Genomic DNA, 236,702 nt, shown 5'->3' on the forward strand with positions numbered 1-236,702 from the left:
GCCATCCACTGAGGGAGCTCCTGTGAGGCTGTAGCTCACGTGTTACTTGAAAGGTAAAAAAAACCCAACCCAAACGAAACCCCACTACCGCAGTGGATTTGTACGGGAAGTAACATCTGTTTGTGGGTGGATTTTAGAACAGGGCTTCTTAAAGAAATCGGGAGAAACTGCTCCGAACCGCTGGAATTCGGAATAGTAAATGTAGCTAAAGGGAATTTTGGAAGGAACTCGTCATAATGGTCTGTTTATAAAAATGGAAGATTAATCTTATCCTGTTTTTCATATAAGCACCGTGATGTCTGGATTTTTTTTTCCCAAGTGTTTGTATTATGTTGGTTTGAGAATTTTAAAGATTTGTTTTATAGGAAAAGTGTTGTCTTTTTTTTTTTTTTCCCCCTGAAAATAATTAGAAATTAAATTGTTTTGGTACGCCATTTCAGACCTGAACTTTCTAATGTAGTTACATAGAGGAAGAATTGACTAACTTGATGTTCAAGAAAATTTCCAACAAGTGCCCTTGATCTTCTAAGAGAAAAAAATACGTCTTTGCACGTTGTTTCTGGAAGATTAAATTAAAATGGGTAGGGGCTCATATTTGTGATGAGGAAAGAATTTCTAGAGAACTAGTTATTTTACGAAAATCCTTTCTAGGAGAACTGTGATTATTTTTAGCAAGTTATATCCGAGTGCGTGAGAATTTATTTTAAAATATTAGAAGTGATGTCTAGATTTTAATTTTTTTTTAATTAAATATATCGCCAATAAATTAATGTTTTGCATAGACCGTGTGCAGCAAGTAAGAGAAGTTAAAGGATGATGTTTATGGATATCACCTAGCTGAAAATAATTCTGAAGTGACTTTCCTCCCCCCACGCACACTAGGGAAGTTGCATGCTTGCAGTCATTGTTTAAGATAATACAGTTTGGGACTTCTCTTTCACTCTTTGTAAACTTGCAGGCTTTTGTGGGACTCCTCCAAATAAAAGCTCAGTTCAGTGTAGATGGTGAAAAAGCATCCATGTTACTCAAAAGCTGAAGCTGCTAGTAATATTTAATAGGAAAATACCACCCTGGTAATATCTAAAGGCATTAACTTTAAAATCAAGGAAAGAAAGATTTATTTTGTTTTACTTCTCCTACTTGAGTATTCCGGAGATGCATTTACTCTTGATTGCTGCTCAGCAATTTTCAAAAGGTAACTGCAAATTTAGAAAGCATCATTCAAAAGGACATTTAATGCTCTTGTATTTACTAAAACAATATATTGCTATTTGAAAACTATCTTATTGAAAGGGAAGATTAACAAAATAGTCAGAGACCGTTTGTTGCCATTCTTCATTGCTCTTTATGTTGTATATGTGCAGAATGTGTGGACATATTTCATATATTAAGTTTTTTTCACAAAGGAGCATTGTTGTTACTTTTAATTGGGAAGTACCACGATGTAAAAATTACCCACATTCCCGACTCTGAAGTACCATAGTAAGATTGACAAAAAGTCATCCCAGGCTTGCGCGCTTAATTCGCCAGGAATGTTAAGCTTCCCAGTTACATCCTATGCGGTCAAGTTAGACTTTCGCTCTTAGTTTTAATGGTCAAAGGCGTACTTAGAGAAAATGTATCTATGTATATATACGTGGAATTGAAATTAGATGGTAACTAGCAGTGGGAACAGAGTTCACTGATCGAAAGACTTTTTTTTTTTTATTGCATTTGGCAACCCCTTTCTTTCAGAGACACAATACAATTAATTAACATATTCTGGGGCGTGTTTTTGAGATTGGGAAGTGGTGGCCCCTTGTTGAGAAGAAAACACTTTAAATAAAAAAGTAACATTGTTTTGCCCAAATGGTACTGGGAAAAGCAGAGTAGTATTGCTTATACAGCCCACGGATGCGGTTGATTTACTCCAATTTGCTTTAGCATATAACAAACCAGCTTTTCCTTTCCCACGCCTATATTATATATATGTGTTTTGTTTACACAAATCCATCTGAAATAGGTCTGTATTTAAGATATTTGATGGGAAATTCAGCATGTTGTTTTTCGTGTTTTAATACGTAGTACAGATACCATTCCTAAATCGAAATCAAATGAATGTGACCTGTGACACAACGCAGTATCACACTGCTGATCGCAACACAACAAACATGAAAAAAGGCTATTAATTTATATGGAATGTTAATTTAGCAAATCCTACATAGAGATACGCCTATAGAAGAAAAGTAATCTGAGGCTTGGTTTTGGAGTGATGCTGTGTAAATGTATTTAATAAAAATCCAATTAATTAATACATAGCTCATAAAAATCCAAACTTTGAAATGAAGTATTCTTCTTTGAAGAAAAGCCCTGCATTACGTTTAAGTCGCATATAATCTAAATTCCAGAGTTTACTAACCCAGCTTTTCAGGGCTTAATACAGCATTAATATTCAATATGGTTTACTAGAAGTTTATTTCAGGTTCTTTTGTATGCTACTGTAATTATCATTACTTTGACTTGACTCATATAAAAATGTGGTTAACATTTAAATGCCTTTTATGTAGAGAATTATAAATTAACTGTCACATTTAAGCTTCTATCACTTAGAGAATGTTAAATCTTTAAAAGGAAATAATCACTGCGCTTAAAAACATCCTGTGCCAGGATTCTTTTATTTAGAATTTTGGTTCGAGATTGTTCATTCAAAGAAAATCCCTTGTTTCATGTTTACTGTAAACCTCAGTCTGAAATTTACATTTAAATGCCAACATTACTAACAGAGCAGTACTTGAACACCACCAATTTTATCCATTGCTGCTAGTTAAGTGGAATTTACCAAAGTCTCCAAAGGTGATAACACAATTAAAAGCAAGAAAATGAATACAATAGTTGGTGGAATTACTTCCCCCTTTCTTTGCAGTCTAAAGAACTACAAAATTTGTGATTACGTTCACACAAAAGCAAATAGCACAACACATGAAGAGGCATGGTGTCCAGGAGATGCACTGACGTGACCTTTGATGCTGCTACCTGTACTTGCGTAACATGTAAATACGTAGCATGCGAACTCCCGATCAAGAAATGACTACATGTTAAATGTTGAAACTTTTTAATTATTCAGTACATTGCATTTGGATAGGTGTTAAATACAGATTTGAGCAGTATAGTAAAGAACAGGAGGAAAAAGAAAACTTCACTCTTTCTCAGTATAATTTAAGAGTAAGCATGTAAAGATACATTAGATTTTTAATATGGGTTCTGTAGACATGCTATATCCTTCGTAATTGAAGATGGATAGAAATAATTTGTTGTATCTAAGGCAGACTGCCATTTAAAACACACTGTGTGCAAAGGTCAACACACAAGAGTTGCATTTTATTTTGTCTAAAGTGACCATTTTGCTGCTGCCTTCCCAGAAATGAAGCAAATACCCATGATTAGAATGTATTTCAGTGAAGACTGTTAATGATTTTAAACCCACATTAACAAAAGGCAGACAAGCATCAGTGTATTTTAAATGGATAATCGAGAGATGTATTATTCTACCTATTGAGTATCATCACGAAGTTACTGCAATTTTCCTGTTTTCAGTTGCATCTGGTTAGCTGCAGCATGTATCCTTTTGCACATAGGTAAAGATCAAAGCTTTCTCCTCAAAGACCCAATCTGAAAATGGAGTGAAAAATTGCTATGAGAAATTTGCTTTCTGGAAAGAAGTGAGTTTCCCCACTCTACAGCCCCAAGTCCCAATATCAATTCATGTTTTCTAATATAGTATGCATTTTATATAAAGTCTATGTTTTTTCCATTATTCCTGGAAGACTCTTCTGATGATTATATCCAACTGGTAATGCGGTTTTGTGAATGAAAGACTTTTTCTTGTTCAGTGCTTTGTTTTATTCACTAAACTTACACTATGATTTTGCACATTTTAGGAAAAAAAAAAAAGTGAAATTTAAAGCAAGTATTCCAAAGTCTTAGCGTTATTGTTGGAACTGATTAATTGGTAGTAAAAATTTAAGGTGAATACCTCTTTATTTTTGTTAATGAAGCTAGAGTGCTGTGCACTAATGTATGTTAACATTCTCTTGAGGAATTCCTTAAACTTTTAAAAACAATTTGCATTTGGAGAGTGTAATTTTCTTTCACTTACACATTCACTCTATTTGAAAAAGGATCTAAAATCTAAAAAAATATGAAAACATATAATCTTCTTGTACATTTCTTATAATCTAACTTGTTTAGCTCCTAGGTTTTGAGGGTTCCTTTTAAGAGAATTGGATTTTCTCCTTGCATTTAGATTAACAATGAAATTATTCATTCTTACGCAGTGAATTATATTCCTCTCTAATTATTTTAATCTCTTATATATCACTATAAGAAGGACAGGCTTTTTTTTTAAAAAAAAAGAGAATTGGCCTTCTGTGTCATGTCAGTGCTTATTAAATACTACAATCATAAGAACATATATGCTACAAGATTTTATGTTCTGATTCCATAGCTGTGATAGGCTTAGTGTTTGCAGTATTTATTTAGTGGTAATGCATTTCTTTTCCTATTTTGCATTTCAAAGGTCTTCTCTAAATGATTGTTTTACAGAACTATCAAGAGGTTATCTAAATTTTTCCATCAAATATTACACAATACCATGAGGTGGTAGTCATGGAGTTTCTTTCAGTCCATGTACATTCTTTCTACAGAAAGAATTAAACAGAAATCCATAAAAAGACAACAAATGTTTCATTAAATAATTGAATGTATTAGGCTTGACTGAATTTTGACCAAAGCAAAATTTCAGGCAGTTCAGTACTGAGCTGGTGTGTTACATGATGTGAGATTAAAATATTTTATTTGAAAATTATACAGTAGGTTTTTCACGAATATACTCGTGTTGCCATGTTGCAGCTTTAATCAAGTTGTTGCAAAGTAATTAATTTTTTCTTTGGCGATGCTTCTTTATAAAACTAAAAATTGAGCCTTAAAATAGCGAACATTAAAAAAAAAGAAAGACACGGGAATTGTACTAGCTGCTTTTCAAAGAAGAAATTGCAGGAAGACCTTCTCAATGAATTAAGAAAAAAAAAAGCTGTGAGAAAAATTTACGATTGTTTGTTACAATACAAGTTTTTACTAAATGTATAAATTCATCCAACATATTAAAATATATTTAATATATTTTCATTTCAAAAGGATATTTATTTTAATTTACCTGTCAGGGAAACAAAGGACAGATTTTCTTCTGTACCATGATTTTTTTTTTTTTTTTTTGGTCAGGGTTAACAGAATCATTGAGAATGCTTTTTAAATTAGATGTCATTTTCTTGACAAGAATGAAGAAGGGCTGGGACACTGTATCTATCAGCTTCAAATAATTTGCGTGTTTTTTTTTTTTTTTTTAAACCACCATATATATTAATTGCTTTATTTCCTTACAAAGTAATTGCTTGCACCTGCAATTTTCAGGGTATTTTTACAAGCTTTAAAAGTAATGAAAATAGTGGTGTATGTTTTATAATGTAAATAGTTTTACATTCAGATTTGTACTCTTCAGTGTTGAGAACAGGACATTTGGGTGTGGGGTGGGTTGTTTTTTTTTTGAGAGCAATCTCTGAATGGTTTTACACAAACTGAAACATACTACATTCCAGTCCCTCCCCGGCCTCCATTTTTTACATGTGCCTTAAAAATGTCTGAACTCTGAAGGATATTGGAACATACATTTACAGAGAAATGTTTAGAATGTGTATCAAATGGCTGTGTTAGTTGTGTGTTTGGCTGGGCCCTTCATCTAGGAAGCTACCTTCATAATTCCTTTTTTTGCCTGCCCTCCATTCTTCCTCTGTCTAAATAATTTCACTTAAAACTTTCAAGGAGAGAAAAGAGCTTGACCTAAGATATCCTGCATACGAACTGCAGGCTCAGATGTCTCTAGGGGGTAGGGAGTTGTGCACATCCCACCTCTCCCTTCCATGTAGCAGTCCGTCATACTCCTGTATGCAAGTGCAGATGTTTTATTAGTTAACACTGTATAAAATATAACCTGCATATACATAGGTCTAGGTAGTAATGTGCCCAGGAATGTACATAATTCAGTAGTCATTTGTACAGATACCATATCAACTAAGCTGGCTTTGCAAAATCATCATGAAAAATACAGTCCACGCACAAATTCTGCTTCTCTGTCTGTTAGCATGATAATGAAGATAAATCAATGATATCTTCCTTGCCCAATACTAAATAAATAAATAAATAACTGCTGGCCCTGGGGCAAGCGAGCAAGCAGAATTTTGCAAGGCTGCATTTAATTTCTTTGTGCTCCTAACAATCACAATTAGTTCCTTCTGCTACAGGCATACCTGCTTACAATGGAGAATTGAACAGCCTGAGATTTTCCTACTTGCTGACCACCTCAGCTCTCTTCTCCCCAGGTGTGTCCCCCCCCGCCCCGATTAAAAGAGACAACAGAATTAGAGTTGTTTTACTAAAAAAAAACCCAAACACCCAACGTCTAGAAAGGCATGTCCACCTCTAAGTAAAAGTAGGGAACAGCTGTGTTGAAGAACATGTTTGGTTTTGTGTGTCTGTGGCCTCCCTGGTTTCTCTATTTGTCATATCTTCTGTTCAGCATCACTTTCGCTGCTGTGGCAGCAATAGCCACGCAGTGCTGCAGCCGCACGACGAGTCTGGGGGGAGAAGAAAGAGCGGGATTAATAATGCATTAGTTTTGCAGCCCCCATCGAAGGGAAAATAAACAAAATAGTGAAAGTTGAGGTGAGGGCAGAGAAGTGGCGTGATAGCGAGAGCGCATTAGTCCTGCGGGCACATCGAGGGGACATAAACAGGATAATAAAAGTTGGGAGCGGGAATGCATTAGTCCTGCAGTCACATCAGGGGGAAAATAAACAAGATAGTAAAAATGATTTCTGCGGGGCGGGAGGGGAGGGCGGGAATGGGGCGAGTCTTCCCTCCAGCCTTCCTGAAGGGGGCATGAGCGGTGACAGCGCGGGTGGGAGCGGGGCGCATGTCTGCCACCACACCGAGGGGAGGGGGGCGGCAATAAGCCCGTCTCACGCTCGCCCGGGCGGCGAAGGGAGGCGGTTTCGCCCGGGCTGTCCCAAGGCGCGCGCGAGCGGCCTCGGCCGGTGGCTCCGGCGGGCGGTCGCGGCACGTAACGCGCTAGGGTTAGGCCGGCCGGGGCGTGGCGAGATGGCTCGCCCGGGGGACGGAGAGTGGCAGCACGGCGAGGTGGGTGCCCGAGCGGGGCCGGGGTGGCGGGCGGCCCGGGCCCTCAGGTGTCCGGCGGAGCCGGCTCTTCCGGCCGGCGCGGAGGCGAGGCGAGGGGCGGGCGCGCGGGCCTGGCGGGGCGCCGCTCGCTCGCGCACGCTCTCTCGACGCGGCGGTTGGGGCCGGGCGGGGGGGGCGACACGCGCGCGCTCAGCCGCGGCTCACGTTCCATGGGCTGCTCGTGAACCATCGCGAGGAGGCCCAGGCCGAGGCCTTCCCCGCGGGGGCGCGCAGTGCGCCTGCGCGCCGGCCCCGAGCCCCTGCCTGCTGCGCGGTGTCTTCCTCAGCGAGCCGCCGCCGGGCCGCCCCTGCCTGCTCGCGTGACTGAGGCAGCCCGGCCGGTTGGTCGGGCGGGGCGAGAAGAGGCTCTCAGCTCAGCGGTCATGGGCCCTAAATCATTGCCGTGGCGGCGGTGGCGGCGGCGGCGGCTGAGTGACTGAAGGGAGACACCGCCGGGGGAGGGGGTAGGCAGGGGGCGAAGCGTGTGTGTGTGGTGTTGACGACGGTGTCTTTAACCCTTAGATGGTCTCTAGCGAGCCGCTGCTGCTGCCTGTGTCACTGGAGGGCGAGTTCTCCAATAGCATGAAGGAGATGATCGGCGGCTGCTGCGTGTGCTCCGACGAGAGGGGCTGGGCCGAGAACCCGCTCGTCTACTGCGACGGGCACGGCTGCAATGTCGCAGTGCATCAAGGTGAGTAGGCAGGCGAGTGCCAGCTCACCCGCTCTGGCCTCCAGCCTCGCTGCTTCCTTCTTGGTGCTCCCTGTCCTCTTCCCTTGGGCCTGCTTCACCCCCTTGCCCCCCCCCTCCCCCCAGGCCGTTTTTCTCTCCTTCTCTCCCTCCCCCCTCACAGCTCCTTGTCACCCATGGAGGAGCCTGTTTTCCTGTTTCTAGGGCCACGTGCTTTCTGGTCTGACCTGTCCTGTCCCCCTCCATCCTTCCAGTCTGTCTGTCTTTTCCCTCAAGTGAGACTTCTATATTATGACTTCCTGTGTTATGACTATGAGAAAGGGAGAATCCCCCTTCCAGGTTTTTTTTTTTCTTCCTACTCCCCTTGTACTGCTTCTATGTCTACACTTCCCAGGCTGCCTTTGCACCCTGTTAACAACCTCAGCTGCAGCAGTCCAAAGACTACGTAAAACTCCTTTCCTTCTTTGCGTAACTTATTACTAAGCTCTGTTCTGGCAATTGTTGCTGTATTTCTTGTGCTCGATCCATGTTGTTCCTGCTTTCCCCAAGTTAGAAAAATTTATTTGAGGGGCAGCCAGTAGACAAGGAGGGTTTAGGACTGGAAGAGAGCAGTATGCAGGAAAGACTTAGCTGTCACGTGATTCATTCCTCTGCCTGCCTTTCCTTGAATGTCATTTGGCTGATGTTTCCTGGTAGATGAAGAGACTTCCTGTTGTGGTTCTGCAGGGGGAGGGTGCTAGTTGGAATGGCTGATGCTGGATTTGTTTGGATTAGTGGAGGCTGGTTGGTTGGTTTCCAGCTCGGCTCAGGAGCTGGCATGTTCCCTCTATGTGCGATTGTTTTGTTTCTGTCAGTGGGTTGACCCTTCTTGTGAGAGCAGAGAGAGAGACTGGGTTCTGCTGCTTACATTGTAAGAAAGGAAGTTATGATGACTTTTGCTTTATGGTAGCAGAAATAAGGAATAAGATGGTCGTTTCTTTGTATCAACTCCCAAGCAGTCATATGAACTCCGTGGCTGGCTCTTTGGCTCCTAGGTGGTGAACAAATTGGAGGAGACAGAAAATCCTAAATCCAGTTCATTAGTCTGAATGCCTAGCGCATGTGAAAATACTGCTACTGTGTGTTTCATGCTTGGTCTTGAATTGTGTTGAAGATGATCTAGTAACTTTGTTTCAGGTATATGCTTATTTGTAAACTGACAAGAAATAATGAGAAATAGTAATAATTTAAGGAGATCTGCAAAAGAATTCAGTTGTTAATGTTGGTTTGAACGCAGCGGGGAGCTGACAGGATCTGTGAAATTAGTCTGGTTTTGAATCAGTTTTCTGTTGGCTTAAGAGCTGAGTAATGTTAACCAGTAAGTTAACCCTGTTTTTGTGGAATCATGAAAAAGAACACTAAAACACGGATACTTTTAGAAGTCATACCTGAATCAGCGATTACTTTTGTGTTATTTTGGGCATCTTCCTTTGCATATAGAGCCTTGCTAATATTTTCAGTGAAAGAATTTGACGATAGCAGCAGTTGGGGCTGAAATAGTGGGAACAACTAAAGTCTGTTTTAGCAAGTATTCCTAATATAGAGACGCACTGCAGTAAATTGGGTACAAGAATATTGAACTTTTTTTTTTTGAGGTCAGGTCCAAGTCTGAATTTGAACCTGGCAGGAAGTGTGCGAAGTACTACTGCTTCTGAATCCAGATGCTGTTGTTAAGGTCTTAGGAGAAGAAGAACTGTATGTTTTGATTTAGTGTGTCATTGATATTTTACGTTTTGGATTTGTTGTGTCATCACATCGCCTTTTGTGAAGGCGGTAGAGGAAGCATGTCCACTCTTTTTGTAGTCTGTCTGTAGTAAAAGTAGTAGTCCTCATGGTTAAAGCTGGTAGTCCTTATTGGAAGTTCAGACAGCAGTATTACCCATGAGACTTTATTAACTGCGTTTTTTGTTATTATAATTATTTTTAGTTCAGAAGAAACTTCTTTTCAAGTCTTAAGTCATTGGCAAGTTGTGGAGGACAAAATCTCTTAATGTGTTCAAAGAAGCTTTGCATAGTAGTGGAACTGTAAACCAAAGGAAGTCCAGGAACTCAATAAACAGTATCACAGTGTATCAGAGCACAAACATGTGGTGGGCTTTTTTTTAGGTGCTAGGTGTACTCTGTTAATGTTTGTGGGAATAAAAGTACTTCACTTCAACTTTGGTCTTTGCCCAGCTCATGTTGCCTTTGGATCTAATTGCCAACCCTGTCTCCGAGTTGCATTCTGTAATTAGTTTCTTACTCTGCACTGTCTCTTGCTAATTTAAACGTGTGACTGCGCATTTAAAGTCTCCCTCTTAATTTCTGAAGAGGAATTCAAAGTCCCCCTCATCTGTGCTTAATATAGATGCAACAAAAACAAGATGTTTCTTCTAATGTTAAAGAACTTTATTGTACACTAGAAAAGGCTTATCAAGTTAGTTTGGTCTGTCAGTACTTGGATAATGTGTTTGAAAAACCTGACAACTGATCTTAATGTAACTACGTGTATAATAGAAAATTATTTCATTGACTTTCCTTCATAGAAGGAAAGGTGTATTAGCCAGTTGTTTTTTATACTACTATTGCATTACTAGTTTGGTTTTTTTTTCCTTCTTCAGGTTAGCACGAAACCAATAATATTTTTGTATATATACTAGAAGATACTAATTTAATCTCATCTTTTCTGAGAAATCTGCAAAATCTCTTTCCTAAGGATTTATGTTGTAGCCTGGCTATAGTTGCAACTAATCCTAGCCCTGATGCTCAGTTTAGGTTGTATTTACAGCTCCATATGGATTTTCAGGGGGGAAAAAAGCAAACTGTGTATCTTTGTTCAGTTTATTCTGGATTTCCTATTTAAGACCAGTTAGTTTACTCATAAAGAGTGAGAGAACTTGATTGTAACTAAGTATATGAATGTCTTGTGACAAACTTGGGTTTGTTAGTTGCTTTTAGTTTTCTCTTAAAAAAGACTTTACTATTAATGATGAGTGATTGTTATTGCGAAGTGTTTTACCTGTTTTGCTGGTAAATAAAGAGCAAAACAGGTCACATGTGAAACATTGCTGTCTTCCAATGGTTATATTACTTTTCAAGCTAATTGGTGTTTTTTTTTAGTTTAACAAATTTTTTAAAAATTTTGCATAAATTTTTAAGTGGAAGCTTGTTCATGTCTAGTACCATTGTGATAGGTTTTCATGTGAAATGTATAGATGTCAATTTGACTTATTAAAATGTGAGATCAACTACTACTAAACTTCTTTTATAACATATTTGTAGTCATGTAGTGCTGCTTATGTTTGCTGAAATATTTTGTCTTGTTCAAAACAGCTTGCTATGGAATTGTTCAAGTACCCACTGGACCTTGGTTTTGCAGGAAGTGTGAATCTCAGGAAAGAGCAGCCAGAGTGGTATGTGTTTTGTTTATTAAGTACCACTAGTTATAATGCTTGTGTGGATAATATTTACCCAAGTATCCCAGTAATAGTAGAAAATAGCTTAGCTTTCTGTCAGAATTCCAGCTAGATGCTATTCAGAAAGACCTTTTTTTCTTTTTTTTTTTTCAAGTGGAAATATGTAACTGTCTCTAAGTATTCTGATAATTTCTGTGGGATGTGTGTGTGGTTTTTTTTTTGGAGGTGTGTTGTTTTTTTTTTTTTTTTTTCTGTTTGTTTTTTTTTTTTTTTAATAGTTTCCCAGCTGTTTCAAAGATTATTTTCTTCTTATCTGTGGTGTGGGTTATGTGTAATTTTGTCAGTTTAATACTTACATAATTAGGTACGGGGAGGAAATAGAATCTGTGTCCAGTTTTCTTTTACAGCAACTTTAGATTGCCGGTTGAAAGCTTCAGTCCAAGAATACTTAACCAATAAGTAGTGTTCTTAATTTTGGAATCTAACACTTGCTTGGAATGTGATACTTCTAATTGAAGAAACGTTTTATTTCTCTGTCTTTTTAATTTTTTATGGTAAATATTGGAGATTCAGATAATCTTTCTGAACAACAACAAACCACAGCACTTCTTTTTTTTCTTGATTACATGAGGGTTTTTTTTTGTCAGACTTGTATGTTGTTAGATCAAGCTGCTTGATATCAGGCATTTTTAAAAAAAGAGAATCACATTTCTCTCTACTTGGCACTTTCTAGTTTGTCTTCCAGCAAAAGATAAAGTAGGAGTTTTTAGAAAGACTGAACTGTTCCTTTACCTCTGAAAACATTTTTCATATAAAAATTGGAAGAGAAGGTGGTGCAGCATCTTAGGGCAGTGTGCAAACTATTTCTAACTTCCGTATCTAAAGACAAGTGAAGAGCCTGAGACCAAATTTTCAGTGACTAGCAGAGTGTTTATATGAGCTGTTTGCTGTACCTATTTCCTTTTCTAATATAAACTACTGTAGAAATGGTAGGATGACTTAATGTTTTGTGAATTTTCAGCACAGGGCTGAAGAACCTTGTTCCTCTACTTTTTCCTAGCTTGCCACTAATGTTTCTATAATGCCCTAGTAACCCAGACTTTGTTACTTCTTCCAAAGCAGACCTGTTGGCAGGAGCAAGAACAGTTTCATTTTGGTGTACTCTCCAAATATTTGTCAACAGATATTTGCCTTTCTAAAGAAAGGTGGTTTCTTTCTTTTCCTGGGAAGACCATCAGCAATGTAAAGTTTTAAGAGTATAATTTTTAAATGTTGCTGAGTTTGATATATACAGGTGGACAGCAGAGAGAAAAATACAGAGGGGAAAGGAGAGGTGGTGGCTAGAAGGAGGATTTTTCTGGTGCATGATAGGGAATTCTCATCAGGGTATCATTTAGGGTGTAGTTATTCCTGGCTTCTCCTGACACAAGGCATGAAGGAGAACTGTACTGAGTTCTAAAATAAGTGATGTCTCGCTGCATTCTGACAATTTCTTGAGTTTACCAAAGAGAGTAGCTTTGATAGGCATTACACTGTTTTTCTTCGCTGTTTGAAGTTAAGAAGGAATAGTGATGAACTTAACTCAGTTCTGTGATGGGTGTATTTTATTCTTATTTCCACCTGATGGGGTCTGTTTATGGTACAGTTCAACAAGTTGATTACTGATCTCGTTTCGAAAAAAAATCTTTCCCATTTGTAATATAGCATGGGTTTAAATGGTTTTCAAGTGAAAATAATTGCATGTGAGGTAGAACAGATTGATAACAGTTGAAGTTTTAACAACTACTTATATGGAAACATGGTGGCTGTCTCTGAGATGTTTTGCAGAAGACCTTAACCTTCAAAAACTGAAGCTCTGACTTCAGTATGAAAACTGGAACTTTATTGTAAACAGTTTATCGGACTCGGAAGTTGTAATGCACTTACTTGCAAAAGCAAAACTCCTTATCATCACTGAAGCTTAGTTTTTCTGTTGACCTTTTTGCCTAGAAACAAAACCAGAATTAAATTAACTGTATTACATTGAACATGCTTCTACTTACTTATTTTTAATCTTTAAAAAGACCTGAGTCTTGCGCTCAAGGCATGTTTTTCCCTGGTGATGCTGTTTGCGTTGTGTGTTTTTGGGGTGGTGAGGTTTTTTTGTTGATGTGGTGTGGGGTGTGTGTGTGGGTTTTTTTTTTTTTGTTTACGCTGCAGTTACTGGGCAAATAAATCCATTCTGATAAGAGGCCAGAGTTAATTGCTTGCACTGAAGTTAGTCTTGCTTTAACAACTTGTCATGGTTTGGACTAAAACAGAATCAATTTCCCTTTCAGTGATTTTTACTTTCAGCTAAGTTGCTTCTGCACTTTCTGAAAGTAAGTGCACTTTCTGAAACTAACTGCATGTTTTGCAGACAGTGTCTGCTTCTAGGACGGATAACACTCAAAGTTTATAGTGATCACTGAGGCACCGGTAGGGATGTTATGCAGAAAGGCTCTTTCTGTACTTAGTCTTAGAGAAACCAAGGTCACTGCTAAATTCCTCACTGCTTACGAGTGAAGAGCTGTAGAAGGGTCGCACCTCCAGGGAGGAGCAGAGAGGACAGGTGACCCAAAATTGACCAAGGAGGTATTCCATCCCATACACGTCATTCTTGGTATAAAGCAGGGGGTTCACGAGGGTCTCGCTCTCTTTCTGCTATGGCCGGTGTCCAAAGAGGACTCTGTCTGTTTTCCTGCTGCCCCCAATCCTGATCCGTGCATTCCTGAATCCAGTTCCTGTCTGTCACTGGGCCCAGTCGGGGCCTTCCTGGAGCCTGCCCTGCAGTGCCGGTGGTGACATGACCATCATTGGGGGAGCTCAATCTTGGTTTTGTATATATTTGTATATATTTAATTATTTCCTTTATTATTATTATAATTATACTCTTTTTTGTTATTATGGTTTATAAAACTGTTTTAACTTTCCAACTCATAAGTCTCTCTTCCTTTTCTCTTTTCCTTCCCCTTCTGGAGGGGGGGAGGAGGGTTAATAGAGAGCGTCTGCCATCAGTTTAATAGCCAGCCCAGCCTTAAACCGTGACACAACTGAAAGACTAACTCAGGAGCATGTAACTCAAGCAGGTGGGTCACCAGAGAACTTTGCTTAACAGCAGATTAGAGCAGTTGGCTTCCCATATACTTTCAGCTGTTATACACTGATGTCTACTGTGTTCCCTTTTGTGTGCTGCCACTAAGCTGGTACTAACTGCTTGTCAATGAAAGCAGTGGCTGATGTTCTTTCAGCCACACAAGCCTCCTTGCTGGTTGACTTCCGTGTTTTTGATAGTGAGGTGGTAGCCAGTGTCTTGAGTTTTGAATGGTCAACTACTAGTTGGAAAGCACAATTCGATACCTGACAAGTTGTACTGAGTCTTGACTCTAGCAGGGTCGTGTTTCTGTGTGTGTGAGAGAAACTGTGATTTTTGTAAACCTGAACTGTTCGTTTGGATAATGGACATAGTGAGGTGTCTGGTAATTATTTGATTTACCTCATAATCGTGTATATGTAGTGCATAATAAATAGAAGGTTGTAATGACAGTATGCACTTTTTACAATCACTGTGTAAGTGTTAAACTATTGCCTGAAGAGTCTTAGTTTTCCTTAAATCAGATGATTTATCTTAGCTGACCTATGGTGAGCTTGGAACGTGAATCTCTTCAAGATGGTGGCAACTGCTCCCAGCTTTGCCTGTGTCAGCACCAGCTGTTATTACCCTGCATAGTGGGCCCTTTTGATGTCTTCAGATGTACCTGAACTTCTGAGACAAAAAGCAGGGCAGATGCATGTTGATGTAGGAGAAACTGATGTGTTGGGGTCCACGTGAGGGTGTATACATATGGAGTACTATGTAAGGGACCTCGGGAAATTGGATGGTGCATATATGTTATCCAGGGGCTAATAGTACTGGTATCCAAAGAGAGACTAGAGGAGTTAAATTTAGGAATTGTAGCACAATTGTTGTTCAAAAAGACTTTTCTCCCCATCATCCTATTATGTGCCAAACGTCTGTCTTGATGATCTTATTTTAAGAATGATTTAATTATACTATATAATGGGGTATAAATAGACAATGTGTTTATGGTTTGCTACAAGCAAATATTATTCATGCTTATCATGAGGGAGCTGGATTAATCCATGTGATAAAGATACCAGGCAGCACAGAGGCATGCAACATTTGCACAGTTAGCTTGGTCAGGCTTATTAGATACATGTAGATGCTGGTCCTTGTGAATCCAGCTTGATTCAGAGAGACCAGGAGGGCTCAATACTGATCTTCAGTGTTGTGAATTCCAGGAAGTTTTACTACCTCAAGCACAGCTCAGCTTGTGCATGTGAAGTCAGATTTCTTACAGCATCACAAGTGAATTAATATGCTGTTGATCTTTTTCACTGGAATATGTATATTATAAGCCTGTCATTGCGTCTGGAAGAATCAGTTTGGACTTGGTATGAATTACTCTAATGTCATAAAGGTGGATTTTTTTTCCACTTGGCATTTCTGTGTTATTTTTTTTTTTGATAGTGTGGCTTATGAAGTTGAAGGCAGTATTGGCCCAGAACTGAGTCGGTTCATTTGTGCAACACTACAGCTGGTCTAATAAGCCCACCTGGATTTTAGTCCTGGGGAATGTGTTGAGGGGGCTGTGACTCCCTGTGGAGCTGCCCACATAAGATTTGACATAGAACTCATCTGTATCTCGCCTGAATCTAGTGTAACTGGAGTCTGCACTTGGCATTTGTGTTTCTTGGAACTTGGTGCAGAGACAGACAGACTGTCATTGCAGAGTCAGTTTAGATCACACAGTGCTTAATACTTATGGATTCAGAGCTGTAGAAACACAGCTGTACTGTTTGACTCCAAAGCCAGTTCAGGTGCACTGTGCTCTCATGGTGATAGGTTCCTGCTAGTAACCCTGCCAGATCTGAGCTGGTCCTGCATCTGCTGCACAGATCATCCACTATCTGAACACTTGAGATTTTTTTTTTTTAAATCTTTAATATAACAATGGTTGTAGTTCTCCTCTGCAAGTTCCCCTTTTTAAAAAATCTTTCATCACATGCATATACAAGTTTGTTATTGTAGCATTGCTTGTAAGAATTGTATGATGTATCCATAGTTTAACACCCCACCCCAGCATTTATGTAGTATAAAATATAACCATAGGTGTTGTATTACTTACCTTTTGCCTAAACAGGAGGCAAAGAAGGAGGAAATAGGAATGTAGGATTTCGATATGCAGATAGGTTTGTGATTGGAGCTATGACAGCTCTAGCTCAACAGGCTGCCTCCAGGGGAGTGGGATCTCTGTAGTTGTGCTTAGAATCAGTTTTGGTGTGGTTATTAAACCTGTGTCTGCACATTGATAAATACGGTCACAACAGAGGTGAACTAAACTTTGTTTTAGAAGAAGAAAACTTGCTGTTTTCTTTTTTTCTTCAGTTTGAAATACTGGCCACCAAATCATTCAGTACTAATATACTACGTGTTCTCTTTGACGATATCTCTTGAAGTAATTCTTCAAGAAATTTTGAAATAAATATTTTTTTAATGTATATCCGTAATTTCCCTTAAAGGACATTTTATATAAGAATATTACTAAAACTACTTTTAAGAATACTATAACAAGTAGTGGAAAAATTGCTTTAGTTTTGAGCATGCAACAGAAAAAATGACCTGTGTGCTTTTGTTATTTGTGTAGCTTTTACACAGCAGTAGAATAGTAAACTTCTAAATAAGAGAAGGAAAAGTGACTGTAAAATACAAATTCTGAGTAGATTTTTTTTATAAATATGAGAAACTGCAAAACTGCTATTTATTAACAATACCCTCCTGCTTTGCCTTTCCTCCCCCCGTCAAAAAAAACCCCAACACCCAACAATGCAGTCTTGTCTTTTATGAATGGCTGTGCAGTCTGGAAGGCAGTGAATGTTTGTTTGTAGCTACATAACTGGAGTAAAAAGTCTGCCTAAAGATACTTAAGCATAGCACGTTGTATTGGGTTTGCGTGGCAAGGTTTTGGTAGTGGGGGAGCTACAGGGGTGGCTTCTGTGAGAAGCTGCTAGAAGCTTCCCCTGTGTCTGATAGAGGCAATGCCAGCTGGCTGCAAGACAGACCTGCCACTGGCCAAGGCCGAGCCCATCAATGACAGTGGTAGCGCCTCTGGGATAACATATTTAAGAAGGGGAAAAAGAAAACTGTGCAACAGCAACTGGGAGAGAGGAGTGAGAATATGTGAGAGAAACAGCCCTGCAGACACCAAGGTCAGTGCAGAAGGAGGGGGAAGAGGTGCTCCAGGCGTCGGAGCAGAGATTCCCCTGCAGCCCGCGGTGAGGCAGGCTGTCCCCCTGCAGCCCGTGGAGGTCCATGGTGGAGCAGATACCCACCTGCAGCCTGTCGAGGACCCCACGGCAGATCAGGTGGATGCCTGAAGGAGGCTGTGACCCTGTGGGAAGCCTGTGCTGGAGCAGGCTCCTGGCGGGACCTGTCGCCCTGTGGAGAGAGGAGCTCATGCTGGAGCAGGTTTGCTGGCAGGACTTGTGACCCCGTGGGCGACCCACGCTGGAGCAGTCTGTTCCTGAAGGACTGCACCCTGTGAAGTGACCCACGCTGGAGCAGTTCATGAAGAACTGTAGCCTGTGGGAAGGACTCATGTTGGAGAAGTTCATGGAGCACTGTTTCCTGTGGGAGGGACCCCATGCTGGAGCAGGGGAAGAGTGTGAGGAGTCCTCCCCCTGAGGAGGAAGGAGTGGCAGAGACAATGTGTGATGAACTGACCACAACCCCCATTCCCTGTCCCCATGTGCTGCTGCGGGGCAGGAGGTAGAGAACTCAAGAGTAAAGTTTAGCCTGGGAAGAAGGGAGGGCTGGGGGGAAGGTGTTTTGAGATTCGGTTTTATTTCTCAATATCCTACTCTGATTTGATTGGTAATAAATTAATTTCCCAGAGTTGAGTCTGTTTTGCCCATGATGGCAATTGATGAGTGATCTCTCGCTGTCCTTTTCTCAACCCATGAGCCTTTTGTTATATTTTCTGTCCCCTGTCCAGCTGAGGGGAGTGATAGAGCGGCTTTGGTGGGCACCTGGTGTTCAGCCAGGCTCAACCCACCACAATGTTGCCCAGTGTGGGGCTGGAGGAACTCGAGGTAAGGATAGTAGTTGGGAGAGGTAATGAGCTAGAGAGAGAAGAGTGGAATGACTGTGGGGAGTTTCTGTTGTTTGAATTGTAGTGAAGGTAAAACAACTTCTTTTATTCTGAAATGCTGTTGATTGAGGGATATGTGTTTCTTGTCCATTACATAGATGAGTGAGTGTTTGCTTTGCATTTCATGAGTAGGGGAAAATATTTTTTCCTGTTCATATTTTTTTTTTCTATACGTGGTGATTACAGACCCATGACCTTACTGCACTGTGACTCAAAAGATGACAGAATTGCTTAGGATTGCATAGTGTCTGGTCATCAAGGTCAGGAGTACAAACGGCAGAAGGTGCTACTCAAGTGCAGTATAGTTTCTGTGCATCTTCCACTCCAGCTGGTGAACTGAACCTTATGCACTGTCTTGCTGTGCGTGGCAAAGTGGGAGTATTAACTCTATTTCTGATTGTGCTGCCTTCATGCCTTTTTTTTTTTTGTGTGTGCTGCATTTTTCCCTACTTGTGTGCATACTTGCTACTTGGTTTCTCAATACACAGCTGAGTTCATAAACTTATTTGAAGCACTTTGTTACAGCAGAAAAGGTCTGCTAATTTTTTTTCAGTTTTGATTAGCTGCAGTTTACCTAAATGTACACCTTATTTGTGCAGTAATTTATAACTACGTTATGCTAAATATGGATACGTAGAGTATTCAGGCTTTAAAACACAGTGTTCCATCACTCAAGTACTGCTTGATAAAAAAAATTTTAACATGGATATCAATATAACAGGTAATTTAGTAAATGCTCTGAAGATTCTGTGGCAAAATTACTAACCACAGTGAGACTACAGCAAAACATTTTCCTTTACAGGAATTGCTTAATTCTTACACGGAAATGTTTTGTGGCTGTTTGTTTCATTGCTCTATTGTTAAATCACTGGCAGAAGAAGTCTCTAAAGTAAGCAAGGAGCTCCACAACTGCAAGGAGCCTTACTTAAAATGTATGCTAGCCTTTTATACCCAGGAATTCTTAGGGTGCAGCTGTCGTATGTTGCAGGAGGACACTGAAGTGAACCATCGCATGCTGTGTTTTCTTCAGCTAGACTGAATCAGGTCAGTAGCATACTTTCAGCCTGATAACAAAAGCTTGGGTGTTTAGTTGGAAATCCAGCCAAACATGACAGGTGTTTCTCATAGCCACATGATGCTTTCCATTGAAGATCAATATGTGAATCTTAAACTTTGTTTATAATTTGGATTCCTGCAACATCTATCAGGGCTTACTAGTCTTAAGTATGTAGTAGGAGATTTATGGCTTTGGACTTCTGAAGTTGGAGTAGCCAGATCTTGATACGTGCTGTGTGTCATCAGTGTGTTACACTGTACTCTATGTTCTCTCTCTTCTAGTTACCTTACATGTATTGAGTAAAAGTATGACTAAATGTCACCTGTACTATGTACTGACTGGATGGTCTTGGAAGAATGCTGATTTGCATGTTGAGTGCCTCTAATCTTCTTGTCATAGTCTGTAAATTTATTATCTGTAGTAGATGTTTTTGACAGAGCTAACTGAATCTGCATATATTTTTATCTGATGCCTTGATAAAGAGAACTAGGTTGAGTCTCATTAATTTATCCAGGTATAAAACCCAAAATGCTTCAGGTAGTCAGTCTGTTTTTCTTTTACCTGTCAACTGTCTGCTTTTAAAAAAAAGTTCTCCCCTTCTCCTGGGACAGATAACTGAATAGAGATGGGGCAGAGATTTGGCAAATTTGTCAGCATCAAGAAATCATTATTAGCAGATGGAGATGACTTAATTTCTTAAGTTGTCAAGTTGCAGAACATAGCACTTTCAAAGAAAAGTACTGACAGTATGCATTCATTTGCTCTATTAGCGGTGTCAGCCAGTTGGGGATTCTTGAATGTGGCAGAAGATCTTTTGGTTCCTATTGGTTCTTCATTGTGGCTTATAAATACTGGACTCTGCTGTGAATCATAGGTTGGAAACATTGGAAGTTTAGTTTGCTTCTCTTCAGATACCTTGCATGAAAAATTGTGTAGTTAGCTACTTGCTGACTTTTGCTTCAAATACTTGCATGGTTGCAAGCTATCATGTATAGAGCCGGATGGCCAGGCCCAGAGAGTGGTGGTGAATGGTACCGCATCCAGTTGGTGTCCGGTCCCTAGTGGTGTCCCCTAGGGCTCAGTACTGGGCCCAGTCCTGCTTAATATCTTTATTGGTGATCTGGATGGGGATATCGAGTGCACTAGCAGTAAATTCGCAGACGACACTAAGTTGGGTGGGAGTGTCGATCTGCTGGAGGGTAGGAAGGCTCTGCAGAGGGATCTGGACAGGTTAGATAGATGGGCTGAGACCAATGACATGAAGTTCAACAAGGCCAAATGCCGGGTCCTACCCTTTGGCCATAACAACCCTATACAGTGCTACAAGCAGGGGCAAGAGTGGTTGGAAAGCAGCCTGGTGGAAAAGGACCTGGGGGTCTTGGTGGACAGCTGGCTGAACATGAGCCAGCAGTGTGCCCAGGTGGCCAAGAAGGCCAACAGCATCCTGGCTTGTATCAGGAACAGTGTGGCCAGCAGGACTAGGCAAGTAGTTGTCCTCCTGTACTTGGCACTGGTGAGGCTGCACCTCGAGTACTGTGTCCAGTTCTGGGCCTCTCACTTCAAGAAAGACATTGAGGTGCTGGAGCAAGTCCAGAGGAGGGCAGCAAAGCTGGTGAAGGGTCTGGAGGGTCTGACCTACAAGGAGCGGCTGGGGGAACTGGGATTGTTTAGTCTTGAGAAAAGGAGGCTGAGGGGAGACCTTATCGCTCTCTACAACTACCTGAAAGGAGGTTGTAGTGGGGTGGGGGTTGGCCTCTTCTCCCAGGCAACTAGCAACAGGACAAGAGGACACAGCCTCAAGCTTCACCCAGGGAGGTTCAGGTTAGACATTAGGAAAAATCTCTTCACAGAAAGGGTTATTAGGCATTGGAATGGGCTGCCCAGGGAGGTGGTGGAGTCAGTGTTTAAGGAAAGACTAGATGTGGCACTTAGTGCCATGGTCTAGTTGACATGGTGGTGTTAGGTCAAAGGTTGGACTCGATGATCCCAGAGGTCTCTTCCAACCTGATTGATTCTGTGATTCTGTGTGAGCCATTTAGGTAAAAATATTGAAGATGGGTATTTTGTGGGTTTATAAGTAAGGTCTTAAAATACTGCAGGTTGAGACTATTGATAGGGTATATTGCTATCCAGCTGTAGTTTAGAAACTGATAAATAAGAAAATGTGCATTTGGTTTTGTAGATAGCAGTGTCTTCATTGGCTGGGCCATGTATTCCTTTTGGAAAAGGGGTTATGCAATTAGTCCTTTTTGCTGTAATGAACAAGTGAAAAATGAAGTTTTGACTCTGGCAAGTATTATAAAGCATGAGTGTAAAAAATCAGCAATAAACTCTAATGGGAATTTTCAAAGTACTTAATTGGTTTTAAGGACAAAATACCAAAGAAAAGATTAGCAAAGTATCCGAGTAAAAGGTTTTGATATGAATAGATAGGCTAAGTTTGGTGTGAGTAGAGGTTCAGTAATTTCAGTGCTTGTGAGTTTTATTGGACTTTCTGGAGGCTTCAGGGGCTGAGAGGATGGTCTTCTCTGGTTAGTCTTTGTGTGTTGGCAGTATCGGTTTTGCTTCATAGAAGATAGTTTGAAGGGATGAATGGAAAAATTACATGTCACTGGGTTCTGAGGGCTGGGGTAAGTTATTGCCAGCAGATGTAGACATGGTCAGTCTGGTACGCATCCTGTTGCTGGGTCTGTTTTTCTACTAACTGCCTGTGAATTCTCGTCTATTGATAGAATTTATGCCAAGATCTAAATTTCCAGTTTACTGGTTTGTACCCCTGCAAAGATCTGTGGGTTTTTCTTCTTGTTGTCTAATCTTGCAAAAACTGTTTCTTTGTAGGTTCTAAGGCATTTGTTCTTCTGTAGAGACCTTCTGATCAGCTGAATTTGAGGTAGTTTTTCTGTTAAGTATAATCCAGTTGTCTGTGGTGTAATTAGCACACTTTTATGTGTCTTTAGAATATGATGTCTCTTTATAGAGGGAGCTATGTTTACATTGGTTGTTCAGTACCATAGTTGCTTGAATCTAAAACAAACTGATTGCTAAAATGACCCAAATTTTCCCGAGGTTTATTAGGGAGAAAACAAGAGTTTTTCTTATTTTCAGTGTTTTCATTCCAATGTTATATGTGTTATTTTTTAAGCTTTTTTTTTTCCTATCAAAGAAATGGGCCAAAACACTAGGGAGAAGAGGGACGTAGAAAGAAAAGTATAAAAGAAAGATGAGAAAATGTATAACTTTCTCCTCTGGAGAAGATGGAATACTAATTTCGCACCCTTTGGGGCAGAAGGAAAATAGCAAAAACGTTTTAAGTGTAGAAGATAATTTTTCATCAAAAAAGTGAATAAGGAACTTCAACTAGTTACATGTAGGTAGGATGGCGTATGTGCGACATTGGCATAACTGAAAGTCTAGACGTGATTTGTGATCAGCTTTGTATCCAGAACTGTTTTCTAGATCTCCTTTTTTTCCCAGAATTTTTACACTTTTTACAACACTGGGTATGTGCCTGCCAGCGTTAAATTGTTTTACATCAGCTACAAGAACTACCTGTATGGATGCCTTTACCCTTCTAAACCAGTTTTTTAACCCATATTAAGATACTTTGTATTATCTGAAGTAGTAATGTGTAAGACTATCTAGCATATTCAAAGTCTATAGCATTGGGAAAGTTCATCTTAGATATGATAAAGAGTATTAGAGGTGACTTTTATATGTTTCCTTCTACTAACACCCAAGGGTGAGACAAAATGAGGTGGAATATTGGTGAAGGTAGGTGAAGCTGTACCACAGAATTTGGGAGATGAATACCTGGACACAGTCAGCTGTGCTGCAGGCTTCTGCAACTACTGATGAATGGGAGACAAGGTTGCTAAGAGCATCGGGGGCTGCCAGTTGGAAAGCCATTGGTTAGAAACTAACCTGATCAGCTGCTTTGCTTACCTTTGTAAATCTGTCCGTGTGCTTTGGGGAAGTGTGTTGAGTTAGTGCTTTTTGGTGTATACAGAAATAGCCAGTAGCATGGCATGCTGTAAAATAGATGTATTTGGAAGCAAATTCAGAAATAAAGCAATAAAATAGCATCAGCTTGGCAACTGACTCCCTCCTCCTAGGTAAGTTGTGAGAAAGTCATAAGAATCTGATGGAGTGTGTGCAGGGTTTGTTTTTACTAAAACTTGCAACAAAAACAAATGGATTTAACCAGTCTGCTGTTTGATTAATGATTAACAGGAGCAGCAGAATAAAATATTTTGTATGTCAAGTTTTAACTCCTATTGATGAAAGGATTGAAAGAGATTGAGTGTCAAGTTTCAAGAACTGTGATGCTGATTTTGTGTAACTTGCTATTTTGTTATTTTTAACTTTAAGGGTCATGTATTGCAATCTCTTAAAGTTGTTCCTCTCGGTTAGATACTGTTTGTTTGCTGTTGTCAAGCAATATGAAACAGTAATACTGTGATCAAAATGTACTTTGGATAAAAAAAAAACCTGTTCTGGAAGCATAGGTGTCATGCTGGATATAGTACAGCTTGGGAGAGAAAATAAGCTTGTAACTAGCCAGTTTGTGTATGTGGCTGATGCCTGTTAAAAAACTTGGAATATATGAATGTCAGGGAAATATCAAACCAAAATTGGCCTAATAAATATATCTGGCCCAAGAAATATGTCTATATGACTACTGAAATTAGTCTGTTTCAGGTATGGTGTGTAGTTTTTTTTGTTGTTGTTGTTGTTGTTTTTTTGTTTGTTTTTGTTTGGTTTCTTTTCTTTTTTGGGGGGCAAGGGGGAATGTGGGTGTGGTGATGTTTTGGTTGGGGTAGGTGTTTGTTTGTTTGTTTTTTTTTTTAAGGCCCTTTGTTGGAATTCCATACCCACTTGTAGCCAGCATAGATGATGCTACCTCCTGAACAGGGTGTTGTATTCTTACCCTACTCCCTATCTGTGTTCCTGTTACTTTTTTTATCTGTTATTGTTTGTGTGGCATTATGGAAAGATGGCTCAAAGCAGCGATCTGGCTGAAAAAATAGTATTTTACTTCTAGCTTGCTGATACGGTCAAATGAATGAAGGGAGGCAGTAGAAAGTACACAGCAGGGGATGGCCAGTGATCTTCCTTTGGCAACAGTGTGCAATTATGTTAGCTTGAAGTGAGCCTGAAGTAAAGTTGACTGGAACCGCAGCCTGATTTCTCAGCTAACTTTTAGGAACTGTGGTCTGTTTAATCTGCTGTAGATCTTCTTGTGTTATTTAGGTTAACAGGTCATATTGAGACACACAGTTTATTGGTTCATTGCAATGCTGGGAATTCAGTCCTGCAGGACTTGACTTGGTTGGCAGTCATTATTCAGGTGAATGATTCCATTGGCCTACCTTGGGCCAGGATTCAGTAAATTACTTGCACAACAGTTCTTTGACCTTTGTTCTCTTATAGCAAGAAACAGTGTATAATAGATGTCTGCAGATGGTGCTTTATATGAAACTTGCTCCAAACTTACAGAACCCTGAGGGAAGAACAATGCTATATTCCTATTATTCTTTTTTTCTTCTCTTCTACTTGTATAGTCTTGTTCCTGTCTCTCTTTTATCTTCCCTATCTACTATGTATCTCTTGTTCTTTCTCTTCATTTCAAGATGAATAAGGTAGTCTGTTGGATTAAATCAGCTTCTCTATGCTCTTCCTCCATTTCCAATTAAAAAATTGGTGGAGTTAGGTTAATCAAAAAGACACCAGTAATTAGATTTGTCTAATGTTATCTGCTGGTTAAGGTAGCCCGTTAGTCCTGGTTAAAATGTAAAGGCGTATTTCTCTAAAATAGGGGGAAAAACTTTGCGTCACAGTGCAGTGGAGCCAAATTGGACTGTAACTAATTCAGTAGAGGCAGGTGAGTTTATTTAGCTCCTTTACTTCTCTTATTTTGGTCTTCCAATCTTGAAAGTCTTTTTCTGCTGGGTATCTTTAGTGGAAACCTCCATTCTTTATTTTTGTTATTTTACCGTTCTTTATTTCTTCTTGGTTATTTCTACTTTTTTAATAATGAGAGAAGAAAATTGGTTCTTTCCCCTTCTGCATGGGCCTCTCATGCTTTTGACCACTTTAGGTCTCTGCTGGGTGACTTTTTAAAGATTGGACCCCTCAGGAGGCAGTGGGTTTTTCATCAGACCCCGGCAGTCTCAGTTTGCCTGGATGCTAAGGTTACAGTAATCTTTCTTTAAGGTCATCAGTCTTCTTTTACTTAATTAACTTGCGGTTTATGTAGCTCAGAAGTGAGTTGTGACAGTCACACTGTCAGACTGTTCCAGCTGCATAACTTTGAGGTTGGTTTCACTTTAGTCCTCTACAGGAGACCTCATGGTCCAAAGCAATTCCTGCTGAGAGTTCACCTGAATTCTGCTTGGACAGAAGCTGGATCCATGAACTTAGTCTGTTCCACCAAAGAGCTGCAAAAAATGAGATGTCCATGTTATACTCTGTAAGGACAGGAAAGGAAGGGACAATGTCACTTGCTACAACTGAAGTCTTTCTTCAGCCAGTATTTGTGTATTTTTCACTCCTCTTCCTCAAATCTAATTCAACTGGCTGTACCTACAGTACCACATGCACTGGTGCCCCTCCCTGCTGTAGGACTAGTGCTCCTCAGCACAACCAAAGGATGTGGTTATTCTCTTGGGTCACAGTCAGCCTCTTTGGTATTCACATTTGCACTGTCTAACCTGATGATGTTTATCTGAACTGTTGATCAGTCATAGGAGCTTGCCCTATTTATGTTGTAATACCTTGTGGGTGTTGTGTCCGCCCCTGCTACCCCTTCCCCCTCCCTCCCCAGCTTGTTTAGGAGTTCCCCACAGTGTTTTTTGAATGCTCAGACAATAAATCTGTCAGAAATTCTTTGTCAGAGCTAAGACTTAGAACACACAACTGGAGAAGGGAGCCCTGACATGCTCCGTGTGCTCAAATATTAGAGATCATCTGTACAGATGGTCAGATTATTCCCTATACTGTGTTGCAGAGATCAAAGCTTTATTCCATTGTACAAGTTGTATGTGATGTGGCATTTAGTAGAGAGATTCATCTGTTGCTGTTCACTTAAACTCCAGGCTCCATCCATAAGTAAACTGGAAGAAGGAGACACTGCGTGGACAAAAACATTCAAATAAGCAATTATAAGTCACTGGACTTGAGAGATACATATATACCCAATTATCTCCTTTCCTTTCTCCTACAGAATCCTTTGTAACAACATGCATTTAAGCATTTTGAAATTACTTAAGATTCTTTCCAGTCACTTTGCAAATTCTCAGCTGAAACTATCACTTTTTTTTAACATGCTATTTTGCTGTAAGATTTTAGAACTAGTAATAAAGTGTTTGTTTAAAAAAAAAAAAAGTTCTCTGCTAGTGAGCTGTCCCAAGGGATGAAGCACAGTGTTCCCACCTGGCAAAGCTACTGGTGTTACTAGGTGGTGCATGTTGAAATGTGGGAGAGCAGAAATGGGTGACTGAATCTGAGAGTGTGGAGGCTGGGAAGGAGTTTGATTCATAACCTAGAGGGGGAAGTGGAAAGGGTCACTGTGTGGTGTATTGGCTTAATAGGGTGCTACTTTACTGCAGATTGTAGCCAGAATTCACAGCACCAGAAGTCCTCTGTGTCATCAGAGTGCAAGTATCTCTGCGCACAGTTGTCCATCTCCATGAGAGCTGAGTGCAGGCATACTGCTCCCTGTCTGCAAGAGGATACTCTGCAGAACTCCCTGCACTCAGTTTTTCTTCTGCTGTCAAAGCTCCCTCCTCCACTTCAGTTTTCTGTCTTGTATCTTCTCCGACTGGTTGCAGCAAGGGCTGCAGAGGAGTAATGAGGGAAGACCTAATGGACCTGAGCCCCATTAGAGATATGAGACAAAAAAAAGATTAGTTGCAACTGATCTCTGAAGAGACTGAATAGTGCATGCTTAGCTCTTCTGCATAAAGGGCTGGTTCAGTTCCTTGCTGCTCAGTGTCCTGTGATCTTTTTAAATTTTTTTATTTTGTGGTAAAGTTTGCTCAAGAAGTTTGCTAATTCTTTACTTGTTAATGCTGCAGTGCTATGGTTCTATGCCTTCAGTTTTGCTGATGCAATAGACTGTGGGATTATGCTTAAATTGCATCAGTGATATGACCTGAATTAAAAATGTGAAAAAGTTCATTTCACTCCATTTCAGTGATCTCGTTTAAGGTGCAGCCCTACAGATAGTTGGGCCAGCAGCTGGGGGAGTGGTGGAGAGAGAAATTAATAAGGGAGAGGTGGAGGGAAGAAGAGAACCTCCAGAACTGGTTTTGCCACTAGTGAAAATGTATGTCAAACTTCCACAGACTTGCAGAGGTGGGGCAAGGTAGACTGTGTTAACAGCTTCCCTTGTCTCCGTGGTAGATATATCATGTCCACCCCCTGGCCTTAAGCTGCCAGCTCGCAGCTTTGGGGTGGGAACAAACTTTATTGCGCTGTCACCATCAATATATACAAGGCTTCTGGCTTTGAGAATATGGTTCAGTGTATGGGCAATTCACTGAAATGAACCTTCTGCTACTGAGTGTCTCTCAGCACCTAGTTTTTAATGTTTGGAGAGCTGGAGTGTTAAGATACAGCTCATATGCATACTGCATATTAGAATTTTGTTTAAAATGAACTGATCAGTTCATTTCAGTGGCAAGAAAGTCCTTATAATATTAACTTAAAAAAAAGTGGTGTAGTGCTCCCTGTCCGCAGGCAGCTTACAGAATGATTCAGAAATTTTCAACCCCTTTTATCTCTAAATTTCACTGTAGACTTAATGCTGCCTTTTAATAAACTGCTGATCGTTTTAGTGGGTGAATGTGAGGGACGAATGAGTGAAGTAAAAGACAAAAAGCAGCAATCCTAAAGATTCTTCTTCTTGTGTGCAGCCATCTATACCAAAATACTGAGCAAAAATGATTTAAGAACTTTTCTATTCTACCCTTTGTGAAAGCCTCTTTGCTGCTAATTTTCTTACAGGTTAAGAGGAATAGATACTCCTCAGGATATACTTCAGCCATATGAATTTCAGGAATGGAATTTCTCATTCCTCAGATAAGTTTGGACAGTCTGTTTCTGCGGCATTTCTAGCATCACAGGCTCCTTTATCTGCTGACTTGCCAGTTAGCTGGTAACGAAGAATAGTACTGTTCGGGGAACACAGAGAAGATCTGTACTGATGCCAGACGTCCATCTTCATTTGAAGGATGTGGTGTTAAGTTTGCATCTGATAGTCAGACTGTTCTTCAGTTTCTTAAAAAGCTTGTTACGTTGGTATGCTTTGAGTGTTGTTCCTAATTTGGGAATACATAAAGGTTTTAATAAGGTGATTCCTAGGTATAGGATCTCCTATAATGGTGTTCCTTTGCATGCCATTTGAAGCAGTTGAAGTGGAATGTGTGTCAAACCTGTTCCATTTCTGTCCTCTCTGTGCTGATTTGGAATTGGTTCACACTGCTCTAGGACACTTAGAGAAAGACTTGGTATTAGGAACTTGATAGAGGCAGTGATAGCAGAAAGATTGTACTGTTGTGATCCTGGTGTGTGTCAGAAGAATATGATGTCAAACTGCATGTTTCCAGATACGCAGTCTTAGAGAATTTCAAGGATGAGTCAACTTCTGACCTCCTTTTTCTGAGACAGAAAGCAAGATTGTTTCTGGTCTCTCAGGGTAAGTGAGAGTCAGCAGAGACTGTGAAGTCAGCCATAGTATGTGCACCTGTGCTGATTATACCTATGGCATATCTTTGTAATTGACCACCTTGGTGAATGCAGAGATCCTAGGAGAAGGAAATACAGTAGGGAGTCTTTGGGCTGTGCCCAAGTTTCTTATGAAGCGAGTCTACCCCACACTGTAGTTTTTGGAGGCTTGTGTCCAGAATTCCAGGGTGTGGAATCCAGGAATAAAAACTTGGAGGTAGAACTGTGGGTAGCTTTAATATCTATCATAGTTTCAAGATCTGGAGGAGAAAGCTTTGTGACAAACTAACATTAATATTAAAGTAAAGGTTAAGGGAAAATGCACCCATTGACTTTTAAAGAATGGTTGCTTCCATAATGACAGCTAACAGTTTTGATGTGTGCGGTTTCTTTTTCAATGCTTCTATGATCATTCCTTTTTTTTATTTTATTTTTGCTTTTTTTCCTAGAGATGTGAATTATGCCCTCATAAGGATGGTGCTTTAAAGAGAACAGATAATGGGGGTAAGTTTTATTCTTATTTTTTGTGAACTCTCTTATTTTGTATGAGGGAAATTAGTCTGTGGGGAAAAAAAAATTACAGGAATCCTAAACATAAATGAAAACACTGACTGGTTTAGAAAGAGAACTATTTTACAGTAACTTTTATTTGTCCAATTTAGGTTGAATTTAGTTTGAGAATATTTATCATTATTCTTAGTTTTATTTTTAGAAAAAAGTTACAATGAAGGAGAAACTGCATTTTAACATAAGGCTATGGGTAAAAAGGATAAATTTTATGTGTATTTAGTTGAAGTTTGAACATTTATAGAAAGCTGTTGAAAGAGCATCATTCGTGGAGGAAAGTGGAATTTTTATGTCTGTAGCCCAGACTGAATGCACCAGTGCATTTTCAAAGGATAGCTCTTTCACGCCTGATTTACTAATAGGTTCTGTAGCAAAGAAGTTAGAGCTGAAAAGTTGCAGTAGTGATTACCTGTCCTTTGCATCTTTCTAATTTCATCGTTCAGGTTTTCATCAGTTCTGCTTCTGCTGAGTAGAACTGCTAGAGAAAGTCTCCACTGAATATCCTGTCTTGATTATGTTTATACTAATAGCTGGGTGATATGAGTGAAAAATTCCAATTAACTTTTCAATCATTTCTGGAATTCCTTCTTCTCTCTTTACTAGATACTTCTAAATTCCTGTCCATCATCTATCTGTAAATAGCCTGGTCATTTTAATACTGAGCCCTTTCTCTTGTGAGAGGAGAAGGTATGATCAGGATTCTGGATTTCATTTGGACAGTCTGTCTAAATTGTATTCTGGAGATTTTATGCTGCATGTGTAATATTCTAACTAATTTATATCTTAGCTTAGTGTTGATGCAGCTTTGCTATTTCTGTTGCATTTGAGTTGTAGGAACACAGAATTTGCTTGTGTTTGGGCTGATCTACGCTTTCCCTTGTCTACGCTTCGACTGCAGCGTACAGTATACGCTCTAGTGAGCACCATTCCAGTGTCTGCTTATCTCAAACATGTTAGTGAACTTAGAGTCATCTGTGAGTGTTGGAAGATCGTATTGAGTCTGTGTTGTTTGTGTGTCAGTGAAACTACTGTCTTAAGTGCCAGCCCAGTACTTTAGCCTTAAAACTATTCCTTTTCTCAGACAGGTTGATACATGGCAGTGCTGAATTCATTTATTCAGAAATGGCAGCTGGACACTTGCTTTTTTAGGAAATAAGTAATAAGAAAGCCTCAAACCTCTTGAAACAGACAGTAAAATTTGTGAAGTAGCTGAAGTGTTTTCAATTTTTATACTTAAAGTAGTGTTTGGGAATGCCTTGCTATTCTGTATGGTAATTTTGAAACTTTTTATTTGCATAAAATCTTGAGAACATATTTTGACAGTGTGCATCGAAGATTTGAGCATCCTAGACACAAGCATCTATATGCTTAGATAGAGATAGGAGCATCTCTAGGTATAAGAGAGCTAACTATCTCTCTTATAGCTGTATTAATTGTAATTATGAATTCTTGTGTGAAAGTTACTGTGTAAGATTGAAATTATTTAAGTTTGAATAGCAAAGATGTTACACTGTATGAACAGTATTGTCCCTACTATAATTGTCACGACCAACTGTTTTCATCAGTGAAAGCTTCACAGTGAAAATTTCATAGCAGAGAAGTCTTTAAGAATTTGTACTTCACCTTCTGGAAACATCCCTGCCTCAGTAATAGATCTTGTCCATGGTGTTGAATACAGCAAATTCTACCATATGGACCAAATGTCCTTTAAATAACAGCATTACAGAAGGATGAGAACGTTGGAAAAAATTAATTCCAACTGGTGTTGCATTTCAGAAATCTTCATTCTTAACCTGAAGGTTTCTTTTCAAAGAGTTACCTAGCAAGGGATTGTGCCAGAAGAGTTTCAGACTTAAGAAAATGTTGTTGAAAGTCAAATAATGGGCTTGCCAGCTTAAAATTATATTTACAGTAGGTTAATACTTGGAATTTTTTTAACGCTGTTACACCATTTGTTGCCAATGGAAACTGTAAAAAGATGCAGGTATTCCTGAGGAAGCTTTGAAACAAACATTTCTGATAAAACTTTGTAAGGATCCAACTTTAGAAATTTGTAATTACAGAGTCCTTCTGTGAGTATAAAAAGAAATAGTCTTAGCTTTTCAGAACAAGTGAAGAAATTACTGTTTTTTATGTCAGTGATACAAAGTTACGCTTCTTTCTGCCTTCTGGCAGCAACTAACTTCATTTTGTAGCCAGAAAACCGATGCAGGTTTTTTTTTTCCTGAGTATGCAGGTAGGTTAGCTCATACATGATCTGCTGCTCTTGTAGATTTTTTTGTTTGTTTGTTTTTTGGTAACAGTCTTCTGGATATTTGCTTTTTAATAGTGTGAGGAAATGTATTTTGGGTGTTGAAGATACTGTATTGTCTTCTGTGTCAGGAATCTTAATGTTTTTTGGTCTGCTGAGCTTTTACTGTAGAATTCCACAATTTTCTTAACCTGCAGTAACATGCTATCGTTGCTAGGCAGTACTTCCTCCTCCTTTGTGATGGTACTAGCATTTAAAACTCTTTTTTTTTTTTTCTTTTTTTTTTTTTTTTTTTTTTCCCCCCCTGGGTTGCTTTTCAGCTAGGTGAGATCAGTTCCCTGACCCAGCTGACCGTGCTAATGCTGATATAGGGGAATGGCCAGGACTATTCTTGTAGCAGCAGCCTGTACATTAGCTGTCCTAAGTCAGTTGCACAACTGTAACTGAAGGCAGCCTAATCTTACAGCTCTCATGCAATGGTGTTATCTTGCCTTTAAGAAGTCTGGGATACTATAAATATATATGACAAAGTAGTCTGGGAATCAAACTTGTGTTGTTTTTAAGTATTACTGACTTACTAGAAAATAGTAATGGTGGTGTATGGTGTGGTTGTGTTGGTGTGCTGTGGGGTTTTTTGTCCCTCCACCTCCCCCCACCCCCAAGTGGCACGAGGTTCCTTTGTGTGCATTCTTCCTCCTTCTCCCTCTGCTTTTACTGACCTGTTAGCGCTTATCTGACTTTCTGGACATCAGCACTTCTTTAGGTTTGCTTTTTAGGTTTTATATTTGTTGGAGACATCTACTGTACCTTGGTCATGCTTATCAGTACAGTTGCTGAGGGGTAATGTTGGATTCTCCACTATCAACTATGGCAAATATGGAGTTGCAGTTTTTGGTGATGCCGTAAATACAGCATTCTTGGAGCGCTACTGTCGTGAAACTTACACAGCTCTTCAGAGTACCAGCCTGAGGTAGTTAAGAGAAGAGGAGCATATCGTGGAGGCCAAACAATATTGTCCTGCTGTCTTTATCAATATGAACTGGATTCTTGAGCAAGTTCTTGTGTGCTTTCTCAGAATACTTTCCCAGCCTACAAGTATTTGGGCTTTGGGACTTCTTGAACTCGAGATGGTATTTTTGTGTTTACTGGAACTAGAGTCCAACACACTACCAATGTGTCCACTTTGGTATAAAAGTTTAGTGTCCATAATGTTATGTGGCAAGGCATTTTGCAGTTGATCTGTGCAATGTGTCAAGATATATGCTGGTTTGTTTTGAACCTGTTACCTCACAGTTTTACTTGATGCCACTGGGCACTTGTTAAGTGATAGGACGTGACAAAGAGCAGTTACTCTGTGTTCATTTTTTCAATACCTCTTCTGGCTTTTTAGACCTCTGTCATATTCTTCTTTTGTCTGCTTTTCAGGATGAAGGAGCCCAGACTGATAGGGCATTCCTTGTACAGAAAACTAATCATTCCCTTTCCCCTTCTCTATATGTCTTCAAAATGATATGTAATCCTTACTAGAGCTTTATGTGAAATTTTAGAGAATCAAATCTACTGTACATGATGCCATGGAATCTCTAGACTGCAAAAATATTACAGTATGGTTTAATGTTCCTTAACATAGACTACTTATGTAATTATGGGTCACCATTTTTTGGTACAAATTTTTCTCATTAATTAGACAATATTTTCACTAGCCTAGACGTTCACACTACCATAAAACTAGGACAGTTCCTGGAATTGGAACAAAACTATTGGTTTTAGTAAGGCTTTTGCCTGAAGAATGTTCTTAAAATTGAGTGCACCGTTTTCTGCATTTGCTCTGAAAACAGAAGACATTGATAATTTACATTTTTGAGGCATTAACTATTTTTACAGCCATAGTTAACTGTTGGCTGTTTGGGTTGTTGGAGGTGGAGTGGGATAGGGGAAGTTCAGGTATCCTAGGTAATAGTGACTGTATTAGCCAAGTGGTTTCTAGACAGTGTTGCAGAAACATTCCACTTAGTGTTGGAAACTAATCTAGATGGGCCTGCACCAAGTTGCTAGTGTGTCTGGATCCGGAAGGACTAAAGAGTTCATGTGAAGCGCCAAGTGGAAATGGCATTTTGTTGCTCAGAACCTTTTTGGTACACTGGAGAGTACACAGATGCCTGCCTGTTCTTGGCTTGGTGATGGTGGCTGCTGTCTCTGTAATCAGAACCTGTAGCAAGCCCAAAGATAATTCTGTCTGGATTTGAGTGGAATATGTCCTAGTCTGCTTCAGTGGTCCTTCTGGTGCTTTCCATTGTCAGAGACCTGAACTGACCCTGAACAGAAGCAGCTAAGGCCTGGTTGCACATGCTTGTTCAGTCTCTTCACACTGTGTGAAAAAAATGGTCATTCTGCTTTTGCGCTTGCACAGATCTTGGAAACAATACAGTTGGATTTAGCCGAGTGTAGCCTGGACTAATACCCATGGAGTGGCTTATCTGTCAATGGGTTATCCGTGCTAAGGATTATTAAGAGTTGACTGTATTTAGCTGCACATTTGATTTAATTAATTTGTTGACAGTAGTAGGACATTGCATGGTTATGAACAGAGGGATTGTCATAAATTTTAGGAATAAGCTTTGAATACATTTTAATATTTTGGCTACCTAATATCTGTGACTGTCTTACAGCTGTGATTAAGTTTTGTGAAGAAAAAATAGTCTTCCCTATATGTGGACTTTGTGGAATTTGTTTTTACATAAATATTAGGACTTTTTCAGTGTTCAGAGACTGCAGTTCTATAAATCCTGTTAGGTTATTTACTGTTTTTTGGTTTATTTATCGATACTAAATCAATAACTTATTGATACTAAAAGTAGAAAAGTAGAATGGAGTTGAAAAAGGAACTTTTCTCTTTGAATATATTTGTTGACAGAATTCCATGCCAAGTTTGGTATTCACGTTCATTTAGGGGCACCACAGTGGTTTTAAACACATGACTGAATATAAAAGTTTTTTAAAATGAGAAGAACGGATCTGTATATGAATGGCTTATTGATTTGCCGTCTTATGTGTAAGAAGGCTATTGAAAGAGAGATTAACTTTTCTTTAGCTTTGTATTCTGTATGTGGATTAGTAGTTGGACAAAATATAAACACAGTTTTCTGAAAAACAGAAAAGCAACAAGTGAGCATTTGTTTGAAGATACTTGAGAACTGTAGGCTGTTTGACAGTTTTGGGCCTTTTCAGTTCAGTAATGTTTCCTTAACTGTTGCAGTAATTTCCTTTGAGTTTTGACACTCAGTGAGGAGGAAATAAAATCATGACTATTTGAACTGATTATAGTTTTTTGAATCCTAGTTCTTTTATCTTCGCATAATACTGAGTATGCAGTCTGTTTTTTAAGCAGATTGTTATGTTGTATCTAATATTGTGCATCTCCCGTTTAAATAGTTTTCTCGCCGTAATCTTTTCCACAATTTTCTGTAAGGCTAAAAGGCTTGATTTTGCTGTACAAGTTGTTACTTTGAAATCTGATGCCACTGGGTGATGGTCAAGAATGCTGTGTAACAGCATTCTTTGTGTGACTTTTTCACCAAGACTTCTTTCATGCAGCTGCTTGGGAAAAGGCCAGCTAACAATGTGGTGGTTTTATGTCATCGTCCAGGCCCTCTTCTCATCGCCTGGGTTAGCGCTGGGATCTCCCAAGTCTATAAAAACATCATATGCTAGGTTTTCCTATTGCTACTGTTACTATTAGTCAGCACCTCTCACCATCAGGTTTACTATTCTAATGAGTTTTCTCGGTATTAATGTCTCAGAATGTGGATGGTGCAATGTCATATGTACACATTCAGGCATATGCGTTTTGCGAGAAGTGCTTACCTATAAATACTCTGGTCCTTCTGTGCAGATTTGCAGGAGTTTGTATGTGTATTTTTTTTTTTTACTGGGAAAGAGTAAAGTCGATAATTTAAAATATTTTATGAAAACAAATATACATATTACCTGTATATTATCTGTATTGTAAGTTGTTATTTATATTGCTAGTAATCATAATGTATAACTAGGAAAAAAATTTTAGAGCTTTAGACAAATATTTGTGACATTTCTTCCTTTTGTTGTATAAAAAGATTTCTTGAGGGAGGGGGAAGAGACTCATGAATGCCATAGCATGCCAGATGAAGTTATTAAAGCTATTAGCTTACTCAGTGGACCAGTGGAATGTAATCTGTAGCTGTTTCAAAAACAAGCTCTTTGCTGAATGATGATCCAAAGTGAATTTTTCTTACGTACCAATTCTTTAGTTTAGGAACAAATTTTGATAAATGGAGAGGTTGGTGAAATTCTATAACAGGACTCTGTAAAGTGAAGCCTTTTCTTCATGGACAAGTAGTATTTATTTTACTTTTTTTTAACAGAAATTGTCTCTTCATTCTATGTACCAATGAGGTTGAGCTCCAAGTACAGTGGTGAGATCTCTAGCGGTTAGTGTCAGCACCTTCTTTTTACCCAACTTTGAAAAGAGTGGATCAAACAATATAGTGAATAGTACTGTATTAACTATAGCAAACTCTAAAACTGTATTTACTATGGTAAGGAAGAGACAGTAACTTAAGCTGACAGATTTATTTTCTGCAAGTTTTATTGCCTTTACAGGAAAGGAAGATCAGGGTCAAAACAAAAGTGTATGGAATGCCTTAATGAAGAGACACTTAAGGTCTAAAATAGTACTTAATCTTACCCTCTGGCAAATAGTAACAATAACAGTCTTAAGTACATCTTTGCTGGGTTCACCTTTCAGAGTGGGATAGAACTGAGTGTGTCAGCAAATCTAATAGTTGTGGAAACTGAGGGTGCAATTTCATGTAATCTAGGACAGCTATTGATCTCTGCTGAAAGGAGTGGACTGTGGTTTTCTTGTGATTGGGTGTTTCTTCACTGGTGGTTTTGTGTATGGTAATCATATGACCTCAGTATGGGTTGCATCAACTTATTTACTGATCTTACTGGAAGGTAAACTTTTATTTTCCTCCAAGTTTAGTAATCAGGTGAATAAAATTTTATCTGCCCTGCTACATGGCGAGCTTATACTACAGGGAGAGGGCAGGGGTATACAGTTGAAAGTGAAGAGTTAAAGTGAGACCCTACCTCTTAGTGACAGCCCACAGTTGAAATGGATTGAGGTGTATCCTTAAACTGCAACCTGGAGGAACCCTAATAAGAGACTAATATTTCAACAAAGAAGGGTTTTTCCATGCTAGAAGAATACATTCACTTGGTTTAGGAGTGAGCTGTAGTTACAAATAAAGTAAAATTTCCTTAGTGAGATATAATGGACTCTTTAGGAGCTTACACAGAATGCATAAACAAATTTTACTCTGGAATTGGTGCACGGTTAGGAGATGGTGATGACATCTTGGAGCTCTTTTGTGGGACCACACTGCCACTATCGCTGGATCTAGGTGTGACTTCATGATTCTGGCCTCTACAGTCTGTTGCTGCTTTGCAGCACATTTTTGACACTGATTGTGGGATGTAGTGCTAGTGTAGTGCCTACTCTGTGTCTGTTAGTTCACAAGCTATAGGTGAACTTCTCTTGATTTGGGTGGTAGGATGGATTGTAAGTCTGTTGCTGTTATTTTATTATGAAGTAAAGGATATAAAAGCTAGGCTTCAAAATTTGCAATGAAAGATGATTTAAAAGTACTACGAATTTATTTATGCTTGTGAATCAAGTTTTGAACACTTAAACAGTAGTTGTAAAGGCAAAAATTTAGTTAGATGGATAATGTACAGTAGATTATTTATCTTCCTGGGTTTTCTTTGTTAATTTTGGATTACTTTGTTAGAGTTTGCTTCTAGTTATAGAGTTCTTTGTTGGCAACAGTCTTTTGTTTGCTGATGGTGAAATTGTTAGGAGCTACTTGTTCTCCATTGTATTGGGCTAACAGATCAACTATTTATTTTCAGTTAGGGTTCTGGAGTCTTGAGATTTGTTAATCTGAATGTTAATGAATAATGTATATTCAAATTATACCTGCTAAGTATGTACTGTTAGGTTTTTACTGAGTTAAAAATTAGGTAGACACCTGAAATGAAAACCTCAGCAAAAGATTGGGAAAATTTGGATAGATTCCGTACTGGTAATTTAACATTTTGCATGCCAGAACAAGATGTAAAAAATAGCAAAACTCAGTAGCATGTCTTTCTGAGGGATAAATCAAAATAAAAAAGGACTTGTGAAAAGCTGGAAGTTTCATAAGAGGTATTTAAACTTTGAAGGCTTTTCAGCATTAATTTTCAATTTCTGTATTGGAGAAAACTATTTTCATTATTGTTGTTATCAAAGTAGATCTTGGAGTTGGTTTATATGTGGTTTTGATGTTGTTTTAATGTTGAAGTTGTTTCCTAAGATGTCTTGAAAGGAAAGTGTCTTAGCTATACTCATGTGATGTTATCTTAGAAAGCACAGTGGTGATGGTTTTTTTTTTTTGTTTTGTAAGGTAAGCAGCATTTCCCAAAGTTAGTGGTCTTGAAAGCACAGTTGAAGTAAATATTTTTAATTTTAATTTGGCTGTCACCAGTTAGTTGTTTCTAGTAAGTAATAACCAAAACTTTTGGTCAACCAAATGACTTTTTACAATTTCTGGATAGAGGGATTGATTGTTGTAGAATATTGGATTGTTTAAAGCAAAAGAGGCAGTGAATCTGCCAGACCATGGTAGCCTGCTGCGAGTGTTTTTTTTCCAGTGGTTTCAGAGAAAGCAGTTCTGATAAGAATGCACAGAAACAAGCAAACTCAGTGGCTGATCTGAATCCTTATAATATGTTTTGTAATTTCTTGTTTTTAAGCTAAAGCCTAAGTTTATTTTAAAATAAGCTAGCCAGGCATTATCATCTAGTAAAAATATTATTATTGAGAAAGCACATCCGTAAAATGGCCATCTTCTCAAAGGTTAAGAAATAGTAAGTCAAATAAGAAAAAAAAAAAAAAAGAAAATAAAATTCTGAGGATGGGGAAAATTTTAAGAACATTTTACAAGATGACAGTACCTGCATTTACAAAAACATTAGTGTCTGCCCCTCCAGTTAAAGCTGTTGTGAAACGGAGATGAAAGCGAAAGTAAATTGAGTATAAGCAATTCAGTGGCAATAGCAAGAGTTTGTTTGTAATTACTGTAAATTTTATAAGTAAAATTGAAATAAGCAAGTAATAAATCTGTAGTCAGATGTTAGAATGCAAGGCATGCACAACCAAAGTAAATGGAAGCTTATAATTTATTTAAATAGTAGAGGATGTGGTCTATACAGATGGTCTTCAAAAACTCATTTGGAACAAAACTGATCTGAAAAATGGCATGAGTTCCTGGCTAAGTTTGGAGAACAATTAAGAAAAGTCAGATTATCCTGTTGTTATTTCTGTGTGATGTTTTGGATGAAGAAGAATGGTGATAAATTAATTTCAGTTCCAACAGAAACTAGTTGAGAGTGTTTTAAATGTTGTTGAAGGTGTAGAACAGTGCTACTGGAGTTTTTTTTAAAACTCTAAAACATGGATATACAACAGTATTTTTCACACTTAAACACTGGAAAGCTTAAAAGGGCTGGATTCAATGTTTTTGGGGGGGAAGAAAAAGATGTATAGTTGCTGATGGAGTTGATAGTTGCCCGAGAATAACGTAGCAAGTGATTTGAATAGGAAGCTTACAGCGGAATCTTTATGGCTTAGATGGCGTTAATTGAAAAATATGTATTTTAATGTAGTCTTAAATATCATAAGTCCTTTATAAATGCTTGCTTCTCTTATAAGCTATATGTACAGTTTGAATGGGTATCTCTTTAGGGTCTTCATTATGCCTGCAGACAAAGTAGGTAGTTGTCATCCAGTAAGAAACAGGAGACAAAAGCACTCAACTCTGAACGTGGCAGTAGGTACTTTATTCTGTTGGGATTCAGAGCTCTGTGCTCCACCTGGGAGTAGTTGTCTGAAAGAGAAGGAAGTGGAGGATGGGGGAGGCATTTTCTCACTGTGTTATGTAGTCAAGAGCCCTTTCAGTTGCAGAAAACATTAGAAGTAAAGTGTGGTTGTATGCTGGTAGCTTATTCTTCCATCAGTGAGGCAGAGGAGAGCTATCACCCTTACTTTGGCTGTAGGTGTTCTTAATTCCATGCTTACTCTTTGTAGTGAAAGTGACTAGTCTTTTGATGCTTAGGGAAAAGATGATGGTTGTTTTGTTCCTTTTCTGTTTTCCTCCGCTACTGTCTGGTCCTTACATGGCGAAACTGAATCTTCTTTACCTCCTTTAAGTTGTCAAGTTTTGTGGAGGAGTCTACAGACCTTCTTGAGTTCTCCGAAGATGGAGGTTCCACAGCACCTTTAGGCAACCAGTCCTTAACCACACTTGTTATGGAAAAGTGTCTTACTTATTCTTTCTTCAGGGAGAGCTGCTGAACCTCTGTCTCTTTTGGTTCTTCCAGGTGAGCTGGATATTGCTCTCTGACAACTTTATATTTCTTCACTGGTGAAACTTTGGAGAGAAGAGCAGTTAAGCAGCTGTGTGTGGGGTCTCTGAGTCCTAGTAGGAGCTGGTGCTGGAGTTAGGCTTCTTTTATGGTGTAGGCATTTGAGGCTGGTAACATAAAGATGCTGCAACCTCCCCTATGGTTATATTTTTATTGGACAGGTTGTGATTTTTCAGCAAGGTCAAATGAACCAGGGTCTAAAGATACCAGATGGAAACCAAAGGAAAAGCTCCTGTTGTCCTCAGCTCCCTGAGGATTTATTGACCTCTTGTTCAAAAAGTGTATTAGTGCTGTGGTACTTCATTTGTTTCATTATATAGATATTGTTTTTGTTATCATGAAAGATAAAATTGTGCTGTTGCCCACAACTATCCTGGGTGTGCACTCTGTATTTCAGAAATCAGAATATATTAAGCTTGTAGGTTTCTGGCTATATTGTTTAAATTTTTTTTATAATAATCTAGTAGCATTCAGTTAAAGTTACTTCTGATACTGGTTTCTTGTAGTGGAAATTCTTTACTTGCCTAAATTTCAGTTGGCTTAGTAAGTGTGGGTTCTTTTAATGTCTGTGGTATATTTTGTAAATTTACATAATAATTTTTCATTATAAGTGTAACTGGAGTATGGGCTTATTTACGTCTGAAGTAAAAGCTTTTGCCATCTGTTTATGAGTAACTAACTGAAGAAGTTTTTTTTCAAAATTTCAGTGTCACTTTTCTACTGGTGTAATGGCTTTCTTAGATGAATGGTGTTTTTATTTGACTTAATTTTTTGAGAGGAGATTTAAAGAGAAATATTAACCATTAACACCATGTTAACACTTATTTATCTGCCTTTAGTAAGATGACTCTGGCTTAGGGCAGTTTGCAAGTCTTAGAAAAGTACTTATAAACACTTACTCCCTGAAGATATTTCAAGTAGAGGAGAGAACAAAAAAAGACTGTGATTTTTATAGCTTTTTCCAGTCTGTCTGTTAATGATAATTTTCAAGTGGTCTGTTTGAACTGTTTTTAAAGGCAGCTCAAGTTGGCAGTTTATACTTTCTTTTTCCTACTCTTTTATTAGTCTCATGCTTGTTCTGTGTGGAATAATTCTAGAAACTATTTGTGAATAAAATGATGAAGCAGCACAGATACTGTATTTAATTGGAGATGAAATACTAGAATGCTATTTTCTTTCAGGATCTTAGTATTGAAAAAAGGCCTAAAATTATTAGGTTTCTTTCTGAATTGGTGTTTCCCCCGCCCCCATCCAACCAAATGTCAGACAATTAAGAATGTTTACTTCTTGAAATGTTAAAGCACAATATGGTAAGTAACTAAGCATTTACTGATGACCCCAAGTTAATGGGTTAGGAATATCAACTCCTATAACCAGTCCTATTCTATGAAAAAATGAGTTGGCCACACCTTTAAAGAAGGAAAATAAGAGATTTGATGGAGGGGATTGCGTTGGGATTTCTTTCTATAGAAAGAATACAAGAGTCTAGTCAAATTAGAATGACTTTGTTTAAATAAAAAGTATACACTGAAGTCTTATATGGTGATAATGCTTGCATGAATACTAGTTTGTTCAGATGATATTTCCCTTTTGCAGGAATTTGCGTAGTTTTTATGCGATGACTATGTTAATCCAAGAAATTTAAAGAAATAACCTGTTATTCCATTTATGTGTCACTGTTCATATAAATCATTAGTATTTGAATTTCATGGAGTATTATTTGTGTAAATTCTCCACTGAATAAACTTAATGTATTACAACTCATCTAAACTTTGGATAATATAAAATGAAATGTAAACATGACTTAAGTAACTTATGTCTGTAATATTCTAAACAGTTAAAATAGTCCATGGAAAAAAGTGTTGTAAAAGATTCTTTGTACTATAATTGAAATGTCCTTTGAGCTTCTAGAAAACATTACAATTAAATACAATTATAACTTTTTGTAGGTTGGGCTCATGTGGTTTGTGCTCTGTACATTCCCGAGGTGCAGTTTGCAAATGTTTCTACAATGGAACCTATCGTGTTGCAGTCTGTTCCTCATGATCGTTATAATAAGGTATAATTATATGTCGTTTCATCTATATCTAATGTATTTATTTTAAAACTTGTGAGCTTTAATAATCTAAAACTACACTTCTTAGAATGCACTTCATATAAAATTCATAAATGTATGCAGTAATGCTGTATGTTTTCTGCTATGGCTTTATGATAAATTCAAGAATTAAGAAAGCTATATTATTAAATTAAGCTGTAAGGTTATCTGCCATGTCTCATTATTCTTTTACAGATTAGGGACTGTTTTGTTAATTAAAAATATCGTGATCTTTGAATAACAGTTTATTTTGAAAGGAATGTGAAATATTTCCCATAGGTTAAAGTATTACAGCATATTTGAAATGTTATTATTAATTACCACTAAGTCCTACTGTTGCAAGTATTGATATGATGTTCATAAACATTTCTTTTAGGAAGAAAAACTATGCTCAGATACTAAGGCAAAAGCTTGCAGACTTTTGCCTTTGTAAACAGTGTTCACTTTAGTAGGATTATTTGCTTGTAGAAGAACTGTTTCAAAATAAGTGTCAGTGAGATGGAATGTTTTATAAAGTATGGTCAGACTTTATTAAAAAAAAAAAAAGGCAAAGCACTGTAGAAGTAACTTAATAATGTTCTATATTGATAGTTACATCTCTCTACTTGTTTAACTTGTGCTGCCTCTTCGTGACCAGACTTAACTAATTCCTCCTTTGTATTTCTATATTTTCCCTTCTGTAAGCAGCAAATTGTCTGAATTTCTGATTAGTTTTATTACATATTTTTCTTGCGTTGTTCTTTTTACCTGTAGTTTCTTTCTTTTATTTTATGGTGGTTTCGCGACACTGGGGTAGAAGAAGAATAGACTGTGTTATAAAAGGAAGAAAGAAAACAAAGAGGTGTATCACCTCTGGTGTTCTTCCTACAGGGAAACCAGTCCTGTTCGTGTTGCCTCTGCGACCTCTGATTTTTGGGGTTTTTTCCTCTGTTTACGTCTCTAATTTGTGCACACCCCGCCCCCCCTTTTCCTCTCCTTTTTTTTTTTTTTTTTTTTTTTACAGTTGCTGTCAGTATGTTGTGCCCATCTTATTTACTACTGTATCCAAAAAGCCAGGAGTCAAACTCTAGGTTCTTCTCATGCTTTCTTATTACGTACTACCTGAGCATTTGTATTGGCTTCTCACTGTTGGCTTCCTTCTCCGTTGGCAAGAACATGCAACAGTGAGATTAAGTGCAGAACTAATAAAATTTTTGTGCTTGGACGTAAAGCAGTACAGATTTGCTGTGGCAGATGAGTTTATTTTCTCCCTCTCCTCAGCTGGGCCAACAGCACATCTGTTTTCAGTAGTCATAATGTTGTTTTTTTTTTATTATTATTTTTTTTTTATTGGTAGTGGTTCTTCCCTAATGTACTTCAAAAATTTTGTGGAACATTTTGGATTCTGTTTTATCTTGCCCCATTTCCACTGGTGATAATTGATATTGGATGAGTAAATCCTTGTAACTTCAAAAAACGTACCCTGCGTCTTTTAATATTATTTGTTCACAAAGTCCATTGTTGGTCTGTGTCTTTAGTCTTCAATTCCTTTTTGTTACAACTAAAGTTGCTTCTTTCTTGAACTGTTTTTCTTCCAAATAGACATGTGTAGTTTTTTTTTACTGTTAAAATTCCAATTTGCATTTTGTTGGTCTGTAGTTATGATTTCTTTTTTATTGCTAGATAATTACTAGTGCCATAGAGATCATGTAGATAAAGTTCCTGATGGTGTCCAGTTTTTCATTTTCTGCATTTTAAATGGGTGTTCTGATTCGGGGCTATTTTACATGATAACAGTCAGCCTAAAACTACTCTTATACAGGCCACTATACTGTATTGTAAACTGTAATGAGACCTATATCAGAAATTTCAAGGCTTGGGGCCATGCCCCTAGCCTGCAAATTATTTATATTTTTTTTTTTTCCTCTCTTTTTACAGAATCCAGTTTTTGCTGTCTTTATTTGGTCTGTTTGGTTCAGGGAGATAATGGTTATGGATTTCAGGGGAATTGAAGAAATGCCTGTAGTGAAGTTGCTGCAGCAGACTTCCTGAAACCAATCTAATTTCACTGCTAACAGCAGCCTAATTGTAGCTGCGCATAATTTAAGAGGCAGTGGCCGACTGGGGACTCTCCCAAATTTTTGATAAATCTGTAGCCAGTGTTGAGTTTGATACTGCTGTAGCTAAACAGTCACCAGTTCCCAAGTAGGCTGGTTTTGAGCAAAACCAATACAACTACTAGTTCTCTTTTCAGGTAGCCTACAGTAACTTCACCGTCCCACCCCCCTTGCTATTCAGTATAAATTGTGTTTATTTAAATGATACGGTTTTTAGATCAGAAACTTTGTGAAGCGTTTAACTCTGACTATCAATTTGAGAGGAAGTGGGAAAGAAAAACTTTTTTTTAGAAGTAGATATGGCAAACAGTTTTAAAACATTTGTTGCACATTGTGAACAAATGTAAATAGGTAATTAGGAAAAATGACTAGAGTTGTTTCTCCTTTTAGAGAGGCTTAGTGCTAATTTCATTCTCTCTGTCAATTTGGGTTGGAATAGGATGATTTTAAGAAAGATTTTATTTCCTGTGAAGTCCTAAATAATTCTGCATATGCGTCTGGATACGTATAGAAGGCTAGCATATGGAATTGAGGGAGAATACAGGTCAATGAAAGTCACCTTAAGGGAAAATTCATACGGTAGTCTTTATTTTAAAGACAAATGTCATTGGAGTTTTGGCAGGAGATAGTACTTAATTTACACATTTTTTCTTCTATGCACTTGTTTGTTTATTGAACACTGCAAAATATGCAATATTACAAAGTGCAGTGATCTTAAATGCAAGGAGAAACACAGCAGACACCAGTGAATGAGGCTTATCAATGTAAAGATGTTTGGCTGCTATTTCCCTGAAGTTTACTTGATTCTGGGATAAAAACTATCACATTACAGAATGAATCCACTGAATGACTTGATTAGTAGGTTACTAACAGGAAAGCTCTCCTTACACAGTTGCTTCCAAAAAGAAATGGACTAGTAGTTGCTCTCCTATTTAGTAGGTGTTTGTTATTCCTTGGATGGTTATGCATGGATAATCTCTATTTATTTTATGTGAGCTTTATTTGTCTCTTTCAGGTTCATTTGAAAATATGTGGTAATTGATTATAATTACTGCTTTTTGGAATCTCTTTTAAGAGCTGATTTAAAAAAATAAGTGCAGTTGGAGTTTCTTGATCTGCCTAGTAGTAAAGGCAGCTGTTAGACTTTTATTTCAGCGCTTGCTGCAACAGTGAGAAATTTCTGCACAACTCCTGGGTTTGTGTAAGCAGGGAATGCTCTTGGGTGGCTGTTACAAGTAGAGTAAACTATTTCTCAAATTACTTTTTGTTTTATAAGGTTTTTCTTGCCTCATTTTCCTTTCTGTCTTTGCTTTTGCAAAGGTTTACATTTTGAATCTTCAAAGAAAAAACACTGACAGAAATATAAAGGCAGCTTTGCAAAATGTATATTTTGCCATTAAAGAAACTAGGATATTTGTTGTGTTTTTTTGAGTAAAATTTCCTTGCTGAGTCAAAAGCTTTGTGTAATGTTTTGCTTATTTTCTAATGAGTTTGGGAGAGGTCCAAGTGCTCTCTTCCCTTAAGGGTTCTGAGGAGCAGTGCTCCTGTAGGTTGTGGGACACTGAGTTTTACGCTTCCACATTCCAGAGGTTTCAGAGGAGATTTGCAATTGCATGGATTTGCAAATACATGAAAGTCTTCTGCTTTGTGAAAGAAAAAGATTCTCAGGCTTCTGGAATTGTTTGTGTCTAAGAGAAGGCAGAACTATGAGAAGTTCAGCTTTAGAGAGAACTTACCGTCCATGTTGGAACAGGAAGATGAACCTTCTTTGGCCCCATTTCATATGGAAGATTAGGAAACAGGTTTTATACTTCCCATTAGGGTCCACTGTTGTAGGAAGGTTAGAAGTTAATTGAGCTTATGAAAATGAATAGGCAGTCCACCATGTTGTGTTTAAACTTCGTAATGTAGCTGATCATAATAATTTTTCAGTCATTTTATTGTAAATTGGTTTAAGGGGTCCTGAAACACAGACCCTAAATGTAGTATTTAGTGTTGAAAAACAGGGCCTACATCCTTACTAAATGGAATGCTTATATTGCTTTTCTTTCTGAACTTCAGTGAGGAAAAAAATTACAGATCTTAAGGTAAAACTCTAAAAAAACAGAACAGTTACTGGAGCTTGAATTTTCTGGGGTCTGTTGAACTCTCTGTTTATAGAGGTACATTGCTTTTGAAGTTACTTACACTTAATATAGGTACTCAGATGAGGATGATAGATCATGACCTTGTTTGTTCCTAAAAACTAAACATGTCAGGGCGTGGTATGAAAGGCTAAAAAGCAGCCAGTCTCAGACCCTGTCAAACAACTGAATTATCTGTATGCACTACCTTGATGTACAAAGGGAGCAAGGCAAAGAATTAAGTAGGATTATCCCCTTTCTGATCCTTGAAATGTTAGGATGTAGGGTTTGATTTTAGGATATATTAGCTATTGGCTTTAATGCTTTTTAAAAGTCTTGTGGAAACTGTACAAGAATGACTCACCTACGCTAGAGTCTCGCATGTTAACAAAAATGCTTTAGTTAGCTGATGTCTCATGTTAAATGTTGTTCTAAATACCTCTGTTAAGGGCTGTTCTAATCTCAGAATTTCACTCATTTTCATGTCTTTCTACGTAACACTGGTTTTGCATTATCTAGTTTTTATTTTTTATTTCAGTGGTATCATGCTCCATTTTTCTTAAACTGTATTTTCTACTACCTGTGGTTGGTGTTCTTTTTATTTATTATTCTACTCATTTGCTGCCTCACTTAAGGGAGGTTGTGCTACAATTGCAGTGAGTCAGTTACAGTTTAAACGTAGACAGTTTTTTTTCTTGGGGGAAATAAAAAGTTCTCTTTTCTCATCTAAGATCTTGTAATGGGATTTCTACAGAGGTAGCAGTGTGTCATTGACATTTATCACCTCCGTAAGGTTCTCTCTCATTTAAAAAGAGACACTTGCCTGCCCCAGTGCTGGAGGATACTTTCATTAACAATCTGTTCTTAAATTGTTAAATTTTACACATAAATGTGATATGATAGAAACTCTCTAAATGGCATTTCAATAATTAGGACAGTAAAAAATGGGAAGAGATTTAGTTTTGCCTGATGTTTCTTCCTGAAATGCTGGTGAGAGATTGTAGTGATGTCTAGTATAATAGTGAGCTTCCATACAGCATGTATCCATGTTTGTTGGCCACATATTTTTTTAAAAAAAAAAAAAAAAGTATTGAATAATAGGAAAGATTTTGAATTTTTTGTCTTAATTTTTTTCTTCCATTTTACTGAGAATTTTTTGAAAATATTACAAATTACCATAGTATCCCAGTAAAACAAATAAATTGACAGAAATGCTATTAAAAGATTTTCAAGTACTAGACAGGTTGTTTTCATTTTAGCTTGGTTTTGAACTTGAAATGGGTTTGACATACTAATTTAAGCTTTGTTTACAGAAGGTTCTTGCTTGATTAGTTTCTAAGATGTTTATGGGGCTGTCTAAGTCATGCTGAAATTAAAGCAGCTCTGTTAAGCACCATATTTAATTAAAGGTAACAGAGCATCCTGTGAATATTGAAGCATGCTATGAGACTTCTGAAAATTCTTTACAACAAATGTACAAATAAAATTTTAAGTTTGCAGTTTTTCTGTATGTAATTTTGTAGACGTACGCATGTATACTGTATGGTATCTTGTACCATTAGGCACTCAGTCTAATTTGATGCTTCTGAATGCCACCGATACAGGTAATGTTAAATGAATGTCAGAATGATTGCGACCTAGAAGGATATAAACACAAACTTGAAAGCAAGGGAAATCTTGAAGCCTAATGCTATTAACCTTTGACTGTTTGACCATTTGGCTAGTTGAATAGCAGTATAGAATTTAAATAAATTAGTATTTGTGCTGCTTTAGCATGGGTGAAGTGTTACACAGATCCCAAGTGTCTACCAGGTGATCTTCTTTTGCAAACAAACATAATTACTTTTATAAAGAAGTTCTTATATAAGCTTAGCTGCAAAATCCAGTCACCCTAGAATCTCCTGTGAGTAACACAGAGTTCATTTGTGTGCTTTTTATCACATAAAGTATTTTCTCTTTGATAGACGTGCTATATTTGTGATGAACAAGGCAGAGAAAGTAAAGCAGCCACTGGTGCTTGTATGACATGTAATAAACACGGATGTCGACAAGCTTTTCACGTAACATGGTAAGTATGTTTTATTATTTAACATCTTTGATGTTCCAGAAAGAATTGATGCACACAGTGTAATGAATAAACTCTTTATTTAGTATATTACTGAGTAAAGAAATACAATAAAGTGGTCTGTGTAGAAATATCTAACTTTATTATAATAGAGTTTACTAACAATATGGCAGTGGCAGCATAGGCATGGCTGTGAGCTGTAGAAGCTGTCTGATAATACTCCCTTGGGTTGTGTTAAATGCTGTGTGCTCTTGTGAATAAAGTTTAGTGGTTTTTTTTGTCTTACATTATTTTTATTAGATGATATTTTATAGGATATGGGAATGTGAAGACATTGTTTGGTTACCTGTGAACTGATTTGATGTTTATTTTGGTAAATCAATGGGAAAAATAATTGAACTATATAGAAAATGCCCTAGACTCACTCTTTCCGGTACAGTTTTCCAAACATTTGGGGGTAGTTCACCTCACTGGTTTTATCTAAATGGTACACATCTATCCTGAACTATTCATTTAGGTTTCATGTATAGCTGTTGGAGAAAAACAGCTGTGTCCACCATCTGATTCATTCCACTTCAAGATATTTAGGTTTGCTTGCATTCAGGAGATCACAGAATCACAGAATCAGTCAGGTTGGAAGAGACCTCAGGGATCATCGAGTCCAACCGTTGCCCTTATACCACCCTGTCAACTAGACCATGGCACTAAGTGCCATGTCCAGTCTTTTCTTAAACACATCCAGAGATGGTGACTCCACCACCTCCCTGGGCAGCCCATTCCAATGTCTAATAACCCTTTCTGTAAAGAAATTCTTCCTGATGTCCAACCTGAACCTCCCCTGGCGAAGCTTGAGGCTGTGTCCTCTTGTCCTATCGCTAGTTGCCCGGGAGAAGAGGCCAACTCCCACTCCACTACAACCTCCCTTCAGGTAGTTGTAGACTGCAATAAGGTCACCTCTGAGCCTCCTCTTCTCCAGGCTAAACAACCCCAGCTCCCTCAGCTGTTCCTCATAGGTCAGACCCTCCAGACCCTTCACCAGCTTGGTCGCCCTCCTCTGGACTCGCTCCAACACCTCAATGTCTTTCTTGAAGTGCGGGGCCCAGAACTGGACACGGTACTCAAGATGCGGCCTCACCAGTGCCGAGTAGAGAGGGACGATCACTTCCCTAGACCGGCTGGCTACACTATTCCTAATAGAGGCCAGGATGCCATTGGCCTTCTTGGCCACCTGGGCACACTGCTGGCTCATGTTTAGCTGACTGTCCATCAGCACCCCCAGGTCTCTTTCCACCGGGCCGCTTTCTAACCACTCTTCCCCCAGCCTGTAGAGCTGCATGGGGTTGTTGTGGCCGAAGTGTAAGACCTGGCACTTGTTCTTGTTGAACCTCATGCTGTTTGTCTCGGCCCATCTATCTAACCTGTCCAATTCCCTCTGTAGGGCCTTCCTACCCTCCAGCAGATCGACACTCCCACCCAGCTTGGTGTCATCTGCAAATTTGCTGAGGGTGCACTCAATCCCTACGTCTAGATCATCTATAAAGATATTGAACAGCACTGGCCCCAGAACTGAGCCCTGGGGAACACCGCTAGTGACCGGCCGCCAGTTGGACTTTGCCCCATTCACCACCACTCTCTGGGCTCCAGCCATTTTTTAACCCATTGAAGAGTCCACCCATCCAAGCCCCGGGCAGCTAGTTTGTCTAGGAGGATGCTGTGGGATGCTTGTCTCACTTTATGGACTTCTAAGAGAGGCTGAATAATTATATAAAACCACATGTCAACAGGTAAAAGGAGGCAAAAGAAGTTCTACCCGCAAATTTACAGGCATTATTATTTTTTTTTTTTTCAAATTAGCTGAAGCTATTTTGCAATAGATAGGTAGCAGATTTACACAGACTGTCTAGCTACATAATCTGTGGATTTACCCATCTGTTTTATGAGTGCCCCAGTATGCTGCTTCATGACCAGCTCAGTCAGGGAAATGGTATTTGCACATCTACGTAAATGTATTTTTTTCGGAGTAATCAAGTGGTACTTTGAATGTCCTGTACAGATCTTAAAGGATATAATTCTGTAGTTTAGGTGCTGATTTCTTGGCAGCTCTTCCTTTTTTTCTTCTCATTACTTGACTATCTGGCAGGTTTTACTCTTTCATAAGCATCTGATTTTTCATTGGATGTGATCAATGTCAAGTTTCTTTTTATGGTGAAAATGGATTGTGTTCCTCAAAGGGTGCATACTATGTGAAGAGGTTACTTACAGATGTGAAAAAATGTATACATCCAAGTGTTTGGATGAAAAGATCTCTTTTCTTTCAAACACTTGGATGCATACAAGAGTCCTTTTCATCTTTTTTCTCTCTTCCAAAACCCTGTTTTCCGTGAATGCCATAAAGAACATAAGAATTAGGTTCAAAATTAAAATCTTTATCTTGCCAATTTTTAGAGGTTTTTGATTCTAAAAAAGACGAGCTATGTACTATGAAATGGTATCTAGCCAGAAAGTACTCTGACTGAGATTATTGAGAGGCTTGTGTAATATTTAAAAAATGGAAGAAAAATGTGAAAACTACAGAAGGCAGAGATCCAGGGCAAGGTGTATCAATTTTGGGTAAACAAAACTAATGTCTAAGGAAGAATGAGCTTGAGTCCATCTGTTTTTGTATGGCAAGCTTAGAGTGATAAATCTTTGCTTGAAGAGATCCTGTAAAATGTTTTCTGTAGTTGGCATCTGCTGTAGGTGTGCATGTACTTAGGAAGCAGTATTTCTGGATTGCCCAAGAACATAATTTATAAATGTGATTTTAAAAAGCAATGAAAATAAGCTGCCTTAGATATTATTCTTTCATTTAAATATTCCCGTGCATCACTTTGACTCTAACATTGCATTATTATGCTAATGAAAATGATATGGAAAATGAAACTGAATATTTGGTTTTTCAATGTCTAAGTTGGTTTTGATAAAGCAAATAAATCAAGATTACAAATAGTGAAAAGCAAATTTGATTTGGAAAAAATGGAGTAGAATAAGGTAATAATTATCCTAGGCAAGGAAACTTGTAAGTCTTGTTCTTTTAAAAAGAAGTTAACCTGCCACAATCTTTTAAACCAATAAATATGGTTTGATTTATTAAGTCATTGAAATTCTATTCAAAAAAAATTTAATGTAATTTTCCTGGCAAAACAGAGAAGGATGTATGCAACTTCAGAAAAATTTATTATTTGGATTTACAGTCTGGTTTTGTTAAGAACTGTTCTTTCCGTAGATAATTTTTGGCTTGAATTTGAACTAAGAATCATTGTAAATTGCTTGGTTGGTTTATTTGTGGAAGTAGCTGCGTAATAAATGTAGATTTTCAAGCTATAAGCTTGTGCGAGTGGCTTAAAGACTGTGAAAAATGCATCAGGCCAAAGTATAAACCATACATGTCTTTTACTGGGCTACAAAAGTCGGTTATGTGCTTGCATGCCATTAGAAGTCACTTGTACGGAAATCTCGTTTGCATCTGCATTTGATAGGTATCTGTACATTATCAGCTGTGATATTGTGGTACAAGTTGATGTAAAATTGCTTTTTCTTGACTGTTGTTTGGTTTATTTTTAGTGCACAGTTTGCAGGACTTCTTTGTGAAGAAGAAGGCAATGGTGCAGATAACGTCCAATACTGTGGCTACTGTAAATACCATTTTAGTAAACTGGTATGTATTTGCTAAGTTCTATAAATAAATTGTCACTGACTTATTTTTTCACTCTGAATTGCTATTAACACTAGAAATAATATTTTCATGTAGCTCAGAAAGTAGATTGTATTTCATTAAAACAATATTTTAATCACAGTTACAGAAGTACTAGCTGAAAATGTTTTTGTAAGTGGTTATTTTCTAGATGTGTGGGTTTTTCCCCTCTGCCAGAAATAGCATGCACATTTGGTGTTTTTTTTTGTTAAGTTCCTGTAATGTTTTCTTTTGCTGTTTGATTAGTTGGCTTCTAGGAATTTAGTCCATTTTGGAATAATCTAGAAAATATTACTTGTTATCCTGTATATTACAGAATAAAGACACCCTTCATTTCTTTCTGCTTCTGTTACTCTTTTTTTTTTTTTTTTAAAAAGTGTTTCTCCTTTTGTTCTATTTCTCACTGTGTAACCAGTGGATGTTCCCTGCCTAGAAGTTCTCTGAAACACAACCTCAAGGAAGTGACTTGAGGTTTGATTTTTAAAAAACAAATAAGCAAATAAAAAACTTTGAAATTTCTCAAGTTATTTCAGTAGGTTTTGGATCAGACCTCTGGAGTCTTTCCTATCACTTCTTATCAGTTGGCAGTTGCAGATACCTGTTTCTGTGTATGTGTGTGTGTGTGTGTGGACTTGAAGGACTTGCTGATGTTTAAAAAATGTTATTTATGAATATTGAATTAGGAAAATTAGAATACATAAGCTTAAGTTCAGATACTGCTGTAAGTATAGTTAAACTTGCTGATTGCTTGTTTTCACCTGCTAAAAAAGGTGAATACTTGGGTGACTTTTGAATAGGTTGCAATGAGGTAAAAACACAGGGCCAATGAACTATTTTAGCTTCCTAGAAGATAAGTTTGGTGAGGTTAGCTCTGTGCTCTTGTAAATATTGATGAGTTTGCTTTGTAATGAAGATAAGTCAGGGCTTTCTAGGCCCTTACTAAGCTAAGATTTTTTTTTTGTTATCTTGAGCTAAGTATACAAAAAGAACAAAAACGGTCTATTACCTAGCAGTGAAGTCAAGCTTTTACACTATTAGGCATTTTATTTGAATGTTCCAGTGCTGCTATGATTGAGAACATGTATGTTTATTTAAAAAGCAAGTTTAATGATAAAGACATAACTCCATATTTGACATGTAATTAGTTAACTTTCCATTACGAGACTATAGTGGTAAGAACAGTAAAGACTGGCAGGGTCATTTAAGTGTTTCAGTGTTTCTTTAGGATTATTGTGACTGTTGATGCCTGGTTAATACACGTGTTTAGTATTTACTACTGAAGATGGTGGGTGGTGTATATCTACTATACCACTGAAAACTTTGCTTGGCAAAGCACTGACCTGAAGTGTCATTATAGTGCAACCTCAGTTATGATAAAATAACAAACATTTTGAGCACTGGCCTAGCATAAAGTATTTGCAGTCCCAGACTAGGCTCTCAAACATTACAGAAATACAGGTAATTATGTCTGCCGCTTGTAACTGCATACGTGACCATAGCGTCCTGTATCCTGTTTTTAAAACAATTTTAATGAAAATATTGCAGACAGACCACTTGAATGATAAATCATGAAGCCATAAACCAGCCACCTCACAATGTATTTAAAGCATGTGGCAGTGCTAGCACTGTGGCTTCATGTGATGCTCATTTGAGCAGCATCTTTTCTTTTTTAAGTTATGAAAACTTGAAAATGAGTCTAGCATCTTTTAAACTTTTAAAAGTGAAGTATCTCATTTCTTTGTGGAAAGTGTATCTTGCAAATTCATGGGAGGTGTGAAAGTCGATAAGATAGGCTTTTTTCCTGGTATACATTGAGTAGTCTTGTTAATTTTATTAGTGTTAGTAATTTGTCAGTTTTTCAGTAACTGGTTTTTTTTTTTTTCTTCAAGCAGTAGGTCCTCTTATCTGTTGAAATGCTTTATACTTTTTATTTATTCAAATGGTTCCTTTTCTCTATCCATAAATATATTTTCTCTTTTTAGAAAAAGAGCAAACGGGGATCTAATAGGTCATATGATCAAAGTTTAAGTGATTCTTCCTCTCACTCTCAGGATAAACATCATGAGAAGGAGAAAAAAGTAAGTGGATTTGTCGTTGCTAATTATGTGGCACATCTGCTTAATAGTAGCACTTTCTGATAGATTTAATTTTTGCTGAAAAGTGTGAAGGAAATCTTGTTCCAGAAGCACTGAATAATAAATAACACAGGTGATAAACTAGAGGTACTAGGGTCCAATGAGGAAACATTTTCAGGTGCGTTTGTACATGCACCTTCCTATTCCTGTTCATCATCGGTTTTGGGGGACACACTGAAACATATCCATTGGGAAGGCTGTTCCCATGCAACTGCCTTTGCTTTAGTTTTCCATTAGAGATTTTTTTTTGCGTGGCTTTTGTGACTACGCAGGAAAGAAAAACAGTGGTAGGCATTTTAGCAAGTGTGCTGATAAACGGGTGCATCTCATTTTTTATGTTTCATCCTGTCATATCTTTTTCTCCTCGTCAGAGAACTGACATCTCTTGTTGACACATTTTACTGGTACTGGTGGTCAAGCCCACTGTGATGACAAAATAACTTGTCATGTACCTGTGAGTCTTCCTGGGAGGGTACAAAGAATAGAAATTAGCAGTCAGTTACATCGTTGGTGTATCCTTTTAATAATTTAACTTTACATATTTAAAAAAAATAATTTATAATTATTACTTTACATTTTTATTACTGCTAGATTAATGATTGTCTATGGGAAATTTGTCATCTAAATTCAATACAAGGTGATAACAGACAGTGGCACAATAATGCAGATTTGCTTTGGCTCTTTTTTATCTAAGTATACATGTAAGACCACTCACCTGCACGCATCCTGTACAACTAACTTAATAGACTTTTCGGTGGGTGTGGGAAGACTTAGTTTTGCATTATTCAAAACCATTACATAAAAATTGAAATCAAAGGATGTATTGACCAAATGTGTATTATATGAGGGAGCTATATTTACAGTGACAGAAAAATTGAATAACAAATGTCAGTTTTCAGACCCTTAGTCTCCTTAATATTTGACTTGGTTTTTAAGCTCACTTCCGCTTTGGATGGATGTTGATCTCCATTGTTCTTGGATAATCTTCTAAAAGGCATCTTTAGATCAGGTTAATGGTGTAGGTGAATAGTTCAGTCTTCATCTAGTAATACAGGAGAGAGTGTGCACTGTGATGTGGATGACCCTCTAAATCTAAATTCATGACTAAAATAACAAAAGTATGGGTTTTTGGCAGAGCTTTTTTTCTTAGTCGCACATTGGTAGGAAAAAAAAAAATCCTGAATTACAGACTACAGAATTACCTGCAAGGTAAAACTTTACCAATATTTGCCATATTTTCTCTTAGTATGCTTAGTTTTTCAGCACTAACATATTTCAGATCATGTTTTGTCAAAATATATGCATGGATTTTTACTCACATTGACAAAACTTTGAAGTTGAATTTGAAGAAACTTTGAGGTGTAAGCATGAGGCTCAATTTCAGTTTTGTATGTCTGAGCAGTGCAAAAAAGCTGTTGTTGTAGTGTGTTTTTTGGTTGGTTTTTTTTTTTTTGGGGTGTTTTTTTGTTTGTGTTGTTTTTTTTTTTTTTTAAAAAAAAAAAAAAAGTAACTTTGACTGGAGATACTATGCTACTTCAGGTCATACTACCTGAAAAATCATCAGGGAGTACTTGGAGGGCTTTTCTAACAGAGTGTGTTCAGCCAATGTATCAGCTATTTTTACTTCTAGCTGTTCAGCTTCTCCTGCTCTGGAATTGCTTTGATGTGGTTATTCTAGAAATAGCTAATGTTGTGGCTTGCCTTTGCGAGACCTGGCCGCCTTCTGTGACTTGAAGTGTGCTAGAAATAGGATATTATTGGTGCTACAGGCAGGGCTTCGGGTTCTTTGATAATGGCTGGTTTTATAAGACACCAGGTGTGACGGTAATACCTGGGAAAGGTTTATGTCGTAGGGGCAAAAGGGTTCTGGGACAGGAATTAGCAGGGCTCATTCGGAGAGCTTTAAACTAGATTCGAAGGAGGATGGGGTGGTAGCTGGGCTTGCACCGCTGGGGCAACGCTCTAGTGTTGAGGTAGACCAGGAGGCCTCCCATCCCCCTGGGGTGAAATCGGTGTGCTCAGCTCGCTCCCTGAAATGCCTGTACACCAATGCACGCAGCATGGGGAATAAACAGGAGGAGTTGGAAATCCGTGTTCAGTCGGGGGGCTATGATCTAGTGGCAATTACAGAGACTTGGTGGGAAGCCTCGCATGACTGGAATGTGGTCATGGATGGCTATGTCTTGTTCAGGAAAGACAGGCCACTAAGAAGAGGTGGTGGAGTAGCTCTTTATGTGAGTGAGCAGCTAGAATGTATTGAGTTCTGTCCAGGGGCGGATCAGGAGCGAGTTGAGAGTTTGTGGGTGCGAATTAAGGGGCAGGCTGGCAGGGGTGATACTGTTGTGGGTGTCTATTACAGGCCACTGGATCAGGATGAGGAAGGTGATGAGGCCTTCTACAGGCAGCTGAGAGCAGTCTCTCAATTACAGGGCCTGGTTGTCATGGGGGATTTCAACTACCCTGATATTTGCTGGGAGGCCTACTCAGCCAGCCATCCTCAGTCCAGGAGGTTCCTCCAGTGCATTGATGATAACTTTCTGATGCAAATGGTGGATGAGCCAACTAGGAGAGGAGCGCTGCTGCATCTTATCCTCACTAACAAGGAGGGTCTTGTTGAAGAGGTGAAGGTTGAGGGCAGCCTTGGTTGTAGTGACCATGAGATGGTAGAGTTCAGGATCTCATGTGGCAGGAACAGAAGAGCTAGCAGAATCGCAACCCTGGACTTCAGGAGGGCCAACTTTGGCCTTTTCAAGCAAGTGCTAGGGGAAATCCCATGGGACAGGGTACTAGAAGGTAAGGGGGCCCAAGATAGTTGGTTAGCATTCAAGGACTGCTTCTTCCGAGCTCAAGATCAGAGCATCCCAACAGGTAGGAAGTCAAGGAAGGGTACCAGGAGACCTGCATGGTTGAACAGGGAACTGCTGGGCAAACTCAAGAGGAAGAAGAGGGTGTACAGATCATGGAAGGAGGGGCTGGCCACTTGGGAGGAATATAAGTCTGTTGTCAGAGGATGTAGGGAGGCAACTAGGAAAGCTAAGGCCTCCTTGGAATTAAACCTTGCAAGAGAGGTCAAGGACAACAGAAAGGGCTTCTTCAAATACATTGCAGGTAAAGCCAACACTAGAGGCAATGTAGGCCCACTGATGAATGAGGTGGGGGTCCTGGAGACAGAGGATAAAAAGAAGGCGGAGTTACTGAATGCCTTCTTTGCCTCTGTCTATACTGCTGGAGGCTGTCCTGAGGAGCCCCGGACCCCTGAGGCCCCAGAAGAAGTCAGGACAGAGGAGGAATCTGTCTTGGTAGATGAGGGCTGGGTCAGGGACCAATTAAGCAACCTGGACATCCATAAATCCATGGTCCCTGATGGGATGCACCCGCGGGTGCTGAGGGAGCTGGCGGAAGTCATTGCTAGGCCACTCTCCATCATCTTTGCTAAGTCGTGGGCAACGGGAGAGGTGCCTGAGGACTGGAGGAAAGCGAATGTCACTCCAGTCTTCAAAAAGGGCAAGAAGGAGGACCCGGGTAACTATAGACCGGTCAGCCTCACCTCCATCCCCGGAAAGGTGATGGAGCAACTTGTCCTTGGTGCTGTCTCTAGGCACATCAAGGACAGGGGGATCATTAGGGGCACTCAGCATGGCTTCACCAAGGGGAAGTCATGCTCAACCAACTTGATAGCCTTTTATGAGGATGTAACCCGGTGGATAGATGATGGTAAAGCTGTGGATGTGGTCTATCTCGATTTCAGTAAGGCGTTTGACAAGGTCTCCCACAGCATCCTCGCAGCTAAACTGAGGAAGTGTGGTCTGGATGATCGGGTAGTGAGGTGGATTGTGAACTGGCTGAAGGAAAGAAGCCAGAGAGTAGTGGTCAATGGGACAGAGTCCAGTTGGAGGCCTGTGTCTAGCAGAGTCCCTCAAGGGTCGGTACTGGAACCAGTTCTATTCAATATATTCATTAATGACTTGGATGAGGGAATAGAGTGCACTGTCAGCAAGTTCGCTGATGACACAAAACTGGGAGGAGTGGCTGACACAACGGAAGGCTGCGCAGCCATTCAGAGGGACCTGGACAGGCTGGAGAGTTGGGCGGGGAGAAATTTAATGAAATATAACAAGGGCAAGTGTAGAGTCCTGCATCTGGGCAAGAACAACCCCATGTATGAGTACAAGTTGGGGACAGACCTGTTGGAGAGCAGCGTAGGGGAAAGGGACCTGGGGGTCCTAGTGGACAGCAGGATGACCATGAGCCAGCAATGTGCCCTTGTGGCCAAGAAGGCCAATGGCATCCTGGGGTGTATTAGAAGGGGTGTGGTTAGTAGGTCAAGAGAGGTTCTCCTCCCCCTCTACTCTGCCCTGGTGAGGCCGCATCTGGAATATTGTGTCCAGTTCTGGGCCCCTCAGTTCAAGAAGGACAGGGAACTGCTAGAGAGAGTCCAGCGCAGAGCCATGAAGATGATTAAGGGAGTGGAACATCTCCCTTATGAGGAGAGGCTGAGGGAGCTGGGTTTCTTTAGCTTAGAGAAGAGGAGACTGAGGGGTGACCTCATTAATGTTTATAAATATGTAAAGGGCAAGTGTCATGAGGATGGAGCCAGGCTCTTCTCAGTGACATCCCTTGACAGGACAAGGGGCAATGGGTGCAAGCTGGAACACAGGAGGTTCCACATAAATATGAGGAAAAACTTCTTTATGGTGAGGGTGACCGAACACTGGAACAGGCTGCCCAGAGAGGTTGTGGAGTCTCCTTCTCTGGAGACATTCAAAACCCGCCTGGACGCGTTCCTGTGTGATATGGTCTAGGCAATCCTGCTCCGGCAGGGGGATTGGACTAGATGATCTTTCGAGGTCCCTTCCAATCCCTAACATTCTGTGATTCTGTGATTAACGTTTCTTCTACCTTCCGTGAACTGGAACATGGTAATCCAGAAGATCTCATGATCTGTAATACCAAGTGAAACAATGCAGTTTGAAGTGTCTATTATTTGACGTTCAGAGATTCTCATGGCACGTTATAGCATGTTCACTTACAGAGTTTAATTCGCTTTATATGTTGTATAATAACAAAACACTAGTTAAAACCACTAAATGATGAAAAAAGTTGCAGTTTGCTAAAGCTGTTAATCACCTAACTTTTTGTGGCTAGAGACTTTTTGTTTGGCAGTTTTAGTCTTACATGTTCTATAGTTGAAGAATGACTTGTGCTTTGGAAAATACTAATATTCAGTCAATGAACTGTATGTGATATGGAGGCTCATTCTCTTGGTAAAGTTGATAACCTTCTTCATGTGACATCTTATTTGATATAGTATATCCAATATACACTATCTTGGAGGAGTAGGGTCATTTTTTAGGGTGACTTTTCTTATTTTCTTCTCTAAATCCGTTTGGAATCTAGGTTGTTGTCATATTACAGTAAATATGTATATCTTTCTTCTCAGATACAGTGATGCATAAGAATAGTATTTCTGTTTCTGGGCACCCGTTCTTCACTGACTTTGTAGGAGTGTAATTTTTTCTTTTTTAATGTATCTCTTCATGCTAAATTGTGTTGAAAGTCTAGTTATTTGGGAGGACTGACAGCGTGACTGTAAATCATTAGAAATCTACTCAATCTGAGTATATTTAGTAATATATATCTTTGAAGTCCATAGGATTAAGAGCAAAGGTGTTGGTTGATTTGCTCCATGCTAAAGCTGTGTTAACTTGTGCTGTGTTCTGTGTCAGCCTGATAATCAACTGCATGTAATCTACTGGAACTGGCACCAGTTGGTATAGATGGCACAGCTAAATGATCTCTTGTGGAGGTCAGGAAGAACTATATAAGCAGATAAGCTCGTTTTTATTTAAACTTTCTTTTATTCTAGTAAGAGGAAAAGTAGGAACTTCTGTTTCAATTATCATGCTTATCATGGAGTTACTGATTTAACTACCTCGTATTTTTCTGACTTTACAGTAACACATTATATGTATTATGGAGAAAAGAGTAATGCTTTTAGTGTACCTTAGCACAACAAACACATCACAATAGTATTAAGCGTGGCACCTGGAATTAGTTAATTATTGTAAAATCAAAATGACAAACACACCACCTCAGGTATATCTAAAAACTGCTCTGTAAGATGTAGAATTTTATAAGGCTGCATTAGCTGCAGGTGTCCCTTTTCCCTCAAAGTGCACACTTTAGTCTTCTGCTTTTCACTATGAAAGAAAACAAACTCAAAACCTGATCCCTGCAGAACCTGTACACAAAATAATACTGATTAGTAGCACTGCTTATTGTCTCTGTAGACTCTAAAACTGAAATTCCATGGGTGGCAAAATCCTCAAACATTTATCTGAAGAAATTGTTATGGATTTGTTTTTTTCATGGAGCTGCTACTTCACTGTGGTTTTTATAGGCATCTCTAGAGCAATACTGGGAGAATCAGAATTTTGAGTAGATCTCTACCGTAGTAAGTTCTTCCTGTGCTCATCAAACAAGAGCTGTGTTTTTTTAAAGAAAAATCACATTGTTAGTCCAGATGTCTTCCTTAGTGTGCAGGGATCAACCAAAAGACTTTCTGTTTCACTGAAAAATTGCTATGATACACTTGAGGTATTATTAGATGTTACTCTTAATCTGTTATTTATTATTTATGCCATTACTACATATTACTTCAGTTTCATCATTATCTTCAAAAATTTTTAAGTGAAGACTTTGATTATGATTTGATCTTTCTACAAGTTCAGTGTCTCGTAGCGTCATTTACTTAACTCCTCAATGTTTGTACTCTGCCACATTATAAGATAGAGGAGAGTAACTTTGGAATAACTGGGGTAAAAAGTAAGATGAACTTTGAAGAAACATGAACTTTTCTTGCTTGAGAAAATTATGCGATGTTGTTTGTCTTAATTTGAAAACAAAATGGCACCTGAACATTAAAAACAGGTTATTAAGGATACTGCTCGATTTTTGTTTCTGTTTGAGCAATATATCTTCCTACACTTCAGTTCTCTAGCTGTAACTGTGAGAGATGTAGAAGCAAAAGATGCCTTAAGATACTCTTTTTCTTTGCTTTGGATCCTAGATCAATACAAGATTATTAGTACTTTATGTTGACTTTGTAACAGCTTCTAGAAGGTAGTCTTGATGCTTTTTAATGAAGTTGTATGTATATGCTGTTCACCAGGTACAGTGTTTTGTGTACTGGTAGACCATATGCAGTTAAAGGTGATCTGTAATGTTAAGCTTAATGAGCCAGGAAAATTAAATGTGTTCGTTTTGCTTGACATTCTGTTCACCTATTTCGTGACGTATATTTGATGGGTATCTTTAAGTTACTGTGCAGACAGTGGAGCATTTCACAGTATGTAACATAATACATATTTTAAAGTTTTAAATACTTGCAGTTTTTATAGGAATAAATGAAGATGAGCATGGACAATAACTAAATCAAGGCAACTATTTAATCTTGCACCGTTTCTGAAGTTATAAAGTGCTGTGCAAGTGTTTATCACTAACCATTAATATTAAACTGTGTAAATAACAGAAAAAGCATATTTTAATGTTAAAAGAAGAGTAGCTTGTTCTGAATAAGAGTTATTGTGCATTAGTCTTGCACCCCAGAGAAGCTGGCTGGCATTCTTATAATTGATTCTTAAATCTTTTTAACATTGACGTTAAGTTAAAATTCTGACCATTACCCTTGTATTGAAGTGAGGTTTTTGAGTCTTTTAAGTAATTTTATCAAGGATTGGTACTTAAGAACAAGTTTCATGCTTAGACCTATATATGTATGTATTTGAACAATGCTGGCAGTAGTGTTCCACCTCTCCCTATAAACTACCCTGTGCCTGTATCCTTTTATTACTGGGACTGCAGCAACACTGCTACTGCATTTAATTTTCCTGCTGTGGTTTATACCGTATAAAATGATAGATAGATGAATGCCTGAGCTAGGGCTGTTCTTGTCAGAATGAGATAAATTAGGATTTGAATTTGAAACTTGTGGACCATGGGCATCTTTCATTCTAGAATTGTTATGGTTATATTACTAATAGCTACTAGTCACAAATAGGAGGCCAAGCAGGTTTTGTATTGGGGATTAGCAAGAACTATACGCAGCTTTCTATTAAAGACGTTAGTTGTGATGGTGGCAGCTCTGGATTTACAAGCTTCAGTGATGGCAAGATAGCGCAGAAAATCCATAAATGACAAAAGCACCAGTCTGAGTACTCTGTGCTAACAGACCATTCTGATACGTTGGAATTATTTGAGGGAGTCAGAAACAGCGGCTGAAAAATTAGTGATTTAGACATTCAGATGATTTTGCTTACAAGAATCACTAAGGAAAACAGATTTTAAAATGTTGTTACGTTTTGAAAACTCGGGATAACCAAAGGTAGTGGGAGGGTTATAATTTTTGTAATAGAGAAGGGGATAAAAATGGAATCCTTTGAGGTCAGCCCAAGCAGTTTTGTCTGAGGGGCTGAGCACTGGTGCTTGCTGATAGTGTGCGTGTGTGTTAATTCTTCCTAAATAGAAGTTAGTCTCCTCTTCCCTGGGCAGGTGAACTCTTGCTCCTCCATTCTGCATCTACCTCTTCTTGTCCCTGTTACTGTTCATCTCTCATGCTCCTTCACTGAGCTAACCTAGCTCACTAAACGAGCAGAAAACTATCCACTGTTTTTTGTTGCTGCTGTTTTAGCAGTTTGAGTCAGCACACAGAAGGTCTGACAAGCTAAGCAGTGTAGCAGTGTGGGAAAGGTGAGAGAGGGGTCAGGAAACTTCGCCCCCCGCCTTTGTAACAGTCAACTGTTAAACGCCAAACTTCAGAACGTAGTTTAATCAAATGAAGTACTGTGGAAACCTCTTTGGAGAAGGCTGTGCATTCCCAAGTCAAAAATGAATTGCAAATAAGTGTAAATACCTTCAACAAGTTAAACGATACTTCCATGTGGAGATGTTATGAATTAATAATGCCATTAGAGAAAAGCTGCACTCATCCATTCCATCTGTGCTGGAAAAATTATCACTCACTTGCATTATGCAGTCTTCCCAGACATTGAGGTCCAAACTGTGGAAAGAGAGATTTGATAACATTTATTCTGTTGGTAACAGATCAGAGCTAAGGTACAATTATACATGTAACCTGAATTTGATATTTCAATGAGATGATATTTTCATTCAGTAGCCTGATAAATATTTCCTCTGAAGGTACGTTAAAGAAAATGAATGAGCAAGTGCTGATCTTTAGAGTGATCCAACATTTAAATGAGATAAAAACCCAAAGAGTTGGAACCCAGCTGTCTTTGTGAAATCATATTATGTAATAATTTTGTAGATTGAATCTTTATGGAAGAAATAGCAGCAATCAAAATGTGCCTTTTTTTCCCTTTTCCACCCCGCTACTCCCCACCCCACAAGAGGGCAATGTACAGAAAGTGCTACAGAATTCTGGAAATCTTGCACCATATTTGTTTTCTTATCTTGCAGCATGTAGCTATTGGAATTAAGAAGGTATTACATAATTTTTTATATAAGAACCAAAAGCCAAAAATGAGATCCCTAGTGATAAATAAAGCTTTCTGATTAATCATGACATATGAACTCTAGGTATTTCGTGTTGGTATTTAGCTACATCATAAATCAGGGCTCTTCAGGTTCTAGGATGAATAATGTTACAGCTGCTTACCCAGTGGCTGCCTGGCAATCACGCCTTATTTTTCTTACAGTAAGAAAGGTTTCAGGAGCTGCCTGAATCTGGTCTGTTGAGCTACCCTATTTGTGAACCAAGACTGAAGTTTCCTTTGTCAATTTTGTAGTTGGCCCTGTATTTTTTAATGTATTTTTCCTTGGAATTTTTCTTCTGCTAAATCCTGTTTTTACAGAATGTAGCATTACATTTATCACCTCTGCAACTATCTTAAAATACAGGTGTTTGAAACATCAGAACTGTTAATCTTTAAAAATTTAAGTCTGAGTATATAAATGGGATACCTGGGTTCTGCCTGCCTTCAGGGCTCCCTTAGGTTTCACTTACTAGCAATGTTATTTTCAGTCCTTGTTAAGAGTAATTTCTGCCCTATTTTTCCTTACAGTAAAGTTTTAAAAGGTCAGACATTTGATATCATTGCCTTCCCTAGAATGGTGGGTTTCCATTTGGCTTTCTGAATGGATGTTTATCTTAGTGAGCTGCTGCTATGTTGGTGGTTTTTTTTTTTTTTTTGGAGCTGTGGCTGATCAGAGGAGGTCTTACAAAAGTGAGGCATGCAGTGGGTTGTCTGTGAAGGGCCAGCTGTTTGTTCTTTTTTCTGACAGTAGGGAAGATGGCTAGCTTGTGTGTCCTTTGAGACAGACTTGATTAAAAGCTGTCATATTTGTTAAATATTGTGGGAAGTGATGTCCCTCTGTTATTGCTTTTCTGGATCCAAAAGTGCATATTTCAGAACTCTTATTATGCTTTGTATGCATCTTTATGGGGAGAAGAGGGTGCAACTGCAAGGAGTCACTTTGTGGGAGCTAAGTCTCTTCATCTCAGCAGGTTGTTGCTGAAATTTTTATTCTTATCAGTGTAAAACCTGAGCATTCCTTTCAAAGGTTTTCCTGCAGTGAAATATTCTCAGCTTCTTTGATGTTACTTGCATCTGGAGTCAATTCACATTCAGAAGTAGGACAAAAGAAAAGAAAAAGAAAAAAAAAGAGGAGAAATTGTTAGAGAAGGTATAACCTAAAAGGAGGAGGGAATGTAGAGTTAAGAACAGCAGACCTCCGGTGGATGACATCTTTGTATGCAAAAGGCCTTCGGGTGGGGTACCCCTCCAGTGGCCTAGAGCCATAAGCTGTAACCTTGGTAAGCTGTCCTGGCAAACTCTGTGTTGGTGTTTTGGATCTGGGAGAGAAATTTGATGGGGTTGCTGATGCTTCGCTTTACAGAACTTAAAGCATATTCTTTCCAGGCTCTTAGTTGTTTATGCCTCCTCCCTTCCTTCTGTTCTTGTATCACTCTCCTTCTTCTTGATACATCCTTTTCTGTTGAGACTACTATCAAAGTGATTTCAGTACATTACAGAATGTAATTTGAAGTCCTCCTGACTCTTCCTTTGATCAGAATTCTATGTTTCTTTGCCTTTCAGGCAAAATTAACGTTGGAAGTAAAAGAAAACTAGAAAGTCAACAGAAAATATTGTAAAACAGAATCACAGAATGGTTAGGGTTGGAAGGGACCTCTGGAGATCATCTAGTCCAATCCCCTGCCAAAGCAGATTCCCCATGAGCATGTTGCACAGGGTCCTGTCCAGGCAGGTTTTGAATATCTCCAGAGATGCCACATCCTTCCTGGGCAGCCTGTTCCAGTGCTCTGTCATCCTCAAAGTAAAGAAGTTTTTCCTCATATTGAGATGGAAATTCCCATGTTTCAGTTTGTGCCCCTTGCCCCTTGTCCTGTCACTGGGCACCACTGAGAAGAGTCTGGCCCCATCCCCTTGACACCAGCCCTTAAGGTATTTGTAAGCATTGATGAGATCCCCCCTCAGTCTTCTCTTCTCCAGACTAAACAGGCCCAGCTCCCTCAGCCTCTCCTCATAAGGGAGATGCTCCAGTCCTCTAATCATCTTTGTAGCCCTCTGCTGGACTCTATCCAGTAGTTCCTTATCTTTCTTGAACTGGAGGGCCCAGAACTGGACACAGTACTCCAGGTGTGGCCTCACTAGGGCTGTGTCGAGGGGGAGGATAACCTCCCTCGACCTGCTGGCCCCACTCTTCCTAATATACCCCAGGATACCATTGGCCTTCTTGGCCATAAGGGCACATTGTTGGCTCAAACAAAACTTAAAACGTTCATTTAAATGTTTCCTATTGTTTACTGGTATTGTTGTGAAGTTTCATCTTTAAGCATATTAAAGTCATTGCCTCTTGGCTCCAAAATTATAAATAAAAAAAATTCTTGAGGGTGTTTTAAATTTCCTAGTAAAATGATGAAAGCTAAAGAAACTCAGGCAGTGGCTTAGATTTCCATTTCATAACCTCCTTTTTGAGGCTTGTTTGGGGTTCAGTTGAAATTGTTACTCAAGTTTGTCTAAACATGTACACATGATACAGTACGCTGGGTAACTAGCGTTGATGAAAGGCTTTTGAATCAACAGATTTGATGGATAACATGGCAGTCCTGGTGTAGATGCTTCTGTTTTCTCTTGATCCCTGCTTGTTTTCTGGCAGTATGGATAGCACTTTTGGGACTGTTACATTTAAGAAATTCTTAAAAAGACTGTGCAGTCTATTTGAATCCCTCCTCTCATTTTTTTTTTTTCTTTCTTTCAAATGTATATCTTCCAGGTCTAAAAAGACCCAAAAGACCCAAACAAACAATCACCCCTCAAAAAAACTCCAAAAGAAAACAAAACCAAACTCTCCTGATCTAAAACTCCCTCAACAAGCCTGTATTAGGTTTTAAAAAATTGAAATCCTACCTTATGGTGTATGTTATTGTAAATATGACACCCGCACACTTTGTTATGAAAGGGAAAACTCCGTATTTCTATCCAAGTGGCACACTGGGAAAAAAATACAGGTTCACTTTAGTGTATGAAAAAAACAAACCTAGAAATCCCCATCAGCCTTTTAAAGACTCTTGGACCTTCCTTTGAGTTTTAAGAAGTGTACAAGAATCAAAAGGACTTTACATATTGTGTTCTAGCAAGTATGTTTTTGCATGGTATTTTGGTGAAGAGAGCTTTGGTACTTTATTTATGAATTTTCTTGGCTAAACTGTATTTCCTTCCTGGCAAAATTAGGTTATGAGTTTAGTTAAATGGATTTGGGGCTGGTTAGAGAGAAGGTGGTCTTTAAGTAAGTCAGCTGGAATTTATAGTTCATAAAGGTAGAGATAAATGTGTTTTGCTTTCAGTTTTGCATCTAGATTGTCAATTAACTGATTCTACTTTATTAGAGAATTTGAGAACCCATTCTCTTATTCTCTTAGACTGATTCAATGAAATAAGTTTCTGATATTTCTTCCATTGTGACTGAAATAGAAAGGTGATACTTGGTGATACCCGAATAAAGTATGCCCATATTACATCTCTTCCTGGTGCTTGGTGAGAGTGGTTGTGCAGTCGCTGTTGAGCAAATGATGTTTTCTTTTGAGGGTCTGGATAATAATTTTGATAATTAGAGAAAGATCAGCATGGATAATATTTAAGATTCAAAACAATTACTGAGTTTTCATGTGGCTATTCAGACACATTTTGTCTTCCTCATCTTTTCAAGCTACTCAATGGCAGTTTTAAACCCCGTGTGTCAATCCATATGTATGCATTTTTTTTGGTAGCTTTCTGTTGAAGCACTCATTCTGAACAAATAGCCATAAGATTATACTGTTCTGCTGAGTTTTGTGTGAGTACACAAAATTTCCATGAATATATAGTTACAGCAGCAAAATACTTGAGTGCCCGTAGCTTACAAGTAACTTGCTCTCAGACATTGGCTGTCTAAATAAACTGTATTATGATGCTAAAGAAGAAGTGACCCTCTAGACTTGTTTTTGATTAAATTGGTAAAAATATTGTATTCTAAGTAGAATAGTTAATTTTGTCAGGCTCAGTATTTTTTTTTAAAATTTTTCTGAATTATTTAAACAAATACAAATTGGATCTGATTCTGTAATCCTCTAAGAATTGATTTCTACCAGTATGGAAGACCTCTATTATACTCTAAAGGCTCTGGGTTAAGAAATTATTTTCTCTCAGTTTGCAAAATTTCATGCATATTCACACTGCCAATGCTTCATGGGATTTAAAAAAAAAATACTCAGCCTCTTTAAAAAGCGTGCTTGATTTGTATAGCTTTTGGTAGTTTGATCGGTTTAACGTGGAAGATACTTATTTAGTATGTAAACTGTATGCATCTTTTTGGGAATGAAATCTAAATCAAATTTCACATTCTTATGCATGGGGATGTCAGTAGGGAAGCCAAAGCTGAAACCTTGCATTAATTCACAGTAATATCCCAGCAAAAAATACTGTGCAGGTGCAGAAATGCAGGAAGATAGAAATCTTTGAGAAATGCAGGAAGACCTCTGAAGCAGAAGCCATGTCTCTGCTTTTAATCCATTTTTTTTTGTTGATTGATTGATTATTGGGAAGATGGATAATATTAACAACAGTGGATTCATAAATGCTGGCTATAATTGAAGAATTTCAGTTTGTGTATTTTGAAAGCAAATATAAATACTTGATTTGCTTTTATAAAATTATATGGTAAAAATTTCAAAAAATTAAGGTTGTTTCTGTTAAAATAGCACAGGACATTATTACCATCTCTTAAATTTTGATAACACTTGATGCTATGTAAAATGGATTATCTTAAAGATGAAGCTGTACTTATGTTATATTATCTTTTATAACTTCTAGAAATATAAAGAGAAAGATAAACACAAGCAAAAATATAAAAAGCAGTCAGAGTCCTCACCATCCTTGGTTCCATCTCTTACTGTAACTACAGAGAAGGTAAGTCAATGTGTTTTTTCTCCTCTTCCACTTCAATTACTTATGTTGAAATTTCATGATGTAATCATTCCAGTGTATATACAGGAGCTTTATAATGGCATAGATTCTATAATTATGAAGCACACTTGGTATTTTTTCCTATAATGTAAAATCCTAAAATACTTCGAGGTTTATAATATGAAGAAAGGCTTAGATTTTTGTAACTGAATAGTGAGTGATTTAATGACTCAGGTCATTAAATCCTGTGCCAACTGGTGCCACTGATACTCCAGTAAGTTTTATTTCATTGACTTATGTTTAATAATTTGAGAAGTTTTAGAAGATCTTTCCTTTGAAATTCACTTGTGTGTGCTGAGCTGTCATTGAACCTGTAAGCATTTAAGCTGATAATTATGAAATTACAGCTCATGCTTCATATACTTGTAATATCATGTTGCCTTCTTGGCAGTCTGCTCCATTAGGTTCTGTGGTCTTTCCTTCCTGTTAATGTGCTAGCAAACACCTTACTCAAGGGACAACGTAGAGGGTTAACTAGCGACAGTTCTCATTGTACTCTGCAAGAATTGCATTTGCTATCCACCAAAAAAATGACACTAATGATGGTATTACAGAGTGGGCAGCAGTATTGAGAAATGGATTTTCTGACTTCAAAGTTGGAAAACATTTGTCCCATTCATGTGGGCATGTTTGACATATGAGTCGAGGAATCATGGTTTGAATTAATTAGCCATCAGAATGTAGAGCACTGTTTTTTAGCAAAGATGCTGAAGCTTGTGTTAACTGTATGTAGTTTGGTTGCTGAGATGCAATATTCAACAGATGTGTCTGTTTGCATATGGTACACCAAGACCTTGTCCAGACAGGTTAAAAGATTTGAAATGCCAACTTTCTGTAGTCCCTGGAAGTATTCCCTCAGCTAGAGGTATCAACTTCAAGAATCATCAAGAACCAAGAAAGTTATTTTTTTAGTATGCTCTGGATATTTCTTTATTCTCAATAATAGGATTGTTAACTTGAGGATGCGTACCTGTTAACATCCTATTATTTGTGACTCATGCTTCTGATAAATTAATCTTGTTTCTGGTTCTGCTGTATTCTTTTTGACAGTATTGTGTTAAGTGAGACTTACTAGTCAGTGGTTTTCTGAAACTCTCAATAACTCTATATTTAAAAAAAAAAAAAGAAAAAAAGAAAAGGTGGAGTCTATTTGCTGCTTTGCTGTTTTGATTTAAGAGCAATTAGACATTGCAATCAGCGAGTGTGGCAGTATCTGTTGAAATGAAGTTGCAGAACTCTTTGAATAGTACTGACTGGTCCATGTGATTTGTTATTTCATTTTATTAATTTGTCCTGAATGTACTTCTCTTGAGTCTGAGACAACTTGTAAAATTCATAGACTGTAAAGGAGGCTTCTTATGTGGGAACTTCCCTTAAACTCTATAGTTTTTATTTAGGTTTTGTGCTATGTGTGATCTTATCTCTCTTTAATTACATCCCTTTTGTACTTTGATTATCTAATCATCATCATAAGTTTTAATAAAAAGTGATACTACTGTATATTTGTGTAAAAGTTAAAGAAAAGGTATGGAAATATTGGTGATTTTTGAGTCCTACCTATTAGAATATGCTATTAATGCTGAAGACAGTTGGATTCTGTTTTTCTGCTAAACTCTATTCCTTTGTTCTCTCTAATATTTTCATAATTACAAGGATTATGACTCAATGGTGTACACTTTAGTAAGGTGAACAAGATTAAAATCCCATTTTTAGCAGACCTCTATTTAATCCAAGTAAAGAATGAAAATCTCTCGGAGTTGTTGGCCATACAGTTATTTGAGATTGTACTATCTATGTATGTATAGCAAGTCAAATATATTTTTGTAGTTAAATCTATAGGATTTATAATATGAACATTTTTAATATTTTTCTGATCTTTTGAATACTTAGTCCTCATGTCTTTATAGTCTTAAAAATAATTAAATAGGTAACATTACAAAAAAAGTGTTGCAACTCCTATGGTTAGTAGCAGGGTAGAGCTAGAGCAAATACTAAAGAGTAGAGAAATTCTCTGTAATTCTAGAACTTAAATTATAACTGAATTAAACTAAAACAGAGGTATTCATTGTGGAATTTAGATATCAACACGTGTCCTTTTAGTTTTCGTTCTTTAACCTTTCGCATCCTGTGTTTTTTTTTTTTTCTACCTAAGCTATCTGCTTCATTTTCTACCTTCTTTGTATAATGCTTCAGATCCTCAGGAAAATTGCTGCTCTGTTTTTTTTAATGAAGTTAATAAGTGTGATTATGTTTTCTTAAAAAGTATCTGCTGGCTATTTGGAAGTGACTTTTTGTGGCTAGTTTCTTCAGTTATCTTCTTTTATTTTTTTTTCTGAGTCCTTTTGACACCATTTACATGCATTTGCTTTTCTAGGTTATAAATCTGTTGTGTGTTCCTCAAAAATTTGAAATTTTAATAATAAAACAAGCTTTGTTTTCTTCTGAGATAAATATTTGGTTGAGAAATTGTATTAATATGTTACTTTTTTGTGTCCTTGTACAGAGAGTTGTCAGAATCGATTTGGACTTGATGTCTTTTTCACAGCAGTCTGTCTTTGCAGTGAATACATAATTTTATCATGGTATATAATCACTTCTGCTACCACATTGTTCCTCTGGTGGGAACTGGAATTTGGAGTGAATTTTGTTTTCCTTTTTAAAGAAGTTAAATCCTTTGTGATACAGTGGTAATGACTATTTATGCAGGTGATGCCTTAAAGCATATTTTTATCTGGATGAGTGGCTTCTTAAGATAGATTCATGAAAGGCTGCAGAATAAGCTGTGGATTTACATTATGTGAGTTAGTATACTTGGCTTGCCTGTTTGTTCTGCAAAATTTAATTCCAAGAAATTTTACTGAGGTTCCAGTCCAAATGCTGTGTTGAGATACGAGTATGCTGTTGGAAAGGCATTTTTGTGCATCCCTGTAATGTCTCAGCAAACACTGCTTAGACTAGGTTGGTTAAGTTTGAAAAAGTTTGAAATAAGAAATTCTTAACTACTCTTTGATTAATGTACTGACAAATTTTTACCTTTTCTTTTGGGGCATAGATACAGAATGTTTTACGAAGGACTAGAATAACTTAGGAATTTGAATTCTCTCTCTGCCTCTTCAGATGAGGTTTTCTTCTGGCCTTCCTCTTAGCTGGGAAGAGCCATCAGCCCTTTATTTAGTCCTGATAAAAGCTTCTGTCTCAGGTTTTGAGCTTTGGCTTGTATCAAGAGTTTAAAAATGTGTATGGTTTAACGGATCCAGAAAAATACAGTTGTCCTTTTTTTGTGGGGGTGGGGGGTGCAGGGGGAATGTTATTAATTACAACAAAACTCCAGAACATTGATGTACGTAAAGATACACAAGACAGTGTATCTGCATTCAAATTGTAGCCAGTAACTAAATGAAAGATGCTTCAAACAGAAAGTACAGCTGACTGAATTTTATCTGTAATAGTAGAGATGACAATGATAACCCTCCTCAGTTCACCCTGACTATCAGCCCAACCTGGTTCTCAAGGGAGGTGCTCAGATTCTACCGCAGTGGGGTACAGAAGAGAGTGGGAAGAGTAGGGAATTCTCTGTTTGGTATGACTGAACATCACTATCCTACAGCAGTGTGGTGTTTGTGGGCTGTGGGGTATATACATACATGTGTGTGTTGGTTTTTTTGGTTGGTTGGTTTTTGCTTGGACCATGCTCTTACCATCTGGCATTTTTGTGGAGGATTACCTGCCGTGGTCCTTCCCTTCTCTGTGCAAGAGTACCACCCTATACATCTGCATAAGGGCTAAAGGCTTCTCAAGCCTTGGGATGTACTGTGTATAGCAAGAATGAATATTATGCCTTTACCATAAATCTGAAGCTTTCCCAGAAGTTTTAAGACTTGCTACAGATGGGTGGTATAACTTTTCAGGGCGCACAGAGTGACATATGGGGGGCATAAAAATGACAGTAGCTCTCTGTGCACCAAGCTGGCAATGTGAAAGTGCGCTTTTCAGGAAAAAAAAAAAAACTTGCAGACTGGTTTATGGGAAGCATAAAGGAACCCTGATGCACACAAGAGTTAGCTTGATAATTGCACTAGCAAATACTGATTGATTTTTGAGAACAGGATTAGCATTCACGAAATAGTCAAGTCCTCCCAAAAAAAACCAGGGAATGGAGCTGGGTGACAGCATCAGGTGACTCTCCTTTTCGGGGGATGTTTGTACTGAGATGAAGGCAAATGCCTGAGTGCAGTGTGAGCAGTGAAGAGAGGAGCCTCGCATAGCATATCCTATTTAAATGGCATGTGCTGGGAGGGGAGGGCATTGTAAGCTTGGGGGAGGCGGGGCTGCAGAGGCTGAAGCCTGTCAGTAGATAACCAAAGGGGTTCTGCCTCTGCCCTCAGATCCTTGCTGCCTGCCGCTCTCTCTCCCCTGTCCTCAAAAAAACCCAAAGCAAACGAATAATACAACATCTCAATGGCATATTAAGGCTTTTTCTGAGACATTTCTGTTAGGCCTTTGTCTTTTAGAATTTAGCATTTTAGAAATGTGGGTCGGGGCAATCCCAAGCACAAATACAGGCTGGGCGGAGAATGGATTGAGAGCAGCCCTGAGTAGAAGGACTTGGGGGTGATGGTTGATGAGAAACTCAACATGAGCCGGCAGTGTGTACTTGCAGCCCAGAAGGCCAACCGTATCCTGGGCTGCATCAAAAGCAGCGTGGCCAGCAGGTCGAGGAGGTGATTCTGCCCCTCTGCTCTGCTCTTGTGAGACCCCACCTGCAGTACTGTGTCCAGCTCTGGGGGCCCCCAACATAAGGAGGACATGGATAGTTGGAGCGAGTCCAGAGGAGGGCCACGAAGATGATCAGAGGGCTGAAGCACCTCTCCTATGAAGAGAGGCTGAGAGAGTTGGGGCTGTTCAGCCTGGAGAAGAGAAGGCTTCGGGGAGACCTTCTAGCAGCCTTCCAGTACCTGAAGGGGGCCTACAGGAAAGCTGGAGAGGGGCTTTTTACAAGGGCAAGTAGTGACAGGACGAGGGGTAACGGTTTTAAACTGAAAGAAGGTAGATTTAGATTAGATATTAGGAAGAAATTCTTTCCTGTGAGGGTAGTGAGACACTGGAACAGGCTGCCCAGAGAAGCTGTGGCTGCCCTCTCCCTGGCAGTGTTCAAGGCCAGGTTGGATGGGACTTTGAGCAACCTGATCTAGTGGAAAGGTGTCCCTGCCCATGGCAGGGCGGTTGGAACTAGATGATCTTTAAGGCCCCTTCCAACCCAAACCATTCTATGATTATATGATTCTGTGAAAAGCTGTTTGTTTAGTGGTGGGTAGGTTATTGCATGAACCAGTTAGCTTAGTAATCTACAGTCTGTGCTGCAGTTTTACTTTCAATGCTGTTGCATATCTTGTGGATCCTCAAAGCAATTGATGTATGTGTATTTGGGTTAGGGCACTTCGTTGCGATTAACTCCTTAAAGTAAGGAATATAATCTGTGAAAAAAAATACTGATCACATGATACCAATTTTACTTTGCTTAGGGCATATTGCATCATATTAGTGTTCAAGATACTTTAAGTAATTATGTAATTTCACTACACTTTACAGCATCTTCCAAAGCAGAAATACCTGTTGGAGCGAAATTTTCAAAAGCAGAACTGCGATGTGCATGCATGTCCTCCAAAATCTACTAAGAGCAGGATTCAGGCTTGCAGTCAAACCAAATCTCTGCACAGTATATGCAGATTAATGCCTACTTGTCATTCCTGGCCAGTCTGTAGAGCTATGTTAAACTCGTTATTTCCCTTTAAAATAAAGAAATAAATAAGATTCCTGACGTAATGGAGAAGAGGTACTAGATAACATCGAACTATGATTGTTGATACCTATAGAGAATTATCCTTGCAATTAATATTCAACTGAGTGGATAGGAGATAGGAACTAGGAAAGGAAGGAATTGGGTAAGAGGAGAAATCCTGGATCCCAGAAAAAGCCTGACTTTTGGTTTTTGTTATTGAATGTCTGGAAAACCTTTGTTCAAATGACCCACATTTGAACCACTGCTGCTTAACTCAGGTCAAGTGACACATCAATTGTTGATGTGTTGAAAGTTGAGCTTAATTGTGGACTTTGTAATAGTTCAAAAAGTTAACTACTAAACTTACCTTAGAAATGGCTTCATCTTCATTAGAAACAGTTACCAATGTAGTAATACAAATTTGAGGTAAATTATTTTTAATGTTGTACTTCAACAGACTTAAACTGATTTTTCTTAACTGTTATTCAGAAAATCCGTAATATATTTTTATTGCAGTTCATAATAATTCATACAGGGCAGTATGCAAATAGATTGAAATTTTCATTTTCCTCAAAGCTTGCATATTTAGTTGTCTTCAGGCATTTGCAACTGGAAAGTAAGTTCTGTGTAAATGTCTTAGCTGTTTTGGTAAAAACATGGAAAACTTTTTATACCATCTATACAAAGCTGTATGTAAACATGAGGAAATATTCTGCTGTAGGCCTAAATTCAGCAAGCATCCCCCTCGGGGAAGAGAAAACGTGTGTATATGCTCAATTTTAAGAGGCATGTGTTTGTGTGGTCTTTAATGGAGATCAACTTGGATACTATTTTAAACTCTATTCTATAAAGAACTGAAAAACAAACTAAGCTTGTTTTGAACAGATGAGTAGCTTCTCGTTTTGATCCTTATTCTTTTGCTGAAGAAGCTTTGTACAGTCAAAAGGCTATTTTGCTAGCTGGTTTGAGTATAAGCAACAATAGAATAGTACTTCCTTTTTCCTAATTTTGCTTTCATATTCTTTCTTCTGGTATTAAACTTCTGCTATTACAACTCCTTTTTTTAAATTATGCAAACAATTATATTCCTTTGTGTGGTTTCCTAATGCTGTGCACACAGTTTCCCTGCCCGCTTAATTTCTTTCTGTGAACCTATTTTGACTATATATGAACAATTCTTACAAAATTCAACAGAAGAATAACAGGCCTAAAGATAAAAATTTTGAAAGCCTCCTGAAAAGTTTATGGGTGTAGAAGAAGGGCCAAATTTCTTGGGGATGGGTGGGTGTTGAGGAAGAAATCTGCACTGGTGGCTGAAGAGTGTGTTACGCTTTTTCCTTCCTGTCAGGCAGCAGGTTTGTAGTAGGTAGCCAGTCATTCCTGCATGTGTCTTGGCCAACTGATCTCATGTGTCTTCTTCACTTGATGATACTTAAGGAACTGGCTGAATGGGACGGTTCAGATGGCAGGGAATCCTAGTGTGATGGTGGGAAGTGAAGACATAAGGGCAGTTGGGCTTGTTGGAGTTGATTTTGGTTTGGTGTAGAGACTATAAAGTCTTAAAAATGCAAGTTCTTAGGTTCTGAAGCCTTCGCATCTGTTCCACTGCTGATGGAACAACGTTTCCAGTTTGACAAAACAAACTGCATAAACTCTGTGTTTTCAGAAAAGCATTTAAAGTCTCATATTTTCTTTTTGATTTTTAATTTTAAGCAGTAAAATAATGATATCCTATTTAAATAAAGACTGTGTAACCATAGATTTGAGATTAATCCATCAACCTCAGTGAAGTAAAAATGTCAATCAAAGCTGATGTTATTTTTGTGCATTTTTTTTCTACAACATGAAGTTTTATGCACTTCGATTGTTTGCTGAAAATCTTAACAATTTGGTTTATGTCACTCTTGCTGTTGCCACTTACCTTAGTATTTGAACACTTGTAAGTTTATTTGAAAGAACGGGTTCTTTTAAACAGTTCTTTTGTTACAGTTTTTTGTGTGACCTGTTTCTTTTCTCTTATTTCTTTTCTCTTATCAAAATGCTAGACATACACAAGCACTAGTAACAACTCCATGTCAGGCTCCTTGAAGCGGCTGGAAGATACTACAGCTCGATTTACAAATGCAAATTTCCAGGAAGTTTCTACACACGTTTCAAGTGGAAAAGATTCTTCAGAGGCTAGAGGGTCAGAGAGCAAAGGGAAGAAATCTGTGGGTCACAGCTCAGGTCAGAGGGGGAGAAAGCCTGGTGCTGGAAGAAATCCAGGAACAACTGTGACTGCAGCTAGCCCTTTTCAGCAAGGTATTAATTGTTATGCTGTAACACGACTTCTGCTTTGACATGAATTAGAAAACTTACATATTTAAAACTTTAAAAGTAGTTCATGCTTTATCCTCAGTAATGAACATGTTTTTTCACTTTGGGGAAAAAATAACTTTTTTTCAGGGAAAGAATGTTTGTTGTCATAACATGAAAAAGGAGGTTGTGCATCTGTAAAGGGCGAAACTGATGCTTTTGTTTAGACTGTTAAGGTATTCTCTTTAACTGCTAAAACCAGAAGTTTCTTTAAGTGCTGAAAAGTTAGTCTAGTGTCAAATTTAACATATTAATGTGAGTCTAAGGGTCTGTCTTAACTCTTTAAGGGAATAATACTAATGTTTTTTAGTTAGTGCATAGTAGAACAAAACTGGACTACCTAATGTATAGGATGCAGTGGCCCCTAAATAATTTTTCAAGATGCAGACATTTAAAATAGACCATTTTCTTCAAAGTGAAAGACCTGTACTTTTATTTTTTTGTCATTGAAATACATAAGCAGAAGATGCTTATGTGACAAGTATATATAGTTTATTTACCTTATGTAATAAAAAAGTTTGATGTTTTGAACATGCTAAAATCCACTAAATGCACTGTTGACACTTCTAAAAAGCAAATTTTATTGTGGCATCTTTGTCAGTTGAAGAAAGAAAAAAAATAGACTTTTAAAATTTTTTTATAATTGCTTAACTAATAAAACATGTTATTTTGAAACACAACAAACTAGACCTTCGATAAAGTAATTGTTTTTTCCATAGTTTTCACTGTGGCATGTAGTAGCTGACTGTCCTTTCTGCTGTATGATGTTGCTCTTTCTTTGAGTTTATTTATACAGTCAGCACTTTTAAATTTGTCTAGAACTCTTTCAATATTTCAGTCTTTTTTACTTGAAAAAACTGAGGTGTTTTTTTTTTGTTTGTTTGTTTAAATTCTCAAACTTTGAAAAATGCCTTCTGGAATCCTGCATTTAAGGAAAAATCATGCTGACTGCAGATGGCAAAATAGATCTTCACTGTGTGCATGTATTTTCTTTAAAGCTGCATTAAGTGAAGTTGATGTACCTTATTTAAAATACAAACCAACGTTTTTATGATTTTTAAATTGCTGTATTATTGTAAATTGTATTTTAAAGGAAATTCTTAGTAATGTTTAGTGGAATACTAATGATAAACTGGTAATTTTTAAAGGACTCTTTGATACCTAATGTCGTAGTTAGGAGTATTTTCTTGATAGGATAGTCATCATCAGTCTGAGTTCTACAAAACAGTACCCATGTGTACCCACCCATATAAAAATACTGAATTTCAGTGAAAGGAGATGTTTGTACTTCTTAAGTGTGCTTCATTTTCTGCCTTGCATGTGGTAACACAGTGATGAAATGATTGCATTCCAAATATTACAGAAGCAATGTAATTCTATTACACAAAAGATCTTTATGGTTCTCTGGCAGTGATAAAGAAATCTTAAAATGCCAATTTTATACACTTTTCTCCACTTCCTCTCGTGTCCTTTTGAAAAATACCTCTTCTGTGGAACATCTCCTCAGCCAGGGTAAATTAAGTGCAATTGCTGTTGCTTTGACCTGTGTCAGACCCTTGATTTAGGTAGAATGGTAAGGAAGATTGCAGGCATAGTGTAGATGTGATCATAGCACGTTTCTGTCAGCCGCCTTCTTTTTATATATGTGTATGTTTAAAAAAAACCCCAAACTGATCTGACTTGCACCGAGTGTTTGTTGTGGCTTCAAAACGTGAGGGATGTCGAAATTGCCTAAGCAGCAAAGTTGTTATTCTCCTTTTATTAATTTTCACCTTGTTTGTGCCCCAAATTAAAATCTGAATCTCAGATAGGAATCTGAGAATCAGATCCAGCAGAGTGAAGATAAGAAGAAGGAGTTACCTTAAAAATAAATTCTTTAGCTCTTGGTAACACTCTTCATAAAGTCGTTGCACTTTAAAGTTGTGTATTTTAAGATGTTAATCTTTCCCATTAATTTTCATCAACTACTGGAAAAAAATAATTGTACTTTTTCTTATCTTTCTTTTTTAGGAAGCTTTTTGGGCACTCCTGGGAGCATAAAGTCATCTTCTGGAAGTTCAGTTCAGTCTCCCCAGGATTTTTTGAGTTTTACAGACACAGATCTGCGAAGTGACAGTTTCACGCATTCTCAACAGGCTTTGTCAACCAAAGATGTACATAAAGGAGAGACTGGGAGTCAAGAGGGGAGTGTCAATTGTTTCACTTCCTTAATTGGTCTCCCTTCATCATCAGCTGTTTCCCAATCTAAAAGCTTTGACAGCTCACCTGGAGACATAGGTAATTCAAGCCTTACTTCTACAGCATACAAACGAGCTCAAACTTCTGGAATTGAAGAAGAAACTGTAACAGAGAAGAAACGGAAAGGAAATAAGCAAAGTAAACATGGGCCTGGTAGACCCAAAGGAAACAAAAGTCAAGAAAATATTTCCCATCTTTCAGTTTCTTCTGCTTCCCCAACTTCATCTGTGGCATCTGCTGCAGGAAGTGTGACAAGCTCTGGTCTTCAAAAATCTCCAACTTTGCTCAGGAATGGAAGTTTACAAAGTCTTAGTGTTGGCTCATCTCCAGTGGGTTCAGGTAGGCATTTATTGGATTTGTTTTCTTACCTCAAAATATGTCTTTATTATTTTAGCCATAATTCTGAGTATGCTTTTCAAGAACAGAGTGTCATTTAAAGTATCTTGAAAGTCGCATTGGGAAAAAAGTAAAAATTAGAATATGACTGTTGGAAGAGTTAAGTTTTGTTCCATGTATAGGTGCCACTGTGCTGTAGGTGGCTGTAGTAGATTGACCTGTGTATTGACCTACATGCTGTATAAATGCAGGTTTGGAGGCTGTAGGGGGAAAAGTACGTTGCATGAAAATAGGTTCTTTGGAAATAATGTGTGAGAGGTTTAGCTAAAATAAGCGATAGTTTATACAGACTGTATTGTCTGTATGTTCTGTTACATAGAGAAAACAAAATCAGTGCTCGGGCATGTCAGCTGTGCTGAGTATGTCCCTCAATTATTTTTTCCCATTTAGGTTAATTAAAAACCAAAATGTCTACATGGAGAATTATCAGTTTAAACACTTAAAAAGATATTCTGAATCTGGACCCCTGTGCAGCCAGATGACATTTTCATATTCGTGTTGTGCTTTTTAGCAATTGAAATTGGCTGGTTTGTTCTTCCTCTGTTCTAAATGTTATGTGCATTTGGGGCTGTGAGAGGCTTTCTGTTCCCAGTAAGCCTGTGTGTGGAATGACCTTGCAGAATACTGTATCTACCGCAGTATTTGTTGCTTTGAAGTTTCTTTTGAGGCCTTTGTGTTTGGATTAAAAAAATAGCAAACTATCTGATACCTCGTTTTTGTAACTTTGAAATTTTGTCCTTTTTGTTGTTCTAGTAGATTTTTTTGTGCAATTTTTCCTTTTTTAGGTGAAAAAGAAATGGAGCTTGAATATTTGGTTGTGGGCAGGGTTTTATGCTTTTATATTATATATTTTCACTATATAAGCAAGAGATACTTAAAAAATATACATGCTTCAAGAAACAAAGAACTTCGTATTTGTTTCAGAACGAGGCAGGTACTTAAAAACTTGATCTCAAAACCACAGTTTTAAGTCTTTGTTAGATATAGGCAAATGATTATTTTTATTATGGGTAATAATGGCGATAGCAGTGGCAACTGTATTAAAATAATATCTTTCCTGCGTTGAAATCAATAGGGAGAAATGGTATATGACAAAACTTTGTAGTTCACTATCCATCTTTTTGATTAAAATGTTTTAAAAAGGTGTTAATCTCCGTTATGGAAGAGATCATCCAACAGATTTAGATCAGTGTTTTGATTATTTTAGTATGAACTTCCTTATTCGTTTATAAACCCTTTGAGGTGGGTTATGCGTTGTTGTAGTTGGGGTAACAGATGGAAGTACAACATCTTGGTTTGAAGTGAATGACCTGTGTTTCCCACCTTATATTTGCCTTAGAATATTCTGGTCTTGTCAACTCCTAGAACAGGCCTTTCCCTGGCCAGGTACATCCTTACTTCCTTTGTCCTCTTTATTACATCTCACTCTTCCATCTATAGAATGCCAGTGATAACGTTAAACTCCCTTTGTAAAAGGCTTTGAAACACATGGATGGAAATACTGGGTAGGTTTTATTACTTTTATAATGGTATTTAGCCTATAATTTCACCTTTGTTAAGCATACTTAGATTCTTGCTAGCCAGTGTTAGACCTGTCCTCTAAAACAATGATATTTTCTGAAGGTGCCAAAGAATATGAATGAAAAACAAACAAAAACCATAAACAAAATCATGGCAACAAAAACCTGAAACCCCAAAGAAACAAAACCAGATGAGATGTCTTTGACTTCGCATGTGAACTCTAAATTCATCCACAAACTTCTGCTTGAGTCTGAGCATATTGTTTTAATGTGCTCTTCTTCCTGATCTCCTCTCTTATGGTTGTAGTGCTGCCTTCCTCACTTCATCATAAGCATTTTCTGGGTTTAGCAGTCCGTTTACAACTTTGTTACAATGAGGAAGGGCGTATGTGTATTACCAGTATTATCAGAAACATACATTTTCTCAGGTGTGATATGCTGATGTTTCTCTTCGAAATGTCTCTGTATTGTCCAGTAGCAAAATCTGACAAGTGAATCTGAACTATTTGACCCAAAACCCCAAATAAGATTTTGCGCACTGTAAATGTAGTGAGAGAAAATGCAGAGAAAGTCAAGCCAAAAAGTTTTTACTGACTCTTACTTGGAATTGCCTTGTTACTTCAAAGAAGCAGAATCAGGAATAAGATACACCATACTAAACAAACTCTTGAGGCACTTTTTCAAGAATCTCCTCTCCTTTTTTTTTTTTTTTTTTAAATAACCTTCTTAACTGCAGCTATCGTATGCTACCACTCTTTTCCCATTTTTTTAAGAGTACTTGTTGAGATCTATAAAAATTATGAAAATCATTACTTCACAGATGTGTGATAATCCTGTTCACAGTTAATGTTCAAATTAGATGAAATGTGAAGGAAAGCTTATTTTAAAAGGTAATGCAGATTCATCATGTGCTATTTATACATAATTAAATGTCTTCCATAAAAATTTTATTCAGGGTAAGTACATTCAGTTCATTTTGTGAAAATATTTGTCCTCTCCAAACTTTTTTCCAGTCCACAGAAGTTCTGTTTTCCTGCTTAATGAGAACAGAGATGTACCATGAATAGTATAAGGCCATGTAATTAAAAGATGTTACAGTACATACACTCAGGTTGTATTACAGTTGCCGCTCAACTGATCTGATACTTTCAAAATTTTGAGCACTTAAATGTTCAGTCTTAATGCTTTTTATATTTTTTTCTGAAATGTATTTATAATCTGATAGGAAACGCTGTATGCATTACTTTAACAGTGTACTTGAATGAAAAGTAATTTTAAAAAATTAAATAAAATTTAGTTGATAGGGTGATAAGGAATTTTTATATTAAATTAACGTTTTTCTAGTACATCTCTCCCTGTTTAAAAAAAAAAAAAAGCTTTAGCCAGTAACAGCTTATTTTACAAACCATACTTACCTTTCTGTTGGAAATTCACAAGTACTGTAAAGTGGGAGTTATATAAAGCTGATACTGGTTCCCCCAGACTGGGTCTGGTCTTTGGAGTGATGTCAGGATCCACATTTTTTAACAGGGGAGGGTTTCATCTGAACTCTATGATTTTATAGAGCTATTTCACTTTTTAAGTCACACTCGTTGTATTAAGATTTCTAGTCCGAAGTATTGTAAAGCAGTGATCCCTTCTGCTGAAGACTTTTATTTTTTTCTTTTCACAACAATGGTGATTAAAGAACAGAAAACCTTCATCCAGGAGCTGAAAGAGATGAGTAGCATCTTGTCCCAGTGCTTACCTCTGCTAGTAGTAGATTCTAAGATCAAATGTTTCTTTTACCATACTTGCACTTTATTTCAGCAGTAGTGTAGAAATTAATGAGGTGGTGGGAAGAAGAAAAGATACAGTTATGATAAATAACTTTCATACATTCTGTATTTTTCTGTCAAGCAGTTTGTGCAGGCTCTGGCTCCTCTTTGTTTGGAGTACACTCCAGTGTGTGACGAACTTTCAGAGAACTCGTGTCCCACAGCAATAGGGGAAAAAAACATTTTACGTGACATACAGTACCTTCTGACTTTTGTGGAATAATGCAGCAAGGTAAAATGAAAAGCAATCAAGTGTCAGAGTAAATGGAAATTTGTGTTTTATGGTAGATAAAGTTCTTGCACAGTTATCTTCAAGTTTTGCATGGATACTTGATGCTGGAAGAATTGCAGTGCTTCAGGCATATAGAGATGCTTGTCTTTCCCAATTCCCTTCTTGACTTCAAGTGTACAATAAATTGTATAGTATCAGCTTCAGTTGCTAAGGACTTTGGGGGATCATTTGCTTCAATATTTTAATTTTTGCATAATTGATTTTTATGCACTTATGAGTACTGTAAACCCTACAAGAGCTTATAAAGCAATTCTTTTTTTCCCTAAGAAGACTGGTGGAGGTTAAATTCCAAATTGGGCCTTGAAATGGTTAGCCCATTGTTTCAACACCCTTGCTGTGCCCATCTTCTGGAGTTCTTTTGTCACAATTGAGACAACCTTATAATTTGTCTTCCTATGTTTTTATCTCTACATCATATATGTTCTACCTTTGACCAGTCTTCAGTATGCTCTTGGTTGGTAATACTCGACAGGTTTTTGCAATAAAGGATGTATCCAAACCCAGTATTGTACTTTAATACAGTGTTTCAAACTCTGATTTAGAAACACTTAATGTTTTTTGGCAAAGGCCCCTCTGGGTTGATCTTATGCCTTGCGCAGTCAAATTTCAGCTCTATATAGGAGTTTACTAAATGCTTCAGCTTAGTCCATGTATTTTATTCTCCTTTCTCATCTGATTCAAGCAGTGGTGAAGCCTCTGTCAAGTGCTGTGCTCCTGTGCAAGGTGATCTTACTGTTAAGCTTGTTGTCATACTGATGATGTAAGAGAACTCTGAGCTTCAAAGTAGATGAGTAACTTGAAATCATTGAGATACCAAGTCCCTCAGAGCTTATGTTAAATCTGTATGGTGTTATGTTTAAACTCCTCTGTAGCCTTTGACTTACTAGCTAAATCTCTTGGGAGCAAAAGTTTAGCCAAATTATTCTGAAACAGTTTGTGCTATTACATTTATCTGCTAGGTGTCCCAGAAGCCAAAGCAGAAAAAGGAGTCTTGCTGTGTTAAAAAGCCAGTGTGTATTCCACAGGAGAGAGAATAGAAAGGACAAATTGATACTAATAGATATTAATGACCTTTTAGGACTAAGCAAACGATGTAGAAAACACAAAAGGCAAAATTCTAGTGCAGAGAATTTCATTCTTCATATTTGAGTCTCAACAGAAATGGTGTTGGTTTGAGATGAGATTAAAATGTTAAAACTGATGATTGTTGGTGTAGAAAACATGGAGACATTCATCAAGTAATTGTGAAGAAATCACATGAGGTAGTAAAAGCTTATAAAAATGGGGATTATCATGAAATGGATCCCCCTGTCAATGTTCCTAACTAAAACAGGTGTTATCAGCAGCTACAGCCAGAAGTAATCAATTGTCATTTCATGATGATGAGTACCTCATATTTTCATGTTTTTAGACTGTCAGTGTTAAATTTCAGTAAGTCTTTAAAACCGTGAAGTTGTAGGAGACTGGTGGGTGGTTAATGTTACGTAATTAGGATGTGTCTGATACAAGCAAGATAGATGTTAAGAGGTGTAAAGATACAATGATTAATGGCAGTAGTTGTGAGTTACGGAAAATAACTTATTGGACTTTTATTTTTTTTGTGTTTTTTATAAAAGCAGTGTCATAGTAGATGTCTACATTTCTATTGATATAGCATGACATTTTAAATAAAGACCTGTAATGATAGGAAGTCAGTGAACCTTTGCATTAAACATAGTTAATGGTTAAGTCTCTATTTAATTTTGATCAGAGAATTATTAAATCAAAGTGTTTACTTTGAGGTTGTGTTATTTCCCTATGCACCAGTTATCAACCTTATGCTATTTATTGGAAAATGATGCAATTTTTGGAAAAATCTGGGTATGAGGACAGGGTAAAATGGATGTCTTGGTAAGCAGTACAAACTAAGAGTTGTGTCGATGGAGCTGAAGTGAAAGATTATGTCTAAGAAAGATGGATGTGTACTTGCAGGATAAGGATGGCCTTCTGGGGAAGGAAGGGCTGAAAAGAAAAGGGATAAAGGTGAATAATCAGTTATGTCTGAGCTTCCAGTGCTGAGCTATGTTTAAAGAGATTTGAATGCATAAATGGCAAATTAATGAGAAGGGCAGCTCTGCGTTCAGCAGAGTGCATCTGGTCTTCAAATACTGTGTCAAGTTCTGCTATATGCTGTGTGTAAGGAAAAGAAGAGCCATGAGAAGGACTTAAGGACTGGAAAAAGCATGTTATTGTAGAAAAGCTAAGGAGTGAGTTTATCTGACTATAGATATCATGAATGGTGCATCAGTTTGGCATATGAAACAGACTGTAACTGGGCAAATAATGCATTTCCAAATACAGTAGTTAGTAGGGAATTGTCAGGCAGTATGGGTCTGCAGAAATCAGTTCCCAACATGGTGTGTTCTGTGCTTTTATCAAAGATTGGGAAGAAACTAAGAAATCTTTGCTGCTCGCTGTGAGAGTTCATGGTGATTTCTAAAAATGTATGTTTTAAGAAGTGTACTCAGATGTAATGAATACTAATCTCTCGATTAAGAAAGTTTTGTACAAAAAATACTGAAAGTGAACCTTGTAAGAGAGATGTGTTTTGAAAACAATTATGAAAAACTTCTGAATCATGATGGAGAACTGAACATTATCTCACATTGAGATGCTTTAGGGAAAAAAGCCTATTGTCATCCCTGTGATACTCATTTCAAGAAGGGATAGAAAAGTTATATCACTCAAGCTTACTCCGTAGATACCAGGTACTATATTTAATTCTGATGTTAATTTTCTCCTAAAATATGGATATAGTAAAGTTGAGAATAGGTATACAATGATCAAGATTTTTCAAATGTCCTTTTCAGAGAGTCTTAAGCTCTTTGATAGACTGAAATATCCTTAATTTGAGAATATTTCATTTTATAAAAAAGTTAAAAGCATGATCATAATTGTTACATGGGAAGAATTAATATTCCTGGTCAAGATTTTTTCATTGGTAATTGCATACTGCATACTGGTAGTTGTCCCATTTTCTGTTTTTTAAAAAAAAACGTTCACAGAAAAATACAGACCTGTAGTACTTAATTGGATGGGCTCCTGAAAACAAGAAATGATCAGCCTTTCCACCTTTGAAGTCTCCAGGCTGCCTGACTTTCTGTGGAAGCAGTGGTTTGTGCATTAGATACAAATCAGCTCTCCTGTGAGTGTCACAAGACTAGAAATTCTTGGAGCATTGCTTTGAAACAAAACTTGATTTAAAACAAAACAAAAGAAAGTTTTCCTTTATCAAAAAAATGTAGATTTTTATTTTTTTTGAGTGAAAACAGATGTGAGGGCTTTCTGAAGTGAAAAAATGTCCCAGGGAAGGGAAGTTCTAATAACTGGGGTACAGCTTGCATGTCAAGCTGCTTAGGCCTGCTTGTATCGGAGAAGATCTTGGCAGCTGTGGAAATGAGATTTTACCTGACTTGTTAATTGCTATATGAGAATGTGTCTGTCAGGTTGAAATGGGAATTTTGAAGATTACGTGCTTGAAACTAGATTCACGAATTATGGTGTGACTCTGGGCATTAATTTCTAGTTACATTTCAAAATATATCATCATTTATTTATTTATTATGCTCTGATAGTTAACAGCAAATAGTATATTTAAATTATGAACTTGTAATACATTTTAGATTCTAAAAAACCCCAACAAAACAAAAAAAAAAATTAAGATGGGAAAAGTAATGTGTATTTTCCTGAGTTCCCTCTTTGGTATTTCATTTAAAAACAAAATAAAGGTGATTTTGGTAGTTATTCATTTCAGGAGAAAGACATAATAGTTTTAAACAGCTGAGTGAAAAGATGTAATTATTTATAGAATGTTTGCAATTTTGTTTTTTATTCAGGCTTTGCAAATCTTCTACCCAGATATGAATTTAATAATGAATAAAATAAATTCTGTAGGTCTAGATTTTTGCCCATACGGAGTTATTTGCAGAATTGGCATCTAAATATGATCTTTTTGAAACATAATAAATATCTGTATAAATACATTGGCTTTTTGTTAGTTGTATCTATACTGGCAGTGAAGAAAATGGACTGGGAGGTGCTTAAAGGCTACTTAAGTTGCTGTACTTACTTATTTTTCAAATTTAGCTATAAATCTTTCTTGTGTGGTGAGGGAAGGTTTTCAAATAAGTCTATGAGCTTTTTGTAAACTGTTTGCTTTTAGATTATATTTCACCTGTATGTGTTTGATATTAAGTTTGAATTCCTAATAAGAGCTCACTTATTTTAGGCATGGGTGATCTGGGTAAACTACACTGTATGGAGGAGATCTAGCTGACATCTTTGCTATTCTTGTTGCCTGCATAGTGAACAAAATAAACTGCTTGGTTTTCTAGGAGTTGATTATCTTTGCAGATACGTGGAGTAAAAGTGTGTGGCATTATCATTGCTATATTTAAAAAAAAAAAAAAAAGGCAGAAAGAGAAAATGTACCGAAATGTCTAGTTTTGTGCTTGGATTATGTTAGTTCTTTAGCTCTTTTTATAAAACTAAGAATTAGAATTTAAAACGGACAGAGAGGGGAAAAAGGACACACTCTGAAGCATTAAGGTTTCTGTCCTATCAGATGTCTTTGTTGCAGAACTTGATATTTGCTTTAGAGGTGTATCCCTGTTCTGAAGATCCAGGAAATATTCCTTAAATGAAATTCTGTTGCTGCATGGAAACTGAAGTGAGATACAGGTGGTGTTTGCTTACTTGCAACTGTTTAGTTCCCTTTAAAAGTTAGGCTTAAAAAATCCCTTCATTTGATATAATTTTATATATATATTTTTTTAAATTAAAATACACATCTTTTTGAGAGTGAACTCAAAAAGTGATTTTTCAGCATCTGGAGCCAATTTACTAGAGTACGGCATTCCTTGTAAGTCAAATGCGAGATACCAATCAGTCTTTCAACTCCATAAAATCTGTTAAAGGTGACATGGGAACACAAAAAAAAGTGTGTGTGAGGGGGGAGGGCAAAGAAGAGGCTTGACTATAAAAGGAGCAGTGGAGTTTTTTACCCCTCCTTGAAAATCATACTTTTCAGATCTTACAGGCTTTCAAGTCTTTCAGAAATCAAATGTAGCTGAAAAATAAGTGATGTGTATGTGTTGATAGTATTTGCAGCATTTTTGTCCCTCTGAAGACTGTCCAATTTATATGGTAAAATTCTTTTGTTGTTGTTGTCGTCAGTCAGAGGTGATAGCACTACAGTCAGGTTTTTAAAATCAGAAGGAAATGTACTTTGCATTTAAATTTTCCATATATTTGATGTGAAGAGCTGTAGCATCAGAAGTTAAACTGACTGAAATTTGTTTCAGGATTATGATCGGAGTGACTGACTTCAAGGAGGCTCTGATGTCTAGAGCTGTTGTTGAGTATCATAATAGTTTCTGAGATTCCCCTGTAAAGTTTTAAAAAGAAAAAAAAAATTTAAGTAGAAATACTAACATAATGTAATGTTATAAGGAAAACTAGTTACCTTAAAATAAGTGGGCTTTTAACTGAAAGATGTTTCTCGGAGACAAATCCATTAAGACTCAGATCAGGGGGAAGGTCGGCAGGGCGGACATTACGGTGGGAGTCTGTTATAGACCACCCAACCAGGATGAGCAGGCGGACGAGGCGTTTTACAAGCGGCTGTCAGAAGCCGCCCGGTCGCCGGCCCTTGTACTCGTGGGCGACTTCAACTTGCCGGATGTCTGCTGGAAATACAACATGGCAGAGAGGAAGCAATCTAGGAGGTTCCTCGAATGTGTGGAGGACAACTTCCTCATGCAAGTGGTAAATGAGCCCACTAGAGGAGGGGCCCTGCTTGACCTGTTGTTTGTGAACAGAGAAGGACTAGTGGGAGATGTGAGGGTCGGTGGCCGTCTTGGGAGTAGCGACCATGAACTGTTAGAGTTTTCGATAGTGGGGGAAGTAAGGAGGGGCAAGAGCAGAACTTTTGCCTTCGATTTCCGGCGGGCTGACTTTAGCCTGTTTAAGAGGCTGGTGGACCGAGTCCCTTGGGAATCGGTCCTGGAGGGCAAAGGCGTCCAGGAAGGCTGGACATGCTTCAAAAGGGAATTGTTAAATATTCAGGAGCAGGCTGTCCCAGTCTGTAGGAAGGCAAGCCGTCGGGGAAAAAGACCGGCCTGGTTAAACAGGGAACTTAGACTAGAACTTAAGGGAAAAAAAGAGAGCCTACTTGCTCTGGAAGAAGGGTCAGGTAACTTGGGAGGTCTATAGGGACATGGCCAGGTCATGTAGGGAGAAGATTAGAAGGGCCAAAGCTCAATTAGAGCTCGATTTGGCTGCTACAGTCAAAGACAACAAAAAAAAAGCTTTTACAAATACATCAACAGGAAAAGGAGGGTCAAGGAGAGCCTCCACCACTTGCTGAATGAGGAGGGTAGTGTAGTGTCAGGGGATGAGGAAAAGGCAGAGGTGCTCAATGCCTTCTTTGCCTCGGTCTTTAATGTCAAGATCGGTTGTCCTCAGGAGACTCGGCCCCCAGAGCCTGAAGTTAGGGACGGGGGGCTGTGTGAACCTCCCATGATCCAGGAGGAGACGGTTAGTGACCTGCTGTGCCAGTTGGACACCCACAAGGCTATGGGCCCGGATGGGATTCACCCCAGAATAATGAAGGAACTGGCAAATGAACTTGCCAAACCACTCTCGATTATCTACCGGCAGTCCTGGTTAACTGGAGAAGTTCCAGCTGACTGGAAATTAGCAAACGTAACGCCCATCTACAAGAAGGGTCGGAAGGACGATCCAGGGAACTATAGACCTGTCAGCCTGACCTCGGTGCCAGGCAAGGTGATGGAACAGATCATCCTGAGTGCCATTACACGGCCCATGCAGGACAATCAGGGCATCGGGGCCAGCCAACATGGATTCGTGAAAGACAGGTCCTGCTTGACCAACCTGGTCTCCTTCTATGACCAAGTGACCTGCTTAGTAGATGAGGACAGGGCTGTGGATGTAGTCTATCTAGACTTCAGTAAGGCATTCGACACTGTCTCCCACAGCACCCTCCTAGACAAACTGGCTGCCCAGGGCTTGGATGGGTGGACTCTTCAATGGGTTAAAAACTGGCTGGATGGCCGAGCCCAGAGAGTGGTGGTGAATGGGGCAAAGTCCAACTGGCGGCCAGTCACTAGTGGTGTTCCCCAGGGCTCAGTTCTGGGGCCGGTGCTGTTCAATATCTTTATAGATGATCTAGACGTAGGGGTTGAGTGCACCGTCAGTAAATTTGCAGATGACACCAAGGTGGGTGGGAGTGTCAATCTGCTGGAGGGTAGGAAGGCCCTTCAGAGGGATTTGGACAGGTTAGATAGATGGGCCGAAACCAAAGGCATGAGGTTCAACAAGAACAAGTGCCAGGTCTTACACTTCGGCCACAACAACCCCATGCAGCTCTACAGGCTGGGGGAAGAGTGGTTAGAAAGCGGCCCAGCAGAAAGAGACCTGGGGGTGCTGATCGACAGTCGGCTAAACATGAGCCAGCAGTGTGCCCAGGTGGCCAAGAAGGCCAATGGCATCCTGGCCTCTATTAGGAATAGTGTAGCCAGCTGGTCTAGGGAAGTGATCGTCCCTCTGTACTCGGCACTGGTGAGGCCGCATCTTGAGTACTGTGTTCAGTTCTGGGCCCCACACTTCAGGAATGATGTTGAGGTGTTGGAGCGAGTCCAGAGGAGGGCGACGAAGCTGGTGAAGGGTCTGGAGGGTCTGACCTATGAGGAACGGCTGAGGGAGCTGGGGTTGTTTAGCGTGGAGAAGAGGAGGCTCCGAGGTGACCTTATTGCAGTCTACAACTACCTGAAGGGAGGTTGTAGTGAAGTGGGAGTTGGCCTCTTCTCCCGGGCAACTAGCGATAAGACAAGAGGGCACAGCCTCAAGCTTCGCCAGGGGAGGTTCAGGTTGGACATTAGGAAGAATTTATTTTCAGAAAGGGTTATTAGACATTGGAATGGGCTGCCCAGGGAGGTGGTGGAGTCACCATCTCTGGATGTGTTTAAGAAAAGACTGGACATGGCACTTAGTGCCATGGTCTAGTTGACAGGGTGGTGTCAGGGCAACGGTTGGACTCGATGATCCCTGAGGTCTCTTCCAACCTGGTTGATTCTGTGATTCTGTGACTTAAGTGGACAGATTCCTGCGTTGATGTGTAGGAACTATACTATCTGTATACTATGCTCTTTTTAAACAGATAAAATGAATCAGACCCTTGGTCTATCAACCTCACATTTCCTTATGCTTTATTCTTACTCAAGTAATTTATTTTACTTTCTTAAACAGGTTGCATGGAGGTGATAAGACTAAGAACAGTAGCTTTCTGAAGCTCTAGATAGCCTGTGCTGTGGTGTGGTACTGTGTGTGTCGCTTGGTACAACACCAGGGCACGTGTCCCACGGAAATTCTTGATCTGTAGTGAAATTTTTGAAGTCAGGCGGTCCTCAGGTAGCTTCATACACTGTGGCTGATGACAATCCATATGCCTAGCTCTAGTTAAAATGGCAGGAACCAATTGGGATAGCTTTACAGGTGACAATCGAAGATCTGTCTTAGCTGTACTAAATGACGGTATATCCCAGTACCTTTTCACTGTATGGCAGTTTCTGATATTTATTATAAAGATTACCTGTAGTAGTTGCTTAAAACCTGCAAGTTCTTTGTGTTGATCCACCTGGATGTAAGCTCATTTTTAATAAATCTCCCCAGCATAAATAAAATGCAAAAAGTTGGCACAGATAAGCCAACACCGTATTTCCAGAAGATTACTCAAATAAACCTCTCTTTCAGGAGTATTAGGCAGAATTGAAAGTGTTGTAGGAGTTAGATACACAGGTATGCCGTACACACAAAGTGTGCTGTGAGAATACTTAGCAAAATAGTTCTTATCAGGGCTTTTGTGGTGGTAATGCAAGAACTAGTAAGTGAAACAAACTCTTTTATGTTGTTAGAAAAGCTACTTCTTGTCTGATCCTGAATTGAAAGTGAATTTTTTGTCCACTTGAACTAAACTGGGATTTAACACCTAGTTTAGATGCAAACTAATTACTTCATATTGTTCTTTCTGTACTTTTTGTTCTGCTTTTAAATAGAATTCTTCATTTTTTTGGTGTCAGATCTGGTAGATATGTAAGGTGTCTGTGAGAAGGCCATAAGGAGAACATTAAGAAAACTGTTAATTTTGACAGTGATCTAGCTTGCTGCATGTGTTTTCATGAGACAGAATTACATGCAGTGGTAAAAGGTTTCTGAAGAGTGTTCTTGTTAGATGAAGTAACTTGAAAAAACTGGAAATTTTTGCCCAAAAGAGTGAGCACCTATCATCTCTGGACCGGTACAGCTGTAGAAACTTGAGAAGAGATTCATGGAAGCTGTAAACAGAGCTGAAGAATATGAACATGTGTCTGGGGCTTGTGCATGAGTAATTCTGTCAGATCCTTTGTACTTGACATGGCTTTATATCTATTTCCCTTTATTTATTTGTTTTAAACATTTATGAGAAGGATTTCCTGATAAGAAAAATAACATCCTTTCAAGGGCCAAAGTCACTAGGCCTTATTTCTGCTGTGGGAGTTAGTGGTAAGCTTAGAATTTAACTTTAGTTTTTGTATGCATAACCAGTTCCTTTAAAAACAGGTAATGAACAGTAAAAGGATGGTGACTTGGATGTAGGTATTAATACACAGTCAATTCTGAGATGTTTTGAAACTAATTGAAATGAATGAGCTGGAAGCAACGAAGTCTTCCTGAGCGGCATTGATTTTAAGGAAGAATAATTGTAAGGTTTTAAAGCAAGCAAGAGCAGCTACCGTAAGGATTAGATGAAGAAAGGAAGGATTCAGCCAAGACTGAGAGGAAAGTGTGTAAGGCAGCGGAGATGGAAAATAAAGGAAAACAATAAATGTGAAGTCCAACTATTACAACTTATAGTTTTTTGGTATATATGATTACTGTTCACCATCCCGAACCTTTCTTGACACCTTAGCATGTTGGAGTTCAATAGCTTGACTGTACATGGTAGGAGAAAACTAGTAGCTGGGAGGGTACTCCAGTGCAGGAAAAGTCAGGAGAGAGGTAGCTGCCAATGGAGGCAGTTATACCAGGAACCCAGACTGTAGCTCTTTTTTCCTTCCAGAATAAAACACCTTTTTTCATCTTCCTTCTACTAATTTATGGGGTGTGGAAAGGAAGAGTGGTAGGGGAACAGTTCTCCTTCTGTTCTGTGTTGAGGCTTGGGGGGAGTCTAGAATTAGCTCCATCAGTCCCAAGAAGGGCTGATCTAGTGTTGGCCCTTCATCGTGTAACTGGATGAGGTCTGTATTAGAACAGTTTGTTTCAAATGAATTAGTTTGAACAGGACATTTTCTTACTAGGATTCCTTGCATATCATCTCAAGGCTGGATATCTGTAGCTATTGATCTCTTCTGTGACTTGATCTCTTCCATGAATTTATCTAATAATTTTTGAAACCATTTGTGTTGTTAATATCTGAAATGTGAGAAGTGAATTTCATATCTTTATGCATTATAAAAGGATGTACTTTGTTCACAGCTGTTGCTGATCATGTTTTGACACTCGTCTAAAAACAGTGAATAGTTATTGCAAATATTCAGCATCTTTACAGAATTCATAATTGAGACATTTCTGTCATTTCCCCTTGCTGCATTTTTTAGACCTAGATATCTTAATACCTTTTTGTCATTCATACTATATCCTTCTTAGCCTTTCTAGATCTCTTCTAGTGCTACTATATCCTTTATTGAGTAGTGCAGGCAGTATTTGAAATACAAGTGCAACATGAGTTTTTAAAGTGGCATAATTATGATTTTTGTTTTGTTCTCTGTTCCCTTCTGATAATTCGTAACACTATATTTATCTCTTGATCATTACATGACAGTCTTTTTACTCTCTATTGGGAATCGTAAGGATTCCAAAAAAGAGAGACTTTCCAAGTAAGAATCAAAGGTGTGAATCCTTTTCTCACATATTTATTCAGTTGTAGCACATGCTTATTGTGAAAAGTTCATTATGATAAGCACAGTAGCAGTCTATTAAAGGGTAATTCATGTGTCCTGGAATTGGCACTGTTCTCTTAAGGACTGTGTATACCATGAGTATTAAAAATACATTTTTCCCACATTTAGTATTGTCAGTTGAAAAGGGTTCTGCTGCAATTTGTTTCTCTCACTTTGTTTTTATGTATGTTCTTGAGTTGCCAGACAACTAGTTTTAATGCCATGTTGCTGACTAGGTCTACTGAATTGTTTTGTCACCTCTTTAACTGCATCTCTTCCACATTTGTCTATGAGGTGTATATCTTGTAGTAGTAAAATTTTCACTGGGGAGTATCTAGTATATTCTGCTTTAAAACTTTCTGAAAGCTCTGAGTGATGCTTTGGAATACAATGCTACAATGCATGTGATGGTTTAGGTTAATGGTAGTTCCTGTGTGGTACAATTGTAAAGAAACAAAAGCAAAAGGTGTAGCTTCAGGCAGTCTAGGGCTGTGCTTCTTTAAAAAAAAGACACCACCCCCAGCCCAAGGCCCCGCCCCCCCCCCCCCCCCCCCGCAAAAACCTACCCAACAGTTCCTTAAATTTGAAAGAGGCTTTCCTTAATATTGAAAAAATGACTGCTATTTCTTGGGCACAAAAATTGAGCATAAGTGAAACAAACTGATATAATCTAGTAAAGGCCGTGGAGAGTTAGGTGTGGGCGAAATGATACTGCTCTTAAGGGTGGCAGACAGCAGTTTCATCGTGTCCTCTGCACCTGAGGCATAATTTGTCACAGAATCACAGAATCAATCAGGTTGGAAGAGACCTCTGGGATCATTGAGTCCAACCATTGCCCTGACACCACCATGTCAACTAGACCATGGCACTAAGTGCCATGTCCAGTCTTTTCTTAAACACATCCAGAGATGGTGACTCCACCACCTCCCTGGGCAGCCCATTCCAATGTCTAATAACCCTTTCTGAGAAGAAATTCTTCCTAATGTCTAACCTGAACCTCCCCTGGTGAAGCTTGAGGCTATGTCCTCTTGTCCTATCGCTAGTTGCCTGGGAGAAGAGGCCGACCCGCAATAGTATAGTGCGTGTGATCCCAGCCATATTAACTCTGTGCGTTTTAGTGATTTTTTTTTTTTTTTTTTTTTGCCTTGTAAAGTAATAGTTTTGATTACAGGTGTATTTTTGTACATTGTTGTGAGTTCTCTGAAAACTGTTGAGAAGGTTAATTAAAATTATCAGTTTAATTTTTATCAGATTAATCCACTTTTGTCAAGAACCATCCAGGATTTTGTATATTGTGGGTTTTTTTTTCTCTACCACAAAATTTAAAAAACATTAGTATTTGTTTTCTTACATTACAGACTTGGTCTGTAACGTTTTAATTAAAATATTCTAAATTTTAAAAGTCTTTTTTCCATGGAAGTAACTTTGGCTAGTTATTCCAGTTTAGGCAGTAGGTAAAAGGCAAGGATTTTTTTAAATGACTTTGAGTTAGTTTTGTAATGTTCTAGTATCAATGACAAAAGTTTAAATTGTCTTTGTTGTTAATTCATTTTTTTGGAATCCTGATGTTCAGAAGAGCCTGGCAGTTAAAAAATGCCTTATGACAGCAGTCTTTAGTAGCTGCCAGTTGTGGGGAGAATAAAGAAGAGAAAAAAAATAAAGCATAAAAGACAGTCACTCTGCTGGAACGTGAACAGTTATTACAGTCAGACCTCAGAGGCTGACGCAGGTGGAAAATTCACCCATGGAAGTATGACAGAGGTGTTCACTACACTCTCACCTGCAAAATCATTCATTCAATCGTTGTGTCAAACCAAATATAAGCTGTGGGCTTTGTTCATTAGTAGTGTGAAAGACTGGACTAGTAAATTGAAACAAAAATAACTCTGTAGTCATGAGGTCATTATCCTAAGTATGAATAAATTGGTGGCATAAGTGGAAGAAGTAGGCCATCTGTATCACTGTCATCACTCTGCAACTGGGCATAAAAATGTTGTGTTGCTGTGGAGGCTGAGTTACAGAGACTTCTAGCTACCCAGCAGAGGATGTCAGTGTGTTCTAGCACTTCGTGGTCAAAGATCAGTGTTCTCTAAAAACCCAACCCTTGAAGAAAAGGAAGTTCATGTGAGCATCTCCTTTGGTGTACTACTAGTTGGACGTACTTTCTCTCTACACATTTGAGGAGTTCTTCGACTGAGATCCTCAAGCCCAGGAGATACAACTGTTTTCTGTTAAACTTCTTGATTGTTTGATAGTCTCAATCTATCAGTGAAGCAAAAAAGATGCCTTGTGATTAAAATTAGCAAGGCAGCTTCAGTTTAAGTTTCTAAATTTGTTGCAGATGGTGAAGTTAAAATCTTTTGTTGGGAAGACTGACTGTTGCTGGAAAGTATTTGATTTTTTTATTTGTAATAGTAGCTTTAGAGTGCAGCTAGTTGGCGTGTGCTGGAATGTTCTTATACTCGACATTTAAAAGGTAACAAACACTGACAAAAGAAATATAAGTAAAAAATTATAGTGGATAGAAATAAATCCATTTTACAATTTGAGCTACCGTAAGTGATCAGAGCTCTAATACAAGAAAGATGTATTCAGGTATATTATTGTTCACTGAAATTCCTGTCTATACATATATTCTTTTGTGCGTCTGTTAAACATGATCTTAACATGAAGCCCTTTTTCTCCTAACTCAAAAGCTTTCTCGAAGTTGATGAATACCATACATAATGGTAAGTTATATTAGAATCTTTTTCAGAGGTTCATTTATCACAAAGGGTAGCCTTTTGTGGAAAAGCCTGATTGAAGGTCTGCATATTCTATGGATTGGGTGAAATATGGGTCTGCAGTGAGTCAATTGTTCAGTACTCGAGTGAAAACTTTGTAGATTGTCTGCAGGAGCCTGATAGGTCAATAGTTCCTCAGTTCTCTTTTTATGATCTTTTTGTGTGTGCACAGTAAAATGATAACAGTTTTATTCCAGTTCTGAGATTCTTTTCTTTAATTTTGTGAATAGTGTTTCTAGTTCTTCTTCTGTGCTTCATTCATAGGTGTGTTATAGTGATGTCTACCTCAGGTATTCTCCCACTTGCCTTCTTGACTACTTAAATTACTACACGTAATGCATGTGAAGGTTTTGTCCATTCTTTGTTCTGACAGCCTGATGCTGCCCATTTGTGTCACTGATAACAGTACTATCAATTTCAGAGGGAGCAATATTGAATCTTTAATGTATCTAATTGCCTTTTCCCTTTAGTGTTCCGTATTGGCTTTGTACCCCTAGTCTGTATTCACTCATAGCTGGTGGAAATGAAATATACCTTATTAAATTAGAACTCAGTTTACTTTTTCAAGGCTTTTGTTCATTTGTAGGAAGCAATCAGAGCTACATTCACAAGTTACTGAAAGATTTAGGAGGGAATGTTTACAGTTAAAACCCTCTCATGAGTCTAGTTTTGGTGCTGGTCAAGTTTATTTCTCAATGTTATATTTAATTGGTGTCAGGCAATCTGTTAATAAAAACTGGAGTTATTTATCCATTGGTGTCAGCCAAATAGAGTGATTTTCTTATTGCTGTACGTGGATGTTGGAAGAGCATTGCTGTATACATTGCAAAATGTGTTGACTTGGAGTTCAGTATATGCAAAAGAATTTAAATGTTTAAACTTTGCATGGTGAAGTTCTTTGTGTTTTAAGCTAGCAATCGTGAAGGTTTTATAGGACTTTGCTTTTCACGCTGTTGGAGCCATGAATTACATCTGTTAGGCAGATGTCTATAGTGGTGGGTCTCTTAATTAAAAAAAAAAAAATTACATTAAATTTATATTTCATAGTCTACATGTGGTGAGAAATATTGAAATTTCTCTAGATTTGCTTTGCTTTAGTAAAATAGGTTTAGCTTTTTTCCTTTTGATATAGGGTTTCCCTCTCACTCTCCCAGGTATACAGTGCTCTGAAGCAGCTTTGAGATGAAGGAAAGCAAGCTCACCATTTTTCTGAACAAAAATAAAACATCTGAAGGGTATCTGACAAAGTGTGCTGAATGTGGACTTGGTGAGTTTCTGCTGTTTTACAAGCAGAGCCTTTTTGCTGTTTAATGTTGAAGAGGTATAGGTTCAGAACAGTGCAGAATAGAAATTGATGGAATGCCATTTGTGATGACTTCTTTCCACATTGCACTTTTTTTTAAAACTGATTGTGTATTCCTAATTCCAGCATAGAGGTTGGAAGGGCGTAGAGGAAAGTGATTACTTAATGTTGTATGCTTTCTTGTCAAGCAGTAATAATGCTTTGTGTATAACTCATTATTGTGAGGCAGCAGTCTTACCTACATGTTTGTTTTAGAACAGTGTTTGGACAGGATTTATCACCTAATCTACCTTTTTTTTTTTTTTTTTTTGAGGAGTGTGTGTGGTTTATCTACCTTCTCATGTTTGTCTAAGTAAGATTTTAAAGTTGGTTACTTTTTTCCTTCTCAATCTTGAAAGGTTTTTTTTGTGAACTCTTGTTTTTGCAGAAGCGTATATATGGGTGGAATCAATGAGGATGGGTAGAAATTTTGGTAATATGAACAGCAAGGAATGATCTTGCCATGTGTAAATAGGATGATGAGAAAGTATTCTAACTTGAGATAAATATTTAAGTATAGGAAGATAGTTTATTTCAATAGCGTATTCAGATTATGAGTCAGATAATGCTGAGGGCTGTAAGAGTCGTTGTCTCTAAGAGTTTTGATGGAGACAGTGTGTCAGGAGCTTGTTTTTTCATTGCATTGAGTTTAAGTTGGCGGCACGTCAGCGAGAAAGTATCGAAAAGAAAAAACTAAGAGTTCTGGTTTGAGTGGAGAAAAATACAAGTTTGGAGCAGAGAGGTTCATTTGATAGTTATGCTAATATAAAGGTGATGGTTGAAGCCTGTCAGTTGAGTTTGGTACTGACAAAGTGCAAAGGAGGGAAGATGATAGCTAAAAGCTTGAACACATTTGAAAGGGTCAGTTAAAAAAGAGGACTAGAAAATGGAATCATGCAGGCTGTATCTTTCCATGAATACCTGTCTTAATAGAAAAGAGTCAAGACACTTCAAGGCAAAAGTGGCACACTGCAGTTTTGCCCGTAAGAGACTCAGTACTCAGCGCTCTGTTTCTCAGTTTTATGGTCAACTTGTTATATTTTTCATGCTTTTTTAAAAACTTGTTTTAAAAAAAAAAATGAAAAATTGCACTTGAGAGATGCAAAATTTTCGCAGCTATTTGCTGTGTGATAACTTTGTGCTTTGTCCTCCTCAGTCTTACTCTGGACCTTACAGTCAAACTTTTTTGACTTGACCTTGAAGTCTCATCTCTTCTGCATCATTTTTATGGGCCTGCCACTGGAAAGCAGGAGGAAGGGTACAGACATACATATCTGTTGAGGATTTTAGTGCATACTTTAAAAAAAGGCTATGGGGAGTGATGACCTGAATGTTACAATTTTATGTTAGAACTAGCTGTAAACTGTAATGGTTGGTTGTAGCCTTTCTGTGGCTACTTCTGCTCTCGCTCGTTCTGTCTTCTGCCTGTTTTATTTCTTACTCCTGTTCTTGTTTTCAGGTCTCTGTTTATGCTTGTTCCATCTTATGCTAATTTGTGAGTTGCAGTGAGGAGAGTCATAGCACAGAACAGACATCCATTGTGCCAGCCCTAGCACTGTGATCGGCTTTAGAAGACAGCACGTTTCCAAAGAAAGTTTTTGGTTCTGTAGAGTTGGCCTCCGCATCAATACAGGCAAAATTTAGTATATATGGTATGATTTTTTTAACAAGATAACCTAAACTAGTCAGAATCTCTGCTGAGCATGAACGAGTTAAAATTTTTGAATCTAGCCCAACTTGGGGCAGAATTTTACAATGCTGATAAGAAGGCATCTGCCTGTGTTGAAGTATGGGAACAGCAGCACTTGGCTAAACTGTATAAATTTTTAAAAAAAAGGAAGGATGAGAAAAGGACAAACTACAAAGTTATCCTGAAATAGTTCCTTTATGCCCATTTTTTTTCAGCGTATTGAATAACAGATTCATTATTCAGTTGTCAAATATTATAACCTTAAGTATAACTTACCTGTGCATGAGTTTCTAGAATACCACTTTAAAGCTTTAGTTGTTGCTATTGACACCTACGTGTAGTTTCCCAGCAGTTCAGGCAACAGCTGTTCCCCACCACCAGAAATAACTAATCACAACAGAATTGCCGTTGTTATTTGTTAGCCTCTCTAATGGTTCTCTTTTTGAAAATTCTGGCTCAGTCAAGCATCCTGCAGTATGCCTTCAAAGACACCAACTTCAGATCACTTGAATGCAAAAGAGAAAAAACTTTTGAAGTAGGAACTCCTTTAAAAGACTATATTATGTTAACAGTGAAGAGGAATCTAGTGCTTCCAGTGACTCACCATTTCAGCACTGAGATAGATTGCTGTCAGAATGGTTTGAAGCCATGGTAGGTTTTCGGAGATCTTAAGCAAACACATTAAGTTCTCCCTGGAAATCATTGAGAAACGTAGATCACAAGTGTCATGTTCCTACTCAGGAATACTTGTTTAGTGAGCCTAAAACTACTTTGGTTTTAGCAAGTCATGTTAAAGTAACTTAGGCATGTATGTGTTGGCTCACCATGACAAAAGTGACATCTATATGACATGACATGTAAATAAAAGTTAAGATCTTTATTTCTCAATTGTTCTTCCATATCTGTCTAACTTTTTCTTCTTACAAAGATCTTTCTGTGCTGTGACACTCTTAACTACAGGTCTTCCCTGTGGTGATGAGCATATGTGTCTCAGATATGATCTTGGAGCTCTTTATCTTACTGCTGTTATTCTAGAAGAGTACTTCAAAATTTGTTGAATCAGACTAGAATAAGCATGAAATTCTTAATATGTCTTATTTCATAATGCTGAATTAATTATATGTGTGAACCTTAAACAGGCAATTATAAAGCATCCCAAAGATTTGTTGTGGGAAATCAGAACATCTGGAGGAAACAAATGAAAGGAGGTTTGTCCCTCTGTCATCTGTCTCCCCCCGCCCCCCCCCAAAAACCCCAAAACAAAACATGGCACAGGTTAACTGAGGTATAACTTCACTGTGGGACATGGTATGAAAAGTTACAACTGTTCAGAAAGGATTGTAAGAAATTCATTGGGGCAGGGGTGGAAGCAAATTTAAGGCTAGTAATTACAAAGACCATTCCTCAAGCTCAAAATCTGCAAGTTACAGATTTCTAGAGGCTGGGAGAATATTTGAGGGAAGTATTTCTTCATGCTTGCTCTTTTCTTGTGCTTTTCCTTGTGCCGCTGCTGTTAGTCACTGTTAGAGATGGATATACTCGGCTAGAAAAACGATAGAGTTCTCCCTGTGTTCCTAGTCCAGCATGTCATTCATCTGTCTTCTTGTGTCATGTTCAAACCCCTCCTCTCAGAGAGCAAATTCACCTTGGCTGGGCTATGAAAAACGTGGGTTTGAGCCCTTCTGCAGTGGAGGGCTGTAGTGTAAGACCTGTAGCAGGATTAATTCAAAGTAGGTGTAGGTATACTCTGCACCAGGAAGCTGTAACCTTTCTGACAGTGGTTTAGGCAGTTTTGAAATCTTGTACTTAAAAGCTACCTGTGGAAATAGAAGTCTAATTGAGGACTGTGTACTGGCTGAGCTTGGTTTAAGCAGCTCATATGTGTTGTGTTTCATGTTAGTTGGCTGGTATATGTGTTCCTCACTGTTACAGGTTATTGAAGAGTGAGTTCTGTAACACTGCTGACATGTGTGGTCATTAGTGAATGTGGGATCAAGTATAAAATAATGTTGTTCACTATAGCAGGTGGGACTAGCTGAACAGAGGAATAGACCGTTTTGGTAGCTACATGGATGAGTTTTGATCCTTCACCCCCACCCCATTGTTGAATACATTTCTGAATGACTGTAGAGAGCTGTACAGTCAAGATCATGAACATAGGAGTGGAAGCAGGCAGAAAAGATTGACTAAATACCTTTTACTAGCTGAGCTGTCAAGGATTTGGGGTTAATTTTAATGGAGTTTGATAGCAGACTTCAGATGATATGACCTTGTTCTTAGATCACTGATTTGTCATATATGTGGCATTGCCATGCTGAATTGTGTTCCGTAGTTGTGTGAAGGTTCTTTTCAAGTATTTTAGGTTTTGACCATAAATCCAATCTATGGAGTATTTTCAAAGGGAATAATTACCACAGTCTGCCTTCTGTCAATAGGTATGAAACTAGAATGGTTCTTCCATTTTGAAAACATATACACCCGTATTTTGTATCTTCCCTTCTCCTCTCCACTGCCATTCTTTGGGTACTTTGAGTCTCAAGAGCTTTTTTCCCTTCTACCTCATCATGAAGAGGACACAGAATGCCCTTCATAAAAGGAGCGTATTGACTGTTGATCTGTGACAGAGGCTGCTGTGCATCCATCAAAAAAGGACCCCCAGTCACTGAAAGGAAGGGAAGTGCTGGCTTGTTAGCAGGCTGCAGATCAGTAACTAATTTCTTTGCACTTCTAAAACTGTTACTGCAGAATCTTGTAGAAGCCTATCTGAAAGTGAACTCTACCTCACTAGCAGCAGGAAAACAGCTTGATTATTTGATTCTTAGATTTCAGGTTTCTTCATGAAGGAAACAGGTTGGCTCTAGCATCCAAGCTATAGTTTCATTATCTCAGATGAATTGAAATGAAATACTCTTGCTAGCTTGGAAGTTTCAAACACAATTTCCTTTCTTCTCTTTTTAGACAACTGTGTCACAATAACCTGGTTTTATTGGCTTGAGTTTAGCATTAGATTCACTTTAGCTTATGACCACATTACAAAATAACAAATAGTGGGATATTTGTAGAATCATAGAACCGTTTTGGTTGGAAAGGACCTTTAAGATCATCGAGTCCAACCGTTAACCTAACAGTACCAAGTCCACCACTAAACCGTACCCCTAAGCACCACATCTACATGCCTTTTAAATATCTTCAGGGATGGTGACTCCACCACTTCCCTGGGCAGCCACTTCCAATGCTTGACAACCCTTTTGGTGAGGAAATTTTTCCTGATATCCAATCTAAACCTCTGCTGGCACAACTTGAGGCCATTTCCTGTTGTCCTATCATTTGTTACGTGGGAGACTAACACCCACCTCTCTACAGCCTCCTTTAAGGTAGTTGTAGAGAGCAATATGGTCTCCCCTCAGCCTCCTTTTATCCAAACTTTTCTCCAACCCCAGTTCCCTCAGCCTCTTCTCATAAGACTTGTGCTCCAGACCCTTCACCAGCTTTGTGCCCTTCTTTGGACTCTCTCCAGCACCTCAACGTCTTTCGTGTAGTGAGGTGCCCAAAACTGAACACAGTGTTCAAGGTGTGGCCTCACCAGTGCCTCGTACAGGGTGACAATCACTTCCCTTGCCCTGCTGGGGATCCATCCTATGGCTACAAGAGTAACCACAGCCTGTTTTCGTCTCTCGCTGAACTAGGCAATCGCCAGTTTAGGAAGGGAAATGTAAGGGAGCTGAGTAACGTAGGGGGCTGTAGTGCTAGAAAATAAAAAAGAACTGAGGATTTTGTAGCTAGATACAGAAAAAACAGTATGGTGGGAAAACAGTGTATTGATGTCACCTGTGAGATGAAACACTGTTGAAAGCCAGAATTTAATCTGTTTTGTTAATTCTGGTCATGGAACTACTTATTTTTGAGATTTTAAATAAAATCACTGAAATTGTTCTGTGTGCTGCTTGGGTGTATGTTGCTACACAGCTAGTTATGACTTGAGGCTGTTTTGTTTTTCAGTATTCTTGAATTTCTTTTATTTCTTTTTTTTTTTTTTTTTTTTTTTTCAGTTGCCTTTTTGTTAAGCCGTTCGCTCCGGCAGTGCAGGCTATACGTGCATTTTAACTGTCAGAACCTGAAACGACGTTCTGCAGCTGTTAGCAGTGTTAAGTAAGCACAGTCAGACTTCACCTGAACAGTGTTATGTGACCATTTCCACCTGCAGCTGAAGAACCCTGTTCTGTTTAAAATGCTGATGATTGTATTTAACCGTGCTGTTTATGCCCCTGGCAAGTTACACAATGCCATTCATCACAAGCAATAGCTATTTGGCTTTTCAGTAATATGGGAAGGACTTCAATGTGGTTTGTTTGTTTTAAGCATTAATGTGGTTTATAGTGATTTGTTCAGGCTTTCCTTACTCCTTCCTCATCCAAAAAGTGATTTATCTCTCCCAAAACCCCAAAATGACAATTTGATATGTTTGAGACATTTTAAATATGTACTTTCTTGGCTTTCTACAGTGACGCGCACATAGTTGTTTTTTTTTTTTTTACGGGTATTTTTGAAATGATGTGGAAATCCTTATTTGTATGTTCAGCATTACAGTTCTTATTCAAATACTTGCATGGAGTGATATCTTGGTTGCATGACTAGTTCCAGAAGGTGCATGCACTTTGTGTATTAAGTAAGGTATTGCTAAATGGAAATACTTAGCCCAAACAGAGTGTGCAGATAGGTCATTTTTGTCCTGTATTTTGCAACAGCAACAAATAGCAAGTGTTTTTAATGCTACTACTACAGGTACTGCTACTAGCAACAAATAGTAGCTTACCTCATTCCACTGGCAAACTAGTTTACTGCTTGTCTTTCTTTTGAAATAGTTTTTTGCCCGTGATTTTACAACTATCTGCTTGTTACAGAATTTTAAAGAGGAAGAATAAACCTTATCATTAAAATAGAAGCAGCAGCAGCTCTGCAGTTACTAAATATGTAAGATTTTGAAAAAAAAAAAAATCTACAATAGCTTTAAAATTTTGCAGTTGTTTTACCTATCTGGCAAAATGTCTTTCTTTTTTACTACTTGACTCTCACTGAAAATTTTGTTTTCTCCACCCATTATCATTGATGTTTTATGAGAGTGATAGCATTTGTGGTCATGAGCTCTTATGATTTGATCATAAGTGTTGTGATATTTCATTATTTTTACCCTTAAAATTGATGGTTCCTGGAGCCAGATAATTGCATGAGAATCTCATCTTTTCAAGAATTTTTGTATGTTTAGTTGTTTTAATGCATTCAAAATACAAAGGGTCAAAAATCTCATCCTTTTTATTTAATTTGAAAGCTCTGATTGAAAACAGATTTAAAAAAATCTTTTGAGGACCTGGAGAATATTTCAGTTCTTGTGGTTGTGATTATATCACATTTAAGAGTAGACTCAGTAGCAAGGCTGTTTGTTACTCATGTTCATTTTGGTGGTATGTAGGGACAAATCTAGAGCAGGATCCATAGAATTTACTGTCTAGTTAGATGAGGCAGATATAATTGGAGAAAGGTCATAACAAAGTGAACACTTGAAGGATCTTACACAGTTATGGCATTACTAGCAGTTATTTTTGGGATGATGACCATAAAAAAAAGGAGGGGAAGATGACCCAGGAAGGTGTGCTAAATGGAAAAAGATACAAAGGTCAGTAGAAAAGCAGAGCAGGTGTGGAATTGCACTATGATGAAGAGATTGGGGAGAAGATTATAAGAAGTCACTAACCTCTGTTAGGCAGTAAAAGAGTGTTGTCAGAATGTGTCTTCAGCTATTTTTTTCCTATCTTATTTCTCTACTGGGTCTGGCTGGTTTTCTCTTCCATTTTTCTTGATGGTTAATAGAGGCAGGGAATTTAAGATGCATCAGTGTTTGCATATTACGTGTGGGTTTGGGTGATGTTAGTCTCCCTTGACTGCCTGTGCTCAGAGGGATTGCTGGGTGGCGAGTGGTGTTTTAACATTGCCTATCTTCTTATTGTCACTGCCTTCTTCAAATCATTATTTGTATGAGTGACAAACTAGCTCCACCTTTGCCTTCTAACTGGCATTTCAGTTCTGTTGCTTTTTTTGATCTAACCATGTTCATTCTACTTCTGTTTACTCCCTGTGGCACTCTTCCTCTAACTGCAGTTCAGTGCTACCATGCTTGATATTCCTTGGCCAGCTGACAGCTCACTTATCTAATGCACGTGGAGCCTAACAGTTTCATAGACAGGTACTACTTCTTGTCCTGGGCTTCCGGTCAGTAGGGTTTTTTCCCAACCTATATAATGAACTTTACCCTGCATGTAGATGAACAGCAGTAATGGCTTCACAGAGGGGTATGAACTCTTCCTATTTAAATTGCTAACGTACAAATCTGACTAATGTTAACATGTGTAGTAATTTACTTGTTGGCTGTTCTAGCAGAAATGTTAGTCAAGCATTCTTAGATCACGGATGGAGTTTTAGTTTGTGAATAAACAAAATACCAACAGTTCTACCAGCAAATCTGAGTACTTTGTCCTCAGACTTGCTGTCAATATTTTTCAGAAAATAGACAAGCAATCATTAGTTGCCAAAATTACATTTTTGGATGAATGAATGTTGTTCAGAAACATTTTACTTCCAAGTTAAAAAGTATTTTTGCATTTGTATTCTGTATGTTCAGTTATATAGCCCCATACTTCATTCTTTATCTACTTTAATTTTTACAGTAATTCATTGAAAGAACAAACTCTGATAGCAGACTCAGTTGAAGGCAGGCATTTTAGCTAAAAATTCTGCTACTGTTAATATTTGAGCAGTTTGTAGCACATAAATATTTGATTTATCACACATGTTTTACAAAAACTTAGAGCTGAATCAGTCTGTGTTCCCTGAACTGTAGAATGTCTAATGACAAGAGCACTTTTATCAATCGGCATGGTTAGAATTTCAACACAGGAACTTTCTGCATTATGTATTAAGTGATCTTGTTTGTCTTGATTAATATTCTACTACATATTTACGTGGTTACTAGAAAACAGAGAGAGGAGGAGAGAGAGATGCATGTAATCGTTTTTGTAATTTTTTTCAGGTATTTTTAGCAGCAATGATGTAGCAGTATCATTTCCAAATGCAGTATCTGGCTCAGGATCTAGCACTCCCGTTTCCAGTTCTCATTTACCTCAGCAGGCTTCAGGCCACTTGCAGCAAGTGGGAGCTCTGTCACCTTCAACTGCGCCTTCTGTAACTACTGTTGTTACTGCAACTCAGGTAAACTATCACAAGAGTTTAAGATAGCAAACCATGTTACTGACCTGCTTATTTTCAATGTTAAAAGAAACAATGATTTGTTTGGAAAATAGGTTAATAAACATTGTATTTGTGAAAACTTACAGTGGCTAGAAGTTCCCCATAATATTACATAGTCCCATCTTTGTAGAGCACGTAGATTTTTAAAAATGGTCTGTGAAAGTGTGTACTAATAATGACTATATTATGACTAGTAGCATAAATGCTGTTTACAGTTCATCAGTGCTCTAACCAATGTCTGTTATCAGAACAATGTTTTAAGAAAGGATTTAATAGGGGAAAACCACTTAAAAGTTTTGCATGTTTCATGCAAAAATGCTAGTATCAGTTAAAGAACAGAGGGGTTTATTTGGGAGATTTGACAAATGGACAACTAAGGCTAGCCCTGGCAAAGAGGTGGCCAAGGCTGACATCTTGATAGCAAATGAAAGTTGACATATAGGCTACAGTTTTGTATTTGAAAGGTCATACAAATGAAGATATGTATTTCATGTTTGATGGTGAAGGAATGAGGAAGGCACTGGAGGACTGCAGAAGGGTGACATAGTTGAAGTAATGAACCAGAAAAAATATCTTTATGGTAGTATTTTGTATGAATTTAAGTTGGGCAAGATTGCATTTACCAAGGGAGTATGAAGCTATAGCTGTGGAGAGCCACCGTGATTAAAGGATAAGTATGAAGGAATACTGTACTGGACATGATGTTTTTATACTTCGTGTTTCTTGTATTTTTAATTTTCTGATGGGAATCTGTTTTACAATGAATATATTGAATATATTTTATTTTGTGTGCATATAAGCCATCAACTTTTAATTTATAGAGTCTACAGTGATTTCGGATAGTGGATATAAACCTGAAGAATTAAAATAACGCTTAATACATACATACTTATATGCACGCATGTGTGTATAGTGCATGTATAGCAGAAATACTGTGTGTAGGCCAACACAGAATACATTTCAATATTGAATAACACTTTGTTGTAGGTGGCAGTTCATATTTTTATGTAATTCTTCTGGACTGTTTTCCTAAAGAAATATGGCTTGCGTTATGCCAGTGTGACTTCTGTCTTGTACCCTTGGAACCTGTTGGCCAGTTTCATACAAAGCTGGGTGACATCTCTGTTGCACAAATTTATAGAAACTATTTTAAATAAATGAATTAAAAATACGATGCTTTAGTGAAGAGCCAATATAGCTGTTGTGAAGGGAAATTGCAACAACTTGGAGTTAGTTCCTTTTTTTTTTTTTTTTTTTTTAAATTCCCAAAGAGTATTACACAACATAACTCACTGAGGACACTTAAATTGAGCAGTCTGAAGATAAGGGGAGAGGTTGTGTCATAGTTTAGTAGCAGATTAAAAGATTTAAAAAATCCCAAACAAGTAGATGCTCAGCTTTCACAGTGGAGAGGTTTACCGTCAGCGTCTTGGAAAGATCGGCATTATGGCCTTTTCTACAGCTCAACATATTCATAAATGATATAGGAAAAGGAGGAGGAACAGAAGCCAAGTTTGCTGATTATGTTAGGTTATTCAGTGAGCTATTACAAAGATCAGCTGTCACAAACTGCTGAAAGACCTCACCAGCCTATGTTGACAAGGGGGGGTAAGAGGGCAAATGAAATTTGTGTCAAAGGGAGAAGGCAGTTTCTATTCAAAACAGATACAGTAGATATCAAAAGAGGTGCAAGAAGAGCCATGGTAGTGAACAATGGAAAGGAACAGCATCTTTATAAGGAATGAGTAAATAGTATAGGGCTCCTGGAAAGGAGACACTGAGATGGAGTAAGAGAAAGGTCTGTAAAATTACAAATGACGTGGAAAAGTTAAATAAGCAAGAATTATGCACCATCACTTCTATTTGCTAAGCTCTGTCAGAGGATAAATGGATTCAAAAAGCAATTGGACAGAGCCCATGTTTAGCAGTCAGGAACAGAAATACCATAGTATTTTTTTCCTCATGTTGTCACAAAAAGGTGAAGTGTACCCCAGGAGATGCCCTTTTGCTTAGTGTTTAGCTGAACTGGAGAGCCCCCCATAGGTTAAGTGCTTAAAATTAATGTCCTTCCTTTGGCTCTGTTTTTGGGGAGATGTGTTGGGTTTTTTTTTTTTGTTGCTGTGGGTTTTGTGTGGGTTTTTTTTGGGGGGGGGGGGGGGGGGGGGGGAGGGTGGTGTTGGTGTTTTTTTTTTTTTTTCTCTCTTAGAGGAGTTGTGCATCTTACCTCACTACCTAACTTGTTTTCAAGTGGTCATAGATTTACTTGTGAGGATCTTATTCACAGGTACTACAATTTAAAGAATCTTTTGGTTCTGAACTATAAAGGGAGGTTCACATGGTGAAAAGTTTTGGTTGACAGCCTTAAAAGGGAACTCCTGTGTTTACACAGAGAATTAATGAAGGCCTATGCTGTTTCAATGATTCTAGGACTACAGTAGTGTCTGCCAGCGGGAAATTGGTAAAGGCATAGTCTTTGTTTTTTCTTATATCAATGGTGTCAATGCATAAATTAGAACTTGATCCTTCCATTATCTGAACCATTATACAGGCATTGATATTTCAACCAAACATCATGCCTCAGATAAGCTGTGTAGCATGACACGTCTCTAAGTTATGCTCTACAACCAAGGCACCTATCTTTATTGTCCCAATATTTTTTCCATTCTGTATTCCCTGTCTTCACCATTTGCAGTCAGGCGAGCACTTTTCCTTTTTGTCTGGCATCCAGTAACATCCAGCAGGTAGGCAGTGGAAATTCCCAGTTGAGGCTAAATTGCTTTAACTGTCACCTTTTTTTTTTTTTTTTTTTTTTTTTTAACCCTTCTGATTTGTCAGTTTTGAGAGAAACTTCCTACAAAGAAGCTGTTAGTGTCAAGAGGTGAACAGTTCAGTTGGCTTTAAGGTCCATGGACACAGTTCTTCCTTGTTCATGGAGAAAATGAGTTTACAGAGTACTTTTTAGCATGGAGGAGAAAGAAAATGGATGTCTATTGTGAATTTTAAAATATTAAGTACTTTCATGTTGTGGTTGAGGTTTAGGATTGGTGCTACTTCTGTCATTGCACCAGGCAGATTAGATGCTTTTTTCCAACTTTCAAGACTTGAAAATACCTAGCAGGTCTCCCTGCTGTAAGTGTCTTTGATTCACACTAAATCATGACAACCGCCTGTAACGTGCCTTTGTTTTTCGTGGACTCTGGGAGTGTTTTTCAGTTTCAGTTCATGAGGTCCTCACTTAGCGTTTGAAGAGACAGGCAAGAGAACCTATTTTACCATGCAGTTGTTCTGCAATTCAAGAGAACCATTTTTTTCATGCAGTTGTCATAAATAACTGATTATACTTTAAGGTTTAGGGTTTACCTACTTAGTTCTGCAAAGTTTCATCAGAGTGCTGTGTCTGCTTACTGTGCTCTTGTGGATGTATTCTCAGTGTTTACCCACCTCTTGACCATGAAAGTCTTCAAATAATGGTGTGCTAATGTATTTTTTTGTGTAGTGTTCTAACTAAATGAAAATCAACCAAGATTCTAGGTGTACATGCAATGGCTGTAAGTTAAGGTAAGCCTGTGTCTCTATAGCAGATAAACAGTAATAAGTAAAAATGTAGGTTTTATTTAGACTATTAGTTAAGTGAGCAAGTATGCCCAAACCTTGGTTGCTCAGTGGTTTGGTCAGGATGGCAGACGTGCAGTTGGAATAGTACTAAAAATTGGAATAGCCTCAAAGATGTGCTGATAAGGTGCGCTCCTCTAAGATTTCATCTGTTAAGTTTTCTTAGATCTCTGTTGGGCATTTGTAATTATTATTTTAGGGACATCATAAATTTGTCAATTTTTGATGGATTTTTTGCATGCTTTTTTTTAAAGCAAAGGTCTTAAGAAATTCTAAAGAGAAGGTCTTGGAAAAAATACATTTCCATAGAATTTGTCTCAAAATTGGCTGAACTCTTTTGATTAGGAGGTCATGGTAGACATGTAATACAGAAAATTTTGTTCATAGTATTAAGAAAACTTTTGCAAGCAATTGAAAGCAACTGTCCTAAAGTGAGAAAATTAGGAAATACTACTGTGCCTTGTTATTTTTGAGTAAGTGCTGTGCCCATATAAAACTTTACTGATTAAAACCCCCAAGTGCTGCTTTTTCCTTCAACAACTAAACATCACTGATTTTAAAGCTTTAAAAAAAAGCCAACTTGAAAATCCTGGATTTTGATTCTTTTATTCTGTTGTCTATATGATAGTTCCCATACTGTGGTTTTTGTTTGGTTTTAAGACAAAAACACAGTATGGGCCTTGTTGCAATCACTTTTTATTTTGTGCCTTTATTTTCTTCTCCCTCATGCCACTCATAATTCTTATTTCAATCTAATAAATCCAGAAGATATTATTAGCTTGTGTTCCATGCTGTGCCATAACTGAATTTAAATGCTGGTGTTCCTCACCAGGTGGGAATCAGTGGTCTAGTAAAAATGCCACTTGCTGTAAATGCAGATTTTTTTGCATCCTATTCCTCTTTTTTAATGTGTCTTGGGCATAGCCTCAGATAGGTTGCACCGCTTAATTCAGTGAGGCTTTATTAGCATAACAATGCATTTAACAATTGCAAGAATATAGGGAAAATATTGCTAGAATATAGGAAAAAAGGGATACAGGAAAGAAGGTACATCTCACACGAATATTTGCTCCTGGTTTTCTGTTGGTACTGCCTGTTTTGCATGTAACAGCAAATTACTGTATCCCAAACTGCTGTCTTTTTCCCAGAAGCATGCCTTTAACTCCTGCATGAATATTAATTTGTGCTGTTGTTGAGAAAAATAACTTTCTTGCATTTGGATTTGGAATAGTATCTTAATTTTTCCCTGTTAAGCCAAGTCACAAGTTGCACCATTCCGAGGTCCTGTGCTCAGTTTCTCTTACAGATGTCAAAGATTTCCTTGTGTTTCGTAATTACAACAGAAACGTTTGTCAGCCTGTTGTGTTGTTCTGTAGCGGTTTTCTGTATTCTTAGTGATTAATATATGTTCATAAAAAAAGTGGTGACCTGGGTGCCTCAGAGTCTTGTGGTATTGTACAGCAGGATTTCTTTTCTGCTTGTCAGGAAATGGTGGTTGTTAAATTAAAAAAAAATTTTTTTTTCATTTTTGACTTCATAGATTTAGTGTTTTATAATTAAATATTTGCTACCGTGGTCGAGATTGAGATTGAAATTGATTGAGCTGTCTGTTCTTTTTGATGACTTAAATGAGTGAAATTACCGTACTAGTGCTCTGTGCCTGTTTTCTTTCTGGTGTCTTTACGTTCAGAATACAGGATCAGGCTGCAGAAATGGAAGTAAAGGTTTTTGACTGGGTTTTCTTCCAGTCATTGATTACTAAAGCCATCTCTCAGACTGTACTCCTTTTAAGAAAAAAAATGCATTTAAGTATCTTGTAATCTCATTTCAATAGTATTTTTAGTGGGAGTGGAAATGGCATGTAGTGGTTTCTTTAAGATGTACAGCCTTTTATTTTAAACATTTGTAGCTCATTGACTCCTTGGTGCTGGTATTGTGTGGTTCAGTAATGTATGATCTTTACATTATACTAATCTCAGTTTATTCAGAAAATTTCAGGATTTATTCTTATTCTGGAAATTTAATATGACCAAACTGTGACTTCGTAGATTATTTCTTTTTCTTCTCCTATGTGATGGTGTCTGTGCTCTTAATGACTGTAATAAGTACACCTGTGAGGCAATTTCAAGCAATATTGCACATATGTGTCACTAACCTGTTTTACAGATACAGTCCAAAAGATTATTTTCGCTTTCTTAGGACAGAGAAAAGTGATTTTTGCTAGTGGATTCTTCTTTCTTTTTTAAGCTGTTTTTCTTCCTCTGCAGCTTCTGTTTTATTTTCTTCCTAAGTTCCCATCTCTTAACTTTATGTGCTGTGCTTCCTTTGCCACAAAGCAGCTAATAAAGAGAACAAAAAGGACAAGAAGTATCTGTAACAGCAGTTCTTATGGCTTGCACAGAGATAGGGAAACTGAGTAGTTGCTGTTTGTTATGCTTTTTAGTCCAGGATTTATTTGCAATGGCATGATAGGTCCACTTCAACATAGTGTAATGAACTGTTGCCTCCGTGGTGGAGATCTGATAATTGGGAAGGTAGGTGCTACTAGTCAGTTGCAATTCGAAGTGAAGTAAGTTTTCTTTAGTCACTTCCCTTATCCCTTCTGAAGTTCGTTTGGCTTTGCTCCCCTTAGGAGCAGTAGAAAAACAGCAGGGTTTTCTTTAGCATTCATAGTGGTGGTTATTCTCTTTGTCTCATCCAGCTTTTAGAGAGAGATAAGGCTTTTTTTTTTTTCAGTAGATTTGGAGTTAATTGTTAACAGTAGAGGAATGTGAAAGCTCAGGAATCCTGACATCTTTTCAGATTCTGAACGTAGGGCACCTGATGATTCAGATGCTTCTGTCCTGTGGTTTTTACTTTCTCACTTTCTGAACTAGTCTCGTCCCTAATTTTGGATCTCTGTACTCCCCTGTCCTTTCTCCACATCACTAGTTTACACTATTTTTGGCTTCCTGTTTGTGATTTATTTTCTTGTCATAGTTTAAGTCTGCTCATCATTTTGCATGCTATCAAGGGAACTTTCTCCTCCTTTTTCTTTTCTATTCTGGCACCCATGGGAAGGTAAGTGAAAATACAGGAAAAAGGAACTATGTTCTTAGTTCTTGTCCCTGTCAACACAGAAGTTAGGAGCAGTTTTGGGAGCAATCTTATTTATACTTTTCAAAACAGGGGTGGGTGGAATTATGAATACATCTTCAACAAGTATTATTTGCTGAAAACTGAAGTTGAGAAGTTTTTTTGCAAGTCTTCAGAAGGAGGATTTGGGCATTTTCATAGGACAGTAAAATGCACATACCTGATTGATACTGCCGCCGACTTTGCAGTTGTAGCTTCGAATTATGGATGTCATATTCTCAAATTCAGTATGGCCAAGGAAAATACCCCTCTGTTCACTTCTGTTCCCCAGTTGTGGTCAGAGAAACATACCCGTTTCCTGCCTGCTTTTTTTTTTTGATTAGATATTCAGCTCAAAGTAAATGTGAAGAAGGAAGGAAAGTTTCAGTTTAAACACCTGAAATTTGCTAGAGCTGGACAGGCGAAAGTAGAAGTCCATTTAAGGGAAGTTTCTGGGCCATCCTCTCTCTGGGTGCTCTAGAAAATGGCAGGTCTATTAGCTGTCTGCTTTAATGAACTTTTCTTTGGGGAGTAGAATGAATATAGGAAAAAAGACAAATTGCTCTAAGTTCTAGGATATTGGGATGTGACAGATGTGACAATCTCAAGACTTCAAGTAACCTGCACTAGGTGGTTTGCTGCTTAAGTGAGCTTCCTGCTTTGCTCCCAAAAGTACACATCACAACCACGTGTAATGGCTGAAGTTAAGAATTTAGTATAATACTCTTGCAGACAGCTCAGGATCAGAACATCTTAAGACTTAAAAGTAGAGTCTTTGAAAAGATCTCAACAAACTTATTTAAGCAATAATCCTCCTTGTAATGCAAAACCTTAATTATAGTAAATTACATAAGCCGTGTAATCAGAGATGATTTCCGTAACTTGGGAAGACCCTTACACTCTTTTAACTTTTTTTTGCAGGCCACTTCCTGAAGTCTGTTTCTTAATATAGAAATAGTTGATGTTGAATGCCAGAGTAGCTCTTAGGAAGTCCAGAGTGCAGATAGTATAGATTTCTACTGCTTATCTGCAAAACTACTAGCAGGTGGGTGCCTTGTGGTGAAACCTCTCACCCTTTAGAAATCAATCATTTATGTAAAGCATAGACAGTGCTTACGACAATATGTTAATGTATTGCTAAATTTCCCCAAAATATGCTTCCTCCGGTGATCATGGCATCATATCATACCAGTCTTCCTTTTGCTGATACTAATTCATTTGATGTAATCTGGAGTTAAGTGATCTTTCCTGCAGGTGAATTGTATGTTTTGTAAGTTTTGTTAGTTAATTTTTTTAAGTTCAGTTTATATGTTGCCATACAGTATGTGGTGTGTTGGTGGGTTTTTTTTTTGTGATCCAAAATAAAAGTCGGAGGTTTTACAAGTTTGTGGTCAGTTTGGTTGTATTTTCTGCATTTGTCTTTCTAAAGATTATTTGCATTACCTTTAATATGAGTGGTAATTAAAAAGAGAATAATAAAACATCTGGAGATCATGATATTGCATGGTTTGAGCAGCATGCTTCCAGAAAAAGGAAATTATATCCTTACTGCAGTACTAGAATTCCCTAATCAATAGAAACGGTGGATATGTGAAAACCAATTAACATATTTTATGTGACTATCAAAACCACCTCTTGATAAGATCTCTCACAAGAGGTTCCTACCCATTGGGTCAAAGGTAAAATATCAACATGGATTACACACTGTTTGGATGCTGAAATGACTCTGTTCTCCTTATCTCATAACTTAAGAAAAAGATATAAAAGGAAAAGCCAGCACATCCAGAACAAAAAGAAATCATTCTTAATAGAATATGTCGCTCATCCTTGGGACTCATTGCCACAGGAAATTGCCAGCACTGGTAGATTTAGAAAGTGTGCTAAGTGCATCTCTCAGTATGTTGTAGACAGAGAGGGGTTTGGTATTGTGGTGTGAGATGTCCATGCAAAATAGTGACTTTCCTTCCAAAACCACTAAACTGTATTTGTGTCACAGCCACTTAAATTTAAGAGTCTGACAAAAATGTGAAAAAAACATGCTAGTAAAGGTTTTTCCATCTAAATTTTCTTGTTTGTCACTTAAAAGCTGTTTTAATTCCTTGTTACTTCTAGGCAAAACGGGTAAAAATCTAATTTTCTTCTCATTCAGTGTAACTCAGGATTTTTGGGGTGGGGGTGGAGGAGAGTAGCAAGGAGGAAGAATTTACAGCCAGAGGGAAAATTCCTTCTAACATGTGACTCAAGTAGAAGAACAAAGGAATCATAGTTGCAAGTAATCTAGTATTTAGTCCAATTAAAATCTTTACTTTTTGTATTTTCCTCTAGCTTCGGTAAGATTGTCTTCATGTAGAGTTGTGCAATATACAGGTAGTCTGAAAGGCAGTTCCATGATTTTGCGCAGTGCTGCATGCTGAGACAACTGCATCAATGTTTCGGTCTCGCAATAAATGTTTTCTGCCTTCAAGCTGAAGCTTATTTAGCTTGGCTTATCTGGTGCTGCTGTAGCAACCATCAGTCTCCAGGCAACTGAGGCACATTGACCTCTTCGTTGAACTGAGTGTAGCACTACTTCAATTTAGCTGCCTGAGACAATAGTAATGGTGTTGAATGTGAAAAATGTGAAATTTTCTATTCAGTATGCAATGGAAAGAATAAATAAAAAATATTTAGATGAAACCAAATGTTTAGGCTTGATTTGAAAAAGATTTCAATTTTACATGGTGTATGCTTTGTTACAAGCTGCAAAGTTCATTGCTGAGGCAGTGTCCTTATAAGCTGTGTATAAAATGTTGAGAATCTTGCAATCGTCTTTACACAGCAGTAATTCTGCTACTGTAGGTGTTTGATCACTTAAATAGCAAAGACTGTTGAGGTTTATTTAGAAAGTTAAAATGTCAGTGTTTGTGAATAAGTGGCTGATTCTTTATTGTTACTATTTTTGAAATTATAGATGATCTTTAAAGTAGTTACTTTTCTCTCAGATCCATTATTTGCCATATTACAAGTGTCTGGCTTTCTTTGGAATACTCATGTGCAGAAAATAGATTACTATATGGGTATACTGGGTTTGTTTCCTAATCAAGTTATTCTTTCTGCTAGTCAATATGAGTGTGAAATTGTGATTCCTGATACATAGGTTAATGTTCTTAAGGAAAACAGATTCTTGGGTAAGATATTGCTTCCATTGTCTATGTAGAGCACATACAGGTTTAAGTGCTATGAAGACAGAGGTAGATGGAAAGGATGGAGGAACAAACTTGAGATAAAAGGGAATTCTGTTGAAATGATAGCTCTGTTTTCAGTTAGGTTTGTGGGGAGGTGGAGGAATCCCAGGGTCTTATCTCTGTAAAGCCTCCTTTTAAAAAAAACCAAACAAACGAAACCCAAAAAAACAAAACCAAAACAAAACCAAAAAAAAAAACCCAAACAAAATGATAAGAAGCAAACAAAAAAGACCTCTTATAGAGGTAGCATTCTAGTAAGTTTTTGTACAAGTCTCTTTTTTGTGTCTAGTTTATAAATAAATAGATTGTAATTGGTTAAAATTTTACAGAATATCCAGTTTAGTTAACATGGAAGAAATGAGTAAACTGGTAGTACAGTTGAGGTTATAGCTTTTTTCACATTATTGGGAGATAGGCCTTCTACTCATGTGGTTTTTCATGACTTGATGTGCCCTTGTTGTACACTGGGCAGAGGTATAAATTAGTTTCTGTAGGTGTGCCATTAATTTTTCATTTTGCCTTTCAAATCCCACTGTGTTTCCCAGTTGCATTCATTCATGCCCTTCTTGGAAAATGTTTGAGTGCTGCTGTTTGAAGGTTAGATGGTTTCATTTAATTGAAGGATTTATTTGTACGTTTAATCAAAACAGTTGATTCTCAAAGACAGCGTTTGATTATTTGCTTGTTCATAAGCATAAATCTTCATCACAGCTAGGAGTTCAAAGTATTTATTTTTGCTAATAACATAAAAAGTAGTAATGATGTGAATAATGTATCCATAGGATGAGTTTACATGTAACGTATACAGTTTTCCTGACAGATTTTAATTACAATAATTTGTACATTTGTAATTAATGGTCTTTTTGATTGAAAAGTTGCTTTTTTTCTTCTAAGATACCACAAACCCTTTTTCTGATTTCATTTTAACTTTTCCAGCCTCCTAATTAAGCTTCTCAGCTAATTCTTTTATTTCAGCCAGTTAGTGAAAACATTTATTGTAAAACTGCACCTTGATTATCTGTTTAAAAAAAACCCAAAACTTTAAGGACTTCAGAGTGCTTGGATGGTAATGGTGGCAGTATGGGATGGGTTTTCTTTCAATCCCAGTATTGCTTTCATAGAATGAATGAGTAAAAGACTAAAGTGGATGTTTGGGGTTGATTCACGTTGGTGATGTATGTATGATAGCAGGTGAGGTGAGGTTAGCTGTAAAAAGTACACTTTCAGCTTTCAGTCATCAATAGCGCTGTAGGCTTTTTTAGTCAAGAAGTTGATATAGTTTGCTGTAAAATTAAATATGTTCAACTTAAAACTATGGAAGCCAAAATACAAACTAAAAAGGTGGAAATGAAGGTATTGGTGTAGTTAAAATATATAGTGTTTATCGTGCTGCATTTTAATATTATTTTGTGTTGTGCTAGTTGTTTGAAAAGTCGTAGGATAGTTTTCAGAAGAAAGGTGGAAACAGTGTTTTATTAAGGATTTTCTGTGTTGTCCTCAATTCCATCTGTATTTCTTGGCATGTAGGAAAATAAACAGGAATTTGGAATTTTTTTTTCATTGGAAACAAGGTCTAGATAAGAGTTCTAAGCAAATTCCATATTTGTTGTGATAATATTCAAGAGCTGTGTTGTAGCAAGTGATGCATGAAAAGCTGTTGACGTTGCAGAACTTCCTCTTGGGCTTCCTAGAAATTTGGTGTGTTGCTGCAGTTAACTGCAGTCTGGCTACCCGCCCATAGGTAGGTGGATGAACAGCTAACAATTCAGAGAAGGCAAGTGATGATGTGTAGCAGTGATTCCCCTACATCTCCTAAATGAAGTTAAAGATGGTACCAGAGGTACTGAAAGAATACAAGGGAGCAATACCACGTTATTCCCATTGCACTGAATACCCAAGGAAAGCCAGCTGTTATATGCTCCCCATTGCGTAACTGGCCTTAAAAATTGTAGGGATAAAATCACTTTTCTTCACTCATCCAAGTTAAGCTAGGAAACATAAGGCCAGGTTGCTTTTGCTTTTATCACTTGACAGGCAGCTCTTTTAACTTCTCAAGAAAAGCAATTAATTTATATATATGTATATTATCATTTTTTTATTATCATTATGTACATAGCATTAACATGTTTGGATATCTAAGCTCATTTAATTGTAATGCACGTTTTAATTTTGTTTTTTTTTTCAATAGTACATTGTTCAGGTAAATGTTGCTTGCCATTGACCAAAATACATCAGTTTAAGATGATGTCTAGATGAAGTAAGCTGATGTTAATATTTGGTCTAGCGCTTGGATTACCTTCCATATTTCATGAAGCTAGACAATTGCATGGAAAGCATTAGTAACATCTTCTCAGAAGTGTAGCTGAATAGCTCACAGAAAATTTACGTTTAAACTTCATCTGCATTAAAGTTTTTAATACTGTTTTCAGTAGTAGTTGGCCATAAGACATACTTGTTGGTGATACCTAGTGCTCTCGATTTTTTTACTTTGTGTTAATAAGAACAAGGGGTAGTGTTGCGCTTTCTATCACAGCATTGTGCTGTGATGAAGAACCTGGTATGCTTGGTAAATGTTACGACCCCAACCACATAAATCTGGTACTCGTACTTAAAGGGATATAGACAGTGCAGGAGCAATGATATGTTTTTATATTAAACAAGAAATAAAAATATCCTTTGAAATTATTGTTGACAGTTGGATACTGGCAGAAGTAGGTAATCAGGTGATCTGTCACTAATTGTAAAGCATCATCATACTATAATGCAAAGCTACAATATAGCAATGACTGTTTTAAAATAGAGGGGAAAAGGGATGTTGATTGGATATAAACTGATTAAGAACCCGTCTTGGAATTGGTTGTCCCGGTCATCCTTGTCCTATCATGAAAGGAGGAGAGTTCAGTAATGGTTTAACTACAATTAAATCCCTCCCCTTTCTTTAAGGAAACTCAACTGTAGGCATTTCAGCATTAGCCTAAACAATGGTTTTGAATATGTTAAGCCCCTAACAATTAGGGAGCAGTTTGGGGCATTGAATAAAGTGGAGTGATGCAATTGAACCTGACAGCTTCAACAGTCAGCCTACTCATGGGACCCGAAAGTTGTTCACACTTGGTTTCATCTCTCATCACACGCTGAGTATTAAAACCTTACTGGTGTGGAGCTGAGACAGAAACGAGGCCTGTTACCAGAAAATATTTCATAGCATAAAACTTGAAAGGAACAGGGGAATAGGCATGCTCAAAGGTTCTCAAATTTTTGAGACCTGATCTAATTGTATACAGCTAAGTATTGTCTCATTTTTCTCCCCTTTGATTTTTTTGCTTAAAGAACATGTAACTTTTGAAATGAAGAAACCGTTTTCCCTGGAAATTTAAGTAAATGTCCAGTTATGAATGCAAATATTTGTCAACTTGGGAAACCATATAGTCATAGTGTTACAGTAAAATACCATTTGGGAGTGATGCAAACAAATATAAAACTATTTTAAATATTCAGAGGATATTTGTATAAACGAGTGAAATTTAGTTAACTTGCAAGTGTAGTTCTTTAATTGGAAGAATATACTTGCACTTTCTTTCTTGCTGTAGAGGAAGTGTTTTTAAGCATCAATCAAATATCAATCATTTATTCTTATTGCACTTGGACATTCTGTGAATTACAGTGTATCTTCCTTCACTGCTCTGCTGCTTATTGCTTTACTGATTTATTGAACATGCCATAAATGAAAGCAGTGTATTATATACCTCTAGATGGGATTACATTCATCTGCTAAAATATTTTCAGGAAAATTTGCTGCCTTTTCGAAATAAATACTTAGCAGTCTCTTATTTTATTAGTTCATACATTTTGATCATGTATTACGTTGGCTGTTTAAATAGAATCAGTTGAAATAAAGAATACGACAGCTTTATAAGTTCTGCATTTTAGAACATGTTTCAGTCCTGTGACCTTAATGTGTATTGACAGGATGATTGCGCATTTTTAATAAATGCTTGCTACAGCTTGTTTCGACTGTGAGTGAAACATGAAGCTCCTATTTCACCTTTAAATAATGTAGCACTCCTCCACCTCCTCTACTTTCCTGTCAGATGAAGTTGTCACATACATAATAAAGCTTTGCAAATCGTTATTCCTGTCATTTTACATTGCTATTGAAAAAAAAGTATTTTAAAAGTTTTGTATTTACCTCCAGCTTACTTGAACAATTTTGTTAATGTGACTTTTTCCTTTGAGAGTTGCATAGGATACATGATGACACGAGAACTTTTGTAGTTCCAACTTGTTGTGGGACACATTTACTATTATTTTAAAGTATAAACAGGGGTTAAGTTTAGGGTGAACCACCACTTGTGAAAAAACTCAAGTTCTTAGATACTGTTTAAATCATGCTAAGTCTTTTGATCTGTTATATCAACCCACTTAGCAAACGTTGTTTAATTCCTTTGATGTCTTCTGTTTTGTGATGTGATGGTTACTCAACAGACTGTAGCAACTCCTTTCAAGATACTTAGATACTTTAGAAAGTTCCTAAAGCTATTTGGGCATGTTTCAGGCAAACAATCGTGTATTCTCTTTGCTGATTATAGCTGCCCTGCCATCATAAATTAATAGATTGTTGCTATTGCACAGTTTTAAGTAGCCTTGCAGTGAATTACAGAGTGAGAGTAAGTACAGCAGCTTCTGTGTAAAATGTGAGCAGTACGCTCACTAGAATGAAGAGAACTCTTTTACAGAAATATTCTAAAACTAAACAGAAGTAAGACCTGTTGTGTGTAGTTTAAAAGAAAAGCACAAACTATATTGGTAGAATTCATAAGCTCAACCAGTTTATTTAAATAAAGTATATATAGATTTTTATTTTGCTAGTCTTGTCTCTTAGATATGGAAGGAAATAATGGTAATGTTTCTTCAGTGAAAGGATTTGACAAAAAGCTACATTGTTTTTGAAGTTTGTTTTGTGTTTGAGAGGAAAACAGCTGAAGGTTGCTAGTGAATGATAACAGTTGAGTTGGAATCACGCTATAGGCGTTTATTAAGGAGAATAGCAGGAGCAGTGCAGTATTGCTGCCTTCATCAGTGTCACAGTACTAATCTGTACTGTATTTCTGGAAGCTGTTATACCTAGGTAGGTGGGAATGCCTGCATTATTTTTAAGAATAACAACTAATTCAGATTAATCCTACTAAAGATATGTAATTCTTTAAAAAAAAGAAGTAACAGCCAGATTTGAAGTCAAACTGTGGTTCTGTGTTTAGCAATCTTGCTTGTACCTTTAAACTGAAAAGTGAAAAAAATCTGATCATTGTTAAGTAATTACTTGTGGCTTTTTCTAACTTTGTGACAGTAGAAGAATGTAAGTATCAGGAACAATTTCTCACCAGTATATAGTAAATAAAGCATCATTGAAAACAGTTGTGTAAATTCATAAAAGTCCATTCATCAAGTTTAATATGTTGGCTGAAAGCCAAAACTTAATGGTAGTGTGTGATTCTTTCCAGAGACATAGTTTATACTCTGTAATATTTTGCTGTAATAACCAGTATGTTTCTCTCGTCTCTTGTGTGCAGTTATACACGTCAAAATGTCCCACAAATTAAGTTCCTTACTGTTCACTTTTTTCGTTTTTCAAAAAAAGTTTCCTTTGTAAAGGTTGTTTACATATTCTTAAAAGATTCATCTTAAACCCTGTGATGACACAGGTTGTGTGTCTTTGATTCCCCCGCCCACCCCCTGCAGTCTCTGTTCTTTGTTTTGAAATAATTTTTTTATCAGGTAGGAAAAATACCTTTTTGATAAGCAGCAGTGCCTTTTTTTTGGTCTGATTGCCTGTCTCTGCAACTCAGCGTTTGACACAAATGTTTTCTTCGAAAGGGAAAAAGCGTAAGCAGCCAAGGAAAGAAGGTATTTTTATTGCATTGGATTATGCAAGATTTTGGCCAGCCTCCTTAGCTTCATCTGTTTAAGGGTTCATTTTCGCTTGTTTGGCACAAGTCCCAGCAGAGACCTTCAGAATTGTGGTTAGCAACATGAATGAACACAAACTTGGGAGCTCTTCAATAAGTAGAGCTGGCCAACTGCCAAAAATACAGTTCCTTATATGGGGTCAGGGCAAAGCTGTGATTCCTCGAGCCCCCTATTGTATAGAAAACATACTTGTAATGGCTGTTTGCGTTCTTTAAAATAAAAACAAAACAAAACAAAAAACCACCAGGCTTCCAAGTCTATCAAAATAGGAAATAACAAAATAGTGTGCAGGTTTTACTAATGACAGAGTCGAGCAAAGGAAATATGGCTCTGTGTGGTTCGACTATAGAGCTGAAAGTTGGACCTTTTGACCTCCACAGCCAGGTTGTGATGTAAGAAACCCAGGCATTTGTGAGACATCTGTTGTCTACCTGCCCTTCTTTTGTAAATGGTTTAATAAGATTAAATAATTAGTAGGATAACCACATAGTCGCTGTGCTACTAAGTCCTAGCACTGAGTGCATGCTTCAGGATTGCAAGGAAGTCTACCCATCCTGCTACGTGGTGGTGGTTTTAAAATGCAATTTTGGTATTTTTAATATTTGCTGCAGTAATTTTTTTATTAGAAGGTTTTTTTATTAGCAGATCTTGCAAACGACAAGTAAAACATGCTTTAAAACCTGATATATTTTCAAAGTACTGCAATTCTATTTCTGTACTCACAAATGGAGAATAATATTTTTTTTAAAATACATTCTGTTTTTAAAAAACATTCAACTTCAAATAAATGAATAACTGTGCATTAGGAAGGCTTCTTTAAAATACATTTAGTATTTCTCCCACTTTTCAAGAAACAGGGTTCAAGTTTTAATTGGTTTCTTGCAGGCAAACACCCTACCTGGATCTTCTCTCAGTCTGCCTGCATCCCACGTGTACGGCAATAGGCTGAACCCAAATTCAGCCATGGCAGCACTTATAGCTCAGTCTGAAAACAGCCAAGCAGGTAAGCTTCCCGCTGCTGGTGACAAATGTGCAACTTTACAGACTTAAATATTTTTAAAAAGATCGTTAGATTTAATTATTTAACTGTTCTCAGCATCTGGTTATTAAATGTCTGTATAAAGTTGTTATGATGGAAGTAAATTCTCAGTTGTCCTGCAGAACAGGGTGGGTTTGGTTTTGTTTTTTAGTATCCAAAATGTAAATGTTTAAGCAGAGCCATCAGCAGGCAGGAATGCAGCAATGTCTCCTGTGACTTCTGTGATTGATGTGTTCGGTTTGGAGCTCTTTGCAACGGCAGTAATGCAGCTCTGGGTTTTGTCGTGAATAGTTTAAACCTTTATTTGCATAATTCATGAAATTGCATTACATACAACTTCATGTGAAAGAGATCCAGTCAAGAGAACTTCTGCAGCATTTCATAATCTTGTGAATATTTACTGATCGGCGTTTTGTATCGTGGGCTTCTCCTCGCCAGTTTTAATGAGCGCTGGCTTGGCTTTGTGTCGGTCCCTCCGTCAGGATTTGTTGACATGTCGCAGTAGTCATGCCTGTCTGGGGGAAGGGAAGGAGTTTAGCAGTTTACCAAGAATGGATCAGTCATGTCTTTGCCCTCCGAGAGGTCGGAGGTCGCTTGACTCAGAATAGGGGGAGGGCAACCTGGAAGGGGGCAGATAGGGTTATTTTATGGAGAGGCCGTAGGGAAAATAACCCTTTTGAGTCCTTCCAAGCAAAACGTTTTCGTATATTTAATGAGGCCTTTTTTGTTTGTTTTACTACCTTTTTAGCAAGGGGCTTTCCTGTGCTTCTGCTTATAAATAGGAATTAGTGAATTATACGCTTTCATAAAGTTTTCAGTAAATTGCAGAATAGCGTGTGTTTGTTAGATGGCAGCAGTAAGTTTAATATGTTATATATTTTATGAGTTGTTTTGGGATGCAAAGCGTTAAAAAAATACAGACCATCAGGATTTGCTGTGATAAGCATACAGATTAGCTGTCCACAGCTGTGATTCATTGCTTTCACCGTAGAAATTAAAAGTGGCTGAGGGGAGGGCACTGGAAATGCAAACCACGCTTCTGTGCTGTAAAACTGAAAGGAATGAAAGAAGTGAATGTAATCCATGGCCTGGTACAGCCTCAGAAATGTGTAAGGACAACACCTTACATGCTACAGTTCAGCAATCTTAAACTAGTTACGTGTTCACTCTTCAGCAGTAACTACAGATAGAAGTTGAGATTTAAGGTATTTTAAAAATATCTACATCAGCTTTAAAACTCTTATCTAAGAAGAGTCCATTTATCAGCTGTGAAATATTTACACTGCAGATCAAGATCTCGGAGATAATAGCCGCAGCCTTGTTGGCAGAGGAGGTTCACCCAGAGGAAGTCTCTCACCACGGTAAGCGTTATTTACATTGGAGAGTGCAGGCAGAGGAAATGTTTTAAGATTTGGAAACTTCACTGTCTTTTTACTATTAAGACTTAAGTGTTTTAAAAGCCTATATATATATATATGTATATATACACACACATGTACATATACATTTATTTTTTTTTCTATATATATATATATGTCTTTAAAAAAACCCTGATATGTCCTGATAGCTAAAAATGTACCGAAATTTACTTTTATATCAGCTGAAATTAGGTTTACAAGTGAAGGATTTCACTTAAGAAATGGAGACTAGCTTTAGAGGGATTTATCTATTACTTAGGAAATGGAGACTTGTTTTAGAGGGATTTATTTATAATTTAATCCACGTAGACTATTTGTTTGTTACCATAATCATATTTTCAGTCACATTTGCTAAATTCCAAAATCACACAGACTTAAAAACTACAATGATCACAGGAATAAGATGGTCTGAGAATCTAAGTATCAGTAAAAAATTCAAATAAATATTTTCTTCTTTTTTCCTCACCACTTCAAAATATGCAACAATTCTCTGTGGAAAAAAAAAAATTACTTTTTTTGTTCTGCTGCCATTCACCTCTACTACAGAAGTTTGACATAAGAATTCCGCTGAAATTGTATCACATTATTTTGTTTTAAAATACTTACTGTTAAACTTTCAATATTGTGTTTTAAATATTTCAGTAATATTTTCTGTGTATTTTAAGTGAATCTTTGTTTTTAAAGGGCTTTATTTTCCATACTGGATCCCATATGAATTAGATTTTATAGTGTTATTACTGTATTTCTTTACTTAGGGACTAACCATGGGGAATTTTATCTTAAAGGATTTTAGGATAGCTAAAAAATGGTAGTTACACAGAGGCAGCACTGTAACAATGAATTTGATTGTTACAGCATGTGTTTGTTACAATAATTTATATTAAATATCTCTAAATAAGGTAATTTAATGTACATGCCTGGTGTTATTGATCTTGTATTATATTCCTTAATTAATCAAAAGACAACTTGTCGAATGGGCTGAGAATATCCATAATAATACTTAGGTGGTATTATCTAGTCATGAACTGGCTTTTAAGCTTTCCAGTACGTGTTGCTTCTAAAACAATAAGTAGACAATTTACAAATTAGTTTAGACTGTGTTCTCAGTATAAATAGATATCTTTACATGAGCATATAAATCTTTATATTAATAAGGAACATGTCTAGATATATAAAGACAAGTAACTTAAAAGAATTTTGCAAAGGGAAATGCTCAACAGTTAGGAAGTTCCAGAACTTTTGGTTATATATTGAGTAGTCTTCTTATGCATATGTGTTGTGGTAATTACAGATTTTAATGTCTTCTTACTTAATATACAAAGGCCTGGTCTTTGTACGATTTGCAGTAGGCCATAGTGGTGTTCGGGCTGTCTTTAGGTAGAATATTTGGGAAGCTAAACTTCTTAAATACGATGCTTCTACGGAGTGTATGTTCAGGGTGTGTATAGCCTAGTGCTTACAACATGGTCAGATTTCAGCTGTTTCGATGGGGCGGTGGCAAAGGAGAACTGTGTGATACAAAGGCCACCTCAGTCCACGATTGCAGAGCTTCCTTCAGCGTACGGAAGCAGTATCACTTTGCGAAGAGCAGATAGCTTTTGCTTGGCAGTAGAGTTGATCAAAAACAAGCCAAAAAAGGGGGGTGGGGTCAGGAGGGGGAGAAATCACTGCTGTAGTTCTAAAACTGAAAGATTGAAAAACTTAGTCTGAAATACCTAGCATGGAAAAAATTTAGAAAACTTACCCATTCAATTAAGTTCAGTAGTCAGCAAATTTCACCCCTGGTTTGTGCGATAAGAAAGATCACATGTATGTTGATGTTTCTAAAATGTGTTTCTAAAATGGTAACTCCCCACCTTCTCCAGCTAAATAAATGACTGATTACTTAAAATGTGGTTTGTAGTCGATAAAAAGCTAACTTCAGAAGTCTGCTATCTGAAAACTTTGCAGTTCTGATTGTTGCCTGCTTTATCTATTAAGATTATTTTTCTGCAAGTTCTTACTGTCTTCCCTTTGAAGCTTATGAGATTCATAAATAACACACTTCTCTGAAAGAACCATGTAATTTTCAAATAGTTGCTTAAAATAAAAACACTTGCAGATACAATTGTTTGCTGTTGATGACACAGCTGATGGCAGCTCTTCGGAGAAGATATGTGACTCGTGAGCTGTATGGTCATTTCAAATTCATATTGTTACATCTTTGTACCCCTATATAACCACAGTGTTTGATGTTTAAGCTGTCATATTTAAAATTTTAATATATATGAGAAATATAAATACACCTGGTTTATGTGAGCTGTTTCCATTTTGCAAAGGAATTGCGGCTTTTCCCAAGGTGGCACTTAAACTTTTTTTACCACATACTTAACCTTAGATTTAAAAATGTGTTATGTAATACCTGTACTGAAATATGCATGTATGCCTGTATCTAAATGCAGTATTGCTTACAATTAATACTGTAAGAGTATGAAGAACTTCACCCTGAACTTAAACAAAAAACAGTTGTGAAAGTAAGCAAGGTATGACACATGAAACGAGGGATTCCCATCTCAGTGACTGCATCGGACCTGCATGTACAGCACATTTATAATCCTATTAGAAACTATGGTCAAATACTGTTTGGCGTAAGGATTCAACCGTGTTATGTCGAATGGATGAGGTAGGTGTTCTGCTGGAAGAGGAGGGATTGACTAATGTTGCGATACAGGGAAATCTAGATTTTTTTTTTTTTTTTTTTTCTCCTTCTGTACAGGCTTCCAGTGAAGGATTGCAGAGGTTATACAGTCATGTGTTGCTTTGTTTCTAACTCTGTGAAATTGATAGGAAACAGTCCTAAGCTCAAGAAGAATTTTGTTGATGATTTATAATTCAAATGGCGCAATCTGTTAGTAGCGTTATGCGCCCTTCAAAAGCATGCATACAGAGAAAGAAGTTGCTGGGGAGGGGTTGTGTGGTGGTTTTCTGTATTTGTTTTCCGTTTTTTTTTGGTGTGAGTTTTCTTTTAAAGTGCGTTTTGTTTGTGTGGAGTGTAGTACATCTGTTCAGAATGTTTCTGCATAAACCTTCCTTCTTATCACTTCAGCACATCGTGTAAAGAACTAGTTTTAAGTCTGTTTTTGCCATGTCTGTGCTGAACTGTTAAATGCTGTTGAGTTGTCATCTCTTGTCAAAAAACACTACCTTGGTTACCCATTCATCAGGGCTTTTTGTTTTAACAAGTGGTTTTTCATCTTTCATCCTGTATGCAAAAGAGGAATTATTTATAAATACTTACGGAGCTCTTAAGTCACCTACTTAAAACCTTTTCTCGTAAAAATCGCTTTGCTCTGGTGCTTATGAAATGCTTGACTGTCATTAGGTAGCTAATGTGCTGTGACCACTGCTTATTACGCTAATCATAATTAACACACTGATTTCCTGAGCCCTGTATGTTGTCCGGTACTGGGACTATGGTGGTCTTGTTGGTAAGTTTGCACTACATGTAGAACAGTATGGCTGTGATCCTTATTATAGTTACAGTAATAACTAATATATAAGAATCTGAATCCGAGCTCACCAGAGTTGATTAAAATAAAAAAAAAACAAAACAAACAAACACCACCAACAACCAACTTTTAGTGGGCTTTGGTGTTGGTCCTGTATAGGAATGGGACCATGCGTACATGAGGCCAGAATCCTGAGTCAGAAATATACTGAGCATCTGGTTTTGTTCACAGGTTAAATTTTGCCCCGTACAATGCAAAAGAAGCCTACTCGCAGAACCTGAGGGGTACTTAGCTTTCTTAGTGGCTGTGTGCTGAATATTTAATAGTCTCCTGAATGAGAAAAGACGTGCGGCAAAGGGATTATTCTTTGGTCATGTGTGATCATGAGTGAAAAAGGAAGTATATTAAGTGTGCACAGGACAGGCAGAGGATAACTTTAACTTTCATTGCATCCCTTGTGAAATAATATTTTCACGTAGTCCCTCAAAAATTTGGTTTTATGATTGTTTTTAGAACAAGTTAGGCAGTAACTTATGTATGGCCTTTCTATGTGGAAGTATCATTACTGTGCTGATTTTAAGAAGTTGTTTTTATTTTCCTAGCTTTCTCTGGGAAAAGTTTGCAGATTTAATTTTTTTATTTAAAGACAGGTATTCTTACGTATCCATATACAATGGTTTTCTGCTGTAGAATAATTTAATATAATACTGTGTGTCGGTTAGGTGTCATGTTAGTCTGTATGCAAGAAGAGGTTATGTGCTTTCTCAGTATAAATTCTCATGCTGTGAAAAACTACATCTTTCTTTTATTAAAGCCTTGGCAGTGAGAACCAGGAGTTCTTAGTATCTTGATGAATTAACTTAGTCTTGGAAGTGTAAGATATGTAGGTGCTAAGGGCTGATACAAGGTAAGAAACTTCGACAGCCTTTTACGAATACATTTCCTTCCATCCTTTTCTTTAAACAATAAATTGCAATATTTTCAACAGATCCCCTGTAAGCAACTTGCAGATTCGCTATGATCAATCAGGAAACAGTTGTGGGGAAAATTTGCCCCCAGTAGCAGCCAGCATAGAACAGCTTCTGGAGAGGCAATGGAGTGAAGGACAGCAATTTTTATTAGAGCAAGGCACCCCTAGTGACAGTAAGTACTCACATTCTGTTTATTACTGCTTTTGTTAACTGTGTTATTCAGAACTGCCATTCAGTGCTTGTCCAGGAATTTTAAAAAAACTTATTTTCTGCTGTGAATAGAAATATAACTGTAGTGTGTAACTGTAAGATAGTTCTTAATGTAGCACATGGCTTCAGTAGCTTACAAAAGAGTTCTCTATAATTATCTACATTTTTATGGATGGGGAAATTGTGTCACGCAAGAGGAAGTGACTTGCAGATCCAGCTGGTCGGTTGCAGAGTTTGGAAATGAATTCTGGACTTCTAGATCCACTACTGTAAATAGTGTAGCACAGTTCCCCAGTTTGCTTTATATTGTGTGATATAAATTTGTGTGGCATAATTTTTTTATTGTTATATTTTTCATTTTTTAATTCTAAACTGTCTATTTCTGTTGGTGTTTTAAAATAATATGTATAAATGTTAGGCAGGTGTCCTGCTGGGCTTTCATATCTTTATTATGTTCTGTGTTTCTCGTGAAATTCTCAAAGCAAGCAAATCATTCTTTTCTCAAGTTACGTTTATTTAGAGTATAGTAGTGTAAGAATGAATACGTTAAAAACATAAGTGATGAGTAGATCACTTGAATCTCTGTATTCAACAATATATCAGTATCAAAGACAATGGCTGAATACATTTTAAAAAAAATTTTTTTAGTACCAGGTTATGGTTTGTGCTATATTTTATTGAACATAATATTCTTCTCCTTGGTAGTGTGGAGTGGTATCTAGTTGGTATTTTTATGAATGGTATCCTGACAAAAATGCTAATTGTGAGGAAATTCATGCAGGGATAATCCTTTAAACATGATAGCTGGAGGACAGGTTTAGCTAAGTCTTATTGCATCTCATTTGGGCTCACTGAGGGTTCCTTTGTATGTTCTTGAAGAGGAGGGATAAAAGCTAAATCCTTGGGAAATGACCAGATGTGCCTATACCAGTAGACTTATGTCTGTAGTAGGCCCAGAGGTCATGTTAAACAAATACAATTTAGAATTAAAAAAAAAATGCCTATCCCTGTGGCTTTACAGCCACACTCTAGTACTAGTTGGGAAATCCAAGTTCTGAAACCAAATTGGAATTTGAGAAAACTCTGCTGCGTAAAAATCACGTTAGTACAGAAGATCATGCCCTTTTTCTGCAAAAAAGGGGTGGTAACTGCAGTGCTCACACAGTGCTCCCTGCTGGGAGATCTGCAGATCGCCGCTCGGAGCTCATGAGAGCTCCTGCTCCCAACAAGGTGTGTCAGGGTAACTTCACGTTGGATGACATTTTTTTCATTGTTTCTGTAAGTTTGTGATTTACTGTACAGGGCATTAAAGCAGAACAACTCCCTTTTCACAAACTTGCTTGTTTTTACATAAATGTTTTTGGTGGGCGGTATTGCTAGTTGAATGCATATTTGTCAAACTTTTTCTGTTTTAATAATGTTTAAAATTTCTAATACTGCAGCTGAAATAGGTTTTTCCCAACTACACAATTAACCTGTGCTACTAAAATAACACTATTTTTATATTCTGGTTTGGGAATAAGTTATCATGTACTGCTATTTGCTTAAAATGAACATCAGCCCTAATGATGCAACTTTATCTGTATTAAAGCCAGGGGGTAGATATATTGCAAAATTACTATCACGTGCTATGTACTTTTTTCTGCACTTCAGATTACATGAAATTGATCCTAAACCTTTCCACTTAAAGTCAAATTTCTGTAATGTATCTCTCGGTAATAATTTTATTTATATTTTTACATGTAACTTAATGCTAGTCTTAATTTGTAATACATAAATTAAAAAGACCTGTTATTCATTCTTTGAATGTGGTTGTGAAAGATAACACGCATTTTTACCTTAGTTTTAGGAATGCTTAAATCATTACACCAACTTCAGGTTGAAAATAGGCGGTTAGAAGAACAGATAAAGAATCTAACCGCTAAGAAAGAGCGGCTTCAGCTACTCAATGCACAGCTTTCGGTGCCCTTTCCAACAATAACTTCAAATCCCAGCCCTTCTCATCAAGTACATGCCTTTCCTGTACAAGCAGGTGAGTAGAGCAGAGTATTAGAGAGTCAAAGTAATTTGAACATTATTTATATGAAATATCTATTTCATCCATGTATGGCATTGATGGGAGATGCATATACATGTAGGATAAATATAGACAAGTATTTGTTGGTGTGTTTAAATGTTTAAAAGTCAATTGGAAGATTTATATGAACCATTACTACTCATTTCAGTGCAGTTTCTTTTTTACTTTAGTGTGGAGCACATCTGTTTGAATCTATTGATTCACCAATTATTTAGTTAACAGTTTACTATTCAACAATGATTTTAAGGTTGACTTTACATTTTCTATGTTTACCTTTGACATTATTTTGAAATAATTATTCTGAATCTTTTTACATGTTTCAGAAATTTAACCACTGTGTGTTTTTTGAAATAATTACTTTAGCACCTAGCACTGATTCCTTGAACAGCAGCAAAAGCCCTCATCTGGGAAACAGTTTTTTACCGGACAATTCTCTTCCTGTATTAAATCAGGTAATATTTATTTGTTTCTTCTAAACTTAAACTTGTTAGGAGTTAACTTATCATAGTCCTTGCATTGTGCTGTTAGGTGAAATTTTCTGCAGCTGAGGGGGTTTTGTTGTTTGTTTTTACACCAGGAGATAACCTCCAGCGGACAAAGCACCAGCAGTTCATCAGCTCTTTCCACTCCACCACCTGCTGGGCAGAGTCCAGCTCAGCAAGGCTCAGGAGTCACAGGAGTTCAACAGGTCAATGGTGTGACAGTGGGGGCACTAGCTAGTGGTATGCAGACTGTAACCTCCACCATTCCTGCAGTGCCTGGTGTGGGTGGAATAATTGGAGCACTGCCAGCCAGCCAGCTGGCAATCAATGGAATTGTAGGGGCTTTAAATGGGGTAATTCAGACCCCAGCGACAATATCACAGAACCCTTCTCCTCTCACTCATGCAACTGTGCCACCCAATGCAACACATCCTCTGCCAACCACGTTAAATAACAGGTAAGAATTTGCCGATTTTATGTTTTTCCTGATAGTGCCTGCTGTTCTTCAGTTTAGCTGTATTTTTTTAACTGTCTTGTTCAAAAGGTACTGTTTCTTCCTTGGCCTGGAATGGTCGAACTAAGTTCTGCTTCGGATCTGTGAATGAAAGTACGAAGGCATTTAATGGAAGCATGAGTAGTCAAGTTAAAGAAAAGATGTTTTCTGTTTAGCTTTTGGGAATCCTTGTGTCCATTCATTCCTGTTCTTAATTAAGTCACGTTCCAAACAAATGTAATTATGTAAATGTGCTTCAGCTCTTTTTCTACTTTAGGAAACAATATTCTTTGTCCTGCCAATGGTTCTTCCAGGATTGAAGGAGCATTGAAAAAGCCACCATTTGTTGCACTAAGAAGGGGGGAGAGGGAGGAGGAGAACAGTGTACGGGCACGTAATTGAAGATGTAATAGGCATAACTAACCAGAGCAGTAATACAGTTGCTTGGTGTTTCCAGTTCTCTGCATCTGACTCCAAAGACGACAAAATCAGTTTTTTCAAGTGGTGTTCCTAAAGATTTTTAAATGCATAAGAAGATCCATGCTTGAGTATTCGTAACAGCCCTTCCCCAAAACCAGGTATCCTCAGTAGCATAAACTGCTGCTGCTTGAGCTGCAAGGCAAATGGGTGACAAACGGAGACAGCTGCTTTCCAGGGAGGGGAATGGACTGCTTGGTCTGGAAGTATTTTGGGATAGAGCAGAGCCTGGGCTAACTCATTCTTCCTGATCCTCCCCCCCCCCCCTTCCCCGCCCTTAATATTATCCTTACCTTAGGAAGGAGAACTGCGGTTCTATGTAGAAAGAAATGCCTGCAAATAGGGAGTGGATTACTTGTCTTTACGTAGAGTTTATTTTTGGAGATTATGGTGGATGACCCACCAAAAAGGTGTATGTGATTGGAACGATGCAAGGGATCCCTGGTTTTGTAGCTCCTTTTTCCAGTTTCTTTCCTTGCTGTTCATTTGGTAGCTTCTGAATATTTGTGTACTGTATCATTGTGTGGTATTGCTTCAGTAGGCTCATAAACCCTGATATTTTCAAGTGTATGCTGTTGTTGTTTTGATGTGCTATTATATTTTTACTGAGGAGGTTGTATTTTTCATAGTTTATATCATATATGAACGTAACATTTCATAGGTTAAACAAAAGACCTTTTCTTAATGAAAAGTTATCTTCTTTCTTGAGTATCAGAGGTCTGCCGAAAACACAATAATTTTACGTTACTCTCCCCAGAAGTTTGAGGAGGAGTGAGAAACACTAGACAAAAATCAATAATATTAACTGGTTGTGTAATGCTTTCCACTTTAAGGTCATGCCAAAATACACCAGTCATGCTGCTGTTTTCTCATATGGTTTTGCTAATACACAGATTATTTATTTCTGACTCTTTATATTGTAGAAATTGTTTTGTTGTTTTTTTTTTTCTTTCTAACCATCTTAACTGCTGTAACTCTTGAGTGTGTAGCCTAGTAGTAGACTACTCCAGTTCATGCAGAATACTGCAACTAGTATCCTGTTCGTAAGCTCTCATTCTAACTTTTAGCATAGTCTGGAATACTCCAATGATTCCCTATTTCCTGCTACAACAAGGTTATGATGTACCACTCTGCAGCATTTCCATTTCTCTATTTCTATTCTTGCATGATCTCTTTCTGCACTGCTCCCTCTATAATACTAATTGAAAATGAATGTTTATATTAAATTTAAAAGTGCACTTCTCACACAATTCTCTGCTTTATTGAGCTCATACAGATGATTTGCTGGGCCCCCTTCCTTTTGAGGTGTTTCACAATTGCCCCCATTTTCTGTGAGTTTTCAGTATTTCTAGTTGTATATTTTGAGGAATCTGTCACCTTTCCGGGCATGAAGGTGAGGCTGACCGGTCTATAGTTACCCGGGTCCTCCTTCTTGCCCTTTTTGAAGACTGGAGTGACATTTGCTTTCCTCCAGTCCTCAGGCACCTCTCCCGTTGCCCACGACTTAGCAAAGATGATGGAGAGTGGCCTGGCAATGACTTCCGCCAGCTCCCTCAGCACCCGCGGGTACGTCCCATCAGGGCCCATGGATTTATGGATGTCCAGGTTGCTTAATTGGTCCCTGACCCAGCCCTCATCTACCAAGACAGATTCCTCCTCTATCCTGACTTCTTCTGGGGCCTCAGGGGTCCGGGGCTCCTCAGGACAGCCTCCAGCAGTATAGACAGATGATCCCTCTGTGGAGCCTTTCTGCCCTCAAGCAGAATAACACTCCCACCTAGCTTGGTGTCATCTGCGAACTTATTGAGGGTGCACTCGATCCCCTTGTCCAGATCATTGATAAAGATACTAAAGAGAACTCGCCCCAACACTGAGCCCTGGGGAACACCACTTGTGACCGGCCACCAACTGGATTTAACTCCATTCACCACAACTCTCTAGGCTCGGGCATCCAGCCAGTTTTTTACTGGCTAAGCATACTGTAGAAAAGCAAGATAAATATTATGTCCTGAAGAGCTAAGTGATTGTAGCCTAACTGTGTGGATTTGTGGCTGATTTAAGTTAATTCCTTACTACCAATCACAACTAGCAATCCTGTCATCCTGTTGGCTATCCTACGCACACCTTCTTGCTGGTACTAGTGCTTGTGCATTCACACAATAACCTCACCAACATTAACCCATAATCTTTCAGTGTGTTTTGTATTAGCTTAGGTTTCAGCTCAGTTCCCACGAGATGCAGCTCATGATACAAAAGCTAGCGCAAGGGGATGGGACACAAATGTACAGCTGAAAGGGAAGTAGTTAACCTTTCAATAGCAGTGTAAACCTACCGTGAAACTACACCTTAATAATTGAGTGGGTGTTTTAATCTACTAAAAGCTAACACTGGTACTGAAAGAGTATATCCAGCTGTCCTCCTGGTCTTCTGTTCCAGACCTCCCCTTGCTCGTGCTGTTGGTCTTGCAGTGAACTGGCATAGCTGAAGAAACCCTTTATTTCCAGACCAGTTGTCAGCTGGATCAGTTCCGTGCCCAATTTCATAAATAGCTGCAGATGATTTTATGTAGTCATGAAAATAGGGACTGGGAGCTAAGTAGTAGGCAAGTGCAGAGGCAGCCTGCAGCCTTCTTCATTCCGTGGCAGCATCAGTTGGCCCACTTCAAGGCTGAATGTGTGTGCTAAATTACAGACAAGGTATAGGCAACAGTGGTGGATTTGAATAGAGCCAAAGATGCAAATTAGAAGGAAACCAAGACAAAGTAAATGCTAGTTAACTAAGTATTAAAGGTTGGCAAGAGCTGTCTTACAATATAGAATGTGGCTTTTCTGTATAAAGTATTTGAAAAAAATGTAGAAATGGTAATTATTATCTGAGTTTAAAATAATGTGCACGTAGAAGACTTACGTTACAGGCAAGATGTTGCTGTTGCTCAGCATAAATGAGACACCATCCCCATGAGAGGGGATGATGGTGGTAACGTCTAGGTATGTATCAAAAAATGCAGCTGGACAGACAGACAATTTTATGTTTGACAGTATGCAATCAAAATACTAAGTAGGAACTGTCTATTTATATACGCCTTTGTTTTGTTTCAATGGAAAGCTGAAGTAAAAAGTTCCCATACTTTCATATAAACTGCAGTTTTACCCTGTCAAACCCTACAGTGCCTCAGGACTTGGATTACTTCCTGACCAACAGAGACAACTTCTACTCCATCAACAGCACCAGCAATTTCAGCAATTACTAAGTACCCAGCAACTCACATCAGTAAGTTTTCTAGTTAATTATGATTTATACCTCTATTGTATTTTAAGGCATGGATAAACTCCTTAGCCTAATGTAAATACGAGAAATATGTTTAACTTGATATTACGGGTTTTGATAATCTTTTAGTTTTTCAGTTGCTTCAGCCTTTTTGGACAATAGTCATGCTAAATTACAGGATATTATTGGGCTGCGTGTATTGCTAGAAGAATCATTCCCTAGTGCCTTCAGTCCCATTTCATCCTGTGTGGACATGGTGGCTTGTCTCTCTCAGCATCAGCTGTGGGCAGCAGAGTGTGGGACCATGTATGGATTCTAACAATATCCTAAGCTATTCTCTGATTCCCCTAGGACTCTAGCAAAAGATTTTTGGGTATCATCTCTTGAGCTGTCTTTGCTCTGCCTTGCAGTATTTGTATAGGCCATTAGGTAACTGGTTTAACTATTTGTATTAATTGTGTAGTTTTAGTACTTTGAAAAACATGGTTTGATATTCTTCTCAGGTGTGTTTCTTCTGCTAGAGGCCCGATGAAGCCAGCAGGCTTAGCTGAACTTCTCCTGAGCTACTGATATCAGGAAATTTTATAGGTACTTCCCTTTCCCACGGTCTCGTGGAGCTTCATTAGCATAACCTAAATTAGCTGTCATTAGGTTAAGGGTTGCACTGACTGAAGATTTGGATAAGCAAGAACACAGGGAAGAACTATTTTTCAGTAACTAATTCTTGATTTTTATTTTTTTTTTTCCTCCTCCCTCTCCTCATATTACTCAAGGAACAACATCAGGCCCTTTTGTATCAATTAGTACAGCAACAACATCACCACCACCAACACCATCAGTCTGAAGTACAGCAATTGCAGATTACTGGAGGAGCACAGATACCCATAAACAACTTACTTTCAGGCACACAGGCCTCACCACTTAATGCAGCTACTACCAACCCATTCCTTACAATTCATGGAGATAACACAGCTCAGAAGGTGACAGTAAGTATATTTCTCACCTTGTTTTCCATGTAGTACCTCCATGAGGTAACTAAAAGATAACAAGTTATGTGCCTCTATTCATAACTCAAGGATGGTGGATTTTTTCTTTATTTTCTTTGTTTTATTTTTCTTGAGCCTTGGGCTGTGCTTAATGAGGTTCAGAACTCTGTGAATGTGTAGTCACTTATACCTGACCTGTCTGCTGCACACTCCTGCTTCCCTGGATCAGGACACCAATCCAGTGACCCTTGCCTTCCTCTTGTAATTACAACTGCAGCCCTAGTCTTCCGCACCCTGCCTTCTTCCCCAACTTTGTGTCCACTATTTTGTAGATCATTCCTTTTATTTATCACCTTACTTGAAGAGTTTGTCCTGGCCAGGCCTCAGGCACTGTGGAGCTGCAGATTAGTTGATGACTTGAGAGATGAGGAGCCCATTGCTGGGAAGCTGAAATATGTATTAGGAGAATGGGCTTCGTGTTTCTTGGTTCTGGTGTGGGAAGGTGAGGCTGTACACTGGGAGGCTGAGCAACTCCTTTGCTTGACAGAGTAATAAAACCTTTTCTAGGCAGGTAAGGAAACAAGACACATTTTTTTGGCAAAGATGTTCCATTGTCTTCAGCATTTGCCCATAACCTCCATCCCCAAGACAGGAATTCTTTCTTTAAGGAGTCAGAGAATAGACTTCATTCTCTAAGGGCCATATAATTAAGAGAGGATGAAGGGAAAGGAGCATGTGGAACTTGTAAAAACAAAGGATGAGTAGAGCAGGATGACATCATTCCAGTATTCCTTGGAGAAGAGATCAAGTGGCAGTGGTAGTGAAAAAAGGGAAGCTTGTCTGCAACAGCAGGCGGGAAGAGTTTGGGGCTAGATATTGGTCCCCTCTCTGCTCTCCACCCCCAGAGCCTCCAGCTGCTGTAGGGGCACGGTGGTGGAGAAGCACTCGGGCAGCTGGTACTTCCCAAGCATAAGGTGAGACACAAAACATAAATGATGAATTATTCAGGACAGTTTTCCTGGAAACAGCTCCCTTCCATTCAAAAATACGAGTGTTTACTTTTATGAAGCTTTGGGCATGGTCGTTGTCACTTTCTAGTTTGGTCCGTTGTTGTGATGTTGCAACCGTACTGCAAAGTGCAGGACACGGGTGAGGTCACGGTCTTTCCCCATCACTGACTGTCAGAGCAGAAGCGCTCTGGCACGGGGGTTTGCTCAGTGCCTTGCCTTCATTTAGAAACATTCACAATTTGTTCTGGGATGTTTAAAATTTATCTCCCCTCATTTTCTAAAAATTAGCAGTGAATGGAATTGAGACCCTGTATTTGGTTGGCATCAGAACAAGCTATTCTATATATGACCTTATTTGGAAATGGCTATTACTGGGTTTGGACAGCGTGACCGGGCAGCACTAGTGTATTTTACAAATATGCTGTTACTATTTAAGTTTTTGTTCTTATAACAGTTAGCGGTAAACAATTCCAGGAAACCTCAGAACATCTTTTGAACAAAACCCTTAGAAATAATTTTCTTTTGAAATAGCTTTTACTTTTTTTAAAGGTTAGAATTGAGACAGATTGCATTGGATTATTGAACTGCTTTAATCCAAAAAGAATTTTTAACAAGTTCTCTATTTGCTAACAGTTTGAATGTTTTAATCTCATTTCCAGTTGGAACAGGTTTTCAAGCATTTCTGAATGCGCAGTGGATGAGATGAGGTTTTTGCGCAGTCCTGTTAATGTCTTTGTAGCAATTTATGAAAAAAGATAGTCGTGACAGGGGCAAAATGGAAATTGTATTTGTATTCTGACAGAGAAGTGTAGATTTCAGCCCTCTCCAGTGGGTATAAAGTAGCAGAGGTCCCCTGGTATGTCTTTGACCATCATGCGGTTCTAAGGAGAGACCAAGAGCCAGGAACAGCAGCTCTTGTTGGAAGGAAAGTAGAATTAAAACGGGTGTTTTCTCATGCTGGCTGTGATGACCCGAGTATGAGTTGCTTCAACATCGGACTATTCCTTTCATTATTCTTTCCTTTCCCACTTTTTATTCTACAATACATGATTATTCTTTACAATGCCAAAGTTACTATTTAGATAGCTCTAGTAAATGTACCTCATCTGCTTTGTCATTTGTATGAATTTAATTTTACTTAACTCTGTATTTTATAATCTGATTTTTAGAAGTATTTTCTCTTACACAGAGGCTCAATGATAAAACTGGACCAGTAGCACCAGAGAAGAGTTGACATTTGAATGATACTTGAGAACTGCATGTCCTGCTGTTAAAGCACTTCATCAGGCTGCAAACTGCAGTTTTCCTTTCTGCAGATTGAAGAAATGCAACAAGGAACTCGTACTGCACAGCAAAAGGTTAATCATTTTCATAAGGATATTTTTGGTAGGCTTTCGTTTGCTTTCTTGTTGCACTAAAATGGATGTACTTTTTAATGTTTTGGACTGTGAAGTAGATAAAACTCTGCAAACCATAATTATTTTGTCAATGTGATGGTACTAAGTACACGTTCAACCACAGAAAAGCATTCACTTGACTCTTCAGTTCTAATTTGGTAAATTTAAAGGCTAGCAAACTGTCTGCAGTCCTGCATTACTTTGGTTTCAGAGCAGGTGTTTTAAAAACCAACCCAACCCCAGCCCTAGCTAGTCTGATCTGCTGCTGCAGTTACAATATCATCTCCTTTTAGACGAAGCTTGTAATGGCAGCCTGGACTTGCTGTTTGTTGTTGCTTTTTTTATACACCTATTTTGAAACCTGACCCATAAGGGAATCCACTTCTGAACTTTTTATTCCTTTAAATTCCTGTTGTTATATAGTGGGAGTTTTGTCCTGAGTAAGAATTAAAGTATGGAATCCAAAGCTTATTCATTTTGATGTAGGTTTTAGTGTCTGAGGTTTTTTTTTTACAGGAACCAGTTTGGTTCCAGTGACAAAGTTTTCTTACCAGATGAGAAGGCCACACTGGAAGAAGTAGGTGTTGTGTTTGGCCTAAACCAAGTGCCTGTTGCTACCTCTGTTTTGTTGAAATGGCTGCAAACAGCTGACCACGTACTAGACGTGTCCGTGTTAGCAGCGGGAATATTCTGTGTTGCACCAGCAGCCTCCTTGTTCTGCCTTTACTAGAGGTGTTTATACCACTGTAGAGAGCTCAGGCAGATTGTTACCTGGGTCACTTTCCACTAATAAATTACCAAAAAAGTGAGTTAGTATTTCCCACTAAAATTTACCAGTGGTTGAAACGGGTGAACTTGTGTTACTACAATTCTGACAGCAGCTGATGTCGTGGCGTGAGTCTATGCAGTGTGGCGAAGGAGCGTTTAAAGGGGGGTGATGACCACTAACTGATAGGGAGGTGGGAATTAGTAGAGGAAGAGACCCAGCTGTAATTAGACCTCCACTGTGTACTTATTTGGAAGAACATGTTAATTCTGCAATATGTTTCTTAGTTAAACATTGCACAGTTCTTACCTCATTTCTGTAAATAAAGTTTTGTGAATCTGTTTTGTATTGTGAAGAATTCATAAGAAAACATTGATATTTTGATTTGTAATATTTCTAATTAGTAGATTTAATTGAAAAAGTAAAAATAATTTATTTTTATATGTCCTGGGGAATTTTTTAAAAATGTCACAGATCACTTTTGTAGATACTTTACAAAAGTAAACCCAGTGGTTTATTTTACTTACTCAACCCACTGGTGGATATTCTGTAACAATTTGTACAGAAGGTAAGATGGAAATGTGCTGTTATTTTGACTAGGTGTAAAATTCCAAGTGTCTGAAAAGATATGTACAAAGCTTTTGTTAATAAACTTTAATAATGTTGATAGTTGTATACTGCTTGTGTGAAGGTGAGTCTCATAGAAGAAAGGAATATTTCTGTTAACATCACATGACAGGAAGGATTCGATTGCACATGGCCACTAAAATTTATAACAATTTTTTTAAAATGTTGCGCATGTAAATTTTTGCTTTTGCAGCTGCAGTACTGTCCACGGACATTTTTGCTTACTGGACATAAATGTCTGGTTGCAGCCCTGTGCTGTGGTCTGATGTCAGAGCTTTTTGCTTTCATCCTTCGAAGAGAAATGACTGCAAAGTTGCAGGAGGAGCAGTCAGCCATTGTTCGAATGGCCCCAGTTTGTTTGGAAATAACTTGGTGAGAGCTCTGCAGAGATGGGCTCTTTGTCTACACAGTGTTTGGGTGGAGGTGATCGAGGCCTTTGGTTGTCACTGTAAGTTTTGTACTGTACTTTCTGTGAAACCAGCTCAAGGCTTTTTCCAGGAATTTTGCTTATTGTCCATGGAGGGGTTGGTAAACACACAGCTGAACTCCTGCTCTTTTATTTCCCAGGCAGCAAGGAGGGACTTGACCCTGCCTGTACTGTCACATGAAGATAAAATGTGAGGTTTGTGGCAGTAGAGGCTTTGGCAGACAAGGGCTGCATTACAGCTTCCTCACCATCTTTAGCCCCTTGCTAGTCAGGTGCAGCAGGAAGAGGGGGTTGCCACAGGCCTGTGTCATTTGTGTGGTGTTCCATCTGCTCCTGTCCTGAGGATTGAATAATTGTGGTTTGGTTTCAAATGTTTTCACTGGAGTCCTGAAAGGTAAATGAGCAAGTTCAGAACTAACAGTAGGGGCATCACTAGCACCCACCCTCCCACCTGCTGAATGGTTCCTTGGCCATCAGGGATAGAAAAAATTCCCTCCATTCTAGGGGTAGTAGATGAATGTTTTAAGCTATGAGGTGAAGAGGTGTGGAAGACCAGGCATTTCTACTGATTAAACCTATGTGTTGTCTAGAGGAGCTGTAGAACTGGGTACTGTCTGACTTCTGGCTCTGTTGGGCATCGACCATTTCTTAGTGCTAAGAAAGGGGAGTATATAGCATGTATAGGCTAGGCCACTACACTTACACCTCATACTGCTAGACGTGTAGCTGAGGGGGAAGAAAAGCCCAATATGTCCACCAGCACAAGGCCTCCAGGGAATTTTGAGTGTCCCTTCCCCTGGAGTCATGGACTGGAGGGTTACATTACTGCTGCTTTAGTTACGGACTATGCTGAAGCCAAAAACTTCACGTGGTGGACAAGAAGTATTGGTAAGTCATCTTGTTCCTGTTGGAGCAGTACCATGGAAACCAGGAAAAGGGGTAAGTAAGTCCTGCTTTTCCTTGTGTGTTGCTTTTAGTTGAGAGTCTGGTATTGGTAAGATTTAGAGAAGCAGGAAAGGGGCAAAGCTGGAAGTACTAGTGAAATTGTCAAATTCAGGACATCCTTAAAATCTCAGCTTGTTAGAAGATCAGTGCCAGAAGCCCAGGATAGCGATGGATGTTTCACAGTACGCACAGTCCTGATGGACCAACCATCAACAGCAGGGAAATAATGAAAAGGACAGACATCCAGCACACCAGCCCTTTAAAGAGAGAGACCACATCAAAGCCAAGTTCACGTGAGGGCCAGATGCAGTCAAAACCAACCTAATTTCAGTGATTTTGCAGATCCTGACATCAAAGATGACGGTCTGTGGCTGACTTGGCACCAGTTCAGAAGCTGATGCTGCTGTCCTTGTGGAATGCCTCTGATGCCAAAGCAGCCCAAGCTGCTATGCAGGTCCTGGCAGCCAAGTCACTCGTTACGAAGCCACCCTCAGATGTGGTGGGACCTGCTCTGGCTTCAGTGTCACAAGAGCAGCACAGACGAAATGCGCTGCATTGCAGAAGAGTTTCATGTTAACAGGCTTTTGAACTTTCTGCTGTTTCTTTTCACCAAAATCCAGCTTTACTGACAATGACAACACACCTGATGGCTTACAGGAGCCAACTAATTCTGGCTGGCCTGTGACATCTCAAGTCCTGGTTTCATAAACTATATCCATTCATTCAGGCTGCAGTAGCAGGAGCTGCTCTCTCAGCAGTGTCATTGTGTGACATTTAATGGACCATTTCTAGTGCCTGTTTTTCATAAGCTGCACTAAAAATCTCTCACTGTTGGTTCTGCCTAAAGGAGAGCTCTTTTAAAGCCAAACACTCAATGTTTCTGTTGTTTTCGGATCCTGTCATCTCATAAGGAGGTCACATCGCAAAATCTTCCCTGAAACAGCTTTTTTATTAAGTAGCTCATACACTGACAGCTGTAAAGTTGAGACTAATAGAGTCCAAACATTTAGATCTACAGGACACTGCAGAACAGCCTCTGTTAGTCTTTCTTCTAGAACTAACCTAAGCTAAATGAGAGCACCATTAACCTTTATAGCATCTCAATCATATTCTGCTCATTCAGTTGTGCCTGGTTGTCAGGCTGTAACTTTACAAAATTCAGATGCTTTAGCTTGGCGTTTGGACTGTACCCTCAGCATGGTACAGTACTACCCCTTTCCATAGTGTCTTGCCTATCCCATCAACAGGGACATGCAAAAGATGCTCAAAATAGACTCAGATCTGACTCATGTAGATGCAAGCTACAGCACAGACCCTCTTAAGACTGAAAGCTTTTCATGCACAAAGTTACAGTGCAAAACCTATTACAGCTGTTAGAGCTCCCAACTGCCCAGGAAAGAAAAAAATACTGTGCTAGCAGGCAAATACTAACATTTCTTAAAGCAAACCTGCATCCTGTGCTAGAACCAAAGTTGGAAGAAGTTGCTTAAATCCCAAGCCTGGAGTGACCTCGATTTTCATGGACAGAAAGCTTTAAAAAAAAAACCCTAGCTTTGGTGGTGGATACCAGAACCACAAGAAAAACAAAGCCTGGCTATGGTTTACTATTATTTTTCTAGCAAGCATCACATCTGACTTCAGACACAGACTAGATCCACTGCCAGAAGGGACAGTTGTCTCATCACCCAGAAAGCACCTAGTGACCCCAGGAGAGCACCCTGAGAGGCCCTGAAGGGCTTGGACTCTTTACCTGTACCACCTTCCTCCTCACAGCCAAACATAAACGCTAAAGCTTAGGCTGGGCCAACTCCTTTGGCCCTTGAGGAACCAAACGTGAAGTAAGACTGGAGGGTGCCTGGATGAAGCTTTCACTACAGCGCTACATGAAGGATCCCTCCTAGCTGGGTATCTCTGAGCATCTGGTTGCAGAGCTTAGATCCCCTGATGCTGGACACTGACTCACATTCCTCATCCAAGACCTACGCTGCCAGACTACTCCATATGAAACACCCTTCCAGTTCCAAATGACCCACCAGTGCATTGCAAAACCTTTGTAGCTCTTGATGAGGCAGTTGGGCCTGCCATCAATTCGCTGCGGAAGTGGCCAATGCATTCCTCGTAGGTTTATGTCGTAGGGGCAAAAGGGTTCTGGGACAGGAATTAGCAGGGCTCATTCGGAGAGCTTTAAACTAGATTCGAAGGGGGATGGGGTAATAGCTGGGCTTGCACCACTGGGGCAACGCTCTAGTGTTGAGGCAGACCAGGAGGCCTCCCATCCCCCTGGGGTGAAATCGGTGTGCTCAGCTCGCTCCCTGAAATGCCTGTACACCAATGCACGCAGCATGGGGAATAAACAGGAGGAGTTGGAAATCCGTGTTCGGTCGGGGGGCTATGATCTAGTGGCAATTACAGAGACTTGGTGGGAAGCCTCGCATGACTGGAATGTGGTCATGGATGGCTATGTCCTGTTCAGGAAAGACAGGCCACTAAGAGGTGGTGGAGTAGCTCTTTATGTGAGTGAGCAGCTAGAATGTATTGAGTTCTGTCCAGGGGCGGATCAGGAGCGAGTTGAGAGTTTGTGGGTGCGAATTAAGGGGCAGGCTGGCAGGGGTGATACTGTTGTGGGTGTCTATTACAGGCCACTGGATCAGGATGAGGAGGGTGATGAGGCCTTCTACAGGCAGCTGAGAGCAGTCTTGCAATTACGGGGGATTTCAACTACCCTGATATTTGCTGGGAGGCCTACTCAGCCAGCCATCCTCAGTCCAGGAGGTTCCTCCAGTGCATTGATGATAACTTTCTGATGCAAATGGTGGATGAGCCAACTAGGAGAGGAGCGCTGCTGGATCTGATCCTCACTAACAAGGAGGGTCTGGTTGAAGAGGTGAAGGTTGAGGGCAGCCTTGGTTGTAGTGACCATGAGATGGTAGAGTTCAGGATCTCATGTGGCAGGAACAGAAGAGCTAGCAGAATCGCAACCCTGGACTTCAGGAGGGCCAACTTTGGCCTTTTCAAGCAAGTGCTAGGGGAAATCCCATGGGACAGGGTACTAGAAGGTAAGGGGGCCCAAGATAGTTGGTTAGCATTCAAGGACTGCTTCTTCCGAGCTCAAGATCAGAGCATCCCAACAAGTAGGAAGTCAAGGAAGGGTACCAGGAGACCTGCATGGTTGAACAGGGAACTGCTGGGCAAACTCAAGAGGAAGAAGAGGGTGTACAGATCATGGAAGGAGGGGCTGGCCACTTGGGAGGAATATAAGTCTGTTGTCAGAGGATGTAGGGAGGCAACTAGGAAAGCTAAGGCCTCCTTGGAATTAAACCTTGCAAGAGAGGTCAAGGACAACAGAAAGGGCTTCTTCAAATACATTGCAGGTAAAGCCAACACTAGAGGCAGTGTAGGCCCACTGATGAATGAGGTGGGGGCCCTGGAGACAGAGGATAAAAAGAAGGCGGAGTTACTGAATGCCTTCTTTGCCTCTGTCTATACTGTTGGAGGCTGTCCTGAGGAGCCCCGGACCCCTGAGGCCTCAGAAGAAGTCAGGATAGAGGAGGAATCTGTCTTGGTAGATGAGGGCTGGGTCAGGGACCAATTAAGCAACCTGGACATCCATAAATCCATGGTCCCTGATGGGATGCACCCGTGGGTGCTGAGGGAGCTGGCGGAAGTCATTGCTAGGCCACTCTCCATCATCTTTGCTAAGTCGTGGGCAACGGGAGAGGTGCCTGAGGACTGGAGGAAAGCGAATGTCACTCCAGTCTTCAAAAAGGGCAAGAAGGAGGACCCGGGTAACTATAGACCGGTCAGCCTCACCTCCATCCCCGGAAAGGTGATGGAGCGACTTGTTCTTGGTGCTGTCTCTAGGCACATCAAGGATAAGGGTATCATTAGGGGCACTCAGCATGGCTTCACCAACGGGAAGTCATGCTCAACCAACTTGATAGCCTTTTATGAGGATGTTACCCGGGGGATAGATGATGGTAAAGCTGTGGATGTGGTCTATCTTGATTTCAGTAAAGCGTTTGACACGGTCTCCCACAGCATCCTCGCAGCTAAACTGAGGAAGTGCGGTCTGGATGATCGGGTAGTGAGGTGGATTGTGAACTGGCTGAAGGAAAGAAGCCAGAGAGTGGTGGTCAATGGGACAGAGTCCAGTTGGAGGCCTGTGTCTAGCGGAGTCCCTCAAGGGTCGGTACTGGGACCAGTTCTATTCAATATATTCATTAATGACTTGGATGAGGGATTAGAGTGCACTGTCAGCAAGTTCGCTGATGACACAAAACTGGGAGGAGTGGCTGACACACCGGAAGGCTGCGCAGCCATTCAGAGGGACCTGGACAGGCTGGAGAGTTGGGCGGGGAGAAATTTAATGAAATATAACAAGGGCAAGTGTAGAGTCCTGCATCTGGGCAAGAACAACCCCATGTACCAGTACAAGTTGGGGACAGACCTGTTGGAGAGCAGCGTAGGGGAAAGGGACCTGGGGGTCCTAGTGGACAACAGGATGACCATGAGCCAGCAGTGTGCCCTTGTGGCCAAGAAGGCCAATGGCATCCTGGGGTGTATTAGAAGGGGTGTGGTTAGCAGGTCAAGAGAGGTTCTCCTCCCCCTCTACTCTGCCCTGGTGAGGCCACATCTGGAATATTGTGTCCAGTTCTGGGCCCCTCAGTTCAAGAAGGACAGGGAACTGCTAGAGAGAGTCCAGCGCAGAGCCACGACGATGATTAAGGGAGTGGAACATCTCCCTTATGAGGAGAGGCTGAGGGAGCTGGGTCTCTTTAGCTTGGAGAAGAGGAGACTGAGGGGTGACCTCATTAATGTTTATAAATATGTAAAGGGCAAGTGTCATGAGGATGGAGCTAGGCTCTTCTCGGTGACATCCCTTGACAGGACAAGGGGCAATGGGTGCAAGCTGGAACACAGGAGGTTCCACATAAATATGAGGAAAAACTTCTTTACGGTGAGGGTGACCGAACACTGGAACAGGCTGCCCAGAGAGGTTGTGGAGTCTCCTTCTCTGGAGACATTCAAAACCTGCCTGGACGCGTTCCTGTGTGATATGGTCTAGGCAATCCTGCTCCAGCAGGGGGATTGGACTAGATGATCTTTCGAGGTCCCTTCCAATCCCTAACATTCTGTGATTCTGTGATTCCTCTTACACAGCCAGCTTGCCTCTTTCAGGCAGCTTGATTCTGCAAGCAAGAAGGATGCAATCCATCAATTAATTTCCATCCAGGCATGAGCAGCACCTGTGGTTAGACATTGACATCAGAATCACAGAATCACAGAATCAATCAGGTTGGAAGAGACCACTGGGATCATCGAGTCCAACCGTTGCCCTGACACCAACCTGTCAACTAGACCATGGCACTAAGTGCCATGCCCAGTCTTTTCTTAAACACATCCAGAGATGGTGACTCTACCACCTCCCTGGGCAGCCCATTCCAATGTCTAATAACCCTTTCTGAAAAGAAATTCTTTCTGATGTCCAACCTGAACCTCCCCTGGCGAAGCTTGAGGCTGTGTCCTCTTGTCCTATCGCTAGTTGCCCGGGAGAAGAGGCCAACTCCCACTTCACTACAACCTCCCTTCAGGTAGTTGTAGACTGCAATAAGGTCACCTCTGAGCCTCCTCTTCTCCAGGCTAAACAACCCCAACTCCCTCAGCCGTTCCTCGTAGGTCAGACCCTCCAGACCCTTCACCAGCTTGGTCGCCCTCCTCTGGACTCGCTCCAACACCTCAACATCTTTCTTGAAGTGCAGGGCCCAGAACTGGACACAGTACTCAAGGTGCGGCCTCACCAGTGCTGAGCAGAGAGGGACGATCACTTCCCTAGACCGGCTGGCTACACTATTCCTAATAGAGGCCAGGATGCCATTGGCCTTCTTGGCCACCTGGGCACACTGCTTGCTCATGTTTAGCCGGCTGTCCATCAGCACCCCCAGGTCTCTTTCCACTGGGCCGCTTTCTAACCACTCTTCCCCCAGCCTGTAGCGCTGCATGGGGTTGTTGTGGCTGAAGTGTAAGACCCGGCACTTGTTCTTGTTGAACCTCATGCTGTTGGTCTCGGCCCATCTATCTAACCTGTCCAAATCCCTCTGTAGGGCCTTCCTACCCTCCAGCAGATCGACACTCCCACCCAGCTTGGTGTCATCTGCAAATTTACTGAGGGTGCACTCAATCCCTACGTCTAGATCATCTATAAAGATATTGAACAGCACCAGCTCCAGAACTGAGCCCTGGGGAACACCGCTAGTGACCGGACGCCAGTTGGACTTTGCCCCGTTCACCACCACTCTCTGGGCTCGGCCATCCAGCCAGTTTTTAACCCATTGAAGAGCCCACCCATCGAAGCCCCGGGCAGCCAGTTTGTCTAGGAGGATGCTGTGGGAGACAGTGTCGAATGCCTTACTGAAGTCTAGATAGACTACATCCACAGCCCTGCCCTCATCTACTAAGCGGGTCACTTGGTCATAGAAGGAGACCAGGTTGGTCAAGCAGGACCTGCCTTTCATGAATCCATGTTGGCTGGCCCCGATGCCCCGATTGTCCTGCATGGGCCATGTAATGGCACTCAGGATGATCTGTTCCATCACCTTGCCTGGCACCGAGGTCAGGCTGACAGGCCTATAGTTCCCTGGATCGTCCTTCCAACCCTTCTTGTAGATGGGCGTTACATTTGCTAATTTCCAGTCAGCTGGAACTTCTCCAGTTAACCAGGACTGCCGGTAGACAATAGAGAGTGGTTTGGCAAGTTCATTTGCCAGTTCCTTCATTACTCTGGGGTGAATCCCATCCGGGCCCATAGCCTTGTGGGTGTCCAACTGGCACAGCAGGTCACTAACCGTCTCCTCCTGGATTACGGGGGGCTCACACAGCCCCCCGTCCCTAACTTCAGGCTCTGGGGGCCGAGTCTCCTGAGGACAACCGGTCTTGACATTAAAGACCGAGGCAAAGAAGGCATTGAGCACCTCTGCCTTTTCCTCATCCCCTGACACTACACTACCCTCCTCATTCAGCAAGTGGTGGAGGCTCTCCTTGACCCTCCTTTTGCTGTTGATGTATTTGTAAAAGCTTTTTTTGTTGTCTTTGACTGTAGCAGCCAAATCGAGCTCTAATTGAGCTTTGGCCCTTCTAATCTTCTCCCTACACGACCTGGCCATGTCCCTGTAGACCTCCCAAGTTACCTGACCCTTCTTCCAGAGCAAGTAGGCTCTCTTTTTTTCCCTTAAGTTCTAGTCTAAGTTCCCTGTTTAACCAGGCCGGTCTTTTTCCCCGACGGCTTGCCTTCCTACAGACTGGGACAGCCTGCTCCTGAATATTTAACAATTCCCTTTTGAAGCATGTCCAGCCTTCCTGGACGCCTTTGCCCTCCAGGACCGATTCCCAAGGGACTCGGTCCACCAGCCTCTTAAACAGGCTAAAGTCAGCCCGCCGGAAATCGAAGGCAGAAGTTCTGCTCTTGCCCCTCCTTACTTCCCCCGCTATCGAAAACTCTAACAGTTCATGGTCGCTACTCCCAAGACGGCCACCGACCCTCACATCTCCCACTAGTCCTTCTCTGTTCACAAACAACAGGTCAAGCAGGGCCCCTCCTCTAGTGGGCTCATTTACCACTTGCATGAGGAAGTTGTCCTCCACACATTCGAGGAACCTCCTAGATTGCTTCCTCTCTGCCATGTTGTATTTCCAGCAGACATCCGGCAAGTTGAAGTCGCCCACGAGTACAAGGGCCGGCGACCGGGCAGCTTATAAAACGCCTCGTCCGCCTGCTCATCCTGGTTGGGTGGTCTATAACAGACTCCCACCGTAATGTCCGCCCTGCCGACCTTCCCCCTGATCTTCACCCATAAACATTCAACCTTGTCATCCTCACCATCTTCCTCAATTTCAACACAGTCCAAGCACTCCCTAACATATAGCGCTACCCCACCGCCTCTCCTGCTTCGCCTGTCCCTCTTAAAGAGCTTATAGCCATCCATAGTTGCACTCCAGTCATGAGAGTCATCCCACCACGTTTCTGTGATGGCAACCACATCATAACCTTCCTGCTGTACAGTGGCTTCTAGCTCTTCCTGTTTGCTGCCCATACTGCGTGCATTGGTGTAAACGCACTTCAGCTGGGCTAGTGGCCTTGCCCCCGACACAGGCCTGTCACCCCTAGGTTCATTTGTGGCTGCCCTGGTCTTATCCCCCTCCCCCATCGAACCTAGTTTAAAGACCTCTTGATCAGCCCTGCCAACGTCTGGGCCATAACCTTTTTCCCCTTCTGATTCAGCTGTTCCCCATCCTGCAAAAGCAGGCCTGGTGCCATGAAAGCCGCCCCGTGGTCAACAAACCCAAAATCCCACCTCCGGCACCAGTCTCTTAGCCACATATTAATCTGTTGAACTTTCATAGTCTTTTCCCTATTTTCACCAAATACCAAAGGAATTGAAGAGTATATCACCTGCGCACCTACCCCCTTTACCAAACGCCCCAGGGCCCTGAAGTCCCTTTTGATAGCCCTGGGCCTTCTCTCTTCAATCTCATCCCTACCCACCTGGAATACTAATAGTGGGTAGTAGTCAGAGGGCCTCACCAGTTGAGGAATCCTCCTGGCAACATCCCTTACCCGTGCCCCAGGGAGGCAGCAGACTTCCCTGTGGGTCGGGTCTGGCCTGCATATGGGGCCCTCTGTTCCCCTTAGCAGGGAGTCGCCTATAACAATTACTTTTCTTTTCTCCTTTTTGGAGCTGGTTGCAACCCTCTTACTCGGTTGCTTCTGTTTACGTAGCCCCGTAGAGGATCTTTCACCTAGATTTGTATCTTCCTGACACTCAGGAAGACGCTCAGGCTCCAGCACCTCATACCTATTTTTCAGGGGGACGTGGGGAGGGGAGGAAGGTCGGGATGGGATTCGCCTGCCACCCTGAGCAGGGACCTGCCTCCATTCCCCCCCATCCTCTAGGTCTCCTCCTGCTCCTTGTGGAGGAGGAAGAGGATCCTCCACTACCCGGGGAGCATTAGGCCCGTCCGTTTTCCCCAGGACAGGCAGGGAACAGCACTGCCCGCCATCCTCTTCCTGGGATGCTCTTGTACTCCTTAACCTTTCCACCTCCTCCTTGAGCTGGGCCACCAAGGAGATCAGGTCGTTGACCTGTTCGCACCTCACACAGGTGAGGTCTACGTTACCCTCGAGTGCCAGGGCCAGGCTCTGGCACTCCCTGCAGCCTGCCACCTGCACCTCCGCATGCTTCCGCGGCAGGCCCGTTTGGGTTGCCATGTCTTTTCTGGCACCCGCAAGGGACTTAGGGCCCCGCCGAGTGGAAACCATACCTGCCTGCCCGCCTACCCTGCTCGCCGCCCTGCCTGCGCGAACTGCCGTGCAAACTGCCACGCCCCTGGGGCTGTGCCCTCCCCCGCCCCGGGACACACACAGGCACTGCTGACTCACACAGTCACTGCTGACTCCCCCTCTCCCCTCTGGGCAGGGACTAGTCCCTGTCCTCCCAGAGGCTCTTTATCACCCGATCACAGGGGGTGGTGCTACGCCCCCTCCTCTCCTGATTCGTTGCCAGGAACTTCCGGGTCCAGGCGGGTCTCGGGCTGCTGCTCAGGGGGGCCCGGAGCACGGAAACCGCACGCCCGCTACGGCCCCATCTCTCTCCACTGCTTCAGGTACTCAACCTGATAAGTGTGACAGAATGGATAATCTTTGCCCATCCTTAAGGATCTTCCTTCTGATAAACTGTATTTGTCAGGAACACAGCTTTGTTTTTTCTTGGTGTGAATGTTCTTACAAACAAACAAACAAACAAAAAAAAAAGAGAAAAAAGTTCCTTACCAGTAAGTGGTGCTCGTCCTTCTTCCTTAGAGCCCCGTCCAGAAGGTCTAGGGCAGAGAGAAGCTGAAGGTGTTGTGCAGGCAGTATGGAATCATTGCCACACACACACAGCAGTGATAGGGGCAGGTCTTGAGCAGGTGCTCCTACACGTGTAACTTTTTAAAGATTTCCAATGATAAAGGTGTCAAAGTCCTCCTGAATTCTTACTACATTTGCCACTGGATTTTTTTTCCCCAACATATAACTAAACTATTTCTTGCTCAAACTGAGTCCATTATTCTTCATAGCCACAACAGACATGCAACAGTTCTGTATTGAATGCATCAGGGAGAGAGAGATCACTCAAGTGCAAAGCTCCCCTTTTACATATGTGAAGATCAATCGATCTCTCTCAGCAAATACCAACAATTCCTTTTGTCCTTCCTAGCAAATCAGGCTTTGCAGACACTGGATCATTCTCTTGCTCTCTTCTGGATGGTCTACATCTTCCTTGAAGTGTGATATACCGAACCGAGCACACTATTCCAGGTGAAGTCTTGTAAATGCAGAGTGGAAAGGAAAGATGACTCTCTCATCCTTACAGGATAAGTATCTCCTGTTACTGCCTTTCTTTTTTTGAAACAGCAGAAATATTCCAATTACCAGTCTACTTTTTTCATGAACAATACATCTCTGTTCGCTCCCGTTCTTCCACCCCAGCCCTATCAATGCTGCGCCAAGTTAATTTTCACCAGTTCACCTAACCGTTTCAAGCAGCTTTTCTTTGTAGCCATTTCAGCACCTTGCTTTACAGCTACAGTCATCTATCTTTGAGTGTTCTGGATGACTAATACCTTTTTAAAGTTAATATTTCCTGGTATCTCTTGAAAATACCTCACTTGATCTCACTTAAGACTCTTCCTTCACAGGTGCATAGAATTACTACTTGATCAATTAGCACACACAGACCATAGTACAGCTTCTAAATATGGTTAGTTTCCAATGCAGTTCACCTGTGAAGTTCTCTGCGAAACAAAATTTAGATGCATTATTTTGTCTCTAGTAAAGTTTCCATAATATCATTATTTCTACTGACTAAGATTAAATTTTTATATATGATCAAAAAAAAAAGTTCCAAGTGGTAAAGGAACACATATGGAATACTGTTATCTTCCCTAACTACCTCTCAAAGTTTTATGGGAATGGGATGAAATTTTGTGACATGCTGATGTGTCAGAAGCAACACAATTGGCAAATAGTTACTGGGGAAAATCAACAGTGTAAATGGCAGAAAGTTAACAGATTTTTAGCCACCAAGCTGCGATTTTGAGTTCAGATACATGATCCTCTGATTTTTCCTTTTAATTTTGAATTAAAGCTCAAAAACTTATTAGAATCCTGGTATGAAATCAGAATTTGAGTGGTAAATAATTATTTTAAAAATGCAAGTCCTTAATGTTTCTTGCAAGAGACTGTAATCACTTCTCCGACTTACTGATATCAGGTACAGCCCATTAAGTACCCTTTATTCCAGCATTTTAAGCTTTTCCAAATTCTAAAAACCAAAATAGCAAGGAAGGAATAACAACCCTTATTACCTATTATTCAAATATAAAATCAAACTCTATTGAATTCAGGATATACAAACCTGCCCCCCCCCCACCAAATATGAGAACTCTCAGCCCAATAATGTCAGCTTTTCAGTCTTATTCTGTACTTAAAAATTGGTCACGAAGTACATGCCATATATATCTTAATTAGAGGCCTTCTATGTTCTTGCCCATTTCAACTTTACCAAATAACAGCACAACCAAATATCACTGTGTATTAGGCTGCAGAGCTGGTAAAAAAGGAATTATATTGCAGGTGCATATAAATGTAAGTGGAAGCTACGGTTAGAAATACTGCTTATTTTTCAAAATCTTGTTAGAATGAATGGACATTTCATATAGCAGCAGACATGCATGGAAGCATATTGTCCTCTATTTATAGCTGCAAGAAAGAAAAATACCTTGAGTGCAGAGTTCCATCACTCTTGTTCTTGCTTAACAGTTTCAGATCAATTCTAATTTTCAAAACATTTAAAATTCTTTATATTCTGCATATTCATTAGCTGTAAACCTACCAGTTTCTAGGATGCACTTATCAGCGTGGCTTTTCCTGAAGGTCCAGTAATTTTTAAGACATTGTTATTGCACACCTGCATAAGCAGCTCTCCAACACAAAAATACACCTTCATTCTTCAACACACAAAACAGGTAAGATGGTATAAGATCTATTAATATTTATTTTTACTAAGGCACATGACGTATAGAAATATTGAGGTACAAAAAAAATGCAGTTTCCTGCATATGAGATTTAAAACCCCATTTGACAAAGATGAGCTATGTCTCTTCTGCTCAGGACGTTCAGCTTTTAGCCATTTTTTTCTTTTGTACCAGTTCAACAAGCAACTTGTATCTTGCTATACACTCCTCCTAAAAGGAAAAACAGAAGTTTTAATTAAAAGTTTGATATTTTAGTATTGCATTAACTCTATACATGCTACCGCATTCTAGAAGAGCAGCGAGGTTCTGGGGGTTGTGTGGGGTTTTTGGGGGGTCTTTTTTTGGGTTTGGGTGTTGTGGGTTTTTTGTTTTTTTTTTTTTTCAGTTGCACACTGAATTTCAGAAGGAAAATCTATATCTAGTGAAGAGCAGCTTAGAAAAATGAACTTGCAATTTATGTTTCTTAACAGAGAATTTCTCTCTTTAAAGAGCACACAAACCCAAGAAAACAGTTGCCCGGTACTTCTTGACAATGATTGTAAAAGCCATTATTAAACAGTTGTATTGGAATATCTATTTCAGAACAGTTATCCTGGTATGAGCCGCACTGCAGAGAGGTTAAGACAAGCCTTTATGGTCACTCATGTAGCACCTACTGACACCAGATACTGTTGAACAGTTTCAGAGCCAGAGAACCACTCAAAACACACCCCCGCCCCCCCACATCTCTCACACTGTGTTTGGCACAAATAAAATTAGGATTTTCCGCAGCTACAGTGACTGAAGCAAGCAAACTAAGCTATCACAGCTATTATGAAATCTAGCACAGACCAACTCTATCAATCAATAACAACAAATGCTATTTTAAAAATACTATACTTACAAAAAGAACATTAGATAGGTTATTGAGCATTTAACACTTGCAGGTAGATTACTTATTTTGTTTGTTCATTGAGATGGGTTGAGAAGGGTGTTGTAAAAGTGTAAGCAAAGCGGCTCACCAACATTTGGTTACTAACTTTGAATCAAAAATTGTTTTAAAATCTAATTTGTCCTGCAATTGAAGATCTGAAAGGCAGAGGAGAGGTAGGTATTTTAAATGAAACAGGAGCTATTTCAACATTTTCTGTAATAGATCAAACAAATGTAATTAAATTAAAATATTTTTAAATAAAACCAACAAATGTGACAGTAAAGCCCTTTAGGTCAATTATGTCTGGACTGATAGGCCAAGTAAAGACCTCACCTTTCTGCATGGACTCTCAGTTCTTAAGGTAATCATAAATTAGTAGAAAATGTTTCCCCTCAATTTATACTATAGTTCAAACAAAACTAAGCATACCTTGCTTTTTCCAGGAACACATTTTGCTATTTTATCCCAGCGATCCGATGTTCCCTTTGGATACTGCTGCAAGGCCATTTCAAGAAGTTTCTGTTGGTTTTGAGTCCACAGTTCTTCTGGGGCACGGCTTTTCTCTCTTTTTCTGCTCTCATCGTCACTCTCTTCCTCTTGCTCGGTGTTATCAAAATCTTTCTGGCGTCTTCCTCTGCCCTTCTCTTCTGGTACCTCTTTTGTTGCTGGCAGAGTCACTTCAGGTGCTTTGACAATTTTTCGTTTGCGGTGTCTAGTTTCACTTGCAATGGTCTCCTTTTGATCTATTTGGACATCCATCTGCTCTGGGATATGATCAGAGTTCCCTTCCTCCTCCTCCTCCCTTTCTCGCTGGGTGATTATGTGGTCTGGCAAATTCATGTTGACTTTGACATTCTTGGAATTCTGGGCCAGCATTTTAAGCTCAGAGAGCCGAACGATACCTGTTAGAAGTATTGGTGTTACACTTCTAAAGAAAATAAAACAAACCACAAACAAGCAGGGAACTGCCCGCAAGTAAAAGGTACCCGGAATAGTGCAGAGAGGAGAAGCAGCTCTTCTGGATTAAGAGGAAAATGTGTATCGAGAAATCAAGCTATTTGTTATGAAGCAATGAACTTTGCCAATTATGAGCTTATCTGGTCTGGTATATGTGAAGTACTAGTAAATTACTACACCGATATAACCAAACAGAGCAGCCTGGACAAGTGAACAAAACCCCCAATAAACTGAATAAGAAAGCCTGGGAGGATGTAGCTAAGGGAAATTCCCTCAGAATAGCCATCAGTTCTCCTCTTTGCTCAAAGGCAAGGTTGCAAAAGTCTCTCTGCACAGCCTGCCCTGGAAGGTACAACACGCAGCGTATCTGCATAGCTGTAATCCAAACTCAGTGCTTTTTATAAGCACCAGTGAGGATCTAGTCGCACACACCTGGTGTATATGTAACAGCATCCTTCAGCTGTTTGGCTTTCATGGTAACCTGCATGAAAACAACAACAAAAAAGGACTATTAGAAAATTACATTATTGGGGCTATCACCATAATACATCACAGCTGATATTCAAATTTTATTTTCTTTCATTGTTAAACCAAAATTCTCTAACCTAAAAATACCACAAGGAGAGGAGGGGAAAAGGAAACAAATGAGTTCCTCTTCTATATACTAGTTTCTCAATACTGAACAGAAGAACAAAATAACCCCTGTAGGTCCAGCCAATGAAGCAAACTAACGGACACGCATTCAGTCACAAAATAAAATGTAGGAGTTTGACTGTCAAAGATCAGCAAAGACACCTCCTAAGTCCTGATATTTCAGGAAAAAAGTTATTACTGAGAATCCAAAGCATAGAGACCTGCCTGCTTCAACCTCCATGTACACTGAAATCTGTGTTCCAGGAGAAAATTAACACCAGATTTAGCATTTTCATTTTTACTTAAGTAAGGAAACAAACAGGCTTCCTCCCCATCCAGAACGAGGAGCTTCCCCATCCCAAATTTCCAGACCTCACTATAGATAACAAAGACAGGCTTCATTTAAAATTAAGATCCTTTTTATCACTTAGCGTCTGTGTTATATCAAATGAGCTAGAATCCAAAATTCAAGTACCACATAAAAGCATCCTAAAATGTAGTACTCAAAGAAACATACACACTTCTTAATTACTGAAAATGTTTTATGAATCTCAGATTTCGATTTCAGGTTTTTTGAATAGGAGGTCTTTGTGAAAAAGCTAGAAATGGAAATCAAGTCATCTGAGCCACCCAAATCAAACAAAACTTAAAATGTAAACAGGCAACGCACTGAATCGGAACCGATACTGCCTGGGATGGGTAACCTGTGTTTCCTGCTATTTGAACCTGGGACTTCAGACATTAACACCCATTTGGTGTAAGGCACTTGGCAAGTGTGCTGCCCAGAGCAAAAATAAAAAAATACACCTACAAAGTCATAAATTCCTCCACGTGGGATCGTGTTTACCCACAGTATGAATCATTGAGACCTTCAGAGCTACAGCACAGACCTCTGCTGTTCTACCTAAATTCATGTTAACAACAACAATTATCCTCTACACAGAGCAGGACTAGAGAGCGAACCTGCCAGGGGGTTGTACAGCTATTTCCTGGAAGAAGAAAATACAGAGATTCAGGATTTTTGTTCTATGACAGAATTCATGCATGAGTACTTCAATAGTTAAAATACGTTGGGTACCATCTGCTTCTAGTCTAGTCTGTTTGGTTCCTCCCACCCACCTTTCTGCCCATGAAATCGCTGGACTTTGCTTTAAAAACAGGCAAGTGCTGGATCTCCTTCATGAAATGACAGCAAGACTTAACAAGGCAAAGTGGTCTATTTTCCCTGTCTGTGATCTGCACGATCCTGATTTTGAAACAACAGGATAGATCCTCCTCGAAACAGGTGATCCATTAATAGAAATTGCCTTTCTTGAGGAGTTTATAGTCTAAAATAATCCAAATTAAAATGTCCGTGTTCCATTTTCATTATTAGCAGAGTGTCTCTATAGGGCCAATGCTTTAAAAGGTTTAGTGGAGGTGAATCCATTCTTGACTGCTAAACAGAATGGATCCCTAGCGGTGTCCTGCTGTGCATCTCTTAAATAGGAATTATGTTATATAAACTGGATTATAATAGATTATTTCGGAAAGAGTGAGAAGAATTTGTCAAGCAAACAAGTAGCTGATCCTTTACAGCTTACTGCAATTATGCAGTGGATTTATTGCGAATATGACAAGGCATTATCTATCTATGTTCATGTATTCCAGAAAACTGTTTCTGAACCATTTTGCTCTTTTTAAAGTACTGCTTTCAAAGATTTACAGCCTATTGATAATGCCAAGAAGGGAGGAAAAAGAAAGAAGAAAAGATTCCCTGAACAAAATAGAGCAGAATAATTCCAAGCAAAGACAAAGACAGGTTGCTACCTCAGTGCCCATGTTCGGTTTTCCCTGTGTTGAGCCTCTGACGTTTTCAGAGGTTGGCAATTATCATTTCATCTTTCAAACTGAGACTACACATGCAACATAAACTTTGCATTGGAAGTGGTGCAAATCAATATGCTAGATTCAAGTTTCCTTTACAAGACAGACATTCTGTTACTGTAGGTATCCCATAATAGATGTAAATTTTGCTGCATATCGCCTCTAATTGAATTAGAATCTAAACCAGCCCTCTCCACTAGAGCAGTGAAGGATTTGGGTTCATTCCTAGATCCTCATGGCATTTCACATTTCCCCTTACATGCAAAAAGTTCAGAAGTAACAGTCTTGACATAGGTTATTTTGGATAACTTTGGCCATAAGGTCTTGGTGAACCCAGTCGTAGCATTTGTAGTTACTCCATTTATCACATCTAATATTTCCAAGACCTTCTCTTTTGAAGGCATTATGATATCTGTCCATATTTTGATGGACTTTCAATTTGAACATTCACCAGGTAAGCTGGAAATAACAACTGTGTGTATGGTTTAGATATTGAAAAATCTACAATTTCAAACACTGAACAAGCACCTTCAGTTGACATAAGTTTGACAGCTCATCAAGCTTCTTACTCACAGCTTTACTATCATCATTCACAGGCTGCATGAGAAGATTATTGGTCTGTTATTCCTTTTTTTTTTTTTTATTGTCAGCTTTCTTCTTCATACAGACGATTTTGCAAGTCCTTTTCCAGGTGCTATGTAAAGTTCATGTTTACTCTTTTCACTTAGAGTTCAGGTATCACTTATTTAGACTTAAGATTTATTTGTCCATCAGCTTCAACTGTCATTGCTGTTAAAGATAGTGACACAGGGCAAGAATCGTAACATGTCCGTATTAACCTACTAAGGATTATTAGGAATCCAACCTATGGAACATATGAAATTGTATTTCAGTTTGATCCGTCTGAGTTTAATCATTGCTCTTGCCACTCAAATTTGCAGACTCTTCTGTTGCCAGTTCCTCCATACTTTCTGACATCCTTAATTTGACCTTAAATTTCCTCTAAAGTGGTAAGTAATGTTATCTACTAGCTAGTTCTTAACAGTGATTTAAACAAAATCACTGTTATGCAACGTAAGTTGCTCCATTGCTTTCTCTACTCCATTTCTTACCATAACTTGCTTATATTGTTACTTTTTCATTAGGTAACAGATTAAATAACAGTATTTCCAAGTATGTTAAGTATGAAGCAGTTGTAGAATTGCTCTTCTAGTTATTATTGCTGATTGCTCCTGCATAATGCTTTAAAATCACAGTTTTCATGTGTATTAAATTATGAGTTTTATCATGGCTGTGAAAAGTTGTGCTAAAAGCCTGCTGTTATTGACAACAGCTTTCACCGGCATATTAGCCAGCCCTTAAGAAATCCTGGGTCTGGGGACACCTTAAATAATAAGGATCAAGCCTGTGAAATTGATTTAAAACAGAAGAGGGCAGATCTCATATTCCTGCAAGTATTTGTACTGCTGAACAGACACACTGCATTATTTTATAGGGATCAACTTTAAACGTTGCTGTTCCTATGCCCAAATAACCTAGGCATCCCTGTGGTCCCCCAGGGATCACAAAAGTCACAAATAAAGTCAGGTAATCACATGCACAGTGAAACAGATTTTCTTAGACAGATAACAAAAAAAAGAAGTTGGATGCAAGCAATCAAATTGCTGAAGTAGAAATCAAACCATCTTACTATGGGACCTACAGAAAGATGCCACAGGAACAGTCTGCTTCTGAGAACTCCCTTCTGAATTCAGTTTCAATAGCTCTTCAGCTACAAAAAGATTTTATTGAAAGCAAGTGGGATTAGTGGGATGATTTTATGCGATGAAAGCCAGACAGAGCTGGTTTCCTCCTGTACTGCTGACAATTAGTCGAGATCACAAGGCTAGCTGCTACTCAACAAGACACCTAGCAGTAAAAACATTCCTCATTGTGACCATCCAGATGTTAAATCTCTTGTTACCCTGGACACCTGCCACCTCTTTCAGATGCTTCAGAGATATATAGGAGAAAAAAAAATATTATTCAGAGTCAGCTTAAAAGACTCTCAGTAGCGTAGGCAAAAGTAAATTTTGCTGTCACATGAATGAGAGACTACTTTTCATCCTGCAGGGAAGGCGGGCATAAAAAAGCACAGAGTTATGACAGACCTAGGGGGAAAACCCTATAAAGTCAGGTACAGTGCTCCTACTGACGCCAAACAGAGAGAAACAGCCCTTTTACAGAAGATGAAGAGCCATTCCCCATTCCCACAGCAGCTACTAGCCCATCACTTCAGCTGACCCCTCCAGCACCAGCCCAGCTTCACAGGGCACACGACAATGGGGCTTCAAAGCCTTCGTCATTTTGTTGTCTCCTAGCAATCTTCTGTAGGCAACAATCTACCTTCCTTCGCTGAATAGGATACTATTTTGATCAGGATTGCACCAGATAATTACAGAAGTACAAATCTCTTGGGTTCTGACAACATTCTGAGAAAATAATGTGGGGTTTTCTTTTTAAAGGAAGAGATAACCCGTGTCGCTTGGCTTCCCAAACGTATATAATCTTCTTGCAAAGAAGGAAGACATGTTATTGTGCTGCTGAAACCGGGGATCCTGATAAAATTTTTTACTATTCTTAGCATCTTCCTGAGCAGAAGTTCTCTAAACTGCCACAGTTTCTCAGCATCAGCTATCAGAAATTGGCTCTCCCAGTAGCAGTGTTCTGTTCACCCAGTTGTTATCTTCCTGCATGATCTCCGTCTAGTTACGTCATGCAAAAATGCCAAGACAAAAATACTGTAGAGACAGCCTGTGAGTAGTTGAGGCTAATGTGCAGCAATGAGGAATTTCTTGAATCTTTGAGGCTAATTTGAGTTATAATCACATTTTTCTCATAAAGGAAAGCCAGACACAGAAGGATTTTAACGCCTTTCTGGCTTTGTCAAAGTAGTAGGTTTTTGCAGATCTACCCTTCCAGAATAGCACAGAATTAATTGCCAAATTTGAAGTTCTCCCCTTATAACCAAAACACTACCTGCTGCACTGAGCTGTTCTTCCAATCTAGATCTAAATAGCTTTTTCATAGCGACACAGTTGTATCAAGAACTGTTTGACCCATCAGACAACAATAATGACCCATTCCTTTATTTTCATGTGACAGACTCAAAATTTGTTGCTTTATAAACTGCCTTCCCTTACATACACTTAAAAAGGGCTGCTAAAATTGTCTTCCAGATTTAACAGATTGGTGAAACTTCAAATACTGAAGCATCAAGCCAAATCATTCTCCATTTTTGCAAGTATCTTGATTTGCAACTTACTAGATCTCTTGAAATGAAATATTTCAAATCAGAAGATGCACCTTTGTTTTGGCACTGCTTATAACAATTTGCTTAGTAGATTGTTACTGACTTTCCCAAAAGTATGTAACATAACTAGTCTTTATCCACTGTGTAAATTACGTGTTGACTTTAATGCTAACATAGCAAATGAGTATTTTAAGGACAACGTGCTTTTAGTCTTGAAAGAACTAAGAAACATGTTATGAATTTAACTGAATTTGCTTAGACCAATCAGTTGCAGCTGGCAACAGTACAGTTTTCTTATGGTTATGGACTTCGAAGTCATGTGTGATTCTGAACTTTGCCACAGCAGATGGAGAAGAGGTAGCTACCTCAATAGAAATCCCCAAAACAACTGTGAGTTTAATTATGAGGCAGTTTAAGATGTGGCCTGCAAAAAAGGCAAACTTGGCCTAAATCACCAGATGCAGAACACTAGCCTCTCTCCAGTTTAAGTGCTCAAATAGTTAATTTAAAGCAGCAGAAGAATTGCTCCTTTTTTCAGGACACAGAAATAGGAAGAACTCGGCAACAAGAATTTTCATGATGACAGAGACATCATACTATGCTTTTTTTTTTTGTCACTTAAAATCCATGTTTGAGTGTCTTTAGCTCAATACTATGGGCACTCATCTAAGAGAGGAGTTAGGCTTAAGTGTACACTGCAACAACTGTTTGGACATCTTATTCCGTGACTGTTAATGCAAAAAGCATTAGCTTTCCTGAGAGTCAGAAGATTGGAATTCTACAATGGAATTCAAACCCAGCTCACCAGGATGTATGTGGGATCTCATTAACTCAAGCCACTCTAAAAAGTTGCAGCATCACTGGCTTGACCACCGCACAAACCATCTATTTGAATCAAAAGTTGGTGTCCCACTGTCTTCTGTAAAATCTTTCTCCTTTAAGTGAGAAGAATGCTCTGGACATGCTTTATGAGAAGGAAATCAATCCGGTTTGCATTGAAGTAGAAGATGCATTGTGCTGCCCAATTCTGCAAAAACTGTAGGGGCAACTGGAGGACTACACAGAAGGAAACTTTGTACAACGAGGGAACTGTAAACATCAACCACCTTTTTCCTCCCCTTCAAGTATCGACAGAAACATTCTGACGTGTGTGTGGGATTAGACAGGTGTTTTGAAGATTTCACTCAGATTGAGGGATCTACATGACCTACATATGATCTAAATCCCATCTTAGATATTCATAACCTCTTTTGGACCTCGATCCAGAGCTAGGTCTTTATACTTCAGTAAGCAACTGGAAGAACTACTGATTACATAAATATATGTAGGCTGCTAAGGGTGAATGTTTCAGAATATCCACAACTGGAGAGCACAGTAACTGAGTTAACACAGACATAGTATACAAAATTACATGTAAAACAGACTTAGGAAAACACTTGATCTCCAGAAGCAAAAAAAAACCCTAATAAATTCATTAACTTTTACATATGGATCATTTCTCATATAGATGTTTTCTTGCTGGCAAGGTAATGAGCTTGCATTTGTCATATAAAGTACGAGTATGAACTCACGCAGTCAGACATAAAGGCTGAAAACTGTTGGTTGAACATTTAAGAGATCACAAAATAAGTACCCCCCTCAAACCTCATGCTTTCAGGTTTCATGATAATTCAGAATGCCTGCTCAAATATATCCACCTGTCTATTCTTTTGCTGTCTACCGTAGTGTTTTTCTATACAAGCAGCAAATCCCAATCAGTCTGTTTTTGCAACACAAATGCATGAGATTAGTGACTGCAGGAGCAAACAGAATCAGTTTAAATCCTGTAAGACAAGTGAATGATATTACTTCACAAGTATGAAATCTGAGATCTCTTTGCCTTTAATTTAAAAAACCTGTACCTAATAATCACATTAAAATCTGTTTGGGATGCCAGACAGCTTTTACTTCCTCTGTTATTTTTACAATTTGAACGTCCTTTGTAGTTACTGAAATTAATTTATGCCTTTCAGCAAATATTTTTTTAAACTTTTTATCTATAAGGGTAGGTATTGTCAAGTACAATACACTTCTATAATTTCACATCTAAGTGCTTTTTCTCAATTTTTGAATTCAGCTAAAGATGACAATCATTATTATAAATCTTCCTAAGGCTTAGCATTTGTCAAATCAAACAATATAATTTTTGCAGAAATAGTAGTCTTGAAACTCCATTCCATTCATTATTTATACTATGTTATAGGGTGTTCACAGTGCTTAGGAAATTCAAATGTAACTTTTTAATTTTGTTTTAAAAGGTCAATTATTTCCTTAAGTACTGGAGGACAGGAATGAGAACTAACCCTGGAGCAACAAATTCAGCAAGGAAAATGGGTCAAAGAACAGATGTTTAGAGGATGACGGAGAGCAGTGGTACAGGTAACCAGGTCAGCAGGCAGGAACCCTGATTAGAGTTAACTGAACTCCATTTCCCTTTCATAATCAAAATACTTGAAAACCTAATTTATAACAACACCCAACTGCAATAAAAATTACTTGAAAAGCTATAGAAGCTTTCAGTTGTGAAAGCAATAAGATTTCATTATACTAAGTCAGTTGAAAACCATCTTTATGGGAAAAGATTGCTAAATTCCCCAATATGCACATATTAAAATGACAATTAGCAATTTAAATAATTAAACATACTGATAAAATGAGCACAACTTAACCTCATCTATTTTGGGGTGATTATTCATTAGCTGTTAAAAGATGCTTCCTGAAGAGAGAAAAGATAAACATATCCTATATTTAACATGACAAAAGTGAAAGTAATAAGCCTTCTTACAGCACGCCTGCACCAGGGCTGCAAGCTTACCCCAGCTCTGAGCTGAAAAGCAAAGGAATATGTGGCAAAGATATTTATGCTGGTATCATGAGGCAACATAAATAGCAACAGCAGAGCTGAAGGAGCTCAGGGGCACTACAGCACAGACATAGCTGTTTACTGTTGGATTTTGGCTGGCCCTTTCCCAGAGGCCTGCATCACATCGTGTGGATGTACCCGTTTAGATGGGGAATCTGGTAGACATACCCATGTAATGGGCCTCATAGTAATCCTTACTTGTGCAGTATTTTGGGAAATAACAATTAACAAACTTAAATTGTCTACAAAACCCCAATTTGAATAGCAGTAGAAAAGAAAAAAACATCTGAAAGATTACTTCGTTTGGAATTACTGAATTTATGAACAGTCAAGCTAAGGTATACGCAGTGATTACTAACCAACTGCAGTGACTATCTGGCTTTAATTTTACGTTTTTAAAAATGAGTTCACACATGCTTCCAATTGTAGGGAAGGTTTTGTTTCTTCCCCCTTTCCTCCTAGATAGCTTGCACTTGCTGGTCTAATCACAGACCATATGAAGAGAAGGACCTAACCTCAGGCAGAATCACTACCATTGCTATTGTTTCTTGCAGATGTTTGTCTAACCTGTTCTTAAAGGCCTGCAAATATGGAGACTCCAGAGCAGCTTATTCCACTGCTTTATCATCTCCATTGTAATTCTTTGCCCATTAACGTCTAACTCTGCAGCCTGTGATAAAATTTGAGGTAATTACTTCTTGTCCTATAAAACTAATACACTGCACAAGCCTCTTCCTCTTTAGAGTTTTCTTTTTATCTAGTTGAATCCTTACATCCTCAGTTTGTATTTTCTTTGAGTTCAACAACATGAATTCCTTCACAATCTTTCCTTTTAGGTCACACTTTTAGAGACCTATTATTCTCCTTATTCTCATCTGGACTCTATATTGAATCACACTAGACACAAACTAAGGATGTAGGTGCAGGCTTACTATCCTCCTTGTTTGTACATTCTCAGTGAGATGCTTGCCTTTTTCACAACAACTCGCTCTTTGTTGTCTTGTATCTAGCTCATTATCTCTGCTAATCCCCAGTTCCTCCTGCTTTTTAAGAGCTACCCCTTGCCAGTTGTTTGGCATCTTTTATTTGTGAACCCGATCACCATCTTGCTGTGTGTCCTTGCATATATTGTCTGTTTAATTTCACCCTATTTTTTTGCATCTTGTTTTTCCAATTTGTCCTGACCTTTTTGAATTCTGCTCATCTTCCAATATACTTTCAGTTCATCTTAGCTTTGTACGATTTACATGTGCTCACCAGGTTCTGGGGTATCAAAGTCATGTTCTAGCAAAATCAAGGAAGAGTTTTCCAAGCTGAACAAATCTCTCTGGAAATGAGTCAGACATACAAACATTTTGAGCCTTCTTTGCATGTGAAAAAGCAGTACTAAAGCTCCGAGCATTAGAAACTTTGCTTCATACTGTTCCAAAAGTCATTAACAGAATGGCAGGAGGAAAATTCAGAAACATATTTTAAAAAATGCAAACCAAATAAACCCACAAAACTAAGTTAAAACACCACCATGAAGCTGAAAAGTTCACAAAAGCCAAGAACACTCTCAAGTCACTTCATCCTGCTTAAAAATTGCCAGTGGAAACAAATATAGTTTGATGTAGGAGTTTACTATTTTTTAAAAAAAGGAGTTTAAGACAATTTAAAATTTAATTTCTTTGGGGTGGCTAGAGAGAGTGAATTTCACTGATGCTCTTTCTGGTATATATTAATTATTTCAGCTTATTCTTTAAAAAGTATCGAAATATTTTTCTAACCTTTTTTTTTGCTGAGGAAGAAAGCTTTGAGACAGAAGCAACAATGGAGAGATCATTTTGGACTGGATTACTTTGAACTGTTTTTATTAACACCTATTTAGCTAATCTACTATTAAAAAGGGTTTGAATGCTTAAAATCACATGGAAACAAGCACACTGTATCTTGTCAATGCTGTCTACTATAGTTCTCTAACTGTGAAAGGAACCCAACCCTTACCGCTCTTGATACTCTACAGAAGAAACAAGCAGAAAGTGGTCTCAAGTTTTCAAAAAGTATTTCCTGTGTCACAGAAAATCTTGGAAAAACAAATTCAAATTTGCCCTTGAATGTTTTTCTTTTTTAAGACCTAGTGCATTTGCCAGTTAATACACACTTTAAACTCTCTCTGGCTTGACTAATGTTAAATTAGCTGTAAGCAAGGGATTCCCAAACTCTGCCACACAAGCTATTTCAAAACAGCAAAACTTACCTCCCTGCACCTCTCCCAGGGGAAACAGGGAACAGTTGCTCGGGCAGAAAATGCTGCCTGCACATGCAAACACCTCTTTTTCTGTGCACAAAGTTTAACAAAACCAGAAGTTTCTCCTGCAGCTTTAGTGTAACATTTCTTATTCAACTATGGTGATGCCCAAGCAAAATAAGAATCCTTGCTGTAAGTTTAGATGCTATTCTATATCACCTTCGACAAATATAAAGGATAAGCTGTACATGTTGTTCAATAGCTGAACAGATATATCTGAATGGATATATCTGAAGTAGTTCCCAGTTTCAACATTTCTGATACTGATGCAATAACAGTTTGAGATCCAGAGAAGTTTTCAGGAAGCTTTTGTTTAAGTGTTTCCTCTTAAAATCTAATCGCTGTAACTCTGCAATGCGATGATTAAAGAAGCAGAAACTCTAATATCAGGGAAGCTGACCTAGCATTATCAGCAGTGGGAAATTTTTAGAGAAGTAAAAACTTGTGTGGAAAACACTTACATTAATCATATAGTTGGAGGTCACCGGAAGTGAAAGGATTACACTCAGACCTTTCTCCACACGTAAAAATCCCTGAAAAGTCCTTTTTTCATACAAGAAAATGACAGCTCTTAGAACATACTTCTTTCGTTTCTCTTTCCACTTCACTGAAAAGAAGAGCATGTTGCTCAAGAGTCTGCACCTAATGGAAAAAGCAAGCGAGCTTTGTTTTCTCCTTCTAGCACTGGATGCGTGCAAGTACGGTGGCCAAATATATTATGCAAAGGATTCTTAATAAATAATGTTTTTACACCTGTGTCAAGGAATAAAGCAGAAAATCAGTGCAAAAGGCAGTCTTAAGATAGTGTTAATTTTGTGATGAGTATATGTGGAATCATTCCACATGGTTGTATTATCAGTATCAAGCATATTAATCAGTTTTTTCCAAAGCAATCTCAAGATTTTTCCCACGCACACTGCATACTACCAAGCCATGTGAAATATTTTTGCTGTTAGTATCTGCTTAGTAAAATGTACCATCTTTTTAATAAAGTCAGTCCACTTCAGTAGTATGAATACTTCAGGAGTATGGTAAACAACACTAAGCAGAACAAACAAAAAAAAGGACTTAATTTCATTTGCATAGCAGGGTAGTAACTTCTTGCTTACATCCACTTATTTGCAAATAATATGTGTTGTTCTAAAATAATAAGAATGCAAATGGCTTTTTTTCTACAATATGTGAGTAATAGAACTGTATAGATGCATTAAATGGAACAGATGGAACAGGCTGCCCAGAGAGGTTGTGGAGTCTCCTTCTCTGGAGACATTCAAAACCTGCCTGGATGCGTTCCTGTGTGATATGGTCTAGGTAATCCTGCTCCGGCAGGGGGATTGGACTAGATGATCTTTCAAGGTCCCTTCCAATCCCTAACATTCTGTGATTCTGTGAAATCTTTAAAAATATCTTCTAAAAATATCTTTTTGTGATCGTATCAACAGGGAAAAAAAAAAACACTTAAGAAGTACCCAAATTACCCAAAAGGCTTTAATGGGTTATGTTTCACTCTAGCCAGAGGCTTTGTTTCCCATTATTTAAGGTAATTCCTAAAATATAATAAATAAAGAACAACTATTCTCAAAATGTACATCAACAGATTTAAACATTATTCTCATTAACCCCTCCAGAGCCTATAAACTCAGGTCAGCTGCAAGGGCTTTCAAATGGTCCTCAGCAGACACTACATCATGTTCTAGTGATCTATTGCTTGAAAAGGAAAAGTCTTTTACAGCCTAGCCCCGAAGGGTTTTAAGATCATAACACTTAAAATCCATAAGTACAAGCTTTCTTTGATATCTGGTCCAACACTATAAACTACGAATTAACAAGGATATTAACCATTTTATACAATATCATTATTAACCACGCTATAATCCAGAAAAAGGGACTGAAACAGTATCATATGTATAACTCCTTTTAAAGTTTGTAAAGACATTTCAGTTTAATTAATGGAAACCACCTGTCTAAACACCATTAGCTCATCTACATTTTTTAAGGACTGGCTTGAAACAGAAACGTAATCTTTAACCAAGTCACACAAACATTCACTTGCAGTGAAAGGAGGTTGCTACAAAACCCAAAGCGCATTGTTTTTCTGTTATTGGGCTACAGTAGTTCCAGTCTGTAAGCACCAGAATCCCCCACCCAGCTGATCGGTTACAGCTGTTAATTGTGGAGGGAGAGACTGGCTGACATCTGCTTCTTGCATAGTTAGTTAATGGTTCACTTCCAGGTCCTAAAAGGATTGTAGCCTCTTTCAAAAGACAATGTCGGCCCCCATATACGTCTGCCTTCTACACTGCCTGTCTTGTTCTGGTTTGTCTCTCTCTATACAATGCAAATCTGAGTGAACTCACATCTGCCACTGATCGACCCAATTCGTGAGCAATCTTTTCCCATCGACCTGGGGTCCCCCCTGGGAACTTAACCATACTTCTTGTCAGCTGGCTGAGGTCCTCTTCTGTCCATTCAGGTGCCTGTAAAACATTTGTAAAACATTCATTACACTGGGATATTGGACATATTTTGTGAGGTAATATACTGAAAAAAAAATCGTCAAATGAATTAATCAAATAATGTAAAAAAAATTAAATTAATAGTTTCAAGTATCTGGGTGCCATCTCCATGGGCTGTTGCTGAAAACGCATAAAAAGAGCAGACCAACAGTAAGATATTAAAAATCCTTAACACTCATAATGTACAAAAAGCATTTTTTAAACACTAACACATATAATTGCCATCAACATTTATACAGTGTACATAACACTATAAAATGCAGTAAAGACAAAAAAATCAATAATTTTATTAGATTAAATCATAGTTTATGATGCAAAATTTTAGACACTGAATTGCACATGCAAGATTTTTTCAGCAAAGACAGAGAAAATATCCTCATTTTCACATTTTTCAAAAGCCTCTAAATAAAACAGAACAGTCATTGCAGCTTTTTGTCACTGTAATCACCCTATGTTTTAGCATTCTGAGATGATTCAGGAATGAAATCTGTTGATTCTAATATTCCATTAAGACTATTAAACAACACCCCTCCCTGCCACAAAACACGGTTATGCCACGAAACCAAACCGGATGCTTCTACCACCAAAAGAAACAAAAAGTGTTTTTCTAACTACGTAAGACAATCTGTTAAAAATAACTGTCTTCATAACGGCCAAAATAAAAGCGAACAAAGCAAGGAACACAGAATCAGAGCAGTTTAAGGCATGAAATCGCGCTTGCCTCGGTACGCAAGACACCGTAACCATCCTTGACATTTGCAGCATCTTTGGCAATGACCACAGAGCCCAGCCTTTGTTACCATCGGAAGTTTACCATTTTATTTATTTTTAAGGAATCCTTTATGCCATACCTCTTCTAATCACCATTTCCGATAAGGAACAGGCACGTACAGAGCGGTTTGCATTACAGAGCCATCAGCAGAGAACAACAGTCAGAGGTGAGTGACCCCAGGGACCATCTCCGCAACTACAGCAAAGCTTCTCCCTGACACTAATCCTGCCTGTCATTCTCCCACTGTGCTCTAACCACACTGACATCCGCCTGCCGCACTGCGAGCTTAACGGGGCCCTTCCTGACTTTTTACTGTCTCCCCCAATCAATGGTTCAAGCGTGCTCTTTTCACCATGTCCAAATGGCAGCTCCACTCATAATCAAAGTGCATTGCTCCTGTTAAAGGGCTTCCCGAAAGGCTCCACCATTTGCATTCATTTGCAAAGCAAACTACTTTTATTCACTTTGTTCTGCTATCAAGAGTGTTCCCTGAAGCAGATAAATTGGCATAAATACAACCTGCCACTTAAAAGACAGTAAATAATAGCCAATAGTAGCAACGATTTCATCAGTCGTCCTGGTTTGGATCCATGTAGTCCTTTATTCAATGCTGAAAGCCTCAGACATTCATATTTGCATAGTTTTTAATACAAGTATAAACGAATTACCTATGATGATTCAAAACGCAAGATGCTCAAATAACGTGTGTATATGTGAGAGATCTCACACATACGTTACATGCATTATCACACAATCACACTCTGGCCTACAGAAGAAATTATAAATACACAGAAAATCTTTGCATTGCACAATAACCTTATTACTGTTATTGTATTAAAAACAAGTTAATATATTCCATATATTTATTACATTATATGCCATATATATATCTTACTAAAATATTTCTCAGAGATTTTTAGAAGGGAAGATTTAGGGTACTTAATGTTCTACTTATAAAAATTTAATCACTGTAATTTAAATAATGAATTCTTCTAAGATTTTTGGTTAAAAGCCTTTTGTTCAAAAATTAGTCAAATTTCATACCTCAAAATTAGCCTTAATATGCAATTTACTGTAATTTTCTATTTAATTTGTATTAAAACTTTGTGGGTTTTTTTTTTTGCTGTTTTTTTTTTGAGGGTTTTTTGGTCGTTGTTATGGGTTTGTCAGGGTTTTTTTTTTTTTCATTTTTTTAAAAAAAGTAAATTCACAGCTATTCTCTCTTACCATATCCAAAGCATATCTAAGCAATTACACATGGAAATCAAGATGATCTTTTCAGTAATGTACACGTGTCAGAAGCTTTCTCGTAAGTTTTATTTTCAGACTTTTTTGTTAAGCTTTGTTTTTCCTATGTGCTCAACACTTTACTAACCATTTGTAAACATTACAGAAGTCATAAGGTTATCTTCCTAAATAATGGACAAAACTACAATCATTCTGTAGATCTGTGGCTAATTATATAGTTAATTCACAGCACAAGAATTCATTAGCTACATTAAAATATCAACTTGTTAATCTTATTTCAAGCAGATAGTAATTTTGGAATGTGAAGATCTAAAACATATATTTGGAAAATCTTTGAAAAAGCTTTTAGAAAATCCACTCTCGACCGCCAAAGCTGTAAAGAGCTTTTGTGAATTTGCAGTTCCTCAGCAACAGTTAATTGTGTCTTTAGATGCAACAGCGCCTACTGTGATACAGCTACTACAAGCAGCTATGAGGGTGGTCATGGTGTGAATGTATTCCCCCTGTTCTAATCTGTAGCCAACTGTAACTGCAAGAGTCAAATGAATGCATAAACATACTGCTTTGTCACCTAAAACCATGTGTGTCCAATATCACTGAAACACTGGGCCAAAATTCATCTCTACAGTAAAGCAATGGAAGACACCACATGGTGAGGGGGCAGCTGTTGTTACTACACGAGCATTCAGATTTTGCATCAAAAAAGCCCCGTTCTGGGATTAACTCCCCACACTGAATACAAAATTAAAAGTACAGAGTTATGGTCTACAGTCTTTAAAATGAAAATAAACTACAAGTGTAGATATAAAAAATTTATAGCGTTCTCAGAAATAATAATCCTTTAACATGGTTTATCATACAGAGCTGGCAATATTGAAGGATTAGTTCACCCAAACCACTATGCACCTTCTATAGGAAAGAAATATGAATGTGGTTTATTGTTTATCATCACTCTTACATGTGTATCTGCATTTAGCAATTCCATACCACCTCTTTCAGCATGATAGAGTTTTTCACTATCAGGATTTTTTAAAAATATGAGCAACTCTATTTTCAATTATATTAAAACCAAATTTTTAGACAATAGGGCATTTCTTTTCAAGAAAACAGTCTGACTTGTTTAGACCTGTTAACATTAATAAGTATAAAACTATATACCCTTTTATTGATAAAACTGGGAAGTGGCTAGTATTTGAGAGTTTCTTTATAAACTCTAAAAGTTATTTATATTGACTTGACAATATGAGATAATTGGATTTTTTTAGATTAAATTTTAGCTTTAAACCATTTCTTCCTGTCATCAATATACTGTAGATTCAATTAAAATCACTGCTGTATGGAAGTTTGGATAATGTTTTCAATCTGGATAGGACTTTGTGCCATGCTTCATCTAATTTTGGTGATTCACTGATCTGAGCATGTCTAGTCCATGATCTTGCAAATAAACCATGAGGCAGCATCTATTTAAAAACACCTATGCAAACGTTTGTAGAACAAGGGTCCTAGTAAAATCCCAGACAGTTTTGCAACTCAGGATACATTTAACCTACAAGAAGGTGGTGTTTATATCCACTAACTCTAAGAACAGTACGTAAAAGTATTCCTGATTTAATTTCTTGCCCATAATGTCTTATTTTTCTTATTCTTCCATATTCTTACAATTTCTTGCTTTACCTACAAGTCTGAAATCACTCTTGTTTCATCAAGGCTAATACACATCTGGCATTGTGATCCAGCTGTGGCCGAACACTAAGGATCTGCTACAGTTTGAAAGATCTCTTGTGAAGCTCTAAAGATCTGCTAAAGCCAGCACTGATAACTTCTAAGATCTCAAGAATCACTGCCAGCTCAGAGCTCATTATCTTGTGCATGAAGGTAGGACAGTCACCCACTATATCAACATTTGCATCACACTGTATTTACATACTGAAAAGTTTTTCTGCCATTTTATTGCCCAAGCAGTCTCATAAGATCACTCTGGAGTTCCTCAGTGTCTGTTCTCATCTTCATTATTCCAAATAATCACAGAACGGTTGGGGTTGGAAGGGACCTCTGGAGATCATCTAGTCCAACCCCCTGCCAAAGCAGGTTCCCCTAGAGCACATTGCACAGGGTCGTGTCCGGGCAGGTTTTGAATATCTCCAGGGAAGGAGACTCCACAACCTCCCTGAGCAGCCTGTTCCAGTGCTCTGTCACCCTCAAAGTAAAGAAGTTTTTCCTCATATTGAGATGGAACTTCCCATGTTTTAGTTTGTGCCCATTGCCCCTTGTCCTGTCACTGGGCACCACTGAGAATCCCCATCCTCTTGACACCTGCCCCTAAGGTATTTGTAAGTATTGATAAGATCCCCCCTCAGTCTTCTCTTCTCCAGACTAAACAGACCCAGCTCCCTCAGCCTCTCCTCATAAGGGAGATGCTCCAGTCCTCTAATCATCCTTGTAGCCCTCCATGTGACTCTCTCCAGTAGTTCCTTGTCTTTCTTGAACTGGAGGGCCCAGAACTGGACACAGTACTCCAGGTGTGGCCTCACTAGGGCTGTGTAGAGGGGGAGGATAACCTCCCTTGACCTGCTGGCCACACTCTTGCTAATGCACCCCAGGATACCATCGGCCTTCTTGGCCACAAGGGCACGTTGTTGGCTCACGGTGAACTACTTGTCCACCAGAACTCCCAGGTCCTTCTCTGCAGAGCTGCTTTCCAGCATGTCAAACCCCAGCCTGGACTGGGGCATGGGGTTATTCCTCCCTAGGTGCAGGGAGGACCCTACACTTGCCTTTGTTGAACTTCATGAGGTTCCTCTCCAGCCAGCCCTCCAGCCTGTCCAGGTCATGCTGAATGGCAGCACAGCCTTCTGGTGTACCCACCACACCTCCCAGTTTTGTGTCATCGCACACAGTGTACACTCAGTCCCTTCATTCAGATCATTGATGAGTAAGTTGAACAGGACTGTTCAATACTATCATTTGTACTCTCTCACCTCAAAGTTCACCTTTTCACCATATTATCATGTTCACTATACTACATGAATACACTGAGCTGCACAATTCCTAGCAGAAATGCAGCCAAACTCCACTGCTAACTTTGCTCTACCCTCCATTTCCCATCTTTTAACTAATTATTTATGTGTGAAAATATCCTTCCTCTTATCCCAGGACTGCTTTCTTTCCTAAAAGCCTACAAGCCTTGTTAAACCTTTCTGAAAAATCAAGCGGACTTTATCAATCACATCACCTTCTCCCTGCGTATTCATTAATCCTTCAAAGAAGTCAGAGGGTTTAAGGCAGAACTTCCCTTTATAGAAGCAATGCTCAGGACTCCATGCAGGCCATATTTACCTGGTGCTCACTAATTCTACTCTTTATTTCAGTTTTTGATAGTTTTCCCTAAAGAGATGTCAGATGTACAGGCCTGTAAAGGTCCCTGAATTCCACTGACAACTTAATAAATAGAATGACACATTTGCCATTTCAGTCCTCAGGCACCCAAGAAAATAAACAGTTAATTGAATTATTTAATCCTTAAATTTGCTTTGAACTCTTGGTTGCATATCCTCTGGTCCCAGTAACTTATATAATTTAATCTTAAACAATATATTACATAGGTCTAAAAGAAGATTAGAGATTAATTTTAGAATTTTTCAAAGCAACTACATGTAAATATGAAGATAAACCAAATTATCTTCACTTACATCATAAGCTCGTCAAGATAATAACCTAACCATAATAATTTTTGTTTATACTATTCCTCACACAGGAATGCCTTCAGCATTAAAAGCATTAAAATATTAAACAATATACATAACGTAAGTAGACAACGGCTCTTAGAGAAGAGTGAGAACCTAAGAAGGGAAGCATGATGTTTCATCTGCCTCAGCATCAGATCTTCTACCACATGCAGCAGCAAATGTTCTAGGACAGAGAGATTCTTTCCCTCACAGCTGCCCCCAACTCGGATTAGGGATTTCCATAGTTGAATCCATTTCTGTTACAAAGCCAAGGATGAAGCTGTCCGCCCTCCTCATCCCATTTTTGCCCTTAATCAACATTATAAGCTGGCTTTCTACGCACATTCAGTGCACATTCAGTTTCTCTCTTCTCACCCTAACCTGCTGTCTTTTAATTTCTCTGTCCAATATATTTCTGCCCTGCTCTATGGCTCTGTACATAATATAGGAGGGAGAAAGAAAAAAAAAAACACCAAACTCAAAACACTACCAGTAAGCAGTGTGGTTTCTTTAATTTCTAAACACATAGTTGATGACAATTTTTCTGCAGCAGGAGAGTCTATAGGAAAAGACAGGACTCCTCAGGAGAGATTTTTCTAGACCTTGCCTGTTTCAGAATGGGGATTTCACAGGCATTTCAATTAGTGCTGCCCTGAATAATTCTGCATCACCCCTTGCAATTCACCACACTATAGACAATTTCCAGTACTGAACAGATCCTTGCAGATATACATGAAACTCTAGTGACATTTTGCAATAACAAAAATGTGTTTCCTGTTCTTTAACTAAGCATTACTCTAAAGATCTTCCCTCTCATCTTATCATTACTTTGTCTCTATAAGAAGTCTTGCTGACAGAACCTGTCAAAAGCTTTATAAAATCAAAGTATACTAAAGCTCTAACAATAAGGCATAACTTTTCTTTAAAATCACACTGACTTTTTACTATTATTTTAAAATTGGTGCATCTAATAGTATCATTCATTTCATAATTTCAAAAGATTAGCTAGTATGGCATTCATGCTAACCAGTCTGTACTTCCCAGAATCCTCAATGAAGCTCAGAAATTGGTATCCTCTTTCCATCTCTCATTTCAAGGCTCATTTAAGTACTTGCTAAAATATTAACAGCAGTATTAAATGGGTTTAATGTAAGAGTTCTTTTTAGGTCAACTAATGGTGAAGACCATTGTTCCAAGCAATTTTTTTATTTATCAACTTCAGATGAATGCTTCAATCTAAAACACCCCTCCCCACTTGCCTTCAATACATGATGTCAAAAACTCTCTAAACGCCTTTGTAGTAAACAAGGGTGAAAAGGACTTTTAGCCCTAGCATCTTCTTGAAACTTCTTTGTATTTTGATGATCCATTACTTCAACAAAATCCTTGGCAGTGTTCCTTCATCTATTTTCTTTGAAAAAAAGTAGTAATTTTTTATTCTTGGGCTTACCTTATTTTGGATTTGCATTTGACTTGCAAATCTTTTGCTCTTTTGCATAGGCCTTTTCCTTTCTGAAGCTTTTTTTCCCCGCCAGTTAAGTGGCTATCTTCACTTTTTAGTCTGAGACAATAACTTAATTCCAGGAAAATGGGTATACTGGAGATTCTTCCCCTAACTACCATAGGGGTTATTCATAATTTTGACATTTTTTTTTTTTTAAAACTTCAAGCAGTCTGTTAACCCATCCTAACTGCATGTCAACAGATGATTTTTAAACATTTAAAAAAAAAAATAAAAATCTAAGTTTACTTTGAGAGTTTAAGCATATTAGAAACCAAAATGCAAATATGTCCATAACTATATAATGACAATATAACAGCTCTCCTATGTTTTTGGGAAAACAAAACCAGTTGCCATCTATTCAGAAACATCAACTAAAATATTTTTTTACAAGTACATTTCACAGCTAATGCAGGTCAAAAAGGAATTATTATTCAGCTTTCTCATTCCTAAGCTGTGCATCTATATGTACCTATCTCTCTCTCTCTCTCTCTCTCTCTCTCTCTCTCACTTAACCTCAGCAGGAAGCCTGAGTGAATAATAGATTCTCCCACCGCCACCTTCAGCAGTATTACATGGTGCTGCCAGGCTGTTCCTAGACTTATGATACACCTTACCTTAAGACTGAAAAATTTGTGTTCTAACAGACAGACGAAAAGCAGGGGAGGATGATGAGAGTAAATATAAATCGAGTTAAGAACCAGCTACGTGAAGCAATAAGACAATGTTTTTAGTTACGACTATATTCCGAAAGTTGCAGATATTCGAAAAACAGTAGTAATCAGTCATCTGACAGAAAAGGTGGCAAACAGTGACTTAAAAATGAAGCACTGGATGAGTTACATACTCACAAGATGATTGCTATTATACTACGTTCATTCCAACGTCTCTGGCTTTCACTTCTAGCCATTGGCCCTTCTGTCTTCCTCCCAGACTGAGCAGCCCTTCAATAACAAGTATTTTCTCCCATGAAGGCACCTGCTAAGTTAAAAGGTCATTTCCAACCCTTGAGTAATTTCTACAGATTTTCTTTATATCTACTTTCCACCTTTTTACATGTAAAACCCCAAATTACAAAAAGCCATTCAGAACTGATCTTTCCTCCCCATTCCTACTCATTATTCATTCCTACTTTGAGAATTCAAAGCCAAGAGTGGTTTTTAATACGTTCTTTGAAAGTGCTCCAGTTCTTCATAAAGAATCTGTAGGGGAAAGCAATGTCAAGCAGTAATCTTCAGGTTTTGCAGAACAAAAACATGTCAGAAAACATCTCTAAATTACTTTAATAAAAATATTTTCTTGTCAATAGAGCTGAAATTGCTCTCAAATAATGACTTGTTAATGACTAGTCATTGATATGAATGATCATCTGGTTAAAGCTACATCACCTGGAAAAACTGGGGAGGTAAAAAAAATGAAAACCACTTAGTATATTGTAAAAATCTTTATGACAGGAAAAGTGAGAATTTTTTATCAAGTGTCTGTGGTGAGATTTTGGTAGCTGCGGTGGCCTCTCTAAGAAGGAGGCGAGGGGGTGCCTCATGTTGGGGACAGCCAGCTCCAACGGATTCACTGCAGGAGACAGCTGAGCCTGTCAGCCAAGCTGGAGGCACCTCTGGGGAAATATATTTAAGAAAGGGTGAAACGCTGCACAGCAGTGTGAGGAGTGAGGGAAAGTGTGAGAAACAGCCCTGTAGACACCACGGTCAGAGAAGGAAGGTGAGGAGGTGCTCCAGGCAACAGAGCAGAGATTCCCTGGCAGCCCGTGGAGGAGACCATGCTGGAGCAGATATCCATGCTGCAGTCTGTGGAGGACCCCACACTGGAGCAGGTAGGTATGCCCTGAAGGAACCACGACACGTGGAGGTCCCATGCTGGAGCAGGTTTATCCTGAAGGACTGACTGCAGCCTGTGGAGGTCCTGTGCTAGAGCACGGAAAAGCATAAGAAGGAAGGAGCAGCAGTGAGAAACTGTTACAGACTGACCAAACCCCCATAACCCCATCCCCTCTGTGCCACTGGGAGCAGGGAGGAAGTAGAGGAATTGGGAAAGAAGGAGTAAAGTTGAGCCTTGAAATGCAAGGGGAGTGGGAGGAAGGTGTTTTAGGTTTTGTCTTTGTTTCTCACCATCCAACTCTATTTTAACTGGCAATAAATTATTTTTCCAAGTGGAGCCTGTTTTGTTTGTGACAGTAATCAATTACTTGATCTCCATGCCTTCACCTCCACCTATGAGCTTTTTAATCTTCTTTTCTCCTCCAGTCCTGTTGAGGATAGGGAGTGAGAGAGCGGCTGGGTGAGCACCTGGCAGCCAGCCACAGTAAACCCACCAAAGAATTATGAAGTAAAAAATTACAACATCCTGGTTTGTACTTAGAAGTTTTGGGGAAGAATTCTTCAGTGATCTCCCCTCAAAACTACAGGAGTAGAAGATTACCAGCATCTACAATTGCTGCTGTTGGTTACAACAGCACAAATACCAGATTTAACATAAAACTCTGCTAGCAATACAGTAGTCTGCAAATCTTCCTCCACAAGAAATAAATGAAAAAATTGTTATCTATTGGGTATAACAAAACAAATTGGTTGGATTTCCTACACTAACCAATGATAATTTTAGGTAAAACTTACTGACTTCTAACCAAAAGTTACTCCCTCAGTGATTTAGGCACTTCTGAAAAACTTTTTCACATTTTTTCTTTTTTCTTTTTTTTTTTTTTTTGACTACCTTACAGAAAAGGAAAATCTTACATGGATGTCTACATTCTAAAGATTATATTGTCATCTCTTTTAAATGGCAGCATGTATTGGTTGCCTTCACTGAAATACTGAAGCCCTTTCATGATCACAAAGGTTCAAAGAGATCACAGATAAAAATGACAATTCCATAAAACACAGATAAAATAAGCATACATGAAAAGGATACAAAACCAAGAATAAAGTTATTAGAGCATAAATGTCCTCATTTAAAGTTAGAGAATAATTACTCCCTACACAGTCCTCAAATAGTATCAGAGGCCTAAATTAACTAATGAACTTCCTACCCCCAGCTTTCTTTAATGAGAGGTGTTTTGAAGAATCATTTCTATTTCAGTTTTCCTTGATCAGGAAAGACATAACCTATATTTGACGAATAAGATGTTTCTCTCAGAAGACTTTCTTTTAGCCAATTAAAACGGACATTACACTTGCATTCTTTGACAAAGGAGTTAAAGTCAATGAGTAAATGCACACCACTTAACAGTACTGAATCACACAATGGTTGAGGTTGGAAGGGATCTCTGGAGGTCATCTGGCCCAACACTTTGCTCAAGCAGGGCCACCTAGAGCCAGTTGCTGAGGACCATGACGAGACAGCTTTTGAATATCTGCCTCCCAGGAGGGAGACTCCACAACCTCCCCTGGGCAACCTGTGCCAGTGCTCTGTCACTCTCACAGTAAAAAAGTGTTTCCTGATGTTCAGAGGGACACTCACATTTGTGCCCATTCTTGTACCCTGAATCACATTCTTGTATCCTGACTCACAAAGCCCTGTTAAAAAAGTTAAATTTGGGTGAAGGTATAAGTAACTTATAGGTTAGGAAATCATTAACAAAGAAAAAAGGTTTTTCAAAGTTACACTTCCTAAAATTTTACATGGCTTGAGGAAAAAAAAGGTATATCAAAGTCAGTATAGAAATTCACCCAAAATCCCACAACTCCTCCATGAAGTCACAACATATACATGGAGGCACAGCCTCCTGTAATCTGAGATTATAGTAAATATTCACTTCTAGTAAATTTGAGTTTTGTTTCAGAGGTCATGGTATGACGCATGACATTTCAGGAGCTACAGTTCTCTGAGTACATCTCTCAGTACATACTCATCACATCATTTGCCATCCTTCTCCTGCTAGCCCACTCACATCAAACTTTGAAAATCACCGAACAAAAAGTGTATTTTTTCCCACATTATACTCTTCCTCCTTTCCAGGGCCTGGTTGTTGTGGGGGATTTCAACTACCCTGATATTTGCTGGGAGGCCTACTCAGCCAGCCATCCTCAGTCCAGGAGGTTCCTCCAGTGTGTTGATGATAACTTTCTGATGCAAATGGTGGATGAGCCAACTAGGAGAGGAGCGCTGCTGGATCTGATCCTCACTAACAAGGAGGGTCTGGTTGAAGAGGTGAAGGTTGAGGGCAGCCTTGGTTGTAGTGACCATGAGATGGTAGAGTTCAGGATCTCATGTGGCAGGAACAGAATAGCTAGCAGAATCACAACCCTGAACTTCAGGAGGGCCAACTTTGGCCTTTTCAAGCAATTGCTAGGGGAAATCCCATGGGACAGGGTACTAGAAGGTAAGGGGGCCCAAGATAGTTGGTTAGCATTCAAGGACTGCTTCTTCCGAGCTCAAGATCAGAGCATCCCAACAAGTAGGAAGTCAAGGAAGGGTACCAGGAGACCTGCATGGTTGAACAGGGAACTGCTGGGCAAACTCAAGAGGAAAAAGAGGGTGTACAGATCGTGGAAGGAGGGGCTGGCCACTTGGGAGGAATATAAGACTGTTGTCAGAGGATGTAGGGAGGCAACTAGGAAAGCTAAGGCCTCCTTGGAATTAAACCTTGCAAGAGAGGTCAAGGACAACAGAAAGGGCTTCTTCAAATACATTGCAGGTAAAGCCAACACTAGAGGCAGTGTAGGCCCACTGATGAATGAGGTGGGGGCCCTGGAGACAGAGGATAAAAAGAAGGCGGAGTTACTGAATGCCTTCTTTGCCTCTGCCTATACTGTTGGAGGCTGTCCTGAGGAGCCCCGGACCCCTGAGGCCTCAGAAGAAGTCAGGATAGAGGTGGAATCTGTCTTGGTTGATGAGGGCTGGGTCAGGGACCAATTAAGCAACCTGGACGTCCATAAATCCATGGGCCCTGATGGGATGCACCCGCGGGTGCTGAGGGAGCTGGCGGAAGTCATTGCTAGGCCACTCTCCATCATCTTTGCTAAGTCGTGGGCAACGGGAGAGGTGCCTGAGGACTGGAGGAAAGCGAATGTCACTCCAGTCTTCAAAAAGGGCAGGAAGGAGGACCCGGGTAACTATAGACCAGTCAGCCTCACCTCCATCCCCGGAAAGGTGATGGAACAACTTGTCCTTGGTGCTGTCTCTAGGCACATCAAGGACAGGGGGATCATTAGGGGCACTCAGCATGGCTTCACCAACGGGAAGTCTTGCTCAACCAACTTGATAGCCTTTTATGAGGATGTTACCCGGTGGATAGATGATGGTAAAGCTGTGGATGTGGTCTATCTTGATTTCAGTAAAGCGTTTGACACGGTCTCCCACAGCATCCTCGCAGCTAAACTGGGGAAGTGTGGTCTGGATGATCGGGTAGTGAGGTGGATTGTGAACTGGCTGAAGGAAAGAAGCCAGAGAGTAGTGGTCAATGGGACAGAGTCCAGTTGGAGGTCTGTGTCTAGCGGAGTTCCGCAAGGGTCGGTTCTGGGACCAGTTCTATTCAATATATTCATTAATGACTTGGATGAGGGATTAGAGTGCGCTGTCAGCAAGTTCGCTGATGACACCAAACTGGGAGGAGTGGCTGATGTGCCGGAAGGCTGCGCAGCCATTCAGAGAGACCTGGACAGGCTGGAGAGTTGGGCGGGGAGAAATTTAATGAAATATAACAAGGGCAAGTGTAGAGTCCTGCATCTGGGCAAGAACAACCCCATGTACCAGTACAAGTTGGGGACAGACCTGTTGGAGAGCAGCGTAGGGGAAAGGGACCTGGGGGTCCTAGTGGACAACAGGATGACCATGAGCCAGCAGTGTGCCCTTGTGGCCAAGAAGGCCAATAGCATCCTGGGGTGTATTAGAAGGGCTGTGGTTAGTAGGTCAAGAGAGGTTCTCCTCCCCCTCTACTCTGCCCTGGTGAGGCCGCATCTGGAGTATTGTGTCCAGTTCTGGGCCCCTCAGTTCAAGAAGGACAGGGAACTGCTAGAGAGAGTCCAGCGCAGAGCCATGAAGATGATTAAGGGAGTGGAACATCTCCCTTATGAGAAGAGGCTGAGGGAGCTGGGTCTCTTTAGCTTAGAGAAGAGGAGACTGAGGGGTGACCTCATTAATGTTTATAAATATGTAAAGGGCAAGTATCAAGAGGATGGAGCCAGGCTCTTCTCAGTGACATCCCTTGACAGGACAAGGGGCAATGGGTGCAAGCTGGAACACAGGAGGTTCCACTTAAATTTGAGGAAAAACTTCTTTACGGTGAGGGTGACTGAACACTGGAACAGGCTGCCCAGAGAGGTTGTGGAGTCTCCTTCTCTGGAGACATTCAAAACCCGCCTGGACGCGTTCCTGTGTGATACGGTCTAGGTAATCCTGCCCCGGCAGGGGGATTGGACTAGATGATCTTTCGAGGTCCCTTCCAATCCCTAACATTCTGTGATTCTGTGATTCTGTGATTTCTTTAGCAGATCCACCAGTCATGCTGACACTGCTGTATGGAAGACACCGAGTTATGAGATTAGGACAGGAATTGAAAGACTGTTCACTGATGACTTCTCCAGCAATGGTCTAATTAAAAGATACTAAAAACCTTCTTGGTAGTGAAGCTGCTGTGTTCTCACCAAAATGAGGTATATTCAGCATCTAATCAAGGCACAGATCACTGCAATACCTGAACATGTTTAACGGAAGAAAACACAACTAGATGTCTTAAGGTTCATTCCAGCCCTAAGATATAAATTTTCATGAAACAAACATCTCTTGTTCTATAACATCAGGATTGGAAACCAGAAAAAAAAAAGATACTTTAAGATGCTGGTTCTTGGCAAAGATCAGCATATCTAAGAACTTTATGAATCTGGTAATACAAAGGGGATAGCTTTAAATAAAGTGCATGATCCTTTCAATTTATACATAACCCAGAAGCTCATCAACTGGAAGTGACATAAAAAGAGACAGGTTTACTGGTAGAAGGGCGACTATAAACTTCCAGTGTTATTCAGAGATCAAAAAAAGCAAAACATAGTACCAAATGGACGAAATAAGGTCCTTCCAGAGACACAGAGGATCTAGCTTTAGAAAATTAAAAAAAACCCCAACCAAACATGCTTTTCAGGCCAGGTTTTGTTTTGTTTAATCCAGAATGGTTTTCTGATCCTGTTCACACCCCTACATCCAGTTACCTGAACATAACAGACTGACACATCACAAAAGTGGGACATGAGCACTCAGGTGTTCATTTACCATAAGTTTAGGCTGGAAGTTGGAGAAGGCTTCAAAGACAGACATTTTCAGCATGCTAAAAGGACCTGGAGGGACTTGGGTTCAGAGGGGAAGAGAAAATTCTAATCCATTCCAATATGGTGCTTGTTCCATAGCAAGTTCCCTCTAGTATTAACATAAAAACACGTTAACTAGTTATTTGCAATGCATCAACTCAAATACCATCCTCTTTTTAAAAGAAGGACCTAAAGCCAAAAAGCATTAAAGCATCTGTCTGTAGCAACACACACCTGAAAAAGGCCGCTGGTCTACAATTAATGTTTCACACATCAGGTTCTACCACTCTTTGATTCTAGAATTAATACGAAGCTTTCTTTAACCTATAAGCCATTAACATGACCAAATACATGCAGGAATGTTTCAAATACCTACCTACACTACCATAAAGCAATCTGAATATTCCTCCTATGAAGTAGATAGTTTTCAAAAACGTGAAAAATAATTCAAATTATGAAATATTTTTATGGCTTTTGAAATTAAATTGTTCTGTAATATTTACACAAACCCCAGATAATTTTGTCTTTTTCTGTTTGTCATTAGAGCAAACCATGAGGGGTAAAAGGTTACTACTTGCCGCATTCTCAAAATCAAATCAACTTTTCCATCATGCAAGCCAGAGGAAAAATGTCACAATTAAATGGTTCATAAATATAACACTAAAATTACTATTTTAGTCAATGTAATTGAACAGAAATTAAAATGTAGTTTTTAATTGCATATTATAACTTAAATGGTAGCACTTAACAGAAAGTGTTAAGTCATTTATTTTTTAATTGTTAGCTGCTTCAAGGCAATTGTTTTAATGCAGAAAAAAAGTGAGAAGCTCTTCAGTAAATTTGATTGTAGGACACTGAGGCATGCAGATCAAATAAACTATAGGTTGAAAAGGTAATTATATTTGTCCTGTGATACATTAATGTGGAAACAAATTCCCAAAGAAAGGGAACAAATGTTCTTCATTTAATTCTCTCTCAAAACACCACTCTATTTGGATTTTTAAATGCAGTTTGAAAAGTATTTCCATTTGATAGAGAACAAGAAATTGCAAATCTTCTAGAGTACATAGGTCAATGAATTCTTCAGGAAAAGGATTTTGTAACTTTCATAAACTTCAATAAATAAGCGCATAGGGTAGTAAGTCCTCAACAGATTGCAGATGGCAACTTTTTTCATAATTACTTGATACATTAAAAATCTTTGGCCATGCTGTTAAATTCACTAGAGAAGATGAGCCCAAAGGCATGCAGATACATTAAAGCATATGATTAGTCTATTAGTAAGGAGTGGTTTTCCTTACAAGGTTATTATTTGTCTTATGAAATACTAAGCAGATTAAGCAAGGGTCAAATATTTAACAGCATTGGGCTGTTATATCTTGGGCTGTATACTCTCCTGTAATCCACTTCAATATAGCATGGCATGCTATGGGTATTTTGAAAGCATTAACATACGGTATTAGAAAACATTCAATACACTAAAACATCCTCAGTCTTACAGACCGTGTCATAATGAACACGATATTACTACACGGCTAATCCTGCTGATTGACTGCTCCGCAGTGCTGTCCTCTTTGGTCTCTTCTGTCCTTTGTCCAGCTTTTCTGTCTTGCTTCCTGGCACACTGTGTCCTAAGATACAGATCTTATCTCAAGAACTTTTGGATTTTTTTTTTTTTTTTTTTTTTTCTTTTCACCTTGGTCTGTTGCTGGCAACCTGTTTCTCCAACCTTCATTCACCTTAAATAGCTTATCCAAAAATCAGGGTTTTTTTTTTGTCCGTTGCCTGCCTTCATAATATAGTTTCAACTGCCTGCATCAGAAGTATTTCAACATCACAGTTAATGTCTAAATAACATTCTTCCTTCCACATCAAATGCAACAACATTCTTTCACTAGCAATGCTATCTAGCTCTGCCAGTAATCAGTTATTCCCTAAAACAGCCTGGATATTCTGATCTCTTAATTTTTAACTTGAATGCAGGAGGTACTCTGCATCCCAAAAATGCACAAACATACTGCACAATTACAGAGCAATTATCCCCACCAGTGGTATTCAAATATTTCGTCTATACTATGTACAGCTCATCAAGTTAGGTCTATCAGTACGTTAAAACACAAAGGAAAAATCCAGCACCCTTCTCCAAATGGAAAGATGTTAAATTCTGCTAAGCAGAATACCAAATCTTAGAGATTTGGTTTCAATATAGAAGTTCTCTTTGGTAGAGAACAAAAATATGAAAATGGTATCTAGTCTACCTCCTAACATGTTTTGACATGGCTCAAGGCAGACATGAATTTTGGCTATGAAGGGGGGGAAAAAAAACAAAAGAAAAAAAAAAATCCGCCATCCCACCAGAATATGCCTGCAAGAATCAGAAGCAATATGCATTTAGGACCCTAAACGGGCTACCTGGAAAATGTCATTAACACAGCCCATACTAAAATAGATTTTCAGCTGTTTTCCAACAGTCTAATTGTCATGTCATAACATAGAAGGGGATATCTGAGTAGTTTTCACGAATTCATAAAACACAGATCTGTGATGGCAACCTCAAGCAACTGCACTTCAAAAGAAACTCAAATTTCAAAATTGTTAATTATCATGGAATAGTATGTGTAATTGAAAATAAGGGCAATGCTACTTAAACTGCTTAACATATAAACATAAAATCTGCCCGTCAAATTCCCAAACACAGCCACAAAGTCTGGGCTAACTGAAAATCAAAGCCAGCCTTTGCTTTTCTCATATGCACAGCTTTTCCTTCGCATAATTTGTGGCCATTTGAAAATGTACCATTAATGTCAGTCTCATTCTTCCTGTGCTCACTTTCTCATTACTGGGCAAGTCTTCCAAACAAGAACAATAAAGAAAAAGCCCAAGGCAGTGAAATATTGCTGATACTGGTAGATATCCAGTCAAGACCAGCGTAGTTAAAAAAGCTCAAACACACACACATTAGAAGTTACTAACTTACTACCTAGATTCTCTGTTGACATTGTTTTCTTTACAGAGCTGTTCCAATCCAGATTTCCAATGCAATTTACAAGTATCACCTAGTAAATAGTAAAAATTGAAGTATTATGTTTTCTGTGTTCACATGTGTATGTTTTAGCAAAACAACGTGTATGTTTTAGCAAAACAACGAATCCAGGAACACAGTTTCTCTCATGATAAAAAGAGAACACCAGTAGGAGAACTTCGGATGGCCAGAATGCTGATGTTCCCTAAAGAAGTCTAAGTAAAAATCTGATGCTATACAACACATCAAACCTGCTACTTTTGTAAGTAAATGCATGCTGACTTTGTGAAAGTCTGAGGGCTGCAGCAAAACACAGAACTTCCTTTCACAATTGCAAACAAAGCGAGAGCCTCCACTCCTTCACAATTTACGTCTCAAGGATGGTCGCCACATTTAAGAAATTCTGCCTTTTGGAAAGTAGGAGAAGTGCCATCACCGATATGACAAACAAACCTCAACCGCAACGTACCATTTCTCATATTGTGCCATCATTAAGAGTGCTCTCCTCTTTTGCAGGTTTGGGTAAGTAATATATTATCCAGCAGCAATTTATAAAGAATGGTTCAGGCTAAATAATTTGTACCCCGATTTAAAGTATACTTAACTTCAAATATGGACACAACTCCGGTTCATTTAAACATAAATCAATTGCATGCTCAAGTGTGCTGAACTGAGGGTTTGAAGACTAAAGGTGATCTTGTCAAGACAGTCAAAAACTATACAGAAAATGGCTAATAACTAGATTGAGATTCTCTGAAAATTCCTGAGTGGCAAAATGCTTATGTCAGTAGTATTAAATCATTCCTTGGCAAAGCAGGATTACATATTTATCTCCACTGGGAAAACAAAAGCCAAACATCTCTCACATTATTCAGTTTATTTTTAGTTGCTGGAGTTTACCCTACATTATAATTTCTGGGCAATTTCTATAAATAAATTTGACCAAACCCCACTATAGTCATGGCCTCAGGAAGAAAAGGAAAACAGCAGCACTGTACACTGTGAACGAAGGTTAAGATGCTGAATCTAACCAGATTTTAATTGGTTTGTCTGGAAAATAAGATATAGAAACATCAATATTTGTTTACATTCATAAACTAAAACTAGATATATTTGAAGCTAACCTTATTCTCCAATTTAAAGATAGCTAAACTCATACCAAGAAAAGTATTTTGCAACAGTTTGCACTTTTCAACTTTCTGTTGAAAAGTCAAAAAGAGCAGCAGTGAATTGCACTACAGAAGTTGGTGCCATAAACAGCAAATTCTTTCTCATCCCTAAGCTGAGGATCCTGTGAAAATCCCATTTCAGGGATATTTATCATCCTTGCCTCTCATTTATTGGCAATATTCCGAGGACACACTGTCAATGCTGGACTGCTCTCTCTCCCTTCTGTTGGATGGGCAGGAGTGAGTGGGGCAAGGTCACAGTGATTAACCAGCTTTCACATCTGCTTCCAGCTTCTACCCTTTATATGTGCAACTACAGTCTCTTCCTTCTGCTTCCCTACTCTTCCTTCCATAGTTGAGACAGGAGTGACTTTCGGGATGTGACAAGGAGGGAGCACTGCCAAGGAAAATAAGGATTTCCACCATGCCCTGACCCCAAATGGGCTAAATTGGAACAGTCCCATCAGATGTTTTCTATATCTCTCCCAGGCTGAGAGGAAGACAAAACCAGTGCAATGAAGACTCATATTCACAAAGGCACTGCACAGCTTCTTGCAAATTTATGTAAAATGGATATCAGCTTCAGGACAGAAGAGATACTCCCAATGAAGAGAGTCACGTTTTCAACAGTTGACTAGGAAAAGCTGAGTTCCTGTTTCTCCTCACAGGTACAAGGTTTCTCTTATGTCAGCTACCCGGTCTTTCTGTGATAGACAACTACCATGTCAATCTCAGAAATGAAACAAGACTCATGACCTGAGGTAAATTAAGAAGTCCAACCTGAGTTATAAAGTTAATATAACAGAAGCTATATAATCCTAGTTTGGACCCAGGCAGGTGTCTAAACAGAGGTTACAGTGTTGCCCAGTGCAGAAACAGAGCTGAATTTTCAAAACCCTGTGTGTTTGTCCACACAGATTAACACTTTGCACAGTTAACTTGAGCTCTTGGGTAGTTTTCAACTGACAGACTCAAAAAACTGAGGACTACATATGGAAAACACACATGTAAAACTAGTCAGACTGAATTATGGCAGCAAGTCACATCAATTACTTCTTCTAGAGAACAGATTCAGTTGAAAAACTACTGAAAGCTAGAATTTGACACCACAGCATCTATAGCATGGTGTTGAAATCAGTGTATTATTCTTCTTGTCTGTACAAGACAAGAACCTATGGTACTATATTTAATTAGACATAAAGTTTAAAAACTCAATCAAGGTCAGGAAATATCAGGCAAAGGTCAACACTATTGCCTTAATTCAATACATATGCATGGCTGATTTTTTTTTTTTACTAGTGTATAAGTGTTTGTATAACATGTTGTTACTATCTTTAGGAAACGTCCTTAGGGAAATAGATATTTTGGCTGTTTGTTTCCTTTGCAATCTAGACTGAATTTTGGTTGTGCTGTGAAACATACTGTTTTCAAAAAAACTTTCTCCCTGGCCGTCATATCAAATCATTTCACTATATCATTTAGATGCTTTTTAATATTCTACTTAAAGGCCCATAGCATGACTTTCCTGCTTGCACAGATTACACCACCTCTCCACCCAAACTAGTTCTAGCCAGCCTGAGCATGGAACATGTGAGAGCAGAATATTATTGAATTACATATTCTATAAGCACACAATTACTTTCTATAAATACAAGAATAAATAATGAAATAAAGTTTCCTATGCTTTGTTAACCTATCCAACCTAACTAATAGGTCAAAGAGAAAAAAAGCAGAAAAGGAAATACATAAATTCCACATTCTTACACAGCAGTTCTTCAAGTTAGTGTTTATTCAGTCTTTATATATTCCTGACCTATTGTAGGCAAAACTCCATAACTCTTGGTTCAATGCTTACTACTTCTGGCATTTGTCCCAGTCATAACAACTCTTTTCTCTGAATCCATCGCTAGGAGAATTTTTCTTCTTTTTGTATTTACAAATACCATTTGTTCTTTGATATATATCTGCCATAACACTGAAAACACCAACTTGAGATGCTAGGCAAAGAATCTATCATCATCATCCTACAACTTTATTCTTCCTTTAGAAAAGCTGAGGATTAAAAGCATTGCATATTTAATACTGCAGATGAAATTAGATTTCTGACCCTAATGATTTGATATTCACAGCTCAAAAGCAAAAAGATCTTATTCTAGGTTTAAAGATGTAGGTCATCCTCTCTGAGGAAAACTCAATAATTAAAAATAATATTTTTTTTAAAAATCACATTTATTCTCTCCTTAAAGCTATTCAAGTCCAAAGTAAAGTCCATAGAGGCTTAACTATTTAAGACAGAAGCCTGAAAAGAAGGTTATTGTCTTAATTTAAGGAAAGATGATTCAAAGAGTACATAAATCTATTGTTTCTAAACAAAATTAAAAATACACTAAAAATACACTGGCTAGAAATATGCTAAATACACTAATTTGCTAGAAATAGACCGCTCTGGTTCAACAGTCACATAAAGAAACAAAAAGATTAGCCATAAAACCAACAAAAACATTGGCTGTTAAGTACGATACTTGAAAAATTCGAAGTTTTTCTAGTTTTCTTTTGTTCATTGGGCTGAGTGACTTGGTGGCTAGCAAAGAGGAAGAGAAAGAGGAATAGAATCACTAATATGTATGTATGGGACAAAAGAATTAGACAAACGTTTTAGAATAACCAAGGTGCCTGTCTACTGTTTTGGTAAATCAAGTCCTGTTCCCTACTTCACAAACACAGTATGTAACAAAAGGGTGTCTTCTCCACACTGTCCCAACTGTTATCATCAATATTTTATCAATATCATTCTGCTGCCCAGAAGAAACATGTATACATCGTTCTGTACCTGTTCACTGACTTCAGGCTGAGCCAGAGTATATTATGTAGGTAGACTTAAACACCTATTTTAAAAAGTATGTATATAGGACAAAAGTAGCTTTTTCAATAACACTAATAACTCTAATGTAAATATGATAACTGTAGGAGTTACCTATAGGATGCAAACTGCACAGTTATTTTAAGGTGCAAAACCCAATATTCTACGCAGGCTGAGTCCGTAGCATTTGCAGCGACACAAAGCATAATAAACCACAGGAAAGCGTGGAGTCTTCTGACTTAACACTTTCAGTACCACTCTAATGCAGATTTTTTTTTTTTTTTTTTTTTTAAATGAACTATCTTTTCAGTGACACTACATTGCTTAAGAGTTTGGTAATAGAATATTGAGATTTTCACCTCAGGGTTACTAAATTCAATACAGCCCAGATCAATAGTGACTCAAAGTCATCACCATTTGATGAGAGTTTGGAGCTCAGGTTAAAATGTATTATGAGCTTAGACTAGCTCCTAGTGAACAGCCTCATAACTGACACTAACAGGTATGGTTGCTGGCAGTCTCAATATAGAGCTTTAAATTCAATGGGCACACAGAGTGATTTACTTTCTTGACCTACAGCAATCCCTCTGGGTCAGTGTTGAGGCACACTAACAGGACACCATGAGGAACCTCGGACTATTGGTTGCTTACTGGTACCTGTCCCAGGAATAAAAGAGATTTAGAATACAGACAACACTTTTCAGATACTGTATTTGTTTCACTGCTTAGAGAAAGAAAATTATTCCAAAACTAGATTACCTCAGGCAGTACAACTAAAACAGAATAACCCTTCCCCTCAAAGACCAATTTATTAAAACATCTGGTTTACACAGCACCTTAATCCTGCTAAGATACAAACTGCTTGCTTAAGGAATTAACATTTTTTAAAAGCCTGGAAACCGTATTCAGGTAATCAGTCATAGGATGTCTGATTAGAACAAGCACCATGTTATTTGCTACCAAAGAAAAAAAGCATACTCAGATTTCAAAGCAGCACAGATGTGGGAAGATTCAAGGCAGAAGGGAGCAGGTGGCAGGCTAGCTGGCAATTTATGAAATGTGCAAGATGATAAAATGACTAAGATTTAGTTGCCAAAACTATACTTTTTAAACTAACAAAATAATAATTTAACATTTGTAAGGCATTTTGCCTTTTAATGTTATAAAGCAGAGAGACCTCCTTTGTATATTTAGAGTTATTTTATATCGCTGTTCCACAGCCAGCTTTCAAACAAAACCTTCATGATTAAAAAGCTCACTCGGTTATCAGTATCCTATCTGTGAAACCAGTGCTTTGATGGCCCAGGCTGAGAAAAATAAAAATGCAAACGTCATTTTAACCAGAAAAGTTCCGTACAAGATGACCACAGCCTACAGTTCAACAAGTGGAAACTACTATGTTTCCAGCATCTACCAATAAATCGTGTAAAAACAATGCTTATGTATACTTCTGTTTCACGGTATTTTGAATAATCCTAATTTAAGGGTAAAAAGTGAAGTGTAGCATATGCAGATGATCTACGTTATCTAAACTTCCCAAGCTCTGTGAAGAGAAATAGTTTTTACTACTCCTGCTTTAGTAAAATCAAGCCAGGTGCTCCTGCAATATCAAAAACACCCAAATGCCAAGAAGTGCCGCAGGACAACATGAAAAAACAAAAATAATGAGAAACATGATTTTCTATCCATACATCTGGTCCAGCTGGAAGGGATCAGGCACTCTCTTTCCCCACCTTTATCTCCCCTTTACAGAGCAAGCAAATATCAAAAGGTCAAAAGTATTCACCCCTCATTGAGGTAGAACTTGGAACTCTATCTTCAGAGACAAATGAGTCAAATAATGATATGTAATGAAGAGGAGATTCCAGTGGAAGATGATGAGCAATCTGTAAACCAAAAGGAATTATAACCCTGGTCCCACTGAAAACAACGATAAATCTCCCATTGATTTCTCAAGGGACAAGATTTTCATGCAACAATAACATTATTCACATAAACAATGAACTCTCATGAAAACAATGTGTGTTACAAATAATGTAAAATCAAATCAGAACAAGAAATATGACAGAAATCCTACGGGGAGAGAAATTAATTGGCAATGATTCACCAATAGAACGATTCCAGAAATGGTAAATACATACATTATTGCATGAATAATTGCAGAAAGGGCAGAACAAGATCAGATGTAACAAAACATGTCCTCTAATAAGTTGCTCTTTTTTCATCCAGCTCCATATAACAGGTTGTCCAACAGGAAAGGGTTAAACAACTACAAAGTAATGTGACAGTGGCTTAACAACATATGCAGGCCACAAAATAATGCAACCTAGAAGAAAGCCCATGGTAACATGCCCTCTAAATTTCCCTTAATTCCTAACAAGCAACCACAGAACACTTTTTCCAGTCAATTTTTTGTGACAGATAAAAAAAAACCAGAAGCTCCAGCTAAATTAAGCTACTTTTCTCCTCTTAACAACCTGAAAGATGATCTAATCTGGGAGTACAAAGATTCAGCGACAAAACAAAACTAATTTTAGAAACAAACTTTTTCAGTACTTGCTTTGAAGAGCTTTGTTATCTGTATGAAAATGAGCTTTTAGTAATTCCTGTCAGCTTCATAGTCATATGCAGTTTGCATGAATAGTGTAAACAGTGCTACATGAATACGCAATTTAGTGCCACGTAAGTATATGATTTCCTATATAGAAAAAACTCTCAAGAGTCTCATTACTTCATCTGCATGCTTTCAAATACAATTGAGTCTGCTCTCACTATTTTCAACAGATGGAGTTTAAGAACAGGATAGATGGTCAAAGAAAGGTTTCATAAATGGTCTAGGTAACATGCTCTAGTGATATGCCCCCTACATGTGTTCCCAAATCTGAATTTAAACATCCTGGCTGAAAATTAAATACAATATTTCTTTCTCTCCAAATTTATGAAAGGTAGTAAATAATGCTAAATTATTATCATTTTACCTAAAACAGCCCAGAATGGACTGGGAAAACAATGCATTCAGTTATTCCCCAATAGCTTCCTCCTTCTAATCTAAAATTCCATCTATTTAACCTTTCCTCATAAATATGACTTTCTAAATTTCTTTTTATTGCTGATCTAGTGTTCCTGGTAATTTTTCTTTCTTTCTGAAAAGTGCAACGATCAGAACTATACAATGAGTCCTAAAGGTGGATGGATCACTGCTGCAGAGAAATGAAGAAAAATTACCTCTCAGTTCTGTAATCCTGAATATTATCTGAGTATCTCCTAATATCTCACTTTCTTTTAATATTCAGTTCTAAGTAGAGAGTAACAACAACTTAGCAAGACAAGCCCCTAATGGACATAAACTTCATGTGTTCTCAAACTAAGAAGAATAACTTCACTACACTATAAGCCTGTTTTCAGCCAGCTAGATAACCTTATGAAAAAATTGGAAAACGCTCCTCTTCCTACATCCCTTGGTAGATCATTTTACCTTGCCTAAGAAGGAAGCTGTTTTCTTCTCTATAGCCTGTTCCTTATCTACTTCAATACTTAAACCCTATGGAAACAGTAACCAACAGTACATTAATAGCTTCCATATCATACTCAGACACCAGACAGAAAAAAACAAATGCTTCTAAGCAACTATCAATAAAAATTAGTAGATTAAGCCAAAACCAAACTGGTACTCCAAATGGCATTTTATATTATTTCCCATGTACTTTTACGTTGCTGCTCTTTCATTTTGAACTGACAGTTAGGTCATTTAGTAGGGTGACAGTCGCGTATATTTTTTTCCTTCTTAAAAAGGACAATGTCTGCTCTTCAGTAAGGATGATACTTTAGATAAATTCTGGGGTGAGGACTAGCCTACAAAGTCTTCTGAATATGACATTAAAGCTTTACCTCCCCATTAGACATGGTAATTCTCATTTCCCAGCAATTTTCATTAGCCTTTACTTTCAAGATCACCTTCAATAAACACTGAAGCAAATTATTTGTTTTATTGCAAAGCTATCCCCAGATCATGACAGGGCAACCTCTGTGCCCAATTCTTCTTGACCTATTTTTTACATCAACATTTATCTTTTTCTTCTATTCAGTTACTATATCCGACAGCTCAATTTCTGTCAAGTTGCACTTTATTTCCTATATCTCCTGACTTATCAGACATATTGAAAAGATCAGGAAAAACATGTCTTTCTAGGCTACCAAAGTGATTTTTTTTTTTTGAAGCCCAGGACACTGGCCTCTGAAGCCACCAATTTTAAATCCATCAAACCCTTAACAGAAACACAAATATCCTTTTTTCTTTACAAATACAGAATTCCAGTTATCGTCAATAATTAGTAACAGTTATTTTACAAAGAAAATGGTAATTTTATTTTTCTGCAGTGCCAAAGCCACACTCTTGCTATACAAACAAAATATAGAGCTCTTATGTAAGCTTAATGAAACAACGGTGAATCAGAGACTTCTGAAAGCCACGACCTTCTCCATGTTGGCAAATTTACCTTACAGAGCTATTTAGCCTATGATAATGTTGCTTCCTAGATTAATATATGTCAGAAAAATACCCAGATTCCTGTTGCAGATGGAACAATAAAAATCTTAGTTTTTCTTTTATACAGCTTTGATGCATCTAAATTCATAACCTTAGACTTCCAAATTTACTCTTCCAAAGAGCGCAAATGTACTCTTCCAAGCTGGAAGAAACATTAGTAAACAGCTCACAGGACTGTAGCCCATGAGCCATTAAACCAGCTTTCAAAAAAAAAAACCAAAACCAAAACAAACCCAAAACTGAAAGGAACCTAAGCATTCAAATATCATAAAAAAAACAAAACACAGGGACTGACTCCAACCTAACAACTGAACACAACCTAAATTTTTAACAAACTGGGCACTCTGCATGGTACAGCACTTAAAAACACTAGTCCATGGATTACAGGCACCTCCTAAAGTACAAATGTCAACAGTGCAAAACAATTCATCAACAATATGAATTGTAATCATCTACACTCAAGATACCAACATCAGGGACAGAAACTCCTCTTCCTTATTTCTGGATGGGTGACATCGTAACACACTATTTTATCAAGCTACTTTGATCTTTCCACAGGGATAACTGCTCTCAAGCCTGGTTGATGGTACATAGTCCACATCCCTGAGCTATCATGAAAAAAAGAAAAAAAAGCTAACAAGATTTTTCATGAGTGAAGCACGACAATCCCAAGAAAAAGTCTGATTGCAAAATGACTTATGCAAGAGTAACTTTTTCCTAAGACAAGCAGAACTGAGAGGTGAATGTTACACACCACTTTACTGCACGTCCATGCAAGAAGCAAAAGAGGGAGGTAGAAGAGAGATGCTGTCCCAATTCACATCTATGATGTGTGTGGAAGAATCCATCTTTCTAAAATGGAAAATGTGTCAAATGACAGTTAGGAACAATTCACTTGTGGTACAACCATTTTCCCAGTGGGCTTATTACAAATCATATGACACAGAAATTCTCATATTGCCATACAAATGGCTCCTACAAGCTACTAGGGCCAGTAACATATACTCTCCATTTCTTTGTACAGTTTATGAATCTGTTTCTCTCCACTACTGTATTAAATGTCAATGTTGCATTGCAGTAACATATTAGCTATCAAGGAAAGGAAGCACACCTCATCACAGTTTGTTCAGGTCAAACACTTTACCCAGACAGTACACCTGCAAATTGCCTGCTTGTCCCCAGAATGTTACCCCATTTGTAAGAGAACTCAAAAAATAAACTCGTGAATCAGTGATGAGATGCAACACTGAACTTCTAGGTCTAAGCGCAAAAAAACAAGTTACTTACCTTTCAATAACAGTTCTTTGATATGTTTTAATTTGTGACTCCTGTTTCTGAAAGGATGTACCTACAACTTGTTCTCTTAGCAGTGTCTTTGAAGACACAACTTCTATATACTCTGTGTAGGAGGTGCAAAATTATAGATGGAATAGGCCCAATCTTATTCAATTCCTTCATTTTCATGGAAAGCCAAAGACAGACTCAATTTCCATCAGAGGAGGAAGGTGAATTTGGGGATCCAGGTAGTCAAGCATGCAACCAACCCAAACTACTGTAAAGAGGACATACATCTTTTTTCCTTTAACAATTTGCCCACGCAGCCTGGTAAGCAAAGATAGTTCAGAGAGATGCAACTAACAGGAATCCAATCCACAGGCGCTCCTTGAGTTAAGGTAAACAAAGCAATGACTGTACAATGCACAAAATACATAAACAGTTCCATAATCAAAAGATAGTACACCTGGATATTAAGAAGCCAAGGTTTCTTCTTTCTTTGCTTTTTTTTTTTTTAAACACGGAAGAATCTATTCTTGCAAGCAAAATGTTATTAACTGCAATTAAGAGAAAGAATCAAGCCTCATGTAACTTGACAGCGTTATGGTTCTACTAATTTCTAGTTGCATTGAACATCGATATAATCTTTTTCCATTATGTCTCTGCCTGACAATGAATACTTCTCTAGACTTCAACAGTATATGAATATTGTGGTGGTGTACATAATTATTCTATTTTCTTAAGAGGCAAGCAAATGAATCAGCATTTAAAATATATAACAACATGAAAGATTTTAACCTTACCTTCTTCTTTTGCGTTCTGTTCCTGCCTCCCAACCAATCATCCATCTGTTCCTCAATCTCTTCAATTGAAGCTCCATGATCATACAATGGTATATATGCACTCGATTCCAGAACCGTGTATACAGGGAATTCTGATTTTGGTTTCTTGACTTTAGGCTTCTTCTCCTCTATGCAAAAGTAAAGAATAATAATAATAATAAGAAGTAGTAATGCTACTAATACTGCAGAGAAGTATCATTCAGAAGCAGGCTTAGCTCCTCAACTCTTAATGCTATATTAAAATTTCCACTGAGAAAGGGGCTTTAATTTCTTTGTTAAAAAGAGAATTCAGTTTTGCATAATAATTTTATTTTTATGAAAAGTAAACAGCAGTGCACCCACTTAGCCCCTCCTCTATCTGAACTATGTCTTAAAGGGCCAAATGAGGATCCCCTCAAAAACATCGTTAGCTCTTGTCACTGCTACACCAGCTGGCAATTAAGATTAGTACAGGTGAAAGCATAGGGAGCTGTTAAAAGATTTCAAAAGTCCAGCTGGCTTCAAAGAAACTGGCAAAGATAGAAAGGTGAGTTTGAGACACTTTTGTGTTACTTCTTGATCAGTTGTGCTGAGTAAAAGCTTCTGAGTCAATAGAGAGCTTCTCTGTTCTCAGATTTCTGTAACTACAAATAGCTCTGTTCTAGCACTTACACAGTTAGGAAGATTTAACCATTGGGCCTCATTTCTCAAATCGATCACTGTTTTCTGCTCTCTCTGTCCTTCAAATGGTATTAAACACGAGCAGCAAACTTAGGGGACAGGAAGGAGGGACAACAACAACCACCACCTAAACCCCAGCAACTGAAAACATATCCGTTATATAAGATGATCTCAAAAGAAAGATTTAAGATTGACTGAAACTTGCCAGAACTTTAGGAAAGACAAGAGGATGAAGATCAGAAAAAGAAGCTTGAACATTCAGAAAGCACCCAGAACCCTCAGGTATGCCAAGTGGGACTCTCTTGTTTTTTCCTCATTGTTTTAAAAATATGCTGTATTCACAATAACCGGATGCTCCTAAGGATGCTACTAAACCCAAAGAGCTGATCTAACAGCTGGCTGCAGTCAAAAAAAGGAAAGTTCTATTCTGCCTTCACTTTTCTACTCTCCACTGTGTGCTTAGGTGCTCCTCTCCTATTTCTGCTTCAACAGTGATCCAACCACTTAGCAAACTAACTCAATTCACTAATCTAGTAGAAAATTACTCCTTTACACTCAAATGAAAAGAAAAAATCCATGTCGTTTAAAGGTGGTGGGCAAGGAAAAGGAGAACCATGCTTCTCAGCAGCAGTGGGCCATTTGACCCATTTGGGGACAAACTTTTTAGTAGGGTCTGTTGTGATAGAACAAGGGGTAATGGTTTTAAACTAAAACATGGTAGATTTAGACTAGATATAAGGAAGAAATTTTTTACAGTGAGGGTGGTGAGACACTGGAACAGGTTGCTCAGAGGTGGTAGATGCCCCATCCCTGAAAACATTCAAGGTCAGGCTGGACGGGGCTCTGACCAACCCGATCTAGTTGAAGATGTCCCTGCTCATTGCACAGGGGTTGGACTAGATGACCTTTAAAGGTCCCTTCCAACCCAAACCATAATATGATTAGATCAGCTTATCTGCCATTGCAACCATGCCCTAATACTTTTCTGAGCATCAGAGGAGAAATGTCTGTTTTTCATTAAAACCTTCCTTAAAAAATTCCTAAAGAGGACAGAAGGACTGCTCCCTACAGACTCTGATGCAGAATTCCTTTTCCTAACAGTATATGTGCAGAAATAGCAGAGCAAAAAGACTCCATGGACTTGACAAACTCCTAGTAACTGAATACTTCATAAAGCAATAAATGGAGAGAGACTTGTTTCACATGGCACCTTTCAGCAGTCAAAAAAGAACAGGGAATTCATACAGATGTTGAAAGTTAACAGAATGACTAATGATCTTTTAAACTTTTAAAAGCACGTTGTTCAGAGACCTGTTTTTGTGAAAATTCTCTTAACTTTGCTTGTAATTGTCAAATTACTCTCAATAAATGAAATATTAAGTAAAAAACTTGTATTTAGAATTTTTTTAGCATCCTTCTATAGGTATGCATAGAAAATATAATGAAATGACATATACTCCCCCCCAAAAAAAACAAAACTAAAAAAAAGCCCAAAAGCATTAACCAACATTTCTCTCATTGTTCAGATGTTATTAAAGACAACATTGGTGAAAATTACCTTTTGAAATAGACAAGAAGAAATTTTTACAATCAAATCACATATATTAACTATTATCTCCTTTGTCTCCAAAGTTGCCATATGTAATAGCTTCTGGAGTCAGAGTTAAGATTTGCAAGGGTAAGTAACAATGGCTTCACCAGCTATTTACTGCAAACACATATACTGGCAAAAATATTCTAGGAAGTTATATGAAATTACAATTGCCACTACTGTATTTCAGTCCTGCATGATAATGAAGCACACTGCATGTGTTCACTTGGAATTACTTAACAGTGGAGACACACCAAGACAGTTGGATTTTCCTGTATCTTGCACCCCATCAGCTACTGTTTGCTGATCCTCCCTCTCAAAATATGCAAATAGTTAAAGCCGGAATAGATTTAACTAACGTTTAAAAATGAAGAGCCTAGCCTGCAAATAGGTCATCTAGTCTCTTTCTGCAGTTTTAGAAGTACTTCTGTAACAGTATTTCCAGAAGGCACTGCACCCCGCTTTAAAATGAGGTATCGAAGACAGTATCTAGGCTTTCTTCAGGCAGTTGAGTGATACAGGAAGACACCCTGCTGTTTGCTGACTATCAAAGGAATGAGAAATCCCACCTAGAGAAGATGGCTGTACAACCTCAAAAAAGCACTCAACCAGAATTAAAAAAATCTGTCGCTACTGTCTCCCATGCATATACAAAAACATGAAGGAGTTCAGCATATCCCTTACATACCACAATGGCTGTCACAGTGAATTTAAAAAATAAATAGAATTGAAGTCACAGTACCTTTGACGTAGGGCTCCCAATAACCCTTTAAGAACAGTTTCACCTCAGAATTTTTGAAAGCCACTTTTTAGAATAGGAAAGCCCACAACATTGGCTTAACAGTAGCACCATGAAGGATTTTAGGTAGGGGAAGTTCAGAAGTTATGTTCAGAGGTAATGATGTACACTATGAAGCTCAACTTAAGGCAACCAAGCACTGTTGTTCTTTCAGGTCAAGATGGAGAAATCAAAACAGATCACTGAAACTATTTTACCCAAACAACAGAAGTCCACAGCAGATGCCTAGGAAGAAAACCTCGCTCTATCCATGTTATCTTTTGATTATCAGCAATTCAACTGGTAGCCCAAAAGACACATCCACTCTGACCTGGTGCTTTCCCCTGAAGAGGAAAAGGACCAGGTTTTCCAAATAGTAGATGATGCCTAGGCAGCTGAATCCTACATCTGCTATAGCTTGACAGCCAGCCAGGAAGCTTGTGCTGCTGCCACCACCACAACCTAAAGCAAGGACATGTTTGATGGTGCTGACGGTAGTGACAACTGCAGCTGTGATTCAGAGTTTTGAAACACAAGTGTTCCCTTAATACTTAGTGTTATCTTCTAATGGTGCTGCATTTAGACTATGTGGTCATGCATTATAGCAGAACAGGCTTTTAAAATGTATTTTTCTCCTCCAGTCTCAAATATTGTTCTAATATTGTTGCATATAAACCTAACTGAAATGCAGGAAAAAAATACAGAAAAATATTTCAGAGGTTCCTCCCAGTTTTGTGACACCTTACTCACTGTTCACTGGAGACTCAATCAGCCCACTATGCCCTATGCAGGCACCAATATCCAGCAGACCTTAACTATGACCAGAGTTACTGGTGCTCATACAACTAAATGCAGTGGAGAAAAACGGTTGTGGTGAAACCAGAGCCTGACTTCAAGCTCAACAGGGTAAATGAATAGCTTGCTCTCACTACTATTTTCTCAGAACATTATCTATTTTAATTGCCAGATTACAGTGTAGTAACTTTTCTAGTTTATTAAATAGAATTTTAAAAAAGGCAACAGCAGAAAGTAAACGGATAATCCAAGATTATAAGCACTATGAAACAATTTCCATATCTACCACTCCAATGTAAAATCATCAGCATTTTACACAAGTTACGATTTTTACAGGATCCCAGTCTTTCTGTAGCAGAAGAAATTGTTTTATCATTTGCTGAATTCATACTGCAAGGATTCTAATTTTCTACGAGTATTTTCCACCTTTAGAACTATCAAGTTCTTTACCAGAAGACTAAATTTGACTGTGTATTTAACAACTCAGACTTAAAAGAGAGATATAAATTGTCCCCTGTGTTTGAACAGCACATAAACATACCCATCACTGGGATCCCTAGACTTTAACAGATAACAATTAGCTAACTTTCTTAAAGTACAGTACTTTATGTTTCTAAAGGCTTTCAAAACTATTGCAGTACTGGCTACACATTTTACTATTTTATGGTGCCACGATCTGGGTTTTGAAGTTTGATGAATTACTTGCACACAGATACTTTGACCTTCCTAGTTAGTCCTTCCACCTTGTTACTACATTAATTTTATCAGTGGCAGAATTCATAGTATCTGGCTAATAGTTATTTGCTTTAAGATATATCAGCTGTCATTTTTAGAAGATAAGGAATCAGCTAGCATTTTGGATCAAGCGCCGTGTAATAGAACAGTGGCGCTTTTTCCATAATAAATATCAGAGGTCCGTATTTTAAAATTTTCGGAAAAGTATATACTGACTTTACCTGCCAGTTGATGTAAATGTAAAGAATTCAAAGAATTTTTCACAGAAAAAATGACTGCTTCATACAGAAACAAAATAAACCAAAAACAAGTGCTGAACTTCTGCAAAGAAAGTATGACCCATCAAGCTGGAGCTCCCTCTCTCTGCAAGCCTTCTAGGCTTTAAGCATGAACAACAATTCACAGAATTCACAGAAAATAGGGTGAAAAAAGACAGCGATGTCTTGAAAATCAGAGAAATAAAAGGGACAGGCTGACTGGTATCTCATGCATTGATAAGCGAGAAATATAACCACACACAGAGGCAGACACCAAACATCTTTTTGGCAAGTCAGTAAGATACCGCACTGAGATCTCCTTTTCTTTCAATATTGTTCGCTTACCTACGTAACTATGAAAGACAATCAAAGCATTCACAGCATTAAAATTTGTTTAAAACATGACAGAGAAAAATTCACTTGCATGTACAGCAACACAGTCAGATAGAATACAATAGATCCAAAAGTCTGGAAAAAATTGTACTAAGGTTTTGATAGCGGAGCAAAAAATGGAGCTATATTCAGTATCAATGCAAATATGGGGCAAACACTCATATGTGTAAAAAAAGATACATTTCTGTACTCATAATAAAATCAATAGGGCTATATAAATGCATCACGAGTTAGAAACAAATACATACACCTGCTGTACTGAGACCTAGAAGCTAGTTTATTTTTGAGCAAGCTGACTAAAGACATCTTCAGTGATGAATATACCTTCAACTACAAAAAACTTCTCACAAGCTGTAGGGTTTGATGTCTTTCATCTTTTTCCTCTGAGTATCCACCCTTCCCAAAACTTCCTACTCCCCCCAAAATACCTCATCTCCATAACACGAAAGGGTTAGAAATAAAACTCCAATATTTGAGAACTAATTTGCCTTCCAACAAACATATAATGAAACATGCATGTCTCTTTCAGATGAGCCTCATAACACTGTGTGTTGGTGGAATATTTCCATAAAATCTGAAGCAAGTTTTGTAGGGAGAGGCATCATATAGCCCAGCTAAAACAACTGGAAAAAACACACGAACTTGCAAGTTCAAAATCCTTTCAGCAGGCCTGCCAAAACAATCAGTGAAACAGATGATACTTCGTTTGCCATAATTAGGCTTCAGAGGTAACAATTAAGTGATCAGAACATTCACATCCACGCTGACCAAAAAAGCACGCATTATATGAATTAATTTTCTCTGAACCTGCCTGTCAGCAAATCATTACTGAGCAGGCATGTGAACACTACATTCTGGCAGGGGTTAATACTAAACGCAATTATCCAAGATATTTGTTAATTATTTGGAAGTAAATGTAAAGTCATCTTCAGTATAGTGCTAGATTACATAAATTGGGTCAAAATGTTTTACAGCAAAGAAGAAAATACAGGAAGAAGCAGGAACATGGACTGGCTGGTAGTCTGGGACCAATCAAATCAAAAGCATTTTTGAAAATTACACAGTTAAGCACTTTATGCCATATCTGCACTTACGAGGGACTGTGTGCAGGGAACCTTTGATGCAAGAGCTTGCATTTATGGTGGACAAGCGATCTGAAACGAGCTATCAGAGCAATGGGAACTAAGGTAATTGTGATTCTGTAAATGGAACAGTAATTATAGAAGAAACGTGATTTTATAATCAGAAGATGACAAATGTTAGAACACTATATACAAACCCAGGGTCCAATACTTACAGCTGGAAAGTAATTGGAAAACTAAAGAGAGCACAGAAAATCCATAGAAATTAAGGGCTAAAGAAATGCTTTATATAAGAAAATCTGCAGATAAATAAAACAACTTCTTTTAAGCACAGAAAAATGCTAATAATGAACAACCGAAAGCTAAAGCTAGAGAAATCCATACTGAAATTAAGATATAACTATATAACAGTAAAATTAATTGTCTGACCAAACCATGAAGAACGGAAGGCATCTCAAGGTTTTCTGATCAATATTGTGTCTTGCATAACAAGATGCTAAAAGCTAAAGTGCATCACTGGGACAATTCAAACAAGACAAGTCATGAGAATCACTATTTTTCACTGATTTTTGCCTGCAAGGGTCTGAAATAAACACATTTTATTAAGTGATCTAGTGATGTCCTCTATATCTAAGTTTCATGAAACAATACAGAAAGCTACCCAAGCAACATGCAATATTCCAAACTGTCTGGAAAGGGAGAACCACCAAGCCTAGCCAAACTTAATCAAATGTGTTAAAGGTTTCACTACAGCTCTGGATGTTTCATGACAGGCACTCAGGCAAGACGTCTTACTATAAAGCACTATACAGAGATATAAATACCACTATAGATACCATCATAAAGCTCCAATACAGAAAGAAGGATAGTGATGCAGCCATAGGGCTAGTAACTTTGTATTTCAGGTAAACCTGGAATGATGGGACTAAGGAAAAAACAAAGAAAACTCCGTACTATTCTACATGGTTTGTAACTAGAAACCAAACAGTTTCTTGCCATGGATTGTTCTACATGCCTTGTACATCAGGGCAAGAATTCTGGATTTACAATGCAAATGTATTTGGTAACTGGGATGCCAGTGAAGAGTTCACTTGCAATTATCTAGCAGGCGCTCTTTCTTTAAGAAGGCATATTTTTAAAATAAATTTAAGCCTTCATATTGAAGGTCAGGGAAAACAAACATAAGAAGAATGAAAAGTAAGAGAACTACACCAAGGCTAAGTATAAAGAAAGAAAACCAGATGCGTTTCCCCCCAAATGGACATGGCTGAAAGAAGCACTCCATGCAAGAAGACAGCCAGTAGGGCTGCTAGAATTTGTCTTGATAACCACGCAAACCTTGCAATTTAAGTTTAAAAACTGGCAGAGTCATCTCTCCTGACAATGTATGCCTAAGTCTTCTCAGTTTAATGACTACTCGGTTCATTTCTATTTTTTTACATAAAACACTGAGTTATCTGTAATTCCATAGAAACCCACATTTCCTAGAAAAGTAAGTTTTGTATTGTAAGTCGCTATATTTTTGTAAGGTAAAGTTGTAAAGTTGCTATATTTTACTAAGGTAGTAATAACAGATTTGAATGGATTTAGAAGTGATAAGAAACACTGCAAAAGTGCCAGAAAAACAAATCAAAATTGTGCATAATATTGACTTCCCAAGAAATTACTTTTTCACACTCCTTACCAAATATGGCACTTTAATGACACTCAATTCTGTCCTCTCTTTCCTACTTTGCAAATTGTATTTTCTCCCTCCAGTATCCTTCTCTGGTTTTAGTTCAAGCCACCTACAGAATACCGCACAATGTCAGCAGGAAAGCAGACAGACATGGGGGTAAACTAGCAATTAGGTCATGAAAAAGCAGGCACTGTAAAACAGCTATTGCTAATCTGCCTGAGACACATTTACTCAATTAGAAAGATGGAACTGTTTTTATGAACTCGCACTCCACGGATCGTCTCTAAAATTAAGAAGAATGTGGGGAAAGAAAGTGCACATTTGGTGATTTACAGCCTTTCTATGCTAATTGTGAAGTGACAATGCAGAACAATATAATGAAATAAGCAAATTTAACAGATGCATGCAAGCTTCAGAAATTTTTTTTTTTTTTGCCTACAGTAACATAGATGCATCTCTTGTTCTTCTCTTGGGAGTCTTATTTCTTTTAAAAAAATGGTAACTGACAGCTCATTCTGCTGCCCAGCCATAGCAGTGCTATGGTTGACCAAATTAATTCCATGCCATATTTCAATCTCTGCTAATTACAGGTGGTGACTCTCAATCCTTCCTCTTGCTCCCTGCCAGCAAGTCTACCAAGGGAGGGCAGGATGCCAGCCAGTGAGACTGGTGAGAACTGGCCCCTGCTCATGCGAGTGACATTGGGTCACCTGGCAGACAGAGGTCCACATGCCATGTCGTGCCTGGCAGGGGACAAGGTGATGGTCCGTGAGAGGTTGGGGAGACCTGGAGGGGGAAGAGTGCCAAACCCGCACCTCTCACACGTGGGCACTGCTACTGGAGGTAACAAAAAAAAGTGATTCACATGACACCGGGCAGAGGAGAAACAATGAAGAGTTCACACGTGGTCTTTCAGTGAAACACAGGAACATGCACACTACAAGTTTAATGACTTTATACTTTCACTTGCACTTCTGTTTTCAAAAACTAGTCCTTTTAAAACAGTAGTTCACAGATTTCAATGAAGAATGTACGCCAGCTATTTTGAACAATGGCAATACGTTACTATCTGACAATATAACAAGTTTTTAATAACCCGAGTCAAGACCCTTTTCAAGGGCCCATTTTATGGTAGGTATCTTAAACATAATGGCAGGCCTCCCTAACAAGCATTAAATGCACTGTTTTGCTAGATTTGGCCTGGATCCACAATGCTCGCTGAGGTGCTGAATGTTATCAATTTTCTCAAAATATATTCAGCTATAGGTAAGTCAGGAATTATTGCTGAAACTGGATTTCTTTGCCAATTTTACAAAATTAAGCTATTTTGTAGATATAAATAAAGCAGCTGTATTTTAAGTGCCTAAAGGTTTATGCATACTCAAAGCTAGTAAATTATTATAGGGCACTCAATGCACTTGTCAGAATAAAGGAACTTAAAAGCATGCACTTAAGTACAGTAAATAAAGCAAGCACGCACATACAAACATAGACAAAAAAACTTTTAAAATTGTCTTCAGAAGAGGGTAGGTTTAATCATTGTCAAAAGCAAAGCAAATAACTGAAAGAAGAAAAGGAAAAGTCACCTATAATTATTCTGAATACTTTATTATGGGAAATGCTAATTGCCTTCTGGTCTTTTATAAGAGTATAACGAATTTAAGGCATTTATTTCAACAATAGCATGAATCCATCTCCGAAGTCTGCATCCATGCTTTTGGAAATCCAAATTATGTTCAATTTCTACCACAAAAATCAACTCAATATGCACAAAAGAATTATTAAGCATATTATCTTAAAAAAATATTTACAAAGAATACAAGGCAGCTCAAAATGCAGGAAGTCACTTCTGAAAATGTGTATTTCGAGATCTATACATTTGAGATTTCCCTCTCCTGTAAAGCAACATTTCTAGCAAAGTATGCTTTTGTTGCTACTATATAACTATCACCTGAGTTTTATGCATCTATAGGAACAAACCAGCAGCCTACTGCAAAATTAGTCACAAAATTAAAAGCTTATTTAAATTTAACAGCAGTACAGAAGTACATAAAGCACATTAGAAGATTATAAAAGTGTTTGTTCACACACATCCTGTGTAGTAGGTATATCATATTACATCTTTGTTTATTAAGACAGTGGTAAAAACTCACTCTGAAGTGTTTCAAGTTCAGCCTTAGCCAGGGCATCTTCTTTCGCCTTCATTTTTGTTTCTTTATATTCTACATATAATTGTCTGGCATCCTTTAAGAAAATGTTGCAATGGCATTAGCATCCTTATACAGACAAGTTATTGCAATGGCTCTGTTTTAAGTTCTCAATTAAGCTCACAAAAAAATTTAAGATACATTTGTTTCCTTGAGTTACATCAATTTTCAGTATAGAAAGTATTTGTTTAGAATGTAGAATTTTCGTGTAACAAAGGTTCAAATGTAATAGTGTTGATATTATAGACTACGATGCTCACTGACAACCTGAAAAGCAAAATGGTTAGAACAACATTTCTGATCACTACCTACAGCTTTGTAAGAGGCCAGGTACCCACTTGCTCACATCAGCAATCTGGAAGTTCAAGGGAGAAAGAAAAGTTTTTAATTAGTGTGTGCAGGGACAAAGGCAATTGTTAGGCAGCAGTCTTAGTGCGAACTGATTATGGTAACACTAACTGCATGTTCCAAAACCCAACTTGTCCCCCACCGCCACCTTTTCTTTTTTTAAGCCAATTTCTGCATTGCTATTTAAGTGTTGAAAATATATATTAAGGTTTTTTCTCCAAGGATTAGATTAGATTCTAATCTGAAATCTGTTTGGCAAATTTACACATAAAATTAGAAGTTCTATCACAAATCTCACAGTAAGTTACACATATCCAAAATCTGATGAATTAGTAACTATAGATTTGTGTCGAAAGCTTTCCAATATGAACAACTAGATTGCTGCATAAGAGGTATAGAGAGTTTTCATACTCTCACTTACCAGTTTAAGAAATTTCTATACTCATTCAAAAACAATGAATCTATAATAGAAATGCTGAAATAGACAAATTATTTATCATTTCCAAGCATGCAGAACATCTGTTGTATTAAATAAAAATTAATTATAGTATTAGATAAACCTAATTTTAGTTCTTTATAGCCAAAAATAATTTTATTCTTGTTATTACATTAATGGTCCCACTTTTTACATATAAAAGATGATTTAAATTTTAATGTAGAATGTAGTGCAAAACATCAGTAAATATTTTAATAATTTCAACTATAATCCCAAAAATATGAACAGAACCTGGTCTCTTTAAAAATGAAATAAGACATCTTAATAAATTTTGAAAATAAAAACTGAGTTAAGCAGTCATTACTGCCGCCTCTCATGGTAGAAGTCATCCAAAGACATTGCTTCCTGCAAGATACTACAACACAACAGTTGTTCTTTGCATTATACTGGCATCTTCCCCTTCAAAGACACTTGAGGGAGGTGGGACAACACAGGACAGAATCCTGAGCAGAACTTCATAATGTTTTGGAGACATCTCACTGATACAAGTCAGCGTGCCTGAAGAACAACTCTGACAAATTCCCACAAAAGATCAGTAAGGTTTCATCTCCTTCCAAAATACCTCTTCTTACTCTCTATTTGTCTTTACATTTGGTTACGAGAAACGAGAAGTTACATTTCTCTGTCAGGTTTATGTAGGAGATCATGGCACAAAGAAATAATTTTAAAGACTTTACATAACTTTTTGCTGCTGGAACATAGCAGATGAGAGCATCTCACATGCTTACAGTTTTATTTTGGGGGATGGGGAAGAGGGGGGTTTTGGTGGTTTTAGTAGAATTGGGGCTGAAAAACGTGTGTAGGTACAGGAGGACTACCATTAACAGCAGATATGAAGGCTTTGAGGAAACGTGTTCAGTTTCTGTGTTATAATATTGAATGCCAAAATTAGGATCAGCATTGGTTCCCTTTTTGGTTCACCTGAAATATGAATTCCCTACTACATATGGAAACTTTCCTTGTGCTCTCCAGATTTGGACTATTTGCATCATTAACAAACAGAAACAGACATAAATGTAACAGTTAACTTCTGCTGTAAGTTTGAGACATTTAGGTTGCGTGGCATAAACGGGACTCAAACATACTGATATCCAAAAAGTGCTTTTGTTTAAGGCTATGATTTCAAAATGGCTACAATTAACTGGCATTTAAATTTAACCCATTTGACACTGCAAGCCAATATTTGATGCTAAATTCTGGTGTAAAATCCATTATTGCTTGTGGGATCTCCAGACAGCAGGCACTAGGGGGTAACTGTCAATCTCTCTAGCCCGTCAATCACAGAACAATTGGAAATGTGGCTCAGATGAAAATGAGACACAATAGCTGAACAACAAAGAAAACTAGTCAGAAGCATGTAAATGAAATTTAGTAGTATTGTTGCTTTATAGATACAAAATGGATTATCACTGCAAATGGAGTAATACCCAGGCAACAAAGGCAATATTAGTCTTTTGTCTTCTTAATCACAGTTTATTATGGCTGATACTACAGTCACAAAAAAAAAAAGGAGATGCACATTTTGAAGCACACATAAAAATGTATACATATAAAGTAAAGCAAAGGAAAAAAAACAACCAAAAAATTTAATCAAAATGGATTTTGAAGATTTGAAAATCAAATCCTTCCCACAAAGCATAAGAAATGGCTCTACAGGTTGTAAAGAGAAATTAAAAGACATACCTAAGATTTTAACCACAGACACAAACTATATGGGTATTAGACCTTATAAGTCAAAATGAAAGAAACATCAGAAAACAATTTAAAATAGGAAGTTCTTTGAAGAAAACTTCTGCCTTGACATAAATAAGCACATTTCCATTTGTCCTGGTTTGGCTCAAACCAGGCCAAATAGCCTTAGAGAACCCAAGGTCACTGCTTACGAGTAAAGAGCCGAAGGGGGTTGTACCTGCAGGGAGGAGTGGACGGGGCAGGTGACCCAGGATTGACCAGCAAGGTATTCCATCCCATACATGTCATTCTCACTTTCCTGTTTATCACTAACCCACTGCCTCCTGGAGGTGGGGCCCAGGAGGGAGGGGCCCTCCTGTCTCCCACTGATTGGTACCAGCTTTGCCAAATCTCCAGTTAAAAGCCTGCAGGTGTGATGGCAGGGGAGCTTTTGCATTTTGCCCTCTGCCCGTGCTGGGTGGAGCTTTTGCATTTTGCCCTCTGCCCGTGCTGGGTGGAGCTACTGCATTTTCCCCTCTGCCCGTGCTGGGTGGAGGTACTGCCTTTTCCCCTCTGCCTGTACTGGGGGGAGCAATTCTGCCTGAGGAGGATTTCCAAGCTCTTGATCTTGGTTTTGTACATATTTGTATATATTTGGTTATTTCTATTATTATTGTTATTATATTCTTTTTCATTATTATAGTTTATTAAAACTGTTTTAACTTTCCAACCCATAAGTCTCTCTCCCTTTTCCCTTTCCCTTTCCCTTGGGGGGGGGGGGAGAGGGTTAATAGAGAGCATCTGCCACCTGGTTAATAGCTAGCCCAGCTTTAAACCGTGACAGATTTATTGGCGCCCAACGTGGGGCTCGAAAGAAGCTCCAACAGGTTGCTCTGATAAGTTGAATCCTGGCTCTGGTGGGAGGAGACCCGGAGAGCTCAGCTGAGAGAATATCAGATTTCTTCCCTTGAGATTTACGAGGGGTTGGAAAGTTAAAACAGATAGTGAAGATGGTGATGTCATTTTTGAATGCTGTGTTATCTCATCTTTTTATGGAGTTTCTTTCACAATTGAGTATTGCAATGATGCCTTACCTGCCGTGGGCACTGTGTTATTGCTTGCTTCTTATGAATGTTTACATGCAGTTTAGCAGTGGGCGCTGGTCGAAATGTATTGTTTTGGTATGGGGTTTGATACTGATTTATGCTGTGATAAACTGGGCAGTTAATATTCCGATCTCTTATCTCTATGACACAATGATGGGCAGCTTTAATCGCGAATCAGTAGCAGCAACTTCATCTGCACGCTCCAGGCGTCCTTTAGCTGATTCTGTTAATGATCACACTTCCAGTTTTACTTCGGGAAATAGCACCTTCTCCTTTTCTGCCAAGCTGATACCACCAGATTTTGCGAAATTAGGATGGTGCTGTCTAGGTGGCATGTTTTTATTTTTGGTTGTCCTGAATGTGTTTCTGATGTGGGATAAGATTAAATATCGGTGCAGGGACAGTTGTAGGTGTTATGCAGCCACCTCAGATCCTACAGTGTATACTGCCGCTACAGCCTCAGATCCTACAGTGTGTACTGCTGCTACAGCCACTAAACCCACTGAAACCTCGGCAGCCTGTACCACAGCTGCTACACCCCCCAAGATGGCCACTGCAGCTACTCAGACTCTCAGCACTCCCACGACAGCCACTGCATCTACTCAGACCCCAGCATCTATCGAATCTGTACCAATTGCTCCTGTAACCAGGAAGAAATACCAAAAGAAATCAGCTCGTGAAGTGAAGGATGATGACTCAGAGCCTTCTAAGGCAGAGCCATCATATGACCCAGGTGAGGGCCCTTCTCAGGCAGAGTTAGGGCCTGACACAGATGGGGGTTTCCTCGATCGTCCTTTTAAAACAGACCCATCACAGAAGAAAGGCCCTTCTAAAGCAGAACTATCACAAGAGGAGGACTCGGACGTAGAGATAACCTACCACTCCTTATCCCTGAAGGACCTGAGAAATATAAGGAAAGACTTCAGCCGTTATGACGGTGAACCTATTATTACCTGGTTGCTCCGATGCTGGGATAATGGGGCAGACAGCATGCAATTGGATGGCAGAGAAGCCAGACAGCTGGGATCCCTGTCCAGAGATGGTGGTATTGATAAGGCGCTCGCAAGAAAGTCAAACACTGTCAGTCTCTGGAGGCGACTCTTGTCAGCTGTAAAGAGTAGGTATCCCTATAAAGATGATGTTATGAGCCACCTAAGCAAATGGACCACTATAGAAAAAGGTATTAACTACCTTAGAGAACTGGCTGTGCAAGAGATCATTTATAGACACCCACGGGACATTGTAGATCCTGTAGATCCTGATGAAGTGGAATGCAACCGATCCATGTTCCGGAAGGTTGTGAAGAATGCTCCACCAACATATACCCATACATTGTCAATATTAGTATGGGGAGAAGATGCTATGGCACGATCTAGTGTGGGCGAAATGGCTAACTGTATGCGACAGTATGAAGATAGTATTTCTTCCCCACTGCAGGCACGCATCTCGGCTGTGGAAAAACTGACTAAGGAGAACAAGGACTCATTTAAACAACTGTCAGACAAACTGTCCATGATCGAGAATAAACTTGACTCTCTACCTACACAGGCGCGCGTTGCAGCTGTTAAGAGAAAACGTTCTCCTACAGGACCAGCTCAAAGGAAAAGGAACACATCACGAGGTATCCTATGGTTTGCCCTGCGTGGTTATGGGGAGGACATGAGCAGATGGCATGGACAACCTACCAGTACCCTACAGGCACGAGTACGTGAGTTGCAAGCTAAAAGAAATACCAGAGAGAATTTTTCTAGGAGGATGGCTGCTCCAGTTACCAGTGAGCAGGACCCCAGTCAGGGGAGATGGGCCTCAAATCACTTTTTCCCAAGTGTGAATAGGAGAAATGAAGGTCCAGTCCCTGTGAGCAGCATGAATCCATTTCTTAATTAGGGGGGCCCTGCCTCCAGCCAGGTGGAGGAGAGGGACAACCGGATTTATTGGACTGTGTGGATTCGATGGCCTGGCACATTAAAAGCACAAAGGTATCGAGCCCTGGTAGACACTGGTGCACAGTGCACCCTAATGCCATCGGATCATAAAGGGGCAGAATCTATCAGCATTTCAGGAGTAACAGGAGGATCTCAAGTGTTATCTGTATTGGAGGCCGAAGTGAGCCTAACTAAAAATGAATGGAAAAAGCACCCCATTGTGACTGGCCCAGATGCTCCGTGCATCCTTGGCATAGACTACCTCAAGAGAGGGTATTTTAAGGACCCAAAAGGGTACAGATGGGCCTTTGGTATAGCAGCTGTAGAGACTGAGGACATTAAACAGCTGTCTACCTTGCCTGGCCTCTCAGAAGATCCTTCTGTTGTGGGGTTGCTGAAGGTTGAAGAACAACAGGTGCCAATTGCTACTACCACGGTGCACCGACGACAATATCGCACCAATCGAGACTCCCTGATCCCCATTCATAAACTGATTAGACAATTAGAAAATCAAGGAGTGATTACCAAGACTCGCTCACCCTTTAATAGTCCTATATGGCCAGTGCGAAAGTCTGATGGAGAATGGAGATTAACTGTGGACTATCGTGGCCTAAATGAAGTTACGCCACCGCTGAGTGCTGCTGTGCCAGACATGCTAGAACTTCAATACGAACTGGAGTCAAAGGCAGCCAAGTGGTACGCCACCATAGACATTGCTAATGCCTTTTTCTCTATTCCTTTGGCACCAAAGTGCAGGCCACAGTTTGCTTTTACCTGGAGAGGTATCCAGTACACCTGGAATCGACTGCCCCAGGGGTGGAAACACAGTCCTACTATTTGCCATGGACTGATCCAGACTGCACTAGAAAAGGGTGGAGCTCCAGAACATTTGCAATACATTGATGACATCATTGTGTGGGGTGATACATCAGCAGAAGTTTTTGACAAAGGGGAGAAAATAATCCAAATTCTTCTGAAAGCTGGTTTTGCCATAAAAAGGGGCAAGGTCAAGGGACCTGCCCGGGAGATCCAGTTTTTAGGGATTAAATGGCAAGATGGGCGTCGCCAGATCCCGATAGAGGTGATCAACAAAATAACAGCAATGTCCGCACCAACTAACAAAAAGGAAACACAAGCCTTCTTAGGCGTTGTGGGTTTCTGGAGAATGCATATTCCAGATTACAGCCAGATTGTACGCCCTCTTTATCAAGTGACCAGAAAGAAGAATGATTTTCAGTGGGGCCCTGAACAACGACAGGCTTTTGAACAGATTAAACAAGAGATTGTGCATGCAGTAGCCCTTGGACCAGTCCGTACGGGACAAGATGTTAAAAATGTGCTCTACACCTCAGCTGGGGACAATGGTCCTACCTGGAGCCTTTGGCAGAAAGTGCCAGGGGAGACTCGAGGTCGACCCCTAGGATTTTGGAGTCGAGGATACAAGGGCTCCGAGGCCAATTACACTCCAACTGAAAAAGAGATACTGGCAGCATATGAAGGAGTTAGAGCTGCTTCAGAGGTAATTGGTACTGAAGCACAACTTCTCCTAGCACCTCGACTACCAGTACTAGGCTGGATGTTCAAGGGTAAGGTTCCCACTACCCATCATGCAACTGATGCGACGTGGAGTAAATGGATTGCATTAATTACGCAGAGGGCTCGAATAGGAAACCCTAATCGCCCAGGAATCTTAGAAGTAATCATGGACTGGCCAGAAGGCAAAGACTTCGGAATGCCACCAGAAAAGGAGGTGACACGTGCTGAAGAAGCCCCACCATATAATGAACTACCAGAGGATGAGAAGCAGTATGCGCTGTTCACCGATGGATCCTGCCGTCTTGTAGGAAAGCATCGGAAGTGGAAAGCTGCTGTATGGAGTCCTATACGACGAGTCACAGAAGCCACAGAAGGACAAGGTGAATCAAGTCAATTTGCAGAAGTAAAAGCCATCCAGCTGGCTTTAGACATTGCTAAACGAGAAAAGTGGCCAAGGCTGTATCTTTATACTGACTCATGGATGGTGGCAAATGCCTTGTGGGGGTGGTTAAAACAGTGGAAGCAAAGCAACTGGCAGCGCAAAGGGAAACCTATTTGGGCTGCTAAATTGTGGCAAGATATTGCTGCTCGGCTAGAGAAACTAGTCGTGAAGGCACGTCATGTAGATGCTCACGTACCTAAAAGTCGGGCAACTGAGGAACATCGAAACAACCAACAAGCGGATCAAGCTGCTAAAGTGTTCCAAATAGATTTGGACTGGGAACACAAAGGTGAACTATTTTTAGCTCGGTGGGCTCATGACACTTCAGGTCATCAAGGAAGAGATGCAACATACAGATGGGCTCGTGACCGAGGGGTGGACTTAACCATGGACTCTATTGCACAGGTTATCCATGATTGTGAAACATGCGCCGCAATTAAGCAAGCCAAACGGTTAAAACCTTTGTGGTATGGGGGGCGGTGGTTGAAATATAAATATGGGGAGGCCTGGCAAATTGACTATATCACACTCCCTCAAACCTGCCAGGGTAAACGCTATGTGCTTACCATGGTGGAGGCGACCACCGGATGGTTGGAAACATACGCTGTGCCCCATGCCACTGCCCGGAACACTATCCTGGGCCTCGAAAAGCAAATCTTGTGGCGACACGGCACGCCAGAGAGAATTGAGTCGGACAACGGGACTCATTTCAAAAACAGTCTCATAGACAACTGGGCCAAAGAGCATGGCATTGAATGGGTATATCACATCCCCTATCATGCACCAGCCTCTGGGAAAATTGAACGGTATAATGGGCTGTTAAAAACTACCCTGAAAGCAATGGGGGGTGGAACCTTTAAAAACTGGGATAAACATCTGGCACAAGCTACCTGGTTAGTTAACACCAGGGGATCTATCAATCGAGCTGGCCCTGCTCAGTCAGACCTTCTACATACAGTAGAAGGAGATAAAGTCCCTGTGGTGCATGAAAGGAATCTATTGGGAAAAACTGTCTGGATTCTTCCTGTAATGGGCAAAGGTAAACCCATTCGTGGGATTGCTTTTGCTCAGGGACCTGGATGTACTTGGTGGGTGATGTTGCAAGATGGTGAAGTCCGATGTGTCCCTGAAGGTGATCTGATTATGGGTGAGACTACTTAAGCCTGAACTGTATGTTGTTGCTGCATAAGTGTCTTTCAGGTTAAGACAGTGTTGATGAGACCGGAACTAGCTTCATCAAGTGGCGTCCAGTAACCTCCTCGAGTCTGACATCTTTAACCTGCAACCCGTGGGCACGAACCATGACGAAAGAGAGACTGCTAGCCAGAGAGACTGCTGAGAGACTGCTAGCCAGATGGAAACCCACAGTCCTGAACCAAATGAACTTAATGAACTTTTCGCATAAAGATGAATCATAGACTAGTGATATGTATATATATATTTGAAAATGAAAAGGTACTGGTGATCTGAGTATGACATGAATGGTATGGAATAAGGGGTGGAATGTCCTGGTTTGGCTCAAACCAGGCCAAATAGCCTTAGAGAACCCAAGGTCACTGCTTACGAGTAAAGAGCCGAAGGGGGTTGTACCTGCAGGGAGGAGTGGACGGGGCAGGTGACCCAGGATTGACCAGCAAGGTATTCCATCCCATACATGTCATTCTCACTTTCCTGTTTATCACTAACCCACTGCCTCCTGGAGGTGGGGCCCAGGAGGGAGGGGCCCTCCTGTCTCCCACTGATTGGTACCAGCTTTGCCAAATCTCCAGTTAAAAGCCTGCAGGTGTGATGGCAGGGGAGCTTTTGCATTTTGCCCTCTGCCCGTGCTGGGTGGAGCTTTTGCATTTTGCCCTCTGCCCGTGCTGGGTGGAGGTACTGCCTTTTCCCCTCTGCCTGTACTGGGGGGAGCAATTCTGCCTGAGGAGGATTTCCAAGCTCTTGATCTTGGTTTTGTACATATTTGTATATATTTGGTTATTTCTATTATTATTGTTATTATATTCTTTTTCATTATTATAGTTTATTAAAACTGTTTTAACTTTCCAACCCATAAGTCTCTCTCCCTTTTCCCTTTCCCTTTCCCTTAGGGGGGGGGGGGAGAGGGTTAATAGAGAGCATCTGCCACCTGGTTAATAGCTAGCCCAGCTTTAAACCGTGACACCATTTACTCCTCATTATTTTTCAATTGCATCAATCTAAACAGGAATATTTGTTTTCAAGCATATTCCGTTTTGGTAGTAAGAGTATTTCAAAATAGATTTATGTTCAGATTTCTTAGTTTTCCAAAGTGATAAAATTAATCAGTCATTTTGCCTCAACACAAACATTTTAGGGCCCTAGGAACACTGGATACAGATGCAGCCTCTTCCAATCTAATGCTCCTTCCCCAGGATTCAGTAATGATTCTTCTTTTAGAGGATCTTTTCCCAAACAGCTCAAAATAAGCACAACACCAAAATTGTATACTTCACCTTCAATAGGTAATAAACATATGAAAAGCAACATTTTTGTCCTTCTGGGGGTGGAAAGGGACAGAGGAAAGAGGCACACAAATACAAAGCTTGGAACTGTTCTAACCAAAAGCTCCAGCTTACTTAATCAGAACTATTTTGTTCTCATTTGCAGGAGTTTAAGAAGTTTTCAAAAAAGAACAGCAACACAAATACATTACTTTTCTTCACCATCAAAGCAGTAATATGCATGTAGTTAAGCAAAAGAATAACGAAGAGGGCTAATATATGCTGGTTTATTATACTATGATTTTAAATATATACTTTCAAAAAAGGAACAGAATGAAAAAAAAGTGTACTAGAAATGCAAAATTCTGCTACTAGTATTTCTAAATTATATTTCAACTGTCATGTATAGGAAGTTACTGTGATTACCCTCATATTTAACCAAAAATTTCAAAAAGTGTTGCAGAAGAAAAAATTGACAGCCAAACACTTCATTAACATATTTTTCAATATTTCAACCACAATTAAGAACCAAGAATTTTGAAAAACTCTTCTATTTCAGTTCCTCTTTATATCAGTATTGTCTCGTGTCAATAAATTTGAGATGGCCAAGACAAAGCTGCACTTGAGTTATGCAGAAATACGGAAAATCTTGATACTGAACTTTTAAGGGGTTTTTATTTTGTTTGTTTGAGGGTTTGGGTTGGGGTTTTTTTGTGGGGTTTTCATTTTTTTAAATTTGTTCTGGTTTGGTTTGGTGGTTGTTTTTAAGTCAACAGATACAATATTTATTCAAACTGTACTAATTTTGGAACTAAAAAATTCAGTATTGAGTTAAGACTCAGGCACTTGGCCTCTCCTTGACTTTTGGGGAGGGTGATGAGGTTTTGTTGGTTTGTTTGTTTTGTGTTTGTTTGGTTTTTTTTTTCTTCCTCCAGTTAATCTTCCTGGCTTTCTGGTCTACCTCAGAAAGACTAGAGATTAGGAGAAATAAAGCAAATATTGGAAACGACTTGCTGTATTGGCCATATGCGAATCTTCATTACAGATTTTGTGATAGAATCAGCTTTACATTTTACTTCTCTGGGTGAGGGACTGATACAAACAAAATGCATCCCCTCAGAATTTACAGATAACTGGAAATTTTCCCACAGGCATGCTTAAAATCAGTATATTGATTTAATAAGAATTAATGCAAAGAAAATTATTTCAATCTATAAAGAGAAATATTTGTATGATGTTCTTGAACTAATTTTTGTCTTTTTCAGTACAGTGTTCTTGTACAATTTGTACAAAAACAGAGAGAGAAAAAGGCATCAAATTAAAATTACCCCAACACCCGACCTTCAATTTGCTATTTCAACGTAATAAAAATGTCAGTAATTATACCACAACAAAACCACTCTTGATGAGTTTATAAACTAGTAATATCAACGCATTACGTAAGAAATAATGTAAAAAAAAAGTTAAACATTATGATTTATATTTTCTTTAGCATTTTTATTTATTTACTAGTTTGTTTTTGAGTAAATATGTAGGAGTTGCATGAGTTCCTCCTTTATAATCAGAAAAATCAAGCTTTGACCTTGGAATAACACCCGGTGTGGCCAGGCTCTTCAGCTGTGTATAGCCTGTGGGCAGCTGAGGCGTGCTTCCCAAGCCTCGGATGCACTGGTTGACCAGCAGCAGGCTGTGCTACTGCAGTATCTGCTGGGTATTCCACATCCACAGTGGTGAAACAAAGGCAGCCAGAGGGAGAACTGAGACCAGTGCTGCAAGGCCTCCCTGGGACCCATTCACACTCTGTGAAGTCTCATACCATGACAGAACGGTACCATTAATTGAGAGCCAGTACGGCCTCATACACACGAGCTACTCTTGGGGCTACACTCCTCTAATGTGTGTGCTGGGATATGCAGACATACAGTAAGTGATTTGAAGGAGAACAAAATTGGCTGCCACAGAACAACAGGCAATTAAAGGCAAATTTCTTTAGTGTCTTATGTTTACCTAAAACTTTTACTATGCAGGAAAGCATATTTTGTCTCCAGAGCCTCAGACAGTACCTTGTTAGACACAAGTTATTTTTCCTCACTTGCATACACCCAGAATACTTGTTTTACCATCCACTCTCCTCTGACCTGCTTCTAAGCTTCTAATTGACCTCAGGGTCAAGAGCTTCATCCCTACTTTGGTTCTCCCAACAGCTGCAAAATAGTAAGAAACAGAGCAAATGGGCAATCACTCATGCCACACATTCTGCAGTTGCTCACTCTCCACAACTTAAATCAACATTGGTGCTGTACAGTAAGTTGGAACATGTCAAAACCCTATAAAGCTGGGAACTAAGGAGATATTTAACTGTACTGATCTGAATAAATCCCTAAAAAAAAAAAAATCTCCTTTTTAAGGCATACATTATTAAACGCAATAAATTTTATTTTAATCTCACCCAATGATTTTATATAAAGTCATGCATGAAGACAAAAACAACCCACACAAATGTTTGCTGAACTAATCAAATCCTGCTTAAAAGCTAACTTTGCTAAAGGAGATGCCCTGCTGGCAAAGCCTCTTGAGTTTAATGACACATTGCCAATCCGTTTAAGGCCAAAGCTGAAGCATCTCTAAACAGGTGTTGAAATGTAATCATGGATTAAAAGAAAACCTGAGGAAAAAATGCCAAGAAATTAAACACCTCTGGGTCACTAGTTTGAATCTATTCCAGGCTACTAAATCAGCTACAGTAATTACCATCTGGTAGTCTACATAAAAGTAAATTACTGGCCTTTTTGTTTTAATTCACTTCGTGCTACAGAAAGGTCTTTATGAACAAAAGTTTCAATTGTAATTGAAAGCTTTGTTGATTCTCACTAGGTTATACCCCATGCAACTATGTATGAGCTTGAACTGACTTCTCATTACTGGCAAGTCACCAGAAGTTCTTCCAACAGTTCACTGCTAGGGTGTATGTGCTACACCTACACTATTATAGTTAGAAGACAACAGGAAACTTTATTTTCTTAATAAGAATCCATTTCTGCGTGAGAAACAAAAATGCTTTCTGCTTCATTACACTCAGGACAACAGCAGGCTCATAATTTAATAAAAAACACTTCCTAGTGCTGACTGGCATTAATGGAGCTGGTGTAAAAATAAAAGGCATTCATTGCTAAGTTTCACCACATCACGGTGGAGGAAAAGTAGTTGACAGGAACACTAACAAACACTCCTATCTTCAGTTTTCTGAAGGAAATATTTTGTGATGAATAATTAACATAATTTTTAAGAAAGATTACTTTTCTCAAGTTGTAGGTCTGCACATCCAAACAAAAAACTTCAGTCAGCTGTTCTGGGAATAAACTGCAATTTACATATGACTGGTCTGGCACAAAAGAAAAGTACACTTAACACAAGTATCTATTCTGTATTACATTCACCATTTGAACTGAAATTCTTGCATGCTATATTTAGCTAGTCTATTTCTTTGTAAGAACGATTTTCAGTTCCAATAAACATTTTAATTGAGTTTTGTTTCTTTTTCTTTTATGTATTTTTTAAAATGTATAGCCTTCTTCCAGGTCATTCTCATGAATGAGTAAACTATAAATGACTGTACAACTTGCATTCTTTTTCTGTTTTTTTCTTGAGCCTACATTACGAGAATTAAGCTTGGTAATAGTCAATGTAATTTACACTCCACTTAGTGTTTCTTTCACACCACAGATACTTGATTTATGACACATTTTATGTATTCTTTTCCCTTTGCTTCTTCAAACAAGCTTAAAGATGCTGTTTTCATCCCCAAATTTAACTAACCTAAAGGCGTAGATATAAAAACCTATGTAGTCTCTCTCAAAATACATTTGTCAACAGTTTAAAAATGACAATCATTTTTTAGTTTCTCTCATCCTCCTCTCACCCATTTTTCTTCCAGTTTCTTGACATAAAATGCAGACTACAATAAAATGGCATAGGCCATCACAAGGGCATGCAAACAAAGCATTTTTCTTCAGTAAAGGCCCACCTTAATTATTTTAAGTGCCTCCGTCTGAAATCTGACATTTTGAAGGAGGAGGGGAAGTAGGAGAAAGACACTCAATTGGATAAATGAGAGCCAGGCATAGGCAGAAGCTCAGCAACCTGAATCCTCAGACAGAGATGTTTTAAGTAGAATATTCACATTAACTAATGGGGAGAGAGATGAATGCCAGGTAAAAGGAATCAATATAAGAAGTGGCAAAAAGTTTCAATTGACCTCTCCTTGTGGTTTTTGTTTTGTTGGGGGTTTTTTTTGTGTTTGTGGTTTGGTTTTGTGGGGTTGTTTTTGTTTTTAATAAAGTTTCCTTTGAGGAAGAACTTGTGTACACAGGCAGGTGGTTTTGTTTCCTTAATTTGAGGAAACAGTTCAGCTATTTCACTGACAGGGCTTTGAAAAACTCAGCAGCAGAAGCGACATTTAATAAAAGGATTGCTAACTCTTACCCTTTTCTGACCCAAACCAGGTTCATTTAAATACGGATGCATTTTTAGAAGTTAATCTACAGTTGCATTAGTTGCAGATGAATCACAGCCAACTTTTAAAATAACTTGCTGGCTCTTAAATGACTGGAGAAATCATTTAGATTAACTCAACAGACAACTAAAATCTGTAGCAGCCATCCTTTTGTCAACCACTGTAACACCTTATTAAATAATTTGCACGTGTAACTAGCACATATAACACTACTCAGTATCTGTGGGAGTCTTATCTTCCAGATGTTGCCCTAGTGATACTACTTGTACTAAAAGCCTGAAATACTCCAAAATCTCAAGCCTGTGTTAGTGTGTTATTGAAGAGAAAAGCACTTACATTCAAAATAGGATCTCTCTACCAGGGTACAGCTACTTTTTTGCTATATGTTGGTAATTACAACTAAGGCAGAACTTGCTCACACCTTAAATACAGCTCAAAAAGAACCCAGAGGTCTCTCTGTCCAGCTAGCTACAACATACAAGGTATCTTTTGCACTGTCATTTCAGAAAACATCTCCAACATGAGGTCACGGCTGCTCTTATGCTCTTCAGAAGAGATAATACATCTTTTTAAGTATTGTTAACTAATAAGCTACAGTAATTCATTTCAGGTACCTGAAGTCCTGAATATTCTTAATATTGAAGATTACATATATTTTATTGCATTTTAACTTACATAATCGGCAAGTCATCTTAAACAACAATGAAATAAACCCTGGAGTTAAGCAGTAGTGTAATTTACAGATGGGGCAATTTACTCTAGAACCCCATCTCTTTGCTTCCTCCTTGCTTCAAAGCCTTCCAGCTCTGAAATCCTCTACATTCTGCTTTCCCTGCCACCAGATCCCTGCTTGCTGTTCTCCAATTTCCCATGAGTTACTGTATAGCTTTTTTCCACTACCATTAATTTAATGGATTTAAAATCCACAGCAAGAGGTATTGGCTAGGTGTCTACAAAGCACGAAACATCACTTCTGTTGTATTCATCTTTCCTGTCATCTTTCCACCTCAATGAGGGATGAACATCAAAGCTTAATTTGGACACAGCAGTTGATTTAACTAAGCATCATCATTTTTGCTTTAAAAACTTGCAAAAAGAAAGGTTTATTTAATAAAAGTCACACAGTTCTGATGAAACTTTTAAAAGAGGTAGAGATATTAACTTTTGCATCTCTTTGTAGGAAAGGTTAAAGGCTATAAAAATGGATGCTGAAAGACCAGACTTTATTGCATTCATAATTTTTACAAGCCTTTTGCTAACAGATTAGAAGTTATGAATTATATGCTTTTTCCAGCTTGAACACAGACAGAAATCGAGCATTGATGCCATTTATACTTCAGAATTAATACTCCATATTTCTGTAAACCAAAGTAAAATCCACCTTGCATTCCCTGATCCATATTCATTAGCAGTAACAACGATATTAAAAACAAATAGGTGTATTCAAGGGAAATTAAAAGAAAGAGCATGTGATATTAAAAAAGTTATTCTGATAACTGATTTGACAATACTTACACTGGATGAATATCAGCTAAATTTTACAGTTCATAGTATTAGATTGAAAAAAACAACTGTGGGCAAGTCTGCCACATTTATGTTTATAAATTACAACCATATGTTTGTTACTTTACCTTAGTAGTTTCAGGTACCAATTTATAACATTATCCAGTGATTCAAAAAAAAGGCTCACTCAATCAGAAAAAGTAATTTCACTGTTCCCCCCAAATTTAAATGGCATATTAATATTTGCTATGAAAACATAGCATTTGCCTATTTGAGATAAAAGTACTTTTGTTAACGGATCACTTAAAAGACATTGCTATTTCTAATTACATTTATATATATCATCCCTCTCCCATCATCTATTCTTGTAGGCCTAGCAGGAACTGCTGCTGAATTCCCTAGCACGTTAAGATTAGTATCCATTTAAAATATAGTCATATTTTGATGAACTTATGATATTAAATTTGCCTCCAAAGAGTAATTTTTATATATATACATATATACGGTATGTGCTCGAGACAGAAAATTAATAGGAACAAGTATTACATATCTGATTATGCATAATAACACCATCAAGAAAAACAAAGTAATATAACTTAAAATCATTACTATTACCTGGAATAGTTGAGGTAAAGCTTTCACAGTGAGACAAAACCATATTCCCAGCTTGCATGGAAGTAAGTCATGCCACTGTGGTTTGTCCAGTACTCTGCAGTCAAATAAAATTGTAAGTTATTTCATTACTGCCACACAATCTCAAAGTCAGAACTTTCCCATTATCCTTTAAGATGATTAACACTTGTCAACTCCTATAAAAATGTGTAACTACATAATATTAAAGATCCATTTTGAATATTTAATTCAAAATACATAACAGCTGATTTCCAGTCATCACTATTTTAATCTCTTGAAAAGGGCTTTTCTGCAAGAAAATAAATCCGTAAGCCACATAATCACTTCAGTTTAAAAAAAAAAAAAAACAAAATCGAAAAAACCTCAAGCCTCAACCAAGTGTTCACAAGTGCTGACAACCAGATATGAAGACTGTAGCATAAACAAAACAATACATAAAAATTAATGTCATTTGCAGTTCACTGGAGCATTACTCACTGATGTCATCAGGAAAGACGACAGGCAGAATGGTCTCTGATCTCCATCCTGCATTGATCCAGTTCATGCCCCTGCTGTGTGAACTATTTAAACCCTTTATTTCTTTCTATGAATCAATAGAAGAAATGGTGCTACCTTTTGGAGTATCCTGAAAGTCACTATTTCCCTATGTGTTTCTTAACAAACAATGGTGTTAGAAGCCTTTACCAACACGCTTGTTTTTAAGTTAATCAGATAAAAAGCATTAAATCAGACAAGCATTAAAAACCCATAAAAAATCCTTGCTTGGTATGGTAATAAACTAAAGCTTAAATAAATTGAAATTTGTTAATCTTCAAAGACAGAAAAAGTTGTAAAATCTTCTAAAATCAACTTGTAGAAATAATACCCTTCTATAAGCTGGATACCATTAATTCAGCCTTAATCTTTCAATTACCGTTGATCTGCTGAATAAACACCACAAATGTACTTACAAATCACAACCTGAAAACACATCTACACTAGCACACTTTATATCAGCAATGGCTGTTACTATAAATAGAGTTCTTTTTCTCATAAAGTATTTCAAAGATGCACGGAGAAAATGATAGAACTAAACCAGTAGCTGATGAAATGTTTTAAAATGCGGAAAACGAAAGAGAGTTCCTTCCCACCTTTCAGTTTTGTCTAGAGCAGCAAGTTTGGCTTCATCTGTACTCCTACCGCCAGTTTTTTTCTTCTTCTCCCTCTTTTTTCTGCTAAGCAGTTCATCCTTGATGTAGAAAGAACTACAGTTACAGGTTATCATTAACATGTAAACCACAAATGTTACTGGGACTCTTCTGTGAAGGATAAACAGTACAGTAGCATTTATGCAAATGTATCTAGGGGTCCTACATGATTAAGTAAAATGATCTATCTTAACAATAACTGTTGCCATGGTATCCAGTCTTTAAACACACATGAAGTCCAGTTCTGTCACTCATGTGTATCTCCATAGCAATCAAAGTTTTCTAAGAAGAGAAAGCATTCAACTTGCCTCCTTTCTCATTCATCAACTTCAATAATGCAGTGGAAAATAAAAAAAGTAAATAGATGCTAATGTATGAATATTTTTTCAAATTATGCTTAGGTTTTTTTCTAGTCTACTAAGTGCAACAGATTTCTCTATGACAAAAAATAAAATAATCAAAAAATGATGTGGTTTATACTACTTACCAATGCCTATCTTGTTAACAAGAACCCAAAACAAAAAAGCATTTAGCTAAGAACAAAGGCAAAGCAAGTATGACTTTTAAATGAATAAAAACTGATTATTTTTAAACAAAATTTAGGAAAGCCACAGACACGACTACAGTAGCATATGATTCTGTGTCAAAAGATGATAGAAGAGTTTTTATTCCTCTTTTTCCTTCCAGTTAAAAAACAAAGAACCATCTCTTGCTATTTATTACCAATTCTAGAAAGATTAAGCAGCTTTTAGATTACTATTTCTGATATGTTGAATATCATATTCTATAATTATCACCATTTTAAATATAATCCTTTTAAAATACAAAAAATCCAAATTCAAAACAGGGCAAGTGGTAGAGATCCCTATAATATGCAAACTTCTGCAGGAAATTCAATACTAATAATTGAAGCAAGTTTGATTTATTACCAATACTTACCAGCTGTTTCTCCAGGTAGATTGACCAAACCACAGCATAATGACCCACTGTGAGTATAATGAACAGGAGTAATGCCAGCTCAGCATTGCTCATTTTTCTCACCCGCCTGTAGTAGAATACAGGCTGTCGCCAATCTGGTAGTCCATTGATCAAAATATCATCATACCTACAGTAGCAAATATAACAGGCTTTCATGGAGAGCTAAAAATGAAATAAGCCAAACCATCCAATTATAAAACAAAACAAATGATAATCCACAGGATGCTTGAATAATACACACACAAAAGATCATTTAGTATTTTTTTTTTTTTAAATAGAGCAATGCCTTCTTTTGTCAGCTGCTAGGCTTGCATCTGGAAACAAACAGAATCCAGAACCAAACGCTGGGGAAATGTATCTAGTCTTTTGAAAAAAAACCAAACCAAACCAAACCCAAAAAAAAACCAAACCAAAACAAAACCAAAAAAACACAACCAAAAAAAACCCCGCAGTAATTCGATTGCTCCTGCAACAACCCCCCAGTTCATTCACTTCTGAAATAACTAGACTTCTAGAAACGTGGATGTGTTCTACCTGCCTAGTAATCACTGGACAGGTCTCCATGATCAAGTCAATAGCAAACCACAAACTACTAAATAGGTAGCAAAGAACAAGAGTCTCAAACACTATAAACCTTTTTTTCTTTTACAAATTAAAGGCACAAGTGTTTGGGGGAGGGGAGACATATCTTTGCTTTTGTTTTGTCCTTTAGTAGTACAATATCCATTAGGTAAAAATGCTGCCAGACTTAACATCCATTCTGTGTCAGATATGAATTTAAGTTAAAGGCTTGATTTGGATGTTAGAAAACAAAGTTAACAACAGCCAGACGATTTTGATTTTCTATTTGAAAAGCTGTCTCCAAAGTCAATCTATTTTACAACCATTTAATTTTACTAACACTACTGACTGAACAGAAACCATTTTATGACAATTTGTCGGTTTTCTTCACATAAATGTCTTGAAATATCTTAGTATATCTGGGGTCTTTTATTTACGGTATGTTATCATCAATTTAAAAACAAACAAACCACAGACATGCAAAACAGATTTTTCTATTTGTTAATTTTTCAGAGTAAAGTTTCAAGCAAAAATCTCTACAGTAAGCTCAAAAATCTCTGTGTTCAAGATGCACAACCTGTTAATCTTAAATTGAACACAACTCATTACATATTCTTATCACACCATTTCCAGAATTAAATCTGCACTGAAAGGCCTAATTTGGTGCAACACATTGACCAAAATATTTTAATTAAAAATATTCTAAGTTAGTCGCAGGCCTAATTACAGGAATAGAAATAGGGCCTATATTGTCATGCAGGTCAGTAGAACTCAGTAGTAGGTTTTTCTCAAGTAAATTGACCGATCCAGGAATAATAGCGCAGCTGCTAAACTGCCAGTCTTGACATGTAAATCAATTTAAATGCAACAACTGCACTAGCTACTTTGATAGTTATTAAATTGATACCTTGGAGATGTACTAAAAAAAATTTCCACAAGCAAATTCATTTTTTTAAGCAGAAAAAGAGGCAATAGTTTTCAATTAAAAAATATACTTTAATTCAGCACATCTAGAAAAGCTGACTTTTGATAAAACATTTGTTCAAGTTGGTACTGTTGTTGCTATGCAAAAGATTTAACACCTCAGGATTCTGCAGTGTTCTGAATGCTACCAGAAGTAAAATCCATATTACAAAATTCTATCTTCCTTGACAATTATGAGAATACTAAGATTAATATCCATTATTGTAAAATTTTAAGTAATAACTTTTTTCCTTCCCAGAAATTCAGAACAAATTAACTACTGATGCCTTAATACAAACCCTTCAGAAAAATTGCTTAGCATGTTATTTCAAAACTAAAACTTCTACTTAACTTTTTGTTTAAGAATTAAGTAGAAGTTTTAGCATTTAAAAACTAATAACACATTTGCTAAACATTTTATTGTTAGAATACAAGAAAATATTTTCGAAACAAAACCATTCTAAAATAAATTAGGTTGATAACAGGATTTCACAAAAGACGCTTGTCCTTTGAAAGCTTCAGAGAAATATAGGTAAAAATCAAGAAAGATTTTTTTTTTAATACTACTATAAATTTATTAAACATTTGCCTTTCTTATATACTAAGGCTCATTAATTGATGTACTGAAAATGTGGCTACTGGTGAAATAAGGTCCATATATGCTAAAGGTAACAATATAGTAATACGTAAAACAAGATTGCAAAGTCAAAAAAAAATTAAGACAGCAGAGTCTCTTGCATTAAACACTTTAAACAGCACCCTGTATTTACTAGGCTATGTCCGCTCTTCTGAACAACAGTCTCCAAGGATTAAGTCTCAGAATCAATGCTCTATTGATTTTACTATCAATGAGCATTATGGCTCACACGACTGGCCATTTTAAGGGAAGATAGCTTCTATTATAACCCACTTTTTAGAATATATACTGTTAAAAGATAAATCACTGCTTTCAATAGTAATTAAGCTCTGTATTTGAAAAATAAAGGTATCAATGATTTTTAGGTTTTCAACTGGAAAATGATCCTACTGAAACTCAGAAGCTTCCCATAATTTTTAAATCTTGATTTCCAGACTTAGGATGTGGTTTAATTGAAAACAAGTTTCTCATTAAATAATTTCTTTATAGAAACCTATATTAACTATGAAAGATAGCTAATCCATGTTCATCAAGAAATACATTCAAAAATTAATTACAAAGCATTCTTCTTTTGGCAACCTATATTAATTGTTACTCTATTTAAGAAAAAAAAAAATCAGCTGAAAAGAAACACACACATCTGCAGTGTTTTTCCTCAGACATATGTACACAAAATGCAGCAAATCTTTGACATATGAGTATGCCTGCCAGTTGTCCCTGAAACGTAGCAGCCAGCAAGCTAAAAAAACCCAAAGCACCAGTACAGAAACAAAAAGACAAAAGAAATCCCCACTTATAACTTAAATTGAATCTTTATTTTAAAACTCAGGATTCTGTACAAGACTTGTTAGTCTCGTACTAACAAGTAACCAGTTGCAAGATTATTAAAATTTCGTTCTTCTGTAAAGTTTCACAAAATAGTTTTTAGAGCTCTTTGTGGAATCAATTACATTGCAAGAAAAAAAATCCATTAACTGTAGTAGCTAATTACAGTATCATCTATTTTAATATAATTATAATTTACTTTTCCTTTTAGGAGAGCCACTGCATTTCATATTTCAAATAATTTCAGAGATCTGATGTAGTTTATATACTAGAATCTTGAATTAATGAGATCTATCCTGAACTACAGGAAGACCGCACCAGCGTTTTTTATCTTGGGGGCCTTTTTTTCCCCCCTCAAGCTGTCAAAGACATCCAGTGCAACATCAGCCAGAACAATTTATACCTATGAATACAGACACTTAATTATAATGAGAGCTAAGATAAACACCTTTCTTACTCTAAACAAGTATATCTTGATTCCTTTGCAAATGCTTCCTGTAATCAAGCCCACATTGTCACAGAGGAAAGGCCTGGTAGGCAAAAAAAGCTCCTTAAAATGTTAACAAACAATGAAATTAAAATCTAAGATTTTTGCCTAATTACGATTAATAGAAGTGTGTAAAACTATCTACTTTTTCATAAATTAAAAATAATCAAAGGCTAATAAAATTTATCATCATCAAGTTGATTTACCAATAAATGCCCTAAAGTAAAGTGTATTTCAGGAAATGCACCTCTCTCTACTTACCCTAAAGACAAACTTTCCTGTAGAATTTCACACACACTGCAGTGTGTATATAAAACATAAAATATTATGTTCTGCTACATGTATGTTTAATTTTATGTTAAACACTGCTACATTAAACAATGCTGCATGTATGCTTAATGTTAGAATATTAGAATGTTTTGATTATGTATCAGTCAAAGTGTGTAAAAGAAAAGTACTAACACGGTAATATTACTATATTCTGTAGTACTACTACTAATATTAGTATATTTCACAAGCAACTATATAACTTTCTCAAAAAAGCAAACCACATTTTAATTATAAAGCCCTGTATTATAGTTGTCAGTAGAGGAACTATTATATTTTAAGAAAGGTGTCTGCCATCAGATAAAGTAAAAATTCAGTGATAAATATGAAAATACAAAGGTTTTAGAAAAATAATTACATCTAGCTGGCCAACACATCTGCTTTTTTAGAACACTGTTTCGGTACACACACACACAAACAATTAACACCTCTGACATTCACGGAGACATGGAGGAAGGGTGTAATTAGACCCAGTTTTATTGTTTCAAAATTAGTTAATCACTCACTCATACAGTGCAGTACCTTATTCCTGCCTTTACTGAGTCCACTCTCTGTACGCACACCAGGACCAATGCTGGAGTACATCGCTTCTGAGATGAGCAGCAAGAAGCAGGTATGGCAGACTTCACTGTACAGAAGCAGAAGTCTGCAGCTCGCTCTTCTCAGGGTGGTGTAATCCTGTGCCCCAAACCATTCAGGTATCCAGATGTGAAGGGTTTCCCAGCTAAACTGCCAGAATTCCTCACCAGCTAATTTGTAAGAAGTGGAACTAATTTCCATCTCATCCCATCAGGTCTTTGAGTTACTTTAGAAATAAAAACTGCCACACTGTCAAGGGGTGGGGGGGAATCTGGCAGTAAGCCTTTATAGCAGACCCAAATAAGTGTCTCTCGAATCAGGATAAAACTGAGTTGATACGCCCCGAGAGAGGCAAAGGGCGCAGCATAGTTTCGCCCCAGTGAATGGGCATGAAAGTAAACTTTGAGCCTCTTCCACTAGGTCCATCACCTCACACAACGCATAGCCAAATATCAACATCTGAAGTAGGAAGATCCCCAAAAGCAACCACTCTCCCCTTTCCTTTGCTGTACAGTTGCAAGAAACCCGTGAGTTACCTTACATCAGAAACAATATTACAGAGGGAGCAGCTCTGAGCACACTTACTTAAGACGTTTTAAAGACATGCGACAAAAATGCCTTGCAGGATACAGGACAGACCACCCTCCATTTACAAGCTCAACCGAGAATTTATCATTAGACTGTGTAATAAATCTGATCAATAAATGTTTTCTCAAAGAAATGAGACCATATAGCTCTGCTACTCTACATGTTATTTCTAAACTCTGTGCATTATTTCCAGAAAATTCTCTGAAGGTAAACATTATTTAAGTCACTACATTTCCATTTCCATCAACTATAGAAGCAATAGCAACCACACATCTATACCGTGCAAGAAAAATATGTTGTCTACGTACAAAACAATTATTGACAATGAAATCAACCTAAGCTAGAACAATCTACTGCTGCTTTAATTTCTCAGTTGTAACTACTGTGCTGCACTAATTAATAATATTCTCACATACAAGGTGGGGAAGTTAGTCACCTTCATCATGTATACAAGGCTTAGAAACATAATTTTTACAAGCTACTGCACCACAGTTTCATGCAAAAAGCTGCTGGTACAGCTGCAAGGAAATTCCTAGAAGTTCCATACCGGAACTAAGTTCCAGAGAGGCAATATCACGAAGTGTATGTAAACAATGTTATAAACAAAAAGGTGGGAAAATTTTGGGGATAACTCACTTTTCAAGTGGTGTGAAACTACTTAACAATTTTTTTTAAACTTTCCTTAAGTGGAACTTCACAATGAAATTCTCTTGTGAGAGATGAAATTAAAAAAATACAAATTTCCAAAAGTACTTCTATGAAGTACATTTTCATGACACTTCAAGAGAGAATTATCAAAAAGTAGATAATCTGTACTATAAAACTTGAACTCCTGCCAAGACATCTACAAAGCCAAAAACCCTTCAAGAAATGCCTCGTGAAGCCCTGTTTAAAGACTTTTTTAAAGATGATATACTAAAACTCCAACTAAAATCAAAGCTATTTCAGTAGCCCAGTTTTCCTGATAATCATTAGTTTAAATGGACATCTTCTTAAAAGGAAAAAAAAGTTCAAAACAGTATTCCAGAAAGTAGATCGGCCCCAGGTTTTCAGTTCTTAATCCTATCCCCTTCAGGTACTGCTGGACTTGCTCCTGAAGCAGCAAGGACAACTATCAGTTATTAAAAAAACCTTATGCTACGTACATCAAAGTTTACAGTATTATAGATAATACATCTGAAAGAAAAAACAATGAACTAAGCAACAGAAAACGATGTTGAACTTACATTGGAAATAATCCCTAAATATCATGCAACAAACCTTTTATTGATATAGTGAGATATGACTGACAGTTGAATCAGTGGCCTACACTTTCAATCACAGCTTTAATAAAACAAGCTATGATAATTGATGCACACTCTAAAAAGTGATATAAGTGTTAAAAAAGTGTTCCAAATAACAGCTAGCTTTTAAAGTTCTTTCAAATACTAGTTTTAAAGGAGAATAACCAGTATATCACACAAAAATACACACCAGCTTCTGCTTTAAGCCACAGAGTCTTTAATTAAACAGTTACATAGGAATTACAAACTTAAATTATGCAAAAAATCATTGAAGAGTTACAATTAAGTCAAACAGGACTTCAATATATCACTGGCATGAATGCTTTATTTAAGAACCTGTGCAAATTAACTTACCTCTGCCTCCTTTCTTCATCCTTTAAAATCTCATAGATGGCCACCAACTAAAACAAAAACGGAAAAAGAAAAAAAAACACACAAAGAGTTTGTTTTAGGATTGAGTTTATAAAGTTTGAATAATAGTATCATATTTTACATTTGCCTACTAATGCCCTTTGCTGGTTTTCACTTTTCCCTGCAACACTAAGAAGCAAACTCGATATGCAAAAGAAACTGTGACATTCATATACAAAGTGTCATCAGATACACAAACAAGCAACTCCTACAAAACTTTTTTTCCCCTCCTCACAGCTATCAAACTGAGTCTTGTCTCAGTTACACCTTAAAAATAAAAGGTATTATTTGTTTCATCCTAAAGATCTCACTGAAATTAAGTAGTCTGTATTTAGTCATCAGAAGTATATTTTTAAAGGTAGAGTTAATTACAACAGTCTCATGGTTTCACTCTGTAAAGATTCAAAAGGTGAAAATTCAAAAAAGAAAATGAATTATTTTCATTAAATTATGCCTACATAGAGAACTGATCAGAAATTTTCCCTACAGCTTTTAAAAATAATGTTTATAAACAGTCTTACATGAAGTGCAAAACATATTTTCCTCCTAAGAGCATAAGCCTAAGTATTACGTTCCAAAAAAGTGTATTTGTTTTTAATCTAGCTACATCAGGAAAAATGTAATTCAATGTTCAACTTAGTTATTTCAAGGGTGTACCATTGATCTTACTAAAACACCACCATCATAAAAAATTCTGGTTCTATTTTCCCTAAAACTTTTATTGCTACACATTGCACTTACTTGCCTAAACTGTGTTTCTGCATTTTCATCTTTATTCTTGTCTGGGTGTAAAATTAGTGAAAGCTTTCGATATGCTTTCCGAATGTCTGCAGACGAAGCATCCTGAAAAAGGAAAACAAAGCAAACTGTCAGAAACCAATCTCCAAAACTTTGTTAAGATGCAAAGACAGCCAACCAAGTGCAGGAACTAATGCAATGTAATCCGAGACGTCTAACAACCAAACCATGCAACTAGCCCAGCCTAAACGACTGAACAGTCACTCAGTCCAATTCATCTTTCATCTTAACTTCCTTCATTACCATACACCCATTACAATGATATTTGCCAAAACTTCCAAACACTTTCTTGCTTAAAAACTAACCCAGGCACCTTCTGCACGATTTAAAAGTTCAAATAAAAGCTGAAAATTATTGCATCTGCATATCTTCAAGACAGGCACTATTTCAGCAAATTATCATGCTCAATTTCCCAAACTCGGGACTTGCTATGAACTCTTCCCTTATTAATATTTACATGTAATTCACCACTAATAGGACCTCCATTCAACTTCAGCTTCACCATGTCTAAAGAACTGTATTTTTCTGAAGTAGCTCCAAATTGCAGTCTTGAAGCTAT

At 38.4% G+C, this 236,702-nt stretch overlaps 2 protein-coding genes and 1 long non-coding RNA gene across 5 annotated transcripts in view; 1 reads left to right on the plus strand and 2 right to left on the minus strand.

Annotated features, from left to right (window-relative positions):
- Positions 1-2,751: 2,751 nt before the first annotated feature.
- Positions 2,752-7,606, minus strand: LOC137665780 (uncharacterized). The gene is made up of 3 exons (XR_011048546.1): positions 7,432-7,606; positions 6,509-6,665; positions 2,752-3,648 (listed from the first exon to the last, which is right to left on the minus strand). It is a non-coding gene; the product is annotated as an uncharacterized lncRNA (long non-coding RNA).
- Positions 7,485-142,686, plus strand: MLLT10 (MLLT10 histone lysine methyltransferase DOT1L cofactor). 3 transcript variants are annotated; one of them, XM_068405170.1, is made up of 20 exons: positions 7,485-7,957; positions 11,306-11,385; positions 29,850-29,904; positions 42,673-42,782; positions 49,002-49,105; positions 52,706-52,799; positions 54,818-54,913; positions 69,361-69,456; positions 77,338-77,593; positions 79,658-80,224; positions 107,843-108,021; positions 124,863-124,980; positions 126,305-126,377; positions 130,911-131,065; positions 132,947-133,135; positions 133,544-133,632; positions 133,758-134,119; positions 137,800-137,902; positions 138,673-138,885; positions 141,068-142,686. In XM_068405170.1, the coding sequence occupies exons 1-20, from the start codon at positions 7,789-7,791 to the stop codon at positions 141,110-141,112; spliced, it is 3,153 nt and encodes a 1,050-aa protein (XP_068261271.1). In that variant the 5' UTR covers positions 7,485-7,788; the 3' UTR covers positions 141,113-142,686. The 3 variants fall into 3 exon arrangements, with proteins under 3 accessions (XP_068261271.1, XP_068261270.1, XP_068261272.1); XM_068405169.1 differs by having other exon boundaries at positions 141,085-142,686; XM_068405171.1 differs by lacking the exons at positions 7,485-7,957; positions 11,306-11,385 and adding an exon at positions 14,396-14,495 and having other exon boundaries at positions 141,085-142,686.
- A 13,432-nt stretch (positions 142,687-156,118) lies between these two features.
- Positions 156,119-236,702, minus strand: part of DNAJC1 (DnaJ heat shock protein family (Hsp40) member C1) — a 121,448-nt gene continuing 40,864 nt past the window's right edge. The window contains exons 2-12 of the mRNA XM_068405099.1: positions 236,087-236,188; positions 235,289-235,335; positions 228,646-228,811; positions 227,650-227,747; positions 226,502-226,595; positions 209,834-209,924; positions 199,673-199,839; positions 171,337-171,456; positions 158,429-158,477; positions 157,469-157,941; positions 156,119-156,336 (exon numbers count right to left, since the gene is read on the minus strand). Of these exons, the coding sequence (XP_068261200.1) occupies positions 156,268-156,336; positions 157,469-157,941; positions 158,429-158,477; positions 171,337-171,456; positions 199,673-199,839; positions 209,834-209,924; positions 226,502-226,595; positions 227,650-227,747; positions 228,646-228,811; positions 235,289-235,335; positions 236,087-236,188 (1,476 nt within the window). The 3' untranslated portion in view covers positions 156,119-156,267. The remainder of the gene's footprint in view (positions 156,337-157,468; positions 157,942-158,428; positions 158,478-171,336; positions 171,457-199,672; positions 199,840-209,833; positions 209,925-226,501; positions 226,596-227,649; positions 227,748-228,645; positions 228,812-235,288; positions 235,336-236,086; positions 236,189-236,702) is intronic.

Source organism: Nyctibius grandis, chromosome 7 (genome assembly GCF_013368605.1).
Source record: "Nyctibius grandis isolate bNycGra1 chromosome 7, bNycGra1.pri, whole genome shotgun sequence".
Taxonomy (NCBI): Eukaryota; Metazoa; Chordata; class Aves; order Nyctibiiformes; family Nyctibiidae; genus Nyctibius; species Nyctibius grandis.

Bases quoted from the DNA above. Each gene is read 5' to 3' on its own strand.
- MLLT10 (XM_068405170.1), top strand. From the start codon at position 7,789: ATGGTCTCTAGCGAGCCGCTGCTGCTGCCTGTGTCACTGGAGGGCGAG. The intron at 29,905-42,672 runs GTAAGTTTTATT...AACTTTTTGTAG, and splicing joins AAAGAGAACAGATAATGGGG to GTTGGGCTCATGTGGTTTGT. The intron at 134,120-137,799 runs GTAAGAATTTGC...CAAACCCTACAG, and splicing joins CCAACCACGTTAAATAACAG to TGCCTCAGGACTTGGATTAC.